The sequence below is a fragment of the Elgaria multicarinata genome, chromosome 4 (assembly GCF_023053635.1).
Source record: "Elgaria multicarinata webbii isolate HBS135686 ecotype San Diego chromosome 4, rElgMul1.1.pri, whole genome shotgun sequence".
NCBI lineage: Eukaryota > Metazoa > Chordata > Lepidosauria > Squamata > Anguidae > Elgaria > Elgaria multicarinata.
The window spans coordinates 75,350,184-75,638,541 of NC_086174.1; the positions used below are offsets into that span (position 1 = coordinate 75,350,184).

Genomic DNA, 288,358 nt, shown 5'->3' on the forward strand with positions numbered 1-288,358 from the left:
AATAAGACCTGTTTTGTTGTAGAAAAGGATGACATTTTTAAAATAAATATAATTAAATGAGCATCTGTAGCTATGTACATGCCCAGCTGCTGAGGCGAGTGGTGTCTGGCCTGGTAGGCCCCTTCATCCTCATTCTGGTCCAGGTGCTGATGTGGGGACTCTTCACTGCTGTCCCCATCACCTGCTGCTCTCTGGAGGGGCAATGTGGGGAGGGATTGGCTAGGCTGCAACCTTAGATGCACCACTGATTTAAAAGAATCTCAGCAGATGGTGTGAGGGACTTCAGCCTGAGTCTCTGGAGAATTGCTGCTACTCAGAGATAATATAGGCGAAATGGAGAAATGGTCTGGTGGCTCCAGTTTCAGTGGGGCTATAAATCCATTCTGGGTTTTAGTCAGAACCAGTCAGAACTCTAAAGGAGACACCCAGGGTGTCTCTATCCCCAAAATAAAGGCATGTCTACACCTAAGGGTGTAGAAGGAGGGAGGGGGGAGGATTGTGGATTTATCTGCTTCTGTGATCCTCCCCTAGCATCTTGACAGCTGCACAACGTCCTGGAAGGGAAGAGGGACATCGTGGCTGCCATTTCCCCACCCTGGAATGGAGATGGAACACAATTGTGCTCCAGCACATGTAAATTTTAAAAAACAAACAAAAACCTTGCAACTGCTCCCCACCCCTATCACTGATGGGCATGGACTGCCCTCATGCAGCTCCATGCCCATTTCCAGGACCTCGCTACTTATGGGGAAGAAGAGAGGATCCAGGAGCAGTGGCCACACCACCTGTATTCCTCAGGATGGTCCTGGGACAGTGGAAATATCAGGAAATCCAAGGTCCCAAATATCCCGGGGAAAGTCCCTGATCATCCAGGGTTGCCTCTGGGATCCCCTGTGCATCATGTGGATGCACAGGGATGACCTGGAAATGACCCCAAGATATAGGCTTGGTGTTCACCACCTTGGATAGCTCTTAGAGTCCTGGTGGGTTCTGACTGAAATGCAGATTAAATTGACAGCCCCACCGAAATTGGAGCCACCAGCCTCCATTGGTCTGATGGCTTCTTGTGTTTGCCTTTCACATTGGCACTAAAAGGAATATGAATATATACCTACCTGTACTTCAGGATTTCTTGCATTATTAATTAAAACAATGTAGATGTCATTTTCTTTCCAATGGTAATTCAATAAAATATTATCTCCTCATATCATCCTGATTCATCTTTATTTTTTGAAGCCAACCCATACGCTGGTTGATTCACTGGTATTTCAAGAGAGCTCTTAAATGGAATATTACCTCCTGTAATTGCCTAAACAATCAAAGGAAAGCTTTAAAATTAAACGGAACTAAACAGAATCCTTTGAATTCTATCCTGGGAATATGCAGACTTGTGATGTTTTCATGTCGTGCAAACGTGATGTTTTCATGTCATGTTCTTGAGGGAAAATCACAGGATGGTATCGCGGAGGAAGTGTTTTGGACACTGTAACACAGAATGTACAGTGCTGTGTTGACAGCAGAAGAGAAATTCAGTCTGTTCGCATTTTTATTGTACATGTAAAATATGTTAGGGCACCTGTACATGTACAGAGCTGAAGAGAGATTCTGAGAGAAAAGGGATTAATACCACACAGAAGAATGTGTGGGGGAGAATGAACTTGCCAAGTTGCTTAATATATTAATGCACTTAAGATGACTTATGGACAAAACCCATATGCAGAGTAAGTGTGGTGCAGTAGTTAGAGTCAGGTTAGGACTGGGGAAACCAGATTCAAATCCATCCACAGCCATAAAGCTCACTAGGTGCCCTTGGGTCAGTCTCATCCTCTTTACCTAACTTACCTCACAGAGTTGTTGTGAGGGTGTGTGTGCGTGTGTTCAGGGATATAGACATGTCCACTAGGGCTGTGCACAGACCCCCCCCCCCGATCTGCTTCGTGGCCCGATTTGGAAAATCAGGATCGGGCCTGATCCTCTTTGGGCTCATCCGCCCAGCCCCCTGCTCTGAAGAGTGAGATCCACTTCGCCGCCGTCTCCACATGGACGGCGCCAGCGGTGCCAAGTAAGTTACCCTCCCTTACCTGTGTCCGTCATCGTGGGTTTCAATTGAAGCCCCGGCTTGAAGCTGGAAGAGCTCTCAGCCTTCACTTCCGGCTTCAACCGGGTCCTCAATTGAAGCCCGCAACGGACCACGACGGACGCAGGTAAGCCTCCTTCCTCCCTGCCCCCTTACCTGGCTCCATTGCTGTTGTCACAGGGACTGCGGCGGCAGCACCAGATGAGTCCCGCTCTGCCCCCCACTTACCTGCGTCCGGAGCTCCAGATTGAGGCGATCCTCTTCGCCTCAATCCGCAGCCGCCGCCCCCCCCCCGACTCTCTTCGCCTCCGCCTTTTCCGGAGGCGAATCAGGCTGCCTCGCTACTGCTTCTCCGAACCGGAGAAGCAGAGCACAGCCCTAATGTCCACTACCTTGAAGCTCCATGGAGGAAAGAAAGAATATAAATGATAAAGAGTAACCCAGCCAAAGGATTAAATATTTTTAAACTCTCAGTTATTTTACGGGAGAGCTTTCACCATGTGCTTCAATTTCCCACTGAACTTCCCCAGTCACCCTAGGTATTCAAACATAGAAAGCAATGTGGTTTAAAGATTAGGCTTCCAGTCAAATTTCACTGGTTTGTATATCAGTTATTGGAGCTTTGTACTCCGGAGATGCTTTTTCTGGACTTCTTAAGATCTTTACATAAGAAAACAAGAGCCACGCCGGATCACACCAAAATCCTATCTAGACCAGCATTCTTTTATTTATTTATTTATTTATTTATTTATTTATTTATTTATTTTATTACATTTATATACCACCCCACAGCCGAAGATCTCTGGGCGGTTTACAACAATTAAAAATGGTAAACATTAAAAGTATACAAAATTTAAAAACCATCAAAACCATCAAAAACAGTATAAAAACAACAGTATCCATTTAAAAACAACAATTCTGGGGTCCATTAAAAACAAACTTAACATTGTTAAATGCTGTTAAAATGCCTGGGAGAAAAGAAAAGTCTTGACCTGGCGCCGAAAAGATAACAATGTTGGCGCCAGGCGAGCCTCATCGGGGGCATCATTCCACAGTCGGGGGGCAACCACTGAAAAGGCCCTCTCCCTTGTTGCCATCCTCCGAGTTTCCCTCGGAGTAGGCACTCGGAGGAGGACCTTAGATGTTGAGCGCAGTGTACGGGTAGGTTCATGTCGGGAGAGGCGTTCCATCAGGTATTGCAGTCCCAAGCCATGTAGGACTTTATAGGTTAAAACCAGCACCTTGAATTGGACTCGGAAACCTATAGGCAGCCAATGCAAGCGGGCCAGAATCGGTGTTATATGCTCAAACTTCCCTGTTCCAGCTATCAATCTGGCCGCCGCATTTTGCACAAGCTGCAGCTTCCGGACCGTCTTCAAAAGCTGCCCCATGTAGAAGTCATTTCAGTAATCTAATTTGGAAGTTACCAAAGTATGGACAACTGAAGCTAGGTTATCCCTGTCCAGATAGGAGCGTACAGTGGCCAACCAGAAGTCTATGGAAAGCCAGCAAGCAGCACATGAACACAATAGTAGCTTCTCACACATAGTCCCTAGCACTGGTATTGAGACATGCACTGCCTCTGATACCTCAGGTTATTTATTTAATTAATTAATTAATTTAAAACATTTCTTAGCTGCCTTTCAGGACAGCCTGCCCAAGGCGGCTTGCGGCTTACAACAACAACAACAACAACAACAATATGCAGGTATTGATAGCCTTATCCTCCTTTCTTAGCTGCAGAGAGAATAATGTACTTTTGACAAACCTTACCATTAGTGGCTAAGCTTATGAAGCTGGAGGGTTCTGTTCTAGCACTCAATGCAAGATAGAGGTGAAGAAGGGATTGATCACTGCCTAGGGAAACCAGTGCAAAGGCACACTTTAGGCCTGGTCTGTACAGCAAAGTAAGGAAGTAGGATCCTCATGTTGTGGAATGTACTGTACCATTCTATGGACCATTTTTTTAGTGCTCTGTCACATTAAAAAAAGACTTCTCTGTGATTTGCAGTGTTCCAAATTGGCAGCTAGCGAAATGATATACTGCCCTCTTCACCACGGTGATATGTATTCTGATCAGCTAGACACTCAAGAGAACTTAAATTGGGGATGCAGCCACATTTTCAGTGGTGTAAAAGGCTCCTCCACTTCAGTTTTTGTGCTGGCTCAATATTTCTGTCTGTAATCTAAAGCCAAAATGCTGAAGAGCGGGGAATGTGTATTAATATCCTACATAACTTGATATTAAGTCTTCTACTAAGAAATCATGAAGGATACTTCAGAAATGAAATATCAGTACTTAATTAAATATAAGACTTTTCTTTCAATATGCTCATCTTTCTTTTTCAAAAAGCTCTATTTTAAAACAAAAGCCTTTGGGACTATAGCAGAGGGTGGGCAATGTTAGGAGGTCCAGGGGCCATTTTTACTCCCTGGCCCCCCTTCTCCTCACGAGACACAGTCTGTGGGGTGCACCACGCAGTCTGTGAAACACCCTGAAAATAAAGAAAAGCAAAGTCATCAGTCTGCTGCTGAAATTTGGTGGAAAACCGTGCTGTAGTGCTATATAATGCTACTGTGGTTAGCTTTTGCTTGCAGAGAAGCTACATTTGGCCATTTTGGTGCTCTGTCGCCACTACAGACACTATTTATTTATTTATTTATTTATTTATTTTAGTATGGGGGGGTACACCCCTTCTACTCCCTCTCCCTGCCTTAAATCTTGATTGATTCACCTGGACCAAGATGCTCTGCCACGGGGCTCCAGAGGGCCCTTTATATACTTTGCCTTTGGCTGCATGCCACAGCTCAGCACAAACATTTTGAAGGCTCAAACCAGTTCCCCTCCTTACAAACAAATGCGGTGTGTGTGTGTGTGTGTGTGAGAGAGAGAGAGATCATATCTACCTCATTCTCTTCTAGCCTGGCAAACTTGGTGGTTTTTCCATCCATATTTTGGGCAACAGGCAGTTGGTCATGCCTTCTCTTTTCTTGAATTTTCACTCTCGCTATATATATTAGTCTATGCACTAGAACTCCCCATGGACCTATATCTCAAAGGGCAATCCTAACTTACGTCCATTAGGCTATACATGGGCAGTTAATCCTTTCCCCCTATAAGCTTTGTTATGCACTCAGCTAGCAAATTACCATAGCTATCTACATGCAAAATTTGGCGCAGATTGGACAAGGGTGTGTTAAGCTATGCCCCACAAAACTGACTTTTTGCTCTTATGGGGAAAACACACAAAATGGTGTTCCCAGCCAAAACTATGGTCAGGCCACCCCCACTAATGAGACTGAAACTGAAAAGCCACACAATACATATGACACACTTGCTTCTTCTCAACTTTAGCTTCACCAGCATAAGTTATTCTATGTCTTCACAGCACAAATAACTTTAGGATCAGATTGTTCAGCATCAAAAGCATTCAGTGTCCCATAAGTAGCATTGGCCCAAATAATCTGGGTCTTTCGCTCTCACATGTGCCATTTAGGGTTATTACTTACTGAAATGAAGCAATTACATTACATGTGTTGCTGGAAATCCCCTGTGATATCTAAAATGTACGGGTATACAACATGAACAATTAAATTGGTGGGAAATTAAGGTGTAAAATCCCCCAGGGATAATTTTCCCACTAGGTTATATAAAGTTGAAATCTTCACTTATCTGGAAGTTGCAGCACTTACATCTCAATAAACTTATAGCCTACTCTAGTAAAACATCTCACTAATGCTGTGCTGTTTTCATCTGCAAATTTTTATTCTCACCACATCCCTGTGAGCCTTGATAGGTGTCAAAGCTGTTTTGCTGAAGCAGACAGGTAGATGTTATTAACTATCGCTTTCAAAGGACTATCTTGGGCCACTGGAGCTTTGGGAATATATGTGTCTGAGTCTATATTAAACCAGCCTTACTTGCCCTGTGAAAGTTGTTTGAAAAATAATAGTTGAACTCAAAATTGTAAAATTAACAGTTCCTCTTCAATATGTAGTGAAACTTGCTTCAGTGAAGTGATTTCAGGATCATCATCATCATCATCATCATCATCATCATATAATTTATTTCTTACCCACCTCTCCATTTTGATCGAGGCAGGGAACAAGGCAGCACAGGGTGCCCACTTGTAACCCCATCGTAATATTCCTTGACAATCCGTCACACTTGAGCATGACCAAAATTTCATTTGCAGTGGATGTTTACTGCTGGAATTGCTGATGGATGTGTTCCTACCACTGTATGCTTCCTACTTGACCAGAAGTAGTTGGTGCTAAGTTTGAGGGGCCTTGTTATGTTTTGTTTTACGTTGGTACACTTTTGTGTATTTTTGCACTTTAAGGAACCTATGTAGTTCATCCAGAATGGAAGACAGTTCTCTGAGCAATGGCTGGATATTATAGTTTCAAAAATGGGAGATTTTCTTCTTTCTTGTTCCCAGCAGTCCTAGGGGTGAATCCAGGTGAAACCACATCACCTGGCAGAACCCAATTTGAGTATCTGCAAACCCTCCCCCTTCCTATTCATCTGAAGACTCTGACCATGATGCAGACATCATGATTTCAACATTTGTCAGCCTTTCTTCCTCCGCTCCTATTCTTGCTTTTTTGTAACACCTTGCCTTACAAAGAGCTCTGGATATTTCGAAAGGTTGCACAATTTTATGACCTTTAGGTTGGCCTAATAAAGGTATTACACTAGAGGAGTTTCGGATTTCTTTTTTTGGCCAACACAGCTACCTGTGCTTTTGAAAAGATAATACTGGTAGCTCTCAAACAAGCCACGGAACTTTATCCTGGTTGTGCTTTTATATTTTATTTTATATTATGGTTTTATACTGCTCTTTAAATGGTCTTAATTTTTGTGAACCGCCCAGAGAACTTAGGCTGTTGGGCGGTATAGAAATGCAATAAATAAATACATCTGGCAAGCTTGGCATTTTATTATTTCCACCCAATTCGCCAAGAACACGCCTTCGAATCAGTTTCTTCCTGGGGAACCCCCAATTCTGCTCAGAAGCGACACTACAGCTGCTTCTCTTCCAGAAAGGACCCACGCAAGAACCGGGTGTGCGAGCGCGCGTAACAACAGCCACCTTCCGCCCCTCGTTGTTCTTCCGCCTGAAGCAGGCCGGACTCCGCCAGATTGTGAAGGAGGCGTCGGGCGCGCGCACGTCCCAGACGTGGCTTGTCATTTCCTGGCTGCCAGAGGGCCGCGGGAGCGCGCAAGCAGCCCGGCGGAGGCGGGGCCACTTTGGGTCTCGGTCTCTTTCTGTTGCTCCTCAGTCTTCGGGTGGCTGAACTTTGAGTGGCGTTTTGTTGTCGTTGCCGTCGTTCCCCCCCCTTTCCCCTTCCTGGTTCAAGGATGGTTGCTAGGCAGCTTCGAGACCGAGGGTTGGTTGCTGCTGCTGCTGCTCTCCCCACCGGGGCCCCGAGGCATCCCGAAAGCAACGCGAGGAGCCCGCAGAAGCTGATTCCCACCCTCAGGTACGTCTCATCCTGAGGAGAGTCTAGAGGACGGAGCAGAAGGGAAGCCGACGTTATTTTGACACACACACTCACACACCGGCTCTTTCGCCCTGCTAATGCACACGCACATGACACACTGCTGCTCCGTGGGCCTGAATGCAGCAGGGCCTCCTTCTTGGGGATCCCAGGCTCCTGCTGAGTTCCGTGATTTTATATTAGCCTCATAATTCCCCTCCTGGTCTTGTATTTCGGCCCTTCCCCTCGCCTCTCGTCTACTTTGCCTGGGATTCCACATTTAATTCTCTAAAGAAACAGCAACCAGAACAGTGGTGGGCTTATTTTACTTTATTTGGAACAACTACGGCTTTCAGGTAACGCCCCCACCCCAAAGTTAACATTCCTGATTTCGTATATGAGCGTTCAATGAGAAGAGGGGGAAAATATCGGCCCTTCTTGCATCTCTCATCTATTCCTGTTCTAAATACAATAATATAATTTAATAGGCATTAACTGGCAAGGACTTTGTATTAGGTGGTCCTCTTAGACTTCTTGCTCATGTCAGCTGAGATAGATTAAGGGTGCAATCGTAAATGTTTTTAGAGTGACAGATCAGCCCCAGAATATATAGCTTTAAGGTATGGAGAGTATACTGGAATATAAAATGATGAAAGGCAATCATTGAATGATGCATAAACTTAATAAGCTAGAGGCTTTTCAGGTAGCAGATGGATTTTTTTTGAAGTTGTTACCCAGTAACTAATCCTATGCAAACAACTTTCTCAGGCTGATCTTTAATGGCCGCATGATAACTTGATGATGATTGGAATCCTGTCTCTTTAAACCTCTTAGGATTGAGACACATGAGCATTTTGTTTAGTTACTTGATTACATTAGATTGCTTACCTTTAGAGGCTGTCAGTGAGTCATGATGAGCAGAAATTTTGCAAGTTACAGTTATACACTAAAATAGAATTAAGTGACTTTGGCTGCAATCCTGTACACACTTACCTGGGACTAAGTACCATTAAACTTGGTGGGACTTACTTATGAGAAGATATTCATAGGACTGTGCTGTTTATGCATCCTGTAAATTTCTTGTGGCTGGAGCAAAACTTGCAATGGAGTAAGTGTCACATTTGGGTTTCTATCCTAACATGAATATTATTAACTGTTCAAATACAGGCCATTGAGCCTTGCAATCAGTGATGGTGATGTGCAGTGTCAGAAATTGTGCTTGCTTACAACTCTATACACCCACACTTTTCCTTGGCCTTTCAGGACCAAATTCAGATGGGGGAGGATGGACTGCTTGGGATCAGCAAAAAAGCCCCATATTATCCTAGTTTTCTGTTGCCTTATGAAGCATCTGAGCCTTATTGTTTTGCTAGAAGAAGAATCCTGTGAGTTGATCCATTCCTATTTACTCCTTACATCAGTAGATGGCAGAATGGGTTAAACTGAGAGGGAGTGTTTGCTGAACTGCGAGAAGGTCCCAGGTTCGATTCCTAGCTTCTGCAGGTAGAGCAAGGAAAGAATCCTGCCTGAAACCCTGGAGAGCTGAGGTAGATGGTCTGACTCCATATAAGGCAGCTTCCTAGGTTCCTAAGGAAAAGTGCTAGGGAGTTTAGATTGTAGGTGAAAAAGAGAAATACTTAGTTCCTGTTTAGTCAATAACATCTTAACATATTACTATCTAATCATGTTTCATATATTTTCTTGGGAGGCTGCTAGAAATACCTATTTCACATGGTTTATACATAGCAATCCTGGGCTAATAATGCATGGTTTATTAGACTGAGAATGAGTGTTGTGCCTTTACTCTCACTCCTATTTTCTCTCTTGCACCATAAAATAACACTTCCAGGGTTTGTTGCATCCAAACAGGGGAGCTGTGGTTTAATCTCTTTACAAACCAGGATATGAAACTATTTGTAGTGAGAGATTAAACCACAGTACCCTGATTCAAATGTAACTGGAAACTGGCTTGACAAATCCCGGAAGTGTTCTATCATAGCATATGAGAGAAAGGGGGAGGTTAGGGTAGATAGTATAACACCACCCATTCCATGGTTTATCAAATTCTTACTAAGAATCTGAAAAATTACTCAAAGGCCTGGTTTAGATGTAATGAGTCTAATAAACAGTGACATATTGTTTGTTGTTTGCATTTGAACAAGACATTTGAGTAATCTTTCAGGTTCTTAGTAAATTAAAACGTAATGATGCATTCAGGAATATAAGCAGACTGATATCAGGCTCTGTTACAGTTATTAGAGACAACACTAGTGAAACATCAAAATGAGTAACCGCCGGAAGCAAGCTCCTCCGCTGAGGATGAATGAGGAGAAAAAGAAGCAGCTCTGCTGGAATATGCATGATGACCGGAAAAATGAGGTGATAGATTTAGATGCAGTAGATGAAGACCACCCTGTTGCAGGTACAAGCTCATCTTCTACAGCATTTATTGTTATAAATGATGATAGCATGGATGAAGATTTGTCTCACAAAGGAAACAAACTAAAATCCCAGAACTTCTCAACAGTTATAGACGAAGCAGAAGATTCTTGCTATCTCTTGCCTTCTATATCTATACAGATAAATATCATGATACTTCCTTATTGTTCTGATCATTCCTGGAAAGCTTTGCTTGGAGAGTTTGTTCTTCACCTTCTTCCTGAACAACTTGTAACTGAGAATATCCATAAAAGGGGTTTCACCTTGATGAGAGCAGAATTTAATGATCAGCTACGTATCTTTGTTCACACAAAAAACACTAAGAAGGTGGATGAGCAAGAAGATTCATTACTGAGCAATTATGAAGAAGAGATGTTGGTTGAATCATCTTTAAGTAATGAAATCTTAGAAGATTTGATGTGGCTGCAAAAGAAAAAAGTCATTATATTGTATCAAAGACCTGGAGATGCTCAATGTTTAAAGGTACATGAATCAACCATTACTTTTGTACTTGGAATTAAGAACATACAAGTTGGGTTGTGCAACAGATTGCAAGTGTGGGTTACCTGCGCCTATGGATGAAGTGTTTTGGTGAGGGAAATAAGTTTGCATCGAAGATGGAAGCTTTTGCTCCAACGTGGGTCTGTCTTCATGTGCAAACTTTATTTTAATTTTTGAACATTCAGAAAGTGATCTATATGCAAGTCAATGGAGCATGAGGCTTCTCTGTGAAATTAAGTGCTTGGCCTGGCCTAGGAGGAGGTCTGAGGGGGTCATTTATGTAGTCCCACCTCTGACCTGCAATATTAACAGTGGACTACATTGCAGGGTTGCTGTAAGCTACTCTCAATATAGTCCTCCTACTTACAGTAGGGCTATAACACTGAACTATATTGCAGGGTCATTGTGCACTCTCTCAGCTCAACCTGCAGTATGTAGATAAAAGCCATGGATAATATGGCAGGGATGTTGTAAGCTACTCCCTCAGCTTCAGCCCAACCTACAGTAAGTGTCTAATACTTCTGGAAATTACTGCATGGTTGTTGTAAACCGCTCAGACTTGCGGTATTCAGTGTGAACTATACTGCAGGGCTGTTGCCAGCCACTCTTGCTCAGCAACAGTTCTTTCCAACCCACAGTTTGCCTTTGCTTTGGAGTTTGTATCAGCAGGGTTATTTTTGTATGTTTTACACTTTAAAAGAAAGAACTGGGTTAGAGAGGGTACTTTGCTGCTATCTTTTGCATTTTTGGTGGGGGGGCACCTATTCCCAATCACAGCAACATTAATTTTATTTTACTTTCTCCTTTGGTATCTGTGGGCAGCTCTCTGTTCCATCCCCGGGCATTGCTGTAATATGCTAAGGAGTACTCCTCCCGTGTTTTCAGAGAAATTACCTCTATCCACATTAACACTGCAACCTTATGCATGTTCACTCAGAAAACACGTCCCATATAATTTATTGGGGGCATACTCCTAAGTAAATATGCATACCATTTGTGGCCTATGGTAACTTATTGGTCATTATTATTTTAATTACCTGTGTTACTAATGTTTTCTGTAAACTGACCAGAGAGCCCTGGCTATGGGAGCGGTATAAAATAAATAAATAAATATATAAATAAATAGGTAGTTTTTATTAAGTTGATATAGCTAAGCATATCCCAGAATGCAGAAGGTTGTAGTCTACTCATCTGATAGACTCTGTCCACTGAGTGTAGACAGTACACACCCGGGGATTTGCATGAATAGGACATCACAGTTACGTTTCAGAATACTAGAGTTCACTCAGTTACTCTTTCTGCTTACTAGCTTATGGGCACAAACCCAAGTGCTTGTGATGTTCGATAAGCAGCATGCCTAAGGTGCAACATACCCTAGGCCATGCCTTCTTTCATATGTTCTTTCTTCTGTAATTAAGAGGTAAAGGAAACCTTCTAGATCCCACCTCCTGATGGGGTTGGAATCTGGTGTTCAGATTCTTTTTGCTTGCTCTGTAAAGTTTTATACTCTCTACCCAGAAATAGCTTATGCTTTATTATTTAACCTTATGATTTATTATTTAATCATAGCTTTAATTTGCTTTTAAAGTGATTATTAGTCACCTTAGTTCTGAACTGGAAAGGTGGGATACAGATATTAAAAATTAAGCTAATAACTAAGAAGTTTTGCACCAAATCACAGTTTGGTGATTTGGTGAAAAAGCTTTGTAAACAGAACGTTCTAATGGTGCAGTTAGCTATTTCCTCTGTGAAAAGCTCTTCCACCAAACCCTTCAACCTGTTTTTATTTATTTATTTATTTATTACATTTCTATACCGCCCAATAGCCGAAGCTCTCTGGGCGGTTCACAAAAATTAAAACCATAATAAAACAACCAACAGGTTAAAAGCACAAATACAAAATACAGTATAAAAAGCACAATATGGGAGAGTATAAAGAGCATTTTAAATATGGGAGAGTATAAAGACATTACTGCTCTGATCCATGGGTGTGTTTAAGTATAAATATATATGCTGGGTAATCTAATTATGGATTTCCCACATCATTTGTGCCCCAAATTTCCAAAAGGTGTTACCTAATAATTTAACTGTAAGTTTATACTCTTATTTGTACAATTTCCTCCTTTTGTTTCATATTCTAAAATGAATCTAAATTTTATTTCCCTGAAAATTTAATTCACAGGTTGGCATATATCTTCTTGAAGCTGGCTTAAGCAAACTAGAATTCCTTAGTGATGGTGGTGGCAGAATAAAAAAGGCCAATCAGCTTCTTCAGAAATTGATGGAAAAATTCTACCACTTCATAATTCCAGGTAAACTTATTGTTTGTCCAAAATTCTGAGGAAATGTGTCGAAGACGTTCTGCACTATTGCTCAGTTGTGAATCTAGGCAGTGCCTGTGCTGTTCATTGGACGTATCTTTGTGCCCAAGTTCGTTCTTGGACCATTGTTGCCAGTCCCCTTTAAACACTCTATTTCATGCATTTTTGCAAGTTATTACGGCAGTCCTATACATATATACTCAGAAGTAAGTCCCATTGCATTCACTGGGGCTTACTCTCGGGTAACTGGGCATAGGATTGCACCTTTTTGCAGGAAATGCTTAGTGAATGTGTTTAAACCATGGTTATATAGCCACCGTGGTTAGGAATGGTTCCCACAACATGCTAAGTCATGGTTCACACAACACACTAAGAATGTTTGGCTCAAAATGCTCAGCCATCGTGGCTTAGCGTGTCTGCAGAGGCCACCAGTGAGGGAGGAAGCAGCAGCCAGGCACCTCTCCACCGTGCCTGGGTCCAGCTCCAGCTGAGAGCCCCCTCCCTCCTGCTGTCAACTGACACTGCAGAGGCCACCAGTGAGGGAGGAAGCAGCAGCCGGGCACCTCTCCACCGGGCCTGGGTCCAGCTCCAGCTGAGAGCCCCCTCCCTCCTGCTACCAACTGACACTGCAGAGGCCATCAGTGAGGGAGGAAGCAGCAGCCAGGCACCTCTCCACCGGGCCTGGGTCCAGCTCCAGCTGAGAGCCCCCTCCCTACTGTTACCAACTGTCTCTGCAGAGGCCAACAGTGAGGGAGGAAGCAGCAGGCAGGCACCTCTCCACCGTGCCTGGGTCCAGCTCCAGCTGAGAGCCCCCTCCCTCCTGCTGTCACCTGTAACTGCTGAACTTTCCAACTAAGATTGTAGTGCCTGAGTTTGCTTTCCTTTTCCCCCTCCTCCTCCTCCCTCCCAATCCCCTTTCCTTTTGTGTCATGTCTTTTAGATTGTAAGCCTGTGGGCAGGGACTGTCAAGAAATACTTTTGTAAGCCGCCATGAGAGCCTTTTTTGGCTGAATGGCGGCATAAAAATCCTTAAATAAATAAAATAAATAAACTGAACAGGGTCTTAATGTATTTACTTCTATGGTTTGTGATACATGAAATAATTCCCAAGCTACTTTACCACTAATGCAGATGCAAGCACGTCTGTGCAAATTTGCTTGTTAGGCGGAAAAAAGTAATTGAGTATTAACCATATAGTGGCTTAATAAATTTGTTGCATATTATTACCAGCAGAGGTCTGCATAGAATGGCAGGTGAGGAGGAAGAAAAATCCTTTGCTCCTTCCCTTCTATCCTCGGTTAACTCCTGATTCCTCACTCAGTCTCTTCCCTGTTCACCTCTTTCCCTGCTGCTCAGCCCTACCCCTGCTCATTACCATTCCAGCCTCCTTTTCCTTACCTCATACATTGTGGCTGATGGAAGGAAGTGGTTAGCTGTTGAAGGATGCAACTAGATTTTCTTCATTACAGCTGCTGGAAAAGTATTTGTACATCATAAGCTGATTAAATTACCATGTTAATTCTAACATTATGCACAGAACAATGTATGACCTTCACTGTTCACCAAGCACAAGAACGGTGGTGTGAACCAAATAAGTTTTTAAATTTTGTATTAGCTTTACAAAAGCATAATTGCCTGGATTGACAGATTGTGTATTCTTTTAAACTTGGCTTGTAAACATGAACTTTGGTATCCACAGTTGTACATACTTTAGATAATAGCTAATGGCATCAAGCAAGCCTATAACTTCATACCAGTTCATTTAATTTCTTTCTTTCTTTTGCCCAGGCTGATAGATAGTAGCCATTAGCTGTAAACTTTGACGAGGTTCATACAATCCAAATATGCCACTGTGGCTTATTTAAATAAAGTATGTACCCATGAGGGGCATGATTTGAATAATCATTGCCAAAGCACAGCTTTTATGTTGTCTGAAACTTGGCGGCATGGCTTGTTGGATGGGCAAACAACCCTCCAATGTTCCACGGGAACTGGCTCTTTGTGTCTGGATGATTCTTTTTAATTATTATAGATTGAAAAACAGGAGCAACATACTGTTACTACATTTTGATGGCTCGCAGGAATGACACATTTGTGTTGATGGTTAGGGCTAAGGGTGGACATGTATTTCAGAACAGACATGCATAAAAGAGTCCTGGTGGATCAGACCAAGGGTCTATCTAGTCCACCATTCTCTTGCCAACATTGTTCTGCCAGAATCTTCTAAGAAGCACTCAATCATGACAAAAAGGCAACTAAAAATCCTCTGCCCCCTTTTCTTTAACTAGTGACTAATTCATAGGAGGACTTGATCTCTTTATCCTGGGGCTGCTAAACTTGCGAACTTGGGGTGAAGGACATTGTCAAAAGCATTTTTGAAGTCCAAGTAAATAATGCCTTCAAGGTCACCCCATCTGCACCCGTGTAGACACACACAAAGAATTCTAAAAGGTGGTGAGCAAACAGTTCCCAGATTAGACGGTGGAAGAGCTAAATGAAGGATACTAACTTTTTATGTAGTTGGTGCTGTAAAATCATAATTCTTGCAGAAATAATAAGGGGTGAACTCATGTTAGTACCACAAGTTGTTGTTTTTAATGATGCAATAAAATGTATAACCGTTTGCCCAATACTATTTTTAAGTATTACAGTTGCATCATATCAATTGTAGCCATTTCCCACCAATATATTTTTGTCACACTTTTTATGAGGTGTTTGCGTTTTGAAAGAATTAAGTTCTCTTCTCTCCCCCACCTCACGAAAAAAGCTAGTTAATATTGTAAATATGCTTAGAGCAATGTTGCACTGGATTAATCCTCTTTAGTACATAAGGTACTCTTTTTATCCATTTATTTCACTTTTTGTAGTTATGATACATTAAAGGTATTACAGTTGCTTTTGATAGTGAATTAATGTCATTTTTAAAGATATTCTGGAAGAAGATGAGGAATCTGACAGGGATATAGAGCGGCAGAATATTGAAGAACTTTATGACTATGTGAGGCACACACACCAGAAAGAGATACAGTTTTTGAAGGAGAATGTACAGCATTCTGCGTTGATTCCTGTGCTGAGGCCATATCAAAGTGATGCTGTAAACTGGATGTTGCAACGTGAGAATTTCAGAAATATACCTACCAATGGCAAGTATCTGGAAATGGGCAAAATCTCAGAATATATCCTGTTCGTAATGCTATTAGTAGAACTTTATGATGATGCATTTGTTAGAGGGAAGTTGCAAGTAACTTTTTTTTTCCTGCTAAGATGGTAAGAAAACTTCAGGAATATCAACAAATGGAATGATCAGTTTTGCACATTAGACTAACAGTCCCCAACTGCTGCTTTTTAGCAATAATGAAAGTGTAGAGGTCAGCTTAGTCCAACACCTTGTTTCCAGCAGTGGCCCATCCCACCAGGAACATGTGTGAGAGCACACGGCAGCAGCTAGAGGCGGGGTGGTGGTGGTGATGGTGGCGGTGAAACAAGCAAACAGAAGCCAAAACATCAAGCGACCTCTTCCACTACTTTCAAATAAAACTCCCAGTTTGCTTCCTCTGGATCATATATATAAAATGTTCATATAAAAATGTTTATACAAAAATGCTTATATATAAAACCCTCATTCATATGTCCAGTTTAAATTTTACTAAGGTTGCAGTCCTATATGTACTTAACTTAAAATAAGTCCTATTGAATGCAATGGGACTTACTTCTAAGTAGTTGTATAGAGCAGTGGTCTTCAACTGGTGGGTCATGAGATCTGTCCAGATGGGTCAAGGCAAAGCTGTTGCCACCATGTTGGGCAATTGTGAAAGTGGGTCCCATGTTGAAGGTTAACATAAGAACATAAGAAGTGCCATGCTGGATCAGACCAAGGGTCCATCTAGTCCAGCACTCTTCACATAGTGGCCAACCAGTCATTGGCCAGGGACCAACAAAGCAAGACATGGTGCAGCAGCACCGTCCCACCCATGTTCCCCAGCAACTGGTGCACACAGGCTTACTGCCTCAAATACTGGAGATTATTATTATTATTATTATTATTTATTTATATAGCACCATCAATGTACATGGTGCTGTATAGAACACAACCATCAGGGCTAGTAGCCGTTGATAGCCTTCACCTCCAGGAATTTATCCAACCCCCTTTTAAAGCCATCCAAATTGGTGGCCATCACTACATCTTGTGGTAGTGAGTTCCATAATTTAACTATGTGCTGTGTGAAAAAGTACTTCCTCCTATTTGTCCTGGATCTCCAAGGTGGGTGTTGGGCCTGGACCAGTTGAAGACCACTAGTATAGAGGACCGCACTGTAAAGACAGGGGGGAAATGCTAAATAAAATGGTCCCCTGCCTTGTGTGAGCAGAACTGCTTCCTGCTAAAGCAAAGCCACCATTGGGTACAGCTCCAATTTCTGTACCACAGATCTGTGACATGTCAGTGTTGCCCATGCAAGCATGCCCGTTCAGGTTATATATAACATGGAAACCCATATGGGTTAAGATGTTGTTTTTGTTTGTTTGTATTGTATCTGGTGTTCTACTAATATAAACTTTGCCATGTGCATTGCTTTGTCCAGAGGTAGTTTATTATGAATGGAATACCCTTCAAGGAAATTCCATTTCCACCATCCCCCAATAAATTTATTCATACTGACAATTTCTTTTCTAGTTAATGCTTATTTGCTTGACACAGTAGGCAGAAAGTGGCTATAACCTGAATCCATCTCAGATTATTCCATCTGGATGATGATGATGATGATGATGATAATTATTTCTTACCCGCCTCTCCCTCTGAATCAAGGCAGGGAACAATATTAGATGCAAATACTATAAAATACATAAAACTGATTAAAAACATATAAAACTGATACAATATTAAAATAACAGTCAAACATCTTAAAATTCATCTGGGTAGGCCTGCCGGAAGAGATCAGCCTTTATAGCCTTCTTGAATTCGAAAAGACTTGTTGATGATTCTCTCCTGGCAGGCCATTCCACAGTCTTGGAGTGGCAGAAGAGAAGGTCCTCTGGGTAATGGCTGTCAGCCTAGTTTTTGCTGACTGGAGTAAATTCTTCCCAGAGGATCTGAGTGTGTGGGGCGGATTGTACTAGAGAAGGCGATCCCGCAAGTAGCTTGGACCCAAACCATGTAGGGCTTTAAAGGTAATAACCAACACTTCACCCAGAAACTAATTGGCAGCCAGTGAAGTGATTTTAGAGTTTGTGTAATATGGTTACCTCTAGGAGTACCGGTGACTAACTTGGCTGCCATATTTTGAATAGTAGTTAATGCTGTACTCTAAAACTTCCACTTAGGACAATTGTTCTTGTGGACAATGTGAGAAACTTACTCAGGACTTCTGAGAGTCAGTTACTATGGCTTCCCTATAATTTGTTGCTGTTATTTACCTTGCAAGATGATTTGGGGAAATAAATAAATAGACCTAATGTAGCATAATACCTAAGAAAAAACATTGTGAGCCAGAAAGTCTCTGGTTCATATCACCTTGGCCATAAACTCGCTAGGTGGCCTTAGGGAAGTTGTCTTGCAAACTCCTCTTTCTGTAACATCGGGCTTAATAATCCTTTACAGGATTATTCTAAGGATTCATATATGTAAAATATTATAAAAGTACTAAGCTGTTGATATCCAGTCTGACTGAATGCTCCAGTATCTGTAAAAGTCTTGTTTTATCTGCCTGGCTTTATTATATCTTTTAGAAGCTAAGGGGCATTGTTCTGTAACCAAACAAAGACAGAAAAGATTGCAGAATGGGGAAGCAGGATTCCTCAGATCTTACGTTCCTGTATTTTCAACTTTGAAGGGATGGGGAGATGGAGTCTAAATTTAAATCAGATGAACAGCATGTGCATGAATCTCACTGTTTTGTTCTTTCCCTCAATAGAAAATGCCCTTCACTACTTATGGAGAGAGTTTATTACTTTAGATGGACTAAAACTCTACTATAATCCTTTTACTGGCTGGTAAGGATTATTACTTTTAGTATAATAGTCAAAGAGCATACAATTGAAGCAATTTCAGTGAATGCTATAAATATCATCTCAGTAGTTTCTTTATGAAAATGCTTTAGAATGATTCTGTGGGTAGTATTCAATGGTGTACTAGCGCTAGAGGTAATATCATTGCCCCAGTGTAAACCAATGCTTGCGTGACAGAGAAAGTAGGAGTTTTCTGCCAAGTTTTGGTGGCAAAAACGGGCGATTTTTTGCTGTTGTGTTCAGCAAGCACTAGTTACATTACGCAGGTGTTGTTTTATGCTAGTCCAACGTCATTAGCGCTAGTGCTGTGACACAGTTGGATAATACCCTTAATGACATTTTCCTACAATTAAACACAAAGTAACTATTTTTAAACACTTCTGAAGTGAAAGAAGAAAGTTGTTAAATGAATTAAGAGTATCAATGTAAACATGTCTTTTTTCTATTTGAAATTCTGTTCTTAATTGATAATGGATTAGTTAGGTTATTTGCTTTCTCTTCTAAAAGTGTGTGCAGGTACTAAGACTGCAGCAAGTTCATAATGGGTTTTGTTCTATATAAATTGTAAATATTAGACTGAGGGCAGTATCCTGTACTGCCACAGCGCCTCCACTAGTTCTGGTGAGCCTACGGAACTGATCACTAGCACAACAGGAACTAGCATTTCTGAAATCAACCCCAGAAACGCTAATTTCTTGATTGAGAAGTTCAGCAAAGCTCCACCAACTTGGCCCACCCCGAAAACAAGTGTTTCTGCTCTTTCCGGATGCTTCTGGAATCACTAGTTTCTCATTGTGTTAGCAGTGAGTCTCACTAGCACATGGGCAGTATAGGACACTGTCCATAGTAATCTATTCTTATTCATTAACATTTAAAAATTTGTTTGCTTTAGAAAATGCAATGGGAAATTTTCCTTCAGTTAAATTTGTATTCAGAAATTATTCATATACATAACATGTCCTTAACTAGGATGAATCTTTCGTCTTTAGCATTATCCGTGAGCACCCAGTTGCTGGGCCTCAGTGGCCTGGAGGAATATTGGCAGATGAGATGGGCCTTGGTAAAACAGTAGAAGTCTTGGCACTTATCCTGACACATACTCGAAAGGATATCAGACAAGATGCTCTGATGTTACCTGAGGTGAGAAATCTGTGGTGGGTGTGTAGATGAAACAAAGAGTTCCAATACTTAAGAGTTGATTCACTCCATGTATTGTTTGTGTGTAGTTTCAACTGCTACTTAAAAGATGGGCACAAATATCCCTCTTAAATTTATTTCCTCATGGGAATTGGCTACACAAAAAATATTTTATGTCGGGGGTTGTTTTTTTCTGCTGTTTGTATTTGAATAATAAAATGTAGTTGTGAATGTCATATTAGTTGAAAAATAAATTGAAATAGGATTGCTCCCTTAATAATGCTTTCTATGTCCCCTGGACAGCGTCGGTTTTGGTTTCTGGGAACCGAGGCCAGAACCAAGGCTTGTAACTGGTGCAGCTCTCTCCGCACTCATAAATGGAGTGCAGGGAGGGGAAAGGGGGGCAGTCCTGGGGGCGGGGAAGGAAGGAGACCGAGAATCTTCATTATGCAGCTTTCTATTTGCAACCTGGTCTCCTTCTCTCCCTCTGGTACACCCTGCAGCTAGATGGGCCAAATTGCCCTGGTAGTAAAAATGTGGGATGGAAGGATCATGCATTGGATACTCAGCAGCCTCTGACTTCGGAGGCCGCCAATTACCTTCATAGGATTGCACTGTAAGCTAGTATTGTAGTAAGGAGCCTTAGAAACTTTCTGTATGCTTCATAAAAACAAGGCTTGTTGAGGAAAAGCTCAGCACAGCTTCTTCAAAGGGAAATCCTGCCTTGCAGTTATTTGAGATGTTCAACAAACTGGATAGGACAATCTGGTCAAAGTATACTTGGACTTCTGCTAATAATGCCCTTATATAAATCTATGGTGCAGCTGCATTTGTAATACAGTATGCAATTCTCATAGCAGATGAGAACCGCCCAGAGAGCTCCGGCTATTGGGCGGTATAGAAATGTAATAAATAAATAAATAAATAAATACCATATTACTGGAAAATGTGCAGAAAAGGGCACTAAAAAGTATCAAGGTTGGACTACTTTGTTATGAATGGAAAACGTGGGCCGATTTTTTTTTCTCTCTCTCAGCTTTTGAACTTGAAGTTACCCAAATCAAATCAATTCTCAGTAAATTGAGGGCAGACAAGTATTGCACACAATGCAATTAAGTTAGAAATGTATTATTGCACCATGTAACAGTGGTCACTAGCCAAGAAAGCTTTGAAGGAGGATAAATAGACACAGTTTGGGAGCACATTTCTTTCTTCAGTCATGGATCCTAAGTCTATCAACAGCCAAATAAAACCTCCATGTTCAGAGGAAGGATGCCTCTGTCTATTTGTTGGTAGGTTGCAAACAACAGGGAAGGAGTTGGTCTTACCTGAGGTGACTCCTGTCTGTCTTTGAGAGTTTATTTTCTTACAGTCACAATAATCATGATGCTCACTAAGTCTTAGAATTATACACTGAAAATGTCAGTTTTTCTCAATATCTTTGCAAAGCAACATCTTTCTTCAAGTGTCTTTAAACCTTGGTCTTTCACTTCTGCTAGTATATCTTTTTTTTTACCAGTGTTAATCCTACATTGTCAGCAGAACTTTATTGTTTTATGTTGTATTGTCACAGCAGTCCTTACAACACCATCCTAAACCCTTATGTGTTTTGTTAAAATTGGTGGGCAAATAGTTATGTGGATATTCTTGGCATGCCTGTTTTAAGATATGTTGTTATAAAGACTATGAAGCAGGTTAGCATTATGGCTAAATATGTATCTGACATTGTTAAAATTTATACCTCAGGGTTTTTTGGTAAACTTCTTTGTTCCACCACAACCTACTGAAGGAAGTAAAAAGAAAAACATAAAGAAAATGGAACATAAATTAAAAGAAAAAGTGCAGTATCCTAGTAAGTATTCTCCAACAGGTTTAATTTGCCAGAAGTAATGATAAGAAGAACTTTGCTCTGCTGATATAAAAGAGTTAGTTCTGGAAGCCTGTCGGCCCCTCCTTTCAAAAATATATTGTTTACACTTATTTATTTATTTATTTATTTATTTATTTATTTATATTTATATACCACTTCCCACTCAAGAATTTCAGAGCAGTGGTCAAATCGGAAAAAAGAATAAAAACATATTAAAAATACATTTTTAAAAGAAACAAAATTGCAATAAAACTGCAGCTGGTCATTAAGGGAAGGCTTCCTGGAACAATGACATTTTCAGGAGGTGCTGGAAGGAATACAAAGTTGGTGCCTGCAGACCTCCAGAGGCAGGGAATTCCATCGGATGGGATTGACCACACTGAAGGTTCTTCCCCTGGTGGACTCGAATCGGACAGTAGGTCTATGTGGGACCACCACTTATGACTTAAATCTTAATCTTCACTGGTAAATTTACCCTAAATACATCGCCCATTATGTGACCCTAAATAGAATCTATAGATGAGAAGTGTTGGAAGCTGCTCTTGAGAACAGAATGTCTAAAGATCTTATTGCATAGTTCTTTGGACTGGGCCAATATTTATTTGCCATACGACAATACTGTACCATACTTGCATATTCTCTGCTTCTGTTTCTTACTGTCCTCTGTACTCTTAAAACCAATTCAGTCACCACATATTTCCTGTGAAAAATACACTTACAGTTGCATATGAAGTAAAGAATTGCACAGATTGATACAAAATAGCTTACAGATCTATGTAATTCAGTGCCGGTTTGGGACTTTGGCATTTCATGTGTCAAGTAGCCAGATCCCACATGTTAGCATTGTACATACTACATTTTACTCTGATGCGTAGACATTGGTATGTTTCCCATGCCTGGGGAGAAAACATATTCAAATGTCTCAAGCCATTAGGGGACTATGTTGAGTAAATTGTCTGAAAAAGGCATTGAACCCTTACATTTGATCAAAGGTGATGGGGGTGAGGGAGAAGAGCTATTCTCATCCTGAAAACTTCCTTAGAAACATAGAAACGAACAAAGCATTTATTACTGAGCCTCAAAATGTTACCTCTGTTTATTGATCTGTAGCTTTTAATATATGATAACGATGGTTTTCACATCAGGTCCTAAATTGATTGCATACCAAAATGGTAATTGAAGGATTATGATTACGCAAATTTCAGAATAATTAAAATATTGCAATAGTTTTCTTGAATTGTCTTATATTACCAGTTTAACTTGTTTTGTAGAATTGATTTAGAAATGGATCTTCATAAAATGTCATTTACAAAGAAAAGCCACTGGTGCATTAGTGTCTCAGTGAAATCTTAAGTATTTTACAATCTCTTTTTATTGAAGCTGTTCATTCCTTCATACAGGTTTGCGAGTGATGCTTTTAACTGCTATAAAAGAAATGAATGTAAAGAAGGGAGCATCTATAGTAGCAATTTTTAAGTATGTCCATGCCATATACAAGTATGACATACAGAGAAGCCGTCGGATTCTTAAAAAGACCCTGGAAAAATTAATTGCAGAGAAGGTAGTGGAACAAGTCAAAGGCCATGGACTTGCTGGTTCTTTCAAATTGGGCAGAAACTACAAGGAACAGAAATTTTGTAATAAATCCAAGAAACAGGTAAGTTCGGAAATGGGGATTTTTTCATAAAAGGAGTAGTTTAGGTTTAAATATGTGCTGTCTCCTGTATTGGGAATGATTTGAGGAATAGCTGTGGATGAAGAGGGAAAAGCTATGTCCATTGAATGGGAGTCGACAGAATTCATGTGGGAACAGCTGCATAGGAAATCCTACCTGAATTCCCTCTTGGAGGTTTCCTACCACCTCCTTCAAAGGCCATAGTACCAAAGTTTTCAGTCAGATAAATCTTCGTAGCCATATCGGAGCCATTTAATGGGTGAAATAACTGCGCGTAATTTAGAAAATTCAGAAGTGGGTATAAACTCCAGTGGCTGAGGGTGAAGTACTTTTATAATGGGAAAGAGAGTTCTTAGGCATAGTGTACTGTTTAATGAATCATAAAAGTGTTGCAATGTAATTGAGAGTGTGTCCCCCCCCCCCCAATGTTAGACTGGGGCTGAGTTGGAGAAGAACAACACTGACAATTTCTAGTGGAATACTGAGAAAGAAGAGAATGTATTTTAACATCTTTGTTGCACAAACCTTTTCTTTTAAGGGAGTTTCAAAGTGTCCTCAGTAACTTAAAGGTGTATATTTCAATCCAGTGTCATCCTCTGCCCACACTCTAAACTTTACAAAGGTTGTGATCCAGATGTTCATCATGGAATAGAACATGAACATTGGGATTTTCCCAGCTCCCCTTTCTTCATGCTCTTCCAGAGTCAGGGGTTAGAGTAGATAATTAGTCTGGGTTGTTGCTTTTGCTTTTTCTCCTTCATAAATTAAGTTCAGTTTTTTTTATCTCTAGAAAACAAGAACTTCAGATAGAGTTCAGAAGAAAAACTTGCCAGATCATAAGAATGAAACCAAAGAATTGGGAGATAGGGGCACATGCTCAACGAATGTTCTTACATTACCTCTGGCAGTAGACATCACAGCAGAAGAGCATGATTACTGTGCAGCAAGCAAAGACAATAGCAAATCAAAATTGGATCGTAAGAGTTGGAAAACGGAAGAAGATCCTCAGCCTAAACCTGCTGACTTGAAAGGCAATGTGCTAATTTCCAAAGAGGAAACACATTCTAATACTGATGTTCCTAAAAATACAGATGAGGCTGAAGAACAGCAGGATGTCTTACAAGGCCATTCTCCAACCTCCCAAGAACATGCTAATATTTTTAGACAACATCCTGGTTCCATTTTTCCATTCAATACTTCTGATTACCGTTTTGAATGCATCTGTGGTGAGCTTGGCTTGGCTGACTATAAGGCACGTGTGCAATGCCTGAACTGCCACCTGTGGCAACATGCTGAGTGTGTGAATTATAAAGAAGAAAATCTAAAGATCAAACCCTTTTACTGTCCCCATTGCCTTGTAGCAATGAAACCAGTTCCTACAGGAGCAACTCTGATAATCTCTCCAAGTTCTATCTGCCACCAGTGGGTTGATGAGATTAACAGGCATGTGAGATCATCTTCCCTTCGAGTATTGGTAAGAAAAAACTAGTACAAGAGAAGTGTATTATGAGACTTGCTGTTCAGATAGTGTGTTGGCATCCTGAATGATGAACAGCACCCAAAGTTATTAAGTGGGGTAGAGTGAGGATGTATTTCTTTGTGGATAATAACTTGTATAAGGAGCAATCAGTGTCCACAATTTGGTACATTTTTATATTGATAGTAATCCTGAAGAGACATTTTAACATTTATCAGTAAACCACAAATTGTATCCTCATAAACATCATTTATAGGGAAAAAGTGATATTTACCCTGGCCTGGGTATAAAATTTCAAAATTAAAATGTGAGTCAATTTCTCAGATTTACTAGTAAATCTCAACAACCACAGTGGATCAGTTGATATATTATACTAGCTCATTCATTAACTCCCTTTAGGGTGTTAAAGTGGAGTTATGTGGTGTTTTGTGATTTTATTAATATTAAGACTTTTGGAAGGTTGTAAGATTATTATTTTTTCTTGAGTCAGTTCTGTTCATGTCTTTTTTATCTTAGTCACAGGTTACATTAAGAATAATCTATCTAGGTTAATGGTATGTCCTCAAACTTCCTTGTAAATCTTTTTTTTCTAAAGTTGTTTGTTGATGTAGTAGTCTTTTCTGTCATGAAGATCAAGGCAAAGTAGAACACATCAGCAGTACAAAAATAACATTTTTAAACTCCAGGAAGCTAAATTGCAAAGTTGTCACCTAGTGCTCAATTTCTCAGTGGGTTATTTCTTTTCAGTCCTAGGAAATCTCTTAATTGTCAGTGTTTGTTCTCACATGCTTTATGCACAAATCCATGCAGGTTTATCAAGGAGTGAAGAAACATGGCTTCTTGCAGCCTCACATCTTGGCAGAGCAGGAAGTAGTGATCACCACATATGATGTCCTTCGTAGTGAGCTGAACTATGTGGACATTCCTCACAGCAATAGTGAAGATGGACGCCGTTTCCGGAACCAGAAGCGTTATATGGCCATCCCAAGCCCTTTGGTAGCTGTGGAGTGGTGGAGAATATGCCTGGATGAAGCACAAATGGTAGAATGCACCACTGCAAAGGTAAGGGAGAGTCTCATGAGTATACCTTTATTGAACATGAAAGATATTAAGCTTAAAAACAGATGGATGAACCTATGTTTTTACCCTTTAACAAGTAGGCTTGTAAATTTGCTCTTGTAGTTCATCCTTCAGAACTGACTAATCATCTTTTCTTACTTGGAGATGTTTGCACTAAATATTTTTGCTGCTGGAATTTGACATGCTATTAAGCACAGTTCTTTTCAAAACAGTCACTTAACATAATGCATTCTGACAGATTAAAGAACTAGGTCATCATGTCTTTTACACTACTTCATGGTTTAAAGCAAGATGTTCTTCTGTTTTAATGCCTATCTAAAGAGGTACAGTGTCTGCCCTTGGGTCTAGAAGTTGTAAAACTGTCTGCATTGACTTTAAAAATAGTATTTATGGTTTGTAGGGGGGACATGCTATCAATATTGGCTATCAAATAATTAACGACCTTGAAGAAAATTGTCACCAGGTGATACCACATGCATTTATAGTTTGGTTATTTAAAATGTGATATTTTGTATGTGTTACATTCAACACACCCACATGTGGAGTATATCTCTGTAGATCCTCACTCAATTCAGATAGCTGAATGGTCAGTTTGGCTGGGGTGGTTGTTGTTTACAAAAGTTGAGGAGGAGCCGTATGTCATGTGTGCAGATAGAGCAAAAAGCAGAGGAAAAATGAGCCCATACAATACTGGAATTCGAGAAGAGGTAGCTTAGAGGCAAGCAGGCTGGTTGAGAGAAGGAAGGGGAAGCTTAGATCCACTGGTCTGGGAAGTAGGGACTTGAGGGAATGACAGGTGGGTTCACACCAAAGAGGTGGGGAGCCAATATCTCCCATTTCTGAACTTGCTGGAGACTTGGGGATGTGTTGAATGGGAGGAGGACTCTGACAAGTGTCAGTTCAAAACTTAAAAGTGAGAAGATTACATTTCCAAGTGGGTAATACTGTTGTCCCCACCCCTATTGGTGCCCTTACTCCCCCCACATACACACACTGTTTCAGTGCTTCTCAACTGTGCAAAACTGTTCCTTCTCTCCCTTAGTAGTATTTCCTCCCCCCCGCCCCCCAGTCCTTGTCAACTGTGCACAATTTAGCCTATCTGCTATCTCGCCTTGTCAATTTCCTTGTATGTTACCTACTCCACTTCAATGCTTCCATTGACAATCCAAGGACATCGATAAAGCAAGACTACACATATCGGACAGGCAAAATTGTGTTCTTGCACACTTGTGAAAGAATGGTGGTGGTGGAAATAATTACTAAAAGTTTATGAACACATTTACGTAATCCTGAAGCACCGAAAAACTTCTGTTAAAAAAAGTGGCGAACAGGTGGCAATCCCTCCAAAGTGGAAGGGCAGTCACAGGTGAAGGAGGCTGGAGATGGCACTGATGTGATTCCAAAGAACGGCAAGGGCTTTTTTGCCACTCTTGCCAGGCGGCTCTGTAGGCAATCCCAGCAACCCACAATAAAATTGCTTTGCCAGGTTCGGACAACATGACAACCCACCGTGGGTGGCTGCCCATGGCAGGTTGTCAAGTCATGCGAAACAAATCAGTGTGTAGAAATGTTGGGGTTTCAAAGAAAAGAAGGACCAAGGAAAAAATGGAAGCTGTGAAAATGGAAGCTTTCATGTATTTGTTCTGTAGATGTGTAAGGGCCTTTGTACACTCTACAAGGTAGAGTGTAGGTAGTAAGATGCAGGTAAAATGAAGGATAGGGAGCTAAGTAGGGCAAAGGCTCTATTGGGGAGAAATTGAGTGCTATTATCGTACTTCAGTTTCTGTTGCCCAGGTCTTCAGGGTCTCTCCACCCCCTCCGCCCACATCAAATTCCCTATTCACATAGTTGACCTGCAGCAGTATGGGACACGATAATACAAAGGAGAAGATTCCCAAAACTCAGTCTGTACAAAAAATGAAGAAAGGAACTTGAAGGTCTGTATATGAATTACTATTATCTCTGTTTTAGAGATAATACATAGATGCTGTTAACACTTTTTTCATCACAGCTTTGTTTGGGGCAATTAGAAAAACGCAAAACAACCCCAGGAAAATCTGTGGTTTGAGGTTTTTTGGAAGGCTCATGAGTGGTTTTTAAGAAGGGTATTATAGGCCATATGAAGAATTCAGGTGCTCTTTGAGTAAGAAATCTTGTATCAATGAATTTTTGGCTTTGCTGATTTTGCTGAAGCAATGAAATGGGATAAACACACTATATTTATAATGTTCAAAACAAATAATAATTATTCCATTGGCTACAACAAATGTAATTGTTGTTTTATAAAACACACTATATTTATGTTGTTTAATTGCAATCATACTCACTCTATATAGTTCCTTTCTTTATCTTTTGTACAAACTACAGCAGTATGGACCATGCAACCTGTAGGAATGTTCTAGTGAAAATGTTTCACTGGGGCACTTCCTACTATCTGGGCTCTATAGGACTGAAATAGAAAGGTGGGAAGACTTTCTAGTCTCTAGGAATGGAAACTCTGAACATTCTCCAGCCAGTCATATTGGGCAGGGATTGCTGGGAGTTTGTAGGACTTCTTTACCCATCTAAACATGGATAGGTTTGCTCCCATAGTGAGGGAAAGCTTTTTGGTAGTTGTTGATGTTGTTAAACAATTAGGAATCAGAAACTCTTGGTGTGATCTCTGCAAATAACCCAGAGATCTGTCAGTAGATTCTAGTCTATCTTCTGCCAACTCCGATCTAGTCAAATTCTAAATGTTATTCTTCACAGATCACTTTGGTATTAATTCTTGGTGCTTAACTCAAAATTACTTTAATGTAGGAGGTATATTTGGAAAGCGTTAAAATGGGGGTGTCTAAACACTAGTATTGCAACTCTGTCTACTGCCAAGTTCTTGGACTTACCATGAGGTTGTTCCTAATTGCCATGGTCTTTCATTGTATTTTCTGTCCTCTTTTATTAGGCTGCAGAAATGGCTCTCCGTTTGAGTGGAATCAATCGGTGGTGTGTCAGTGGTACACCAGTGCAGCGAGGATTGGAAGGTGAACGATATAGCTAATCTTTTCCTTGTATCAATAAATGTGTTATAGTCTTGAGGAATATAGCATCAAGCATATTGTAGTACAAGCTTCATTTTACACATTTTACATAAGCAATATATTTTTCCTACTTATCCATGAGAATACTGCTCAAGATGGTTAACAATATAAAGAAAATGCATCACAGTAGGAATAGAAAAAGATCCCTGCTAGATCAAATCAAAGTCTATCTAGTCCAGCATTCTGTTCCCACCAGATGTTTTGGGAAGCCTGCAAGCAGGATGTGAGCACAGTAATCCTCCCAGTCGTGATTCCCAGCAACTAGAATTCAGAGGCTTACTGTTAAACAAATAAAAATACATTAAAATACATAATAAAATACACCTAAGAAAAAAGTACTAAAAATAAAGGCAGGACTAACCACTTTTATTAGCAGCAGAAAGCATCAAATAAAATCAGCACAATGATAAGCTGAAATCAAGGGGGGACATGTTTTTGCCTTCCCCCTCTATCCCTCCCTCGGAATGCCATCAAAGTGGGGGGTAAGATGAAACTCATGAAAGAAGGAATTCTCTGGTACTGATCACTACAAGGGCCTTATGCTCCCACCAAATGGACCTCTAACATTGGGACACAAAAGAAAGCCTCACTGGCAGATCTTAATGCCTGTGAAGATTCATATTTTATCAGGTAGTTCTTCATGCATCTCGATCCTAAGCTGCTCAGGGCTTTAAAAGTAAAAATCAGCACTATGAATTGGCCTCAGAAATGGACTGGAAACCAATGCACTTGTCCATGCTCTCTATAAACAACTCCAGTTAGCAATTGAGCTGCAGTATTCTGGGCCAGATGCCGTTTCTGAACACTTTTCAAAGGCAGCCTCATATAGAGCACATTGGAATAGTCCAAATAAAAACTAACTAGGGTATGTGTTACCATGGCCAAATCTCAAGGAAAGGATGCAGTTAGTGCTCTAGCAAAAGCTGTGAAAACACACTTGTGACTTAGCTGTAACCTGTGCATCCAGGCTTACAGCCAAGGTTCTGAAGTATGAGCTTGATTCTTCAAGTGGTGTACTACCCCATCTAAAATGGGTTGAACTCCATTCCCTGATCCCTGGTCTTATAAATCATGAACATCTTTGTCTTGCAGCATTAAATTTCAGTTTGTTCAATATATGTTAGGACTGGAACGGCATGTACGTATCTCTCAAGGCCTTCCCATACAGAATGTTAGGAAACATTTTAGATATTGGCCAGGATCTAAAGGGCTATTTTAGATGTGTCCGAGGGCTTTTTTTTTTCCTTTGAAGAACATGATGTTGCATTGCAAATTGTTTTGGAAGGACCTTGCCTTCCCATCACAAAAAAAAAGTGTGATGTGGGGATATTATCATGGTCTACCGTCAAGCACATTGGGTCCATGAAACTACGTCTGTGGCAGTTAGGATCCTGACAGTGATTGGCTTCAATCTTCAACTCATTTTAAACTAATTCCTCTTATTGTTCAAAACTAAATATAGCATCTGTATTTGAAAGCATGCACATCTTATGTAACGTTTTCAAGTGCCATCTCAGTTAGAGTGCTCCCTGTCTTGAAATTGTCAGTATGAAGAAACAGATCATCCTCCCTGCATAGACTCCCTCACTGAATCCCAATTCTATAGTTAAAAGTAAATTATTAAATAAATGGCTTTGAACATTCCTCTTCATTAGGGAGTATACTTTGAATGACCATGAAATGGAAGTCCTCCAGCTGTTTGATATTTTTCCTGGAACTTAGTGAAGAATAAAGACATGGCTAATGTCAAAGAGTGTATGCGCATGAGAAAAAGAAATTGTGTTCAGGGATAATGCTCTACATCCATGGGCATTATTTTCCATAAGACTGTGTGTGAAAATCACTTATTAGCTGCATTCCTGATAGCATGAAGGCATAGGCTTAGATATTAAGATATGTTAATGTACAGTGCATTTTACTCTTGGGTAAGTGTAGAATGCATTTTGGAATATAATGGTTTTTATTTAAAAGGCCATAAAATCTGTTTTTCCCTCTGTCACAGATTTGTATGGATTAGTACTCTTCCTTGGAGCTGATCCTTACTGGGTGAAATATTGGTGGGATCAGCTTCTGTATCGCCCGTACTGCAGGAAAAACACACAGCCTCTGTACAACTTCATAGCCAAGATAATGTGGAGGTCAGCAAAGAAGGACGTGATTGACCAAGTAAACACTTAAGTTCTAAGAACATGTTTGTGGCCAACGTTTTTACCTAAACCTTTAGTTATTAAATTTATTGTTTCATTTATTGTTAGATTCAGATCCCTGCTCAGACAGAAGAGATACACTGGCTTCATTTTTCTCCCGTGGAGAGGCACTTTTATCATCGCCAGCATGAGGTGTGCTGCCAGGATGCGCTGGCAAAGCTCAGGAAGATTTCTGATTGGTCTCTCAAACTCAGCAGCTTGGATAGGAGGACAGTTGCTTCTATTCTGTACCCTTTGTTGCGCCTGCGACAGGCCTGCTGCCACCCACAAGCTGTTCGTGGGGAATTCTTGCCTCTGCAGAAAAGGTTAATTTCATTTCTTCTTAAACTGGAAGACCTCTTGTATGATGATGATGATGTATCTAAATGTTGGTATTTCAGTATCTACTCTAAAATCCGTTTGAGTAAAATTCACCTAGTTCAGTATGTGAAAGAGAAAAGTTTAAGTAATTTGTTAGTATTTTAGACCTGATATTATAAGCATTGACTCTAGAAGAAATATAGTACTTGTGTAGTGCTTTACTCTTGAAGCTGAATTTACATAAGCGCTTGATAAGCTCTTGATATTCATACAAAATATGCGACACACAGGGCAACAGGTGATATAGCCCACAGTGGTCTTAATACCTCACTGACTGAACATTAAGGATTCTTGGAGTTCACTTTTCTGATAATATACAAAACTAAGATACCAGTCCATGTTTTTTAGTCGGTGTGATTTCCTTCTAAAGAAGTGCATGTAGAACTCTGCTCAGGTTTTGTGCCATCCTAAAACTTCCAAAAAAGAACATCTTTTAATTTTAATAACTTTGACTTTAACAGATAACTTTTGAATAATCATAGAATCATAGAATCATAGAATAGCAGAGTTGGAAGGGGCCTACAAGGCCATCGAGTCCAACCCCCTGCTCAATGCAGGAATCCACCCTAAAGCATCCCTGACAGATGCTTGTCCAGCTGCCTCTTGAATGCCTCTAGTGTGGGAGAGCCCACAACCTCCCTAGGTAACTGATTCCATTGTCATACTGCTCTAACAGTCAGGAAGTTTTTCCTGATGTCCAGCTGGAATCTGTCTTCCTTTAACTTGAGCCCGTTATTCCGTGTCCTGCACTCTGGGAGGATCGAGAAGAGATCCTGGCCCTCCTCTGTGTGACAACCTTTTAAGTATTTGAAGAGTGCTATCATGTCTCCCCTCAATCTTCTCTTCTCCAGGCTTAAACATGCCCAGTTCCTTCAGTCTCTCTTCATAGGGCTTTGTTTCCAGACCCCTTATCATCCTGGTTGCCCTCCTCTGAACACGCTCCAGCGTGTTCAGAGTAAATTTATTTATTTGAGTAAATTTATTTGAGTAAATATTTGAGTAAATTTATTTATTGGTATTTATTTATTATTATATTCATTTGTATCCCATCTTTTGCCCAATGCTGGGCCTCAAGGCGGTATTACAAAATTTAAAACATATACCTTTAAAACCTATGAATAGAAATATACAAAAGTTAAAAAGAGGAATAAAAGAACCTAAACCACCCTACCCCAAACTGGTGCCTTCCAGATGTGTTGGACTACAACTCTCATCACCCACAGCCAGTGTAGTTTTCCTGGGAGAATAGCCCACACAATCTGTTTGGAAAATTGTCTAAAATGAATTGCTTGACTATTTGCTTACAATAAAGCCAACAGTGCCAAAGAATCACAGCACTCGGCTCCAGTTAAAATCCAATTAAAAATCACATTTTGATCTGCAGCAAAGTAATAAATGTACTAATTAATTGATACTTGCTTTTCAACTCTATAAATTACTGGTTACTGCACTGTGCTCTGGGAAAAGAAATAGCATAAATATCAGTGTGAAATGTATTTTTATGGTCAATTCATACCCTTGTAGTTCTAGAAGTGTTATAATACCAGCCTGTATTGGGAAGGGAGCATTTCTACTAATCCCTGCCATCTTAGTGTTGCTGTAAGTTCAGAAACTGTGTAGGTAGGACAAAGCCGCTTTAGTCTTAAATGAACTGTTTATCTGTCCAAGCCCTTTATAGTCTTCAATGAAATGTTCATGGGTGGCAGCAACATAGCAACTGCAATCGAAGTAACAAAACAAGTAGCTCCTATAAAAAGCACTGCAGGGGGAAAACTGATTCTAGGCGCTTTTCTTTTGAAAGCAATGGGCCATTTTTAGATTGGGGAAAATGAAAGCGCTCATGGGTATCCTTTTAAATTTATATCTATGAACAACAAAGTCAGTACCAGATGTTCTGAATAATACAAACATAAGAATTCAAACAGGGAGCCAATCATCTTCTTCACAGCTTTATCTGGTTAGCAAGTGAGTTTATTTTGCCTTTGGATCCTGCCTTCTGCGGCGCTCTGAGCAGAATACATTACAGCCTTCCTCAACCTGGTGCTCTCCAGATGTGTTGCTCTTCCCTAACCTGGTGGTGCCCCCATTAGTTTCTCCAGCTCCCAAATGTGCCCACTGGTCCAAAAAGGTTGGGGACCCATCCTCTTAGGACTTATTTTACCTTTGACCAAATTCCCTAAACCTCCACCCCAGCCAAATAGTATTACAACCAGGTCCAGCTTCTGGATACTGTTTCCTCTGACATGAAAGTTGCTCCCCTATCTGGCTGCTTGGACAGCTTATATGGTTTTTTACTGACTGCATTTTCCTCTGGAAAAATATTAGGGCAGCCTCTTGTCATAACACAATCACCTGCTCCTTTCTCCTGATCTTCACCAGCCACATGTAGTTACGGCAAGAAAAAGAACAGCTTAATATTCAAACCTTAGCTTTTATCCTCAGCTTTCTCCTAGTTCTTTTAACACTCCCCACACCAACCATCAACTGTCATACCTTAGCTGTCATTTCCAAAATGTTCTTTTCCATCTCGCTAGAATCCCCAGCCAATCAGAACTGAATTTTACCTGATCCAGGTAAAATTTGACGATATTCAAAGCAAATGTCTCTCCCTATTCAGAATGTTACTTTGCAACTACTACACAGGCTTTTGATGGTTAAAAAAAACAAGGTTTCAGGCCTACTCAGATACATTATGGAATTCTCTGCCTCTGGAGGTTAGGCAGGCACCAACTTTGTATTCCTTCCGGCTCCTCTTGAAAATGTCATTGTTCCAGGAAGCCTTCCTTTAACGACCAGCCAGGGTTTATTTTGCACTTTGTTTCTTTTAAAATGTACTTTTAATGTGGTTCTATTTTATTTTCTCCTCCGCTCTGAAATTTTGAATGGGGAGCGGTATAGACATATTGTAAATAAATAAACAAGAATAAATTATTGCCTCACAGAGGCCACACAAAGTAAATGCTACATAACAACTGTTATATACCAGACAATTCTTCACACAGGGCTTCTGGGCAAGGATTGTATCCACAGTTAGTTCTTTGTAGTAACTGGAAAATAGCAAATAAATAACAGTAGAACAACATCATTTTAAATTACAGCAGTTGCTAGCTCTTTCGGTTTGTTTTCATATTTAGTACATTCTTGAAGTGGGTGAACTTGGGATCTCTGTCGCATACAGCATGCCTACATTTCATCTGTGGGTCTTTGTTCCAGCACAATGACAATGGAAGAGCTTCTAACATCACTGCAGAAAAAATGCCGGATAGAATGTGAGGAAGTCCATAGACAACTGGTTTGTGCTCTGAACGGCTTAGCTGGTATTCATATTATTAAAGGTAAAACAGGCTGAAAATAATGTGTTGCAGTTCTTCTGAGTGTGATAGCTACTTTTGAGATAAAGTGTGTGTGTGTGTGCGTGTGTGTGTTGCTCTTTTTCTTCTAAATTAGACCAAATCCAGCTAGGTGGTAGTCTTGTCACGGATTCCTTCAGGCAGAAGTAGCAGGCTAGATGGAGAGGCCTATTGTGAATATCCATACATGCATATGAGGGTTGTGCCTTGGATTTAAGAGCCAACACTAAATTTCTGGTGGTTATTTCTAGAATAGTCGAACACTAGTCCAGCTGGCTTGTACAAATTAGGGCATCTTTTCCATTGTGGTACTTGTGACTTCTGAAGGAGCATGACTGTGTTCTAGTTACTGAAGAGATGATACTTGTACCAGCTATGCCAAAGTTGTAAACATTCATTCCAGATATTCAGAATTAGTTGCTGAAGAGGTAGGAATTGATATGATGATGATGATGATGATGATGATGATGATGATGATGATGTTATTTATTATATTTATATACTACCCCATAGCCGAAGCTCTCTGGGTGGTTTACAAAGATTGAAAGATTGATTAAAGAATTCAAATGGAAGTAATCCTTGCATGCCTTTTTAAAGCAGTTAGTAAAGAGCATGCCAGTTTTTACAAGTCCATTCAATAGTCTAGTACCAAATAGCATCACATGGGATAGTGCTGATAAAATGGAACCTGATGCTATTGTACCAGATTTCTGCCTTATTCTTCTTTAGAACAAGAACAACTAAATAGAATTTCTTTATGGGTCTGTGAAATCATGAGTCACTTTATGCCTTTCAAAGCAGTTAAGTGTTACTGTTGGTTGTATTCCTGAGATAGGAGAACTGGATCTATATTTGTCTGTATAGCATATAAACAATAAATCTTTGAGAATAAGCCCAAGACTTTGGTTGACCTAAAGAAGTGATCTATTCCTTGCAGAATTGTTTTATGTGACAAAAACACACATCTAAAAACTGATTTTCAAAACAAGAATATGTTGTCATTTGAGTTGGGACAAAACCCAGAAAGCATGTTTTATTTTGAGTGGGCACAGATCACGAAGAAATGGCTTGGCTAATATGAGAAGATGGTACAATGGATAGAGAGAATAAGGGAACACATTCAGAGTGTAGCCCATGACATGGGTGGTCTTAAAGGTGATGTTTACGTTATCACTCCCTCTAATAGCAAACTCACTGCCCTCTTGCCAGGAGAAATGGACCCATAATGGGGTCACTGAGAACAAGAGGGAACATATTAGCATGTTTGTTTCGGGAAGCCCTGAGTTTTGCAGAAGTACACCTTAGGATAACAACCCACCACAACCAATAGCGGAACGAAGATTTAGCACTTCTTGGGAAACCAGAAATGAGTGAAAACACCTGTTTCTGGAATGGGGCAGTTTGATGGAGCTTGCATAAGGGAGCGCCACTGACCTGTCCCAACCCAGAAACCAATGTTTTTGCTCATTTCAGAGCTTCCTCTGGGAGGCATTAAGTCTCTGTTGTGCAAACATTAGTGGGACTCAACACTTTTGCATCAATCTGTGGGGCCAAACAGAATCAGCAGGGGTGTAAGCATCCCATGGGATTCCGCCCAAACAGTCTAATGAGAACTGAGTCTGTTCAGTGGCCATCAAGAGCCTTACAGTGTTGAGTGCCAGTTGGAAAAGAATGAATTGCACTGGTTGCAGTTAATCCTATCCTCAAGGAGAGCATGGCTGGTTGGCTGGCTAGCTGGCTGGCTGGCTGAAACTCCCTGACAGGAGTACTCCAGTTAGCAGATGAGAATATACTACAACATTTTGTTACAAAAAGTGACATATTTGTGCTATCAGAATAGTGGACTGTAAACACTATTACCAGGGCAACATGCTGTCCAGTTCAGGCTTAAATAATGGGTGGGAGGTAGCTAAACAAAGGTAGACTTTTGGGGACATATTCAACACAATACAGTCTCTTGATATAATTAATGAGAATTTCCTAAATATATGCATAATTTGTATTTTTTGTGTTAGTTCAATACTAGTGCTGAATTTAAAACTTAAAAACATGACAATTTTGAATAAAGTGTTTTCCTTTTTCTAAATGTTGTTAACAATTTAGTTGAAAAACAAATATATAAAATATATTCATAAGAGGCGATGTCATGAATGGTTTCCAATAACTTCTATTATAATTTTTAGCTTTGGATTTGAAATGTTCTGATAACAGAGTACATTCATAAATGTGTGACACTGTTTGCCAGCTCCTGTTAAGTAACTGAAACACTGCAGCACTTTTCAATTAGCCCCTTAAGCAAAGATTTGAAAAAATGCTTCTTCACGCCCCTGTAATTCTTTCTTAAATAAGAAAACTCATCTCAAGTCGGCAACAGCTGGTAGGTTGAATTATGCTGTTGGCACTGGCCATCAGTGGGAGAAACCAGAATTAACTCTGTTCAAAGAACAGCTTGAAGGAGGAAAAACCACAATGGTATATCTAAATATAGATCATGCACCTCTTCCTTCAATAGGCACTGAAGCAGGCGACTCTATATCTAAGTAATAAATACTTGGATCTAACAATGGAGAGTTAATATTCTATTGTATAGTTCTGTTTAGTAGGAATGAGAGGGAATCAAACTTTTACAGTATTTAAAATATGCAAACTTATTTCATAATTTGTTTTATACTAATTTTGTTGTGAAGATCAGCCTATTCTTGCATCAGATATTTGTGTTTTTCTCAGTCATGCTTGTTTAGATGAATGAAAAATTTCTTTTGAATATTTTTCATTGCATACTCTTTTGAAGGGCTAAACCTAACTGTACCTTGTTTGTCAGCACATATTTGTTGCTTGCATTACAAAATATCATTTTAAAAGGGTTTTAAAAGCACATTTGAAGGTAAGTAAATGCAGATCATAATTTTGTTAAATATTACCACCATTTTCAGTTGTTACTCTGTGTTTTGCAGCAGTTCTTTTGTACAATGTTGAAAACAAAATAATTAACAAAAGTGACTAATACCACCAATATAACTTACGGTTGATTGCATTCTTTGGTTTTTGGTAGGCTTATTTTTGTCAAAGATCGTTTCTTATAAATGTTGACCTGTGGCTACAGACACAGTTTTACTATTAGAATCAGTTGATTTTAACACTGGAATGAGTTAGTTGGTCTGACTTTTTCAAGCTTCAGTATATAGATACTTGGGAATTTAATAATCTGTTACTTTGCAGTGATGTTTCTAGCTAGTTGCTATAGTACATTCTTGATATTTGGGAACAGACACAGAAGACATACCCATGGAAAGAAAGAAAGAGGGAGGGAGGGAGGCCCCAACCTTTCAGACTGAAGCCTGGTTCAAATGCAATGGGAAACTATGGTGTCCTGCGATATGAACAAGTCCGTCACTGGCTTGTGTCTCTTCTACCCACCCTCACCCCCACTCTACTTCCATGGCTGTAACCAAACCTTTGTTCCATATTAAGTCCAAACTCTGGGAATTGTGGTTTGTTTTAACTCTAGTTAGTGAGAAAGCCAGGAATTGAAAATATAGTTTGATCCTGGCTTGTTCTCACTAAATAGAGTTAAAACAAACCACAGTTCCCAGAGATCAGACTTCTCAGAAAGCAGTAATTCGTTTAAAATCAGAAGTTGATGCTTCTGATCTCTTTGTGGCCACAAAACTGAAGGGGAAGAGAGGAAGGAGTGTGCAATCCAGAGGTTTGTACAGTCTTTTACATAACAAGAAACCATCATTTTTAACTGAACTGCACCTGAGTCCTTTCTGAAGTATAGGTTACTTTCTAGAGATCTCTTGCCCCAGTCCTATTTTTCCTCCGAGGCCACAACAGCCATCTCTCCTCCCCATCCCTCGCTTCTAACCAGATTCTTAGGTGGAGAGGGAGTTTAGAAAGGGAAACAAGATCTACACACTGAGGTCTGGCAACCAGGTGTGAATGTCCATAAAGGGAATCAAGCAGCACATCTTGGAAGAACCCAGTTAACCTTACCTGATAGCAGAAAGGATATAGTAATTTAGAATCTTTGTATGCAGTTGAAGGACTCCTGTTGAGAATTCCTCTCCACGCTTCCTCAAATCTGCCAGGTAAAGAAGGTTATCTGTTGTCCTGTAGTAACAAGAGCTGCAGGCAAGAGCTTGGTGAACTCATCCAACATTTTGAAGAAAACTGCCATCTTTCTATAAACCCCAGGGCCGCAGGGACAATAGTTGCTCTCTGCCATGGAAAGGTGTGCTGCTCTTTCCCCAGCCAATTTTAGATCATACAATCCTATGCTAAGTAAACAGTGGTGGGCTAGTCAAGTAGAGAAGAGGCTATCAGTTCAAGATGATTTGCTGACTCAATTCTAAAGAACTGTGCTCCTTCTATGACCGTGCTTCACATTGATTCTCCTTCTGTCTCCAAGGGGGAGGGATTTCCAAGAGAATACCCTCCTGCTACTTCCTGAAATGAAAATTAACAGTAGTAGGATTTACATAGTGGAAATTCATTTTATAACTCCTTTCTAGTTACAATTGATTGATGCAGCATGGATGCCTTTAATCAGAAGGAAGTGCTTATTAAGAATTGGCTCTGGCCATTTCTTAATAAGCCATTAGGCATAGGGAGGCAAATGCCTCTGTCACAGATACTGGGAAGCAGGGAGTCATGGTGGGAAGATAAAGCTGAATGTACCATACAACCTGAGCTTGTCCCCTCTAAGCTAACCTGTTGCTCTCAGATGTGGTCGGGGACACTACTATTGACAGTGTTTGAAATGCGATTCAGCAGCTTCTATATGTGGAATTGGAGGGTTCTGGGAACCATCTTGTCCCATGCCTCAGGCAAGGAAGTGTATTGGGCCAGTCCTGCTAAGGAACCCCCATGAGATTGCACATACCATTGCAAGCAATTGGACATTTGGAAGAGAGAAATCCCAATGATCTGATTTGCAATATGCTAATTTTTCAGGTGAATATGCACTGGCAGCAGATTTGTATAGAGAGGTGCTGCGTTCCTCTGAGGAGCACAAAGAGAAGCTCAAAACAGATTCATTGCAAGTATGTACATAAACTCTGAACCTACATTTTAAATGAGTACACAGACTGTGTCAGTGACCTAAAAGGCCATTGATCTCCTATTCAGCCAGATATTAATCTTTTTTCTTTTGCATTTTGCTTCAAGGGAGACCCAGTAATGTTATAATTTTTCAAAGCCATTATTGTCCCCAGGCATATATTCTAATATTTTGGAAACCAATTTATATGTTCAGTCTGCTTAGCGCTATCTATTGTCTTTTCCACAGCCAATTTTTAAAAATTGAAACAGGCATTCTGTCTTGAGTGAAAATATATAAGCAGATCTCCTTTATGAATGAGCAGCTGCTAGGCAAGGATTGCATTCTCACTTGTGTGTGTTTTGCAGTTGTGATTTATATAGATGGACCTCATTAATTTTAGCTTCCTTGGCAGTAGTATAGTGAAAGGCAAGATGCAACTTTTCAATAAATATATAAATTATGCCTAAATGATTCTATGCATGTATGTTTAATGCTCATTAAGCTGAGGTATTTGGTTTATTTATTATTAATTTTATTTATTTAAAACATTTGTATTCCGCCCTATATCACTAGGATCTCAGGGCGGTGTACATATAAAATCATACAATATAAAACAATAAATATACACAGCTAAAAACAAATTAAACCATTAATCAAGTTAAAACCAATATATGATTTAAAAGCAGTAAAAACAATTAAAACAGTTAAAACAATTATCAATATAATCAGTGATCACAGAAACCATTCCATCAGCTTTGTGTGTGTGTGTTTATGGTAATTGGATACAACTCAGACTGTATCCTGGTATTCTGTACCAGAAAGCACACTTGTTCTTTTCTTAATATTACATGTGTGGGGAAAACAAATATATCAATATGAGCCTATTGATATTAGTCTGGTAACATCTAATGTTGTAGCATTGTTGAACCATACAGTGTCCAGATGGCTGATATAGAGCCTTGCATGACAATGATAATCTAAAGTGAAACTTTACTCTTGTTAGTCAAATGCAAACAGATGCACGTTATAAGAATCTAATTTTATTTGAAGTCTGTGTCATTTTTCCAATTATTCATCTTTAATTATTGTGGTCTTGCAAATCAGGATTGAGCAGTCAATCGCCCACTTCCTATTCTAAGTGTCCACCTTCTTCTCTCTCTCCCCATTTCCTTTCATGTGACTGGCAGTGTGTCTTGGGCAGGACAAACATAACATTCTATTCTGTTACCCTAACTTAGAAACAGGGGAGTATTGTAGCTGTTGAATCTTCTCTCCCCACCCTGTCCCTGCTCTGAAGCATGGGACAGATCAAACAAGCTTACATGCAGAAATGGGGGCGCTATCTTTGGTAGTAGCTGTTACACAGGCAGACACCTCACTGTATGTGTGTGTGTTTACTGTTGATATTGAAACCTTGAAAGGTAATTTACTGTGCTCTTGCCACTTTACCTTCTGTTCTTAGTGGGGATCATACTGTTGATTTTTAATCATAAAGCCATAACTTTGGGATTCTTTATTTTCATGAATCAATGTTTTCATGTTTCCTTGATAAAGTCATTCTGCTATGTCTAGCTGTCACAATGTGTTAAACTTAGTGATAGTGTTGCCATATGTATTGACAAACAGAGACTTCATTCTACGCACAATCTGATGGAACTCCTAGCGGCAAAGCATCCTGGGATACCACCCACCTTACGTGATGGCAAGCTTCAGGAAGAGGTGATTGTTCATTGTATGCACTTTTATTTATATTAAGGAATATTTATTGTATAACTACCTTGGAAGATATTGGTTATGGGATATATCCTGGGCATCTAAATTCTAAAGTCAGATGCAAAGAAATTACCTATTTTAAAATTGGCTGCCACATCACCTTGCCCAGATCTTGGCTATGATGCTCTCTCATAGGGCATGTCTTCACCCTAATGGTGGAGAGGGAGGGGGGAGGATTGCAGACTTACCTGCTTCTGCGATCCTCACCCAGTGTCTTGACAGCTGTGTGATGTCCTGGAAGGAAAGAGGGACATTGCGACCGCCATTTTTTCTTTTTAAAACGGGAGAAGAGCACAATTGTACTCCACTGAGAAAGCGAGCTTTTTTATATATAAACCACCACCACCCCACGAACCTGCTCCCCACTCCTGATGGGCACGGACTGCCCCCGCGCAGCTCCGTGACCATTTTAAGAGCCCCCACTAGGAACGACCCGGGAGCAGCGGCCACATGGCCCGCGCTCCTCGGGATGGTCCCAGGACCATGGGAAACTCAGATTTTCCATGGTCCCAGATATCCCAGGGAAAGTCCCTGGTCGTCCCAGGATCCCCTGTGCATCATTTGGATGCACAGGTACGATTCAGGAACTACTCTGGGATATAGGGCTGGTTTAGACATACCCAAAGTCACAACAATCAGTAATGAGCTGTAAGAACAAATGAATAGCTTCCTAATGGAGACGCCTGTATGTAGCTTCTTTGTAGCCTCATTCAGGCTATTATTTCAAGGGCAAAGTTAACACTTTTCTCCTTCTCAGGCATCCACTAAATTTTACTTGGCTGTTAACTCTTCCTACAAAGATTAATCATTATGTAGGTGTAGGATGAAGTTTGCTGAGTCAGTCAGAAGTTCAAAGGTCTGAATTTAGATAACAGGGCAGGTCAAGACAGGGCCAGCCATTGCAGAATCAGGACCGAAATGAGAGCAGGTGGGATCAGGATTTTGGTATTAATATGAACTTGGCTGTGGCATTCAAGGAAACAGATTGTAGAATCAGATCATAGAATGAGAACTGAGAACAATTGCTCCAGTGAATTGAGAGGGTTGAAAGGGATGTCTACAGGAGCATGCTTCTCAGGCAAGAGCAGTGAGTCCTAGGCAGGAACCCGGGGTTGCCTGAAAAATATTTTGCAAATATGATGGCATCTACTTAAGAGGCAAGTCAGCTCTTGGCTTCTTCAAGTGAGGCTGTTCTCTCACAGGTTGATTCCTGATAAGAGAAGAGTCAGCTGGCAGGGCTTTAAGCTTTGGCATATTCCTTTCTTTTTCTTTTCTTTTCTTTTCTTTTTTCTTTTAGTTTTAGCACCAGTAAGAGTTGCCTGTATAATCCTTCAGGTTAGGTGATGCAATACTTGGTCATTTTGCTGCCACTGTTAAAAACAACAAATACTTAATATATGCTAGCACTAAGGGTGTGCTAGACATCACACTGGAGTGTGAGATTCCTGCCCAGTGGTAAAATGCACAAGCTGAAAGAAAAGATCCAGCTAAGCGCTATGAACTTAGTCATCTTTCGGTGTTGTCCAGAGCAGATGCCTTTTTGTAAACTTGTTGTATATGGGCTTGGATATTCCAAGTATGTATATGAATATCCTTTCTATAGTCAATGAAGCTGTTTGAATTTATTTATGCCCTGGATTGTAAGGGTGATCCTTACTCAAACATGCATTTAAAAGAAAACATTCCCTGTTTATTGGCCTTGCTTAATACAGGTTGCTCATGAATGGCTCTGGATTCCTTCTATAGGGTTTTCTGCATAATGCAACTATTTTCACACATAATGCTAGCTTGGTATTGTGGCAATTTATGTGATATGATTGTCACTTATTTTCCTGATTTCTTTAGCGACATTAAGCCAGAATTCCCTAGTTTGGATGTATTTTATTCAATTCTTTCTCCCACTGTGTACATTTTTTAAATACTGTAAAAAACAAATGTTGCTACCAGTATTGGATACCACCATATAGGTCAGTATCCAATACTGCCACTGCACTTCTGCTGGTTCTGTTATGCTCATGGAAATAGCAAAAGGAAATTCTGCTTCCTACAGCAATTTCCTACAGCAATTTTGTTTCAAAAACAAAGAGAAACTTGTTTCCAGAATGGGACAGCTCAACAGAGCTTCCTTCTGTAACTTTGCTGACCTGTACCATTCAGGAAACATGTGTTTCTGTTCGTTTCCGCTGCTAAGTTTCCTTTGCGCTAGCAGTAGGTGCTGCTAGCATGCAGGCAGTATTGGATACTAGTCCTTTCAGGCCAATTGGGAAGAATCTACTTCAGCTAGCAGAAACTAAATTAACAACTGTTACCCAGAGGACCTTCTCTTCTTCTGCTCCCAGACTGTGGAATGGCCTGCCGGAGGAAATTCGTCAACTTGACAGTCTTTTAGAATTTAAAAAAGCAATAAAGACTGATCTATTCCGGCAGGCCTATCCAGTGAAATTTTAGAATGTTTTAAGGATGTTTTAATGATGTATGGTATGTTTTGAATCAGTTTTTAATGTGTATTTTATATCATGTTTTTATACTGGGGATTTTTTATACTTTGAATGGTTTTAGTTTTTGTAAACCGCCCAGGGAGCTTCGGCTGTTGGGTGGTATAAAAATGCAATAAATAAATAATAAATAAATAAATAAAGGGAAAGTCTGCCTTTAATACAAGCCAGGACCTTCATGCTGAAGCTGGCACACAGTGGGGGGGTGGGCATCAAGTGCTTGCCTCCCCTGTTTGTTCACTGCCTCGTAAACCTTGCTTTATGAAGTCTGGAATGGTTGTCCAAATCAGGCCACTGTTCTAGAGCATTAATGTTCTGAGGCCCAGCATTGGGCAAAAGGCGGGATACAAATAAATATAAATATAATAATAATAATAATAATAATAATAATAATAATAATAATAATAATAAATTTAAAAATCACAGTTAATAATAGATCTCTATTAAATATGTTTTATTTATTTATTTATTTATTATATTTTTATACCACCCAATAGCTGAAGCTCTCTGGGTGGTTCATATTGTTGGGATGTCAGCGTTTTCATCAAGAATAAACGACTAATTCATTTATCATTCTAAATACAGTGTGAGCAACTCCGTCAACATTATATGAGTAAATCGAATGCAGAAGTTGCTGAAGCCCACCAGGCTTTGCAACCAGTTGTACAGACAATCCACGAACTGCAGAGAAAGGTAAGATACTACTAAAACATTTCACTTACGTTTTCTAGCTTTATATATGTATTGTGTGTGTTTTGGGCTTGTTTCTGATACAGTACCATCTTCAAAATGTGTTACAATTTGTTTCCCACCTAACTGCACTGTCTTCAAAGCTCCAAATATTCCCCATTTATTTTTCATTGTTAATTTAACCACTAGATTCCTCTATCGTTTAAAAGATTTTCATATCACTGAACTGTGAAAAAACAAGAAAACATTTACTCATTTTTTTAAAAAAAATATCTCTGAAGTATTCTTTCTTCAGCAGAAATTACTTAGTTATATTTGATATATCAAAAAGAATGTTTTACATTGCCCTAAGATTTCTGGAGTGTGTTGAGATTTATGTGGGGGAAATTTGTGAATGCTTTGTTTACTTACAGGTAAGTGTGTGTTTCCCACTGATAACTTGACTTCACAGCTGTTTTCTGAAGGGTTTACTTCTAATCCGATATGACAGAATATGGTTCAGGAAAGCAAGAATTATGGCACGTTTATTTATGGGCACACTTTCTCTTCTACACCTAGTTACGCTCCAGTTCACCTTGGTGGTTGGATGTGATCCAGTCAGCAATACAATATGCCATTGATGAGGAGCTTGTTCAGCGGGTACAAAATGATCTAACCAGCAACTACAAACAGCAAACGAATAAACTCTCCATGGCAGACAAGTAAGAAAGGAATTGCAAACTAAGATTGTTTCTCATGGGTTGGTCTTCCCTTCTTTACTTCGATTGGTCCAGCATATAAACTATCTGCCGGGCACTGATTGTTTCTGGACTGCAATTTTTAAAATTACTTCAGAAAGAAGAATCTAAATACAAAACTTTTTAAAAGAACAAGTCTTCTACTTCCCAATATATTCATTTAAATGTTTTAGTTGTCTCCATTTGTAACGTTTTTTTAGTTTCTTCCAGCACAAGAATAAAATGAACTGCATAGGAATGTATATGATGTGTTAGTGGTGGTCGTTTCTTGTATGAGGTAGTAGACACATTGGCTTCATTCATAAATGTTGCAGGGAATTTAGTTCCGGAGCTGTGACTTGACAGTTTTTCCACTTTGCAAAATTTCACTCTCAAAGTACAGTTTTCCAGTAATAAATAGAATGGTATATATATATATATATTTTTCTTTTTTAAAAAAAAATTTTTTAAAATTTTATTCAACAACATATAACAACAACAAAACATCAAATAAAAAACACTTGTTACATATACATAAAATTACCTTAATATCAAATATTCAAATTTTGCCTATTAAACATATTTATACTAAACATAACAGTGCTCCCCCCCCCCTCGGGATCTCATTCCTGTTTCCAAAAACTCATAGTTTCTTCTGTTGGTGGTTTCCCACTGCCTTTAGAAAATACAAACTCCAGGAACTTTTTCCATATACCCTCAAAATCATTTGTTCTTGCTATACCTTTTTTCATTTTAATATTACATGTCAATTTATCATTTATAGCAATGTCCCACACTTCTTTATACCATTCTTCAATACAATAGTCTCCTTGCATCTTCCAGTTCCTGGCTACAATCAGTCTCACAGCCGTCAACAGATTCGTTATTAGCTCTTTCGTTTCTTTATTACATTTAAGTTCTTCTTGCGGTGAAAGTAGTGCAATCCTTGGTGTGACTTCTACTTTAAATCCCACTATCTGCTCAATCTCATAAAAAACCATCTTCCACAACTTTTGCACATGTTTACAGTCCCACCACATATGTAAATACGTTCCTTTTTCACCACATCCCCTCCAACAATCTGCTGAAAGCTGATTATTAATCTTATTTAATCTGACCGGAGTTAAATACCACCTCCATACCAGTTTGTAGTAAAGTATATATATTTTTAAAACATCAATTGGAGTGGTCACTAGCAAATTAGTCTCCCTTTCTGGATGTAGGATTGTTACATAAATGTATGGTGTACATATTTCTACGAGAAGCGCATTTGCCTTGTATGAAAGCATCACTTCCTGGCTTTGGGCTATTCACAGACACAGCTCTGCATTCTGCCAAAAGTGATGAGTGGAAATGGTATGAAAGCCATTCACAAGGCATTCCACTCAGTTCTGATTTGTCCACCTCTATGCTTTCAAAATAAGGTCTGAATCTTCATGCCACTTAGACTGACTAAGCCCAATCCATTTCAAGGTCCCTGAGGTAATACAGTGATTCCAAAATGAAGTTTTAAAACTTTTCAATTCAATTTGCCTCCTTTTTGTTAGATTCCGTGACTGTAGAGGCCTGCAGTATCTGCTCACAACTCAAATGGAAGAAGTGAAGAAATTCCAGAAACTTGTGAGAGAGGCTGTGAAACATCTGGAAGGGCCCCCTTCCAGAAAGGTCATTGAGGCTGCCACCATCTGCCATCTGCGGCCTGTAAGGTTGCCACTAAACAAGTAGGTGTAAAAAGGTATTTTAGGGGCAAAATCTCTGAGGTCTCCATTGCTGGGATTACTATTAACATTTCTCCTAATATTGGGACAACCTTATAACTGGAGGAAAGCAATAATGTGTATATGTATAATCTTATTGGTGTTTTTTTAAAAAACAAAACAAATTAATATATTTTCTTCATATTAAAATTCTCATTAATCAGCTAATCTTTAACTGATTGGAAGAAACGTTCTTCCAGACTTTAGGAATTAATTTTACTTATGTTCTCATTGTAACATCTTGTATTCCAGCTGTGTCTTCTGCAAGGCTGATGAATTGTTCACAGAATATGAGTCAAAACTCTTCTCCCATACGTAAGTGCCTTTTCCCCCCCTGCCCATTTTTTTTTTTTTTTTTTTTGCACTTGTGATAAAAGCAAACGTTTTCTCCTAGATCTGAAAGCAGTTTGGCTGACAAAATTCACAAAAGGTGTGCCTGCCTTCTCTATTTTTCCTGACACTGAAACAGGGTTCCTTCTCTTTTAGAATTGCTTTGCCTCCACTGTGTGTAGCTCAGTGCCCTCTGTCACTGTATTCTTGCAAGAAGGGCTTGGTATTAGTTCTTTTTTTCTTTTCTTTGTTTAATAGCCACTACTATTTTCATGTGCATGTAACATCTCTTTTAAAAATATTAGATAGAAAATGATTTATTATGCCTAGAATCTTTAGTTTCACTCATATTCATACTGTCTTCACAAATAGTGAAAACTCTTAACACTTTTGCATTTCTGAAGTGTAAAAGGCCAGATGGCGATCTTTGAAGAAATGATAGAAGACGAGGAAGGCCTTGTCGATGACCGTTTGCCGACCACAAGCAGAGGTCTCTGGGCAGCAAGCGAAACGGAACGGTCCTTGAAAGCCATATTGTCCTTTGCCAAAGCTCACCGGATAGATCCCAAGGCAGTGGAAGAGGGCAGCATCTTCTTGGAACTCTTTGAAGCATGGAAAAAGGAGTATAAGGTACAACACCAAGAATAAACCTTGAAGAAATGTTTAGCATATAAGGAACATTTTGAATTGTAGTGTAGTGGCTAAGGTGTTGGACTGGGAGTTGGGAGATCCAGGTTCTAGTCCCCACTTGGCCATGGAAACCCACTGGATGACTTTGAGCCAGTCACAGACTCTCAGCCCAACCTACCTCACAGGGTTGTTGTCGTGAGGATAACATGGAGAGGAGGAGGATTATATATGCCGCCTTGGGTTCCTTGGAGGAAAAAAGGCGGGATATAAATGTAATAAATAAATAAAATAAATTGTTACTAGGCATATAGATAATTCTTGCATAATGGGCACCCATCAATTCATTTGTAAACCATCTTTGAACAAAAATGCATTTAAAGAGTTAGAATAAGAGCAATACTAAAGCAGCAATGTATAACAAGTATAACAACGTATCAAGGAGGGTCAACTGATAATGCATAGCAAATGTTACTGCAGCATTTAAAAACAGTTTATTTCATTTATACACCAGTAGGTGTATTCTTACTGATATATTGGCCTCTTTTTTGCTCATGTTTAAATCTTTTATTAAGTGGAGGATGGTTGTTGTTGTTGTTTTTTGTTTTTTTGTCACGCAGACAGCCAAACTACTGACACTAGTCAGCCACTGATGACATTAATATGCTTTTAGTACTAAAAGTTGGGAACAAATTGTCTCTTCTCATACAGTTGCTTTGAGGATACAGAAGGAGGCCTATTGCCAGTGATTAAAAATGACTGGACATTTATATCTTCCATCTGTTGAGTACTAATAATCTTTCACTTGTCCAGGGACTTAAAGATGTGAGAACAGTTCTACCTATATCCAGGCCTCAGGTTCTGTATTGCATGGCAGCAGCATTTACAATGAGACCACTGCTAGTGTGGATATCCTGTCATGTGGAATTTGGAGACAATAAGGTTCATTATTCCTCAAACAGTAGCTGTTTATTATTAAATGACCAGTGAAGTTCAGTTACTGAGTTGTAAAATAGAAATTCCCAACTTCATTCTCATCTGGGTTATGAACTAAGGTTGCAATTCCATGATCCTGGAAGGGCAGGCCCAGGGCCCTAGGGTGTTCAGAGCTTCCCTTCCAAGAGCAGAGAGGAAGGTCTGATCTTGAAGGTGAAGATGTGATATGGAAAGCCCCTTTTCAGCTGCTGTGGAAACCTCTGCGACCCTTGCTGTTCCAAGCTGTAGGTCTGGCAGTAGAAACGAAAGGGGAGGGGGGCAGTTTAGGGAAGGCTTCCCCTAGAATTGTGGGAAACGTATGTTGTCCCTGGACTTGGTGAACATAATTTCTTTTCCACTACAACCAATGGGCGGGAAATTGTAAAAGTAAAACAAACTGTCCCCAAAAGGGGGTGGGAAATAAAATAAAACAATGCTCCTCCCTCCCTTCTGCTCTACCTGCTTCAGCTCAGCTGGGCTTTGGTTAAGGTGGGTTTTCTGCCTTTAGATTTGCTACCCACCAGTTGGATTGCTGTTCCAGTAACTTTAAGAAAGATTATGTGACCCAGTACTGGTTTTGTATCTACAATTTGGGGATAATAGTTCTAGCCTACTTTACTTGCTTTTTGGAAGGACTGAGCTAATGTATGCATTAAGAGCACTAATATGCATAATCAGTTGTTCACTGGGATTTCCTCATATAGTTTGCTATGTTTTAAATTTTGTTACTTAAGTTTTTGTTAAGTTTTTGGAGGAGGGGCTTCTTGTGTTAAATCTTCAGAACCATTATTTGCAACCATAAATATGTTCGTTTTAGTGTGTGTGCTTAGTTTTGAAAGAGAAAGAAAAGAAATAAAGAAATAAAGAAAGAGCTGGCTTCACTCCTAGTTACAGTAGCATTTCTAGTTTACTGTAACTTCCCTGTGTACCTTTGTGGTGACAGATGTGCTTATATTGCACTTTACTTGTGTAGTTACAAAGGGAGAAGCTTAAGCTGTAATTTCCCATTAGACTTTCTGTCAAAATTGTTTTGAAATCCTTACAAGTGCTGAGAAGCAATATTTTTTAGTTAACCACAACCTACAGATCTGTTGCTGATCATTTTCTTTTATATTTTACTTTCAGCTGCTTCATGAATATTGGATGGTTCTGAGAGATCATGTGTCTGCCATTGATGAACTTGCCATGGCTACAGAACGGCTTAGAGTGCGTCATCCCGAAGAGCCAAAACCTAACCACCCTGTTCTTCACATAATTGAGCCTCACGAGGTGACAGTTTATTGTATCTGAAAAGCAATAGTGCTGCTTAGCAGTTGTCATTGAGATCTGCAATAGATGAATAATCAAAAATATGTCGTGTGATGTGTGACAAATGCTCTGCTGATTGCTGGAAGTCAGTTTGGGGTTGTGGGACAGGAGAAATTTCAGTAGCATAGATTTCTCCTCATTAGTTAACAATAATACTAGAGTTGATAGTTTGCACTGCAAACTCATCCTGAAAACTTGTAATGAAAACTATTGGTGAAGAGTAAAACTGGTTTTCCAGGTAGAACAAAATCGAGTGAAACTTTTGAATGACAAAGCAGTTGCCAAATCGCAGCTTCAGAAGAAACTGGGCCAGCTCCTTTACCTCACTAATTTAGAAAAGGTAAGTTTGACCTGCCCTATTTTCATTTTTACACTATTGTGGAACCTTCTAAATACACAGTAGACATGATTTTCTCATGTTACTTAGATAATTAAAAGGAAGTATTTGACTCTGAGTAATTAACTCTTGCATTGCATTATCCTCAAAGAGGCATTGGGAGCTGTTACAAGAATTTTTTTCCCTGAGGTTCTGCAGATCTCCCTCCATCTCATTTCTTTAATATGTCCAATATGGATTGAAAGGATGCATGACAGATGGACACTCATCTTTTTATACACTTGCAAGTGCTTCTTGCAGATGATTCAATAATTCCACCTATAAGCAACATCTCTTCCAGATTTTCATAGCTGTGAAAAAAATGTATTCCGTTTTTTAACTTCACATAATTGGAACTGTTTGCTGATTATAATGTTGCAAGCCACTCTAGTAAAAAGAAACAAAAACAAAATATGACTCTTCCTTAATTTCTGCTTTGTCATTTGTAGATTATAGGTGCAAAATTGGTTTCATTTTATTTTTCTATAACCTTCAGTACTACATGGCCAGCTGCTTTTAAGTTCAGAGGAATTTAAAAACCAGTTTGCAGGAAGGGAAGTGCTGCCTAAATAATAAAAAGGCAGAAATCCCATTGAGCTCATGCAAGCCCTTAGGTGCTAAAACTCTTTGAACTGCATTGTAAAGCCTTCCACAAGTCTAAATTATAATAAATTCAGTGGTTGCCCCATAGAAATTTGAATTTACAAAATCTCCAAGAATTAATTGAAAAGTGGCTTGTGATTTTCCACAAAAGCCATTAAAAACGGATCTTTAATTTTTTCTCTCTCTCTAATAAATTAATCTCTCATCCAACCTTGAGACTGATTTATAAATTAATTTCACTATTTTATAATTGTTTTGCAATTTCTGACAAAGCTTGGTTTGGATCCAAAGATGCATTAGTGGAAAAGTTGTGGTCATGGAACAGCTGTTTCCAGTCTAGCAGAAGAGACTGCATGAGAAAAATAACTTCAAATCCAGACAAGTGTTTTTCTGTTCACAGAAGCTCATTCCCATGAACTTTTTATAGCCTGCTAGAGTTGGTGAACACTATAGCTGGTATCTTCCTCATTCACTGTGTTTTTCATTTTGTAACATAACCCCCTTACATTTTGAGAAGTCTTCTGCTAAGTTGTATAAGAGTTCATGGAACAGCATTAATTCATTTTCTCCTTCCATTCATGGCCTTTGGATCCAAGCCCATTGCTTTCATTTTTTCAGGTATTGTTTTATGATATTGTATTATGACTTGGCGAAATATGCTTTAGAATTGTTCCAGCCTCAAATCATTTATAAGATTATTTTAAGTATTAAATAACTGTTGTTTCTTTAATATGTCCATAGTCTCAAGATAAAACAACTGGAGGAGTTAATCCAGAGCCCTGTCCAATTTGTGCACGGCAACTGGGAAAACAGGTAAAAGTTCAATTATGGATTTTTCTGTAGAACTCTTAGTTCATTGTTGGCATTCTTGAAATAGGTTTCTTTATCCATAATTAACTTGTATACAATCTCAAAACTGTATTTATGAATCAGTAATTCTTGAAACCTATGGCATATATGATGACAATTTTGTATGCATGCTAATGTTTTCAATTGGACCATACAATTGTAGAATTTAGTAATGGGTATACAATCCAGCTTCTTGAGAATCTCAGATTTCATATTTTAAAAGTAAGTTTCTAGCCTTTAAGGCTAAAACTCACACATCATTTTACAATATAAAATTCCAGGGATTATAATTCTTTGTCCTCTCCTTTGATTATCATGAGTAAAAAGCAAAGTAAGCAATAGTGTGCAAATGTGAATAATTCAGCTCTTGGTGCAGAAATGTTTTGGTCTTGTATGCAAAATCCCTCATTCTGATACATATATTTTCCCATGAGTCCATTCAGTGACAAGTATTAGTTTGCCATGAAGCAGGCATGGAATTCCAGGAACTGTATCTTAGTCATTTCATAATACTTCTAATGTGATACCTCAGTTTGAGTATGGGCCACGGTCAATAAGCACTTGACCACATGTTCACTCTGCTCACTTAATTTGGAAATGGCTTATGTATGTATCTTTGAGCAGTAAATGACCTCATATGCCCAACAGCCAACCTTTTTTCTAAAACTCCTAAAAAGGATGTGTCTGCAAAGGGCTCTTTTTCAGGGAACCAGTGCACTCATTCATCACATGCCACAAGTATTCAGAGGTGACCTTGCACTTTTTTCCCATTCCTTTGCACGTGGGGGTGGGGAGTATGGTCTGGCAAGCCTAGGTGAAAAGAGACAGGCAAGAAGCACATGTAAGAATGTGGAAGCCACCAGAAATGGACAGACTGAGACATAAGAGAAGGTGTTTGGGAACACAAGGAGTTACAAGTATCTACAATATTTTCAAGTTTTCTTCAGTGATAAGTGTGAAACCTTAAAAAAAAGATGAGGTTTTCCTGATTACTCCAGACTTGACGTTGCTAGGAAGATTAGGAAGCATTCCATTTATCTTCTTCTATTTTTATAGAATGATGCCTTTAGAATCTTTAACAAACAATGTGTACACTTCTAAAGCCAGCAGTGTAAATGAATTTCACTATATTTACTATATTTTACTATATTGCATGTTGTTATAATTTCAAGGTCAAAGATGATACACTCACTTGCTCTTATTTTTCTCTGTATAGTGGGCAGTGTTAACGTGCGGACATTGTTTCTGCAATGAGTGCATAGCTATTATTATAGAACAGTACAGTGTTGGCACTCGTAGAAGTTCCATAAAGTGTGCCATCTGCAGGCAGACAACATCACATAAAGAAATCTCCTATGTCTTCACTGCAGAGACAGCAAACCAAGAGGATGATATACCTGTGAAGGTAAACTGCTATACATACATATGGGTACTTTTTTATATATTGATGCAAATTCCTAATTATCCCTTCAGAGTATTTACATTTTCCTTACCTGAAAGCATGTTTAGTGGAATCAATATTTATTTATTTATTCATTACATTAATAGGCCTTCCAGAGCATTTTTTGTCAAAACGTATCACTGATGCATAGAAAGCACTGTAGATTTCCTATGATGTCACACTGATTCTTAAAAATAAGGGCTGTGATTCAGCCAAAGTTAAGCACTTCTGTATCTCAGTGTGCTGTTATAGTGCACATACTGAACCTTCCCACATTTAACTCTCACATCAAACCTTCAGCAGGACTTAAAAAGTGCTTATCATTGTCTGAATCAGGCTCATGGGTAAAACTGCATAATATTTTTTTTAGAGGCACTAAGCATCTCAGACGTTATAACATTAGAATTCTTACACTCTTTCCTCATTTCATACTAGATACCATCTACCTTGTCTTCCTTGATGCTTATCATCATCCTTCTTCTTTGTATTGTGATCATTTATCACAACACAATTTATTATTTACTTAATAGATTTATATACCTACTACTATATTTAAAAATATCTCTGAGCGATTTACTAAGAAAATACATTAGGCAGGATCCAGTTGTGGCTTTCTGCAAACTTCCATAGGTCTTGCGGCGTTCTGCCAAATCTTTCCATTGTGCAACTTCATTTGCACAAACATAACTTTATTTGGATTTTCCTATTGTGCATAATTTGGAGCCTACTTTCTGCTACCACAATGGCATTTGCAGGAATGGAATGGCACAGTTAGATAAAAACATTAAAACAAAGAATTACATTAACATTAATGTTTAAACATTAAAACAAAGTACCATAATTGTGGGACTTCATACAACAAAATGTCAGTTAGGCAATCACAGCCATAATAGATACATTTGTGTGCCTACCTAAATGTTGCTTCCTACATAACAACTCACTAAAATTTGGAAATGATTGAATTACTGATACACTTGTTCTTTATCTGATAGCACCTTAGCAAATGATGCTACCAAACAGTGAAAGTCAGGATTTATAAAACATAATCTAATTGAATCAGAAACATCCATAATTCCACTCAGATTTGGCATTCTGACTGGAAGAAAACAGAACAAACCCCTTTAAATCAGTGAGTTTATGTTTTATAAGTAAAGGAAATTTGCTGATGAATTGGGATTTGTGTAGTTTATAATTCATTAGACAGCAAAAGTTACTGATAAATATGATGCCTATAGGATATGTTTACATTTATATAATGTATTTAGTGTGTAAGGAAGCCACGTATTTAACATTTGAGAAGTTGTTTGCAAATCCATTAATTTTTATAAATAACTTTAAAATGGGAGATTTCTTGAGGGCCAATTTTGGAAAATGTCACTATATATGTGTGTAGCGCACAGTTTTAATGTATGATTTTAATCTGACCTGCACTATATAAATGATAGATAATTTAAATTTTCTTATTTTCCAAAGGGAAGTCACTCCACTAAAGTAGAAGCTGTGGTCAGAACTCTAAAGAAAATCCAGTTTAAAGATCCAGGCGCCAAATCCCTAGTTTTTTCAACGGTATTTCTAAAACGTTTTAATCTAAAATATACATTGTGTGAGAGGTGTAGTGTGACTGGGGGGCTGTCTAAACTCTTTAAAAGCCCCACGGTGGCTGTGTGGTGCTGCTGCATCGGTTATATGATGCAGCAGCCACCATGGGGCTTTCCTACGAAGGTGCAAATAGAAAAAGTCAAGAACTTACCCCGACTTTTTTGGCTGCAGTGAAGCAAATATGGCCTTTCTGCCAACTAACCTCACTCCAGCTTCGCTGCAGAGGTGTTCCTTGGCTGAAGGTGACCTCTGATTTGTTTGCTAGAAATCAGGATGACGGTGCGGGGAAGAGGCGGAGCAGCTCCAATACCCAGGTGACTGCCACAAACCCTTGCGCTCCCTCCTGGAGTGGGAATTTCCCAGTGCCACCCTGCAGGACCAAACCATAGGGTTTAGGGGGAATGTAGCACCATCAAGGCAGCCCCTGGATTACTGAGTGTTGGGATGCATTATTGTGTGAGAGGTGTTGTGTGACTGGATTACTGAGTGCTGACATGAATAATTGGGATAATTTTAATTCAAACTGAAATTAGGATTCATTCTTTGGCTTGATTGATACCTCCTTTGGATGTTAGGAACAAGCTCGCTTAGCTGTTGTAACGAATACTTTCTTGTGTGTAATACGGAAATGTCTTCCCCCTTTTATTTTGTAGTGGCAAGATGTGCTGGATATCATTGCAAAAGCTCTAGATGATAACAGCATGGAATTCTCTCAGATCAACGGAATTAACAAATTTCAGGTATGTGACTGCAGCAAGTCACTGTTAATTACGGCATCCTTTGTCTTTGCTTTCCCTTGAAAACGATATAATGGCAATAGAGAAGTCTGCCAAAACATTTTGTATTTGAGCTGATGAAGTGACTTCTATTTCTAAAATGACAGAGTACTGGAAGTAAAAACAAAAAGACTTAAACTGATAGAGAGCTGCAGCTGGAGTCTTAGAACTAGCACATAGCACATGCTCTCTGTTAATTCCATGTAAGCAAGGCTTTTAATGGCCAACTTGAATGGCTTTCAAAAAGGGTTAGACAAATGCATGGAGGTTAAGGCTATCAATAACTACTAGTCACGATGGCTGTATACTACCCTCTAATAACAGTTGCCAGTTGCTGCTGGCGAGAAGTAGGGTGCTATAGTACTCCTGTCCTGCTTGTGGGCATCCCGTGAGCATCTGGACGTGCACCTAACATGCTGAACTAGATTGGCCTTTGGTTGATCTAGTATAGCTGCTCTTATGTTCTTATATAATTTACCTCAGGCTAACCCTAACCCTATCCCCACAAATTGTGCCTGGACCAAGCACGAGATGAGAAGCCGCCAGCGACTTTAATCCCTGATGGCATTAGAGGAAAAGGATGCTAAACCAGGAGGCAATACTATCAGAGGGAGGAGTGGATAATACCAGGCTCCTTTCTGTCATACCTAAATTGAGGTGTATACCTCCCTCTCTCTCTCCCTCCCTCCCTTCCCCCCTCTCTCTCTCTGGCATGCATGCGTGGCACCAATGCTTATTGAGTTCTAATTAATTGTATTGATTTTAGTTAGACTACTGTCTGCTCTGCAGAGAAAGGCAGGATATACATTAATTATAAATCAATCAAATTAAAGCTCTGAGCACTTTAGGAGCCATTTTTTGTCTGAAATGGGATAGAAATATAATCCCCTTTTTTTCATTGGCAATAAAGTTAACTATGGCTATGGTTGTCCAGGGGTTATCCATTACTCAGGGTTTCAAATGGGGTAATTTGATTAACATTTACTACAGTTAATGATGCTGACAAATTGGTTAATCACAGTTTAAGTGAGAAGGGAGAATTTCTCCAGGGCTGCAGAGCTGGGATTTATGAACCATGGTTAACCTGGAGTGATTACTATATGTGCATTAGCCCTAAGAATTCTGGAGCTCTGCCTGACCTATTACCTCTTGGTTGGGCCTGTTCTGTGTAGGTGAAGGATTTAGAATTCAGTGTTACTAGTCTGTTATATTTCACTGCAGTTGAACTTCCTCTTGGAGGTGGTGACTTTGCATATTTTTTTCAATACACACCATTGAAATGTATATTTGGCTTTTAGGAAAATCTCTCTGCATTTAAATACGATTCCAAAATCAACATATTGCTGTTGCCCCTCCATACCGGCTCCAATGGATTAAACATCATTGAGGCAACGCAGGTCCTTCTGGTGGAGCCCATATTGAATCCAGCACATGAGCTACAGGCCATTGGCAGAGTCCACCGTATCGGACAAACTAAGTAAGTTCCAAAAGTGCCATGGGCATTGGCTTGGCTAACCTGATCGAACCACTGTAGAGAATGGCAATGGGTTGAGAGTAAGTGGCAGGTTAGTAGGAAGAGGACTGGCTTGGAGATTTCAGAGGGGAAGCTTTCAGACTTAATGCTGCTATAGCTCCCTTTGCCCTGTTTTTCTATGCATGTGTGGATGGTTTACAATATAAAAGAAGCTTGATGGACTTGGAAACTTCCTGCTTAAAATGCAGTGAAAGCGTAGGAAGTTGACATTTTGGAAACACCCATGTTATCAGGGTCTGTTTAACTGTTCTGTTAAGTGTGTTGGAAGTGGAGGGACTAGAAATCCTGTGATGAATCTTCTCAGATTCCTATTGGACGTAATAATCTTATGTAGTGCAAGTAATAATCTTACGTAGCACAATTACCTAGGGAGGTTGTGGGCTCTCCCACACTAGAGGCATTCAAGAGGCAGCTGGACAGCCATCTGTCAGGAATGCTTTAAGGTGGATTCCTTCATTGAGCAGGGGGTTGGACTCAGTGGGCTTATAGGCCCCTTCCAACTCTACTATTCTATGTTTCTAAGTATGTTTCATTGGCAGTTTTTGTACTTACTTCATTTTTCTATCTATGAAGAGGTGAGGGAAGGGGGTGTTATTAGCTAACAGGGTATCTTTTAGTAACAATGTTAATACCCCACATCTAAAAGCCACCTTCACCAGACATTGACCTAGGTTCAGATTACACGCCATGGTTAGTCATGGGTTATTTAAACCATGATGAGCTGCGGGACCCATGGCACCTTGCTGCATATCCAACTGCTGGAGGGTCGGGGTTGTCATGTCACACATAGTTAGTAAGCATGGGTTATGTAAGGGTTAAATAACCCTTGTATAACCCTAAAAAAGATCATGGGTTATTTAACACTTGCACAGCCCACCCGCAGGTTTGCATGACATGACAACTTCCAAGTGGAGGTTGCATATTCAAAATGGTGGCCACATGTGCCACAGCCACACTGTGGGTTAAATAACCCACAGTGGATTGTCACGTTGTGTGACCAGCCCCAGGACTACTTAGTCTTGTGAAATGAAATAGCTTGAAACTCCCCTTCACTGTTTCCGATCATTAAAAGTGTTTGCTTTTTCTATAACCAAATGTTTGTGAACCGCCCAGAGAGCTTCGGCTATTGGATGGTATAAAAATGTAATAAATAAATAAATGTTTCCTTAAATAGTTTTCCTAAAGCTACATTGGATCATAACCTCTTCTGGTTACGATCCAACAGTTCCCTATCAGGTGCACACCCGACCAGCCCTGCCAGCAGTGGCGATGTAGCGCTTCTGGGGGCAAACCCCCAAATGACCGGAAGGCACAACCTGCCCCTTCCAGAAACCTTCATTTCCGATCATTTGGGGTCTTGCCTCCAGAAGCGCTACATTGCTGCCGCCAGTGGTAGAAGCCGTGTGCATGCTGGGATCTGTGGTGCTGGCTGCCAGCAGTAGGGGGGCACCATTGGATCCTACCCTCAGAAACATAAGTGTTGATATATAGATAGATAGATAGATAGATAGATAGAGATAGATAGATAGATAGATAGATAGATAGATAGATAGATAGATAGATAGCTTTTGGAACTGATAAACAATCAGTAGTAGTAAGGCTGTAATGCTAAACTTCCCCAATTAGGGAGAAAGATATACTTCTAGGGAATAGCATTATCCTTTAAGTACGTATAACAATCTGTGTTTTTTTAGAATTTTTTTTAAAAAATTCTTTTTTAAAATTCAGGCCCACCATTGTTCATAGATTCTTAATAAAAGCAACAATAGAAGAAAGAATGCAGACAATGATGAAAACTGTAGAAAGAAGGTAAGTAAAACCTGGCTTATCTATGTGGCTTGGGCAATACTACACTTTTCAGGTAATTGGCATTCACGTGTTCAAGTGGAATTATACAAAATATAAAAATACTTGGACTGCAATCCTATACACACTTACCTAGGGGTAAGTCCCATTTAACTCAGTGGGATTTACATCTGAGTAGACAGGAATAGAATCTATTAGAAACCATAAAATGTAAACAACAAAAAACATTATGGTGTGAAATGGGGAATAGTACTAGTTCTGGTCTGCATTCTACACAACTCCCAATTGTGAAATCAGGTAATTATACTGGCTGCATGAATTTGCTTGATGCAGAAAGAAACTCATTTTCCACAAGTATAATAAAACCGATTGAAGAGTTGGGGAAATGAAATCCCTACACGAAAAGAGTTACCTTGAAAAGCAAATGTTTGAATCCCATTCAGCAGATGACTAATAGTTGCACACTTACTTTGCTATAAACTGATAATTTGGAAAGGCCCCTATGGTTCACCCTTCTGGTTATTTTGTATTTGTATATATTTTGAATTGGTCATCAGGCTATTGAAACCCAAAGTCATTTTGTACAAACCATTTTTGTGCTTGTGAAACCAAATTGAAAAAAAGAATTTACTTTGAATTTTTGTACGATGAACCAATTGTCTGAACTGTTGTGAGCCCAGATTGCCAGCTAGCATGTAAGGCAGGGTGCTCAGGCTCTCTGAGCATTTGCTTATGGTGAAGAACTAATCACATACTCCCTTGACCAAGGTCAAATTGGCATCTTCTTGGGCAGATCAATCATACAGTTCCTTAAAGAGCATCCTAAGGACCATAGAATATGGTGGATCCCCCCTCCCAAGGATGCAGACACTACTATGACCTCAGGAGGAAAAATCCAAGATCGGATCCTCCCTACCCTCTCATAGCCTAAAATTTTGTATCAAATCTGGAAATGCCTTATAATTCTGTGAACTGTATTTGTTCAGAAATTAGTTCACAATTCCGAAGGTAAACATAAATGTGTCGTTGCAACCTCATTTTGGAAGCTTCCCCCTTCCCCCAGTAATGGTTAGTACTCTTTTATAAAACAAGTGATGTCCTTGAGGGACCCTACAGTAAGAAATTGTTTTGTACAGTTTCTTTTGTGATCAACTCAGGTATGAGCTTTGTTTCTCATGACAATATCCAACAACGTCTATGCACCAGTGGGACCCAGTGCCAATACAACAGGAAGCTTCCAGAAGAAACTGGAAACAAGCCAAAGTGCTTGTTTCTGGAACAGAACAGGTCAGCAGAGCTCACAGATTCCTATTCCAGAACCTAGTGGTTTGGCTCATTTCTGGGCTGACTCTAGGAAATGCTGGCTTCCAGTTGCACTGGCAGGCGATGTTGCTGGCACAGCGCAATCAGCAGAGATAAAGACCCAGCACTGATCCAGTCTTTTTGCTGATGGTTTCCCTTCCCCCACCCTTATTTTTCTCTCTTTCTGAAGCCACTCTAGTTCTTCCATGAAGCATTCAGAGGCCTCTGTGTTAACAGTAGCTGATTTGGCAGACCTTTTCTCAGAGGAAACCGAAGAACTTGAATGAAGCAGTGCATTTTGGACTCACTGAGGTCAGAAGGGGCCATAACCTACTTTTTTTCTAAGCCAGTGTACAAAATCAGGTAATTATTCTGAAATTCCTGTAGATGTCACCAAACACCCACCCTTATTTAGGGCCGTATGAATTGGTAAGTATTTTAAACAGCTTCCACTAGATTCTGTGGCTGTGGTTACTTCAGCACGTTATTTCTGTTAATAAAGAAGAGCAGTTGCACTTTACACAAACATTACACAAACTATGGCTTTGTACTTCCAAAGAACACGAGCATCCTAATCCAGCTTTTGTTGTGCATAAAAATGCCTATGTGACTACTTGCACCAGAATGTGGATGTGCATCCCATGGAAAGCAATGAAGCGTGGACAGACAGCATTCATATTTAGTCACACATCTGATTTATGCCTAAAGTTCTGAATCCAACAAGAGACTGCCTGAATCTCCTTTGCTGGATCAAGGTGTTCAACTAGACTTTGAGGAGAGGAGTGTTGCATGGCAGAGAAGGGTATAAAAATCATGAACCGATTATTTTGCCTCCGTTTTATTTCTAGAATTAATTATTGACCTATTAATTATTTAAAAGGTTCCTGAATAAGCAAATCTTTTTCAAAAAGGGCTTCTACTGGTGCCGCAATTTTATCATGCAAGTAAAGTTTTATCAGTTAACACTTAAGTACTAATTTTTAGAAACCACTTTGGCATTTGTAATAATTTTCTAGGTATTTATGTTGTGATAGTACATTGTAGAAATTGGATTTTTTTTGCTTGTTTATATTTAAATGTTTGCTGTTAGCGTCTTCTGTTTTCTTGATAAATTATGTCTTTTGTATGACCTTTTTTCTTGAAATTATAGCTCAAAATATCTGTTAGACAGATTTTTAAAGATTCTTAAAACTGTATTGTTTAACATTTGGATTCTGTTATCCTATTAAAGTGGTAAACCTTCCCATTGTTCATAGTCATTTGATGTTTGTATGATCAAATTATGACCCATTCATTTTACTTATTAAACAGAATTATTCCATTATATTAAATTTTATTACCAAAATACTAGCTGTTACTATTAATGTTTTTTTTAAAAAAATGCCCAAACACTAGTCATTAAATTAAATTCACTGATATTCAATATTATATTCTTAGAGAACACAAATGTCTGCATGGAATAATCTTAAGATAAACTTTTTAACAGTATATCTTAACAAAGAGGGTGGGATGCATATCTGAAACTTCATCTAAGGTGTGGAAAACTGACATTTTAATTTTCAGTCTTGTCTAATACAATTTATTAATGTATTTATTATTTATATTTATGTATTAATTTTCACTTACTGTCAAATATATTGGAGGCCTGTTACTAGGCAAAAAGGCGGGATATCAGTTTCTTAAATAAAGAAAATGGAACCAATACCTACCATCACCACAGTGGAATATTTTTACATTAGTACTTAGACCTAATTTCATTTTCCTGCAAGTAGCACGAACAAAGCCAAATATTGTAGCTAAATACATTTGCAACAAAGTATGAATATATAACCTTAAAACTCTTGAAATTGATTCCATGGAGTTGGGGATTGTGAGAACAGTAGCAGGTATGAATCTTCACTTGGCTTTGTTTTCCTTTCTCCAGAAAGAGAGTCAGTTAGCAAGGGAATATTGGAAATGCCCAAAGAAGGAGAAAAAGGCCCTGATATAACTGATATAACTGAGGTGCGTGCTTTTAGGATTAGGAATATTGATCGCCCTTGTATCTCAGTTAGCCCTGTAAGAAAAATTGTGAGTGGATTTTCTGCACTTTAAAACACATACATGTATAGTGATCCCTGTAAAATAGGAATAAGTGACTAATTCATGGGGTTGCTGGGAAGACAAAAATTAGATTGGACGTCAGTTTGTCATCTCTTGCACTAACAAAGCAGTTTTTAAGCTTCCCAAAGTAGAATGTTTGGAATTTATTCTGAGATTTTTGATCATCATTGCCCTTTGTTTAGTGTTAGATTAGAAGTTCCCAGGGACTCAGCATCTTGCTAGAGCTAGAGATTGCATTTACTGGGGTCATGGGTATAACTATACTTAAACTCCTCACATGTCCTTTAAGGATTTTAAATATCCAGTTTGATTTTTTTTTAAATGTTCCTTTCTAAAATGGTTTCAGATAAGGCAAATATCTGTGCCAAAAAGTTGAGAGGGGTGGGGTCTTTCTCCATTATACAAGTAAGCAGAATACATGCTTGTTTCTGAATTGTCTATAAACTCCAAGCTTCTGGGAGTTTCTACCGTTTCAGGCAGTCTGAAGACTTGGCCTGCAAAGCATCTCTGTCAGTACACCCAGCTTTTTTCTTCCTTTTTTGGTTGCCTGGAACATAAAAGTTGTTTACGAGAGTGGTCATGTACTATAAACGGAGGCTAAAGAAATCCCACGCTGCGGGTAAAAGGAAGCCAAGGAAATTACTTGCTTTTTTTCTCTCTCTCTCGTTTGCTCAGTCTGACAAAAAGAGTGTGTCTGGTCAATGACATTAGGGCAGATGAGTCACAATCTATAAATTGTTTGCAATGAAAAGTGCATTTTAGAACTAACATTGTAGAACAGCCAAGGCACTTTTGAGAAAAGTTCTTAGCAAAGCAACACTATTCTGGGAATTTCTGTCCTGCTCTTAAAAGCCAGCTGAGCTTCAATATAGTGAACAATGCCAACCGGCTGCTCATATCAGTTGAATAGAAAATGTTGCAGTTTGTCACCCTTACAATGTCTATACAAACTGCTACATAACAAACTGCTACATGTTTGTTCAAGCGGACTCCTTGGCCTGGCCACAGCATCTCCCAGAAAAGCCTCTCTTTGGGGTAGGTGGACCCTCAGCAAAGACCTGAGGTGTGGAGGCAGGGGATCCAAGGATTTCAGGAGGAGGCAGCTTGCACGAATGGGAGCTTTGAAAAGTTTCTTGGAAGGTGCTTAGGCTCAAAGATGGAAGTCTCCAATGGGAAAGAGGGCCAAATGTAACAAGGCACAGGGATCTATGAGTGGATCTTCTGACACCTTTGTCAACGCTTAAAAGCACACCACCACCTTTGGGTGGGAGTCATGATAATGGATGAAGGTGTTTTAACCCTTTTCATGCCATTTCCTTGCTGGAATTTGACAAACTCGAAATATACATGTTTCTTGCTGAACGTGTGCTAATCAAGAGTTGTTGGTCTCAACTTTATCTGTACAACCTCAAGTTTGTCTCTGTATATTTTGCTTCATGTGTATCTTCCCATTGGACTCGGGGATAGAGTAGTCCAGCAGCCTGAAGACCATTGACTGTGAGAATGTACTGTCTTTTCCAGGAGATGGTATTATCAGGAAGAGTTGGTGATGGTGTATCTTATGGATTGCAACAGGATACGTGGAGGAAGCTAACTTTGGCTTCCAAGCCATATTTAATTTATTCCATTAAATTGACTTTACCTAGCACCCTGAAAAACATAGAGGCTATGAAGGACTTAATTTTTATTTTTTAGAATTCAATAATGAAGGGTATACTTTGGTTCCAAAGTTCAGCTTAGAGCCATGGTTCCTGGGAACAGCGCTTCTGTTATCAACTTTGTAACCTAGTTACTGTGAATGTAATGTCTGGAGTCGCTATTCTTTGCTAGGTTAACTGAGGGATTGCTTCTGCTCACAAAAGGAGGAAGTTTGCCTAGATTAAAACACAAACAAGGCGTTTAATTCTTCCTTTTCCCAATTGAATTAGGAGCATGTTGCTACTCCCGCAAGTGAAGACTGGAGCCAGAGAAATTTGACCATTTCTCTTCCAGTGTTTCTTTGAGTACCATGAGATATGAGCAGTGCAAGCAATTCTAACATACATTTGTTGACCATCGGGCCAAATGCAGCCCTCGATTTGGGCCAGGCCATTTAGATTGGCCTAGAGTTATGAGCCAAACTAAATGTGATATTGAATGTGCTTCTGTATTTTAAGATGCACATTTTAAAAATGCAGACAGCTGTACTGGCAGGACCGAAGCAGAATCGGGATCAGAGCAGGCAGGCAGGAAGCGAGGTTAATGCTTCAACTCCCTGCCCTGACCCCAGCAAATTATCTTCTCCACCCCTGGGACACTTCTATCTGCATAATGCTTCTGAAAAAAAATGATCAGCTAGTTGAAGGGATTTTCTTCCTGATTCTTCTGTATTAACACATATCCCCTCTCCTGTATACTACAGTGTTTCTTAAATTGTTCGACTAGTTCCAATTCCTGCAGCCTCCCAACTCCCCAGGGCAGCAAGTTTTACAGCCCAATCTTATACATGTGGACTCAGAAGTACCCATTGAGATCGATGGAGTTTATTCCCAAGTAAGTGTTCATGGCAGTACAGCCTTAATGGAATATTTATTAGGGTTTGTATACTGCTGTTTGTTAATGTAAGCAAGAAGGAGAGTTAAATCTTGAGCAAATGCCAAAACATTAGGGCTCACTCTGATTTGGCTAGCTACCTGCTTTATTTGTCTAATTTGTAAATTGACCGTTGGTTCATAGGCCAGTAACTAGTGCTGCCTGTGCAATACAATACAAATTCATTTGTGTAGCAAAAGCCATTACAAAAAACAGGACACAGAAACAAAAGTAAAATACACATCAGTTTAAAATAATGTTAAAACCCGTAATGGCTTACTCATCAATACAGATGAGTTTATCGCAAATTTCTCTCCTTAAAATTGCTGCTCTGAAGGCAAACTGGGCCACCTTTTCAGAAACCTGGTGCAATCTGAACCCACTGCCAGTGTGGCAGGAAGCTAGCACTTCCTAAGACAACCAGAAATGAGCTGAAATGCTCATGTCTGTTGTTGTTGTTGTTGTTGTTGTTGTTGTTATTATTATTATTATTATTATTATTATTATTATTATTATTATTATTTTATATAGCACCATCAATGTACATGGTGCTGTACAGATTACACAGTAAATAGCAAGACCCTGCCGCATAGGCTTACAATCTAATAAAGTTGTAGTAAACAATAAGGAGGGAAAGAGAATGCAAACAGGCACAGGGAAGATGGAACAAATCAGTGGAGAGTCCTGCTAGCTCTGCTGTTTTGTCCCATTCCAGAAACAAGCATCTCTGCTCATTCCCAGGGTTGCTCTAGGAACACTCATTTTTCAGAAGTCAAATGTATTTATTTATTACATTTATATACCGCCCCATAGCCAAAGCTCTCTGGGCACTTTACAAAAGTTCAAAACAGTAAACATTAAATAAATATACAAAATTTAAAACCATCAAAAACATAAGAACAACAGTATAAAAACAACATCCATTTAAAGCAACAGAAGCCAAACTGGTGAGAATGAAGGAAAAATAACTTGTACAAGTACAAGGGAGAGGTGGGTTTTGAGCTCCAAAACAAAAACTGCTCTTTAGAACACAAATGAAGATGGCATTTGGGCGGGGTGCAGCTTTGCAGGTTCCAATTAATTTTGTTTAATTAAAGTAGTCTTATTAAAATAAAAACCAGGAGGGTCAGGGCACCTGGCAGGCATTGCACTTGAAATCAGACAAGTTCTTCTGGGCTGTCAAAACCATTATGTAATGGATTTGACACATATTTTGAACATCACCATTAGCCTGCAGAACTCATATGCTAAAGGAAATTATTCTTGGACGGTTTGCCCTTGAGTAGTTCAACTGAAATCAATTTTTTCAACAACAAAATCTGGCTTGCAAACCCAGCAGAATTGTTGGCTCTTTTCTTTAAACAGCTGACCTCCACAACCACCCTTTTCCAACTGCCAGATGACCAACTCCTCCAGAGACCTCCGATTCAAAAGCTATTTGTCTTGAAGTGTTGGGCTCACACAACTAGTTTCAATGTTCTTCAGACTCTGGTGGATAGTGTGACCATCATTCTCTATTGATTACACTTCCCAAATCCTCAAATCTCATAACCTTGCCCTGGGTGAAAGCTTGCCCACTAACACTCATTAGCACAGGACCCCCAAAGTTGGTAAGAATCTGTACCATTCCACTGTCAGCAACAGACAATTCAAAAAGCAGCTTAGCAACTCTAGACAAACAATCCTGTATTATATTGGGCCCATTAAATCTTTAAGGTTTTTTTCCCCATGCTCTACGTACAGCGCTAGCTATTGTGTTTCTCAAATGAAATCCTTTCCATAGAAATAGGTGGGGTCATTGTCTGAAAAGAATGGAAGATATCGACTTGAGTGTGTGTATTGTTTCAGGTTAATGGTGTGATTTTGAAAATGGTGCTTTTGACTTTCAGCAAATTTTTGCCTCTTTTTAGAGGAGCCATTTATTACTTTGCCCATTTAAACAAATTATGCCCCCCAAAATTGCCATTCATATGATGTCTTCTTTAAGGATAATGTCAGTGACGCTTTTTAGTGTATTTGATTTTTTGCTCCTTCATTCCCAGGGCAAAAAGAAAGGAGTTGTAAATCAATTCCTGCCCCTCTGTAGAAAGCCGAATGGAAGGATATAAAACGCCAAGGAGGAGAATCCAAAGGGGTGGAGTGAGGTGACGGAGGTGCTCCTTCCCCCGGATAAAAGGCATGCTAAGCTGCTGCTATAGTAAAAGACAAAAATGTGGGGAGGGGGGAAAGGGGGTTTCTTCTTGGGGGAATTAAGCTCTGAAATAGGTAGTGCTTTTGGCATGAGTAATCATGGTCTCCACTGGCTATCTCTGTGGAATCCTATTGTTGGACCTGGGACACCCTTGTGGCATTCATTGCTGGGAACAAGTTTAGGAGGGGGGAAAAACACCACATGGGAAAAGCTGGGAAGCACCCTTTACGCTTCACACAGATCCCCAACCCTCGGCCAAGGAATCAGGTTGAAAGGGCTAGAGGTCTCGGTCCAAGGGGCGTTTCCTGGCTGGTGCTCTTTGAGAGAACTCCAGTTTTGATGGCATCTCGCAAACTGCCTTTCTCTGCTCTCCTCGCAGCTTCTCTGCTGATGGCTTCAAGTGGGACCAATGCTGGGGAGGGTGAGTTCTCTGAACAAGACTTGACTCTGATGCCCTTTCTAAACCTTCTGGTATTGGCCTGATGCTAAATTTGGTTTGTTTTGTTCTCTCTCTAGAAAAAATGCAAATGTATTATCAAAACAACTTTCAGAACAGAATCTATGGCATACAAATTCTTAGATGTTGCGGCAAAAATTCCTGTACAGTCACTTTTTTCTATTGAATCATTATTAATATCTAATGTCATACATCCTCCCCTATAGAGACCTGGGTTCTTTATGAAAAGCACTCTAACTCAATTTAAGGGGCACAAGGATGCATGAATTGGTCTCTATCTGAATTACAGTCCTGACGCTAATTTTCTGTTGTTTGGCTGAACTTTATTTTAAATTTGAAGATTAGTTAAGCTGGTTTGTATGCATCTGGTGGTTTTGTAATAAATATGTGTACTACTGCTTCCTTGTGACAGGAAGTAATTCGGAGTCTACACTACCACCTTTGTTACTGTTTTAGAAAGGTGGGTTACAGAAATAATAACCCATTCTCAGATTGTCTTTTCTGAAAATACTGAGTGTTGAAGTCCAATGGGCATTTATTTTTGTAATATCACTTCTGTCTAGCTAGCTTTTTAAAATACCAATATACATCTGTTATAATAAAATACAATTTAAGTCTTGTGTGTGGATTATTGGATGTCCTCAGTTTTTAATAATAGCATTCCAATTTGAGAGACAAGATATTTGTGAGACACTCTTTTGATCCAAATTTTCCAGGTATAAGGGAATACAAACATTCAAACTTCTTTGAGAAACCAGGATAAAGCAAAAGATACTACTGTGAATTAAAGATACAATTTCCTCTAGTAATTTTTCTTTGCCAGTTCCATTCCTTATCAGTCTTACGGGTTGGATCTAGACTAAGGCTACAATCCTGTAATATCCCTTACCTTGGGATGAAGCCCCATTTAACTCAATTGAACTGAGTATAGGATTGAATATAGGATCATGTATTGATTTGTGCTGTAAGTTAGTTGAACTTGCATCTCATTGATATTAATGGGACAATTTATTTATGACTCAAATCCCATAGATTTCAGTGAAACATAAATTAGACTATCTTAGTTAGATTTCAACACCATGTGTTTGCTTGTTTTTAAAATCCTGAATACTTACGGGGGTAGGAGAGATGCTGAGGAAATGTAATACTGTATGTGAACCACCCAGAGAGCTTTGGTGAATGGTCAGTATAGAAAAGTAATGAATGAATAAATAATTGTTTAAACTGTCCCTCTTTTATGTATTCTGTGAATAGAAAACACAATTAACTGTTAGGAAACAGAGAGCTTAATGGAGTAATTCGAAGCATAAAGCAGTATAAAATTTAAAGCAGTATAGGAGTGAAAAATTTAGAAGTCCAAACCAGGAGAGGGGGGCAGGTGTCTAAAGCATTTTCAGCTGAATTGCTAAAGTTAGATATAAATAAGTCATCAATAACAGTACAAAATAGAAATAAAACCACAGCCATCAAAATCCAAAAGTATAATTCAGGGTGCCATCTGATGCATATTTAGGTGGGGGGGAGTCCTACAATTCCCAGCATTCCCCATCCCGCATGGCTGGGTGAGAAATACTGGGAATTATAGGACTTTTTTCTGTCTAAACATGCATAGGATTGCATCCTGAATTATTATAATTTTCATCCTGTGCACTCTCTACCAGCAGGACAATGTAAGAGTTGTGAACCGCCCAGAGAGCTTCGGCTATTGGGTGGTATAAAAATGTAATAAATAAATAAATAAATAAATAAATAAATAAATAAATAGTTCAACAATGGAATCTATTACTGGGGCAAAGTGGGAGGTGGGTAGAAAGTAGGGCTGTGCTCCGCTTCGCTTCAGATTGGAGAAGCAATAGCGAGGCGGCCTGATTTGCCTCCGACAAAGGTGGAGATGGATCGGGTCGGGGAGCTGCGGATCAAGACGAAGCTGATTGAGATCAAGCTGATCCTTCGCCTTGATCCAGAGCTCTGAAAAAAAGGTAAGTGGGGGCTTACCTGGTGCTGCTGCAGTCCGTGCGGTGATGGCGGCAGAGCCAGGTAAGGGGTAGGGGGGGAGGGCGGCTTACCTGGCTCCGTCGTGGTCCGGTGGCGGCTTCAACTGAGGCTGCCGCCGGACCACAATGGAGGCAGGTAAGTTGTGAGGGGGTGGGGGGTTACCTAGTGCCGCCACGGAGCTCCAATTCTGATCCAGAGCTCCTCAGCGGAGTGGACCACAGGCAGATTGACGCGGGGCGGAGTGGACCTGATCTGGAAGTTGCAGATCAGGAATCGGAGCGGATGGGGGGGGGGGGGTCCATGCATAGCCCTAGTAGAAAGGCTCTCCCTTGCTGGAAGTCTTTAAGGAAAAGCTGGACAGTCATCTGATGGGGATGCTCTAGCTCTGAGTTTCCTGCATCGAGCAGCACATTGGCTTAAATGGCCTACAACTGCCTTCTCCAACCTGCCCCCCCCCCCGAGGTGACAGACTGCAACTCCTATCATTCCCAGCCAGCATGGCCATTGGGGAAAATAGAAAATGAAATAAAATCCTTCACAGTCACCTTTTCATATCTATAGTCACTATTATTATCTAAGGTCATGGAGATTTGGGTTCTCCAGCTCAAAATTGAGTTACAGAAGGATTCTTACATTGGGCTCTATTTGAATCGCAACCCTGACGCTAACCTTCTGCTGTTAGGCTGAACCATCTTTTCAATCTGGAGATTCATTACACTGATCTGGAAGCATCTGGTGGTTTTGTAATAAATGTGTTGGTGGCTTTTCTATAAGAATTTGATTTGGATTGTGCACCGCCCCCTTTGTTACCATTCTAGAAATATGTGTTACAGATTTTAGAATAAATAAGCCTTTCTGGCCGTACTGGCTGGGAATTATGGAAGTTGCTATCTAATATCTGGAAGGTGACAAGTTGGTAATGACTGGCCTACAATCACCAATCCAACAGTAGATTCTATCCCTGAAGCAAGAACTGAAACAAGCAATACCCCATTTATTTATTTATTTATTTATTTATTTATTTATTTATTTATTCATTCATTCATTCATTGCATTTGTGTACCGCCTAATAGCCAAAGCTCTCTGGGCAGTTCACATATAACGTTCTGGTGAGGCTGTGATACAACCAAGAATATCTTAATAGCAACCCTCTGTACACCAGATGGCAGGGAACTTACAATGAACATGTATCCGATTTGCTCAATGCATAGGAAGGGATAAAGGGGAGGAGGTGTTTAGACAGGGCCCAAATCAGGTAATGGTTTTACAATCAAGCCTAGAAACCTGCAAACCGCATGGTTAACAGTGCCAGTGTTATATGGTGCCTGTAGCCTGAATGCAGTGCATTGGTAGTAAGACAATTCTATCTGCCTCCTGGGGCAGTGCAGGGTTGCTGCTGCATTTAGGGAAACCCATGCTTTTTCTGCTGCAGGGTGGTGGTGTGTAATCCCAATGCAGAGGGAGGGCATGGGCTTTCCATTGGCCATTTGGTTCACTGGGCTCGCCCTATGCCCCGGTGGATGGAGACCACCCAGGAATGCCTCTGCCACTATGCCAGAGTGAAGTTAGATGATGGATGTGCCATATTCACCATGCTCTGGCAAAAAGTCCCCAACTTTTTAAACGTGCAGCTTCACAGGAAAGCCCCGCAGTGTGGCTGCGAAGTGGCTGCTGCATCATGTAATCAACACAGCACCACCACACATACCCCACAAGGCTTTTAAGAGCATCTAGGCAGCCCCTGTCAGATATTTGCAGGCTGCTGCAACTCAGGCTGGGAATCCTTTGGAGTTAAGAAAGGTGATGTTACTTCTCGCCAGCACTCCACACACTGTAGGAACCTTTTCTGGTGCTGCTGGAAGGGCATTGTATTAAAACTGGGGTATGGATGTGCCCATCTTGTCCTAAGCAAAGGAAAGGGGATGACACCTGGCGTAGGGTGAGTGGATGCATTCGAGCAGGGGTAGGCAACCAGGTGCCCTCCAGATGTTTTGGACTACGGTTCCCCAAACCCCTGACAATTGGCGATGCTGGGGCTGATAGTCCAAAACATCTGGAGGGCACCAGGTTGTTGCCTACCCCTGTATTAGAGGATAGGGCTCCTACACCATTAACCTTTGTGTAGTTGTAGAACAGGGAACTCAAGTTGGTGCACCTTGTCATGGCCCAGGGCTGCAGGGTTGAGAGAAGTGGCACCTATTGACATTCTGTTTCTTATGATACATCTATTAGATGATGATGATTGATTATATTTATTTATATCCCGCCTTTTTCCCAGATTCTGGGACTCAAGGCATATCCAGTTCTTATTGATGTATCCTCACCAGGCTCTGTTGCATCTGGTCACAGTCCATTGGTTCAGCACAGTCATGCCTAGGATTACTTAGCATGGCTGTTGTTCAGGATTCTTGCTGGCTCTCTTCTCTCCTCCCAGTAATTAACTGCTGCTTCTTGGCAGCCTCAGTGACAGATTGGCACACACACAGTTCTGGCTGCTTTCAGTGAAGCTCCGGGAACATGAAAACAGGAGCGTTTGATCCCATAAGTTTAAATGTGGGTAAGCACAGTAAATTTCCTGAAGCTGATCCACCAGCCTTTGGGCATAAATTCTCCATCTAAATGGCAGTTCTGTATTTACTGACAGTAAATACAGAAACACAACAATACTTTGTATGGTAAAGAAAGCATACAACATTAATTCAGGCCACCTTTAAGGCCTTTAAGATGGAAAACCATCTCTTCCTTATCCTTGTCAAAAATGTAGGACTGCTTTATGATCAATTTTAAAATAGCACAAGTTAGCACCCCATGAAAAATATTCACAGTGTCTCTGGTGAACTTACTCTTGAAATAAATAAATAAATCTACTCCTTTGGGAATCCTTCGGAGTTAAGAAAGGTGATGTGACTTCTCGCCCGCACTCCACACATTGTAGGAGCCCTGCCAAACCTTTTCTGGTGCTGCTGGAAGGGCATTGTGTTAAAACCGGTGTATGGATGTGCCCATCTTGTCCTAAAAATGACAATTTTTTTATTGGAAATGTTAATTTTTCAATTTTTATTTAGGTAATTTTCTTCTACCTATTTTTTTTTAAAAAAACACCCTCAAATAGTTATAGTCAAATAGTTTGAGTTTTAATATCTTCATTTCATTTATAAAATTTTGCATTGCGTGCCTAATGCTGCAGTCCTGCACATAAGAGTTAAGCCCATTGAACAGATACTAAGAAATCACTACATTCTCTTTCTCTGATACTACTTCCCAATTATTTTTCCATTTTAGTAATAGCTTTTGAAAATAGTTCTACGTACTAAGATTAGGTTTTGATACAAATAGCCACTGAACGGAACAAGCTGATTCATCTTCTTTTTTAGCCACCCGAAGGCTAATGATTCTGCCCTGAATGTAAATGATGGTACTTGCAAGCCAATAACCTCAGTGACATTTCAGGAGACAATTAGTATATAAGGATTTTCAATGGAACTGGACTCTGTGATGCTCCAAGTAAGAGCAAGAATCAATCAACTTAAAGATCTCTTAACAGTATTTGGGCCTGATAAACACACAGTTTCTGAAAGGTCAAAGCTAATCAAAGTTCTGTACAAGAGAAACTCCATCACATTCTCCCAGTTCAGAACTTCAGCCTCTCTGTGAGACCTTCCTCCCACCCTGCCCCCTACATGCTGCAACAGCAGTGTTTCAGGGCAGCAGCAAAAGTCTCTGCGTGAGGCCTTCCTTGGGTCTAGACTGCTACAACAGCAGCCACCCGGGCATCAGAGAGCATGGGAAGCCATGTTTCCTAAGGCTCCTTTAGCCTCAGACACAGTTGTGGCACCAGGGAGTCTGGGAAATATTGGTCTGGTTTGCACAATCAAAACAGTCTACTGTGGGTTGTTTTTACAACCATGGGAACCCTCACATAACCTTACAACAGACTATGGACTCTTTAACCCTCATATAACCCATAGTGGCTGGGTTCAGATGCAACAACTATCCCTGGTTGGGGGTTGAATATACAAAATGACTTCCAGAATGCACTGAGGCTCACTCTGGTACTTTTGACACTGCTGTTGAAGCATTCTAGATGCCAGGGAGAGAGGAAGACCTTGCATGGAGGCCTCTTCAGATCTTGCTGATGCCTTGATGCTTAGTAAGCATCACAAAGAGATCACAAGGAGGGAGGACTGTCTGGCAGCAGTAGCAATATGAGCTAATATGAGCCAGGCTCAAAGGGGGTGATGCCTCTAGCATTTTAATAGGTATTAGGTTTACTTCCTTAGGCCCCCAAACCTCTTAGCTTTCACCCAAAATAGTCTTATAACCCATAGCAAGGCAAGAAATCTTATAGTACACCTGCAAAATGGGCAGGCTTGGATAAGAAGCAGCAACTGGTACCCTCAGAAAATAAGCACAGCAGCTATTTGAATGGGATGTTTGTTTAGCTCTCTGTTGAGTATCCCTGAGGAAATTTTGTCTAATCTAGATCCTCTACATCACACCCATTAAACTAGTTTGACATAAAGAATACAAAAGAAGGCAAACACGCTAGAAATTCCTTTATTTCATTAGTAGGTTCCTTTTTTTCTGTACAAAGGACTCGTACGATGATTTACCCAACATAATTGCAACTTCTATTTCAAGTTGTTTTCATTTTTTTCTCTTTGTCTCAGGTGTTTTAACTATGTTAATATATTTTAAACATGCGTATGTTTTAATAATTGCTCTGCCTTCAGCATAATGATTTAAAGATTGTGTTGTTACTGTTTTAATGATGTCTGGCACTGTCTGTCATTGGGTCTGTGACGGTATAATAAAAGATTAGTAGATCATAACATTGGGCTGTAAATAAAAATTCTGTTTCCTAGCATGTAAATGACTGATTATGATAATTCTACCTGATTGATGGTGGTTGAAATTGCAGGATATGATCCCACATATCCATTGTTGGCAAATTGTAAATGCAGGGGAAAGTATTTAGTGAGCACCTTCAAACCTGTTGTAAGTAGCAAAAGGGGTTCTGTACCTAAGTGAGTTCAGAATGGCAGCCAGTGTGCCTGATTTGGGCTCTAACTTTGGTAAAATAATGCCAGGCATTCAGGTAAGCCTAGGGTGACCATATGGAAAGGAGGACAGGGCTTCTGTATCTTTCACAGTTGTAGAGAAAAGCGGATTTCAGCAGGTGTCGTTTGTATGCATGCAGCTCCTGGTGAAATTCCGTCTTCATCACAACAGTTAAAGCTGCGGGAGTATAGCTAGAATGACCAGATACAAAAGAGAGCAGGGCTCCTGCAGCTTTAACTGTCGTGATGAAGAGGGAATTTCACCAGGTGCTGAAATCCCCCTTTCTATGCAACTGTTAAACATACAGGAGCCCTGTCCTCCTTTTCATATGGCCTCCCTAGGTAAGCCTCAGAAATGGCGGACATTTTCATAAGCACAATCAACCAGAATTCTAAAATGAACAGTTTGGTTGATGCATTGAATTGCATTCCTGATGTACATACAAAACGTTAATACTGATCATCTAGGGACAAAGATGGATTTCCAAAGAAAATCTCCATTTTCTTTGGAAATCCATCTTTGTCCCTAAGCGATCGGCACAGTGCTAGTGCTAATGGAGTTGTGTTACAATGAACCAATGCTAGTGCACTACCGTTAGCGCTAGTGCTGTGTCACCAGTGGATAATACCCTGTATGTTTTAATGCTATTGTAAGTTACCTTGAGTATTCTTAAGAACATAAGAAGTGCCCTGCTGGATCAGACCAAGGCCTTTGCTAGGCCTACCTGGTAATCCATGCAGGAGGAGGGGCAAGTCCACGGTGCAGCTACAGCGGGCTGTCGCTCCAATCCACACATCAGATGTGATGGGCTAAAGGAAAACCCCGTCGCGTCCGCCATTTTTTTCCAATTAAAGGGCCGGATGCGCACGAACGCTCATGCAGTTAGGTAAGTATTTTTTTTAAAAAATGTTCTCCCCGATCTCCCTCCCTGTGCCGATCTCCCCACCCCCTGCCCCAATGGCTGCAGTACTCCTGTGGAGCACTGTGCCCCATCTGCCGCTTTTCCTGGCTACTCGTGAGTAATTGCAGTAGCTGGGAAAAGTGGCGGAATGGGATACAAGCTCGCGGTCTCAGGCTCAGCCCAAGACTGCAGGAAATACCAGGCCAAAAGTGGTGCCCGTTATCCCGGGGCCAAGAAGGGTTGACCCCTGCCTGACCCCGGGATCCCCTGTGTGTCATCTGGACGCACAGGGGCTAACCCGTGGTCTAGCAAAGGCCCAAGGGTCCATCTAGTCCAGTGCTCTGTTCACACAGTGGCCAACCAACCATGGGCCAGGGACCAACAAGCAGGACATGGTGTAACAGCACCCTCCCACCCATGTTCCCCGGCAACTGGTACACACAGGATTACTGCCTCGATTACTGGAGATAGCACACAACCATCAGGGCTAGGAGCCATTGATAGCCTTTGCCTCCAAGAATTTATCCAACCCCCTTTTAAAGCCATCCAAATTGGTGGCCATCACTACATCTTGTGGTAGTGTGTTCCATAATTTAACTATGCGCTGTGTGAAGAAGTACTTCCTTTTATTTGTCCTGGATCTTCCACCAGTCAGCTTCATGGGATGATCCCGGGTTCCAGTATTTTGAGAGAGGGAGAAAAATGTCTCCCTATCCACATTCTCCACACCATGCGTAATTTTGTACACCTCTATCATGTTTCCCCTTAGCCTCCTTTTTTCCAAGCTAAACAATCTCAGTTGATGTACCATAGATTTGTATAAGGGCAGTATTCTTTGTTTGCTTGTTTTGAGAAAGCCATCTAAGAAATTATATATGAAATGAGGCATTGCTCATTAAACTCCTCTAACAAGCAGCACTTTTATTATGTACACAGAAATCAATGAGACCATCATCTGTACCAAGGACCTGATTGAAGTAGAAATCCCAAGTACATTCTTCCTTTCTAAGAACCCACCAATATTAGTAAGTACACTGCTTTCATCGTTTTAAATTAATTAATTAATAAATAAACAAATATCTCTTCGGCTGGAGGGAATTCCCTCTGTTTTTGAAGTTCATTGGTGTAGCCAAAAGCTCACCACAAGGAGGAGGTATCAGCAGGCTTGGAGATTGCAGCAGAACTACAAAAAATCTTTTGGGGAGGGGAACCCAAACAGCCCAATGAGAACTGAGCATGCTCAGTAGGCAAGGAATGCTGGCTGGCTGACTGACAGGGAACAAAATGAAGAACTGTGTGGCAGGGGTGGCCCAAGACATTTTGCTGCCTGAGGTGAATGACAAAATGGAACTCCCTCCACAGTTCATGTACAGAAACTGACTGGACTGGCAGTTGACAGTTCCTTCAGCACTGGCAATGGGACAAGGCCCTTCACCATAGTGGAGGCAGCAAGCTAGTTCGTTGCATGCACAGCTGTGTCCTCCAATAGGGGAACAGCTAGAGAGTTCATTAGGAACAGCCAGGAAGCTGCCCCCAAAGCTCTGCTGTCTGAGGCAGTCACCTTACTTTGCCTAATGGTAGGGCTGGTCCTAGGCAGGGGGAGTAGGATATCCTGGCAGAGGGTATAGCTGGCTGGCGAGGCCCCTGAACAGGAGCCCTTTACACTGCAACATTGTCTTGCAGATCCCACTGGTTTGTTCCTTTGTTTTTAATCTGGATGCTTTCTAGTTTCTTGTTACAATTCTATAAACGAGAACTGCCTTCTCCAACCTTGTGCAGTTTGGGCAAGGCTGAATTAGAGGCACTCATAAGAATTGTTAGTAATAACTCTTACCATCTCTGTGTTTCAGAGACGGAACACATTGAAAAAGCAGTTATCCAAATCTTTTTTGTGGCAATTTTTTCCCACATGCTTTCGAAATATTTGAGATTATATTCAGAGGAGGTGACTTCTGAAAGAAGGTTTTGGTCACACTACTGAACTGGTTGTTGAGTCCTCAGTGAATTCCCAATAGGAACGGGTTGGAGGCTTCAGTTCCAATCCGTAACTGATGCAAATATACCAGATCCATTGTCCTGGTTGTCTGCTGCCTTTAAACCTCTTGGTTGCCCAAGCAAAAGGCATAACTAAAAAGAAAAGCAGGATGATGTGTTTTGCTTTGGACTGCTTTCTATCTTAAGAACATAAGAAGGGTTGTGCTGGATCAGACCAAAGTCCACCTGGTCCAGCGTTCTGTTCACAGTGGCCAACCAGCTACCCTAAGAAACTCACAAGTAGGACATGAGTGCAACAGCACCCTCCTGCCCATGTTCCCCAGCAACAGGTGTATGTATGCATACTGCTTCTGACAGTGGAAATAGCACCCTCTACTTGTAAGTGTGGTCCTGATCAGTCACCCACAACCCTCCTGCAGACGAGTGTGCTGTTTTCTTTGGACAACGCCCCTCTGCTTTTAACAACTGTACAATGGGCAAAGGTACAGATTCAAAAGTGCTGCTTGGAAAGTGCTGTTGAATTTCTGGCTATCATACAGCCATTAAAGGCATAGGAATAGGTAAAGGAGGCAATTATAGCATAAAATACTGCTATACTTTCAAGTGAAATGTCAAGTTTTAGGACCCAGGATATGTCGATTAGATCAGTTATAACCTTGATATAAGAAAGTGTTAATCATTGCAGTGTAAAGTAATTAAAAACGAGCTTTGCTTCATTGCAGATCTCTGATTTGCACCTTAACGACCCAGAATGCCATGGCAGTAAAGTAGGAAATCTCTACGTCTTTAGCATTAAGACCAACTTCACAGACTGTGGAACAAGAATGGTAATATGCAAAAGAGGTTGCTCTGGTTTAAATATTTTTCATGTACCTGTTTGCGATTGTCAGTTACTACACTTTTCCTTCATAGATCAGGGGTTCAGGACAAAGTCAGCCTGCAGAGATCTCTAGTACCTCCCCCTGCCCACCCGAACCTCCATATCAAACCTGGGCTGGATCTACACTACTGCTTTAAAGCACATTAAGGTGCTTTATAACAGGTTTGACAATTGTTGGGGCCCAGGACACACTCCATATACCGTTTTCAAAACTGTTATAAAGCGCTTTAAAGCAATAGTATAGTTCTGGCCCTGTCTAGAAAGAAGGTGCCACGCTCAGGTTACATGTGTGGTTCTTAATTCCATCCCCTTTTCTTTGAATGGGAAGAGCGCAAAGCAGATGGGGTTAGGAATTGTACCATATCTGGGGCTCTGCTAGGGAAGTAGCTGAATTTCGTGTCACAAATCATTCAAACTTGCCCCTCTCGCAAGTCCACAAAAACATTTTTTTAAAAACTACAACCTTGCAAATGCCCAAATTGCGTTCAAAAATGCACATTTTGAACAGTGCAGGTTTTAAAATGTGCATTTAAAAATATACATTTTCACACTTTAGCCAATAAAAATGCATACTTCCCCCATTCGGATGAAAAGAAAAAAGGTTGCAAACAAAAATGAGAGTGAGAGGAACTGAACTATGAAGTGGAGTTGGGGGAATCCCTGGTTTTCTCATCCCCAGGTTCTGTTCAGGGAGTATTTTTGTAAAACATTCATGTGGTTGCGGGAAGTTTCCTGACCTTGCTGAGTGCTCTAGTTCATTAAGGAGTAACACTTTCAATAGCCAGAAAATGCTGCTTCAAAACAAAACACGCACTGCTACATGTTATTTTGCGATCAACCTGAAAGACAGTCCACTTCTACATGAGCCAGGCTGTACTTTATGATCTGCATTTGAGGGCCTGCCCTGGGTCCTACCACGAAGTGAGGTTATATTGGTGGGAACACGGGACGGGACCTTTTCTGTGGTGGTACCCCTAAAGGGATTAGACTACCTCCTTCGTTGTTTGTTTTTCAGTGAGCAATGAAGATGTCACTGCTTTGTTCTGCATTTAATGAGGACTATTAATGAAGATCTGATTGTTGGTCTCACTGTCATGTATCTTACCCTACCCTGCTTACCCTACCCTGTGCCTGTTGGCATTCTCTTCCCCTCCTTATTGTTTTACTATGATTTTATTAGATTGTAAGCCTATGCGGCAGGGCCTTGCTATTTACTGTTTTACTCTGTACAGCACCATGTACATTGATGGTGCTATATAAATAAATAAATAATAATAATAATAATCTTGTTGTTCTACATTTAACTCTCTTGTTAAAATGATTTTAAACATTGTCTTGAAGGCTTATTGACTGAAAAGTAGTATAGAGACATTTTAATTAATTAATACAGCCTAGAATCTTATTAGGGTGTTGTTGTTTTACTGACTTTCAGGATTCAGATGGTGCCCATATTATTTTCACCAATACTATTCAGAACAACTTCTCTGATGTAATCACAAGAACTTTTATCAATATCACATTTGCCTGCCGATACCCAATTAATTACATGGTACAGCAGCCTAATGGAGAAAATAAAATCAGTGTTGATATCAGGTAAGGTTGTTGTTGTTTTCTTAGACTCAACAATGTGTCTGGATTAAAGTCATTTGAGAGACAGCTGGACAAAATTGGCTTAATCATTGCACTCAATTATGCTACGTGAATAGCGACCTTTGCTGAAATGTAAGGAGGAGAAGGCTATCAATGGCTACTAGTCCTGATGGCTAAGTATGCAACCTCCAGTATCAGAGGCAGTAAGCCTGTGTGCACCAGTTGCTGGGGAACATGGGTGGGAGGGTGCTGTTGCACCATGTCCTACTTGTAGTTTCCTGGTCGACAGCTGGTTGGCCACTGTGTGAACAGAGGGCTGGATTAGATGGACCCTTAGTCTGATCCAGCAGGGCTTTTCTTATGCACTTATGTAACAATCTGAAACTGTTGTCTTGAGAAGAGTGGTCCTATCCTGCTTAAGAGATATCATCTCATTTTCCTTACTACAGGCATCTGTGCAAGACAGGCAGAAATATACAGGGCCAGCATCAAGGGTCAGCAAAGTTGGGCATCTGCTGAGGGCCCACAAAACTTGGGGCTGGCACTGGAAGTTCATCTATTGAAGCTTTTTCTGTCATCATGCTGGTGAAACCTTCACCATTTGAATTTCTACCTGTTGTGCAGCTAGTAAAATCACAGGAGCCAGAAAACAAAGTTGTAATCTCTCTTAACAAGGGCATCATTTGGTCACTAGAGGTCCTGCATGCCTTGCAACCTGATCCTAAACATTTGTCTGTTTGCCTGCCCCACGGATGTAAGATCTCTGTAATGCCTGTGTTGTAATTTCTGTAGCTGACACATGCTTAGATGTCAGCAGTAAATCACAGGATAATACACACATTTATTAATGCTGTTTGAGCATTTTAAAAATTGTTTTCATATGAAGTTATCAGGGCAATTGTGTCATTCAGCAGCTTTGTACAAACCGTGCATCTATGTGTCAACAGGACCATTACACTAAATACTGAAGATGGGAACTTCTCCGTGTCCATGATGCTATATAAGGACCAATACTTTGAAGACATGTGGACTACTATTCCTTTTCTGACTCTAGAGGACAACATATTTGTCAAAATTAAAATGGTACTTGGAGTTATTGAGTCCCTCAATGATCTGAGAGTCAAGATGGTGAATAGATAGCAAAGACAAGGCGGTAGCACCCCAGCAAGTACAAGCCAAAATTCCTAAGGAGAGGGTGGGGGAATGAAACTGAGATCATTTCAGAGTCATTGCAACTTGCCTATGATATACTTATATTCTGATCCATTTATTTGGAGGATCATAAAATATATTTTTAAAAACGAGCCCTAAGATGAGAAAAACATCTCTCTCTACACTGTTCATAACTTTATAAAGTTCACTGAAAAGGTCCTTCTTTCCTCTTTAAAAAGTTCAGAATAACAATAACACAAATGTGGCCTGTAGATTTCACTGCAGAATGCAGTACTAGAATTATCAGCATACATATTCTTGCCTAAGCACTCTGTGTGTGCCTCCTTTCATTTTCTCTTTGTTTCTCTCTCTCTCTTTTTTGCTAGTGTAGAATGCCTTACAAGGATTCATTTAATGCTAATCTGTTTCCACTATACTTCTTTTTGAGAGTTTCATTTGTGGCAACGGGTAGGATCCGTTCCTTAGGCACTGGATTCAGTTGTCTGCTTTTGGACAGGTGTAAATTTTGTGGGTTTTAAGTGGTTTCTATATCGCTTGACATCCCAGGATTTCCAAGCAGTTTACATAGAAGCACATACATACAATTATGCATTAATACTGACTTTTAAATTGACTATTTATGCTCTCTCTCTCTCCCTTTGTCTGGCAGGTTCCAGGGAACTTAATAATTAGGCTTGAAAACTGCTGGTCAACCCCTACAAAGGATCCAATTTATGTTGTTCAATATTCTTTTATTAAAGAGAGGTTGGTGCCTCACCATTGTAAAATGAATGACACATTCTGAAAATATATTAGTTGAGCATGGTGATGTATAAATTACCACATAAAATATATGATATTTACAAGCTCACATGCCATTTAGGTTTTGCAATTATTCCTCCCCGCTTTTTGCTTTCCTTTTTTAATACCATGAGGCTGCTGAGAGAGGCTGTGAGATGAACACAAAGCTATGTTTTTTGAAGGTTAAGTGTACGCATAGTTGATAACAATGTATAATGGTGGGTTTCTATCATTCAGCCCTGTGGGACACTAAAAATGAATTCTGATAATAGTTTAAGCAATTTGTTGTGTCACTAGTAATATCCAATGCTCCTATACCTTATTGTCATTGAAAGTACTAGCACACACACTGAAGCAAGTTCTATTAGCTAAAGGTTGATTTGGCGAAGGATATAGAATAAACTCTTATCCTTACCGTTTCCTCATCTTTAAATTGAAGGAGCCAGAGGCCTACTTCTTACAAGCAGCACATGAAGCAGTAAATCTATTTTGGACTGAAACATTTCCTGCTGCAGCCGGAGGCTCATATGACTGAATATTCATCATACAAACCCCCTGCTCATAGAAAACAAATATGTGAGGGGAAGGAGTAGGCTAGAATCTTTCACCCTGCACAAAGAATTTGTTTTTATCAAGAATATTCAGTCATATGAGTCACAGCTGGTATCAAGGGTAAACATGGTTGGGGTCCTGCCAAGAGCCCACACACCAGCAGGGCCCCACTTATAAAAAACCCTCCCCAGACTTGCTCCTCCTCTTCACTATTGCAACCTGCCTCTCGCTGTGGCCCAGACAGAGGTGATGGTGAGAAAAAGTAGCAGTAAACTCCACTGCCTACTTGCTCACCACCTCTCTGCCAGTCAAGCAAGCATGTGGGAGCAAGCGGGATGAGAAAGATAATGGGGGAGCAATAGCAGCCGGTGACAGTGGTGATGAGGAGGGTGTCTTCCCCAAGGGCCCTCAAAAGCCAGGAGCCCACACTGATGTGAGTCCTCACTTGCAGTTTGAAATGGTACAAACCAAAACAGAATTGCCACCTCATCTACATTAAAGGATGAAGTCTATAGGTAAACATGGGTGAGACGGCAGCAGAGGCTCATTTCTGTCCATGGGCATCACGCTGGAGACCCCAGTGCTAAGTAGTCTATTCTTCTTGCGTGTATTCATCGATTTGTAGTGATACTAGCCTTTGATGTAATGAACTTGGTTTTGTTTTTTTACCTATGTAGCTGTCCAAAAATGGTAAAAGATGAAACCCTGTCTATAATTACAAATGGAGAAGGTGAAGAAGCAACATTTAGGATCCAAATGTTCAAATTCGTTGGCATCTCATACAACCATGTTTTCTTACACTGCACAGTTCAGATTTGTCACAGTACTGCTGCTGTTTGCAAACCAGTAAGTTGATCAACCAGGTGACACATAATATATTAACTGGTGGTGGGTGGCATAGTTAAAGCTACTTTGATCCCCAAAATTCACCTCCATATTTGATTGGAAAAATATATATCGCAGATGCCATGCACCCATATATAGGGTGTAATCCTATGCATTTTAGACAGAAAAAAGTCCTACAACTCCCAGCATTCCCCAGCTAGCATGGCTGGCTGGGGAACACTGGGAGTTATAGGACTTTTTTCTGTCCAAAAATGCATAGGATTACACCTTCAGTATTTGATAGTTAATATATCTTGGTATTTGACAGAAGATAGCATGAGATGCTATTTTGTATCTGATAGTATTTGATATATTACATGCAATGGTGTTTAATACATGACAGTATGGGAGTGATGAGCTAAGCAGCACAATCCTATAAATGTTTGCTCAGAAGTAAGCCCCACCGTGTTCAATAGCTTTTACTACCAGGAATTGCAGTCTTTATGTATGCCACACTCAAAACAAATCAGAAGATACAAAAACCATTCAGATTTTGATTTTTTATGGAGAATGTTTACATCCACAATTTTTGATTGCCACAGAAATTAGGACCAAAAATAATGGGTATAAGTTACAGCTACTTAGACTTTGATTAAATATAAGGAAAAACGTCCTGAAAGTAAGAACTGCACAACAGTGGAACGGTCTACCTACAGAGGTTGTTGGTTCTCCATTTCTGGAGGTTTTGAAGAAGTGGCTGGACAGCCACCTCTCATGGATGGTTTAATAGGTTTTCCTACGCATTGCGGAGGGTTCCACAAGATGATCCGTGTGGTCCCTTCCAAATCCACAATTCTATGATTCATTCAAAATCTGAATTCAAATTTTAGATGCTGAATTCAAATTTAAAGCTCTTTTTGGTTCTGTTATTACAGTATTAGGGAATGAAAAGAAAAGATTGAAGGTGGCCTTTCTTTCTAACAGTGAGTGTTAGCTTTGGCAGATTTCTATTCAAAATTTAAAGTAGTAACTGTTGAATATTTGTGAATATTTAGTCAGCTCTAATATATGAAGTAAGACATTTTACTGATTATTCAGGTATTATATTTTGTAAACTATGTGTGTTGCTAGTCTTTTGTAGCTCAGTTGTGACTGTATGACAGTCACGTAAGGAGTGGAAATTGGCTTAATATCATTCCAGTTACCCTGTTAAACATTATATTTGTATATAATCAGGTGCAACCAGACTGATCAAGAACTAATGAGAAAGTTCTATGGGTTAAAGTAAAGGCTGTAGGTTTTAATTGACAAATTAATCCACTAAAACTTGTTGATCAGTGGAGGATCATTTGGTAAAATGGTGAGATTATGACTGGGTTCATACAGCATGACAACCCATGCTCAAGTGTGGGTTATCATTGAACCATGGGTTGCTTTGTTGTGTGAAGCCTTCAAGGGTTCATTCCAGGATTTCTCCTGATGAATAAATTTTACCTCTGAGGCCTTGTGAGAGGTCAGGACCAGGGAGATGGGGATGGTGTCTTCTGGGTAACTTTGGGAGACAAGGCAGAGAAGGGGAGGGTGGAGGAGTTCCTGCCTTGCCAGAGCACAGCTTGAGGAACTGCCATCTGGTATACCGGGACTATTGTGGCTACCTTCTCTTTCTGACTTGGAAGCTTGCAATAGCACAAGGGACTGCTGGGAGAGGTTTGGGTTGAGTGGAGAAGAGTGGCTGTGGTGGAGTAGAATATGTGTATGTACCACTTTTATAAATTCCTGAATCACCACACTCTTTCAAACACATAATACAATGTCATTTGAAAATGTCTGAAATGATATTTAATCCTGGTGACAGTTTAACTAGGTGACCTTTACTGGCATTCGACTAACAAATTATCTCATCAATTGAGACAGGCCTTTCTAATGGATGCAGTATAGTATCCTATTTCATTGTTCTTTTAGATTCTGTTTGTATTTGAATCACGGAATATTAAGTGACCGAATGCAGCATAAACTTCAATATCTTTATGGGTTTTATTTTATTTTATTTTTAAAAAAGAAAAGAGATGCAGTAGTAGGTGCAGTAATTGTAGTTGTGGGTAGAAAGCTCCATCAATGGATTTATTTTCCTAGCGTTATATTGAAAAGGTCACCAGAATGAAATACTAAGCAAGGGCAGAATGAAATCAAAAGTCAGTGTGACATTTTGGCTTCTAAAACAATTCCGGGCAATGTGATAAATAATAGCAGTGCATCTTAAAGTATTTGTCATATGCCAGCAAGCCCCATCCGTTTAAACTGAAGAGTGAAGAATGAAAATGTTATACGGCGTAGTCAGTGGAGGCTGGTGGCTCTGATTTTGGTGGGGTTATGATTCCTTTCTGGGATTTGAGTCAGAGCCAGCCAGCACACTAAAGGAGCTATCCAAAGTGCTGAAGCCATTTTGAGGATGGGGTTCAGCACCTTGGAAAGCTCCCTTAGTGTTCTGGCTGGTTCTGATCAAAACCCAGAATAGATTCACAGCCTCACCAAAAACAGAGCAACCAGCCTCCACTGCAAGTAGTATTGGTTCTAAAATGGTAACTCATGCATGCTCCACAAAGGGACCATCGGGGGTTTTCTGGCTAGGTCACCATGGGAGTCACTGCTCATTTGCTCAGGATAGAGGAGATGCATTAAAAAAAATCAGGAGACATAACATCTCAGCTTATTTACTGATTTCCATGGTTTGGCTCAAGGTTACCTGCGGGATCGCCTCCCCTCGTACAATCTGCCCTGTACACAGGTCCTCTGGGAAATATTTACTAGGGGTGTGCACGGACCCCCCACTCCACTTCACTTTAAGATCCGCCATTTTCGGATCGGCCCGCTCCGCCCCGCCCCCACTCCGCCTGTGCCCACTCCGCTCCGCTCGGAGCTCCGGATCCGGATCGGAGCTCCAGTCCCCCCCCATAGGGGGGGTTACCGGGCCCTGCCGCCGTCGCCGCCCATGCGGCGATGGCGGCAGAGCCCGGTAAGAAGGAGGGGGGCCTTACCTGCCTCCGTCCGCGGTCCGTCGCCATCTTCAATTGAGCCCGCGGTTCCACCAGGAAGTCTGGGCCGCAAGTGCGGCCCAGACTTCCTGCTGGAACCACGGGCTCAATTGGAGATGCTGACGGACTGCGGACGGAGGCAGGTAAGGGAGAGGAGGGCGGGGGGCGTTACCGGGCCCTGCTGCTGTCGCCGCATGGGCGACAGCGACAGCGGCAGGGCCCGGTAAACCCAACTTACCTTTCTGGCGGAGCTCCGGATCGAGGTGAAGGATCCGCCTTCACCTCGATCCTCTTCGCCACGCTCCACCGGCCCCCCAATCCTCTTCGCCTCCACCTTAAGGGCAGGCGAAGCCCCCCGCTCCGCTACTGCTTCTCCGGTCCGATTAGAAGCGGAGCACATCCCTAATATTTACTGCAGTCAGCAAAAAATAGGCTGACAACTGTTACCCAGAGAACCTTCTCTTTCGCCATTCCCAGACTGTGGAATGGCCTGCCAGGAGAGAGTCGTCAATTTAACAGACTATCTGAGTTTCAGAAAGCCATAAAGACTGATCTCTTCCGGCAGGCCTACCCAGATGTATTTTAAGATGTCCGATTGTTATTTTAATATTGTATCTGTTTTATAAGTTTTTAAATCAGTTTTATGCATTTTATGGCATTTTTGTATTTAATGTTGTTCCCTGCCTCGATCCAGAGTGAGAGGCAGGTTGTTGTTATTGTTATTGTTGTTGTTATTATTATTTCCTGCAGTAGGACCCACACATGCAACCTCCTCCAGGCACACTGGCTCTCTTTTGCTTTCTCTTTTTGATGGATAGGCCAAGTGCAACAGAATAGTGGATTATGCATCTATTGTGATAGACCTGCTTAGTGTGTTAAGAAAATTTATTATGGAACAGAGTGCTGGACTAGATGAACCCTCAGTCTGATCCAGCCTGGCACTTCTTAAGTTGTTAACACTGATACACCTACATAAATGTGGCTGTCACTACTGGAGTTGGAAAACATGGCCAATATGTAACCCAGAGAGATTTTGACTTGCGTTGTGAACCACTGTACTGTTTTGGAGAATCACACGTATTGACTAGTTTACATTTTTCCTAGAATTGCACAGACGACAGTCTGACCAGAAATAAAAGAGAAGTCACAACTTTTTCTAATCACATGGTGTCTTATGGTCCTATAAAACGGAAGCTGGTAGATGAAGAAGAGTCTAACATAAGTAAGTGGTTAATGAATGTGTGCTTTTAAATATGAAGTTGTAGTGAACAATAACGAGCCGTTTCCTTTTATAGCACACAAACATCAAATTTGTCTGTCTCTCTATCTGATGTGAAGTCTTGCAACAAAATGTTGCAGCGTGGAGTGTTTCTGTTCAGTATTCCAGCCACTCTATTGCTTTCTCCCCCACCCCTGCACTCCTTGGTTTCCCTTCTCTGCAACAGTCAGTAACCATTCTGTGCCCACTAAACATGCTCAGTTCTCATTGGGTTATTTCCCTCTCCGTTTTGTTCTCTGTATGGGGTGTGGAATGGGCTGGACTCACTTGTCCAATCCCAGATACAATAAAATTGTAGTTTTCGCCATTGGTTTCTCTGGTGGAAAAGAGTCCAGACAATGCCATCTTTTATTTGTAACTATCCTGTGTCTTTCCACTGCTGCTTCTGGGTGTGTGTTTTTTCATACCCTGGAAAATCCATTGAGGAAGGAAGGATGAAATAGCCACTCAATGTCCTTTGATTGATAGTACTAGAAGCCATCCATCTGGAAGTACTCATAGACTTTAATTCTACAAAGAATGCTGTCAAAACATTTGGAGGGCCACAAGTTGCCCACCCCTGAGCTACATGGATCAATGGTCTGATTCTGTACAATGACGCTGCATGCATATGTATCAGATATCTAAATTTAGCATATTCCGATTTCACAGCTATCTAGTGCAAGGTGAAGTCCATGTTGTTGTGCTGTTTAAAGCAGCATGGAAAATATAATACAAGTTTTATGATGATAACAATTTTTAAAGTTGGGTTTAGTGGTAAAGTGTTAACTTCTTTGCAAACTATTATCCTTTTTTTCAGATGAAGGAAGACTTCCCCCAGTAGAAATGTTGATCCTGGGTGGAATTCTAATGGTGGTTCTGGTGTTAACTGCAGTTTTTGGAAACCTTTTGTTTCAGTCAAGAAGGACGTACCCTACGATGCAAGCACAGCTGACAATGTCCCGTTTTCATAATTCTGAAATACCATCATGATGATCTGTTAACCAACACTGTAATAAAATGTTTGGCTCTTACTGCAGCAATTGCATTGCATGGCATTGTAGCATATCAACATTAAATTACAAGTTTTAAAAATGTTTATATATCTCATGGTCTCAGATAACATTTCTCGTCCATTTATAAGTCAAGTTTACCAAAAGTAGGAAGATTTAAATAATAAAATTAGTGCACCTATAATTGAAGGATGTGTTGGACCACTTCAGTTGTGAATAGTGTTTTAACGTACAAAAAAGCACATAAGATGTGAAGATTACATATATGTACATTGTGCTGTATCTATATATCCAGAGGGAGGGGTGGGTAATAAATATATTATTATTATTATTATTATTATTATTATTATTATTATTATTATTGCTGTGAAGGCATGATTCTCAGCATGAAGACCAATTTTATTGTGCATGAACACAATAAAATAATTATGTTATCATTACACTTGATTATCTACATGTTGATTGCATGTTTTTTCTACAGAAGGGTTATCCAAGTAAGAAATTTGAAATAGCCCTAAGGAAACTTTTCCTAATTGCACTCTTGCAATTTGAGAGATCCCATTCTCTCTGTAGGATAAAAGTTTTGTTTTTTGTTTTGTTTTTTTACTATTTGCATGGAAATAATAACTATCTTGTCATATAGTCGGCCATATATCTCAACATAATCCTAAATATTATAAAGATGATTCATTGTTTATGTACTGTGATCACAAAATTTCCCGTTGTTGGCTATGGGATTGCTTCTGTTTGCTTCTAGTTGCCCAGAGAGCTGTGAACCTCCCAGAGAGCCTCAGCTATTGGGCAGTATAAAAATGTAATGAATAAATAAATAAATTTCAGTAGCAAAAACTTGATTTGATAGCAGGAGATAAAACATGTAATTTTTCTACCCACAATCCTGGAAACTGACTATTATACAATCCTGTCTCAAGAACCTTCCCTTCACCCTCTTTTTCAACACATTGCATCAAAAGTGAAGGATAGTTCACTTGTGCAGGTTTAGCATTAATTAATAAAAACAGTCAGAATATGGCATTCTGTGAAATGCGTACAGGTTTTCCTGGTCTACATGTAGTGTTTCCAAATGAAATAAATGCTGATATGCTGCTAAAAAGTTTGTAGTATTGAAATAAGAACATAAGAAGAGCCATGCTGAATCAGACCAAGGGTCCTTCTAGTCCAAAACTCTGTTCACACAGTGGTCAATCAGCTGTCAGCCAGGGACCCAGCAACAGCACCCTCCCACTCTTGTTCCCCAGCAACTGGTGTACATAGGCATAACTGCCTCTGATACTGGAGGTAGCACATAGACATCAAGATTAGTAACCTTTGATAGCCTTCTCCTCCAGGAATCTATCCACCCCCCTTTTAAAGCCTTCCAAATTGGTGGCCATCACTACATCTTGTGGTAGTGAATTTCAGAGTTTAACTATGTGCTATGTGAAGAAGTGCTTCCTTTTATCTGTCCTGAATCTCCCACCAATCAGCTTCATGGGATGACCCCGGATTCTTGTATTATGGGAGATGGAGAAAAATATCTCCCTATCCACATTCTCCAGACAATGCATAATTCTGTACACCTCAAGCTGAACAATCCCAGCTTTTGTAACCGTCTCTCCAGTCCTTTGATCATTTAGTTGCCCTTTATCCAGCTTTCCAATATCTTTTTTTAGATGTAGTGACCAGAACTGCAGACAGTATTCTAAAAGCTCCATCCGACAAGTGTTTTATTGCACGCTCGTTACTGGGCACTCATGGAGTTTACTCAGGTCCCTCACATGATGTCATCTGCTCCCATGCGCCTTCCGCCCTTTCCGGCCTTCCTTTCGTGACAAAACCTCCCCTGGTTAAGTCCAATGTATTTTTAAACACGGAATGCTGTGTGCAGGAGAAGCAGCACTATTAGAACAGCGGACTCAATGGGCCTCGTGCTCGTTGTGTACTTCCTCTTTTGAAAGAGGAAGTAACTGAGGAACAAAAACATGGGCAGAGAAGCAATGTTAGGGAGCGTGTCCCCCCCCCGCTCCACGGTGTAATGGAGCTCTAAGTGTCTCACACCATAGACTTGTATAAAGGCAGTACTGGCAGTTTTATTCTCAATTCCTTTTCTAATAACATGGAGTTTGCCTTCTTTACAGCAGCTGCATTTTCATCGTACTGTGCACGACAGTATCGTAATGACTTCATTCATTTGAATCTGTGTTTGTTGCAGCAGCAAAAAACACATAACAGCTTGTGGCACCTTAAAGAATGAGATTAAAACAGATTAGCCATCAACATCTTACACTCAGGGACAACTGTAGTAGAATGCTTAGCCTGTTCACTCACAATTAGGTCCATAATTTTATCACTGCCAACTGGATGCTTTTTTGCACATGTCCTAGAATCCTAACTAGGGGAGATGACCTCAATGGTCACCTATTCCAGCCCCCTGGCAATGCAGGAAAGCCACTGCTTCAGCATCCCTTATAGGTACCGATCTCCAGTCTCTACTTAAAAACATCTAATAATGGGGAGCCCAGCACTTTTCAGGGGAGTCTGTTACTCTATTGAACAGCTTGTTCATCAGGATGTTCCTCCATATGTTTATTCGAAATCACCCAGTTAGTTTGGCTCCCACTCTATGGAGCAACAGAGAATAAATTTGCTTTTTCGTGACAGCTTTTCCAACACTTGATGACGGATAGCACAATCCTATGCATGTTTAGCCAGAAAAAAAGGTCCCACAATTCATACCATGCCCCTGCCGGCATGGCTGCCTAGAGAGATGCTGGAAGTTGTAGGTCTTTTTTTCTATCTAATATGCATAGGGTTACGCCTTTAGTGAACCACCCAGAGAGCTTCGGGTATTGGGCAGTATAGAAATGAAATAAATAAATTTAGGCAATAAAGATCAACAGCTATACAGAGCACTGTGAAAACCCAACTGTGCATATCTGCAGATGAAATTTGTCATCATCTGGGAATTTAAAAAAAGAATCCTGCATATCTGAGGAACTGCAAATAGCAACTGGAACACGGAGTGCTCCTACAGGAAGAATACAAATGTAGATAATAGAGTAGCAATAGAAAACAAGCAATTACTGTTGGAGGTGCATATACTCAAACACTAAGAAATAGCTAAATTATCATAAAGCTTCTTCAGACATTCTGACAAGCAGCAAAACACACACACACACACATACAAATTAGTTTTTTTAATTGTTTTCTCAAAATTGTGCATTCCAACAAAACAAAACAAAAAGAAAGAAAAAATATACTTATATATACACGCTTTGGAAATATCAATTTCAAAAAAAAGAAAAAAAAGAAAAATGCATTAGCTTCAACAAAAGCAGACCAAATATCAACATGCAAATTAGCACCTATCTGCCACCCTTTAAATATTATAGGATTGTTAGACCCTCAAATTAGTGGTGGTTCTGGGTAACGTGTGAAGAAGGAATTTCTGCATCTCCTGTTTGTGAGACTGCCACCTATATTCAAGGTGGTTTGATGAATAGAGAAATATGCCTCTAAGATTGTAGAAAAGAGCAAAGAGATTTTGAGAGATTAAAAAATTCTGCTATATGCAATTTTGTCCACATGGATCTACAGATAAATGTATAGTCCTGTAACATTTTAGCACAGAAAAGTTTCTAAAGAGAAAAGACTATAGAGGTCTGTGAATTCAAATCTTTGTACATGTTTCAGTTTTCAAAATATGTATGACCCATCAGAGATAGAAGTCATTAAGAGTATGCTGTGAAGCTAGTGTAGAAAGATGTTTCTTATATTTTTATGTTTGAAGAGATCGAAGTTATTTGTGGAATCAGGCCACCATATCACACTATGAAGATTATCAAAGAAATAGTAGGTTAGCAATTTTGGACATTTTTGGCATAGGAAAATATATTTATTCAGTGAGTCAAAGTTGTTGTTTTTTTTAAAAAAAAGAAGAAGTGATGGTTGACAAGATTTAACATTCCACCCCTACTTGTCACCATTTGGCTTTCTTTTTTTTAAAAAATCCATCTTATTATTCCAATCCCTAAACTTGTTCTAACTTTTACATTTGTTTGTCCAAACAAGGTTCAACAGATATTTCCAGGCACCCAAGCCAATAGCTTCTTGTGTCCAGGAACTGTTTTTTTGTAAATTATGTATACAGCTATTGTAAACCAAGGAAATGAGACCATTAGGGTGCTTCCAGATGAAGCCTTTATGCTGCCAAAGTTTTCATTCACAAAATTTTATTGGTGGTCCAAACAGTCCCGTGTTTTCCAACCACTTCTTCCATCTTTTTTTTCTTCCTGCAGAAAATTAATTAAGAAAGCAAAGATGGAATAGCTGCACAGTGCCTTCTAATAGGTAGTACCAAGAGTCCTCCATAAAGGTTGTTTGTTCCACACTTCTGTAGCAGCATTTTAGTTTGTCACAGCAAATACTATCCTGGGACTTGCGGTAGCTCTGCCGGTAAAACAGTACCACTCAGTGGTGTGGGGGGGAAGAGTTCAGGTATATCATGCCTCCTCCTTCCCAAATTCAGCCCCACAATACTTTTAGCACCAAAATAAAGTGCTGGGAAATGGAATAATAAAAGAGTGCTTCAGTTGGAGCATGTACTACTGCAGAGTGAAGCAGCACTACGTCAGGTGACTGATTCTGGAGTTCTATTTATTATATTTTTAAACATAACAACATGAGGTAAATCTGTAAGTTTTGAAATTAAAAAAAATGTATTAGCAACTGGGTGAATTTTCTGTCACAGTGTACGCACAGGCATTATTTAGAGGGTGAAGATGGTACTTTGTTTGCAAGTCTGACCCCTCATTAAAACTTTTCAAATACGAGATTACAAAAGGCTGGGGATGGTACTGGGGCTGCAAGGTGCAAGAGGTGTGTGAATGCTTGTATGACGGATGTGTATGGTTGTTTGTCTGTGAAGTGTCCCTGTGTTTAGGGCTGCGATCTAAAGGGAAAGTATGGTGGTGGTTGATCCTGAACAAATTAATTTTAGAGGTGATTTGGAAAAATAATTGAGCTTGCCTTTCAGTGAAATGAGTGGAGCAGAAAACTTTGGGTTTAAAGGAGTGGGGGTTTTTTTCTTCTGGGGCTCAGACCTCATCACTGCCTTGCACTCATGTTCTTGGGCAAGTTTCTTGTCTTTTAGTTACCAGTTTGACTTTCTGTGCAACGGGTGTTTTTGCAACCCACCATATCAGCCATTTTGTGAAAGGCAGCCATTCTGAGATTGTGCCCATGAAACTTTTTCCAATTTCCAAATGTGCCCACCAGCCCAAAAAGGTTAGGGACCGTGCCCATCACGCCTTGCAGCCCTGAAGATCAAGGCTTCCAGAGCAAATGATAAGAAATGAAGCGTATCGCGCTCCCCACCACACCCATGAGATGTTTTAAATTTAAGAAGCCCTCATGAGGCCTGATCCTATGCACGTTTACTCAGAAGTCAATCCCACTGAGTTCAGAGCGCGCGGCTTGCTCCCAAGTAAAGCATGCCCAGGATTGCCGGAGTCTTCACTACTCCATAAAAGTAACGTAACACAATATCTGAGGACCAGTAACAGGAGCTGATTCGGAAAAGGCCTCTCTGTAAGCAGCAGAAGAGCACAACGCAGGCCTCCGGGCAAAGAAGGCGGAGCACTTTCCACTCGGCGACACTCTCGCTTCCTGCTCAGAAGTTTGTTTTCCTTTCCTTGCGTCTCTGCGTCACTGACGCTACTGGCAGCGACGTCTCCTGTGGCTCCTCCCCTCTCGACACCACAAGAGAGAGCGAGAGGCAGGCAGAGCAACGTCGTGAGCGAAAGCTCGCGGTCCTCCACCCCACCCCTCACCGGAACCGGATCGAATTTTAGAGCGTCTGGGAGGTGCCGCCTCTTTTGTCTGCTCCTTCCACGTTCGAGCTATTCACGGAGGGCCGACCGGGCGGTGAGTTCTGTGTGAGGGAAACCTGGGGCGGCGAGGGGAGAGGGGGGGGCGGCGAGGGGAGAGGGGGGGCTGCAGGCTGGTTGGCTTCTCCCCTTCATGAGCTCCGCTTCCCTCGACCGTCTCGGACTGCGGCTGTTGCTGCTCCCTGCCGGTCGAGAAGTAAACAAATGGCGGCGGTCGCTGTTGTCCGCGGCTGGGGATTCCCGGTTTGATCCTCGTCCAGGGAAGATGGGCTGCGACTGGGGTGGGTGGAGGGTCGGTCGGTCGGCCACTCGGTTCTCCTCATAGGGCTGTGAAGCGGCGGGCGGCCATCACTGACTGGCTGACTGACAGCTGGTGCGCTTGTTCTGTATGAGGTGGCCGGGGAGGCGCCCCCGCTTCTTCGCTTGGACAGTTGCTTTGGTTTTTCACCTCCCCTCCGCCCTTTTGGGGGGGAGGGTTCGTTGTGTTTAAAACGGGTGTCATGCGAAAAGCGAAAGGAAAATAGTGTGTGTCACGCTGGTTTCTTCCTTCTCTACATCCCCCCCTTTCCCTGTTCCCTTTCCTAACTAGAAACAATGGCAGCGGCTTGGACAGAGAGGAACGGGCCTGCCTCTTTCTTCAGCCCGGTGTTGATGAATTAGCATTTCTGCGGCAGTAATGTGTGGAGGTGCGCAAACATACAACCTTGCGCGCAGCCCAACCGCCCTTGTGTCGCAGAAAGCCCCCGTAGTTGCCAGTCATCGCGGGTTTCGTGTCTTCTCTTCCCGCCCCCAGGCAGGGTGTTAAATAACTTTGGAAGGAGAAAAGTGCTCTGGATTCACTAATGGGGATTTTCTGCGTTGCTTTATGGGTGTGTACAATAAATAAACAAATGGTTAAATGGAACTGGAATTTTGTCCTTGATGACTTGCTCCAGTGTGGGCTGCCCTGTGAGGGAAGCCTGTGCCTTAAAAGGAGGCATCGTTGCTCCTTTGTTAAACGTGAGGGAGGGAAGGAGTGTTGCTCTAGTCATAATTTATTATAAGGAAGAATGAAGCTCTATGGGAAGCAGTGTTGATTCTTAGAATAACTTCTTGTTGAAACCCTAGCTTTGCATAGATAAAACTCTAGCTTTGCATACACATCAAATATGAAAGAGACTCTACTCATTGCCTATTGAAAAGGAATGGGTGGGTGCAGCATTTTGAAATATTTCCTAGGTGATAGTGGAATACAGTAGAAATGATAGCAAGTTTGGAAAGCAGAATTTGTAATTGTGAAATGAGAGAACATTGAACAGTGGCATCATTTTAATAAGTTAATATGACAGCCACACTAGTTTCTAAAAGAAATTGACCATCATATTTAGTTGGCATCTTGAGAAATAGTACCGTGTAGAACTGAAATAGGTGCTAAAATTCTTAAGTCAAAGATTCTGGCAGTGAGCATATACAGGTGAAGTTAAAGTTGTTTTAGATTGCAATCCTAGACCCACTTGCCTGGGAGCAAACCCCACTAAACTCAATGAGACTTACTTCTGAATAGGCATATATAGGGTTGCACTATTAAAGCTTCTACCTTAAGCCAAACTAAAAACAAACCCCAAAATAAATGTTGAAAATAATTCTGTTTAATTATTCATTAACCAATAGGAAAGTCCTTTTGAACAGGATGGTTTATGTCACACAGTGATAAAGTATTGCAGCTTATTTTAGCTGAGTCATAGTTGTCAACAACTCCTTGAAAATAAGTCATTGGAATCATTCATCTTATCAGAAGTATTGGAGGTCAGGAACTTAACTTCTATTGACTTCCATATCTACTTATTTTATGCTTTCCCCTCCATGCTTCCCTGTTTTTCTTGGACATAATCAAAAAGTGGCAGATGTGGCAACAATGTAGGCAAGTGTTTTATTCAGAAATTAAGCAAGTTTTGAGAAGTTTCCTCAATTTTGCATATTATTTTAACAAAGATATCTTGAAGCTCTTCATTATTTTAAGAAGTTATATTGTTTTAGAAACTAAATGGGAAAAGTATTATTCAGCTACATCAAACCATTGAAAGTACAATTCTATACATGCCTACTCAGAAGTAAGCACCATTGAGTTCAGTGATGTGAGACTTACTCCAGGTAAGTGTGCATAGGATTGTAGCCTTAGGGCTGTATCCATTGCTTCCAGTACACAATATTCATCGCTAGCAGAACAGGAAGCTAGCAGATCCAAAAAATGAGCTGAAATGCTATTTTCCAAGGTTCTTTTAGGCAATGCTACCAGTGAGTCCCACTGGCACAACAGGAAAAAAAAGGGAGCACAGGGGCAGTATTGGATGCTGCCCTTAGTCTGTGAAGATGTTTCTAAAAACACAAATCTGAACCACTTAAAAAAAAAAAGTCGCATTGATTTTAAAGGAATGTAGTTCCAAGTATGTAGAACTACATTTAAAGAAATGTAGTCCATAGGATGTAACACCTTGGGGGAGGAGTTTCTCCATATTATATCACATGACATTCTCTGTATCTTCTACTTGGTCTACTGTTTCAGTTACTAATGACAGGGAGTCACGCTCTCACTAGTCATGTATCTATTACCACTCTGGGAAATATACTAAATATCCATATTTGGATATATTTCATGTATGTGTTGCTCCTATCTTTTGTTGAACAGTAGCCAGTAGTGGAATACACTATTAGGTTTCAGTTCCATTTTCAAATCATGATTTATCAAAGGCAGAGAACTCAAAATATTTATCTATCAGATGAAGATTAGCTATAAATGTGTGACTTCTGAATCCCCTACACTTGGCCTATTCTGCTTTTCCCCAAGGCAGTATTACAAGAGATTCTAGTTCTGTAATTAAAAACACACACATTAAAGTTACACATCTGATTATACCCCCAATCCAAAAACATTCGTACACAACTGTGTGCAAGGAGTTTTCTGCTAAGCAAAGCATTAACTCTAATTGTTTTGCTTTTGGTATCTGGAATTTGTTCCCTCAGTCATAACATGCTAGGTGATCGGAGTTAAACATGCTGACCATCTATTCAGTGTGTATGTGTTACCCCAATCCAGCAAGTAGCACCAAGTTTTGCAGCTGTGGATAGTACATGTAGGTTTTTCTCTGTGCTGCATCTTTTGTTCAAAAAGATTTCTAGTGTTTTTCTCCAGTGTGTTATAGCTAACACATTGCCTGGTGGAAATAGGATGTAGTATTGATTGGGGTAGGTTTTTAGCATCAGGCTCAAACACAGGGAGCATTTTTGCTGATCTGCTATCAGTTCAAGAGCAGTTGAAGTTAAAAATAGAGCTCATTTTTTCATCTCTTAACAGTGATGAATAGAAATATATGTAAGAACAAGATTCAATATATATTGGCTTTAATAACTGCTTTGATTCAGATAGGATCTTTGATATGCAACATAATCCAGTGTGCTGAATGGGGCTTACTCCCAGGTAAGCATGCATAACATTTACAGCCTCAGCCATGTAAGCTCACATAACTCATTCACATCTTAGTCTTGGTGCCTGTGTTTCTCTTCAGCTAAGCTGAAAATCCTAGAGCAGCAGCAGCATCTTTCAGGACGCTTTCTGTGTGTCATACTTAATGGTTGCCTTTGCCATGCTTAAATTACCTCAAAGTATTTCATATCAAGTGGGTAATTTTATAAGTAGAATTATGATTTTGAAAAAACTATATATGAGTAAGTATATTTTGCATTAAAATGAGGTATTTAGGAAATGGATGACTCCTCACCAGTGGATGGAGCTAAGCATGACATAGCCTTTATTACAGTCATCTTGTGTTTATTTTGTAGATGCATTTGGTCTGTTTTGTACATTTTTGCCAGTCTCTGGACAGGCATTTCTGAAAAAGGTACTTCGAGGAATAACATGTGCATTGCTATTCTGCACCTTGCCTTTTCTACATTTATGCTAATAACTGTCAGTAATGTTTTGAAAATTGTGTACATAAGGATATATATCTAATATTAATTTAGTCTTCCATGTCCCTGAGATTGTGAAGTGATAATGATAGAAATTTACAGTTGGTAGAATGTAGTGTAATGTGTGGTAGTTTTCCCATCCCAGCCGTTGTATCAAAACTGAATGTACCATTAAAGCAATCAAAATTATTTGAGTATAAACACAGCTTTGAAATCCTTAAGCACAAACTGCACCTTTCAGAGACGACAGGCTAATTTAGGTGTGACAGGCTAATTTAGGTGTTACATTTAACAGTTAAAAGCATTAATATAGAATAGTAACAAGGAACATAGGCAATTTATGCTAATTATAAAAATAAGTATTCACAGGGCCTGTTCAGATGACACTTCAGGCTCTGTGGTTAGCAAAACTGTGGTTCTCTGGAGTTAGCACTAACCACAAACCGTGCTGTCGCATGCAACGCTTTAAGCCATGGTTAGAGTTGCTAACCTTGCTGCAGATGGTCTGACTGTGGTTAGTGAGTGAGCAGTGTTTAGCAAAACGCATTGCACAAGACACCTTAAACCCTGCTGCTTAACCAAAAGCCTTAACCAATAGGTTTAAGGTGGACCTGTTCAGAAGATATCTTAAACTACAGTTGAACCGTCTGCAGCAGGTTTAGTGGCTCTTAACCGTGGCTTAAAGTGTTGTGTGCAACAGCATGGCTTGTGCTAACCCCAGATAACATTTTTTCATAGCAAATGCAATGCACTTGGTGGTATTCCCGGTATTGGGCTCTTCCAATCTGGGCTGTTATACTGTCTGCTTGGTTTTGCTTCATGCTTTATTGTGAACTCCATGTTCCAATTCCTGCTCAGAGATGCCTGCAGCTATGGCGCAAGGCCAGTGAATAACCTGGTCAGTAGGCTTACGCCATATAACTTAATCAGGAGGGGAGAAGGGAGAAGCTCTCTGGAGAAAACAGTATAGCATGAAATGGTTGAAACTAAATGAGGGGTAGAGTGATGAGTGACCCTGACTTCTGCAGGTCTTGAAAGCAAGGAGCCCTCAGTCCTGTACTGCTATCAGATGACTCCATGATGCAATAAAAAACATGCTGGAACATACACATGGGTATCCTTGACTTCACAGACTTTTTTTTTTTAAAAAAAAAAATGAGTGGTCGATTGAATGGTTTTCCAACTATAGGACAGTTCTTGGGCTCGTAAAGAAAGCCCTCCCTCTTAAACATTTCATTTTTCTATACAGAATCTGGTGCAAGAGAGGAGACATTGAGCTCAAGTGCAGAAGTGCCTTACATGTGAAATCCAGCTCTCTGCTTTGCTCCTCTGTGCTAGTTTCATCAGGTAGTACTTCTGACCTTTTTTTGTTTGTTTGTGATATGATTGTACTGTAATCTGCATCGAATCAGTTGAAGCATTGAGAAAAAGCAAGCAGTAGTAAATACGTGGCAGGTCTGTGACCAAGTTATTGTTAAAAAAGAGATTCAATTCACCCTTAGTCTAATATATTACAAAATTACATTGTTTTTGAGAATGACATAAAACTTAGTTATGGCTAAAAAGACATTAAGAAAGGTACCTATCAATCTGTTCTTCTGAATTGTAATCTGAGGGCTGAATATTTGTAATAAAATAGAATGTTCTCATGATAAACTGAAAATATTGATTTAAACAGAAGCCTAATTCACCTTAAATATTTCCATCCCATTTTTTGCTGGATATATAGGATTTTCATGTACCCTATTTCTTCGATTCTAAGACGCACTTTTCCCCCCATATAAACATCTCTAAAAATGGGGTGTGTCTTAGAATTGCGGGTGTGTCTTATGGTTTTTTCCCCTGTTGGTAGTACTGAAAATAGTATGCGTCTTACAATTGGTGGTGTCTTACAATCGAAGAAATACGGTAATAGTAGGTTTCCTGTGCAGTTTTATTAACTACTTCTGAATGTTCTAAGGATTGTATAATAATTTTATTAGAATAGTACACTCCTACAGTAATATTTCTGTTATGTATGAATTCAATGACTAAGATAGCATTAACAAGCAATATACCCTACAAACCATTTGTCTTTGTGACACTTTTGTTAGCCACATTCAGAAAAGAGTACACTTTTCTGATGCGAAGCAACGTTTCGTATTCTCCCCTTTGCAAATGTCAAGGTATTACGTCTGTACCTATGTGTATGCAAATTAGTTTAAATTTTGTCTGTTCTGCTAATATCACACAAGGGTATAAACCTCAAGATGGCATTCACAGTTAAACATAGGCTATCAGTTCTAAGAAGATCTGAAGTAGTTAACTCTGAGAACAGGCATGAAGATAACAAATTTTGTTTAAAGTGGTAATATAGCTGTTAGGGGAGCATCTGACTGAGACTTGATTGTCACAAAATTCTTGATATTTTTTTTAAAAATTATTTATTTATTTATTTATTACATTTCTATACCGCCCAATAGCCGGAGCTCTCTGGGTGGTTCACAAAAAAAACCCTCATTAAAAACTAGGACAACTTTCTCACTGAATAAACATTAAATATATAGTTTTAAAAATATTTTTTCCATTCCATTACCATTGCTGAGAATTAAACTGTCTTGAAACAGATGATAATTATAAAACACACAGTAGTTTAATGCTGGGCTTTCAAATTACGCTTCCTAAATAATTCAGATCTCTAGTTGTGTAGCAAAGAGCTTACATTGTGAGAAGGATCTGGGATGTTCTCAGCTCTGATCCCAGCTATGACTTTAACATAGTACAACCTGTAGATGTGGGTATTCCTTTAAGTGGTAGATTTAGGACAATTGTGGGAAGATGTGGGCATTGTAGGAAGAAGAAAAATTGGCAGTTCAAGCAAATCAGAATTTGAAGTCATGGTTTAAAGTTCTCCTGCAGATCCTGGCTTGTTTGAAAACTATTAACCATCATTTTCCAGTTTGGATATATTTCAAAGTTCTTGTTAACTTAACTGCAGCTTCCTGAATTATTTCACACTTTTGCAAAGGGAGGAGTGAAGTGAGAACAAAGTGTGTGTGTGTGCGCAGCCAGGGTGTGATTGAATGAGGCCACTTCATGCTAAATGTGGTTTTCTGCTATGTCACAAAATTGTACTCAAGGTTATTTCTCTGCCCTAAAAGGTTATTGCATCAAAGAGAGTGGAGTAAATTTATGAAGTTATGAAGCTGAGTTCTGCGCAAATGAAAACAAAACCAGACATGCAGCTCTAATTCATGGTTTGCCTTTTATATGCGAAGCTCAAACCATGGTATGGATTGTGAACTATCATTAGCACAGACCATTATTTGGGGTGATGCCTGAATTGAGCCAGTTAGTACTGACCTTTAAACAATGTGTTAAATTTATAAAATAGTTAAATACTCTCTGAGGATGAGTTATAATTCCACTGTTCAAAGTTTCAAAGTGTAGCTATAGTAACTGGATACACAAGAGGCAGAGAAGGATTTAAATTACATTTGGAATACAGAGCTTTCTATTTCAAGTCATTATTATGATCTTACTTATTCATACAAACATTGGTCGTTGGATTGCTTGCTACAGCTGGAATTTTAGTTGTGGCAGCAGACTTTCCAAACACATTTGACAGCTCTAGTCAGCTGATTGTAGTATGTACAATAACATCAGGTGGCCTGTACCTTCTGAGAGCAGTGTACATCTCACCAGAACTGTGTGTATTTTTAGGTTTCTTGGTTGGTAACAAGCAAGCACACATACTTCAACATCTCAGATGAGCTGAACCTAGTTGCTGACATTGCCTAATCAGACATGAGCAGCTGTTCTTTCTAGGGAAGGATCTACACTTCTGCTTATAACGGTTTATAATGGTTTTGACAACTGTTCAAGCCCAGGACACATTACATACACAGTTTTCAAAACGTTTTTAAAGTGTTGTATCCTGCTTAGTGTAGATCGGGCCTAGGTTTGTTTGTTAGTAAGAGACTAGATATCAGAGGCTATATTATCTTAGCATGCTGACTGGAAATAAAGTTCCACTGTACTCAGGAAGACTTGGCTCTAGTAAGTGTGTCTAGGAGCAGGGTGGAAGTATAATACCAATAATAACAAAGGTATCATGTAGTGCAGAATGAAATATCGTGCTCTTGTGAACCTCTCCAGCCCCATATGTCCCATTTTATTTCACAGCATTGCAGTTTAACCCTAGTGGATATAAATACTTTGCAACTCAAATTCTATTTCAACATGCACAGCATGCACAGTTTCCAGGGGTTGAAGGATGGTATTTTTTGGGTTGGAGGCACTAGTCTCTACACAGGAGCAAAGGGAGGTCCCTTTTTTACTTGCTGTTCTCTGCCTTTCCCCTTCCCCCCTCCCCTGTAAATTCTAAAAAACCTGTGCACTTTTTGGGTGGAAAGTAGTAATGAATCAGGAGGAGTTTATGTCAGAAAAAATCTTTCAAAACAAATGCTAATTGTGTATATGATTCATTTAACAAAAAATGGATGGCTGTTGATGAATTTAGAGGAAAAAATTCTGGAGATCATGCTTTGTAGACAATGCAGATACAATGTTTGAATAGCATTTATAGGATTTGTAATAGTCTGCAGTCACATGCACTGCAATTGAACCATGAGATTGTCACATCTGACTGTAGAAACTAGTTTATTGCCTGGATTACCAGGAATTAAAATATTAAAGCCATGGAAAGAGCAACATGGTGCTGGGTTGTGAAATACCAACAAAGCATGACATGCTGTTATCAGTGCCTGGTGTTACATAAATGTAATGTACCTTGATAATGAACACATTTACTTAGAAATAAGTTCCTTTATTTGGATGGCACTTCTATGAAAGTGTGCTTTGAATTGCAACATTATAACATAAATACAATTTACATGCAAATTTGTATTATGAAATCCCAATGGCTTTATTTTTTTTTTAAAACGGAGAAACGACTTTGGGTTGATTGTGCAGTTTAAAACTGAAAAAATGACTGGGTTCTCATGACCACAGAGGGGAAAACAACCATGGTGTGGGTTTGTGTGTGTCTGTTGCATGCTGGAAGTTTAGCATAATTACCGCCAGCAGCATAGCTTTTTGTTCTTGCGAACTCAACTGGGGTGGCTTTCTGAACCCAAGGTGGCTTATTGCCCCTGCTGTGATCATATGAATCAGCGCAGTGTGTGATCTAGCTGGGGTTCTGCAGAGGGGAGGAAGGAGGTTGGGTATAGCTTGTTGGGTATAGCTTGTATCTCCACTTCCCCAATCTCTTCCCCTCCCCGCCCACAGAATTGCATCCTTTCCTTCCTCTCTGAGCTTGTGTTTGTGAGTTCATAGAGGCAGCTGGCATGGTTCTCTCCATTCTGGCTCTGAGTGGAAGGGGGTGGGGAGCTCAGAAGGTGTCTCTTTGGTGTGCATTGAGTTTGCCACTGGGCAAGTGCGATCTGGGGAGCTCTGTTTCTGAGGCTTAGTTGGCTAGACTTGTATAAACCAAACAGAGGCTAACTTTATATTTAGTTAACAAAACATCACAGTTTGGGTAACTAAGCTTGTAACTACGAGCTAAGCAACATCCTAAGGGAAGTGAGAATTGTTGAGTTATTCAACCAACTTAGGGGCAAAGGAAGGTGTCTCTTTATTTATTTATTTATTTATTTATTACATTTTTATACCGCCCAATAGTCGAAGCTCTCTGGGCGGTTCACAAAAATTAAAACCATCATAAAACAACCAACAAGTTAAAAACACAAATACAAAATACAATATAAAAAGCACAACCAGGATAAAACCACGCAGCAAAATTGATATAAGGTTAAAATACAGAGTTAAAACAGTATAATTTAAATTTAAGTTAAAATTAAGTGTTAAAATACTGAGTGAATAAAAAGGTCTTCAGCTGGCGACGAAAGGAGTACAGTGTAGGCGCCAGGCAGACCTCTCTGGGGAGCTCATTCCACAACCGGGATGCCACAGCAGAGAAAGCCCTCCTCCTAGTAGCCACCTGCCTCACTTCCTTTGGCGGGGGCTCATGGAGAAGGGCCCCTGTAGATGATCTTAAGGTCCGGGTAGGTACATATGGGAGGAGGCGTTCCTTCAAATAACCTGGCCCCAAACCGTTTAGGGCTTTAAATGTCAATACCAGCACTTTGAATCGGGCCCGGACCTGGACTGGCAGCCAATGAAGTTGTAAAAGGACTGGCGTAATGTGATCTTTGGCGTGCATTGCACTTGCCATTGGGCAAGTGCGATCTGAGGAGCACCGTTTCCTGAGACTTAGGGCTTTGCTAGACCTACCTGATAATCCAGTGGCCAGCCCCGTTGCATCCACCATTTAAAATTTTTTAAAGGAGCTGGATACGCAATAACGTTCTCCCCGCTCCCCCTGCCCCCGATCTCCCCCCAGCTCCAATCTCCCCTGATCTCTCCCTGGCTCCAATCTCCTCCCCCCCCGGCTCTGATCTCCCCCCCCAGCTCCGATTTTGCCCCACCCCCAGCTCCAATCTCTCCCCCTGTCCCCGGCTCCGCCCTTCCCACCCTCGATCTCTCCCCCTGCCCCGATGGGCCTAGTGTTCCTGCGGAGTGCTGGGCCCCGTGAGCAGCTTCTCCCAGCTACACGTGAGTAAGCGGTGTAGCCGGGAAAAGCCGTGGAACAGGCTAGACCTTCCGTTGTCCCAGGCTCAGCCCGGGACTGTGGAAATACCAGGCCCAAAGCGGTGCCCGTTACCCCAGGGCCAGGCAGGGTTGACCCCTGCCTGACCCCAGAGCCCATGTGCGTCATCTGGATGCACAAGGGCGAGCCCGGGTGTCAGCCCAGGCTAACCCCTGGTCTAGCAAAGCCCTGAGTTGACTGGTATAGAGATATGAAGGCTCAGAAAAAAATTTGGAAAAATTCAGGAAAACAATGTTTCCCCATTTTTTCCAAAGCCTTTTTTGTCGTCGTCGTCGTCGTCGTCCCCCCCCCCCGAAAAATTGAAAAAATAGATTATGGGATGTTTTATTTTAGCATGATGAATAAAATGTTTAAGACAAGGTGTTCAAATATTTACTTCTCCAAATGATTTCTAAAAACTATGTACAGTATCAGATTATTACAACTTTTGTGCACTGAGGACAAGCAAGTCCCAGGTTGCAAACTGAGACTACAACTCTCAAATGCGAGAGCAAGATGCATTTCTGCCTCTAGAGGGCAAGCCATTGAAGCAGAGATTGAAACTAATAGTGATAGCTGTAGCTCAGAAAATGAGTCTGATTAAATTTCATACATATTCATTGAATCTTGGTCCCCCTTTTTCTCAGTTCTTTTTATGGGAATGGGTGCTTTATGTCTGCTTGACACTGTGGAGGACGAGCAGAGACATAAATAATTTCCTTTGTTAATAAAGTTGATAGTTTCCTCTGTTTTTTAAAATTATTTTTGCCTGCTCATAAACTAGGAAAACCAAAGAGGTTCCTTAGAGCAGGTCTTCCTAACAGTTCAGGAGTTTGTAGCTCCATTGGTTACCAAAAAAGTAAATTCAATTTGCAATAATTGTTTGAATATACTGTACATTTAATATACCAAATGTAATAATTTTATGCCAGACCAACTTGGACATAATTACATTTTATGTTTCTAAAATAATAAAGTGACTTTCAATCTGTAAAAAGTGCTAATATTGCATTATTTCATTTTTTCTGAAAATTTCCGTTTCCCCCCCAAAAAAACCGTGGAAAAAAACCAGGTTTTTTGCATGGCTTCAACATTTCCGGAAATTTTACATCTCTAGGCTGGAATTGTATAATCCAAACAGAGGTTAAGTAAGAATTCTTGTTTTTAAAGGGTGTATGTGTAACCCTGCCGTCTTTGTAATGCTTGGAAACTAAGTCTGTAGCCCAGAGGGTGTCAGAATATTTGTAATTGCTTTCTGTGTTTTATTTTATTCATTACTAATTCCCTTCCCATTTGTCTAAATAAATCCTTTGCTTGCTTTACAAACTGGTTGCTTTTCCCGACTCCTCCTCATAAGGTCCACACTGTCCCAGCCTGATCAACTGGGTAGCTTAGGGTTTTTTTAAATCTCCTTTTCCACAGTATTTCCAGACACTTTTGCACTAGTGCAGTGTGACTGTGGAGATCCAGTGACATTAGTTTAATATTCTTTCCTCCATGGAAAATGAAAAGAAGTCAGATTGTTGCTCAGTTCTGTTCACCACTTTATTGCAAGAGAGGGAGATTCTAAGCAAAATAGCAATAGTTTTATGAAATGGGGCATAGCTGTGAGGATTCAGTATTTCACAGGTTTTTTTTTTTAATCTTTTAAGGTTCCTAATATCACACTGGGGTGGGGTGGAAGGCTGTTGCTAGTCACCAGTGATAATGTGCACTACTTACCTGCATCAATTGGGCAATCACATATGTTAAGTGTTACAGCAAGAGCAATATCCCTTCAACAAAGCAGTAATTGGAGAAAAGATGTCTGGATCTTGAATTGACTAGATGACCTCCAAGATCTCTTCCAAGTCTTATGATTGCAACAGATGAGTATCAGTCAGACATCAATCCACTGTGCTAAAAATGATTTTGGAAAGACCGATTGTGAACTCAGGATAGAAATTGATAGGATACATTTGATCAGATTTAGAATTGTGCCGCAGCCTGTACTGTTTCAAGAGGGTTCCTCAGCTTTCTAGAGAGGCTTTCCGGGGGCTTGTAGTAGGGAGGAAAGGTGAAAACTCCATTGCAGAAGTGTCTTTCTACTTCTTCTAATCTGGATACAACCAATTGAATGTAGTCCAATAGTAACTTAAACTGCCTTTGTCTGTAAATTATTCCATCAGGCTTAAACATAACCACTCGGCTGGTTTCTTGGAGTAAGAATTGCTCCAGCTGGAATCTTTATAAAAGCTTGCATTTTTGATATGTTCCAATTGACTAACATAAGTATGTGCGAACAAGAAGTGTAGTATACAAGTTTGTTGACTTACAGCTTTTGAGAACTTCTTTTCAATGCTTTGTTATATCAACCATATTCTAGCCAGTGTTTTATTTAAATGGGAGTTGATTGCAGTATCATATGTGTTGATGACAGCTCTCAAATTTCACTCAATCCTCATATAACCATCAAGGTGGTATATTTTGTGGAAGATGCTCTAGTGTAGGATTATACAACACAAGACGTGTGAATGATACCTAGTCTATCCTGAACATGTCTCCTGAACAAACCATTCACCCTCTTTGTAGAAAGAAAGAGAGAAGAGAATGTGTGATTTGTGGATATGTGGTCTGTGGATACAATGTCCACACATAATGGCAAATTGTGGGCTCATTAATTAACCCACAGTTTGCCATGCTTGTGTGGGAGTGAGTGAATGAGCTACCTTACACATGCTCCTCACTTCTTTTAATCAACATCCTATAAACAGTTGGGTTGTGAGTGTGATATGTGAACCCAGAGTGCTGGGTTGTTTAGGAGATAAACAACCCAGTGATTATCCCAACAATAAACCATGGTTTAACCATTGGCACATTGTTTTAACTGCTTTTATTGCTTTTAAATTATATATTGTTTTAACTTGGATCATGGTTTAATTTGTTTTTAACTGTGTATATTGTTTTATACTGTATGTTTTTATCTGTATGCCGCTCTGAGATCTTAATGATATAGGGCTGGATATAAATGTTTTAAATAAATAAATAAATAAATAATTTAACTGCTACACAACCGAGCACTATGTGTTTGCATAACACATGCACAACCTATGACTTTGCTGATTGTACGTTGCTTAAGAGTGGAAGTGAGGAGCACACAGCAGGTATGCACTTGAGGTAGTATCTAATTAGGACCTTGCACGTGTGCCCCATCCCTGCTGGTTCTAGCGCAGGTGCAGCTAGCCCCACCAGCCCTGGTCCACATATGGCTGCAATGTAGCACTTCTGGGGACAAGCCCCAAAATTAATGTGAACACTAGCAATGTAGCGCTTCTGAGGGCAATCTGCCCCTTCCAGAAAAAGAGCATTTGCACTCATTTTGGGACTTGTCCCCAGAAGTGCTACTTGGTAGCTATATGTGTACTACAGCCGGGCTTGGGCATGTGCACAAGGCTCCATTTGGATAGTACCCTTGGCCACTCCTGCTCATGTGTAGTAAATTGTGGATTAATTAACCCATAATTTGCCATTAATGGAGTTTTGTTGGCTGGAAGGGAACATCTGAGTTGGATGTAGTCCATAGGTCTTATTCCTACTACTGTAGGCTGTTAAAAAAAAAGTTGCCTTATAAACGTTCCTACCAAAATTAAGCAAGTCATTCTGTAATTGTGTTTTCTAATCAAGGCAGTGTACTTACAAAGGCTGAAATCATATAAAAAGGCATGGTCAAATTTTATTATCTTTACTGAAAGTGTTTTTGTTTCAGGAAAAGAAATCAACTCCAACTCCATTCCAGCAATAAGATTCAGGTAAGTAACTTCATACAAGGGGACTGGAATGATGGGTGGGAATGAAGGAGGGTAAAAACACTGACTGGGAACTTTAAGGATGGGGGAGACAAAATCTTGCATGCTGCCATCTTAGGGTAGCATTTTTAACCATAAGACTTAATTTGGTAGCTCGTGTATATATGTAACTAGCAATGTTAATCAAGGAATTCTCGCCTAATCACAACAATACCTTTTTCCTTGGCTGTGATATTTTGTTGTTTCTAATATTTGTGACCTGTGCTTTCTTAGCTTTATTGTTCCATATTTATATATGTTTCTGTATCTTATTAGCGTTTTTGGCTGTGGGATTGTCCCCATCTGCATATAATAGGAATGGAGACTATAAGAAAAAGCCTCATTGCTCTGCTGTGCCTTGGAAGCTCTTGATCTGGTGAGTCAACTTTCTAGAATGTTGAGAACAAGTACTTCAGACAGGAACGATACAGCTAAAGAATGAAAAGAGTCAAATTATTAGTTTGGATACATTTAGAAGCAATTGAATTTTCTTTATGAAGGCTGGGGTATCTAAGGGTGCGATCCTACAGTTAGCACCCTTGCTACTTAGAAGCCCCTGAACTCCAGTGGGACACAAGTTTCCTGTGTCCTGCTGCGCTGAAGCCAATAGGGTGGGAGCAGCAGCAGAGGCAATCTTTACCTCCCCCTCCTCTGATCTTTGACTTTTGCTTTTCAGCCCACCTAGTGAGGGGACTTCGGAGGGGGCAGGAAGAAGGCTGGAAGAGGTTCAAGATAAATCTCTGGTCTCCTCCCTTCCCTGTCCACTCCCTTCCCTGCCCCCTTTCACCTCTCTCTGATGTCAACTTTCCACCTTCAGAGAGGCAGCTGGTGTGATTCTTTCTTTGCTAACAGTGAGGGGTCAGATCTCCGACTCCCCCTTCCAAGGTTGGAGCATTGTCTCTTACCTTCGGAGGGGGTGATCTGAGCCATCATATATGGTCCTTGGGTTGCTTGCCCAGGGACTTTAGGATTGCTCTCTTAATGGCTGTGTGTGAGCTGAGAAATTCTGGTTCAAATATTGCATCGCTCACCTGCAGGTTGCCTCTTCTGTTTTTTCTTCTACAATGTTAGAGTGATGTTTGTGCATATATTGTCACGATTTTAATGTTTGGGCCAAATATTGATTAAAGGAGTGCACTTAATTTATATGGTTCCATTTTTAGGATGTCCGCCTGGCTTTGAGTAAGACTGATGGTATGAGTTTCATACTTACGACACATGAGTAAACTTAACAAATGAAGGTCTAGAATTCTTCTAATGCTAAATAGGACTCTTCCAAGAAGTTATCTTTTCATACCTTAATTGATGTCAAACTCTTTTTCTGTTCCAGGAAGTCTGAGAAAGTTGGGAATACAAATTAAAGTACGTATGTATACTGGCAGTGTTTGGTTTATTTGAGGAACACAGTTCTTAAATATGGGAGTTCTTTGGGTACCTTATGTTACAACATTTATGGGTTGGCCATGTTTTCTGTTCTGCTAGACTTATAGGCAGGGTACTAGAAGTCAATCAGTATTGTCCAATTTGTAATGGTTTAGTTCTCATTAACACCAAGCTAGGGTTTTGTGTTACGTGAGCATGCCTTCAGCTCAGATATGTCCTCCTCCCATTGTGCCGTAACACATTTCTTAATTCACAACAAACCATTGCTTAATAAGTAATGTTATTAATTACTTATTAAGTAATTTTATTATGGTCACAAGACCAGCAGAATAGAGTAACACTGTAAATATAATGATATAAAAGTGACAATGGTTAATTAAAATTTAAAATTGAACAATAAAAAGAAAATTGTGCATGTCACAATTTAGTATTTATAATAATACCAAGTTTAACAAGTTAAAACATTATCAAGCATTTAACATTGTCCCATGCTGAGAAGCAATTGCAGCAGCGCAGAATCCAGCCACCTTAGCAGTTACCTCTGGATTCTGATCGGCCAGGAGATAAAACGTATCCGATTTCCCAGGTATTCTTTATAAAATAGGGATAATAAAAATCACAATAGAAGGAACAATGCAGCAGTATGCCGGCTGCAGTCTCCATCACACCAATTTCACAGGGGCATAAACATTCACAATATGGGGTACTGTTGTATCTTCCTTCCAAAATTGCTGAAGGTTAACACTTTCCTGTATTTTGGGATAGTTAAAATAGTCAAGTATGTCACAGGTAAAAAAAAGCCCACCCCATCTCTAAATTCAGAGTGTAACGTAGCGGCTCTTATATGATCTTGTAACTTGTCCCTGATGCGCTGGCAGATCTCCCCTTCAACTTTTGAATGGCCCAGGATGGCATTTTGCGAGAAACCCAGATTATGCAGTTTTCCGTCCACAGCCCTTTTCCATTTTGACTGAAATATATCAGTTAAAATCAAGGAGGCCAAACCATGGTTTATGCCTTCCAAACCAGAAGTGCATACCACAGTCTATGGTTTGCAATTATGGCTTGCGCTTGACTTTCAAATTGGAATTGGCTGGCTAGGATCTAATGGCATGCTATAGCTTGTTTCAAAAGGGGAAGTATGGATGATAAGCCATGATTTGTCCCAGTAAGTCTTTAGGTAAAGTGCTTTTTCAAATTTCAGAGTATTCTGTAATCTGAGCTCTTAAAAGCCTATCAGGTTGTTGATATAGCCTTGAGTATTACTTGGTTTCTTATGCTCTCTTTTTTGTATTAGTTTATTTAGGGGAGACATATTTAAATCTCTGCTTAGCCATGGAGCTCACTGGGTAGCCTTAAGCAAGTCACCATTTCTTATGTACCTCACTCTAGTTCTTAAAATAAAATTGGATAGCCCCATGTATGCAGTTCTGCTTATTAGGGAAAGGATGGGCTACCAATGTGCTAAATGGGGAACAGTCCAAACTGTTTTTCCCAGGTACAGTCATTGCCTGTAGGCACATTTTCAGGATGTCTTGATGTACACTTGGGGCCATATAATCATGGTTGTTAAAACATAAATAGTTAAATCATTTGTCCATAGTACCTTTTTTTATAGATCTCTTGCCAACAAACCATGTTAGGTCTTTCTCAAGACATGGTCCAAGAAGCAATTTTTATATATTGGTAAGCAGCAACATTTTTGCAATAAGGTAGAGCTTTGAGTACACAGCCTGCCACCTCTTCTCCATTTCATAGATTTTACCAAGTCAATACACTATATAGACATTTCGAAGCCCTCAATCACTTCATAGGGTTTCGGCAGGAGAACAGTAACCAGGAATGATGGATGGTGGAATCCTAAATATAGAAACTACAGGAAGATCAGTGTTTGATCATGTTTCCCTTCACCTCCCCACTCCTGGACAAGGACAGTGTTATCTTTTACTTTTAATATGTTTCATCTGGTTCATGAGAAAAATAGATAAAATAACTTATTTGATGGGTTCCTAGGCTGCTTTATTTTAGTTTGTACTCTGCTTGTAGCATTATTCTTCACCCTTTGAGATGGTTCAGTGGTTTGCCTCCTCCACCTATTCTTAATTCAAAGTTAGGGAGGAGGGCTAGGAGTTGTATCTTGTTTAATGGCAATAAACCAATATGTAGGCATTGCAATGCACATGACATGGCACTCCAAACCACAATAAATGACCAGCTATCATGTATCAAATTTATAAATTTTAATTTGGGAACAGACCAGAAAATAGTGTCATAAGGAAACAATTATGAATCTAGAGCAGAGGTAGGCCGACTTCAGACTTGTTGAAACTACTTTGTTGTTGTTTAGTAGGACCCCAAGATCCACCAACCATAGCCTGGTGCAAAAGATAGAAACTTTGAATTAAAGAATAGGGTACACCTGAGCCTAGGAATTTGTTTTCAATACTGAAACTTAACTGAGCTTTTCTTCATTTCAGCAGCCAAATTAAGGTAGCAAAATTCATTTTGCTGTTGCTATTGTTAAACAATTGGGAATTGGAAAACTCCAGCAATCTACTGCAAATCACACATCTACCAGTAGATCCTGAACTATTTTTTGCGTACCCCAGAGCTATGGTATGCAGTATCGTTCATAGGAATTGTGCTGTTCTGTAGGCAAGCTACTGCCTGTCTGATTTTTTCTTAACTCTGAAAACCTCATTTGCCACAATTGTAAATAATATGTCATTTAATAATAGGGCATTTATGTAAATTGTTGAATAGGATTGAATAATAAGAAAAATGAAGTTAACTAGTGACTGATCAATCTGTTTTGGTAACAGGCACCACAGAACTCTGCAGCAGAGAAATTATTCTGTCAGGATGTTTACACTGTCGGCAGAGAACAGACTTTCTACTGTGCCAGCTTTGAGTTTGCCTGAAGGAAGGTAAGTTTTAACACTCAAATGCTTGTAAAAAGCATTGGTACTGAGGTCAAATTGGCTGCAGTTTGGTTATTTTTTTAAAAATTATATGTGTGATACAATGTTTAAAAAACACACACCATGAAATTGTATTGAGCATTATTATTTATACTTGGGAGTAAAACTATACAGGAATGGTATTTGAGGTCTGTATAAATTCTTATTGAATTTTGTGTAACCTTAATTTTATCTTCAAGTCAAAATCTCATCTTAATTGCTATTGTGTACAATGATTTTTCATCATGGTGAGATGATTTAAACTAGGGATGTGCTCCGCTCCGATTAGGAGCGTAGAAGCAGTAGCGGATTGGCCTGCTCCGCCTTACCCAGAGGCGGAGTAGGAGCGGACCGCGGACCCCCTAGAAGCAAGGCGAAGAGAAGCGACCATTTTTCGGAGCTCCGAGTTCAGGCGGAGCGCTCCGGTCGCCATCTTGAAAACATTTCGCCATAGGATTGCATTGCGGCAAATAATCGCGCATAACTACGTTGTTTTTGAAGCTATCGTTCTGGAAATTCTTGTGCACAGAGAGTCGTGGATGGGGGTCATTTTGAGACCACTCTCAACTTTCTGCGTTGTCTGGGTCGCGGGCTATATTTTTGTGAAAATCGGGTCAACCGCGCGGCTCAAACTGCGTTTTCGGCTTTTCGCCCATAGGATTGCATTGAGGGAAAGAATCGGGGATAACTGGGGGGGGGTTTAAGCTATCGTTCTGGAAATTCTTGTGCACAGAGAGTCGTGGATGGGGGTCATTTTGAGACCACTCTCAACTTTCTGCATCGTACGGGTCGCGGGCTATATTTTTGTGAAAATCGGGTCAACCGCGCGGCTCAAACTGCGTTTTCGGCTTTTCGCCCATAGGATTGCATTGAGGGAAAGAATCGGGGATAACTGGGGGGGGGTTTAAGCTATCATTCTGAAAATTCTTGTGCACAGAGAGTCGTGGATGGGGGTCATTTTGAGACCACTCTCAACTTTCTGCATCGTACGGGTCGCGGGCTAGACGTTTTTAAAAAATCGGCGGGAAAAATACCTTTTTCAAAGGGCTGAGGGGCAGAGTCAGCTCCCGGTCATGATGATCCCAAAGTTGGAGGAGGGCATAGGCAAAACAGGTAACTTGGGATTCTGGGAAACTTCTCTTTCTTCATCTGAACGGGCTTTTCCCCGTGTTTTTTAACACAGTAGCCCCACCAAATGCACAAACACAACCTGAAATCATATACTAAGCCAAGAATAAGAGATAGAAACACAGCACTGCTCCCCACCCTAACCTTGGGGAACAACTGAATCGATGTGGTGCAAGGGGATGAGATCCCCTAGGGCATCTCATTGTGGACGTGCCCCCACTCTCTCCTGCACTGGAAGGCCATTAGAGCCTTCCAAAGAGAGTAAAACGGTGGAGCAATGCCTATCATGAGTTGAAGTGAATGGTCACTTTTCAGTGGTGGAGCAATGCCTGTTCTGAGTCGAAGTGAGCGTTTTACTTCTTCTCAGAGCTGTGGCTGTCAGTGTCTTGAACTGGCAGCTACTTCCCCCTCCCCCGGGCACGTCCCCCTATTGCTGGTAAAAGACAGATATAGCCTTTTAAAAAAAGTTCTTCTTGTTGTTTATTGAGCAACACTGCTGCTTTTAATTCCACCCCTCCTTTGTTTATTGATTGATTTATTCCATTTTATATGCATTACTGGCTTATCCTTGGCTCACTTCCTTATGCCCCCAGAAATGCCAGCTGCATGCCTGCCTGCCTTCCCTCCCTCCTCCCCTGCCCACCTCGCAGGGATGGTGTGTGTGGGGTGCCCGATTTTCAAAAATTCGCCAAAAATCAGGGGATGATGGGATTGCTTTGAAACTTGGCATGCGTGTGTATATCCCCATGAGGTGTCATGGTGCCAAACATGAGGTTTCTAACTTGAACAGAAAAAAAGTTGTATAATTTTTTAGCTTTCAATGCAAGCCTATGGGGGGGGGGGGAAACGGAGCTCCGGATCCGGATCCGGAGCTCCGGGCGGAGCGGAGCGGAAGTGGGCGGAGCGGGGGCGGGGCGGAGCGGCCCGATCCGGAAAATGGCGGATCTGCAAGTGAAGCGGAGCGGGGGGTCTATGCACACCCCTAATTTAAACTGAACACCTTGAATGTGGGGTGTATTGTTTTTTGCCACATTTACTTTAACCCTAAGGACCTTTTAATAAAAACTTCAAATCTAAAAGCTAATTATTTTATTATAGTACATGTGTTAATATGAATTAGTATAGGCTTGGGAGGAAATGTTACGTTATAATTCCTGTTTGGGTCCAGTTATTATCTTGGATGTATGGAAGTATTTGTTTACTATTTAACTCCTGACAAAGAGGCTGTCTTTTTAAAAAATCTTGTAGAAATTAAAGTAATTGTCTGTCAAGAGTGGGATTTTGCAAAGGTTTGGAGTTCTAAATTCAAGACACTGTTACAGGAGATAAACCTCATTCCTGAAAAATCAATGTTTTTAATGAGGAATATCTAATGAAACTTGACTAAAATAACAGTTCAGTTTCATGTAACGTTCTGGCTCTCTTGCATTAGATAAGTGTTAGGGTAGGCTGAAACCTTGGAGAGCTGCTGCCAATCAATGTTGACAATACTGGGTGAGATGGGCAAGTTGTTTGATTCAATATAAGGCAGCTTCCTATGTACTCTTTTCAGCATCCTGCTTTGGCTGCAAAACAGTCTGTGCCCTCTCCTACCTCAGCCCTTTCTCCTGCCTTCTTGTAGGCTTTTTCCTGCAGCCAGGACACAAGCTAGAGAAACTCATTGTTGCTTAGGACAGCACTGAAGACAATGGAGGTCTATGTGTGGCAAAATGGTTCTTGTTACTTTTGGGTAGGGTACAGTCCATGAATTAACTCATTTTGTGGCAAAACTTAATTTTTTGGGAGTTCTAATATATAGGGAGCCAAGTGAATTCTGTTTTCCAAATGGAAAATGACTTTCAAGTGTGGCAGTGCCAGATTTTTATTTTTATTTCGCTCCCCACTTGTTTATTATGCTAGGTGCAAGGGGGTGGGGGGAGGGAGCGGTCTGTCCCATCTCCGGCAGCCACTTTCCTGATTGCAGTTCCTTATTGCCTATAGCTACTAGGGAAGTGCTTAAATAGAAGTCTGAAACCACTGGTCGTACTACCACTACTGCTTCAAAACTGACTGGGTGGGTGAAGAATGGAAAACCAGATGGGAGAGGGAATGGAATGGGGTATCCTGGAGTAGCAAAAACCAAGGGCAGCTTTAGTTTCTCTGTCTGATGTAGCTGGGGGAGATTTGATGTTCATTAGAGGGTATACATAAATCAGTGTTTGTACAATGTTGTTTCCCCTGACTGAAGGCTGGTTATCACCCAGTGGATGTTCAAGACCAGCTGCCTGCAATTAAAGTGTTAAGAATGATGTGATGAAGGTACAAAACATCTATAAATATCTGGAGTAACTGTTATCTTACGTTGTTGTGTATACCACTTTGACTGTTTGGCATTCATCATTGTATTTATATGTTCACAGTAATTGTTCAGTGTGTCATAAATAGTTGTCACTTACCACAATAATTTTTTCATGTATCATTGGTACCTTTTGATCTTTTGTTCTGGTTAGTGACCCCTCTCTTTTTACAGTATCCTGGAGTAGGGCATGGCTGACTGACTAGAACAATAAACAGGATTAGATCTCACTTTTCTAATTCTTTCAGCATAGGGGTATACATACAATTGTGCAGCTTTGTTATTTAACTTAAACTGAAATACTGACATTTTGTCTTGTTTGTCTTCCTCTCTCTTCCTAGAACTGAACTTGCCACCATGGAAGAACATCAGCATCTACATTGCGTCAACTGTGTTAGTCGGCGTTGTATGACCAGACCAGAAGCTGGCATTTCCTGCGACTTGATTGGTTGTCCAGTGGTTTGTGGAGCAGTATTTCATTCATGTAAAGCTGAAGAGCATCGCCTTCTATGTCCACTTGAAAGAGTGCCTTGCCTCAACAGTGGCTTCGGCTGTCCATTTACTGTGGCAAGAAACAAAATTGCTGAACACCTAGAAACTTGCCCTGCGAGTGTGGTATGCTGCACTATGGAGTGGAATAGATGGCCAGTCAGTTATGCTGATAGAAAATCTTATGAAAATCTAAGTAAAGATGTTGATGAAGTTGAACAGTTAGACATGGCTCTTGCCCTTCAAGATCAGCGAATGCTCCTTGAATCTCTCAAAGTTGCAACTATGACATCAAAAACAGTTGACCAGGTGACAAAATCCAGAGAACAGATTTCTGTTGCAAATGCCCCAGATGCTGCACTTGCAAATGGCTTGATGCCTGTAGATGAAGAGTCGTATGGTGCACTTTATCAAGCCACTGTAGAAACAACTAAGAGTTTAGCCACAGCTCTGGATATCCTGAACACTGCTACTAGAGATATAAGCATGTTAAGTTCTAAACTTGGTATCTCACCATGTGAAACAAATGAAGATTTTGGGTCAAAAGAGCAAAATTGTAATAGAAGTATGCATAAGAAGGTTGGGCATGACTATCAAGATGGTGATAACATGGGAGCAGTTGGTGGCATTGAGTTGGATGTTTTGAGTCAAAATGCACAGTTGGAACAAAATGGCTCAAGTGACATTTGTTACGATACCATGCAACAGTACAACTTGAATATGAGCCTTGATAATACCTCTTTATGTAATGGCTTTTATGTAGACAATACTGGTGAAGATACTTTGCAGCAGAGTGAAGAACTAGAAACATGTAATTCTGACCAATCTAATGTAGCAAATGGTGTAAGCAATGAATCTCCTTGTGATGAAGCATTGAGTTCTTACAACCTTATTCCTGTAGCACCACAAGTTAGGGAAGAAATACCTCTGCACAGTTTATCTAATGGCACCATTAATCATGTATATTTTCCTCGTGACTGCGGTGAAGAACTATTACAGAGGCAAATAGAACAAGACAGACTCAGAAACATAGATGTATTTTCTTTAATTCCCCATCGTACCTATACTTTCCTTGCAAATCACTACTTATCTACACCAAAGGAAGACAAAGCAGTAGATACTTCGGATTTGGAAATAACAGAAGATCCTATGGGTCTTCAGGGAATAGACTTAATCACAGCAGCGTTACTGTTCTGTCTCGGGGACTCACCTGGTGGCAGGGGAATATCTGATAGTCGTGTTATTGATGGATACCGTGTTGATTTCGGAACTCAGACATTTTCTCTCCCATCTGCAATTCTGGCCACAAATACAATGGTAGGGGAAATTGCTTCAGCCTCTGCGTGTGATCATGCAAATCCACAGCTCTCAAATCCAAGCCCTTTCCAGACTCTTGGGCTAGACTTGGTACTAGAATGTGTGGCTAGATACCAAACAAAGCGCTCAATGTTTACATTTGTTTGTGGACAATTGTTTAGACGAAATGAATTTTCTTCACATTTTAAGAACGTACATGGTGATATTCACGCTGGCCTCAATGGCTGGATGGAGCAGAGATGTCCTCTAGCTTATTATGGGTGTACATATTCTCAGCGCAGATTTTGTCCTTCGACACAGGGGGCAAAGATTATTCATGATCGTCATCTTCGGTCGTTTGGGGTTCAGCCCTGTATATCTACTGTGCTGACAGAGCCTGACAAGAGATGTTGCTTAGGTCTGCGTAGTGATCATTTGAGCAATCTTCCTTTTGAAGTTCTACAACATATTGCAGGTTTTCTAGATGGCTTTAGTTTATGTCAGCTTTCCCAGGTGTCACGATTAATGAGAGATGTATGTGGAAGCTTACTACAGGCACGTGGAATGGTCATACTGCTGTGGGAAAAGAGGATGTATCCAGATGGAAGTTCTTCATGGCAAATAAAGGAGAAGGTTTGTATACTTGTACATGGAGGGAGCTGTCTTTTCCTGTTTGGAATTAGCATGTTCTTTGTCTAGGAGTTGAGGCCTCTCAAGAGTCCTCCCTTATGAATGAAGAGGCAGACATATAATATAAGAGTTGCAAACAGTAAAATAAAACATACATTTTATTCAAAGTAATCTATGCTGGCGATGGATGATTGATCACATACATTTGACACAGATTTTATATTTATGTACAATTTGGAAACAACTTGGAGGACAGTATAAGTAAATTAAAAATAAAAATAGTCATCCATAAAAGCACAGTGCTTTTGAAGAGAAAGCCTCCAAAGCCACACCACCACCCCTGCAAAGGGATGTATATGTAGGCATCTGCCCCAGGCTATGATTCCTGCCCAGTGCCCCAGCACTAGACCAGCTAGTTGTGACTGAGGTTATAAGATCAAGAGTGTGAAAGCAAACAAGCAAGAATATTTGCTATGAGGAAGGCAAAAACCCTGGAACCAAATGGCCACTCAGGAGCATATGACAATTTTTTTCCCAGTCTCATCAACCATTGACTAATGAGCACCCTTAGTTATTAAAGCCAGAAATAATAGAAGTGGAGTAATAGAGAGGTAAGCAAAAAAAATACCAGAGCCCAGTTGAGGTCCTGCAATGGACCAAAGGGACAAAATTAACCCTCTGGTCCATTCTGTGGCCAATTAACAGATGGATGCAGGACCCTTGTGATGTGGATGAAGGAGCAAAAACACTCCTGTCCCCTAGCTATTCCTCCTCATGCCTCTTCTCCCAGCACTGGTAATAATGCAGGGGCTCTGGCTGAAGCAGGGACTACATTTCTAGTGGGGTTTTTAAAGGACTAGATCTAGAAAAGGTTATGCTAGTCATCTCAAGCCACAAACGTCCTAAGGCAGCCTTCTCCAGCTTGTAAATGTAAATATGACCATAATAGGTTTAGACTTTCACAGTCAATGTAAAACTATTTAAAAACAAAACCTCTGATTTGAGAAAATGCTCTTACAAATTATATGGATTTAGAATTTTTATAATGCTCCTTATTTCACTATGTTTTGGCAACTCGAGAACTGGGTCTGCAACTTGTCATTGTATAGACTATCATGCTTAAGGTTTTGTGTTTACTGTTCACTCATTCACTGAATACTTGGGTACAATTGTACTTCTAAGCACTGGTTCTACATGACTATGTCACCTTGATGCCTTTCTTTAAAAATAGGCTTTGAACCCTAAGAAAGCAAAACTTTGATGCTAAGAAATTTATTTTCTAGGTGTGGCGATTCAGCACAGCATTTTGTACTGTAAACCAATGGAAGTTTGCTGACATTGTCAGCATGGCTGACCACTTGAAGAAATGCAGCTATAATGCTGTAGAGAGACGGGAGGAGGCTGTGCCACTGCCATGTATGTGCGTCACACGAGAGCTTACAAAAGAAGGACGATCGTTGCGCTCCGTCTTGAAACCCGTACTTTAAGCACGAAGAATTTACTCCCACTTGCACATACACTCAAGCACCTGATATAACCTCTGTGTAATATTTTGTGACACTTTATTAATTTACTAAAGATGATTTTTGAGGCAAATCTACTCTTATGTACATAATGTTTTGAAGTGGCATTTATTTTTTTATAATACTGTCTGGTTAGAATTAATGAAAGTTGCCTTAATGTTTGAAACTATGGAACTTGCTGGACAGGGTAGTTTTGTATAACTTTTATCATCTTAAACTTTTCATTAGTTTTTTTTTCTGATTTTGGTGTCCATTTCTTTTTATTGACTTCTGACTTCCGGAGGATATGCACATTCAGACAGGAACTCAAATTGTATAGAGAGGAATCTGACCAAGCAATGTATTAAACTGGTCTCTTTATGAGTTGGGATATAACCATTTAAAAATGGTATTCTGTTCAGAATTTGGCAGCACATATCTTGACCTTTAATGATTGTTGTACTCATTTAAGCTGACTGTTATATTTAATACAGTTTCTAATTATGGGAAGATCATGGTTTGTATTAAACTATCCTTCTACCAATGGAATGGACACTGATAGTGGAACTAATTCCCCCTCCTCATGTGCTCCCCCCCCAAATCTGCTTCTGGAGGATAGGGGGAGCAGATTTAAGGAATGAGGAAGGGAAGGACCTATTGCACAAGCAGAAGTCCACTTGCATAAAGTTGGTTTTAGCCCTTATATAGGATGTGTTTTTAGCATTGATGCAAATGAAACTCTTGATCTGAATGGAGCAGAACTGCATCTTATGTGAATTTGGAACTTGCAGTAGATTTGCTTCTAATGATACCTTCCCTTGATGGTCAATACAAGCTGCTGCTACTAGCAGTCAAACGGAACAAAATTTAATTGTTTTTGTACTTAGACTAGCATTTTGGGTTCACAAACGATCTTCCCTTTTTTTGGTAGATTGATAAATGGTGAACTTGAACAAAATTCCTGTTGCTTGCTGAAAACTAGCTGCACAGGAGTAAAAGTTTTAGATGCATATACCTAATGAAGGGCTTAGGTTTTATGGTGTCAATAGAATACATCTAACATGTCTACAGATGTTCTACTTGGCTTCTAAATTGTATAGGACTCTGATTCTGAACACACACTGAAGTAAGTTCCATTGGAATTTGCTTACAAGAAGATGTGTTTAGGAAAGAGGTGTCAGTACGCCATCTTTATAAGATGAGAATCCATTCATTGCATAAAGCATATCTTAAATACAAGTTCATCCATTTCATAAATCCATATTTTCCATAGTCTTCCATAATGAGGACATTGTGTTGAATGTTTACTGTAATTATGAGAATGCCTTTATACTAGCATAATTCAGAGGATTTCATACTTGATACTGCTAGTTTATTGAGTTTGGTGCCACAGACTAACAGAACAAGTTTGTATAAATAAAATAATTTGTTTCTAATTTTAAGGAAGAAAAGTATTGACAAGCTGATTATAGAAATGGCTACATATGTAATGTTTGTAATGAAGTCATTTAAGTATACTTGATCAAGAGTTCATATATTTGGCATATATGAATCCAATCTGGGACATAATTACATTTTTCATAACTTAGGGTGTCCCATGTTTTAAAAAACAAGCAAACAAACTAAGCCTCATTCTCTAGTGCCATAGAGTGAGACCACTAAAGAATGTGGGTACTGGCTCTTTATAGCTGATGTCTGTAATGCCTGGATCTTGGAATCAGTTAACTATTCTCACAAAGCTGCCTTTCTCTTTGAAGAAAGTACCGATAATTTTTCTTCAATCCTGTGGAATCTTGTCTTTAGTTGACAGAAGAACATTTCTAATTTTAGTAGCTTGGAGAAGAGCGAAGGGGATGTTACTATACCAGTCCAGATAATATGCTGATCCTTCTTTTATATAGGCAATCCCTACAATCAAAAAATCTTAAATCTCTAGCTATAGGAAGTAGTTTAGCAATTTCTGGCCACTTGCTTTTCTCCAGAAAAAGAGCAGTCAGCTTCAAATAACCAATAATATTCATTCCACAGTATTGCAAGCTCCTTCTGTATATCACTAGTGTTTAATCATCAGAAATCTTAGCTAGTGTATACTTCATTAATTATACTTTTTGTTGTTGGAATTCAAGGTTGGCAGAAATGTATCTTGGCCCCTTGAGTATATGGCAACTACAAAAACACTAGAACGTGCTCTAGCTTCAAAAGAAGTGTAGTTGTACCTGTGGTAAACAGTTGGTTCCTTTTTTCACATTAAGCATTTTGAACATGTCTTTCTCAACACAACATGCACTTTTACTTTCAAATCTAAATACTGTGTTGTTGTTTTAAAAAACTTAATCCAGAGCTATTAAAGCAGTAATGCTGTAAAGAATTCTATTTGGTATACTCTTGTGTACAAGAATTCAATACAAATTTAAGATATCAGTATTTTATACTGCTATGCAGTGTTTTTTTTAAAAAAAACAGTGATATATAGTTTGTCAATAATACTTGAGTTTCTTTCCTGTAATATATCTTGCATTTTAAATGTTCATTGAGTCTCTGTTGCAGTTGCTTTGCCTTTTTTCATATTCTCAGCTATTCCTTTCTTACCAATACACTACTACCTTTTAAAAATGTTTTGTTAATGGTGGTGTTTTTTGCAATGTCTGTCATAATCCTAATAAAACACATTTGCCATTTCTCTATTTAGTACACTTTTTTGGTTGATAACCTCTTTTGTGTTAATGACCTCTATACCTATGCATAATACATTGAAATAAAAATATTTAAGTTAGTGAAGGAATGCCACTATGAAATATGGTTTCTAGAATCTGGAATGAGAAATCCTTATCCCTTAGTGTACTTCAATAAGTGGAAATGTAAATTTAATTAAAATACCTGAAGAAGGCTAACTTGTATTTTGGAAGTGTTTTTTTGTTGTATGTCTGAACTACATTGTTTTTATGGTCTGTCTTCTACTACTATGATTTATTATTATTTATTTATTTATTTATATAGCACCATCAATGTACATGGTGCTGTACATTGATTTATCTGAGATTGATTACTACTTACACTGTACCATTCATAACTAGGTGCTACTTCCCATATAACTCTTCATTTACAGCAGTACTTCTGTAAGTCACTTCTGTTTGTGATCTAGGAATCATTTACCAGAAATATCCATTAGATCTTAGGAATATATATCAGGATTGGCATGCAGCTGTCCAGAAATAAGAGACATGTTCATGTTTCCTATGTAAGTAGAGATTTTGTATAAATATTACCTTGACACACAATGGACTAAATGCTGCTTCTGTAAAGTGGAACATAGCAAGCTGCCTTATACCACATCAGACAGTTCTCACATTACTGTGCCACATTTTTACCCTTTGGCACTTTATAGATAGGACTCCATGTAGCCTAATGCAGGTGCAGTGTCCAATTTGTGTGGATGAACTGGGTCCTGGTATGCTCTACAGCTGGGTACAGGGACTTGGTCTGTCAGATCAATATAGGTAATGGGATACCTCTGCATGGCTCCTTCACCCCCAATCATTCCACCCTTGTTAAGCTGCAACAGCAGAGCATTGGGTGACTGGGGCCCAATCCTGGCTGGTAGGCTGCCCAGAGAGACCGCATAGTCAGGTACATGAGGAAGATGGTGCTCTTGCTTCTTCATGCTATCTGGTCAATGCGGTGGCAGCAGTAGGTCTTATGGGGCTACCCAGAGCATATTAAAGAATGAGAGGTGCAGTATCTTACACACTCAACAATTTTGTCATCTTTCTGCTTCACTCTACCTTGGCCAAACCTACACTGCCAAAACTTCTATTAAACTAACATGAAATGCCCACATTTGATAGGTAGAAGTTCTGATAGTGAGCAGACAAAAGCAATTTATTTTCATCAGGTGAAAATGAAATGCCTGTTTGTAAATAAGAGTATACAGATCTGAGAAGTGATCAAATTGGTTCTTCATTTACAAAGAAAAGTTTCCTTTAAGACTGATATTTAACAATATCTGATACAGTGTGGATGTTTCAGTTTCTGACTCATGTAATTCAAAACAAGGTAGCTGTGTTGACTAAAAGAAAATACATATTAGTGTAAGGCAATACCTTTATTAGGCCAACTAGAATTACACTAACATGGATTTTGGAATTTATTTTTTAGTCACTGATATTTTTTTAATCCTACCTTTCAGTGAGCAACAGCTCCTTCCAGGAGCATAAGAAGAACCATTCTGCAGCAGACCAAAGGTCCATCTAGTCCAGCATTTTGTTAACAAGTAGACAACCAGCTGTCCATAGGAAACCCCCTAGGACATGAGTACAACAGCACCCTCCTGCCAAAGTTCTCCAGCAACTGGTGTACATAGGCATACTGCATATGATACTGGATATAGCCATTGATAGAATATGCTCCCATCAATTTGTCTCAGCTTTTGAAGCTGTTCAAATTGATGGCCATCTGTACATCTTGTGGTAAAGAATTCCATAGTTTATGTGCTTGTGAAATACTTCTTTTATCTGTCCCAAATGTCCCACCAATCAGGTGGAATAATCCCAGGTTCCAGTATTATGAGGGGAAAATATTTCCTTATCCACATTCTCCACACAGTAACTAATTTTGTGCACTTCTATAATGTCTCCACCTTTTCTCTTAAGATAAATAGTCCTAATGTTTTAATCTTCCCTCATAGGGGAGGTGCTCCAGCCCCTTGGTCACCTTAGTTGCTTATTTCTGCACTTTCTCACTTCTACAATACCCTTTTCTAGGTGCAGTGACCAGAACTGTACACGGTATTCTCAGTGCAGTTTCACTATAGATTTGAATACAGGGAATATGCCCTTCTGCTTTCCTTCATTTACTGTTTCTCGGGGTGGTGCCGCAGAGAAAATGAAGCCTATAGAACGAATAGAGGTAGCTGCTGCTTCTCACTCTCCTGGTGCTTCCAGACGTATTATGATTATAGATCAGGTCCTTGCCCTGCATCATTCGTGGAATGTTATGGGGGTCCAAACGAACTCGTCAAAACCTAACCCTCTCGAGTTTTCCGCTTGCAAGCGCCCACGGAAGAGAGCGCGGGAGCAGCGTTTGGGTCCCTGCCTTTATGGGCGGCGCAGAGGATGTGAGCTTCTTGGGAGGACGAAGGGGCAGCCTCCGAGACCAGACTGCCGGTGCCTGGCTCTGAGGAGCAGCCGGCTCCCCCTCCTCCGGCTCCCCCTCCTCTTCTCTCGCTCCCGGGTCACACGACCTGTTCGGCTCCCTCAGCCGCCTCCCATCAAGTCCGCCTTCTATTCCCTTTTCGGTAGGGGCAGAACATGGCAGGGCAGCGCCTCGCGCCCGCACGGGTGACGTCGCGGTTAGCCAGCGGCGATCAAGGCTCCACTTCTCCCGACCCCTCCCGACCCCTAGCGGCCGTGAGTGAGATCCCCGCACTACGCTCTGCCTTTTCCGAGCAACCGCCCGCCCGAATCCCGGCCATGCTGGTCCGTTTTGGGGTGATCGTGCCGGCCCGGCTGGCCGAAGGCGGCTCGGCACTCTGCGTGTCGGGCTCCCGGCCGGAGCTGGGTCAGTGGGAGCCCAAGCAGGCGCTGGCCATGAAACCAGCACGGCCCTTGGCTCCCTTGCCCGCTCAAGAGCCGGTCCTGTGGCTCGCGGAGGTGGCGCTGCCCGAAGCAGAGGCCCCGTGCACCTTCTGGTACAAGTTCCTCAGGCGCCACGAGACCGGAGGCACCGTCTGGGAAGGTAACGGCGGCTCAGGTCTCTCTCGCGTCCCCCCCCTCGCTCCGTTTTCTCTCGTGCGTGCTACGTCAAAGGAGGGGGGGGACTCACGGAGGGGGCGTGGCTACGCCTGTCTTTCTCCTATCTGCACTTAGGTGACACGATTGTCTGAGAGGAGGGCGTGCGTGTGCCGTTATTTTTGTCGCCGACGAGTTAACTGCCACTGACCCCTTAGAAAGCAAACTCGTTATTATATCATTAAGAGTTCCAGCGTGTCTTACGCAAGAAGTGTTTCGTTCTTCTTGGCAACTGCTAAGGCCAAAGCTGGATTTATCTGGGTTGTTTCCCAAAAGCCCAACAAAGTGCCTGGACCAAACTTCCCACAGGCATATCTAGAGTGATAATTGAAAATAATGACAAAAATGCTGAATTGCAATTTATGCCATTATATTGATTTGTGTTTGTTTCTAGAGTGTTTCCTATCCTTTGGGGCAGACATGACGAACAGTGTCTAATACTGAGTTTGGATCTTTAATAATTGAATTTTTTAAAAATATAGCTGAATCAATGTGTGGAGAATGCCAATTAGGGATCGACAAAGTGGGAGTGAATGGCAAAATGAAAGGAAAATAAAACTTACAGAGGAAGCCAAAAGGAAGGAAGAGGCTACATTTGTTGGTGTTATTTATTTAATATATTTTATACTGCCTTTCTCTAGTGCTCTCAAAGTTAAAATAGAAATAAAACAAAAGGGAAAAGCGATATGGAGAAAAAGAAAAGGGGAAAAAAGCAAGTTTTGCTGAATGACCACTGTGTGATTTGACAGGGAAGAGAAGGAGCCAAATAGCGATTAGTTCTAGCCACGCTGATGGAGGGGGCATTGCTGTCTCTCCTCTCCCTCTGATGAAGCCAGAGAGAACAGCTCTTGATGGAAACAGTTCTGGAAGAGAAGGAGCCAAATCACTATTCCTTCTAGTCAGGATGATGGAGGGCATCTTGTCTCACTTCTCTCTCTGATGCAACTATATGGGATGCATATGTGCATAACATAATTGATTACCCTTTCACATGTTTATGCACATATGTGCATAATATAATTGATTACCCTTTCACATATTTAAATAATGTTTAACTAAGTCAACATGGTACAATAGGTGTCTACAATCTCACCAAAATGTATGCATGTCTAATGCAATTGTGCTGGTTGTGCTGCTGGAAGCTAATTTTGGCTTTTCTTAGGTACTGTTTGAAGCACTACATAAACTTACAAAACCATTTAACCAGAAACTATGAGTCGATAGTACATATGATCATGTGTTCTATGGAATGGAAAAGATGCAGAAAAGGGAAACTAAAATGATCAAAGGGCTGGAGCAAATCTCCTATGAGGAAAGGTTATTTGGGGGTGTTGAGCTTAGCAAAAAAAGGTAAGATATAGATAGTTGTATGATAGAGTTAGTTGTATCGAGGGTGGTTCAGAATAGATAAAAGCACTTCTTCATGAATTGAAGAATTCACTATCCCAAGGTGCAGTGATGGCCACCAGCCTGGCTGTCTTTAAAGGGAGATTAGACAAATTCATGGATGCCAAGGTGACTTGTCATTATAGCTATACATTACTAGCAGTATGCCTCTGAATACTGGTAGCTGGGAGACAAGAGTGGAAGAGTGCCATTGTGCTCATGAGCTCTTGGGGGCTCTTCCCATAGTCATCTGGTTAGCCACTATGAGACAAAATGCTGGACTTGATAGGTTTTCAGTCTGATCCAGCAGGGCTCTTCCTATGTTCTTATGGATAATGATCGCTCTGCAGTATTGCCCCCAGCTCTTTGAAAACTAGCATCTGTATGCAGTCAGGGGGTGCTTCCAGTTGGAGAGCTCCTAACACAGTCAAAAGGTATTATGCAGCTATTCTGTCCTTTCTTCCTTAAGAATTTTTTTTTTTTTTTTAAAAAAAACCTAAGGAAAAATATGGGAGGAGTGGGAAAATGCAGGAGAGCTATAAATTGAAGACAGCATAATCTGGACTCTATGTAAAATTCCATAAAAAAGGAAGGTTGATTGCACAATAAAAGTCTCTTCTGGAAGCACCCTCATGGAATGCTAGAATGAGATGATTCATAGAACTCTGTAAAATAATAAAAACAAATTTTAAAAATAAGAAGGTAACAGATCAAGACTACATTGAATGGAGGACGAGATATCATTAAAAAGCCATTAGAAGCCATTAAAGCATTTACCACAGCCTGTTGTTACTGTAATTGTCCATTATGCTGACTTTTGCCAACAAAAGTTACCCACACAGAAAACAGATGAAAGATTTAGCGTGATGTTAGCATCTCCTCTTCTCCTTCCCCACTCCAGCCCCAGAGAGAAATATATGGTAGTGCAGGTGTGGGACTTTTGGTGTGCTTGTGGCTTGTGCAAATCTGGAGACCAAAATTCGGGGTATTCCTGCAAGGATGCGAAAAGCTCTGCTGTTTCCACAAGTGAACCAAAAGGGGGTGATGGGAAAGGACTTTCTGTACCCACAAATATCTCACTGAATTTATATTGCCCCATCCACAATATATGATACGGTATCACAGCAGAATCCAAGGCCTAATAGTAAAAGACCGGGGGGGGGGGACAGTTTACCTAGTGCAGCCTCCAAGCAAAAATGTCCATTGGTTGCTGCAGCTAAGGAAGTACCAGTGATTTGTGGCACTAGAGAAGAAACTTAAAAGCACATTGTTCTAGGCTTGTTACAGACAAATGTAAATAAAAGACATTTTCTTGTGCAGTTCAGTATTCTTTTACTTGCATCTTGAGAGTAGGAAAGTGTGTGCTTGAATGTTGTTGATACTGATATATATCTGCACTGTATTGGTATTTTTTTGACATTGTGCTTTATATTGCCGTAATTTTGTTTACAACAGGTATTCTTTTAAACCCTGTAAAATGCTTGCAGGTGCACCTTATGGATAGTGTGTGTGTGTGATGGTATCAACTTAGTTATTCTGTTTTACTTATAATTGCATAGGAAAGTGTGGAAGTACTGGAAATAGGCAGAGAGAGGACCTGGGGTAGCTAAATGGATGAAATCCTTAGAAGGCCAGAATACATTGAGATACTGAAATTAACTATGGATTATCGTAACTCAGGCCATAGCTAGACCTAAGTTTTATCCCTGGATCGTCCAGGGGTCAAACCTGTTCATCTAGGTGACACACAGGGGATCCAGTGCTCAGGCAGGGGCGAAGCCTGGATGATCCCAGGATAAACCTTAGGTCTAGCTGTGGCCTCAGATTCATAAGGGCCTCTGATATGAATCTGTTATGAGCTAAGGCCTTTCTGATACATAGGGTTCCAGGACCTATACACACTTAACTTCTTACTTCATTTGGAAGCAGATAATAAGATCTACTTCATCACCTATTGTTTCTATGTGGTAGCAATAACATCAAATTATGACACTGTTAGGAATTCTATAGCTTTTATATGATACCATCCATAGTATGAAAATGATGTCAAGAAGCTGCTCTTTTACTTAGCATCCAGTGTTGACAACATCACTTTTGAGTATAGAATGTGTGAGATCAAATAGTCAAACAGCTTGCAGTAGGGTTACTGGCAATAGTCAAACAGCTTGCAGTAGGGTTACAGTCAGAGTTACTGGAAGTGATTTTTTATGAAAATGCCTGACATAGTGATAGAATATGCCAACAATAGGGGGTTTGTTAGAATCTAAATCTATCAACTTTAAATATGACTCTGGGCAGGATGTATAATTTGCAGCATTAGCCCTATAGAACTCATTGTTCAAAACATATGACATCAGAGGCAGGTTTTACTGAGAATCATGTATTTCTAGGGAAAGGCAATTGTCATTTCAAGCATTCTTCCTTACTTGCTCTTCGCCCCTGCTTCCCTTTTACTTTCCCCCTTCCTCTTATCATAAAATGGTCTGTAAATCAGAAACGTTTACCAACTTCTCCCACTAGATGTCAGTATTCTACCTGAGAATTGAAAAATCTTAATTTCTCTCATAGGAGCCAGCACCATGAGAGCGTAACCGATTTTTAGAGGCGATTCTATCCAATGTTTATGTTGTTGATGGCAAAAGACAAATTCAAAATTCATTTGCTTTGCCCATTTCAATCTTGCCTATAAAATAATGAACGGAAAAGAACATTAAATATAACTAGATATTGATTACCTAATAATTTATTTTAAATAACAAAGATTTAATTTCAAGCTTTTGCTGAGAAAAGTATTTAGATCTCTTTATGCTTCCAGGTGTAACGATTCTTTGTCAATAAGGGTCACCAGAAATAATCTTGAACTGACAAAGAATTATAGTTTTCTTTTTATGTAACTCCATTAAACATATGATGCTAATAAATATACGACTTTAAAGTTGTAAAATCAGAAAATTGCATGCTGTGCATTCTTCTAGTACGGCCTGAAATCCACATACCGCTTTCACAGGCTCTTAAAGAGATGGAGCCATTTCAGGATTTTCCAAGATATGGGCAATTTTTTTTGTTTGTTAAATTTATCACCACTGCCAAAAGCCCTAATCTGAGCAATGCTGTCATCACATAGCGTTGTATGGGGGCAGGGAGGGGGATGGAAGCTGGCAGGAAGACTTCCAGCAGCAGTGGTCCTCCACCCCTGAATTTTATCCCCACCACCCGAAACTTGGTGGGGGAAGGTTCCGTCATATATAAGCACAACATGAACATTATTCCCAAATTGTGGTTCTGAACCCGTTTGAGACTCATCACTGCATTGCAAGAGTCATGGTTACCACCAGGGTTCAAACAGTGAGTGTTCAGTCCAGTGCAATAAAAGGGGCTAATGGATAAAAGAGCTCCTTCAGAGGATGTAAGATGTAAGAAGAGCCATACTGGATCAGACTAAAGTTCCATCTAGTCCAGCACTCTGTTCACACAGTGACCAACTTGTTGTTGACCAGGAACTCAGAAGCAGGACATGGTGCAACAGCACCCTCCCACCCATGTACATGAGCAACTGGTGCATATAGGCTTACTGGTTATACATAGATTTTTAATATTACTACTACTACAACAAATAATAATAATAATAATAATACAAAGCAAATTCAGTTTTGGGAATGTTTAGCAAAAATACTACAAATCAAACAGCAATTATCACATCATTATATAGTCATTGGTGCAGCCAGAACACTGAGGGCTTTGCTAGACCTACCTGATAATCCAGTGGTGAGGAGGGGTCGCTCCTATCCACATGTCAGACACGACGGGCTGCAGGAAAGCCCCATCGTGTCCACCATTTAATTTTTTTTTAAAAGGAGCCGGATGCGCACGAACGCTCGTGCACTTACGTGAGTTTTTTTAAAAAAATCATTCTCCCCGATCTCCCCCCTCCTGATCTCCCTTGCTCCGATCTCTCCCCAGCTCCGATCTCTCCGTGGCTCTGATCTCTCCCTGGCTCTGATCTCTCTCCAGCTCTGATCTCTCCCTGGCTCCGATCCCCCCCACCCCTGGCTCCGCTTGCCCCTGGCTCCGATCTCTCCCCGTGCCCCGATGGGCCCAGTGCTCCTGTGGAGCGCTGGGTCCCATTCGCGGCTTCTCCTGGCTACATGCGAGTAAGCGGCGTAGCCTGGAAAAACTGTAGAACGGGCTAGACCTTCCGCGGTCCCAGGCTCAGCCTGGGACTGAGGAAATACTGGACCCAAAGTGGTGCCCGTTACCCCGGGGCCAGGCAGGGTTGATCCCTGCCTGATCCCGGGAGCCCCTGTGCGTCAACTGGCTAACCCCTGGTCTAGCAAAGGCCTGAGTCAAAGTTTGGCCATCCTATCTCAGAAAGGATATAGAGCTAGAAAAGATGCAAAAAGGCTGACTGAAATAAGGATTAGAGTACATGTTCTAGGAAGACAGGATACAGACATAGTGGCTTTTTAGCTTAGAAAAAAAACAAGAATGAGGTTGAGGGTAATTAATGAGAGAATGTGTATAATCAATAGGGTAATAAGTCAATTGGTCGTAAGGTAGGGCCAACTGACACATTAACCTATTTATTAGACATGATAGGTAGACATGGTATCCATCTGTAAAACCACACATTGTTTAGATAAAGATAAATGTCTCAGATACTCTGGATACTCTGGTGACTTTGTCCAAGCGGAAAGCACTTCACTACTAGCACATGGCACACCCAGTTTTCTCTGATTTTCCCTTCCTACCACACATCTTACAAAAAGCTCCTCCTGGGGGGATCTTCCAGAATAGTATGGGATATGGCACAAAGGGCTGCAGTAGAGAGGGAGAATTGTGAAAATTGGATGTCCCTCGTCGTTGTGCATGCACTTGTACATAGCCACTATTGGATGCAAACCTGTATTATTAAGAACACAATCCTATGCATGTTTAGACAGGAAAAAAAGTCTTACAATTCCCAGCATCCCTCTTGTCCACAATGTTTGCTGAGGCATGCTGGGAATTGCATGGCTTTTTTTCTATCTAAACATGCATAGGATTGCACACGTAATGTATTAGCAGTAGATTAGGGGTCAGACAAAACAAAGTTTTGCTTCACTCAAAACATAAGTAATTTATGTATTTCAACTCCACCACATGACATGGTGAAAGCCATACATCTAGATTAAATATAGTATTATACAAATTAATAGAAGATAGATCTATCAATTGTATTTGTCATGACAGACAAAGGGAACCTTTCTATCACTGGCTGGAGCAAAGGATATTTGTTGTGGGGGGTGGGGGGAGGTATCTGCTCTGCTTACAAGCTTCCGGGAGGCATTTGGCTGGCCCCTGTTAGAAAAAGAATGCTGAGCTTCATGGAGCTTTTCTAAATGAGGCTGTTAATCCGCTGCATCTACTTTTTATTTATTTATTTATTTATTTATTTATTACATTTTTATACCGCCCAATAGCCGAAGCTCTCTGGGCGGTTCACAAAAATTAAAACCACAGTAAAACACCCAACAGTTTAAAACACAATTACGAAATACAGTATAAAAAGCGCAACCAGGATAAAACCACACAGCAAAGTTGATATAGGATTAAAATACAGAGTTAAAACAGTAAAATTTAAATTTAAGTTAAAATTAAGTGTTAAAATACTGAGTGAATAAAAAGGTCTTCAGCTGGCGACGAAAGCAGTACAGTGTAGGCGCCAAGCGGACCTCTCTGGGGAGCTCGTTCCACAACCGGGGTGCCACAGCGGAGAAAGCCCTCCTCCTAGTAGCCACCTGCCTCACTTCCTTTGGCAGGGGCTCACGGAGAAGGCCCCCTGTAGATGATCTTAAGGTCCGGGTAGGTACATATGGGAGGAGGCGTTCCTTCAGATAACCTGGCCCCAAACCGTTTAGGGCTTTAAATGTCAATACCAGCACTTTGAATTGGGCCCGGACCTGGACTGGCAGCCAATGAAGTTGTAAAAGGACTGGCGTAATGTGATCTCGCCGGCCAGTCCCTGTTAATAACCTTGCTGCCCTGTTTTGCACCAGTTGAAGTTTCCGGACCGTTTTCAAAGGCAGCCCCACGTATAACGCATTGCAGTAATCCAAACGAGAGGTTATCAGAGCATGGATAACTGTAGCTAAGCTATCTCTGTCCAGATAAGGGCGCAGCTGGTATATCAGCCTGAGCTGATAAAAGGTGCTCTTTGCCACTGAGTTCACCTGTGCCTCAAGTGACAGTTCTGGATCCAAGAGCACCCCCAAACTACGGACCTGATCCTTTAGGGGGAGTGCAACCCCGTCCAGGACAGGGCAAACATCACCTCGCCGGACAGAAGAACCACCCGCTAACAGTACCTCCGTCTTGTCTGGATTGAGTTTCAGTTTATTAGCCCTCATCCAGTCCATTACCGTGCCCAGGCACTGGTTCAGAACAGCCACTGCCTCACCTGGGTTTGATGAAAAGGAAAGGTAGAGCTGGGTATCATCCGCATATTGATGACACCTCAGTCCACATCTCCGGATAACCTCCCCCAGCGGCTTCATGTATATGTTAAACAGCATAGGGGATAAGATAGAGCCCTGTGGAACCCCATGGCTTAGATGCCACGGCACAGAGCAATAATCCCCCAGCACCACCTTCTGGAATCGGCCATCCAAGTAGGAGCGGAACCACTGCAACGCAGTACCTCCAACTCCCAGCTCAGACAACCTATCCAGAAGGATACCATGGTCGATGGTATCGAAGGCCGCTGAGAGGTCCAGGAGAACCAACAGGGTCGCACTCCCCCTGTCTCTCTCCCGACAGAGGTCATCCCACAGGGCGACCAAGGCAGTTTCTGTTCCAAAACCAGGCCTGAAGCCCGATTGAAATGGATCTAGATAATCCGTTTCATTCAAGAGTGCCTAGAGTGCCTGGAGTACTTTTGGTTTTGTTGCAGAATTGAGATCCAAACACTACACGAGGAATGCTTCCTTTCCTGTTTTCCTCATTCTTAACCTCTAGGTGGCACTATGGTACAGGAGAGTAGCACAAATATACAAGAAGAAATTGCCTTTTCTTTCACCGTCAGAAATAATACTCCATTTTTCCCTGCTCTAAAAAATCTCATAGAAAGTGCATAGAACAGAAGCGAAATGGAGGGTCATGATGTCATCTAAAGAACCCATAAACAACTCCTAAACAGTTGTGAATAGGGAATGACAAGTACACAGCAAATACTGCATGAAAAGCTTATGGAGCTTCAGCCTAATATAAGCAAACCAATGCTTATATTCTGAAACAACATTCTCGAGTAAGTTCACAGCACTAGAGGGAGAGAAGGGATGCAGGGCCACCATCAGCTCTGCTGAGAGAGCAGATTCCTCCTTCCATCAACTGATTTTCAGCAGCCATTCCATTAGACTCCAGCTAGGGATGAAGAGGAAGGCTGCAAGGCCACTATCAGCTCCGCTGAGAAATCAGGTTCCTCCCTCTGTCAACTGTCACCTGGCAGCCATTGTATCAGGCTACAGAAGAGGGAGGAAGAAAAGGGAAACAGAGGCCACAGCTAGACCTAAGGTTTATCCTGGGATCATCCAGGGTTTGCCCCTGCCTGAGCAGTGGATCCCCTGTGTGTCACCTAGATGAACAGGTTTGACCCCTGGACGATCCAGGGATAAACCTAAGGTCTAGCTATGGCCAGAATCTCTTCATTGGCTTAACTGAGAGATCAGGAACTTTGGCTCTTCCTCTTCTTAAATTGCTTTACATTTCTGCTGATTGTTAACAACCACATAAGGATTGGGGCTGGAGATTGTTTTCCTCCTCCCTCCCAATCCATTTTCTATCATGTCTTGTAGATTGTATGCCTCAGGGCAGAGACTGTCTTTTTTAATTGATCTGTAAGCTGCTCTATGAGCCTCTTTTTGGCTAAAGAGAAAGCTAATTATTCAATAAATAAATAAATATCAAGCCTTTAATTTTATCTTTACATTTGGCCATATGCCAGTTCTATATTAGAGTAATGGATGAGAGTTAGCCCCCCCACCCCACCATTGCCATCAATACATATTCTGGGAGCAGGAAATGTGAAAGCTTCCTTCTTTTTCTTGCTTGCAAAATTCAAATTCTGAATTCATCTGTGTCTTACTGTGCCTGTGCACTGACAGGAGCAGCCACTTGTGCACTGGGGATTTTGTGGCTTTATTACAAACAAACTGAAATGAGTGAAAATATTAATTTCTGGAATGGGGCAGGTTAGGGGAACTAGCTCCACTGACCCAATCTGCAAAACTGATCTGTTAGTTTTGGGGTTACTTTTAGAATGGCAAAATCTTCATTGCACTCCCGCTAGTGCAAAAAAGCTGCAGGAGCACAGTGGCAGTATAGCTTATTGCCTAAGTATTTTAATTGATCTGATGACTAGGAATAAATACATTCAGGATAACAAGTGGGTACAGTTTTCCAGCTGTTTAACCAATAGAAGCCATCTACATGTGTTGACTACTAAGATAACTGGAAGGACAAAAAAAGTATTAATTATTAAAAAAAAATCAATTAAACATTTCTTTGACTCATGATTAGCAATGTCTCTAATATACAGAAAGCAAAATGTCATAAAGAAAAATATCGTTTTGCAATGTGACGTTTTCAGCAATTTTATGTGCTAGGACTTTGGAGATGTATGGAGGGGAAATGGCAACCAGAAACCAAGCAGGCCCACTGCCAAGAGGTCTGAGCAATCTATATTTAGAGAAGGAAAGTTCAGCACGTTCATAGTTCTATATTGTAACAATCAATAACAATTCAGTCTTGCTTGGATTGAAGCCGACACCATTCCAAGCCATCTAAGATTGAATTTCAGTCAAACAGTTAGACAGCAGGGATGCCTCCATAATGGACTCCCAATACCAAAGTTTTTAAAAATTGGGACATGTTATATGCAGTGATAGTAAGCCAAATTATAATAACAGCAAGAAATGGTACTTCCAAACAATAAGTGAAAACGACATCAGCGAGTATTCCATGGCTACAGAAGGCAGGAAGTGATTAATCTGGATCTCTCTAAAAATCTTGGGGTGTATCCAATGGTGCCTTTGCTTCAGCAGAAAGTGCTTCCTCGTGTAAGTCAGGGTTTCCGATTTACACCAGTCTCCCTTACCTACTGCAGTCCTCTGCACCATATCCCCTACTATTCCAGAGGGTCCCCAAACTCTCTGGAGCAGCTTTTTGGAAGAGGTGGAAAGCTTAAGTGGTAGCAAGAATCTGCAATAATAATAATTCTTAAAAATCCTCTCATTTTTTAGAAAACATTGGTCAAGACAACTGAGCCGTATTTTTGTCTCTGTCCTGATTTAACATTACACATTCCTTAGACTCTTTATATGTCTGTTTGTCTTTCGTCCTGAACCCATTTCTTTGTCAGGGCAGGAGTAGTGATGTTGCAGAACTCATATTTCTGGATTTTAAAGTATGGGTTTCAGGGGAATAGTAATACTGTCCTCAGTTACTAGGTGAGTGTTAGAACTCCCAAATTCTTCTCAACTTCTTTGAATTAAAATTGGAGCCAAATTCCTCTTCAGCCTCCCTTCTGTCCTGCCAACCCCACCACCTGCTCTCCCACCCATCCAACCCCCTTCCAACCCATGCAGTGATTCTCCCCAACCTCCCCACACTTCCCTTTAACCCCACTTACTGGAGTGGCATGGATGCTGGTATGGAAGAGAGGGACATCTCTCCTTCCGTCGTTCCTTGGTGTCTGCCACACGGAAAAGCAGCACACCAAGCCACAAATCCATAAGTTGGTGACAGTGCACTAGCCCTTAGGAAAATATTGAGAAATATCAATTTTCCAAGGATCGGAGTGGGGAGTGGAGAAAGATTTACCTCCCTTCTTGCCTTCTCCCTACAGCTTGCTGCCACGGTGCCTCTCAGTTTGTATGTGCCTGTTAAGTTCACTGGCAGTTCAATAAGTGGGATGGAAGAGAAACGTGAAGAGGGTTTGGAAGAATGGGAGGGAGAGGGGATCAACTTATTTCCAGATGTGTTTGGTTCGGAACTAAGTTGAGCCATCTCCCAGTATTTTGTGAAGTAGGTCAGCTCATTTCTGAGCCAACCTGATGAGTGAAGGGGAGCTCACCCATCTCTAAGGAGTAGTACCATCATGAAGCTGAGAGGGAGAATATTTGGGGGAACCTGTGGCATCTCATTTAAAGCCCCTGTTCCTTAGGAAGTTCTAGTTGCTCCTTTCCTCCGAGAATTCTACAGGAAACAAACCAACATTGTTGTCTTGAACTAGTTGGTGACATCAGCAGCCAGTAGACCACCCCCACCCTCCACTCACACCTATTTGCAGCATGATTATTCCCATGGAACGTGTATGGAGCTGCGGAAATAGGGTTGGGATGTAGATTAGTGGGATAGAAATAAAGGGGATAGAAGGCTGAGGTAAGGAGCTGGCAAATCTGATTATTATAGTTATAGACTTATCTCATTTTGTTGGTTTATATATTTGTTGGTTTTGAAATCTTGTTGTATTATACCAGGGAAGATTTTTTAAAATATCTAGGTGTAGTTCCGTTATAGTTTTGGAAGATTATAAATTCCTACTTTTTTCATTAGGAGTCAGCCTTGTGGCACCCCTAGTCAGTCTAGCTTGGGGAATTCTAAACCCTTCTGCCAAGGAACCCTCCCCTTAAGCCCTGCTCTACGGGGGGGGGGGGGTGAGGAATAAGAAAGGGAAAGTGCTTTGGATTGACCTGCCCAAAGCCCAGAAAACAGAATGTAACAAAACCTTGTGAAATATCCCAAGAACACAAGGAGTAGCTTAGCAACCATGTAGTCTTGAACATGGGGAAGAGTTTAGTAAGAAATGCCTTCACATGTCAAGATAAAAAAGGCATTTATTGGGGAAAAGGAATAAACAGAAAGAAAAGGGAAGGCATCAAATCACAGAGAATTCCACATAAAAATCAGGAAAAGTCAGTCTAACATAGTTACTTACATAATACCTTCTTGAGAGGAATATTTGGTTTCAGATCATATGCAGATTTCCTTGCAGTGAAGATGGCCTGAGAAAGCATCTTGGCTTTCTGATTGGATGTTGCTAGGAGGACCAAGATTGAGAGCAAAGCCTTACATATTTATAGGAATCTGAGGCCTTAGCTAGACCTACCTGTTAGCCCGCAACAGAGGAGGGAAGATCTCGCGATGTGTTTACACACGACGCACGATGACCTCAGAAGGAGAGGCGTTGCGCCCGCCATTTTTTTAACTTAAAAGGGCAGCAGCACACAAACGCTCGTGCGCAAATGGTGAGTAATTTTTTAAATTTAAATTACTTTCCCCGCTCGCCCCACCTTACACCTGATGGGCACAGCGCTCCTGAGGAGTGCTGCACCCCATGTGTGGGTCCCGACCCTCACGAGGAATCGCAGGGAGCCAGGTCAACCCGCAGCGCCCGGCCACACGTTCCACGGTCTCGGGCTTAGCCCAAGACCATGGAAAAACCAGGGCTAAAGGGGAGGGCAAGATCCACTTGCAAGGGGACCCCGGGATAAAGCCTAGCTATGGCCTAAGGTCAGTAAAAGCTGGTTTCTTAGCAGAAACAGTATGTTGTTGTTGTTTATTCGTTCAGTCACTTCCTACTCTTCATGACCAGCCCACGCCAGAGCTTTCTGTTGGCCGTCGCCACCCCTAGCTCCCCCAAGGTCAAGTCTGTCAACACCAGAATATCATCCATCCATCTTGCCCTTGGTCGGCCCCTCTTCCTTTTGCCTTCCACTTTCCCTAGCATCAGCCTCTTCTCCAGGGTATCCTGTCTTCTCATTATGTGGCCAAAGTACTTCAGTTTTGCCTTTAATACCATTCCCTCAAGTGAGCAGTCTGGCTTTATTTCCTGGAGTATGGACCGGTTTGATCTTCTGGCAGTCCAAGGCACTCTCAGAATTTTCCTCCAACACCACAGTTCAAAAGCATCTATCTTCCTTCGCTCAGCTTTCCTTATGGTCCAGCTCTCGTAGCCATAGGTTACTACGGGGAATACCATTGCTTTAACTATGCGGACCTTTGTTGTCAGTGTGGTGTCTCTGCTCTTAACTATTTTATCAAGATTTGTCATTGCTCTCCTCCCAAGAAGTAAACGTCTTCTGATTTCCTGAATTACTTCAGCGTCTGCAGTAATCTTTGCGCCCAGAAATATAAAGTCTGTCACTGCCTCCACGTTTTCTCCCTCTATTTGCCAGTTATCAATCAAGCTGGTTGCCATAATCTTGGTTTTTTTGAGGTTTAACTGCAACCCAGCTTTTGCACTTTCTTCTTTCACCTTTGTCATAAGGCTCCTCAGCTCCTCCTCGCTTTCAGCCATCAAAGTGGTGTCATCTGCATATCTGAGATTGTTAATGATTCTTCCTGCGATTTTAACTCCAGCCTTGGATTCGTCGCCCAGCACGTCGCATGATGTGTTCTGCATACAAGTTGAATAGATAAGGTGAGAGTATACAACCCTGCCGTACTCCTTTCCCAATCTTAAACCTGTCCGTTGTTCCGTGGTCTGTTCTTACCGTTGCTACTTGTTCGTTATACAGATTCCTCAGGAGGCAGACAAGATGACTTGGTATCCCCATACCACCAAGAACTTGCCACAGTTTGTTATGATCCACACAGTCAAAGGCTTTAGAATAGTCGATAAAACAGAAATAGATGTTTTTCTGGAACTCCCTGGCTTTCTCCATTATCCCTCAGTTTACCAGAGCTTTTGCTTCTGGATTCTTTGCAGGATTAAGATTGGCTGCTTTACATAGGCAGACCTGTGCTTTGATTCCGGGCTTTAATTTGTCTGCAAATTCTATATGCTTCATTATATAGCCACTAGATTGCACTGCCATGTAGCGCAACTCCATCATAACACACTGCTGATATATCAGATTAACCGCTCCTTGCTGCATTATCTCTGATCTTTTAAAAAGGGGAATAAAGGTCAAAATGCAAGGAAGATGACCTGGCGGTTGACGACATTGTGTAAACAACCTGCAAACCTCCCTGAGTGACCAATCATGTCCATGCAATTAAAGCCATTTGTAGAAATGCTCTCATAAATGAGTTGGCAAACTTCAACTATCTACAGCATTCTGAGAAAGAGCTTAAATTCTAGATGTGTATTCAGAGACAAAAACCAGAATGTATGTTTATTCAGGCTTCATGGTGGGTTTCTGAAATCAAAACATGCTCTAAGTGGCACTGTTGAGCTACGTCAAAATATAGGGGTTTAACAGGAGGCCACTGAATTACTAAGGTAGCCCTTTACTCTGTGAATTGCACAGTGATTGCATAGCCTCCTAATGTATTGTCCCATTCAAAATTCTGATATCACAATACCTATTTTTTTTCTTCCAGCTATAGGAGATGGCCCAAAATGCCTTTATTTTGTTATTTCTAGACATGCAACTGGTTTGGAAATTATAGCCTTGCTGCAGAGAGAGACACATGCCTGCCCTTAATAAGAGGCCTGATGCTATCAGCTTTCAAATCACTGTTCACTTGGTTGAGGGCAATGGGAGGAGACCTGGATTCAGTCCCTATACAAAGAAATGGTTGACTGTGTCTAAGCTGGCAGTGCTGGTGAGCATGTGATTGGCATGGCACATGCAGTCTCAATCCAGCAAATGGAGCTTGCATGGAGCGCTAGGGGGGTGCACTCTGCACCAGAAAGATCTGATAATCGCAAACATCCGCAGAGCATCGATCTTCCAGCATGGAGATTCGCTGCTTCTAAACCCATAGAATAATTTCAGAGCAGAGATGCACCCAATTGGAGCGTCTAACATCTCTGAAATTATTCGACCGTTTAGTGTGTATGTGTGTGTGGTGCCTAATTGAAAACCTCCCAATAAGGAACATGAGGTGATGGGGTGGGCTAGTTTTGATAATTGATACTGACATCTGTGGCTAACCAATTATGAATTGCCCCAGCGCTGTCCGTGACTATGTTCTTCTCCAATCGCAATGCGGGAGAGGGAATGCCAATCATTTTTCCACGCTCATTGGGGTTCTGTCTGGTGGCATTTATTTTGGTCCGAGAGAGAGACTGCAAAGATACCATTTGTTTAACATTTGTTGCAAATTGAATTTAGAGGGGAGGATGTGTTTTTCCTTTGGCTGTCTTCAATGCTTTGTTCGTTTGAGCTGTTCCACCCCCAGCGTGTGGACATCCAAAAATCTCAAGAAACCCTTTTTAAAAGACTTTTCGTTGAATTGTTCCTTCACATATTCGTTTAAGTCCATTCAAGGCAGCTGTCTGTGTGTGTTTTGTTCTTTAACTTAAAAATCAGAAAAAATAAGCCGTTTCAATAGAAATCCTTCAAGCCAGCCTACTGTCCATGTGACTGTTTAATTTACTTCCCCCATTAAAAAATCTTCTTGTTTGTGTGTTTTAGGGTTGTGCAGTGCACACAAGCAGTACACAATTAATAAAGCACACTTTGGTAATATTCCATAAGACCTGGGAAAAACTGACCACTGCTGCTGGTTCTGGCCATGCGGGGAGAGGGGGAGTGCAGGGCTGGTTGGTTGCGTGTTTCTGCTTGGACTCATAGAAGTCATCCACAGTGTGAAAGTGCTGTTGGGCTGGCATTGTCAGTGAGTAAGCTTCTACACCTGAGTCAGGCAGGCTCTTTATTTCAGTTAAACTGTTACTCCTATTGGCTGGCTGGGCTTCCAGTGCAGGGGTGTGTGTGTCCTCCTCATCGTCATTGTCCTCCTCCTCGCCTTTATTGCCTTGACTGGACTTGCTCCAATGTGCCTGACCGACAGTGGGGTGTGTGTGTGTGTGCGCGCTCCACTCCTTGTCCTGCAAACCTCCTGTTCTCTCTGAGGATGGGCAAGCTGTGTGCTGTTGTTGTGGCATTTATTAATTTATATTTACTTATTTATTATTGTTCTAAGCGCTTATCCCACTGCTTTGTTTTCCCCTCTCTCGCCATACAGATCAAGCCACGAGAGGTCCCTGAGAGGACATTTTTTCAGACTTTAAAAATCCCCTATAAATCACTGCATGAAGGGATCTGCTCTAAACATGGCATGCCTAAAGCCCTCTTAAGAAGCTGTCACGGTGCCAATTTCCATGTGTTTATCTTTAAAACTGAGGGAGCTGTAAGCATTTCTGTCAATTCCCATTGATGTTAATGTAGTGGTTACCCGAAAACGGAATGGTTCTTTGACCGGTAATTCGACGGGGCCTGCTTCTGCCCACAGATTCCCCTTGGAGAGCATGTGAAATATAATGTATTCAAGTTTGTTTTCACTCTCAACTGGCTAGTCGAATTGGAATATGGAGGAGGAATATGTAAGCTGTCTTGGGTTCCTGCAAGAGGGGGAAAAGATAGGATATAAATGTAACAATAAAGTCTGGAAGAGAGTTTATTTTCATGAGAGGCTCGGAGCCTGAGCAAGATGTCAGCCAGGAAAAAGAACAGTCGCAAGACCGGGAAGCCAATCTGAAAGTACATGAGGCAGAAGCTGAGGAAGGTCTGCAAGTGAGGAGAGGGAGAATTGCGGACCAGGCTTCAGAGGAAAGAGCTGAAGTCTGAGAATATGTTGGTGACTGTGGTCTGAAGACAGAGCAGATGCTGGACCAGACTGAAGAAGACTTCTGGCGTAGCCTGATGAACATCCTTAAAGGTTCCAGGTGGAAATCAAGCCCTACCAGAGAAAAGATTGCTTTTTCAAGTCCTCATTGTTAGTCCTCTGAGTTAACTGGGGAATTGGCTTAAGTTTGGTTAGGGTTTGCACTCACCCTGAAGGAGCAGGTTCGTAGCTTGGGGGTTCTTTTAGATCCATCATTGTCACTTGAGGCTCAGGTGACCTCAGTGGCATGGAGTGCCTTCTACAAACTCCGGCTGGTGGCCCAGCTACGCCCCTATCTAGACAGGGATAACCTGGCTTCAGTTGTCCATGCTCTGGTAACCTCCAAGTTAGATTACTGCAATGCACTCTACGTAGGGCTGCCTTTGAAGACGGTTCGGGAAGCTGCAGCTCATGCAAAATGCAGCGGCCAGATTGATTTCGGGAACCAGAAAGTTTGACCATATAACACCTGCTCTGGTCCGCTTGCATTGGCTGCCTGTATGTTTCCGAGCCCAATTCAAGGTGCTGGTTTTGACCTATAAAGCCTTACACAGCTTGGGACCACAATACCTGATGGAACACCTCTCCTGACGTGAATATACCCGGTCACTACGTTCAACATCTAAGGTCCTCCTCCGGGTGCCTACTCCGAGAGAAGGACAGGGCCTTTTCGGTGGTGGCCCCCAGACTTGGAATGATCTCCCTGACGAGGCTCGCCTGGCACTAACGCTGCTATCTTTCCGGCACCAGGTTACCAGGCATATGGCAGCACATCTTAATCACCCACATGTTTAGTTTTTTTAATGGTTTTTAATGCTTTATGTGTGTATATTCTGTGTTTTAGAATTTTAAATTTTGTATACTCGTTTTTATCTTAATTTTAGAATTTCTGTAAACCGCCCAGAGAGCCCTGGCTATGGGAGTGGTATATAAGTGCAATAAATAAAATAAATAAATAAATAAATAAATAGGGTTAGGAACTGGGGCTTCTAACACCTGATTGGTGGTAACAGTAACAATAGAGAAGCTGTGCTGTTAAATTAACAGTATAGAAATCTGGTTAATAAAGTAACAGTAATCTTAAATAAGCTGGCTTGTTTTTTTAATGAAATACTAAATTTTCATTTACCTCTGATCTGTTTGTCTCATGCCTAATGACCAGGTATATTAAATAAAGGGGTGTCATTTAATGGAGACAGTGGAAGTGAAAGGAGGAATTGCCCAGTGGTGAGGGGTGATTCTCCACAAGTGGTGGCTATATCCGTAGGAATGCCTCAATAAGAAGAGGTGTTCCTTCACATGTGGCATTAGTGGTGCGATTGCCATAGAGTAGAAGGTCCCACTGAAGCTAATTTCTCCAAAGTCTTCTAAAGATGTGGACCACTTAGAATTGCCTCCGGACCCTTAGCTAGCTTGCGGTACAGGTTTCCATGCCTCAGATTCTACCCCTTTGTGCTCTGCACTTGAATTTAGCTCTTTTGATTTTGCTTCTCCTCCTCCCTCTCTGATGTTAGAGCTTATGTTTTTCCTCTCATCACAGGTCTCTGGCTACTTTGGATTACTTTTCTCTTTTGATTATGTCTTATCCACTTTTTGTATTTTGTTTGTTCTCTCCTCCCATATGAGCTACACATTGCTCAGAGATCTTTGTTTTAATCTGCTTTGCAATAAAGCCAGTGGCTTTTTTTTTGATATGCCAGCTTGATCATCTTTCTTACACATCATGCCAGGAGCCATATGGGCAGTCCTGCAGGCTTTGAAAGGAATACTATTCACAAAGATTGATTTGTAAGGCAGACTTTACTGATTGCTTTGTTCTTGAACATGTTGGTGTGCAAGCAAATTGCATGGAAGAGTTTTTGAACAAGAGTGGAATAAAAAAAGACTTCAGAATCCAACCCAGAATAAAATATTGCCTTTCAAGAATTGTCATTACTTTGCTTTTTGAAGTTTGTCGGTGATGGGTTCAGTTGCTTTTATCTTAGATCTTTTTAGTTATGAAAATATTCTTCCATGAAGGATATCCAAAGCTGTTAGCAAATGCGATCTCACATTGTATTCATGTTTCCAATGAGTCTAGAAATACTGGGGTGTTTATTTGTTTTTTGTTTTTTACACAACTGTGTAAATGATATGTCTTATAGTGTCTGGGGAATCTGCTCCCACACTTGTGGGAAAACTGCTCATTCACTGGGCAGTCTCACCTATGGGTTCCATATTTTTCTAGCAAATTGCTTACATTTCAGAGGCTGATGTACTCCCAGTTTGCACAATCACAATAGTTTAAACAAGCCATTGTAGCTTATTTAAGTCACAGTGCATCCTGGGCACCATTAGCCTCATTACCTGCCCAAGCGCAGCTCATCTGTGCGTGGGTGGCATGGATTGTTTGAGGGGGGAACAACCCTCAAATTACCCATAGTGTTATTGGGGTATTTGAGGGTTGTTTCCTCCTCAAACAAGTCATGACAGTTGCGTTTGGACAACACAATCTGTGCCTGAGCAGGTAATTAGGCAAATGGTGCCAGGCATATGCACTGTGGCTTGTTTAACCTGGGGGTGATAATGCAAACCACAGCTATAACTCATCTCTTCAAAATGGGAAATTAGTTCAAGAATACTTATAGTTGAAACATGGAGGTTTATTTTTTTTATCATAAATGTGTACAGAAAAATGAAGGATTCTTGATTAATATAAAACCTCACTAGCAATTAGATTGGCAAACTATTCCTATAAATAGAGGTAGTGACAGAAAAGATGGAGGTGGAGTTTTAGGGTGGCCATATGTCCTCTTTTATAGAGGACAGTCCTATGTTTAAAGGGCTGCAGGTGGATGTCCTCTATATGAAGAGCTATCCTGTACAATTCTGGCTTAAAGATAATGAACCTTCAGCACTTAGCACCTGGACAGCAGAATGAACAGGCAGGCACACAAGTGACTTGGCCACAGTCTTCCACAGTATGGTGAGACGTAGTGTATTTCTATTTAAATTTAAATGATCATTTCTAAATTTGCATCTTTACATATGAATTCACGTATGCAAATTTTATGCAAATTGGTGATGCCTTTCCTCTTTTTGTTTGATTCAAAAGTGGCCTCTCTAGTTATGAATTACCAAATAGGGAGGGTGTGTGTGCTAGGGAAATGCCAGGGTTTGCGAGGCTAAGCACCACAGGGTTTCCTTGAGTTTGAATGGCTCAGGGTGGGGCGTCCTTTCCCCCAGCTCCACCCCTTGCCCCTGACTGCTGATTGCCCAGTGGTTTTCCCAGCATTTGCATATTTTTCCCCATTCTGAAAGGTTGAAGTGCCATTCCTAAGATTTACTTACTGGCAGTAACAGCTCTAAGATAAAGCATGCTGGGATTTGGGGGTATTTTAGTCCCACCGCCTTTTGCCCTCACCCATGACTGGAATTCAGTTCCCGTGGGCTCCATTGAAACTGAATTTGGCCCTTGGGCTGAAAACAGTTCCCCACTCCTGGCTTAAATATTGCAGTGGTGCTATACAAAGGTGTGTTTTATTTCGTGTTCTGAGAAGGCTGTCTTTTTTCTTCCTCTTTTTAAAAAAATCCCTCTTAAACCTACATTTGTCCAAACAGAAACGCTAAAGCTATCAAGATTAGAGAAAAATGTATTTGTCAATTGATCTGGGCTTTACAAATGTGTTCTTTGTTTGGCCACAGCCCTATTCCAAGCTGATTTTTGCACTCATTTCATTTATTATTCAGCAAATGCAGGAGTGGGTGGATGGAAATTTTGATTAATTTTGTTTTTTAAAAAACTCTAGCTAAGGGGGAAGGGAAAATGTGGAAACTGAAGAACAGCCAACAGTTATGAAACTTTGTATTACAGGCATTTTCCAATATGTATGTACAAAGTGCTTAAAAATACAAACTGAATAGCCAATCACAGTCCTTCCCTCAACACACACATATACACATATATCTGCAACTGTACCTATTATGAGTGCATGATCATCATAACCCCTGCACTAGTGAAACTGAAATAGATAAGGAATAATCGAGTGATATTTTCACACATTAATGTGACTTTCTGTTATGTATTTCTTTCCGGATGCAAGCTGCATAGTCAGCCCATGTACAAAAGCATTTGTATATCCAAATATTTCCACTTGTTCTTGGGATCTTCTTTTAAACATTGCCCCCAAAGCCTATTGCCATCCTCTCTCTCTCTCTCTCTCTCTCTCTCTCTCTCTCTCTGTGTGTGTGTGTGTGTGTGTGTGAGAGAGAGAGAGAGAGAGAGAGAGAGACTGCAAGGAAGTACTTCCAAATAAGGTCATGTATTCATTTCAGAACAAATACTGGAGAAGCAGAAAACAAACATCATTCCAAAGCAACCCCCTTCCGAACAACCAACAAGCAAAGTTGCCCAATTTGAACAGCCAACACTGACTCCCCTCAACAAAAATAAACCATGAAAAAGAAATAAAATAAAATAATAATGACCATTTTGGGTAATGAAGCAATTCTAATCTTTATTTATTAAGAATATTTTCATACTGCTTTTCATGTAAAAACCTATGCAGGCAGCATACAACCTATAAAAACTATAATATAAAGATAAAGAGATACAATATACCGTATTTCTTCAATTCTGAGATGCCATCGATTGTAAGGCGCAGACTAATTTCAGTACCACCAACAGAAAAAAAAGCTTTGATTCTAAGAAATAATAAACGCACCCGCGAATAATAAGACGCACCCCGTTTTTAGAGATGTTTATATGGGGGGAAAAGTGCATCTTAGAATTGAAGAAATATGGTAAATATAAAAGTATCTATTTTAGATATGGAGCGGTATATAAGTATTATGTAAATAAACAAACAAAATTAATTCAGCTTTCTCCAACCTATGCCCCCCCCCGATTATTGGACCATGTCCCAGCATCCCCAGACAGCTGTGCTGTCCGGGGATGCTGGAAATTGCAGTTTCACATGTGGAGGACAGCTGGGGAAGGCTAATTTAACCAATGGGCATCAGAATGACTGGCATCACAAATCATCAAACATAGAGGCATTTTTTTAAAAAAGTTTTCAACATGTACCTAAACTGCATCAGATTTGGTGGATGTTTTATTTCTTTGGAGAGTGTATTCCTAAGAGTGGGGCACCACCACAAAATAGGCCCTTGTCCTGGTTGTCACCAGATGGACATCTGCAGAATGTGGCATCAGCAGCTGGTCCAGTCTATACCTTAACAAATGAATAATGAAATGAATGTGATATTTAATAATGAAAATGAATGGCATTGTGCAATGGGGGATATATACTGCACACTTATAGTTCCAAATAGACGTATACATGGAGATCAATGACATCCTAAGGACTGTTTTCTCTACTGAAGCAGCTTTTGTAAGAGTGGACGCTGTTGTCTTCCTTTGGACAATAATCATAAACATCATAATATATTTAGTATTACATTGTGTGGTTTCTTAAAGAGTTTCACATATATTACCACATTCGTCTGTACTGCAGTTCTGTAAAATAGGCCAGGATTATACCATCATAATCTGTAGGGGGAGGTTGTATAATGTTGCGTTAACTAAGGCCACTCTGACAGTCCACTTCTAAGCTGAGAGATACCTTTAGCTCGTTGCTCATGCTCTTAAACATAGCTAGAACAGAATCATTTTTTCCATAACTGTGATAACAGAGATTAACAGTTTATGACTGATTTAGGCCTGGATTTGGAATAGAGACAGTCTTGGCTGCTTTGGCTGATGCCCTATGCTGGGAGAGCGACATAATCCAATGATTTTATGAAGCTACAAAAAAACCACATTATAATCCCAAACATTTCTAGATTAAATGACGTTATTAAAAGAGTTACAGAAAAATGGAATATGTTGCAAGCTTTCCTAAAAGGAGAGAGCCATTGGCTCAAGCATATCTTAAGTGAGAGGGCGGGGAACGGGAAGAATTTTGTAACAAAGAGACCAATTTCAGAAAGGGTTTACTTCATGCTCTAGCTGAACTTACATTTCTAATTAGTAGCACCCGAAGCAAAATATCCTCTTGAGATCTTAAGGGTTGGAAGGTTTATGTAGGATCTCAATATAATGAGACTGTAATTCCAGTGAAACATTCTCCTTTGGTTACTGGGATTTATTTTTGAGTATAAGATTGTGGCACAGAACCTTTGATCCATCTTCAATATTACTTCCAAACTCTTTTATCCACCTTGCTGGTAGAACCGGTCCCTTTCCTCTACATTACATCTGATTTTCTCTGACTCTCAACTAGGATTAACCAGCTCTTTCATCAACTGTCGGTCTGAAAGCTGTAAAAAGCTTTGTTTATCTTTCTAACTTTGGAGTTCAGGTTTACAGATTCAGGCAATAGATTTAAAAAGTCAGCACACACCATTTTTCATGCAGCAGATGGCACTGTTAATGCCTGGAACAGGGAAAGGATCCACCAATAAAAATAATGTCTGTGCTACAGTGATGAAATCACTGGGGTAAAATTAGTGTAAAGTGGATGCTGGTGTTTAGGTCACTTCACTTAGAGTATAATTTGGCACTTGTCTGCTCAGGAGTTTGTGCCACATCTGCTTCCTAAGGTGATAAGATTCATAATGTGAAGGGTGAAAATTTTAGAAAACATTGTAGATGAGAGAAACCATCTTTGGGATATAATGGTCTTGCATAGTTAATAATCTAAATGTGGTTGTTAGGTGGTACGCAAAGAAACTCCGATAACAGTTAAAAGAAATTCTATTTTGCAATTCCTGAAAAAATGTGAAATTGTTAAGTATTTATATTGGCCAACATCAGGAACAGATTTAGAAACACTTAGTTATTTCCATGGGCTTGAGCATACCCAGTTCTCTGCCAATGCCGTTATGTGCGCACATGAAAATTGTTGCATAAGGAATTATTTTGTTTTAAAATAGGTTTTTTATTTATAGTGCACTTTCTCCATTCTTGGATGACTGTCCTATACTCCCCCCACACCCCCAAGACACATAATGTGGAATGGAAATCCCAAACATTCAAAGCTCTTTGCATTTATATCCTTGAATTAAATTGACTCAGACTGTGTGTGTTATTCATGTTTCAGGTAATGGGCCCCACCATGATCGATGTAGTGTTTATAACCCGACCAACTTCGTTGATGGAGTTTATTGCCTCCCAATAGGACATTGGATTGAAGTTTCTGGGCATACTGATGAGATGAAACATACAACTGACTTCTATTTTAATATTGCTGGACATCAAGCAATTCACTACTCCAGGTAATAAACAAAAACAACACCACGGAGATGTTTTGTGGAGAACAGAACAGGAAGTTGAGGAGTTCAGTATGGACTTACAACATGATCCTAAGTATGTCTACTCAAAAGTAAATCAGACTGAGTTCAATAGTTCTTATACCCTAATAAGTATGCGTGGGAGTACATTCTTGCACCTGTAAGCTAGGAAAATAAAATACTTGTTGTGTTATTTGCTGATAAGCTTGCTCATAATCACATGGAGATATCAGAATTCAAAATATATAGCTACATTGTCAAAAGTTTTGCATACAACTGTGAGGACTAGGAACTTTTACTTTGTCTATGCCCTGGATGACCAGGATATAGCCTTTGCATGCTTGATACACTTAGATAAATAAGATGCTTTACTGCCACCATGGGGAAGATCAATGATTGAAATCAGCCAGTATTAAAAACTGCCAGTCAACTTCCTTACATAATTTTAGAAATGTCTGACACCATGTCAAATGACAATCTGATTATGAAATGGCATGCTTATTTTTTAACACCAAGTACTGTTGGTTTTATTTGCAGTATCAAGGGATCGTCCTTTCTAGCCTCTAGAACTGAAATAGTTATTGTCTTGCAGACCAGATTCTCAATAGCCTCTGCAGATGGCAGATCTCTGATTTCAGCATCTTGAGTAATAGCAGTAATAGGAGGTGCCAGGTGTTAAACTTGGGGAGAAAATAAACCTGGAAAACAAAGAGATGAGTTAAAGAATTCACTGTTGGGCAGAGATGAGCCAAGCCAAGCCAGAAGCTGGCAGCAGAACCAGAAGCCAGTGGCAGGGTCAGAAAGCCGAGCAGCAGTAGGCATAAGACTAGAAGACAGGTGCAGTGCCAGGAGGCTGGCTCTTGGAGATAAGCAAAGTTGAGTTCTTGTTAACAGAGCCAGAGAGCTGTCAGGCTGCAGGTGCCACTTGCTTCCTCACCGTGACCCATCATGGCTGAGGCTGGCCAACATGGAACAAATTGGATGGAGTTATGAGAGCACCAGATGCCAAGATTTGCTCTTTAAGCATTCTTCTCTGTTTGTGGAATTTGGTTGAGATGTCATTGACACCTACAGAAATTCTCTAGCAGAGCAGGGGGAATGCTAATTGACTTTTTTTAATATAAATCACACAGCCAAGCAACCTCATTTGTGAAGAAGAAGAAGAAGAAGAAAAAGAAGAAGAAGAAAAACCCTGCTGATGTGTGTATATGTGAATGTATGTATTTATAGATTCCATAAGGAAGCATAGCATATTTGTCAACTTCTTATTTTGGGGACCAATCAGGAAGTAGCCAGACTCGAGAAGGCTAAAGATTCAAATTAACATGCAATGCAACCTGCTTTTTTGTGGTAGTCATGGTTTTTAAAGAAAAATCTGCTATAAAAACCAGTTCTTGTTCAGATTAGCTCTCCCTTCTCGTTACCCAACCTTGTAGACCTACTCCGACTCTAGTCTTGCAGAGCAATGAATAGGTCATCTCTACCTGTTTTAAAAGGGACATGCAGCCAAATTTCCGAATGAGCACTGCAGTGCAGCTGTGCATCCACACCACCTATGCTCACACATCTCTGCTTCTGCATACAGCTTCCCCAAAAATAGTAGTCAAATGGTGAGGTGTTTTTTTTTTAAAAAAAAAAACTTGCCGTTACCCCACCCCACCCCACCCTCGATGGGCATAGAGCTCCTGAGGAGCACTGTGCCCCATGCCTGGCTCCTGGCTCCTCGCAGTTACTCACCAGGAGACGGGACAAGCCACAATGCCCAGCCACACATTCCGCGGTCTTGGGATCATCCTGAGACCGCGGAAAAAGCAGGCTAGAAATGTAGGGCTCTGTACAGCACCATGTACATTGATGGTGCTATATAAATAAATAATAATAATAATAATAATAATAATAATAATAGGGCGATAGCCTGGGGAAAGGGAGGGATCATCCATCCCTCCTCCCAGGATCCCCTGTGCATCATGTGAATGCACAGGGACGATCCCGGGGTGATTCCTGGAATATTGCCCCGTCTAGCTATGGCCTAAGATTAAAACCAATAAGACTTTGTGTAAAATACATGAACAGTAATCATTTAAAATAACAGTGTGGTCCAGCTTTCCCTAATTCGGTTCCCCCACCCCACCAATGTGTTGTAGTCCAGCCTAGTGGAGGGCACCAGACTGAGGAAGGCACATGTAATCAGCAGATAGTGACTTTGGATAAACATCTGGTTTACCAGATCCCAATCACTCAGCAATGGCAGCATCCTCCTCAAAATGCATGTTGTTTTGTCAACAACATGGCTCCTCTGCAGGTCTGGTGGCCAGCCATTCAGATATGAACATGTACAGTGTGCTACTGCAATGCCTCAACTATAAAATTTGAAAATGGATACTAAGCTTAATTGGCAATGTCACCTTGAAATCAAGGGTAAGCCGTTTTCAAGATTCCTTTATCATTATCCAGAGGAAATGTCTTATCCTCAAAATGTATTCGGGTTTGTCCTTTTGATAAGTAATTTATATGGTAAATATTTTTTTTACGTTAACAGACTTGTGGTAGTTGCTATTTTAGCTTTTAATTTGGCTCTTCGCTGCCGTACGTTAACAAAATAAAAAAGTGTCCTAGATTGCCCATTAAAACTCCAGTCATTAATACTGTTAAAGTCAACACTGAATTATGCAACTGGAATACCCTCTGAAAAGAAAAACACTTTGTCTGGGTTGGAGGGTTTGGTTTTTTTGTTTTAGTTTGAAAAAAGAGAAGAAAGTAACCCATTCAGCTGTTTAAAGAAAAATAACCTGCGTGCTAAGTGTCACCCTGGAGTGATTTTTTATTGCTAAATTATAGCAAGAACTATGGTAGGGAAAGTAACTGGAATTCAGTGAGCTGTGCTATTTGACTAGAAAGCTGAAATGATGCCCTGTGGTTAAATAATTAATTAAGAAAGAGCTATGACATCTATGGGGATTTCTACCTTTGGAATGAAATTCTGAGGCCGAATTCCTCTTTTCTTTCTCCAGATGTTCAACAGTAACTGCATCAGTCACAAGGCTCAATAGCAATGAGCTGCAGAGCAAAAATCATTGATTGTATTGTAAGTTTTAAAGAGAGTCTAGATACAGGCTCTCATTTAAAACAGATGAACAAAAGTTGAGTTGCTTTGAATGCATGCTAATGGGCTTATCCTGTCCCTTCTGAAACTAGTGGAAATTTTGCCATTGATTTCAGACTGAACACCCATGGAACTCAAGGGGCTCCAAAAAGATAAACCTATTTAGGGTGCAAGCCTATGCATGTTCAGACAGAAAAAAAGTCCCACAACTCCCATTCTACCCCAGCCAGCATGGATTATTTTTTTTATAGGGCTATTTTCTGTCTACACATGCATAGGATAGCGCCTTTAGAGCAAAACGATCAATTATTATTATTATTATTATTATTATTATTATTATTATTTATTACACTTATATACCGCTCCCATAGCCAGGGCTCTCTGGGCGGTTTACAGGTTAAATACAATTAAATACTGCACATACATAACTGAGAAGTAGTAACAGTTCAACGCGATACTAGGGTGACCATATGGAAAGGAGAACAGGGCTCCTGTATCTTTAACAGTTGTATGGAAAAGGGAATTTCAGCAAGTGTCATTTGTATGCATTGTATCTCCTGGTGAAATTCCCTCTTCATCACAACAGTTAAAGCTGCAGGAGTCCTGCCCTCTTTTGTAGCTGGTCACGCTAGGCAGGGCTCCTGCAGGTTTAACTGTTGTGATAAAGAGGGAATTTCACCAGGAGCTACAATGCATACAAATGACACTTGCTGAAATTCCCTTTTCTATACAACTGTTAAAGTTACAGAAGCCCCATCCTCCTTTCCATATGGTCAGCATAAAAGTGATATATCATCAACCTAAAGCAGAGGTGCAGAAGTAGAACTAACCCTCTGTGGGCCGTATGATGTTAATTGGGCGTGGCCACACCCCTGATGTCAGTGCGTTTGGCCACACCTACCTGGTGTAATTTGCTCTATGGCCCAAGTGCAGGATGGATCTTCTACTTGGTGCTTGGGCCTGGGAACCAGGCTTCACTTAGGGAAGGCCAATGCCCAATGAAGCTGAGCCAGCCTAGTCCCCATTGCTCTTCTGTTCTTTGTACGACCGGCCTTCTTTCTGCAATGAGGGAAGGAGGCGGGGCACACGATGGAGAAGTGGCTGAGCCCCTTTTGGTTCTCTGGTGGACTCAGCTGCTTTACCTGGCCACATGTTGCCTGTTCAGTGGACTGTCACTGTGCTGCTGTTACATGCTGCCCCCACCAAGCACAAGAAGTCTCAGGGGCAGAGCTACACATTTTCGTTTCCTCTGGACAAGAGAGCGCAGGAGACTTGAGGAATCCTGTAATGTGCGTTTATTTACAAATAGAGAAGCAGAGCAGAGTAGTTCCAAATACACTCCTTCATTGAGTAGCACAGCCCCTAACCCTGCCTGTATTTGATGCCCAAGGAACAGCTGTTGCAACTTCCATAAGGCTGCACCCTGTGTTTTTTTTTTTAGGTAACTAAAGCAGCCTTCCCCAACCTGGTACCCTCCAGATGTGTTTGACTACAACCCCAACCACCCCAGCCATTGGCACTGCTGGCTGGGGATGATGGGAGTTATCGTGTAACACACTCCCAAAATGCATCAGGCTGGGTAAGGTTGAACTTTCCAATCCCTCTTTTTTTTTTTCAAACCCACAACACACACACACACACACACACCCCTACCTGCAAAGCCACTTGCTGCTGGCAGATTTCACATTCAGGAGGACATCCCCAGGCATTAAAGTTCTTTTGTTAAAATCCCAGCAGTTCAGGGCGATCAAGATGGGCAAACTCACAACACCATCCCCACTGTCCCAAAAGACTTGGCTTCTATACCAAGATAGCTTCATTTAAGCGACTTAACAATGAGCAGGTTAAGAACAACAGCAAAAAAATTAACAACATGCAACATGGTACACAATTAACTCTTTTGTATTACAAATACTACTACCAGTTCGTCCCTTTGATTCCTCCTTTCTTTCTTATTGCTCTCAGCACAAAGGTTAAACTTTCTTTCACCATTTTAAAGCTGATTTTTTAAGATGAAAGGAATTGCACTAGCAGAGATATCGGCCCATTCAAGCCAGTTGCCAGTAATGTCTCTTTCTGTTCATCCTCCCCATGGCATATACTGGGCAGGATCTCAGAATGAGGCAGATACACATCCCTTTCTGCTTTGCTTCCATAATGTGCAGGTCCTTCAATTTGCTAGAGTTCCACTAGATAGGCTCACTCTGAGGTATGCCAAGAATAGGGGACTACTCTCACCCAATAAAGATTTTATGTGGTATACATGGGGTAATAAAGGGTCCCAGCCATCTTGTCCATAGTTCCAGGCTGTAGCTGATCCTTCCTCCAAGCTACTTCCAGTGTAGGCAGCCACTCATGTTCTTCCTCCTATACTTTCTCTTCCCAACAGTTCTCTAATTTCAGAGGTTGTTTCTCCGTCTTGTCTCTACTTGCAGGCTCTGCATAGACAAAACATGTTCAATCTTAGCTACTCTTGACAAAATTCCACACTCCAAACTCATCAGCTATTTCATCCACCTCCTGGACTTTCTCAGGCACCTCAGCTGGGTACATTCCAGTTGAGCTTCTAGGTCAGCTTTGACCCTGTCTAGCTGCTGATGATCAAGTGAAGCTCTCACCTCCTCCAGCTTTCCTTCATGGGCTTTTTAAATGTTTCTTCAAACCTTGCTGTGATCCCGCCATTCTTTGCTGGAATGTTCTGGTTTCTCTCAAGAGCTGATGTTACTTGCATTGATTTGGTTGGATCAAACCAAATCACAGGGTTTTTTTTTTGGGGGGGGGAGGTATTTCTCCAAGGAGACAATCCCACTGAACTCTTGGCACCATTCTTGCCCATTCCTCACTTCTCTGAGGAGTGAAGAATTTCAGAGGCAACACCATTCATGATTTTGTTTCCATTGGATGAGAGAGCACTGGTAACCTATAGTGCAAGGGCGGGCAATTTCTCTCACCATTGCCTATGCTGACTAGGGCTGGTGGGAGGCCAAAACATCTGGAGGGCTACAAGTTGCCCATCCCTGCTTATAGTGTCTTTGTACTAAAAGTACAAGCAAATTACAGGCACTCGTTCAGCAGGAAAGAACTCCCTCAAGCTGCAACTTGTGCAACCTCCCTAAGTCTGCCCACCCCAAGTACAACTACTATTCCCAGCTAAGAACTCTTCCTTCCTTCTATTTCCTCTCTCTCTCTCTCTCTTTCTCACCACTCAGAGAGCAAAACTGCTGCATCGCACATGTAGATCTACAGAGCATGGGTCTAAGACCCCCACCTCTTGTCGGTAGATGGCTCATTCAGGAGAACATCTACAGCCATAAAGCAAAGATTATGGCACTGTCAGCCATCCCAATAACAACAATGTTAATTCTCAAAGAAGGGTTGGTTTGTCTGTATAGATAAACTAAAATGGGCCTCTCTCCTTTTGGCAGAAGTCCTCTCTGTGAATAGCAAAGCAGAGTACATATCCTGAAATGACCTTTGTGACATCACAAGGGATTCTGGGGCCACGCTTCTTGCTTCAGATGCTGCTTCCAGCAAGCAGCATGTACGCCTGGAGCGTTGTCCTCATGCAGCAGCATCCTGCCTGTGAGATGTTAGGCATAAGGGATTCTGAGAGACACTTCTTCAGCTGGCATGGAGACTGATGGAGCAGTGTGTGAACCCAGAGACATAAGGCAACATTCTCTGTAAGACTTCTCCTTCCTCGGTCCTGTATTTTAGTACTGTAGTAGCACACATGCCCAATGAGAACACACAGACCGTTCCTCTCTGCCACCTAGAGTGTCGGTGTCCTGTTTTACAGAGAGGGCAGTCCTCTATTTGAAGGGTTGTCAGAAGACAGTCCTCTATGTGCAGGTGTAATGAATATGAAGGGTTGTCCAATCCAAATTTGGTTGAAAGATAAAGAACTATAAGAAGGGAGAGCAGGGGCCTTCAAATTGCCCACCAACGGTGAGTACCTGGATAGCAGACTTAGCAGGCACACAAGTCATCTGTTCATGGTCTTCCCCGATATGGTAAAATGTATTGTATTTCTATTTAAAATATATTAACTGTGCTGAAATTTGCTTCTATACATATAAATTAGCATATGCAAATGTTATACGAATCTCTGCCTTTTTTGTTCTCTTTTTGGAAGATGCGTTTCCTCTTTCGGTGGTGCATAAGCACCCCCTTACTGCACCCTCATTTCCTCTTGATATATAGTTGCCCGCATTATATCATGAGAACACCAGTTCAAATCCTCAAGAGCTGTAAAATCCAACAAGTGGGACTGCATTATGTCATCAGGCTCTATGCTGTGTAGGGCTTATCTAAATCTATCATATTTTAGCTGGGAAACCTGTATACAGTTTATCAGAGGGGAAACTTGCATATTCCCTTTAGTTTGCCTATGGCTTCACTTTTCAAACAACATTTCTTATTTCTTCAAGTAAACAAACATTATGGAATTATTGCTGTCTTTTCCCAGGAGACTTTCTGTTTCCGCAGAAAACAGTTGAATTGTGGCTGCAATTGTAAGCAGCATACTTAAGAAGCTCATTTGAAAAATCTCCCATTCCCCCACTTTAATGCTATTGCAGTGAGGGATTTTACTGTGATACTCGGGGGTGGGGGTGGATAGATGTACAACTCCTATAACAGTTAAAAATGTTGTTCAAATCCTCTGTGAACCATGATAAAAACTGAGCTCTGTCAGTTTGCCAACCTGCTTGAAATATAGATTTCATTTCCCCTTTACTGGCTAAGTAGTGTTGAAGATTTGAAAATCAAGATGATATGTCTCATTCCATATTCTCCCCTCCATAACTTTTTACCATATTATAAATATCTGACAGTTTAAGGGGAAAAATAGTAAAGGAATTTGAGAGAAAACGCATGTGCTTGCATTAAAATGAACTCCCTTCAAAGTGACCACATTTATATTATAGTTTTCATAAAATAGGAGTAAAATACACTCTTTCCTACAAAAAGACAAAAAACATTTATACTGTTCAGAGAATTGAGGTGGAAAAGAGGAATGAGGGAAAATGTCTTCATTCTATAGTCTCTATGGCATAGAAACTACTAACTCCCCACTTTTCATGACAGTGGGTGAATAATACTGATGACTATTTTTACCAAGTAATAGCAACTTACTATAGTTTGCATGTCCGCAGAGGAGATAAACCCCATAAATGCCTGGAACGGGGCAAGTGTTTTCCTCAGGAATCAACTTTCATGAGGCACCAGAGAGTCCACACAGAAGAGAAACCCCAGAAATGCTTGCGGTGTGGGAAGTGTTTTCTGACTAATCAAATCTCATGACCCACAAGAGAGTCTACACAAGAGAGAAACCCTATAAACATTTGCGGTGTGGGTAACGTTCAGACATCATCCCTCATGTTCCATCAGGGAGTCCACACACGAGAGAATACCTGTAAATATGTTTTGCTCGAAATCACATGTCTACTCAGAAATAAACTTTATTGAGTTCAGTAGGGCTTAATTCCAGGTAGGGGAGTATAGGATTGTGGCCTTAGGATATGTGTACAATTTTCCTCTATGTACGACAGGCAGGTATTAGTGAATTGCCCCTTATGATGAGTACCTATCTCCTGACCACCCACTTTTTCTGTAATTTTCTAACATATTCTGCCTTGAGATGATGATGATGATGATGATGATGATGATGATTTTAATTTAGCCTAAGTACACCAGTTGCTAGGAAACATGGGCAGGAGGGTGCTGTGGCACTCATGTCCTGTTGTGTGAGTTTATCATGGACAGCTGGTTGGCCGCTGTGCGAACAGAATGCTGAACCTTGGTCTGATCCAGGCTCTTCTAGTGTTCTTAATGAAATCTTTACCCACTTACATATTATTTTTACCTTTGGTATATGCATGTCAGTGTATCTCAGTTATCTTTTGTCTCTCAGTCTTTGTGTCCCTTCTCTTGCATTTGAAAAGAGTCTAATAGACTGTTCACCTTGTAGACTGATCATCCAGACACTCTGATGCCACATAAACAATTTCATAAACAGTTGGCACAATGCTTAGTATTCCGCGGTTTCGAACATGTTGCGTATCACTATGCAGACAATGTGGTGTTAAACACAGATAAAAACAGGTGTTTTCTTTTCGTTGTCAAGTTGGTTCCCATGTGAGGATCTCAGATAAGTAGACTGAATTACATCTAAGAAGAACTTTTGCCAGTGCTTAATTACTTTTCATCAGGTGCCACATATAATGAAAGGAGGGGGAACTGAACATAGAAAATGCATTGTAGCCTATTTAATTCCCCTCATTTAAAAGCTCCACTGTAGAATTGCCTTAAAATGCATGGCTTCAGTAGCAAAAAAGAAAGAAGTTCTATATACTAAATTATATTCCTCCTAGTTCTGTTATTTAGATGAAAGTAACCTTTTTTTCTCAAGCAAAAATAGCACTAAGGATATTTTGCAGGTATATCATTTACGTTATATCTTCATGTGTAGCGTGACCATCTGGAAAGGAGGACAGGGATCCTGTTTCTTTAACAGTTGTATGGAAAAGGGAATTTCAGCAGGTGCCATTTGTATGCATGCAGCACCTGGTGAAATTCCCTTCTCATCACAACAGTTAAAGCTGCAGGAATCCTGCCCTCTTTTGTAGCTGATCACGCTAGGCAGGGCTCCTGCAGCTTTAACTGTTGTGATGCATGCATACAAATGACACCTGCTGAAATTTCCTTTTCTATTCAACTGTTAAAGATACAGGAGACCTGTCCTCCCTTTTCATATGGTCAGCCTGTCATGCGGCTTGGTGATGACAAAATAGTGGACACCATATTCCATGTACAGAAGTTGAATCTTATTGCAACATTAGTAACAGGACAATGTCCTCCACATCATCTGAGGGCAGCAGGCTAGATAAGGCTACATTAGCTTACCCCAGCATCTACTGTAGTGGCCACCTCCCTCTGCCTAGTAACAGGCGGGCCATGTTCTTCATTCATCAGACCATTTTATCTCCTGGGTTTTTGCTGTATCCTGCTTGTCTACTAAGACTGACATAATCTGCCTGTTAAAATATAGTTGAAATGAACAGATCAAGCTGATGGCAAGTGCTTGTATTTTCCTTCATATTTCAACTTACTGTTTTAATTATTTATTTATTTATTTATTTATTTATTTATCATACTTATACCCCGCTCCTCAGCCAAAAAAGGCTCTCAGAGCGGCTTACACTTAGGAAAAAAGACATTAAATAACCAAAGTTGGCCTAGTCAACATACCAGCCTAACTAATTATATTCCCTTTCGGTATTGCTAATTACTTACCATAATTGTATACAGCCTGCACTTACTTACAAAATCCTTGATTTGTACAGTGCAGTGTTTCCCAGCTTTGACTACAACTCCCATTATCCCGAGTTAGCATGGCCAGTGGTGATGGGAATGTTAGTTCAACAGCACTGCAGTCCCAAGGTTGGAAAATAGTGATGTAGTAGCACTGAAGTACAATACACCAAGCTTAAGGCAAAGAAAGAAAGAAAGAAAGAAAGAAAGAAAGAAAGAAAGAAAGAAAGAAAGAAAGAAAGAAAGAAAGAAGAGAGAGCACAGTTCAACAACAACAGCCCAAACTGAGTGAGTTAGCATGTTGTCTGAACCCAGCCCCTGCCTTTTCCTCCTTCATGCCAAATTCCAAGCCTTGCACATTTCCCCCTGGTTTCTTAAGCCACCAATCCCACTATAGTATTTTCTGCCCTGCTTGGAATTGCCTGTAGGAACTGATCCTGTCTTATCTCTCTTTTGGTTTTTCATTTGAATGGTGTTGGCCCAGACTTTTTCCTGGAAGTTCTCTTTCCTTTTCCTTGATACTGCTTATGGGGCACTCAGGATCCCTCCAGTTCATTGAGGTATTTGGAATACAATGAACACCATAGGCTTTGAAGGGGAAGTGAGCATCTAGAAAAGCACATGGACATGTATTAGGAATCCAGAATTAGTCTCAGTTCAGTGGTGTGTGTGTCTGGGATAATAGCCACACACTCGCTCTTCGACTGTCACACAGCCCAGTCCCGGGCAATGTTAAGTTTGCCTAAATACACTGAACTCTATGGGGTTGGACATGCGGTGCTTAATGTTGCATAGGATCTGACTGACGGAGTTCATCATTTGGACATGCGATAGATACTCTGGAAGAACATCTGCCACCTTAAGTGTGAAGCGGTGTTAAGTGAGATTGAAGCAGAGCACATGATGGGCAAAGTAGAGTGAACTGTAGGTCTTGAAAACTTAGTACAGTTTTAGTAGATACTAAAGCAGGAATTCATTTGCGCTCTTTTTTTAAAAGAATGCATTGGCTCCCATCTAAACAAAATCAGCAATATAAACAACTTTAATGGCTGGTGAGTGACTTTATTGCCAATTTCTTCTGCAAAGTAGCTTAATTTTGGCAAGTGTTTAGCTTTAACCATAGGTGATGGCCATAGAGTGCCTCATTACAGATAAACAAGTTAAATGCATCACTTAAAGTCTGCTTAGACAGGGCTGGTTTTACAGGGCTTCTGGTGGGGATGGGTTGCTTGTGAGACTCGAAGGAGCTTTATGAGGCTGATAATTTTTTAATGCTTCAAAATGCCAATGTACAGTGCAAAATAGTGTCAGAACAGCAATGATCTTTTACAGCTCCAGGCTCACAAGGTCTCCGCGGGCAAGAAGATGATTCACGGGTGTATTGATTAAATGAAAGGAATTTGTGACTTCAGCTGTATCCAGAGTGAATTGTCAAATTTAATTAAGAACGTGCAAAGTTGAGACGGGAGTCATCCAAGCATTCTATGCTTTGGCATCATTAAAATAATTAAAAGTGTGGGGACAGACAAAACACTAACTGCAAAAAGTGTTTACTTTGCTTATGTTGGCTTCATCTTCATAGACTTCCAGAATCTGCCCTGCCCTTTACCATACTCAGTATGAAGGGATAGGATAGGGACATTTCCCCCAAAGATTTCCTTAAAATCTGCATATACTAATTTATATATGTCAATACAAATTTAGAAATAATTCTTATAATTTAAATCGAAATACAGTGCATCTCACCATAGTGTGGAAGACTATGGCTATGCGACCTGTGTACTCCTTGCTCAGTCTGTTGTCCAGTGCTATTAATAGGCAACTTCATGGCCCAGCTCTTCCTTCTGATGGTTCCTTATTTTTGTGCTGGGCTTGGACTGGACAACCCTTCAAACAGAGGACACCTTCAAAATAGAGGACTTCATCTGACTGCTCTTCAAATGGAGGACTGCCCTCTGTACAGGAGGACACATGGCTACTCTAAGAAGGGGTGTCCTCCCTACAAGGTTGGGGTCAAATTGCCCCCCAACTGGTATAATGGGCCAAGGAGGTATAACTACTTACTTATTTATTTATTTATTTATTTATTTATTTATTTATTTATTTATTTATTTATTTATTTATTTATTACACTTATATACCGCCCCCATAGCCAGAGCTCTTTGGGCGGTTTACAGAAATTCTAAAATTGAGATAAAAACAAGTATACAAAATCTAAAACTTTAAAACACAGAACATACACACATAAAGCTGAGGGATATATGGAGGAATTTGCTCTCAGGCCCTTACTTGAGCACGTTTCGATGAGGGAAGTCCTTATGAAGGCTTTCTCCTTGGCATCCATGATGACCAAATAGCTGCTGTTAAGGGCTGCCTTGCCATTCTATCTCTTAGGAGCATCACTGACTTTCTGGCAGGCTTCTCTGTCCATTTTCAGCCACTCTCAGAGGAGGCATTCGTCATAATGTGTGGCCAATATTCTCACTGGGTATCGGATCCAAACAATTTTACCATCCAACACCCTCTGTTGGTTTGACTGAGTCTGATGTGTATGGCATTTAAAAATCTATCTATTCCTGTCCACGTTTGACCCTAACTTAGAACTTTCCCATATATTACAAAGAAGTGGGTAAGCAAACATCACTTGTGCTTTTTCTTTCTCATGTCTCCCGTGATATGGAAAGTGGGCTTTGAGGATCTCAAAGAGTTGTAAGCTCCAGTGATTATTTGGGACTCATGAATCTTATCACAGGATAAATCCCTAAGTCCCACTTCTCATGTTGTACTGCAAGAAAGAAAATAAGTGTGAGTCATTCACAGTCTCCCCTGCTGCCCACATCTCTATAACGGATATACCAGCTCTTCGCATATAAGTTAGGGGGACCATATGAAAGGGAAGACAGGGCTCCTGTATCTTTAACAGTGGTATAGAAAAGGGAATTTCAGCAGGTGCCTTTTGTATGCATGCAGCACCTGGTGAAATTCCCTCTTCATCACAACTGTTCAAACTGCAGGAGCCCTGCACTGCCCAGATACAAAAGAGGGCAGGGCTCCTGCAGCTTTAACTGTTGTGATGAAGAGAGAAATTCACCAGGTGTTTCATGCATACAAATTACATTTGCTGAAATTCCCTTTTGTATACAACTGTTAAAGATACAGGAGACCTGTCCTCCTTTTCTTATAGTCACCCTAGTTCTAGTCACACTGCCTAGTCACCTGGTAGAGTATACACAACTTAATTTTACGCAGCTCCTTCGGAAAGTGTCAGAGAAGGCCAAGATCCCAGGAACAATTGTGACACTAGATTAGAGATGACTAAATGGACTATGAATATAATTTTGTCTGGCCCATGCAACTTGTTACCCTATCAGCTCCTTGGTACTGCATGAGGCTCAGGATGCCAAGGGGATGGAAATGCCTTCTGTTCTTGTATCACCTTCTGCTCTCCAAGTATGTAGAAGTGCTACCACACCTGGAATACAAGGGAGGAAAATGACAGGACACTTCCAAAAGCTTCAGAAAGGGTGGAGGTTCCTCTTAGTTATCCTTCCTAATCATTCTTACATACACTTGGAGCATAGGACAATGCCAGAGTGAAAGAGGAAACCAAGATAATTTAGCCTCCATATTGTCCTCTTCTGCATCCCAAGCCAGATTACCATTTGTGAATTTTCATGTTCCAGTACAAAATTTATCTGAATAATAACCTCCCCACAAAAAAAAGGATTCACTGTATTTCACTGTCAGCAATTAGCTGAATTACACAATCCCTTATTCAAGAGATATTGTGGTGTCCAATAGAAACAAAACAAGCTTTTGCTGAATAAATAATAATAATAATAATTAATAATAATAATAATAATAATAATAATAATAATAATAATAAATTTATTTGTTACCCACCTCTCCCTCTGGTTCGAGGCGGGGTACAACACAAATAAAAACACCATAAAATACAACTAATTCAAAAGTTTAAAAACAGTGCATCATTAAAAACAGCACACTATTAAAACAGGCATCTTAAAATTCAACTGGGTAGGCCTGCTGGAAGAGATCAGTCTTTATGGCTTTCTTAAATTCTGGAAGACTGTTAAGTTGACGAATCTCTCCCGGCAAGCCATTCCACAAACTGGGAGCAGCAGAAGAAAAGGCCCTCAGGGTAATAGTTGTCAGCCTTGTTTTTGTTGGCTGGAGTAAATTCTTCCCAAAGGACCTGAGTGTGTGTGGCGGATTGTACGGGAGAAGGCAGCCTAAGATCCATTGACATGAAAGGTAGATGCCAAAGTCCCAACCCAATCATTAGACATTTTGCATTGGTGCCCACAACAATATCTTAAATTCCCAAATGTGCCCAAGAGTCCAAAAATGTTGGGGTCCCATACCGTAGAGGCTGGACACAGATGAAGGGAGGGAGCAACTATTCTTTCCTCAAAGTTACTGAGGGTGTAATCCTATGGGATCTGCCCTGGATCCATGTAAGCCTCCCAACTCAGAGGCTTACATGTATCCAATGTAGAACAGGAGGTGACTCATGCCTTCCACTGCATTTAAGCTAGACAGGCGATTTTGCCCATCTAGCAGAGGCTTCAGGGAAAGGGGAGGAAAAGAGCTGGGGCAGACAAAGGTTTTGTTGTATGGTTGCTACCCGAGCCTCCTCCCCTCCCTGTCCCCAGGAATGCTCCCTTTTCCCTGTCTGCATTTCATTGTGCAAGCATGGATAAGTAGCTGGTGTGGTTCCCTCTGCACCAGCTATGAGGGGGAGGGGAGTGTGGTTTCCTGGCTCTGAGCACAGAGCTCTGACTCTGAGCTCAGATCCAGGAAACCAAAATATACTGTGTCCCCCAGACGCTGTCTCGGGCACATAGGATTGCTCCCTAAATGTCTTAGAACAAAGAAATGCAGAAGACAAGAATACACAAGGATTGTATCTTTTGAATGTCTGTTTTCTGACTCTCGTTAAAACATACCATATACTGAGAATTGTGCAATGCTTAGTTACCACTTTGGGGAAACAGAGATATTGCATTCTAGGGAAGCAGTTTTTTTTCTTTTATGGAGGATTTAAACTACCCTCATTAATGCACAATCAAATGAACTGTGGCATTCTGAGGCAGGTTTTGTATCTATGGCAGAACAGTAGAATTTGCTGTTATAACTAACATTGACAATTTTCATGAGTTTGCGGTTGTTCAACAAATATGCCATATTGTACTCTTCACATCAATTATCCATATAACATACTACTCTGTAGCAAATGCAGAAAGACTTTTGCTGAGAGTTTCTCCAGCTGTCAGGAACTGTTTCTTAAGCTGTTTCTTAAGTTGTCAAGAACATTGTCTTCCTTCTGAATAAATAGTTGCTAGAATACTGTACTAATGAAGTACAAATGACAAGTAATAGGACATTGCATTCTGCTTAATAATATCTAGACTGCCTTCTCCAACCTGACGCTGTCCAGATGTTTTGGACTACTACTGCCAGTATTTGTGACCATTGCCCATGCTGGCTGGGGCTGATGGGAGTTGAAGTGCAAAACCAAGTTGAGGAAGGCTAATCTAGATGAATTCTAGATGAATTTGGATTTTAGACATCCAAATCAATAAATAAACCCAGTGATGGTAGTGAGATTTCCCAGGTGAGTCCATTCTTAGCCACATTTTTCTCCGTTAGTTGTTTACAGTACCATAGAGCCTGGCAGGATCTACACTGCTGCTTATAAGGGTTTATAAGGGTTATGACAATTGTTCAGGCCCAGGACACATTCCATATACCGTTTCCATACTGTTTTAAAATTGTTATATCCTGCTTGGTGTAGATTGGCCCCCTGATAGCAAAGTTCTGATGTGTAATGTTAGACTCGTGTCCCATTGGTTATGTGATCTGTTACACAGATTGCCAGAGTTTGAAGGTGACTTCCTAAGAAGCTATAAACTCTTATCAAGACCACACTTAGAAATTCTGCTGCAGGAGGAGCATGTTTTCTCAGCAACAGCCTGGAGTATCTGCCAAGGCTTTATAGTCTGGGGTAGAGAATCAAGACCAAAGCCTCACCTTCTTAGTGCTCTTCCTGGCCTGTTAGTTCAGTGACATTTTATGCAGCTCTTAGCTTCTTCTAGGCAGCAGGATGTGAAGTAGTGAGGACTCTTTCAGGAAATCTCCTGGTCAGAAGCCATGACATAGACTTGGACAGTCATTTTCTTGCTGACTACAGCAAGCTTTGAGACTTTATTATATGCACAGTTGCAAATGTGGGTACTGTTGTAACCAGGAGAACTCTGTTGAAATTCACTATTCCTCTTTTGCTGTGGTTTGTTGTTGGTTGTCTTTCAATGCTTTTCACATGTGTCCTATTCATACTCTTTCTCCTACAGGAACTGAGGCTGTTTTGTGGATCATCTGTGGGGTTGCAGAGATAAGATTTAAAAGATTAAAGCAGTGTGCCCACTAAGAAAATTGATGCTAGCAGGAATGTGGGCAGCTGCCACCTGTGCAACAATATAAATACAAAGGAAAGACAGCAGTGGGTGCATTCCTATTGGAGCCACGAACCCGTACTGTTCTTCCTATGTACTGATGTCATGTTATTGGATTATAGAAAGTCTTCAAGTCTTTTAACAGGCAGTATTTTAACTTTTTCCCCACTCTCTAATAGGATTTTGCCAAATCTATGGTTAGGAAGCTGCCCTCGTCAGGTGGAGCATGTGACTGTGAAGTTAAAGCATGAGTTGGGGATTACAGCAGTAATGAACTTCCAGACTGAATGGGATGTTGTTCAGAATTCCTGGGGATGCAACCGCTATCCAGAACCTATGAGCCCAGAAGTTCTCATGAAGCTGTATAAAGAGGAAGGCCTTGCCTATGTTTGGATGCCAACACCAGACATGAGTACCGAAGGTAATATTTACGTTCCTCCTCTAGTAGAATAAGTATGGCTGTATCCAGTGTTCATCCTACGTAGAATAGGCCCACTTAAATCCCATTCATTTCAGTGGGTCTACTCTGGGTAGAACTAGGGTAGACACACTGAGAGGACAAAATCCATTCAGGAATATAGTTGTATTATGTGAATGGTTAGCCTTTAACATTCACATAGCTTTAGAAGTTTTGTATTGTTATCTTCCATGCAATTTGTTTATAGATAAGCATGACATATAGCAAAACTATCCTTGGAGTGTTCTATGGATTTAGCAAGAGCTTATTTAAATCATTAATGTGGTTAACTATCCATTGAGCATTCTTGGAACGTTCTGAATACACTTGATGCTGAACGACACTTGAAGAAAAGCTCTACCTTTGTTGTAGAGATTAACAATAGTACACAACAATAATAGAGGAAGAAATCATGGTTCTCCAGTGGATTATAATTTTATGAGTAGTACTTAAAACATCTAGTGATTTATTTCATAATGTTGGATATTGCCACATATATAAACAGTTGTGCCATTAAGTATAGCAGCAGGATTGATCTCAACTTTACCACGTTAAATATTTCCTTTTTGACCCAGGAACCAGATGTGCCAAAAAACTGTTAAAGAATCACAATTGATTAAAGTCAATCAGCATGACTTTCATGCATCTGAAGTCTGCTCTTCATGATGCACTTTGCTTTAGGTTAGGTCCTAAACTGGTAACTGTCATGGCCCTAGGTTACTCCAAAGATCCCAACAGATGCTGGCCACCTGACTCCATGGAGGATGTTCGGGGACCCAGACACATCCCCCAGGCCCAAGGATTCTACCCGCCTGTCACCTCCAAGAATGGCTCTCCTATAGCCTCTCAGGTCCCTCTGGAGCTTAAAGCTACAGAAATGAATATGATCCCTTTAAGATTATGGTCTGTACCCAGTGGGAGGTGGAGTTTCTGAGGGAACTGAACTGTATGGCCTACTTAAACCCTCAGCTGCTGCTAGACCCTTGCTGGAATGAGAGCTCCTTTCGTGAGGGACTATGCCAGCCTAGCAGCTCCTTCAGCTCCGTCACTGCCTTGCTGTGCTCTTGCTTACTTCGCATAACTGCAGACCGAATGTGACTCATGCCTTGCCAGTCATAGCTTCCTTGAGTGCCTGATTAACCATTGCTTCCCCCAAGTGGCTGGTTCATCCTAGCCAGGACAGAAACCTCCTGGGAAAAGGAAGCTGGAGCAGAGTCTGTGAGGAACAGTTTATAGTAGGGATTAGTTTGCATGAGAGCAGGCAATCCTTTTTTGTTAATTGGAAGGCAAGAACATCTGGAGAGCAAAGAAGGGCAACAGTTTTGTCAGGCAGGTGGCCTTGCATCCATAAGCCGTTAGGGAAATGTTACTCTGCAAAGGGGATCAATAATTTGAAGACAGACACATTCGCATCCTTGTACTCCTCTAACCAACCCATATTTGTGACCCCAAAATTAAATTTCCCTGTCTGGCTCTTAGACTGAAGACTTTCATAACATTAAAATACAGTTGAAAGGTGCCTTAATTTCAATGATAAACTGGACTGTGAATCATTGTTTCCAGGTAAATAGGGTTGGCAGCCTCTGTTAAGTCTTGAGATGTAAGGCAACTAAATGTGTATACTTATTGTTTAATAGAGTGCCCAGAGGGTAATTAAAGTGCTATCCATATTGTTTAAGTGAAGAAAGGACCATTGAAATTACTTGGGGTGCTTATAGTTGGAAGGCTTCTATCACTACTAATTATTCATTCGTTCATTCATTCATTCTGCCTTTCTCTAGCACAGCAAGTAGTGAGAGAGGCTGGCCTTCCTCTGTGCATGGAGGGAGACTTTTTGCATGGAGAAAAGGATGCCAATGAGGGGGAGTGTTTTGGGCAAGGGAAGACTTAGGGAGGGAGGCCCTCCCCCCTGACATCATCTGGCCATCAGGAATGAAGCAGAAGGCAATTTGTGCCCAAGGCCGAAACAACTCTCTTTCCCTACTGTACAAGAATCAGGAGGAAGCTGTCCTGTGGTCCTGTCTGGGCTATTTTTAGTTGCCATTGTGTTGATCCATCAATCCTGCCCAGTCTGTTTGAATCATTTGGCCTTAGTTTCCCCCACTGAACCTGGCTTATCCTCTGTGAGTAGGTTCTACTCATTCCTAGTCTTCACTCCGTTGTATTAAAGGTGTATGTTTTAGAAGCATATCTGGTGATGAACAACAGCCTTTTTGCAGGGGCTACAAGGAATAGAGACCAGGGTCTGTATCTCTATTGGAAGTCAGTGTTATTAAAAATAATAATTATATACTCAACAATGGCCTTTAGCAGTTAGTCTAGAGGGTGCCACATTGGGGATGGCTGCTCTAAGTGTTGAACTCGATGTTACTCGGTGTTGTGGTGAATATTGTACTGATGCTTTTGTGTTTAATTCAGAACAGACTTGGGAAACTGCAAGTGGGAGGAGAACAGCTGCTGGGAAAAATAGGATAACAAAAGTGCAATTTTGAGTGGAAAAACAACTGCATGGGAAGGGTTAAGTGCCTCTCCCCCTCCCTTCCTAGCTGCGCTTCTGCTACCGATTGTAGCATTTCATTTAAGGAATTTGCGGGGTTTCTTTCACATAACTGAGAGTGGTATCTAGTTAGGACTAAGTCTGGCTCTGCTGGCCAATATATATGAGATAGGGGTGTGTGGGGTAGAGGGAAAGTAGGGTGACCATATGAAAAGGAGGACAAGGCTCCTGTATCTTTATCAGTTGTATTGAAAAGGGAATTTCAGTAGGTGTCATTTGTATATATGGGGAACCTGGTGAAATTTCCTCTTCATTACCAAAGTTAAAGCTGCAGGTGCCCTGCCCTCTTTTAAATCTGGTCACTCTAGTATAGCTCCTGCACTTTAACTGTTGTGATGAAGAGGGAATTTCACCAGGTTCTCCATATATACAAATGACACCTGCTGAAATTCCCTTTTCTATGCAACTGTTAAAGATACAGGAGCCCTGTCCTCCTTTTCATATGGTCACCCTTGGGAAAGGCCAGGCTGAAAATAAAAGTACAATAGGGTATATCTCATACAGAGCTCCATGGCAGCCTGTCTTGTGCTACTATATGAATGTCCTCAAGTACTGCTATTACTGAATGCTAATGCTGCTCACTGCTCTCTAACTACCACGATTTATCACTGATGGCTATGGCCAGAACTACACCTTGTGGCAAATCATTACGGTTGTGGCATAAAAAGCAGGAAATAACACAATGAAAGTGATATATGGAATGTGGATTGTGCCCCAACAGCCATCAGTGCCCTTCGACGCCACTATAAAGCAGTAGTGTAGATCTAGCCTATGCCTGTCTCCCCACTGCTTCTAGAATACACAACCTAGAGTAGGGCATATTTTTACTTTAAAAATATCGACCAGCTCTCATTCCGTATCTCTTGATGAGGTGGGATCAATGGCCATGTGGCCACACACTCTGCTTGGTTTCATGCCCCTGACTATGGAGTAGGAGTGAGAAGGAAACCGAAAACAAGTTAACTCTTCCCCGCTCCCTGCACCTTAGGTAAAAGTATTTGCTTAATGGAGTGGTTAGCCTTTGTAGAGGGACCTCAATATATAAAGTCAGGAGATTGCTTCATTTTTAAAAAAGGAAGTTTGTAGTACCTGCAGTTTTAATAATATATTCTTTAGTTATATCTGCACCCAAGAGAAATCATTCATTATTATCCTATGGGAATTCTGAAAATTAGGGGAATATATTTATGGAACGTTTCGGTCTTCTCCAGGTCATTATTATCAAGCTCCAGGTGGTTGCCAAAGGGCATTGTCAACTACTGCTTGCCATTTCCACGAAGGAGGCATTACAAAGTTTTTATGCCCTCTTCTGTACTCCCCATGTCTGTTTCCATTGTCTCACTGACAGGGAGGTTGGATTTCTCCATCCATTTTACTAGGGCTGAGTCTCTGATTAAAGGATCAGCCTGGAGAATGGGTCAGAGGGAGCTTCCAGCCATTTGGGGAAAAACCTTGCATTGTAAATAAGATGCAAATAAGGCAAATATTTATTTATTGCATTTCTGAACCATCCAATACCCAGTGTCATGATACAAAACAAGTCAGATAAAAATAAAACCAGAACTGGTTGTAAAACAATGCAAATATCTAAAAGCACTAAAAAAAGTTTCTAAAATGTCTGGGAAAACTGAAAGTTCTTTACCTGACACCAGAAAGTAAGTGCCTGGTGAGCTTCTCTGCAGAGGTGCCACTCCCTAGTTGTGGCCTGGCCAGTGGCAGAGGCCGGTGTGTGCCGCATTTCATTTCATGAGTCCCAGGTTATATGAGACGAGAATTGTAAAGTACTTTACATAATGGAAAGTGCAACAACAAATATTAATTGTTTGATGGCTGTTATGAGATGTAGCCATCCCATGCAGGCGGGCCACTTTAAACCTGGCACAGAAATAATCATCGAGTTGAAAAGTACACATCTACTGTATTGTTTGGAATCTGATAGTTTGCTTGTGGTAGAAAAGAACACACTTGCCATACTTCAGACCTATGCAAAAAAGTAACATTTTACACACAGGGTATTATTCCCACACACAAAGAGTCAAAATAAAACAAAAAAGCTTATACGCAACACTGCAAGGATGATGCAGAGCAGAACATTGTTGGTAATGGTTAATTTACAGTGTGATTCAAATTACCATTTAATATTGTGCCAAAGCATCAATGAATTGTCTTCTCTCTCTTTCTGCCTTAATTTTGGGCAGCTGTATTTCATTGTAAATCCGACTTGTTTGGTAGGAGGTGAGAATTTACATTAAACGCATCTAATTGAGCAGGAAACAACTACTCACTTTGTAGAGAGTCTTCCGGCAATGAATTAATTTATTAGCTCATCAGTGGAATTTTTAGTACATTTATCTAAAATTTATTTAATCAGCTCATATTTAACACTCTCCATAAGGGAAGTTGTCATCTGAAAAATCAGAGAGCTGGTTTTGCCACTTACACTAAAATAAACAAAATCATTGGGCCTGCATTAGAAGAAATCTTATTTGGTTCTTTTAGGACTGAGGTGTAAACCCTACATCTCTTGCTGCCATGAATTTCCCACTTTTTAAAGGCACAGATTCCACCAAAGTGTGTTCCTCAGTAGAGGCTGGTAGCTGTCAGTGGGATGGTAAATCCGCTCCAAGTTTCAGACAGAAACAGTCAGACCTCTAAAAGAGCTATGCAAGGTGCTTCCCACCTGAGTGGTTCTGACTGAAACCCAGAGCAGATTCATTATTTATTTATTTATTTATTTATTTATTTATTTATTTATATAGCACCATCAGTGTACATGGTGCTGTACAGAGTAAAACAATAAAACAGCAAAACCCTGCCGCATAGGCTTACATTCTAATAGAATCATAATAAAACAATAAGAAGGGGAAGAGAATGCACCAGACAGGCACAGGGTAGAGTAAAACTAACAGTAAAAAGTAAGATCAAAATCAAGTTTTAAAAGCTTTAGAAAAAAGAAACATTTTTAGCTGAGCTTTAAAAACTGAGCAAAATCTCCTGAGCAAAGAGAAAAACTCTCTCTCTCTCTCCCCACCCCCGTGTGTGTGTGTGTGTGTGTGTGTGTGTGAGAGAGAGAGAGAGAGAGAGAGAGAGAGAGAGAGAGAGAGAGAGAGAGAGAAGATGGTGTGTATATGTGGGTGTGGGATGTGGGTGGGCATATTTGTAAATGGATACATGGGGGCCTTAGCCTACCCAATGCTCATGCTGGCCCTACCCACACTGGTCCTACCCACATTGTGCCCCCCCCCCCCACCGGCAGATTTCAGGTGAGGGAATGCAGCCATTGGCAGTGAAAAGGTTGCCCACAGTTGGATTAAGGGGACCTCTTCTGATTACAATGAATTGTCTAGTACTTATCTAATAGACTCCAACTCAGCACACAGTTTTGCTCACTTAAGGCCCACTTATATCAGGAGGGTTAAGCACATTATATAGACTCTCTCAACAGGCCCTTTGATAGGTTTAGGACCCACCCAGTGAATTCAAAATCCTTTGTTTCTGCAAATCTCTGACCTGTCACTGGCGCGAAGCAGTTTTCCCTAACCTAGTACCCTCCAGATGTGTTGGACATCAACTTCTAGCATCCTCATCAGCATTTGGATATGCTGAGAATGATAGGAGTTGTAGTCAAATATCAGGAGGGCAGAAGATATTTGGTAAATTTCAGGTCGGCGAAGGCTGCTGTAAAGCAATATTTAATTACAGTTCACAAGACTAAAGGACCAATTTTGTTTATTCTCTTTTTTTACCAATGAAAAATTCCAGCACACTGTATCTCACCCTCTCTAGGACGATGATTTTAAAGCGAAAAACATTTTTAGAAACACCCCGCTGCCAGTCTTTCTAACATCTTATTTTTGGCGGGGAGGGACTCATTTGACAATTGTCCTTTTTTTAATCCTAGGTAGAGTACAGATGTTGCCTCAGGCAGTCTGTCTCCTGCACGGCTTGCTGGAGAACGGGCACACCGTCTACGTTCATTGCAATGCCGGCGTTGGCAGGTCTACAGCTGCGGTCTGTGGCTGGTTAAAATATGTGCTGGGATGGAACTTGAGGAAAGTGCAGTATTTTGTGGCCTCCAGGAGAGCAGCTGTCTACATTGATGAGGAAGCTCTGGTGCGTGCTGAGGAGGACTTCCTTCAGAAATTTGGACCTCTTCGTTCCTCTTACAAGCCTTAGCAGAAAAAGAAAGAATCGCTAGAATGCTGCAAAACCCATGCTCTTGAGAAATCACGGCTCCGGCTCCAAAAATGGCATCACTACATGAAGAAATGACGGCATGATGTGGACGGGGCCCTTCTGATTGCATTTTGATTTCCACCCAAACAATTAGGCATTAGAGCTTTGATTTGACAGAATGCGCATGGCCCAGATTGTGCAGCCGCGTTGGGAAAGGAGTAATAACATTGATTAGCTGTTTGGCGCATTGATTAACTATTTGAGAGGGGAAGCAGGGGGAGCTAAATCCAGCTCCCCCTCTCCTTTACAAACAATTGATCAACAGTATCATAGATTTTTTTAAAAGGACACAACAATAACAACAACAACAACAACAACACACTGGAATCTGAATCAGGGAAGGAAAGGCAATTTTAGCACCTGGTTGTGTGTGTTTAGTTCCACTTCCAGAGCTCCTAGGTAGATCAGGGTGAAATACTTCTAAACTTCCTAGTCCACTCCTCACTCAGTGAGACCCTCAAATAATAATGAGGATGGGTGATGTGAAGTGTGTAAAAGAAGAGATACAATTGGACAGGAAGAAGACTGGTTTACAGAGAAAGCAGTTACAAAACTAATAAACCTTAACAGATTTCCCACACATGGACCCCCACACCCACACCTGGGCAGTCCGGATTATTTGATCATTTCAAAGGGAACCGAGATCAGAGTTCTTGGCAAATGGGAATTATAATGAAGTGGGAATTAATGAGAAAAACAAGGACTTTGTGTAGATCAGCACCTTCGTTTGTTATGCATGAATAAAAATGTATATTACAATATGTAGAATGATTTGTATTTTAAATATCACTTTAAAAACTAACTTCTTTTCTTCTTTGTTTATTTCAAATGCTTAGGAATTTAAAAGAGTAATTCCTGTTGTGTAGACTTAATGTACTGAAAGCAGACGGTTTTATTAGATTATTCTGGATCATAAGATCTCTGGTTTGGGGAATTGTTTTGTTGGTAGTTTAATACTGTGCCTCAAAAAGAGATCATCATGTGGGGGCTTCCCATGGCTTGCCTGCTGAAGCATGTGTTAGGCTGTACATGTATGATACAAGAGCGTTGTGTTATCTAGACAGTAGGTGCAGCACTCTACCTCTTTCAGAATTTTTTTAATGCTCTTGGTAGGGCTGCCCTACAGGGAGAAACCACTTTCTATCTGATGATGGTATTAGCTGGATCAGAAGAACTGTGGGAATGCTTGCCTCAGTATAAAGCAGGTAATGGCTATGAGAGACAAAATCAAAGACAGAGAGAAAAGCCAAAAAAGAGAAAAAAAGGCATGAAATTTGGGATGGGCGATACAAAAAGACGGAAATCATAAGGAAAGACAGAAAGGGAAAGAGAAAAGATGGAGTTTTGCAGACCCTTAAAACTGACAGTTGTGTCTGTTGATATTGAATTATACCTACAATCTTATCCAATATCATACAAATTGTATATTATAAAATTATATATGATATATGTTAGGATCACTTATATATCTTACTTAGATTAAAAACAGTCTTCAGCTCACATCACCATCGACATGTCCCATAAAAATGGAATTTATTTTACTTTTATATATTTATTTTCAATTTAAGAAAACTGAAACCCCATTCTTTTGACTTAGGGAGTTTCCCTGTGACTAGGTTTGAGGTCCTGTGTGATCCTAACAACAACAAAAACTTCTTTTAGAGCAGAAAGTATCTTCTTGTTCTGATTGACTGAGGTCTGATTGACTCTCAGCACTCAGTAATGGAGACAAAATGGAATGGAATGCTTCCATTGAAAAGTTCTGATCCAAAGAGGCATGCAGATCCTGGATTCTGTCTAAATAGGTGAAAGTCAATGCCAAAGGTGGACTTACTGATCATTTGGTTTCTAGCACTGGCCATGCAGCTCCGATCCAATGACAGAGGTCATACTTTGAGACCTGGATTAATCCAGTTATAACAATCATGTTCACAGCCCCATTTTGCACATGTGGTTTCTGAACCAGCAGGAATTCACATAAAGAAGTCAGATTCCATCCCTTCATCACCCTCACTGGTCTAAGATGATTGTATTTTAAATGATCTGAGGTGATACAAATGCTCTATATATGATATTTGCTATCTGGTGTCTGTGTCACACCTGTAAATTATCATTGGATGTTGCAGTTATTGATTAAGCCTCAGGCTTGTACCCCTTGCTCCCCACAAAATTGAGTGCCTCTCTATTGGACACTATTCCCTCCATTTAAACTAGGAAATCCACTTATAGAGAATATGTGCTGTTACATGCCTTTTTCACAGGTAATTATTATTTGGAATCAAACATAACAAGGGCGAGAAGCCTGTCCTCCTGTGTGCTTCCAAAAAGCTCAAATCTGTGGCCATTTTAGTGAAATCCCATTTTCATTATTTTTAATCTGAATTTAATGTCTACCAGTGCCAACATTGATTTCACAAGGAGTGGGTGGGTTTCCCACGTTTCAGCCCATAATTCTTTCATGTGTTGACTCTAGCCCGGGTTCTGTTCTCTCTGTCTCTTGAATTTCCAAGGAGAATTCCTGTAATTAATTTCATAAACTTGCTTGCTGCAACGTTCTGTTCCTTTTGCTTGTGTGTGTGTTTTACCATTTTGGCAAGACAGGCACACACACGACACTGCATTTAAAAATACTGGGATTATTTTTCCCTCCAGCATGCCTCCCTGAGCATTATCTCACTAGCATTTGTTTTATTAATGGAAAGGTCCCATCCTGTTAGCTCAGGCCCCAGTGATAATTGTTCCCAATTTATTTAACAGCCAACACCTTGTTGTTGCAAGACATGCTGTTAGCCTCAGGACTGCTCCCCTCTGCACTGATGGGAGTTAACAAAACCGGACGGTCATTACTTGTGCCGTCATGACTATACAACACTGCACCATCATTACAGGGGCTGTTGTGAGCCACTCACTCTCAGCTTTAGCGCTCCCCGCCCCAATCTTGGTAGATGTTAAGCATTGCATTCAACAACCTGGAAGTGTTCCTCTGCCATCCAAACAATTGACTTAGGGGCAGAATCCTTCTGCCTGCAAAGTTTTCTATTTTTCTCCAAATGTTTCCTTCCAAGCCGATAATGGAAATGCATGCCAGTAACAATGAATGTGATGTTTAAAATTGTAGTGACAGTGTTAACTGTAGGGTAGAGTCAAAACTAGAAAAGACCAGGCTGGGATTCAAGCTCACAGATTTTGATTTAAAGGGGGAGGCTTTCATGAGATGAGCAACAGTGCCAACGGGCAAGCTTAATTTAACTCATATTTATAGTCCCTTTTCAATGAAATGTAAAAATAACACCTATAAATAGAGAACTGTACTCTGTTTTTCTCATTTGAAAATTCAGCAGTAGCTTATAGCCTTTGGGGTGGGGCCATGAGGATTACTGTGCTGGTCCCAAGATCTTATCCGATGACAGTTAAGGTAGAGGAAATAATATGGAAGCCAAACAGGCTCCATATCTTCATTAGTATCTCAAGGACTGACTGGAGGGGGAGGATGCTGGAGGCCATTTTACATGCAGCACCTACAGGGCAGCATTTCCTATCTGGCTCAGTGGTAAAGCACATACTTTGCATGCATCCCAGGTTCAGTCCCCGGCTAAGGGGTCTGGGAAAGAATCGTGCCTGAAACCCTGGGGAGACACTGCCAGTCAGTGTCGACAATATTGGGCTAGATGGGCCCATGGTCTGACTCAGTAAAAGGCAGTTTTCTGTGTTCCTATGAATTGTTTCAGCCCCTAAATGGTCATCAAAAAAGAAGGGAAAAAGTGCCTTCTCTTTTAATACTATCCTCACGTGAGAATGTGGCTTGCCTAAATGAGGAAAAAGAAATTGACACAAACAAAAGAAACTGCGTGTATGTGTGAAATCTGTGAAATCTAAACTGAAAGAATTGCAAAAAGCAAACAGTTTGGCTATGGTCTATGCCAAGGACAAGGTCAATTGGAACCAGTACATCTGGAAGGAAATTCACTTTGTGTGTGTGTGTGTGCATGCACGCATATGTAGATCCAGAAGCATCTCTGGTTTTAACAAGCATATACCTCAGCTTCTAGCATGATGGAGGGTCACTGTCAATTTCATTTGTGTTGACTATCTACGCGATGCTTTTTAAATCTATATATTGTCTTTTATTATTCATTCAAATTCCCTGGCATATAAACATGGGAATCAATATTATTTGAATTGGGTATTTGGGCAACCCTTTATTTATGATCTTGAATTTGTGCTAACATATGTCATTAAATACTTGAAAGTGCACTACTATTATTGGTAAATAAAAATCTTATGATACTTACGCAAACTGCAGTTTTTGCCTGGTGTGCAGCCAGGATCAGCGCCAGGATTATTTGTTCTTTGGTTTGTACTGTTAGATGTTAATATTTACAAGAGCAGTTAAGAGTATTTGTAGGAGTGGAGAGGCTGCTGACCATTACAGAAAAGAATAATCTACCACTATGCAACCTATTTATTTCAGAATGTTTAAGGTCTTTTTGTCATCTTAAATGATCATAGTCTAGCTGAGTCCACAGCCAATTCATGCTGTGTATATTTTCCAATCATGAAGCAAGCTCACAGTATGATGTAGACACACTTTGCAGCTTCCTCCAGTTTTTGTGGCACCAACTTCAGTCCATATTTGCCAGCTCATCACCAGCTTGGCATGTGCTTACTATTAGTTAGACCAGCACAAAAATAATCCTGGAGCGGAGCAGCCCCAGGACTAAATTTGGGTTTGTCAATTAACCTTTTGATGCAGCAGGTTCTTCCAACATGTGCTTGTTACAATTGTTTTTTGCTTTCATTAGATAAATCTAGTAAGAATACAAGAACAGCATACTAAACATCACTCACCTAGACAAGCATGTTGACTTTGATCCAAAATCACGCCAGCAGATCCATTCGGTAAATCCAGAAAGAAGACAGGAACAGTCATATTGGAAAATGTCAACACTTCTCTACATTAAAGCAGAAATCCCCCATCCTTACCTGGGCTTTTTTTCTTGCAGGGTCTTTCCAGAATGACAATGGGTACAATACATGTGCTCCTCCTTTTCCTCACCCCCTTTTTTAGCCGCTTCCTTTGTGGGAAGTGACATATGTTCCGTTTATACAGCTAGCAGATGGAACTGCAACATTGAAACAATATTGCACCATCCTAGAAATACACCAGCTCTTTGATGGCTGTATATTTGTTATGGCATTTTTGGCGAGTTAAATCATGGTGGAATAAAGCTTAAAAATGGTGGGAGAGGCACCAAAGGATGACAATATCATGAAAAGGACCTGTAAACTTCAGTGAGTAACCGATCTTGATCACACTACATAGGCTCCATGTGAAGGAGCCTAAAATCATTCAACAAGTCAAACATCTTGGCTTAGATCCAGAAACACACCGGTAGAAGATGGCTGGTGGTACATGCTTTTCCTGCCATTCTTCCTCCTGGCAGCCCCATGAGCCCCCAAAGGGGTCAGGGGATCATGCTAAATCAGATGGGCTGTGGTGTAGGAGGCTGAGTGTGAAGGGCGAATCTTCTGTAAATGGAACTCCCACTGATGGAAGGTGCTTTTGCTCAAGTTTTGGAAAACAATAACAACAGCAACCTTTCCCCTCAGCACCTCACACCACAAATGAACTCATTCAACAAAGTTCCCTGATCCCTGGAACAGCCTTTTGGGTTTGGGGGCTGTTGGACAAAAGAGAGGTGAGGAAAGTAAAGTTCTTTGGGGCTCTTCCACCAGCATATTTCTGGATCTAACCCTTTGAGCTTCTTCAGATGGGGGAAAATTGCATTTCCCTCCCATCACTTTGAATTGTGCTTCTGTCCCACAATAGGGATAGTGGTCTCGATGAAAATCAATCCCCTTCCCAGCAGCTATTTACCCTATTTCACACTTGTGAAAGTGCACAAATCCCTGAAAAATGTGCATGCACACACACACATGCACACACACACACACACACACACACACAGAGAAACCATGTGCATCCCCTCAAAATGTGTATCTTCATGGTTTTAGCCTATGGGGAAATTTGCATTCTTTGGCTGCTGGTTTTTTTTTTAATTTATGTATTTTTCTACAACTAAATTTGCGTAAAATTCCAGAAAGTTTTTTTTAAGAATGCTCCAGAAGTGTGGGAAATCTGTGGGAGTCAGGAAAAACGGGCACGCTGTGGAATCCGTGGGTCCGATACATAGAAATCTGAACTCATTTGACTCCATTGCAAATTTTGCTGACATCCCTAGCCACAGCCTAAACCATCCGTCTCTTGTACTTTCAAAAATGAGTTTGCCCCATTGTATGAGGAATGCAAACTATGGAACAATCCACCCCAAAATGAAACAATTTTAAATTCCATTGATTACAGTGGACAAGTTAAGTACATTTTTACATTTTGGCTGTTGCAATCAGTGGGACTTCAAAGTTCCTAGGAGTGGCTGGATTCCCACCCACATTCTGTTGCAATTAGCCACACATGAGTATCTATTTAGGCATGACAAGGGTAAGATTGGGAGAGATTACCCATCCGATGAATTTAGCTAGCACTAGAAATGCAAATGATAAAGTGTGTACTCCTCTATCAGACTACCACCCACACAAAGCGGTTGTCTCATAAAGCTCAACTTTTTCGCCAGTAGCATAATTACAACATAAGCCTGGATCCAGTACTTATCTATTAAAAACCTATTTTGAAACATGTTCTGCTGATTGGGTCATTAGCAATTTCCATACAAAAGCCTGTTTATGCTATTTGACTGAAAGGATGAGTACATTTATGTAACTAATGTCTTTGTACAGCTCCTCTTAGAAGCGTAGCACAAAGGTGCTAATGTATTGGGGGGATAGGGGGGGGAACTCCTGAAATGAGTATTAACCCATTAACATGATTTCAAAGTGAGAAACATTTTGCAAAGACAATGAGGAAGACTGATGTAAGAGTAAAGACAGGTCATCTATGCCAAAGTACCTTGGGGAGTCAGACAATGAATAAGCATATAAAGCTGGAATTCGTTCACAGGAATAGCACTGCTGCTTAAAACTCCAGACAGAACTAATGAACAGGAACTTTGAACCAGGGCTGCCCCAAAACATTTTGTTGCCAGAAGCAAGGGACAAGATGGTGCCCTATTCCATGTATGAAAGCCGACCAGACTGGCAAATGAATCTCCTGAGGGCAGCAAGCTAGCTTAGGCAGTGCAGTGCAGGTCACATGACCCCACAGCTCTTTCCTTGCTGCTGCCACCCAAAAAATGCCACCAGAAGTGACTGCTTCACCCTGCCTAACAGTAGGGCCAGCCCTGTTTTGAAGATATCGGACTCAATGTGGGTACATGCTGCATAGCGTCTAGTTCAAGGGAGGGGAACCTGTATCTCTCTGGATGGGACTGATGGGAGTTGGGGATGGTGGGAATTGTAGTCCAACAACATCTGGAAGGCCACAAGTCTCCACCCCTGTTCTGCTTATGGCACATCACCAAAACCTTATGTAGCGGACACAGCCTTGCACATGAGCATTTTAGATTCTGGATTCTTTCTCTCATAGGATCAGTCCCTCAGTCCATCAAGCTCTGACTTTCTTAACCTGGTGCCTTCCAGATGTTCTGGACTTCAACTCCCATCAGCTCCAGATTGCATAGCAAATAGTCAGGAATGCTGGGAGTTGTAGTCCAAAACATCAAGATGGCACCAGGTTGGGGAAGGCTGATTCTAGTTCAGTAATGTTTACACAGGGCCTGCAGGGTTTCAGGAAGAAGATTTTTCAATCCTTACCTGGAGCTGCCAAGGACTTGACTTGGAACTTCTTGCATTCAACGGAACTGCCCTTCATGTATTTTTGCCCTTCCCTTCATGTATTTTGCACAGGATAGCGTAGGAATGGTATGCACGAGCACTCATGAAGTTCAAAAATACAACACAAGAAGAAGCAACCCCAAGTTTTATTTCATTAAGGCCAAAGTACAGATTTGAGAACAGAAGGATTACATGATAAAGCTTAATTATTTGTCAAGGACAATGTCAGCATTTTCACAAATTACAGTTGAAAAACAGAGTGTCATCAGAAGGTGGGAAATCGTGTTTCCCTACCATCGCTTTGCTGCCTGCTTCTGTTCCACAATAGTGACGAGATGCTTCCTCTGTCTTCACATGGGGAAGAAAGAGGAAGCCAGCAACAACCACTGGCCCATTCAGTGGCTTTTTTTTATTGCGCTGCTTCTCCTGCACAGAGCAGGAAATGGTGGCAAGTTTCTTTACAGCCAAAAAAAGAAAAAAAGGAGGAGGATTTCTGGGTCTTTTTTGTGACAGAAAAATGAGCAGAAGGAGTGGGAAACACAGGAGGCAGACAGTGTTGTCAAAAGGACCCACTGTGAGAGGCCAGTAACAAGCAAGCTATAAAATGCTCATGTGATGATGCTCTGAGCAAGGGAAGGAGACATTACAATCCAGTTCCAGCTCTACACCTTGTGTCAAATCATTACGAATGTGGAATAAAAAGCAGGATATAACAGTATTAAAGCAGTACATGGAATGTGTCCTGTGCCTCAACAGTTATCAGTGCAATTCAATACTGCTATAACTCAGTAGTGTAGATCTAGCCACATAATGCTTATTTAGATGACAGGCTGAAAAGGCATATAAACTGTCAAATTTATTTTACTAAGGCCTGGCACCAGCTTATTTGCTCTAACACTGGAGAGTTGCATTGTTGAAATGCTTTTAAAAGAACAAAAACTGTGCCATCTTCTGTTTCCAGGGCTGTCCCTCCCATGAAGTATGGTGAAACCCCCACCTCAGGTGGCACAGCAGGAGGAGTGATGAATTATGCCCTCCCCACCCTACCGTTAGCCAGGAGCCCATGCACACAGGTACCACAGGATAGGTGCTGCCAAGTGAATGGGTGCTCCAGAGAGCCCTGCAGAAAAGCAGAACCAATGGGCCTCTGGAGCTGCGGCCTGGTGGCACATCAGCAGGTGCTTCAGAGAGCTCCAACAGACCCACTACCCTACTGCAGTAAATGCTGCAGGAAGAGAGCAACCAGTGGGCTCTCTAGAGCAGCCACCTGCCTTCTGGCTCACCCTGAGAATCCCCTCAGTGTGATCCAGAGGGCAGGGGGTGGGCAGTTTCTGAAGAGCTGCACTGGATGTTAAAAATGGCTGGAGCAGTTCAGTCAGGCCCAAATGCCTGACTCTGAGGGGTCTTTCCTTAGAGCCAGGAATTGTGGGAGGAGGTGTTATCTGTGCTCTAGAATTGCAGCTTGTGTAGGTGGTGGGAATGTACCAGTCCAATCCCACTACCACCACAGTGAGCAAAAGGTAGCAGATATTCCTGGCATTGGGATCATATCCCGGGGAAGGAGCTTAAATGCAAACCTAAACTTCCTCAGACCATATTCGTGGCCTACGCCAGGTTTATATTATGTTAGCAAGAGAAACATTGTAAGTCAGGGGTAAGCAACCCAGTGCCCTCCAGATGTTTTGGATTACAACTCCCATAGTCCTTGACTATTGGCCTGGCTGGGGCTGGTGGGAGTTGTAGTCTAAAACATCTGGAGGGCACCAGGTTACCTATCACGGCACCAGATTTTAATTTGTTAATGATTTATACGTTTTTAGCTGTGTATATTATTTATGTTTACATTGTTCTGATTTTATCTGTACGCCGCCCTGAGATCCCAGTGATATAGGGCAGGATACAAATGTTTTAATAAATAAATAAATAAATAAATAAATAAATATCCCTGGTATAAGTTAAAACATTGTCACTGAAGTCAATGGAGAGCCAACCCACCCACCCCAACCCCTCCTCCCTCCATCTTCTCTCACATCATTGCAATGGAGTTTAGGATTCTGACTAACACTGCAGCACCTCCCATGCCTGGCTGATATGTGGGGGTTGTGGGCATCACACTCACTGTGATTGGTGTGTGTCAGTGGTGTCACCATGGATACTGGAAGAGCGGCTGTTGTTGCTGTAACATCCTCTCTTCTTTGTGGCACTGTCAGTTTTTTCCTCAGCTTTTCTGCTGGGAGTTCATAGGATCCAAACTAAGCTATGCAGACATTACACTGGTGTAAGCCTGCTGCTGGCGAAGTAGGACTATTGGATTGCTCTGTCAGAGAGACAGGCAGAGAGGAAGGGGGAAGCAATATTATAAGGAAAGCAGACTGACAGAAGAGAAGTATCCTAGTTAACTGAGGTAGAACAAACAAGTTAATCACCTTAAACAAAGGGTAACATGGACAGAGCAAGCAGAAGAGGAAGAATAGGCTGGTGGAATGGAGGGGGGTGCAGGGAGGACACAGAAAAAGCAGAATGAGGTCAGAGAGATTCAAGGATTCATGCAGAGTTGTGAACTGCAGGAGAGCAATTTCGACATGAGTTAAGAAATGGAAAATGAAGTTTGGAAGCCTGGCTTTGCTTCATGGAGTGTGGAAACGGTGGCCTGCAGAATTCAGGTTAAGTCAGTTATTTATACATTTGTAGAAGAATACATTCCATAAAAGTTTAGAGGACACAGACACACACACACACGAGAGAGAGAGAGAGAGAGAGAGAGAGAGAGAGAGAGAGAGAGAGAATGAAAATAGTACAGAAACTTCCAAATGGGTTACAAAAAAACAAGCAAGTTATATAACAAAATCAACAAGAAAAATAAATGTGAGCCACAATTAGAATAAAATACACTTTCCAAAATGCATAGCACTACTGGTTTTGGTGTGTGCTATAAATCTTAGATCAGTAATTTGTATTTCTGTTGATAATATGATTCTAGCAAGATCCAGGTCTGGTATCATGTTCCTCCTTCTCTCTGTTGCAGAGTGGTTAAACTGTGCCCCTCCAGATGTTATTAAAGCAGGTGGCTACCAGGAGGAGGGCCTTCTCTGCTGTGGCACCCTGGCTGTGGAATGAGCTCCGTAAGGAGGTTCGCTTGGCACTTACATTATATGCTTTTAGAAGCCAGGTGAAGACCTTTTTATTCTCCCAGCATTTTAATAGTCTATAAATAAATTTTAACTTGGTGTTTTAAATTTGTAATTTTGCATTGCTGCTGTTTTTATCTGGTTGAGCTTTTATATTGTATTTTATATTATGGTTTTATACTGTTGTTTTATACTTTGAATGTTTTTAATTTTTGTGAACTGCCCAGAGAGCTCCGGCTATTGGGCGGTATAGAAATGTAATGTAATTAATTAATTAATCAATCAATCATCCCTGACCATTGGCCATGCTGGGGGCTGATGGGAGTTCAACAATATTTGGTTAGCCACAGGTTTCCAACCCCTGCTCTATGGTAAGTTGTGGCCTCTGTTGCTGTAGGAAATAGGGAAATAATTTCCCAGTTATGAACTCAGCTTTGAAATAAGTAATACAGTTAGCCCATTTATTTATTTTTTGCAATTGAGAGCAGCAGAAATGTGGATAAATGTTTACTAAAATTCGGCAGTAGGCAGAAAACAATGCTGATATTGTTGTGGATCAATGCTGGGACTCCTCAGATAGTCCCCTTGCTCTGGAGATCTTCCAATGCCCCAAAGCATCCAAAACTGATTCTGTGAAGGAACCCTCAGAAGACCTCTCTAAGGAAGAGAAGCTGTCAACTGCTGAATTTTGACTAGCGGTTCAAAATCTTCAGGTGAGGAGTCTGGAATCCTTGCAATATCAGCCTACCAACCACCTTAAGCTGTTCACTCCCCATGACACTTATGGTTGAAGAGACAAAAAGCACTATTTGAGGCAATTCAACAGTGCTGTAGCACCTGTCTGCAAGTAAGAACAAGACTTTGAACCCTCTTCACCTTTGTTTTAGAAGGGGTGGTGTTGGCCATCATGAGTCATTCTCCAGCTGAGGGAAGCTCTGTATATGTTCGTTATGAATCTTTGCTGAAGCTACTACATTGCACTTGGAGCTCTCCCCATGCTGCAGCCTTCACTAGTGACTCACCTCACTATTACCTGTGGCCCTTGTCATCTTACTGCCACCTCTTCCTGCATCAACTGGCTGATCGCAACCTGCAACAATTTCTTCTTGTTTGTCTCCTGTGCTTTCCTGGTTGACTGTTTCAATTCCTGCCCTCTTCATCAATGACCTCCTGCCCCAGCTGGCTAGTGAAAGGTCCTCTTCTGTCAGGAGTGCATGACAGGTCATCTTTTGCCTTTGATCAAGATCTGACCTTCATTGATTAGATCTTAGTCCTTTTTGCTCAGCTGCCCAAAAATACATGAAGCACATCACCTTTAATAAATAGTAACATAATAAAAGCAATGAGGACAACACAATACATCATGATTGCTGCAAGAAACACAGTTGCTACAACAGTGTTCTCCAGAAAATTCAGTCGTAAAATATGCATTCACATGCATTTTAAAATATCCATGTACATGCAGAGCAGAAATCTTGCTGCAGAAAATACCAGAAATCCCGAGCAATCAGCAGTTCTGCAAATGAAGATGGCATACAACAATGGTTTGTTTGTTTTTCGGTTTTTTGTGCTATGGGCCCAAAGACAAATTGCCTCTGAACGTATGCAGAGCGCATTCCCAGAGCGCATTTGTCAGACAGGATCATAAAAATAGCTCCCAATGTGAGGGGAGTTCTGTTATCATGACGAATGTCTCCTGCTTATTCTTATCCTGCTTCTGTTCCAGCAATCCTGTGGAAGCTCTGGGATTCATATGCACCGTCACACATAGAAAGCGACTCTGCTAGGCGCTGCTCAGTAATCATCAGGGGGGCTGATTTTGCTGTGATTCTGTGGGACTGCAGCAGAAATTTGCATCCTGAGCATCTCAGCTTTCATTTTAAAAGCTTCCTGCCCTCCATCCATAGTGCAGTGTCTCTCCCCATAACCTCTGCAGACAGATATTCCCAGAACAGAACCACCCATTCTCCAGCATGCTTTTTTGTTATAAATAAACACACATGGCAATCACACAAAAAAGGGAAGGGGCAAATGTAATGAATTCAACATTCATTCCAAAAAGGAATTCTAAAGATGCTTCCTCCAGTGAATCTGACTTGAAGAGCAAATAAAAATGAAGCACCATAAAAGAAATACTTCATCAAATATTCAGAAGTTTACTTGCCAAGGAAAGGAAAGAGCGTTAATGTGCCAAATTAAATCATAAAATAACCTTCATAAATTTACCCAATTCAGTTTCTCTTTGCCTTCTCCTTGCTATCTGTGATCAGTAGCGTAAGACAAGTAAACAAAAATCTGATTAGACATGCTTAGGTGCAACAGTCAAGTGTGGTAACCATAAATTATTCCCATACAATGTTCCTGTTACAATGGCAACACAAAACCTGTGCAGAGCTCATTGGCTTCCTCGATGCTAACATTTACAGGCAACGGCCTGCGTCATCAGCTACGGGACAAAGACTGACAAGGTGATCTCGATAAATATAGGGCAGCGTGTGAGGTGTCATCTAGCAGCCAGGCTGGGTTTGCATAGAGGTATTGTTTGCGTGAAATAGTGTCTCCATGTGATTGGAAAGCCAGTGTGGTGTAGTGGCTAAAGTGTTGTACTGGGAGTCTGGAGATCCAGGTTCTAGTTCCCATTTGGCCACGGAAACCCACTGGGTGACTTTGGGCCAGTCACAGACTCTCAGCCCAACCTTGTTGTGAGGATAAAATGGAGAGGAGGAGGATTGTGTATGCCGCTTTGGTTCCTTGGAGAGAGAGAAAAGGCGGGATATAAATAAAATAAAAAAATTAAAATTAAAATAAAATAAATATTGAATGTCCAAGTCAGTGATCAACATCATGGGAATTGAGGCTTTATTTATTTATTTCTAGACCACCCTTCGGGGAAGGAGTCTCCCAAGGCAGCTTATAACCATAACATTCATTATAATAATTTTAAATATCCTGATACAGTAATAAAACAGGAATATGATATTGTGACTGTTGACCTTTTTTGTATTATTTAAATGTTCTTGGTTCCTTTGACTTGATTTGATCTTTGGGGTCCCCCCCCCTTATTTTTGTGTATTTGATTGATTGTTATGTATTGGGGGGAAAGGCTTAATAAAAATCATTAAAAAAAAAATAGAACAGCCAACGCTCATAAAAATATCTATCATAAAAACAACCATTATGACAGTTACAAAACTACACCCCTTGCCTCTCCCTCCCCCCCCCCCCCATGGTGTATGGAGAACTTGGAGAGAAATGCATCCATTTTTGCAGATACACTGTTTGTGGCTCCATGTTTCTCTGAATCGTGAATTTTCAGCAGGTGTTCAGATTCACATTAAGTCTGCTTCAAAGGAATTTTGCTTTGATTTGGGCATTTCCTGAATCTGTCCAAATCAGCCTGATTTGATCCAGGAATTGGGCAGATCTGAAACACCCACCCTAAATTGCACGTTCAAAGAGTTTTAATAGTGACTGATCCATTGGCAGTGCACAAAACAGAATAAAAAATTGCTTAAATACTGAGGTATAACTGGTGTAAACAGAGGTTGCAAATATGGCATAAAACAGAACAGGAGACAATAACCTGAAAACTATGAGAAAAATATACAATACAGTAAAGTGGCATGCGCAGGGTAGGGGTGGGGGTAATGAAGAACTGATATGAAGGGCATGGAATGCTTCCAAATTACAAGACCAGAGAAGAAATGCTATGATGTGCAGGCAGATCTGGTCCATGGGAAATTTAGTGGATGAAGGAAGTGCAAACAAAAATCATCGTGATATTTACTCGTTTATGCCTCTCCCAAGGAGATCAGGAAATTATGGTGTTATCACGTTATATCCTCTCAGTAATCATGTGCAGTAGGCTAGGATGAGAGATTACTAGAGGGCCACCATATGAACCTCATGACTGAGTGGTGATTTGAACCCAAGGCCCCCAGTCCAAGTTCAACTCCATAGCCATTAAACTACCCTGACTCTCCACTAACTGAAATGCCAGAAGCCCTCTCCATGCATACCCATGTGAAAGAGGCATCATTTGAGCCCCACCTATAGATATCCACGTTTGTTATTATGCTTTACATGGTCAGCTACAGTCAGGATCAGGCACTGAAACTGAAACTGGGGCAGGGACCTGCTTCCCATTACAACATGCATGATGCCCCCCCCACACACACACACCATGTGAGTAACACGTGGAAGGGCTAGATTGAAAGAAGGAACTCTACCAACCAAAAGGGTTGTATTTTTTTTTTAAAAAAAAAAAAAACTCCCCATCCTCTGTTGTGAAACAACATCTCCCAGTGAAAATCTTGCACATCTCTCTACAGAACAAGCTATGGGAGTTCCAGTTTGGATGTGATGGGAGAGCACAGAGACAAGAAGTGGCACTTCCGGTCCCCCTCCAGCTCTGCATTTCTGACTTTAAAGCCTGACTCTGCTTAACAAATGTTTAATGGAGAAAATGAAGGAAATCTGGGTAGTGATACAAATTGGAGTAATTGCAATTAGTGCTCCAAATAGGATGAAAGAACAAGTAACCTCTGAAGGGGTTACTCATTAGCAGCTATAGCACCATTGCTCTCGGTTCTTCTTCTATTATACTATTCTAGACTTCTGTTATTATATACCTCAGAGAATAAATGTTCCAACTTGTAAATATATCAGATGGAAGTTTTGCCCTAGAATTTCATCATCTCAGGGCCTTTCTCTGGGCTTTCCCCACTTCTACTCCATGCTCTCTGGAATAAGGTAAAGTGGTCCAGCTGTTGCCAGCAGATTGGTGTATACCTCAATGCATACTAGAAAGAACTTCACTTGACTGCTAACAACTGTGTGGAACAGTTGATGAGGCACATAGGCTGGACCCGAAATCAGTTCTGCTGTTCATTTCACATCTAATGCAGAGTTAACACTTTAGCAAATCAAATCAATTAACCCAGCATAACTGCTTAACAAGATAAGCAGTCTTGCGCAGTGTCAGTATTTAACAAGCCACAGATTACCTGGACATTTCCAAACACCTCATATCTAACAAGCTATATCCGCTTCCTTCTGTTTCGGTATTCATATTTGGAGCAATTTCATGATGGCTTGTAATCCCATTGGTTTCAGTGGGTGTGAGCATCGGAAGTGTCCCACCAAGGAACTGGATAGATGCTTCCATCACTAGGTGGTCTGGCCCTGGGTGGAAGAAGTGAGAAAAGGCATAAGGGGGAAAGAAGGATGAGTTAAAAAGGTTGAAATAAATGGTGTGTCAGTAAAGTTAACTGTGCGCCGGATTATGCTGGATGCCCAGTCAAAAGTGCACTTTTTTAAAGTAAGAATTAGGGTTAGTGTCAAGGGTCAGCATGGCTGCGCACTTGCTGAGGGCCCACAACCCAGTAAGGGTTTTTTTTTTTTTTATACTGAAAATAGCTCCTGGACTTGCTCCTCTTCACATTGTGACCTGCTGGTTCACCCTCCACTTGCTCTAGCCTAGGCAATGGTAGTGGTGTGAAGGAGGAGCAGTAGATGCTGTTCTATATTTTCCCTTTGGCTTTCTTCACGGCAAATAAGAAATGATGAGGAAGAGGGGGAGAAGCTGGCAACAATGCTGATAAGGTAGAGTCATTGAAGGAGCCCCCCCCCCCAAGGATGCCATGCCCAACGTCCCTCCAAAACCTGGAGCTGGCACTGGGAAGAACTCTCTAAAAACTGTAGATGGTGCAAAGCATGAGGAGCAATGAATGAAATGAGGATCTTCCACTGAAGGACCTTCCATTTGCCCTCCTCCTCTTCCTCCAGCATTCCACTGGTGGTGGTATATGTTGTGTTTTAAAAAATAAAACCCAACCATGAGCAAAGCCACTGTGAGGTTGCGGTGTGAGGTTGCACTGTGAACCACTGTGAAGATTGTCCCTCCTTCAGTGAAAGGACACTTGAGATTATTGATAGGCTCATCTGTGCAAACAAGCTTCAGCCTCCATCCACCTTCTCCCCAGGCTTCAGGTCCTTGTGATCATATTGCCTCCCCTCCAACTTGGGAACCTTGAAAATGAGATGTAGGAGGAGAACAAGGAGGAAATGCTGCTGAAACAGAGATGAAGGCCACCATACAGTTGAAGGAAGACACAGCAGGTTTCTTTTTTGGGGGAAACTTCTTCCAGTGTTCACCCAGTTCTATCGCTTTAACGGCAGGGGTAAATGGAAGGGGAAGGAGTGCTGCCTTCATACAAACGCTTTGCATTACAAGATGTTCAAGAGTTCAAAGCACAGTGTGCACAGGCAAGGATGGGCAAGCTTGAGTCACTTGCTGTTTTCTATTTGTACTCCTTACCAAATGAGTTATGTGCTACTGATTTTGGGATATTTGTTTTGCGGACTTCCATTTGACTCTTGCACTTCAAGGAGAGCCAGGGTGGATTATGAGGAGGCACACGCTGTATAAATAACACGGTAGCGGAATGTATGCTGAGAATAATGAATGTCCCCAGCTTTAATACCATGAAATTGCCAGGAGGGAGCGGATCTACCAATTTAAGGGGGAAAGAAAGAAATGGAAAGAGAAGCAGAATAAGTTTTTTCACCATTTAGATTAAAGTAGTGGTCACACAGTGGTTTTCTAGCACTCTCTGTTAAAGGATTTGTTTCCAGCCAGAAGAGCTGACAGTCAGGTATCTCTCTCATAGCTGGAAATGTCACATCTGTTGTGTGAGCCATACATCCTTTGCTGGTCCCCCAATTCTTCCCTATATGAGATATTGGGTGGGGGAGGGATGGGGAAAGGCTGAAATTTCTGGCAGATGTAGCTGTCTTAGGAATCACAAGTCTGGAAGATCAGCGTCACCTCAAAGAGGACTCTGAGCCCAACAAGATACTGGTCCCCTTACTCCAGAGAGGAATTTTAAGGTCCCCTAAGTCTAAGGATTCATCCCTCCCATCAACCCTAATCGACAAGAATAGCTTTCCCAAAGCCTCTCAGGTCCCTCAGCAACATAGGAGCTTAATGCTACCAAAATGAGCACAGGCCCTTTAAAGTTTCAGTCAGCATCCAGTGGGAGGTGTGGCTCCTCTGGGAACTGAGATGACCAACCTACTTAAGCCTTCAGTTGCTGCTAATCTCTTGCTGTAACATAAGTTCTTTCCATGAAAAAACATCCCAGCCTAGCAGCTCTTGCAAAGCACTGTTCAAGGTGCTACTAGTCTCTGTTTGCTACACTCTTCTTTACCTAGCATAACTGCAGATTTGCATCAGCCCCAGCCGGCATGAACCAAGGTCAGGCATGCTGAGAATTGTAGTCCAAAACATCTGGAGGGTACTAGGTTGGGGAACCTTGTTCTAGAGAGTGTTCACCAGTGTTTCCAAGATGAAGGAAATCATTCTAGGACGAGTCATGTGAACTTGCCTATGTTATAATAAGGGCAGTGACATTATAAAATATCCAGCATTGGCTGTGTTGGCTAGGGATGATGGGAATTGTAGTCCACAACATCTAGAGGGAAACAGATTGAGGAAGGCTAGTTTACACTAACTAAAGGTGAAATCCTATGCATTTTAGACAGAAAAAGACCTCTGATATTGAAGATAGTATATAGCCATCAGTAGTAGTCATTGACACCTTTTTCTCCATGAATTTCAGCTTGGCTGCTTCATCGTCGTTTGAAACTCAATATGGCAAAGACTGAATTGCTCGTTTTTCCTCCTAAACCTTCTCCTCATCTCTCATTCTCTCTTACTGTCAATGATGTTACGCTTACTCCGGTCAAGGAAGCTCGCAGCCTTGGCTTTATATTTGACTCCTCGCTTTCCTTTATTCCTCATATTGAGGCAGTAGCTAAATCTTGTCGATTTTTCCTGTATAATATTGCCAGGATTCGATCATTTTTGTCTGTCTCTTCCGCCAAGACGCTTGTTCATGCTCTGGTTATTTCACGGTTGGACTACTGCAACCTTCTTCTCTCTGGCCTTCCTTCTTCTCACATCAGTCCGTTGGTTTCTGTTCACCACTCTGCCACAAAGATCATCGTCTTGGCTCGCCGCTCTGACCATGTTACTCCACTTCTGAAATCTCTTCATTGGCTTCCAATTCACTTCAGAATCCAATATAAACTTCTCCTGTTAACCTTCAAAGCTTTTCACGGTCTAGCTCCTTCCTATCTCTCCTCTCTCATCTCACACTATTGCCCCGCTCGTGCTCTTCGCTCCTCTGATGCCATGTTTCTCGCCTGCCCAAGGGCCTCTACTTCCCTTGCTCGGCTCCATCCATTTTCTTCTGCTGCCCCTTACGCCTGGAACGCTCTCCCAGAACATTTGAGAACTACAAGTTCAATCGCAGCTTTTAAAGCTCAACTAAAAACTTTTCTTTTTCCTAAAGCTTTTAAAACTTGATGTTGCGCAGACTTTATACTGTTAGTTTTACCCTACCCTGTGCCTGCTTACCCTACCCTGTACCTGTTTGCATTCTCTTCCCCTCATTGTTTTACTATGATTTTATTAGATTGTAAGCCTATGCGGCAGAGTCTTGCTATTTACTGTTTTACTCTGTACAGCACCATGTACATTGATGGTGCTATATAAATAAATAATAATAATAATAATAATAATAATAATAATAATAATAATAATAATAATAATAATCCCCTTTAAAGCCATCCAAATTCGTGGCCATTGCTACCATCTTGTGGTGAAGAATTCCATAGTTTAACTATGCACTGTGTGAAGACGTACTTCTTACCTGTCCTGAAAACTCACACCAATCAGTTTCATGGGATGACTCTGAGTTCTAGTATTATGAGAGAGGGAGAAAATGTCTCCCTATCCACTTTCGCCACACCATCATAATTTTGTACACCTCTGCCATGTCCCTCTTCCTTTCCTTTTTTTCTAAGCTAAACAGTCCCAAATGTTGTAACCTCTCCTCTAAGGGGTCTTGCTCCAGCCACTTTATCATTTTGGTTGCCCTTTTCTGTACTCTCCCTGATCCTATGAGATTGTTTATGAGATGCTGTGACAAGAACTACACACAGTATTCCAAGTGTGGTGATTCTGTAGTTTTTTTTTAAAGGCCAGTGTGATCATAGCAAGTTTATTTTCCAATTCCTTTCCTAATTATGCCTAACATGGAATTTGCCTTTTTCACACACTGCATCAGCATTTTTATCAAGTTGTTGACCACAACTTCAAGAACTCTTTCTTGGTCAGTAACTAGTTGCTCAGATCCCATCAGTGTATAGATGAAGTTAGGGGTTTTGCCCCCAACATCCATTGCTTCACACTTGCATGCATTGAACCACATCTGCCATTTCTAAATGCCCACTCTCCCAGTTTGGAGAGATCCCTTTGGACCTCCATGCAATCCCTTTGTGTTTTAACCACCCTAAATAATTTGGCATCATCAGCAAACATGTCCACTTCACTGCTCACTGCTAATTCCAGATGATTTATGAAAATGTATCAGTCCCAATACTGATCCTTGTGGGACCCTACTACTTACTTACTTCCATTGCAAGAATTTTCTGTTTATTCCTTCTCCATGCTTTCTCTTCTTTAACTAGTTACCAAGTGGAAAGAATAAGCAATTGTTTCTGTTGGACACGCTTAGGCTTACTTGCATTAAGGTAGCCTTTCCCAATTTGGACTCTAACTCCTATCAACCCAGCCAACATAAGTGGGGGATGATGGTATATGTAGTTCAACAACATCTGGAGGGTTGAGGAAAGCTGCAATATAGCATAGGGACTGAGCCAAAGGCTCAGAAACATGGGACATGAGGGATTTGAAACAAGTAAGAGAGGTAGCATCGCTCAGAGGGTCCTGGAGGCTGTTCATTCCAAGCTTAGGGAGCAGAAGGGGAGGAAGGGTGATATCTTTTGAGGCATTTGTCTTATTGAAAAGTGGTTGATGTAGCAACAAAGAGTATAGTAACACCTCAGAAAAACCTTCAATGATTTAAATGTTTATCTACACATCAGTACTTTCTTTCATTACTAATATAGAAAATGTGGCATCCCAGAAGAGCTATAACAGGAAAACATTCATATTCCTTCAATACTTTACTCTCAAACTGTCTTCCAAATGTACTTGATTTCACATCTTTCTCTTGTCAAGTGTTCCCTTGCTGTGCTTTTATTGAATTCTTGGCTCACTAAAGTTTTTTATTAGCCTTTGATTGAATGCTTGAGGTTGAGAACACCAAAAGTTTGGTTTCTTTTTAAGATTGCAAATGACAGTTTGAAGCAAAATTCCCCCATTTAACTTTTCAGGAATGTCTTGTTCTGCCTCAGAAGAGTCTTTCTAAAATCAACAACCATATTTTAAATGGTATCCCATTTTCTTCTTTACTGGAAGTAAGAAGGTGACGGCATTCCACATTCAGATTAGGCAGATGAAGCTCTATCCACCTGTGTTCCAGTACACCAAATTCAGACATGACAGATACTTATTTGTGTGGGCAAAAACAATGCCCCAGTAGCATAATCCTCAGAGCTACTGCTCTGAGACAGCATTCAGGTATTGCTATCCTTTGTTCCGGGGGGAGGGAGGGGAAGGACCCCACCAGCTCATTCAAGCAAATCAGCTATATGGCCTATTCTAAGCCCAGTCAGTTACATGGGCTAGAAAGATGATAGTAGGGGCCGTGCATCAAGGGAGAGGGCCTACAGAACTGCAACAAGGGAAGCCATTTTGGCTAAAATGTGATGCTCCAGGTGTGCTTGTCTCTGTAGTTTAGCTGTTCTACCCCCAGGAATTTGACAGCATATGATAAAGTTTTTAATTGGTAATGGATAATGTAAATTTCTTTTATGTTTTTGTATGTAAATGGTTTTATTATGATATTATATTGTATTTTTAGGATTTTATTCTTTGTAAACACCCAGACAGCTTTGGCTATAGTGCAGTACAGAAATGTAATAATTGGAATGAATGGAATGAAATTCAGTGCATTCTATTCTTCTAGTGGCCAACCAGATGCCTATGGGAAGAACACAAGCAGGACATGTTCCTTAGGAAGTGGCATACTGCCTCTGATAGCAGAGGTGATACATAGCCATCATGCCTAGTAGCCCTTGATATGTGACTTACAGTGCAATCCTAGACATGTCCACTCAGAAGTAAGAACTTTCAATAGGCTTTACTCCTTGGTACATGGTATAGGATTGGAGCATTACTCTTTATCTGCTCTCCTGTATCTGCCCCCTCTCTGTTGCCCTCAGCTCTGGTCTTTCAGGCCCTATGGCAGACCCAGATTCCAACTCTCCGTTCCCATATCTACTCTGGGAACACTAGTACAAGACCTAACAATGTCACCTATCTTTCATTGTGATATAAGCCATCGTCTGGCATCAATCCCCTTCTGTGTTCTACACAGGACAAACAGGCCAGTCTCTACACAAAATAATAAATGGACACTTATCTGTCCTCGGGAAAGGCAATATTCAATAATCAGTGGGGGAACACTTCAACCTCCCAGGACACAGCACCAGTGTTCTTAAGGTGGCTATCGTTGAACAAAGAAACTTCAAAGTCAGATTTCAACACAAAAATCATCAAGCAATGCATCATCCAACAGCTGTGTTGTGAATGGCCACTTAATAAAGTAATGAAGGAAGCACTGTCTGTATTCTCAGCCTAATCTACTTCACAGCGTTGTTGTGAGGATAATATGGAAAGGAGGAGAACTTGTGAATTGCCTTGGGTTTCATCAGCATCAGCATCAGCATCGCATATACTTAAAACATGTTCAATCAATAGTCAGGAAATTTCTGGATCAGTAAAAGATAACATGACTTCGCAAAGCTTGTCATGTTCATCTAGAAAAACTGCCACAAGTGAGAAAAGACAGATGATAACAACAACAACAACAATAACAACAACAACAACAACACATTTGTTCTTCCATTTGGTGCCACAAGATTCTTTGATGATTTTTCAGCTTCATTAACATGTAATAAATGGATTTATGCATAACAGCCCCAAGCCAATTAAAGGACCATACATCTGTGGTATAGGGTAGAATAGGTGCTTTGTCTAATATTTCTAATTGAAAGGACTTCATGTAGCTGTACTGAGAAAACAATTCACCTTACATCCTCAAGAGTTATAAACAGTAATAGTATTCCAGGGGTGGGCAATTGGTTACCCTCAACAGAATTACAACTCCCATCATCCCTGACTGTTAGTCCTGCTGGCTAGTGCTGATGGGATTTGGGGTCCAATGAAGGTTGTCCCACCAGGCCAGTTCTGACTTAGTATAAGACAGCTTCATATACTGAGCCTTGAAATAGCCAAAGTAAAAGTTTCATAGTTATGTATTTTTATCCATATGATTCTTTTTTGCTGTTCCAGTAGAGAAGGATTTGTAAAAGGGCAGTCTATGATATGGCATCAGATGTTAAGAAGAAGTCTAGAAATTAGAGTCTTTCAGGTATGCTCATAGATAGCCAATATTCTCCACAATTGTTTAGAACTGGTACCAATGTAGGCTGGTGACTCCAATGTCTGTGGGGCTGTGAATCCGCTCTGGGTTTTAATTAGAACTCTAAAGGAGCTGTCCAAGGGGCTGAACCCAGGGTTCAGCACCTTGAAAGGCTCTTTTACAGTTCTGACTGGTGCTGACCAATGTTGATGGATTGCATCTCCTGACATCACTAACCATTGGCTATGATGGCACAGTACACCAACATCTGGAGGGCCAGATGTAACAAAGGATGGGGAAAACCATACTGTCTAAGAGTGTAAGTGATTAATTTGGCAATTTGTAGATCAAATTCCAGATCAGCCATGAATTTACAGGGGGGGGGGATGATTTGACAAGCCACCACCAGGCCTCAGTGTGGATCTCCCTCCCTGTTGGATCTGTGTGTGTAAGTTATGAAGTTTATGCCCTTGCATATAGCAAAACAGGAATAGTCTTACTATGGCACAACTAAGCAGAGGGATTTTTACAGTGCATTTAGGAATCCTCAGTGCAACACAGCCCATGGCTAGGCAGAGGAGCCCATACTAAATGATGCTAAAGATGCCTCTGAAAGCATCAGTGATCAATCTCATTGGAGTCTGACTGCAGTGTACCTGAGAACTGATACTTGCAATTTGTAGAAATCATCCCCATCATAATGATGAGCCCATTTGGTTTAATTATTATCACTATCAGGCACAATTACATAAGTGTTTAATTAATTCCTATCATTTGTTAATAGCTACTGAATTAATTGGATCTGGAAGACTGTGTGCTGAGTAAATAATTTTAAAATTATGAAGTTCTATTTGACAGGCAAATATGGTACATCCTGGCCAATTATCCCAATGAGATTTGAAAGTAAGAGTTCATGCTGTGCATCTATATTCCCTGCAAAAAATAATAATAATAATAATTGTGATTTTTTAAAAAATAAATACATAAAAGCAACGGACACTGTGCACTCCATGCTTGGTCCTGTTTAAGCATAAATACATGCAAATATACTACTGAACAATGACATTTGGACATGTTGCCATAGCTATCAGAATTTTCATCCATTGGGAAACTGCCTAGCATTTTAGGGAAGAGGTAATGATTTAAATTATTCAAAACATCACATTAAAGCTGCAGTGGGCAATTTAATAAGCACCAAACAGTAAGATTATTTTGCATATTCAGATTCATATTACTGACATTATTTGCATGCAATTTGCATGGACACAGGAGATGTGAAATGACAATTGTATATATATAGAGCACTCATTTTTAAACATGATTTCCCAAAACTTGTTATTCTCAAATATGTTTAGACCAGCATCCCAAAATTGTGAAACTGGTTAGAAGTTATGAGATTAAAAAACAAAACAAAACAAAGACTTTGAGCTTCAGTTTGCTTGATTCTTGCTTTTCAAGAATCCAAAGAAAGTTAAACTTGATTAAAGCTGCAATCCCATACCTGCTTTCCTGGGAGTAACCCCCCATTGTGATTGATAGAACTAGCTTCTGAGTAAATATACACCTTCTCCTCAGGATTGCACTGTAAGTCTCATTGAGGTCAATTATATTTAAATGCTTAGCAGTTTAATATTGTTAAGTTGATATTGAACAAATAGCCCAAGTTTAGCAGTAAAACAGATATATAACACCACCCAAGAAGGGATACTTAGTAGTTGACTCACTGCCTTTTTATTATAGACAATAGGCTACTGTACTAATGGTGCAATCCTATCCTTGAGGCTTATCGTGTTGGACAAGGATCAGATTTCTATTAAATCCTATATACACCAGCAGAGGACAATGCAGCATCAGCAGAAGAAAACCCACATGTGTGTAGCTATAACCTGGCAATAATAGAACCCTCACGCCAGGGGGACGCCATTAGCCCAATGGGCAGAAAGGGTGTAGAATAGGAGTATAGACACAAAATGGTGCCTCCCATTCCTGTCAGTTAATCCAGAAGGATACTATGATCGATGGTATCAAATGCCACTGAGAAGTCAAGCAGAACCAACAGGAGACACTCTAGTTCCCAGCATAGATCATCTACTAGAGTGTTCAAGACAGCACCAGAATCCAGGCTAGGACGGATCAAGATAATCAGTTTAACTGAAAAAAGTATCACTGATAGACTTGGGGCATGGGAGCGATATCCCAGGGATCGTCCCGGGATCATCCCCGTGTGTCCACATGATACACAGATCATACCTGGAGCAGGGAGGGATGATCCCTCCCTTTCCCTGGGATATTGCCCTACCCATTAATTTCAATTTATCCCGTGGTCTCAGGATGATCCTGAGACCACGGGACGTGTGGCCCACTGTTGCGGTTTCATCCTGGCTCCTCGTGAGTAAACGTGAGGAGCCAGGAACCGTGCAAGGGGCATGGAGCTCCTCAGGAGTTCTGTGCCCATTGGGGGTGGGGTGGGGGAGCGGGAGGGCTTTTTCTCTTTAAAACACTAACCTTTTGCACACGAGAGCTCTTGCACTCTTTTCCGATTGAAAAAATGAAACAAAATGGCGGGCGCGACGTCTTCTTCCTCCTGGGACGTCACATGCCTTGTGTAGACGAGGGGGAAGATCTCATGATCATAAAATTGCGAGATCATCCCCTCTCCGCAGGTAGGTCTAGACATGGCCTTTGCCAGCTTTTAGAGGAAGCCCCATTTCCTTTTTCCTTGCTGCGCTCTGGCCGTGTCCTCAGTGCCATTTTAACAGCAGCTAAAGTGTAAGTGGGACAAGAGGAAGTTAAGATGCTGAAATGCTGGTCTGTGACTGTTCAGAGAGTTTATGCAGGAAATGGGCACGGCTGATCACCCAGACAAGCGTGCTCTGAATGTCTGTGTCTGGATACAGAGTGCATCAGAAAACACGGTGGTGTGCTTTCTCAGGGCCCCTGAAGAAGTGTGTTCCGAAAGGCATTGGGTCAATAACATCCCTTTGTGCGTGTGCACCCTTGAGATTTCATTTCCATCTCTTTCCCCTTATTATGCTGCATCCAAAATGCCTCAGCTTGTCTATGAACTTTTCAGTAGAGAACTGCGAAGGGTTTCTTATATTCTTTGCCAAGAAGACAGATGAACTGCTAAAGATCACACCCACAGAAACACTTCTTTACATTTGAACATTTGAAATGCCATTGCATCATCAGCCAAATAAACTGTCATTTATTTGGCTGATTGCCTCTTAAGTGTCTTGATATCACCTATATCTGATCGTTATGATCAGATCAAGGATTAGATAGATAAGGGATAAATCACAAAAAAATTCCTTAGCATGTAATTAATGGGAAATGGTTTTACTTCCCAAGAGCACTATTAGCCTTGGCTTAGATCCAAGCTGTAATATCTTATATATTCTTACCTGTTTAACACTGATTATCTTGTGATTCATAGAATGCAAAAAGGACCTAGATTGCTATTTGAGATAGGAGAATATGTCTTCCTTCTCTTGTCATCTGGCCACAACACTTTCCCTTTCACCATTTCCTCCTGGCACCTCCTACTCCACCATCTCCTCCTTCCAAAGTAATGTTTTATTCTGAGTGTTCTTCAGAGCAAAGCACTAATGGCAAGGTGGCCCTGGAAAGTCCCTGTGTTGCCACAGTACAGGCAGACTTTAAGGTCACCTAACCCAGAATCCTTCTCTGTTGTTCTTAAATGGTTACCGTTGTTTTTATACTGTTGTTTTTATGTATTTGATGGTTTTAAATTTTGTATACTTTTTAATGTTCACTTTTTTTAACTTCTGTAAACCACCCAGAGAGCTTCGGCTATGGGGCGGTATATAAATGTAATAAATAAATAAATAAATAAATTCACTTTGAGGAAGGACCCCTCAAAGTGAGACATATGATTCTCCAGAGCTCTCTGGGGAACACTGCTAGCCGATTTCCTTTGCTGCAGCAAAGAAGCAGCTGATAAGTCTTCCCAGAGAATCCATCTACCTGATGCTTTGCTCTGAATGGTCCTTAGAGCACTCCAGACAGCTGTATTGTTCTATTGTTCTACTGCTGTGACTGGGAGTAGCTGGTATGGCTCTCCAGAGTGTTAGCTGGCCAGACAAATGCCTCAGTCTGGCCATGCCCTTTACAATGAGGCACTGGTTCACCATTCTGGAGAGCCATGCTGGCTATTTTCGGATTGTGGTATTTAGCGCTCATGCCCCCCCTCCCGCTTCTATGAGAGGTCCTCAGAGTGAGGCATAAAGTAGGTGGTGGCTGCCACTTCAGAGAGCAATGTGGGCTGTTTTCCTGATATGGCATTTGCTGCACCAGGAGAGGGGCTGGCGGTGCTCTGTAGAACAGCCGGCTAATTCAGCCCAACCCAGGTGGTGGTGGTGGTGATGGTAGAGCTCCTGGTAGCAGCAGAGGCTAGGTGGCTCTCCTGGCAGGGCAAACAGGGAGCCATCCATTGCCCTTCTAGATCTGCCACCTGAGTCAGAGGATTTACCCCACTTCATGGGAGGGCCGGCCTGGAGAAACAGATACCCTTCTAGGAATATACATTTACCTAGCAGGAACCACACTTCCTATACACATTTACTTAAGAGTAAGCCCCATTAGAAGCAGATTCCCTTCTAAGGATGCAATCTTATAGATACTTAACAAGGAGTAAGTTCCATACTGAATGTTACTTCTGAGTATATTTGTACAGGAGTGCATTGCATGCCTGTATCCTATATTCCAACCTTCCCCAACTTGGTGTCCTCCAGAGGTGCTAGACTACAACTCCTTTCACCCCCAGCCAGGGAGTTGTAGTCCAAAACATCTGAAGGGCACCAGGTTGGGAAAGGCTGGTTTATGTGGCCTGGGGAATATGGGAGTTGTAGTCCAACACATATAGAGGACATGAAGTTGGGGAATGTTGATATATAGAATTACCTTGGAATAAGTCCCATTGAATTCAATGGGACTTACCTCTGAGCAGACATGTCTAGAACTGTGCTATGAAAGTTGTGTTCAATGCCATTCATGCAACAATGCAATTGCTGAATTAAGTACTGATTATTTCCCTTTTTGTTTGGAATGTGCCGATGATGCTGTATTGAATATACTTCTCTCTTTTTTTTATATCAGTCACCTAAACCCATAATAGTGATTTTGCTTTCTGCCTGCCTGAGCCTAAAAAGGACAGCTTTTTAAAAAATACACAAAACCCCTGAGGTGGATAAATGGCTTTTCTTGGTAACAGAATCAACTCCTGTCAGAGAAAAACTTTGTTGAGGAAAGTGCCTTTTATTTCACATGGCGGAAAACATATTTTAGTTTAAAGGATTCAGGTAGGATCTAGGACATTTCCCCCCTGTATACCTTAAATCAGTAGTTATGCCTTTGCAAACTATCTGAAAGAGTGACTTACTTGCTCCTCTCCAAAGCTTAGTTGGATTTCCTGAAAATCCACTCCTGGAATAAGAACTCTGGCATTTTTATGTCCAAGGAAAACTGGACAATGTCTCATTTAGGGTCCCCAACTGTTATAGCTTCAGCCAAATTGATTAGAATCTCCCACAGTTATCTTTCTATTCAGCAGCAGCCCTGGGCAGCTGCTGTGAGAATTTGGGAAGTGTGGCTGAGGGAGAGAGCATTTTAACCCTTTCCTCTCATGCTCATCCCACAAGGGCAATTGTCCCCCTGTTCCTATCTCCCTGCAGAGCTAGTAGCAGCTGTTGGAGGCCTACCCATCAGGGGAAAGCCATGGCAAAAATGTAGAAAAGCCCATAGCAATTATTTTTAAATTTGCAACTATAATATAAATCAGCACATGCAAACTTAATGAAAATATACACCCTTTCTTTTTAGGTGAAGCATTTCCTCTTTTTTTAGTGATATGTAAGTGACTATCCTGTACCTGAGGCTGCTAATTACTACTTTTTAAAAAAGCATGGCCAATCTGAATCTCAGACTTCACCTCTAATCTGGCTTTTAGATAATTGGGCCTGGCATTGTTTCCCATCTATGGGTGTGATTACTCTGGCCACTGAATGCTGTCCACAGGGCAATGCCACTTACTTCATAGTACAGAGACTGTTTCTTATGCAAGGAACACCCAAACCAGACTGAGGCAAAGCCAACTTGTATTACTGCAGCAAGTAAGCGCCATCTATTTGCTGCACAGACCAAATAGCAAGCCAGACTTGAAAGCTTTGGTAGGCCCAGGGCTTGTCACATGACAAGCTCTGGCCTCGTGATGTCCATGATCACCTCTTTGCAGTATGGATGTCAGCCTGCTGTTCTTTAATTCGGACAGAGCCAGGCAGTGGCACACACAATCCAGTCCCATTTGGTAGAACCCGGGCTGATACACTGTGGCGAATGCAAGTCATGACACCTTCTAAAATGTAAGAGGTATGTCTGTGTCATCATCACTTCTGCTGCTCCTGCTAACATTTAACATAAGCAAGGCTCTTCTTGATATGTTTCATTCTATATTCATCTGCTGGTGACACCCCATTTGATCCTTCTTCCAGCCCTATCTATGTCCCTGGATTCTCCTATTCTGGATTCTCCTATTTCCATGCTGTGAACACTTCTCTCCTTTCTATTCTCTTTGATGGCCCAGTTCTTTGTTTTGTTCAGTGAAACCTGGAATGACTCATCCTCACCTTACTTACCCAGTTCTCCACTGTCACCTGATTTTCCCATCACCCTTGTCACTCCCTGACACCCCAATTCCTGTGCTGCTAATCAAATATAGCTGGTAAACCTTCTGAGCAGGAACCGCGTGTCACTGCATGTAGAACTCCTTGGCTCTTCTACTGCTTGGATTGATCTCTCCACCTGATAGTCAAGTGTTTCCTATACTGCCCAACTCCAGTCTACCAAGCACAAAAACCATGTTCTCCATGAGTTCCAAAGACAAATAGCTTCTTGGAATTCTCCACCCTATTTGTAGGCAGAGAAATTGTAGGGGGACCATTTCACCACATTACTCCGGGGGTGGGGACAAGAAATTTTTGGCATCTGGGTGGGAAAGAAATGGAATGGAATGGAATGAATTCTCCAATACTTTCTCAGAGATGGAGTTCACTGCTAGCAGCAGCAATAGAACAGCCTATTTCTTCTTTCCTAAGATTTTTTGGGGTTGCTGCTACAAGTAGAAATGCTGGAGAAATCCAAGGTGAACTAAAATGAGTTTGGATTTCTAAGAATCTAACTAAGGGAATCCACTGCGAACCGGCCTCCTCAGGCTGCACAGATCCCATTGACATTCAGATCTTTTTTTACTTTTACTTTCCCAAGTTTACAAAAATATGCAAGTTTCTGCTGAGACTACAAAATATATGTGGAAAAAAGTTGAAGGGAATGGGGGTCAGTACATTAAATGTTATGTATTAACATAAATTGCATAAATTTACATCAATATTCTCTTATGGAATTAGTTGTGTATTTTTCTGCATAAATAATAATAATAATAATAATAATAATAATAATAATAATATTAGAATCCATCTGGGTAATGATGCCAGAATGAACAACACCACATAACCCACGAAACACACATGGGACAGATTTCACAAAATCTGGACATCCCTAGCTACAAGTGGCAGCAGTAGTAGCTGTGTTGGCAGCTGTGTTGGCTTTTTGCATCCTCCACAATGCTCTGGAGCTACTGTTGTGGTGAAGCATTGAAGCAGTGGTGGTGGTAGTGGGGTAATGGTGGCTAACACACAAAATATTCAATAGCCACTAGTCCTGATGGCTATACAATACCACCAGTATCAGAGGCAGTATGGGGAATCCAATCAGGAAGGTGATATTGCCCTCAAATCCTACTTGTGGTCTACTGAACAAACAGAATGCTAGACTAGATAGACCCTTGGTCTGGTCCAGCAGGACTCTTCTTATCTTCTAATGTTCAACAAAGAGACATTTGGTTTCCAGGGAAGTGAGAAAAAGAAATATCTCTTCTGACGAATCCTGCCGGATTATTTTTCTGATTCAGATATTAGCAAGCTACTATACTCATGGACTTCTTCCCAATACCTTCCTCTTGGCTGGTGAGTTAGGGAGAAGTCCAGACTCTCCCATCTGTTCCGCAGAAAGAAGGGTAGATAGACTATCTTCTAGAGAGCATGACTTTGATCATTCAGCAGAGAACCTTTCAGTTTGGAAGTAACCCCCTCCTTTCCCCCCAACTGAACTCACTTCTGAGTATTAATGTTTAGAATTAATGTCAAGTAACAAATCATGCATCAGCAAGAAGTTTTAAAGCTCCTGACTAACAGGACTCTATATCAATATGTTGGCTTCACTATCCATTGACCATGATATTGGCACTTTTCTGTTTGTGGCAATAAAAAGCCTTGCAACATAACATCTTCTAATAATGCAAAGGATCTGATAACATCCCTAGTGATGTGGAGAAATTCATTAGGCTTACTTTAGAGGATTAATTATTTTTCAATCAATAAGTCTGGACAAATCAGCCAATTTGCAAACTAATTCTGTAGAGGATAGAAGTTCTTCAGGCAGAGCATCCTAAACAGAGATCTCTCTCATGAACCATCATTTAAGGAACATTTTCTTGACTATGAGTGCTTCCAGATGAGGCTTTTATTGTGCAATCACTCTGTTCCCTTCACAGAATTTTATAAGGGGTCCAAACCATGCCACCTTCCATTTGTCATCTCCATCAATTCTTCTGTCTTCTTTTTTTTTAACCTCCCCCCCCCACACACACACATCTGCTAAGGAAAGAAAGATAGAATAATTGTACAAGGACTTTTGACTGGCAGTGCTAGGAGCTACATCTATGAAAGCACTCTATCTCTGTAATCATAATATTGTAAAAGTTACCTTTCCGAATCAGATTAAAGGTGTAGTTCAGCATTTTTTGTATCCATGGCCAGTCCCAGGAAAGCTCAGAGGCAGAACATGAAAGCAATGGACATCCTCTTTAGTTTTTCCCTATTAGAATGGTTAGATCTGTTCACCATGGATCCTAATACGTTTTAATCCAGAAACGAAACTAGTGACTAGAATAGCCAACTTTTCATTTGAAAAATGCTGGCTTATGGCCAGGGTCAGGGATGGGCCAATGTAGATGAATCCAAACCATCATTATTTAGCCTGTCGTGTGAAATCAGACCATGCTTCTCAGGGTGGGTAGTTTTTCCCAAACAACACACCCTGAGAACCCACTATCTGCAGAATGGGTTGTTTTACCAATGATGGGTAGGTGTGTCATCTAGTAGCCCATCGTGGGTAAAGGATATTGGGCTGCAAGCCACTCAGCAAGAGCGGCACAACCCCCTGCCATTCTTGCCCTTTCCTCTTGCCTGTGACCATCCCTCCAAAGGTGCCAAAATGGCACCATGGAGGGGCTGCCATGGGCACCCACTTTGCCCCACCAATCCTCCCCTTCTTGGCTCCATTCACAATGTTCATTGTGGTTGGAGCCTTTTTTATTGTTTTCCCAGACCCTTTTGCGCAATACGGGCTAAGAAAATTTTAAAAAGCCAAAATTCAGTGGGCGGGGGAAATCCAACCCCCCCCAAGGATTATGTTGCCACAACTATCTTTAGAGGGGGGTGGATTTGGCCCCCCCACTCTAATTTTTAGGAGGAGCACTTTGAAAACCCAATGGAAGCCTGTAGAGTTCTGCCCCCTGTTCTCAGTAGCTCCAAAGGGAAGAACTAGAACTAATGGGTGGAAGTTGCAAGAAATCAGGTTTTGGCTAAACCATAGGAGAAACTTCCTAACAGTTCAGCAGTGGAACAGATTGCCTTGGGAGATGGTAAATTCTCCTTCACTGGAGGAATTTAAGCAGAGACAGGATGGTCATTTGTCAGGGAGCTGTTGCTGCACTCTGCAGTGCAGAACCTGCAGTGCAGAGCCTGCTTTGGGCAGGGGGTTGGTCTAGATGATCTCCAAGACCCCTTCCAAATCCATGACTCTTATGAGTCATAAATATATATAATGGAATCGTGATGAAGTTATTTATTTTCAACCACTTTCTGACTCATTCCTAATACTCATTTAACAACAACCAATCCTGGATCTATTTTCAGGTCCAGCTGAGAGTTTATAGTTGTTTTTAGATGTATGTTCTTGTGTATACTGTCTGTGATATGTTTTTATGGCTTTAAATTTTGTATATTGTTTTTAATGTTTTAAACTTATGTAAACCGCCCAGAGAGCTTTGGGTAGTATAGAAATGTAATAAATAATATAAAACGCTACTACTACTGGATTTTCCTTATTTACTTCTGCAGTGCATTGATATTGAAATGCTTGCTTTCAATGGAACTGAAAACTAGGGATAAAGGTACAAAGACGGAGGCAAATTAAACATATTATAACAAGCAAAGACCATTCCTAGCAATCAACATTAGGACTGTGGCATTAGAATCCAGGCAGGGACAGATAAGTGATGCTAGGAGTAATTGCTATAAGAAATTATTTTTCTGAAATCCATCTAAGCACTGAGAGGCAGGGAATTCCCATTAGTGAAGTTCTGTCCTTTTCATCTGAAGATATGCAAGTAGGGTGAAAAATAGTATCCCCTTTTAAGATGTCAATGAAAAAAGACTGAGTTTTGTTCAACAGAAAGTAAAAGAGGGTATCTGTTAAATTTCTACAAGATGATCAGTCCCTAAAGAACACAGTGTCTAGTTAAGATGTATCAAATCATAAACTATTCAGGAAGAGACAATTCAGGTTCTTTTCTCTCTTTTTTTCTGCTATAAATTTATGTGAAAGAATTAACACTATGACCAAGCAGTTCTGGAAGGCAGGCAAGCATGCTGAAAAAATTCATAGAACGCCATGCAAAAAGAGGATGCTACATTCCTTTTCGGTTGAATTTTGTGTGTGTGATAGCAAAGCTTCTGTCGCCAATTGACTGAGCTGTTGTGATGCCACAGAATGATCACAGACATTCAACCTGCTCAGGGGATAAAGCTGTTACCAACGAAGAGTTCTCGATCCAGCTTCAATGAAGAAAGGGAAAATTGTTAGCTTGGCTAAGATTAAAACCTGACACAAGCTATCAGGAGAGGAGTAACGGGCAGATTTTGTACTGGAAAGATCACTGGGGGAAGAAATCCTAGGAAGATAAGGCTAATGAGCTCAGAAGCAAAGTGGCTGAAGGAAAAATACACTGCAAGAAATTAAAATCTTAAGGAGGAGCAGGTGAAAGAGATGCATGAAGAAGAGAAAAGCAGAAGGGGCAAGATGTTGAAGAAAGAAGTGGTTAATGAAAAAGTAGGTTTAATGTTTTTAGGGTTTGGAGACTTTGGATCAGGGAGCCAACAGGACAAAAGAATGCCAGGTTTCGAGCCTGAGAGGGCTTCTGTGCTTTTAAGAATTTTGTAGAAATGAAAAGTTGGCCAGTTGCAGCTTCTTATTGAAGTGCTGTGGCCTAGAAACCTAAGCATACGATGGGAACCAGTGGTGTGGCAGAGAGGGTTGAAATCCACATATTAACTTGACCTTTCTTTTGCTGCAGGCTACTAACTCTGTTTCATGTCAAAGGATAATGCATCTGCACAATAACATGGCATGCTCAGAGTACCCCTAATTCGACATGGAAAGCAGAGCACCTGAACAACTTTGGATCATGGCCAACATGTCTACTGTCTGTTTACTCTCTTTTTTGTATGAATAACATGGAGGGAGGGAGGGAGAAAGAAAGAAAGAAAGAGAAACTTCTAGCTATTCTCATTAATCAGAGGAACAAATTGCATTAAGATGGTAATGCCTTTCTGGAACAGAAAATTAATGATTCTGTGAGAGGCAAATGCTGAATGGCTGCAACTCTTTTAAGTACCTCCAAGAGCTGCAAACAAGCAGATGTAAATGAATAATCACAAACTAAGCATAAGAGCCATTAGATATAATGACAGAAAAGTCTCAGACATCAGTCTTTGCATGCAGTTACAAATTGGCAGAAACAAAGTCATCAGCTTTGAAACAAGGCAAAGAACTGTGGGGAGATTATTTGTGACTTTTTGCTGAGCAATTATTTCGCTTCTTCTGTTAGTAAAATAATAATAATGAAAGAATACGTTATCATTTGGCCCCTTCATAAATATACATATTTATGACACAGGGAAGCATTAAAAAAACACAAGGTAAAGTTGTTGTTCTTGTCGTTTTTAGTCAAAGATTTGAATACAGTTTCAGTTCTGATTAAGTGGAGACTTTTGGATTAACACTTGCCAGACTTGTCTCCTCTGTAGCTTTCACTTTTATCTGGATATAAATAACTAATAAAAAAAAAACTCATTTTCAGTCTCAGCTGAGATGTTCTTGTAAATCAGTCTAGAGTGGCAATCCACAAGCTATTTATTCCAAAGTAGACCTAATAAAAATCAATTGAACTGTTCCAGATTGAGTGGGTCTGAATTGCAGCCAATAGCAATTTTATGAGATTGCTTCCATTCCAAAATACTTTACAAGATTTCAGCGTAAGTGAATCCAAAAGGGCTCCCTAGTCTTGATCAATCTTCTAATGTGAATTATTCCAAACTATATGCTTGGTTTGAAGTCACGGTGGAAACACGTATCTGTCAGCAATATTAGATGTCAATTCATTTCTTCCTGACAGGGCATCAAACATTGTGGTGAAATTATTATAGACTTTGGCCTTGTAGGGAATAACATTAGAGCATCACTTTGCATCCATTACTTGCATTCTCACTTCATCTACTGCTGGACGTGGAATAAAGCAGGAACCCTGGAGTAGGAGACACCTTTGTACTGCCCAAGTAGGTTCTGATTCTGAGCTGTCTGCAGCCAGGGGACTCCTGATTGCAGAAACACCCGGGCAGGAAATTCTTTACTCAGTGAACCTAAGAAGAGCCCTTCTGGATAAAACCAAAGGTCCATCTAACCCAGCTTGCCACTTCTCACAGAGTATGCAAGATCACCACCACCCTCATAGTTTGTTATTGTTATGCCATTCATTTTCATTTTTAAAACCTTACTTACTTTTTTCATTCAATCACTTGGATCACATTGTTTTGCAATACGTTCATTGCAAGCCCATTCATTTTATTACGAGCATTGTCTTTTGCTTTGGGGTTGTTCTTTGTTTTTATTGATATTCTTCTTGTTGATGATGATGACTTGTTGCAACAGGGGAGGTGTTCTTGGGGTGGGGGCCCTGCCTGGGGACAGCTGTTTTGTTTTTCTAGAATAATTCCAGGGAATTTTGGGAGGAAATATTAACCACCAGGCCATCACTGACACATGTCATTTTCCCTAGAACACTATAAAGGGGGTGGGTGGGTTTCCCCAACCTTTTTGAAAGGGTGAGCACACTGGGAAAATTAGGAAGTGCTCTCACAAAATGGCTCTTCAACAGCTACCACACACCAGGTCAACATCTTCATGGCACTGAGTGACCCCAAGAACGCTTTCCTGGTTAGTCACTGCCAACTTAGACCCAATCACCAGTGGATATGTGAAATTAGGGGGGAAATTGCCCCCGTGTGGAGCCTGCCCCTATGTGCTCCTCCAGTTCTTTTGGATTAGAACTTCAATCTTCCCTGACCATTGGGCATGATGGCTGGAGCTGCTGGGAGCTGTAGACACAGATAACAAGAGGAGAAAACATTGGGGGAAGCAGCTTTACAAATATTTACATTAAATTGCAGTTGCCATTTGGTAGCCCGTTCATCCAGTTTGGAAAGATCCACTTAGGGGCACCTGAATAATGTGGGATGAGATTTGGGTGACAGCTGAAGGAATGACTCGTGGTCCCACATGGGTTAGAGTTCACTTGGAAACCACTGGGTATAGGGCTTTTATTGCGTTGGCTCCCACCTTATGGAATGCCTTCCCCACTGAGATAAGGTGTTCGCCTTATCTCTGGTACTTTGTTTTCAGCATTTGCTGAAAACTTTTCTCTTCAGGCAAGCATTTCCTAACCAGACTAAATCTCAGCCACTGTTTTATTGATGTCCTCTGCTTTTATTGACCATCCTTTGTAGCTTGTATTTTAATTTGTTGTACACTGCTCCCATATCATTCGACAGGAAAGGTTTATCTGTTTTAGAACAAATCTTCAAAATTGGATGGAGATCCAGCTAGCCAGTTGGGGGCAATGCCCTCCCTCGGCCTCCCAACCCTCAGAGAGGCTTTGGGAGAGAGGGATGAGGCTGCTGTGGGGAGGATGGAATAGAAAACTTTCCTTGAGTGATCTTTAAGCCAATGGATTTGCCCCTTCTGAACTACAGTGCTTTAAACTGGCTCTCCACTTAGTCCCCAGCAGAAACATCGAAGGAATGCTATGAAATACAAGCTCAGAAAAAGTTACCCAAGTGCCACTTTATGGTGTTTTTAAATGGCCATCAAATTGATTTTAAGTCTAAGCACTTTGAAAATAAAAGTCCACATACTACGAGCACTTTCAGATCAGGAGCAAAGAAAGCACATGTTTCCAAAGAGAGAGAGATGACTGTAGCCATTTTAAGTTACAATGATTTTATTGACAGTCTTCTACCAGTGCTTTAAGGGAGCATAATAGCCCTATTCAGGCATTTAAAAATCATAACCGCAGGCAGGACACGGGGCGCACATGTCAACCTCGGCACTTCCTCCCCCAATTTTTCCATGTTGCTGGAGGAGGCCAGAAGAGAAACTGTAACTCTTTTTGGCTGAATGCAGTTAGAAAACTCCTTGCGATTTGGAACCCTGTGCGACCAGCTGGATCTGGTTGCTCTGGTCCTTCCCTACAAACATGGGTCTGATTGGGGAGAGGTTTCAGGAGCTTGCATGCACATCACTGTGTCCCTCCCCAGTTATGATTCTTTTAACACCTGAATAGGGCTGGAGTGAAGTACATTTGTGGAGTTAAAATGCATCATTATAAAACCCGCTTCTGCAGAAAAGATTACAAAGTTCCAGGAAAGTAAATCTGCAAGAAACTAAAAGAATGAAACTGACCTTTGCATGGAAGTTGGCAGTCTGGGGGGTGGGGGGGATTAAATACCTATATCATTACTTTCATTATCTAGGGACATTTCCCCACTTTTGTTATAATCAGCTTATTCGAACTACTGTAATTAAGTGCAACAATTAAGCACTAACATTAGTATCTCAGGCTTAAATCCTCTTGTGTCAATCCACGGATTGCGTATGGGTCCTGGTGCCTCAACCTCCAGGGCTATCCCATTCATTTCATGTGGGTGTGGGGAGAGCAGATCATGCACATACATTCCTTTGCATGTAGAGATTCATCAGCTCCCACCATTGAGATGAATTGGGTAGGTGTGCATCTGAGCACACACAGATATCTGCATTAGAGTGTTGGTTCAAAACTTGCCACATGACGCATCTGTTCAAAGGTAATGTTAAAAAAAAAAGTTCCAAAGAGAAACAAACAAAGTACCATTTTAGAAAGAATAAACCAAAGCAGCTATTCTAACCCAGGGCCACGGAACATCTTTTAGCCTGCAGGCCCAATTCAATTTGAGAGAAGCTGCCAGGGGCTGCATTCCAGGGCAAAAGACAAAAAGGTTTGGGGTCCAAAAATAGCAGCATATTGTAGCTAAAGCTCTTACTACTGGTGCTTCCTTAGGAGAAGCATTTGCTTCTCCTAAGGAAGCTTCCTTAGTGCTTCCTTAGGAGAAGCATTTCAAACCGTTAGAATGGGGGGAAAGCATCACAAAAGCCGGGAAACTATTGGTGCTCAAGGGGGAAAGGGGTACAGCCCTCTGGACAATCCCAGATTTGGCCCTTCAGGTTGAGGTTGACCATTTGGTGGGGGTAAGCGAAATCCTAAGCACAAGATAATGAAACTTCAGTACATATGTACCCCATCTTAGAATCATAGATGAACTGCCCAGAGAGCTTCAACTATATTGGGTGGTATAGATATGTAATAAATAGGGGCCAATCAGGCCATTGAGTCCAACCCCCTGCTCAGTGCAGGAATCCAGTTTAAAGCATCCCTGATGGCTGTCCAGTGTCTGCTTGAATACCGTCAGTGATGGAGAGCCCACTAAGAAAGGGTTTAATCACACCTTTTCTCCAAGGAAAGCTTTTCTCCCCCACCTTTACAAGGTTTTCCACCCTCTTTTCTACCCACCACACTCCTGTGAGGTAGGTTAGGCTGAGAAAGTGGCTGGCCTCAATTTCCCCAGTCTTAGTCTGGCATTCTAAGCACTGTGCCACCTTGGATCTCATGCACCTGAGTGTTGGCACCTAGACTACTGAACCAGAAAGCAGGTTGGCAGCACAGCATCAGAAACTAAGGCAGGGAATCTGTGCCATAGCCAGCCCCTTCATTTCCACAATATATGCCCAAACACAACCACAAACTATGCTAGAGCTGACCTTGTAAATTCAAATGGGAGGGAGAAAGAAAGGAAAGAAAGAAGATGGATGGATGGATAGGTGGATGGATGGCTGCTCCCGTAACTTCTGTCCTGGTCAGCTCCAGCCAGTGGGAATTAAGAAGCAGCAGTTTCACTACCATGGACCTCATTCAAGGCTAGGTATGATTATATGGGAACAAGATCTCCAAGACATGGGACCACAATCACTGAAGAGCTGCATAATATCTGTCTCCCATGATTCAGAATCCAGGGCTAGATCTACACTATTGCTTTATAGTGGTATTGAAGTGCACTGATAACTGTTGGTGAACATCACACTTTCATAGTGTTATTTCCTGCTTTTTATTCCACATTATCCAAATTATCCAAATTACTGCAACAATTGTCATTCTGTGACCTATGAGGTATAAATGTGCAAGAGGGGTAGCATTGCTATGATGGAATCACTATGATTTGACACAAGAAGCTTCTCTACATAAATGATTTATTGCATGCTCATGATTGGTCACTCATAGAAGTTTGTGGGGCCTTTACATGATGCCACCAACCTCCAGAACTTCTGTGCTTTTCCCCAGTAATCTCACTTTAAAACCTTCCGAGATCATGCAGTATTTAAAATAATAATGGTATTAATTCTGCCACTAGGTGGCACTGTTTCAGTGAACTTTATGGAGCATTACCCAGAGGGGAGGTTTTCAATTACAAATCACGTGGTTGCTGGGGGTTGCTGTCTAAAGCAGCCCATAATGAATGCAGAAAGACCTGAGGGGAAAAAGCCTGGTAAGACGTAGATCTGCCCACAGTGTAGATCTGCCCCAGGTCACTTTAAAGCCAACTGTTCTTTAGTTCATAGCTTCTCCTAGTCTAACTTTAGTATATTGTTTTTAAGTGATTTTATCTTATGTGAACCACCCAGAGAGCATCAGCTATGGGGCAGTATACAAATGCAATAATATAAAATAAATAACTTTAAGGGTTAGGAGATTAATGGCTTGGGAAGTTCTCCTGCATAAGCTCCATTGAAATTAACTAATCATGTGAGATTAATGGTTAGGGATGTTCTTCCACATAACCTCACTGAAACTAATGTCTGCTGTTGTATATTTACCATTATTGCACCAGAAAAACTTTCTGATAGACTGTATCCATTTTTAAAAAATAAATAAATTCAGAGCTCTGCTATTTTTCTAGAACTAGAGACAGAAAAAATTATGAAGCAAATGATTCATTTTATTCACATGTTTTTACTTTTACTTTTCGCCTTTTGGTGGATGTTTTTAGTCCACCTTGTCTCCTTTTACGAAGTTGTCAAAACAAAAGAAAAGAAATTCAGATCCGGCACGACTTTGATAACTCCCTTTCCCTCCTAGCTGCTCTGTCAGTCATGCTATTGTGCTCAATTTAAAGAAAGAAAGAAAAAAGAAGCAGAAGCAGGAAGAACTCATTAACAGTCCAGGCACCAACAAGCGTTAGCTGCACGAACTCCCCAAGGTGAATCAGTCATTCCGTCAGAGGACTCTTATTGTCCTCATCATGCCATTAATTTCTGCATGATTTAGACGTGCACTTGCCACTGCCGATTAGCTGGACTGTCTTTGAAATCCAAGGTGGAAAAGCGCGCAGGAGCCTCAATGTTCTGTATTCTAGGATTTCAGTGCAACGTTAAAATACAGCAACAATATTCTTAAAATGTGGTCCATTGGGACTAGCTATTGAAGCAATCAGCCAGTGCTCAAAATTGGCTGGAGGTTCAAAGTGTTCCTTCATAAAACCATAAAAATGAAGAGCTCTTGTCTGAAAGAGCTCCATTTCAAGGTGCTTCACTAAATCCAGAACTTTGAGTGCTGAAACACAATGAAGCAGGAATATGTACCAGTTGGGGAGACCCAGGTATGTAAGAGGGCTTTTGTTTTCATTTTGGAATCCGCTGCTGCCAGGCCCACCATTGCACTGGGAGTGGTTTGTCAAACTACCACTGCTGGTTAGAACATAAGAACATAAGAAGTGCCATGCTGTATCAAACCAAGGCCTTAGCTAGAACTAAGGTTTATCCTGGGATCATCCCGGGGGTTCCAGGACGATCCCGGGATAAACCTTAGGTCTAGCTAAGGCCCAAGGGTCCATCTAGTCCAGCCCTCTGTTCACACAGTGACCAACCAGCCATCGGCCAGGGACCAACAAAGCAGGGCATGGTGCAACAGCACCCTCCCACCCATGTGTTAAGTATATGAAAAGAAATACTTGCTTAGTCATTAAAATTGTGTGTGTATGGCTATCTCAGGGTTAAACAGAGAAAGACTATCTGTGGGCAATTACCTTGAGATAGAGGCTGTTCTGGGAACCTTGCCAAGATTCTAAGTTAGCCTCATCACAGCTGTATGTAATGTAGATAAGAATTGTGTAAGATGTGTATATAGTTTCTCACTTGTGTAAAATGGAACTGATCACTGCTTACTGATCACTGCTCTCTAATCACTGCTCTCTGTGTATGCCTCAGTGTGCTGATCTGAACTGATCTGAATTGAACTGCACAGAAGCCTGAAGGAAATAAACCAGCTCTGCTGTGTAAGACCTGTGTGATGTGTGTTTGTTTCTGAGCACAAACAGAGTTCCAGAAGGAGAAAAGTTCTGGCAATAACCCAACAAAGGTTATGGGCCCAGTCCAGTCCAGGAAAGCTACGTCAGCATAACTAGAAGAACCAGAACTTGTGGGAACGGTGCAGTATCAGAACCAGAACCAGGAGTCTGCTAAAACAGAAAACTGTTGATGAAGGAAGACATCAAGCTGAAGCCAGTGCTGCAAAGTGAGGAAAAATCTCAGTCGGCTGACTCTGAGGAGGACTCTGAGCAGGAGGACGGTGAGATACCAATTCCTAAAGCAGAGGGAATGGCAGGAGCTAATATGTCTGGTTTGCATCAATTGTTAGAAAAGCTGAATGACTCTAACTATGCATTATGGTCTTACAAAATGCAAATGTATCTGATTCAGGCTGAACTGTGGTATGTAGTCACAGAGGATCCACCAGATAGAGCAGATCCACAGAATGCTAAATGGTTTAAGGATGATGCAAAAGCAATGGCAGTTATTGCATTAGCTGTGGAAGACTCTCAAATTTCCTTCATTCAGTTTTTGAATACATCAAAAGAGTGCTGGAATGCGCTACAAGCTGTATATCAAAGAGAAACAGCGGGCAGTAAAGTAATTCTAACCCGGAAGCTGTATGGAATGAAGCTGAAACCAGGGGAGTCTATGTCAAACCATTTGAAAAGCATGAGAGAAATCTTCAATCAACTCAGGGCACGAGGGATGGAGTTTACAACTATACACCAAGTCTATGTGATTTTGTCAAGTCTTGATTCATCGTATGACGCGGTTGTCACCATGATGGAAAGTCAAGAGGAGAAAAATTTAACCCTCGAGTATGTAGCTGGAAAACTACTGGAAACCTATGAAAGAAGACAAGCTTCAAAACAACAGAGCCTTAAACTTCCTGTGGCTGAATTTCAACAAAGCCATAAATCTTCTGACGTGGTGGCTGCATTAAAGGCAAGGAAATGCTTTAACTGTGGTTCCACAGGACACTTAAGGCGGGATTGCAACAACAAGAAGAAAAAGCTGTTGACAGCAAAGTGGAGAGAAGAAAACAACATGAATGAAGCTGAATCAACAAAGAAGTGTCTTCTAGCAAGAGTCAAAGAGACAATGAATCCTTGGTTTTTGGACTCTGGGGCTTCAATAAGTATGGCAAAAGACAAACTTTCATTTGTAACCTTGGAAACTTCTACTTCAGAGCAAAAGTGTGTTACCCTTGCAAATGGAACAAAAATCCAGATATGTGGTGTGGGTAATGTATATTTTGATTGTCTGGGAGTTGAACTACAAAGTGTTTTATATGTACCAGAATTAGAAACAAACCTTCTAAGTGTGTTTCAGTTAACAGAAATGGGGTATGAGGTTTGTTTTACTGAAGAAAATTGTACTATAAAACAGGGAAACAAGGTGTGTGTGCAGGGAATAATGAAAGAATCTTTGTATGTGATTAATACTTGTACAGAAAATGAAGTTGTAGCCAGCAAAGTCACAACAAAAACAATAGCCAATTGCAAACCACACCAAGAGTGTATCCATTTAACTCATAAAAGATTTGGTCATGCTAACTATAAAACAATTTCTAAGATTCCAGAATTGTGTGAAGGGGTGAAAATCAAACCATGTTCTAACTATGTAGAATGTAATGTATGCAGTGAAACCAAGTGTCATAAGTCAAACATTCCAAAACATAGTGAGAGAACAACAAAAAGAATTTTTGAATTAATACATGCAGATCTTGCAGGTCCTTTTGAGACAAGTCAAGGAGGAAACAGATTTTTCTTGTCTATTGTTGATGATTACAGTAGATTTGGATTTGTGTATGTGTTAAAACAGAAGAGTGAAACTTTTGGAAAGTTCAAAGCCTTTGTTAAGTGGAGTAAAAATAGATTTAAAGAACCTATAGCTAATCTAAGAACGGACCGGGGAGGTGAATTTCTTAGCAACCAATTTAAAAAATTCCTCAGTGATGAGGGTATACAACATGACCTTACTGCTCCATATTCACCATTTCAAAATGGAGTTGCAGAAAGGAAAAACAGAACCTTGCAGAACATGTTAAGAGCTCTATTGAAAGAGTCAGGATTGTCTAATCTGTTCTGGGCAGAAGCTTTGTCCACCTCAAATTATTTGTTAAACAGGCTTTACCACTCTGTACATGAAAAAACCCCATATGAAATGTTTTACAAAAGAAAACCTAGAGTGTCACATATACGGGTTTTTGGAAGTAAATGTTTTGCTCATGTTCAGAAAGAAAACAGACCAGGAAAGCTAGCTCAAAGAGGTTTGGAATGTAAACTGTTGGGATATGATACACAAACAAAAGGCTATCGTTTGTGGTCTCCATATCACAAAAGTGTAATTGTGAGCAGAGATGTAGTTTTTCATGAACAAATGCAGGAAACAAAACAGTATGTAAGTTTGCCTGTAGAACAGAAAGCTGTAGAAACAGAAGAAATTCCTGAACAATCTCAGCAAGAGAGGGAGGGGGAAGAAACTGTAGAGGAGGAAACTATGCCTGTAACTATGCCAAGACGATCAGAAAGGGAACGCAAAGCTCCAATTCGTTACTCAGATGAATACCAAAGCAAACAGGTTTCTCATAGAGCTTTACTAATAGCCTATGAACCTACTTCATTTGAGGAAATTCAGGAAATGGAACCTACAGAAGCTCAGGGCTGGCATGAAGCAATGTCAGAGGAAATCAGAGCAATGGAAAAAAATGAAACGTGGGAGCTAGTACCTTTACCTGAAGGTCGTAAAGCCATTACCTGTAAATGGGTATTCAAAGTAAAACAAAATGAGAAAGGACAGGTGGAACGTTACAGAGCAAGATTGGTAGCAAGAGGATTTGCTCAAAAATATCTAATAGATTTTGAAGAAGTTTATGCACCTACAACAAAATACTCAAGTGTAAAACTTTTGTTAAAAATTGCAGCAGAAAAACAATTGAATGTATTTCATTTTGACATCAAAACAGCTTTCTTATATGGAGATTTAACAGAGGAAATTTACATGACTCAACCAAAAGGTTTTGTTAAAAATCCAGGGTTAGTTTGTAAATTGAAAAAATCCATATATGGTTTGAGGCAAGCAGCAAGGTGTTGGAATAAGAAACTGGACAATGTATTGATCAAAATGGGTTTTAAACAAAGCAAAGCTGATCATTGTTTGTACACAAAACAGGATGGTTCAAATGTAGTGTATTTGCTGATTTATGTAGATGATTTGTTACTGGTTTTTAATGAAGAAGAACAGAAAAACACATTTGTAAACCAGCTGCAAAGACATTTTGAGTTAAAAGACCTTGGTTCAGTGAAAAGTTATTTAGGAATGCAAATTTCAAAAGATTCTAACACAGGGTCATTTCTGATTGAACAAAGTGGCAAAATTAAAAAATTGCTGGAAGAACACAGCATGGAGAATTGTAAAATTGTTGCCACTCCTATGGTCACTGATTTTCAAAATCAGACAGACAGTACTGAAATGGAAGACATACAGAAATATCAGAGTGTGATTGGAAGTTTACTTTATCTAGCAAACCTAAGTAGACCAGATATTACATTTGCTGTAAATCTTTTAAGCAGAAAAATGACAAAACCTTCTGTAACTGATTGGACAGCTGTAAAACGTGTATTGAGATATCTAAAAGGTACAATCAATCACAAATTGGAAATATCTACACACAAAGATGGAAATTTCTGTGTTTATGCAGATGCTGACTGGGCTAACGCAATTGATAGAAAGTCTACCAGTGGAGCAGCATTCTTTTACAATCAATCCTTGATTGATTGGTATACAAGAAAACAAAATTGTGTAGCAACCTCTAGTGCAGAAGCAGAATATATCAGCTTATCTCTGGCTTGTAATGAGATTGAGTGGTATAAACAATTATTTGCTGATCTAAGGTTGGAAATTGAGACACCAGTAACCATATTTGAGGATAATCAGGCATGTATTAGTATGGCTACATCTGAAAAGTGTAAACCAAGAACTAAACATGTGGATGTTCGTTATTCTCATGTGAAAGATATAATTCAGAAGGGCTGGATTAAGCTTGAATATTGTCCATCTGAAATGATGTTGGCTGATTTATTCACAAAACCAGTATCAATGGTAAAACACAAAGAGATGCTTTTAAAGCTGGGTCTCAGATTGTAACACAATTTAAACAACATGCGCAAGAGGAGGACTGTTAAGTATATGAAAAGAAATACTTGCTTAGTCATTAAAATTGTGTGTGTATGGCTATCTCAGGGTTAAACAGAGAAAGACTATCTGTGGGCAATTACCTTGAGATAGAGGCTGTTCTGGGAACCTTGCCAAGATTCTAAGTTAGCCTCATCACAGCTGTATGTAATGTAGATAAGAATTGTGTAAGATGTGTATATAGTTTCTCACTTGTGTAAAATGGAACTGATCACTGCTTACTGATCACTGCTCTCTAATCACTGCTCTCTGTGTATGCCTCAGTGTGCTGATCTGAACTGATCTGAATTGAACTGCACAGAAGCCTGAAGGAAATAAACCAGCTCTGCTGTGTAAGACCTGTGTGATGTGTGTTTGTTTCTGAGCACAAACAGAGTTCCAGAAGGAGAAAAGTTCTGGCAATAACCCAACACCATGTTCCCCAGCAACTGGTGCACACAGGCTTACTGCCTCGAATACTAGAGATAGCACCCAACCATCAGGGCTAGTAGTCATTGATAGCCTTCTTCTCCAGGAATTTATCCAATTCCCTTTTAAAGCCATCCAAATTGGTGGCCATCACTACATCTTGTGTTAGTGAGCTCCATAACTATGCGCTGTGTGAAGAAAGTAAACCAGCACTGAATCAATCAACTCTGGGCATAGTTGCATCAGAACAGAAACAAACATTTGCAAACATTACAAATTCACTGACTTGTTCAGCTCAATCCCTTCTTGAATGACAACTTTTTAAAATCAAACATATAGACAGATGTTTTAAATGGGAAAGAATTACCTGAATATTTGAATTTGGATGTTTTAAACTTGCTGACATTTTTGATGGTTTTGTATTTGACAGGCTTCAGATATGAAATAAGCTGTCAGTTGCCAAATACCAAGTATTATTTCACACTATTGACTAATTACTGCCAGTTAAAAATACCATTGTGCAGTACCCAATGCCAGCAAGTCACCAGTTCTAAACAAGTTGCACTAGAGGGAACGACCGCTAATTCAACAGGAACACAGCACTTGCTAGTGCAATCCAAGAAACAACCTCATAGTACCATTTCCGTAATGGAACAAGTCAGTGGAGCTCTCTTCTATGACCTCCGCAGACTTCTCTTATTCCAGAAGCAGTAGTTTCAGGTAGTTTCTGGTTGCACTAACTTTCTGTTGTGCTGCTGCACCACACGTGAGAGGACCTTCTCTGTGACCGCCTGTCAGTGGGCCTTCTCTGCAGTGGCCCCACACCTCTGGAATAAGTTGCTCTCAAGGGTCTCCCCTGCTCCATCATTACTTTTAAGAAGTCTTTGAAAATGTATAATTTTATTCTGCCCTTCTCCTGGTATGATTTTTTTTTCTATTGCTGGTTTTGTTGCTGGTTTTTATTGCTGGTTTTATTGTGTTGTTGTGGTTTTATCACTCTTATTTTGTATCAGTTTGATGTGTATTCGTTGTTGTACAGTGCCCTGGGGATGGCTTCTGCCCTGAAAGGCAGCCAAGAAATGTTTTAAGTAAATAAATAATAGAGGTCATTCACACTAGCCCAGTTGCAGCATTGGGTACTGCCCATTGCTTTGAAATAAAACCCAACCATCTCAATGTGACTGAAATGCAAAGCAAATGTTTTGAATCAGTACCAAATGCTTGACGTGAAAATGGTGATGTCTGTGTATTTCTCTTTTTTGTACATCAGGGATAGCCAGCCACTCTGTGGGGTGGGGCGGGAGTGGGGAGAAGCATGGTAAGGCAACAAGATAGGGGAAGCCTTGCACACCGCTCCTTGCTTCACAGGAATCCCTCATATTAGGAAATTAGAGGTTTCCCCATTACATTCCAGTGTGTCACAGAGGCCTCCAGGGTGACCTTTCATTTCCCAAAGAGAGGGGTCTGCTGGGGCAAAAGCAAAGTATGACTCAATCACATGACAACATCGATTTCCAAGCAGAAGCTCAAGGGCCTACATTAACGGAAGTAAAAGCAGTCTGGAGGAGACTCACATGCTTCTTTCAACACAGCAGCAACTCCCTCTTTTGGAAACGAGAGGTCCCTGCTGGAGACGACTTCAAGGTGACTAGTCATTGCTCAATGGCAGCGATAATTAAGTCTAACTTATGTGACACATGATTCTTTTGGTTTCCCACACCATGCCCATACTGGATTGGCAAGGTGAGACATGGGCCTTAGCTAGACCTAAGGTTTATCCTGGGATCGTCCCGGGGTTGTCCCTGCCTGCTCCCAGGATATTCTGTGTGTCATTTACATGAACAGGGATGACCCTGGGACGATCCCAGGATAAACCTTAGGTCTAGCTAAGGCCAGGGTGTCTCTTCTGGTAATTGGGAGGGTTACCCGCTAGGCATAAGTGACTTTATACCTCACACTCCCAAACTAGGATTTCTATGTATTCAACTTCTCAAGTGGACTGACCAAGAAGTGTGCTAAGTTGCTAAGTACACACACCAATGTTGTTGCCTCGCAGCCCAGAAAGATGTAGCACACATGTAGGTGCTTGTTACACAATCCATTTCACCCACTGGTGTTCCCATCACATATAAGTTTTTTGTTTGTGCACGTTTTTTAATTGCAACAACAACAAGAACAACAACAAAATTATCAAGGTGTTTTTGCAATGTATTTTAATTTTGTTGCGTGTTACTTCGGGAAGCCTTGGCAGAAAAGCGGCATAGACCTAAACATTAACATAACTCCTTCCCCAACTTTTCCTCAGGTGACTTAAGACCTATGTGCTCTGGGGGAAGGCAAAAGAGGAGAAGGCCAGGCCAGGGGGCTTGTGCCAACAGCTCTGGAAGAGACCTTCACTTGGCCTGAGAGAACTGTCTTCTGGTGTTTGCTTAGGGGTTGTTGTTGTTGATGATGATGATGATGACTTTAATATAAAATCCGTTTGTTTGTTTCAGTATTTCAAAATAGTAAACCTTTGTAGAAAGGTGTTATATAATTGTAACAAATATACAAATAACAGTGCATTTGTCATATTTAAATTGGACCTTATTTGTACCTTTTGCCATGTTATTGGCAGCAGAACTCATTTTCAGGCTCCAGCTGGCCATTCAAAGCTGCTAAATGATAGCTTTCTCTTTTTCAATATATAGAGCTGTGTGTAAACCAGTGATATTACATTTAAGGAATACTAACATTCACAGGGGAAAAACATCTTTGGGGCTCTATGGATTGATTAAACACTATTTTTTAAATTGTAGGAATTGGTACTTGTCTTGGTCTTTTTCATCATTTAACGTCTTGTTAGACATTATATAAATGTGTTTCAATCTGTTCTCAACTATTATGGATTAACTGTTCAAATATCTCTTTAGTAATCCCAAGGCTTACCTTAACTAAATATTTAATTTCAAATAAAGTAGAGCCAGAAATACATGTAATTCCTCATATTCAAACTTCATATATACCAGGAATAGTTTGATAAAAGCAAAGTAGTCCAGCCCATATTGGCTCAAGCTCCACAAAGCCAGAAAATTGGAACTGGCATGTCCCATGATCAGCGATGATGTGCAATGTTGCAAATTGTGCTGGCTCATAACTTACCCTTGACATACCCACACTTTTCCTTGGTCTCCAGATGGGGAGGATGAAGTGTTCGGGACCAGCAAAGATGTCCCATGTTGTCCTGGTCTTGGCTTATGAAACATATGAGCATTACTCTATTGCTAGAGGAATCCTCCTGTGAATAAACCCATGCTTACTTCAGCAGCTGGCAAGGTGGGCTAAATGATGGGAGATGGAAGCCTCCTCTGATACAGTAGGAGTGAGCTTGCATTGCTGCTATTGATTTGGGATGTGCTACTTGTAGCTGGGTTTCCTAGCACCATTTGTTTGATATGGTACCAGTAATGAAAAATGTCAAAGCAAATTTTGAAAACAATCCTCTTCAGAGATTCTTAAGAGGCCCAAGAAATAGAGTAAGGGGGATGTACTAATTTAGAGCATCACTGAGTTGCTTAATCATTATATTTCAGTGAAGGCCAGTGCCTCTTCCCCTCTACAAAGTGCTCATGGGGATTTAAATAGAATATCGTTAGACAACTGAGTTTACCAGCCTCTTTTCTGTTGTGGAGTGGTGTTGGGAGGATGCAAACTGAAGCAAAGAAATAGTGTGCTGGAAGAGTGTGCTTAATCCTTGCAGTTATCACTTCTTTTCAACTACAATATCATCCCACCCAGGCTATTTTAATCCTCATGAAGCATCTCAGATTCCAAAGAAAGATGTCTTGCAGCATGCCTGCTGGTGGAAATCACAATGTGGCAGTGAATGGGTTTGTTTCTCCCATTCATCACATTGCAGTTCTGCAAACTGACATCATGTTGTTCTTCCTCTCCTGCTCTCTATTTTATTTCGTACTTTTATGAATCTAGACTGCAGATTCTACAGCGGACCGGCTTTACCCCTGTCAGGCAGATACCGCAGACTTGCAGACCGTCTTTCTATCCTTTGGGAATTTTGCGCAAATTTCATAATGGAAACAATATGCCTTTTCCCCATTGGATAAAGTGTGAAATGTGTATTTTGGGGGGAATTGTGCATTTTCACACAAGCGGAAGTCCAGAAACTAAAAACAAACAAACAAACAAAAAACCCCACAAAACTAATTCCGTAGATGGTCGGATAACAGAAGAAACGGTGCCTGACGATCTGTGAAACACAGCCAGAATGGATTTTACACAATTGGTACTTCCCCAGGGAGAAGAAGATCTTCATCATTCCTTGCATAGAGCATGGAGTTATGCACACATTCATTTGTTTGCCTGATGAGTCTAACCTGACCTGCTTTCTAGAATTGCACATTATCTTAAAGAAACAATAAGAGAAGAAGGTCAAAATATTCAGGTTAGAGTTTTAAGTGCTTGGTAGGATTTACTTACATAAGGTTGTGCACGTTTTACTAGGGAATTCTTTATCTGCAGCCTAAGATGCTGTTGATATTTTCTTTCACCTTTCCTTTTCTCTAGACGAGGGATGCACAAGTCATGCTGGCCACAGCACAGAGTCTGAAGCCTTGTTTTTCTTGAGTGTCCCCAACATTTGGATTCATCTAAGGTCTCCTGAGTCATCTTCAGAAGAACAGCATTTTTATCTCTCTGACCTCCTCTCCTTCTACTCAGTCTTTCTCAAAGGCCTTGGTGAAATACCTGATCAAGGTTGGGGTCTTTCAAAATCATTTATATGGTGGTGACAGCATTCTGGTGGTGACAGTGTAGCTGTCACTGCACTGACCCTTGCTATTTTTATTTCATTTACCGACTTTCTGTCAGAACTCATCAGATTACAAAGAGCAGGTACCTCAGTCCTCAATTCATGGAGGCAACCTCACTGACATGATTGTCCTGAATGATACTCTCAATGAGTGTTGCAGCTAGAACTAGACTTAGGACTGAAGTCCAGGGCCCCACAGCCCAGGGGTGGAGCTGGGGCCCCAGCCAAATGGCCATCCAAAGAATGGCAGGTGATGAGGGCTTCATGATAGCAGAAACAAGCTCCATTTTATTCTTGTAGATGGTGCTATGATTTAAGTGAAGTTAAAATGCAGTACCCCACATTATTTATTATTATTATTTATTTATATAGCACCATCAATGTACATGGTGCTGTACAGAGTAAAACAGTAAATAGCGAGACCCTGCCGCATAGGCTTACATTCTAATAAAACCATAATAAAACAATAAGGAGGGGAAGAGAAAGCAAACAGGCACAGGGTAGGGTAAACAGGCACTGGGTAGGGTAAAACTAACAGTATAAAGTCTGAACAAAATCAAGTTTTAAAAGCTTTAGGAAAAAGAAAAGTTTTTAGCTGAGCTTTAAAAGCTGTGGTTGAACTTGTAGTTCTCAAATGTTCTGGGAGAGCGTTCCAGGCATAAGGGGCAGCAGAAGAAAATGGACGAAGCCGAGAAAGGGAAGTAGAGACCCTTGGGCAGGCGAGAAACATGGCATCAGAGGAGCGAAGAGCAGGAGCGGGGCAATAGTGTGAGATGAGAGAGGAGAGATAGGAAGGAGCTAGACAGTGAAAAGCTTTGTAGGTCAACAGGAGAAGTTTATATTGGATTCTGAAGTGTATTGGAAGCCAATGAAGAGATTTCAGAAGTGGAGTAACATGGTCAGAGCGGCGAGCCAAGAAGATGATCTTAGCAGCAGAGTGGTGAACAGAAACCAACGGACTGATGTGAGAAGAAGGAAGGCCAGTGAGAAGAAGGTTGCAGTAGTCCAACCGAGAAATAACCAAAGCATGAACAAGAGTCTTGGCAGAAGAGAAAGAGACATGCTTAGAGGGTGTGGGTTTTTTTGGTTTTTTAAAAATCTTATTATAATCAGGGTTGGCAAACAACGTATAATGAACAAAGCAGTTGTAAAGTAGTTTGGGTGGTTGGGGGAGAGAAATGTTAGCTGTGACATCATACACAAGCCTGTCTTGCGCCCAGGGTCAAAAATGACCTAACTGCACCACTGCTCTCTGTTTATTAGAAGGTGACGAGAATGATGGGCTGCTTCCAGACAGGGCACTCCTGGTAGCGCTAACAATCAAAAGGCGTTGTGTGCAGCTATTCTGTCCTTTCTTCCTTAATGGTTTTTTTTTTTCTTGTAAGAAAAAAGACAGCAGAAGTGGTGGGAAAATACTGGAGGGTTACAAATTGATGTCATCTGGACCCTATGTAATATGGTGTCATCTGGACCCTACGTAAAATTCTATGAAAGAAGCAGGGTTATTGCATCATAAACGCCTCATCTGGAAGCAATGGAAGTCTTTTGTAGGTTTAATGTGTTTTCAAGACCAGTTCATTCTTATGGTTGTTCCCCTTTGCAAGTGCATTGGAGATGTGTGGGGCCGCTGCTTTTCTCATGGCTGAGAAATCCTCATGTAAAGGAACATGTTTGCATTTTCATGACTGCAGTAGCCTTAAGAAGGGACTATGGTGATCACACAATTATGAGTCATTATGAGTGAACCTATTGCCAAAGCTATTAGGGTGATATATTTATTTATTTATTTATTTATTTAATTACATTTATATACCGCCCCACAGCCGAAGCTCTCTGGGCGGTTTACAACATTTAAAAATAGTAAACATTAAAAGTATACAATTTAAAAACACACACACACACACACACACACACACATAAAAACAGTATAAAAACAACAGTATCCATTTAAAAACAACAATTGTGGGGTCCATTAAAAACAAACTTAACGTTGTTAAATACTGTTAAAATGCTGTTAAAAATGCCTGGGAGAAGAGAAAAGTCTTGACCTGGCGCCGAAAAGATAACATTGTTGGCGCCAGGCGAGCCTCATCGGGGAGATCATTCCACAGTTTTATATACATAAAACAACAACACCCAATGACATTAAAATATTTTTAAACAATTAAAAATAGCCACAACAATAATTTTAAATAATTTAAAAATATATTTCTTACTCTGAATAATTTTCATTAGTAAACACCTCTCTCTCTCTCTCTCTCTCTCTCTGTCTCTCTCGTGTGTGTGTGTGTGTGTGTGTGTGTGTGTGTGTGTGTGATGTCTAGTGTGTGTGTGTGTGTGTGTGTGTGTGTGTGTGATGTCTAGATCAATAGAATTTGTTCCTGAAATTGGTTGGCCTTCAGATGCCTCTACAATACAAATATTAAATAATAATAGAATTTTAACAATAAACAGTCTTCCATCTACATTAATGTTTGTTCCCAACTAGCAAATAACAGCATCCAGCTGATCAATTCTAATAAGATCTCCTTTGGCTTAGCAAGCTGAATTATACTTGGCGATCGTTTGTAGACATGGGACAAAGCATTGATTTTGTTTTGTTTTGCTTAGTTTAATTGGGTTATTTCCTTATCATTTCCTTTGGATCTTTTCCTCTGTGTAAATCTGTCTGCCGTTATTCTCTTCTGGCTTAGTTTTATTGAAATCTTTCACTTGGGCAGCACAGGACATATTTCTTCACTGTTCTCTGTCTTCTCCCTTCCCAACAGGTAGTGCTATTCAAATATTCACCACCATCTCAAAACACATCAAGAGGGAAACTCTGCTTCCTGCAAGTGTTTATCTGGCTAATCTCATCTAATTGTGGTTTTCAGGTGGACCAACATGAACAAGTGTTCCTGGAGACAGGAAACATGTGTTCAAAATTAGCTTGCATGCTTTGAACCGTGTGTTCATAATTAACACATGAGTTACAGCATCGGTAGTTTCAAGACTGTTAGAGCTAGTAAAGACAGGGAAATAGGAGCATGCTGGTGATTATTTCGATAGGATAGTAGGAATTTATTCTGTGTTGATGTGCACTTTTGATATGTGGCAATGCTTTATCAACCTTATTTGTTCTGCTAGCATCCTCATCAGGCAGGCTGTTAGAATCTTCCTTTTGCAAATGGTGCCTGCGTTGCCCAAGGTTACCTAGTGTCTCCATGGTTGAAGACATTAGTGTTTGCTACCACAAGATGTGAGGGCCACAAATTTGGATGGCTTTCAAAGGCTATTGGAGGATAAGGCGATCAATGGTTATCAATGGCTAATCGTCATGATAACTATATGCTACCTCCAGTATCAGAAGTGCTGGGGATATAGGCAAGAACGTACTCTTGCACTCATGTCCCATTTGTGGGTTTCCCACAGGCAACAGGTTAGAGCCACTGTGCGAACAGAATGCTGGACCCTATGTCTAATCCAGCATGACGCTTCTTAGGTTCTTTTATGAATTCAGACAATTTAAGATCAGATCCAGATATTTTACCCACTGAACCATAGCGTAATGACACATGGGGTGCTGCATGGTGGCATGATATGTGAGGGAAACTGGCTGTATTGTTAAAGCATATCCATTTAACTAGTGTGAATTATCTCATGTACCTCCCACAAAGCCACCAGGAGGAGATTTTCACCAGGGTGATGGGGTATGGGGGAATTCCCCTGAAATAGTGGCCCAAGGGCATTCTGGCTATCTGGCCAGAAAAACCGCAGCACCAGCAGCTATTTGGTTTGTCAAGCCTGCTCCCTGCCCTGTGTTCCTGAGCTTACCTGATCTACCCAGAGCTGTGCCCACTTACATAACCTGAACTGAGGCCACCACTGACACACGAAGAATCAATATGGTGACCTCAAAGCAAAGGGGAAAGTCACAATAAATTGACACTTTCAAAAGCGCAATTTCAACAGACCATCATGGCTGCATCATATAATCCACGCAGTGCCACTGCACAGCCCCGATGAAGTAAATAGGCGACATAGACACCCAGCAGATCACCTGTATACCAGCTCAGTCTACTGTTCAGCTGCTAAGCATTGATGGTTGGTTGTTTTATTATGGTTTTAATTTTTGTGAACCGCCCAGAGAGCTTCGGCTATTGGGAAGTATAAAAATGTAATAAATAAATAAATAAATAAATAAATAAGATGGGCAACTCCCTGCTCTCCCTTCTTATAGTTCTTCATCTTCTTTATATCTTTAGACTGGACAGCCCAAAACAGAGAATGTCGTCAAACAGAGAACAGTCCTCTGTAGAGTAGGCCACATGGTTACCCAATGAGCCAGCTCAAAATGCTTTATTATCCAGGTGAAAACACTTGGTGATGCAAACACAAGAGAATAAATCAAAGGCAGTCATGAAAGTGTTGTGCTGGATTACTTGCAGAGTCATAGATCTAGGCTCTTCACACAAAAGCAACATTCTGCTCTCCTGCTTGCATCTTCTATTCTCCTTCCACATCTACGATTTCTCTTTTACCTAGAGGGGACTGTGGTGATCTTTCACTCCTTCTCCCACAAAAGATGCCAGAAATTATCCTAGTAAGGTAATGTGTGGTTAACAAGAACTGAAGGTGAATTTGGAATGCAATTTCCTTCTAAATCTGCTGGGTGGATTAGGACATAGGTTCCAAGAGTCAGGGGGAAATCAACAAACACACATTAAAATATATATTGAGAGCACAAAAGAAAACTTTGCCGGCTGTTAACGTTTGCCTATCATCATCATCATCATCTGCTTCCCCCCCCTCCCAGATGGACATGATAAACAAGGACTGTTTCTATTTATTTATTTCATTGTGCAGCACTTACTGCCAAGATGCCCCAAAATATTCAGGTAATGACAAACCTGAGTTAACAGAAGTACTAGAGCCAAATGCAACACTCTGTCTAAAGTTCTGGTTTTTTTAAAAAAAAAGTGCAAATTGCATCAGTTAGAGGGGGTGATAATTAATGGCATCTGAATAAACATGGAGAGGTAATTTAACCCTTTCCGCCCCTGCTGCAGGTCTCAGGAAAATTGCTCCTTTGAAGCTGGTATTTACATTGGGAGGAAATCCACCACTGGTGCCATTGGAGAAATCCACCCATCCAGCAAATAACAGCATGAGTGTGTTGAGAGTGCATGCATGAGTGTGTGTGAGAGAGGGTGATATTAAATGTGATTATGTACATCCATGCATTTATTTTACTCAATGTTACTGGGGAGGCATGTGATGTGATATTCATTCCCTCTATTTTCTGGATCAGCGCTAAGGGGAGAACATTATAGTCAAATAATAAGCAGTTAGTTAATAGTAACTAGCCTGGATTTATTAGATTTAAATTGATTTTCTTCTGTTTACTTCCATGATACAAAATTAGCTTAAATGCGAATGTTCTGGACTGAGCTGCCTGAGTTTTGAATAACAAAAATTTGGATAATAGACAAAGTTATCATAATGGACACTTTCAGGATTAATGCCCTGGGGCAAATCAAACTTTGTTAATTATATTTTACCCATTTAAACATTATCCTTATTCTTTTTTTTTATAAAAAATATATATTTGCAAATATAAAACTTAAATATTAACATAATACGGAAACCATACATGCAAATTATTATTATTATTATTATTATTATTATTATTATTATTATTATTTACCCGCCTCTCCCCCTGGATCGAGGCAGGGAACAGCATAGAATACAAAATATTATAAAATACATAAAACTGATTAAAACATATAAAAACGAATACATTGTTAAAATAACAGCCAGACTTCTTAAAATTTGACTGGGTAGGCCTGCTAGAAGAGATCTTTATTGCTTTTTTATATTCAGAAAGACGATTGAGTTTTCGGATCTCTCCCGGCAGGCCATTCCACAGTCTGGAAGCGGCAGCAGAGAAGGTCCTCTGGGTAACAGTCGTTAATCTAGTTTTCACTGGCTGAAGTAAATTCTTCCCAGAGGACCTGAGTGTGTGGTGCGGATTGTATGGGAGAAGGCGATCCTGCAGGTAACCTGGACCCAAACTGTGTAGGGCTTTAAAGGTAATAATCAACACTTTATACTTTGCATGGAAACTAATTGGCAGCCAGTGTAGTGATTTTAAAGCTAGTGTAATATGGTCACCCCTAGATGTACAGGTGACCAACCTGGCTGCCATATTTTGTGCTAGCTGAAGTTTCTGGACTAGGCACAAAGGTAGCCCTATGTAGAGCGCATTGCAGAAGTCGAGCCTCAAAGTTACCAGTGCAGGCACTACCGTCTTTAGGTCTTCCAACTCTAGGAAGGGGCGCAGCTGGCGTTTCAGCAGAAGCTGATAGTAGGCATTCCTGGCCGTTGCATCTGTCTAAGCTGTCATTTGGAGTGATGGATCTAGGAGCATCCCCCAAGCTGTGAAGACAGTCTTTCAGGGGGAGTGTAACCCCATCCAGAACTGTTTGACATGCCTCCAATAGATTACATATACTTTTTTTTTAAAGAAGAAAGAAAATGCTACACAATCCAACACTATAAACACACAGTACACATTATTTAACACTGGTTATTAGGCAGTTTTAATGGATAATTAATTAATCTAACATTAGATTAATTAATTAATCTAACATTTAAGTTCACCCCTTTCCATTTTGAAATATTAGAGAATCAAAGTGCTCAAAAGGATCAAAATGTATTAAGTACAATCACTTTATACCAGGATCATTCTCATCGCAGTTCTCAAAATTAATCTACACCATCCATCCTGGTAGTGTGGCCAGTGATTTCAGACTCTGTTGCCTATTCAGCTGGAATGCAAATTAACTAAGGATAACATAGAATCCTATTGAGTTAGCAAAATTATCAGAAAAGCATATGGGTTGTGGTGGATGTTTCTCAGGAATTGAGGCTGGATCAACTCAGTCTTCCTTTGTCTCTACGATGACCAAGAAAGGAGAACAATACACAATGTATTATCTTTGTTTCAAAAGTTTGTTTATATGATCCATGGCTGTTGGCAAGAGTTTGCACATGGTACAAAGCTATTGATGAAGCTGCAGGGATTATTTTTATCTGAGTTCTTTTATTACTGCATTGCGATTTTATTCATTTATTTTTCATTATAGACAGTGAAATCCTTTCTTGCCAGTATCATGGAACAATAGAGAAATATCATGGCAGTAGCTTTCTCTACAGTCCAAAAATACATTTTGATAGCTTCATCAGAGAGAAAAGGGATCTTTGAGTTCAGAGCAGTGGATGTTCACAATCTTATTTTTATCTTGATATTTGTTTTGCTAGCAGCATGCATGCTATTACACAAAGCCTCTGCAAATGATGTTAGCTGTAGCTTTAAAAATTATTATTATATTCAAATAGGCATGAATAAAAAATAACGTAGTCATGACCTTTCTGTTATGCATCAAGTTAATGCTCCTGAGTCAGTCGACAGGTTCAGAGCTGAACTGTACATTACACGCAAACACTTTTATTTATTCGTTACATTTCTATTAGATACTTTAGATACTAACTTACCAGTTGGATTAACGAGATGCATTATAGCTCGATCTGCCTTTGCAAAAAGTTCAAGAACTTCAGTTAATACAAAGTGCTGATACTTAAGCCCTAGAGAGTTTAGGTCACAAATACCTGAAGGGGCACCTATTCCCAACTTTCCTATGGTTTAGGATCATCTGCTGACCCAACCACCCCAACTAATTGGAGGCAGATATCAAAGAGGGTGATGGCTTTTTTGTAGTAATGGCCCACCTACAGAGTGACATCCCCAATGTTGCTATCTTTCAAGCAAAAACAATTCTTTCATCCCATTTGTTGTAACCCAAGGGTGAGCAATGCACGGTCCATAGGGCACATGCAGTCTTCATCTGCTCTCTCTCCCCCCCCACACGCACACACACCATCAGTGCCAAATTTGGTGGCAAAAAAATTGTGTTACCCTTTCTGATGTGTTTTTTTCTCATGGCACCCATGGAGTGAAGCCACTGTGTAGGGAGGATCAGGGTGGAGGGCAAAATGACCCCAGGAGTCAGGACCCTCTGCACTTTTCCAACCCTGTTGTAATGTTTCAGTTGCTGTTTTTAGTTTGGTTGATTTGTTTTCCTCTATTCCTTGTCTTTATTCTCTGTGGACCACCCTGAAATCTAACATGATGAAAGATGGTATATAGTCTACATTTATATAATAGCCAGATGAACTATGTGTACAAGACAGCTCCTATTCCCACTACATTTCTAAGGACAGATAACTGCCACAACTCAAATAATTCTTTTCTGGAGTTGTCCCATTGCCTCCAATAAGATTGCTATAGAGTAAATCACACAGAGTTGGTCCGTAGGGTTACAGCTTAAAACTAACAGGTGGAATTCAGACTTACTCATGCTTAGAATAGACCTACCGAAATTAATGAGGCAGTTATGTCATGACTAAAGTCCTAGATTTCAATGCGTCTAAACATGATTAAGTTTGGATCCAACCCAATATCTTTGGTCAAATATTTATATTACAGTTAATTTTATTTTTGGGTCCTTGCTGGTGGATGGGTGCATTTGTTGGGTAGGGGGGTATAATTAAGCATGTTAACTATTCTAGTATGTCACAATTATAGGTGCATGTGAGGTATACTGTGCTGCTTAGTGGTGTGAACATTTACAATGCTTGGTAACCATCAACACAATTCATTCTTAACTGCACCAGAGTAAATAAAAGAACAGATGTGAAATAAACATGCCTTCATGACCTTTTGGGGGCTTCAGTTTTAACACTAATTTTATCTTTATTTATTTAGTTTTTGATATTCTGTAGATAGGTTTTCACCATTTCATGCTGAATCGAGAAAGAAGCACAAATATTATTAGTCTCGAGTGAGGTTTTTTTCTTCTTGGCTTTTGTAGATGTTTGGATTCAAATTTTGGTTAAATGGCTTGCTTTTATTTTGCCAGGGTCTGGTGATATGTAATAACTCTGTGGTGACGTGAAAAACACCTGAGGCACCAGCAATGTGTACATCCAAAATGTGTTCCATATGTGAGGCTAATAGAATGTAAGATTTTTAAAAACTTGAACATGGGAGACATGAGAATTGAGAGAACAGTTCATCCAGTCTGGGTTTGAATCCCTGTGCATTCACATGTTAATGCTGAATTTGGGTTGCCACCTCTCTTTTTTTCTGACAGGCTCCTCATCTTGAACAGTTTTATGAGAGAGGTGAATCATGGTCCTGACCATGTTGGGAATAGCTGTCTCTACTGAATTTGTGTGGTTCAGAGGTGAGAATTTCACTTTGGTTCATTTTTCATAACAATTTACCAAACTTTGCCCAGTTTTCAAGCCCTTATGTCATGAAGACATCCCACAAATCTAATGAATTCTGAAATTAGAGTTTTAGCCAAACAGGTCTTTCAAGGGCTGGCAAGGAGGATTAGGGCAGGTATTTAGTTCTTCTCAATATTTTCTTGTTTGTACACACTACCTGCCCTTCTCTTCACCTAGTCTTCAAAAAATGTTATTGAAATGTTTTTTGTCATCTGAACTAATTATGTAAAACATAAACCTGATGTAAAATTGCACATTTTGCTCTGAGACTGAAGGTGTGCTGTTTCTTCTCAGAGGACTCAATGTGTTTTTATTTTATTTTTCTGGTGCAGAATTCGTTTTACTTTGGCACAGGTACATGCAGCCCTTTATATGATGAGTCTCAGCATTACTGTTGCCATTTTATTGCCCAGTTGCCCTTTCAGGTTATGAACTAAAGAACACAGAGACAACTAATTAAACCCATTATAGTTTGCATTGTCCTCCCAATAGGGGAACAAAAAAAGTCTGTTCAAAAAGCCATTTAAGGTTATTCAAGTGCATCAGCCCTCATCAAAACAATTAAGAGACAGGAAATCAATAGTTAAGTCCTAAGCCTGCTTGCCTCCATGATAATGTCTTTACTATATTACCTCAGCCACATTCATTACAACATCCAGCAAATGTGTCCCATTTTCTCTGTGGTCCATAGGAGCAAGGTTAGGTTTTGCCATTGTTTTTGTCTGTCCTTGGGCCATCGCAATAATATTGGGCATTTGAGGGCTGAGTCAAAACACTTTTAAAATCTGTAGGAGTCTTCCCATTAACTTTGATAGTTTTACAGCCCCTTCCTGGACATATGAACTGAAATGCCAAGAAAGGTGATTGCAAAGAATATTTTCACCCAACCTAAAATTAAGTCAACATGAAGTCATATTTTATCCCCTATGTTTTTGCTATTCCATGGCAAATACAAGGTAGCAATCAGACAGAAGATGGATGTTGTCACATATTTTTAGGGGCTGTCAGCAATATTCAAACATTGGGTAACAGGTTTCAGACAAACAAGAGGAAGAACTCCGTTAAATAGTGGACTGGTTCACGCTGCCACACAATTCTTTTGCATGATCATACACAGACACATCAAGCTGAGCTGCTTTCACAGGTTAAAAGAGAACACTCTACACATTATTATTATTATTATTATTATTATTATTATTATTATTATTATTATTATTATCCTTCCCTATATCACTGGGATCTCAGGGCAGCGTACAGATAAAATCAGAACAATGTAAACATAAATATACACAGCTTAAAAAGTATTAAATTGTTAACAAATTAAAACCAGTAGAATTTTTTAAAAAGCAATAGAAAAAATTAACAATTAAAAACAATTAAACTATGTGTGACCATGGAGAATTTAGCCCTCAAAGACTTTGATAAATAGCCATGTTTTAACTTGGAGCTGAAATGAAGCCAGTGTCGGCACCAGTTGGGCCTCCAAGGGAAGGGCATTCCACAACCGGGGTGCCACAACAGAGAAAACTCTCTCCCATGTCCCACCAATAATGTATGTCTCATGTTGGTGGGACGCAGAAGACGGCTCCTCCAACAGAACTCAAATCTCAGGCAGGCATGTATAGGGAGAGGCGTTCCTTCAAGTACTGAGGTCCCAAGCCGTTTAGGTCTTTAAAAATCATTGCCAACACCTCAAATTCCTGCCAAAGCGTATAGACAGCCAATGCAGCTCTTTTAAGACCGGTGTTATATGGTCTTTATGGCATGTTCCATTGAGCAGTCTAGCTGCTGCATTTTGCCCTAGCTGCAACTTCCGCGTCGTCTTCAAGGGCAGCCCCACGTAGAGTGCATTGCAGTAGTCTAATCGGGAAGTTACCAGAGCATGGACTACTGTGGCTAGGTTGTCCCTGTCCAGGAAAGGCCATAGCTGAAGCTGACCCCAAGTACTCAGGGCCACCGAGTCCACCTGGGCCTCCAGTGACAAGGATGGATCTAGGAGTACTCCCAAGCTACGCATCTGCTCCTTCGCATGGAATGCAACCCCATCCAGAACAGGTCACTTACCCAATTCCCAGACTCAGGAGCCACCAATCCACAGAGCTTCCATCTTAGAGAAATTTAGCAGTGTAAGCTGGGTCAATGTACATAGAATCCATTGTCATAGAATATTGGGGAAATAATTATGACGAGGGTATGTAACTCCTGTGATAATAATCAAAATCAACTAGAATTATAACCCTCAATCAAGGTGGCTTTTATCATATGCTGTGGACTTACCCACTTTCAATTATGGGTGGTGGTGGGAGATAAAAATTGTAATTGAAAAAATGCTAGGCCTTAGTACAAGATTGTATCCTCTACTTTTTCATGTGGTTTATATAAAAGATTATAAAGATAAAGAGCATTGTGAACCGACGGTTGTAAGATAATAGCTGCTAGGTTAGTGTATGTAAAATATTGGAAGGTGTCTAAAATTCCAGATTTAAAAGAATGCATTGCAAAGCTGTGACTTACTTCATATATAAGGGTGAAAGAAAATAGATTAAGGGCACAATCTTATTACTGCTGCCTTTGATGATCATAAGCCTCCCAACTCAGACTCTTATGATCACCTAGTGCAGGGTGGGAGGAACAGCTGAGGTGATCTTCACCTCCCTGTCCTACCATTCTGCATTTTTGTTAGATGGGTTATTTGTTTGTTTGTCTAACTGGGGCATTTTGAAAGGGAAGGGAAGGGAAGGAGGCAGGAGAGGCCTTGGGATAACTAATTAGAATGTAAGCCTATGCGGCAGGGTCTTGCTATTTACTGTTTTACTCTGTACAGCACCATATACATTGATGGTGCTATATTAATAATAACAACAACAACAACAACAACAACAACAACAACAACAACAACTCATATCCTAGCCTCTCCTATCTCCTCCCCATCACTACAAACTGAAGCACTCCTTTACTCCCTTTCCAAGGTCACTTTTCTTTCAGCACCAGCTTTGACGGGGAGAGAGATTGGTGCACAGATTCCCCCTTCATCTCCAACCTTGGATCCAGGAATCAGAAATATCCTATGCTCCCCTGATACTGTCTAGGGGCCATAGGATTGCCCTCCCCCAGATGTGCTAATTTTGTGCTGGAGTCTCCTCAGGTTGTTGTACTGGGGGATGGCACCATCCATGGTGAGGCTGCCTTGTTGGGAGTGGCACAGGATTTTATGGCAATTGTAGGTCCGGTCCAATGGTATCTGGCCCCACTAATTTGGCAGGGCACATTTTAGATCTGGTTTTCTGCATTGGGTAGGATGATGGTGATCTGAGGATGGAGGAATTTTCTATAGTTCCATTGTCATGGACAGATCACTACATGGTGGGGTTTGGACTTCCTGGCACTCCGAGCCTCTTCAGCAAGGTGTTCTGATGCTCTTGGGGATTTTCCTGTAATCTTGGTAAGCATTATAATAATAGTACAGAGGAATACAAGGAGCAATGAGTTGAAGCAGCATGGTTAATTGCAATCAATTACAAGCCAGGGAATGCCTGGGTGAACAAGTGCATTTTCAGGAGGTGTTTGAAACATGCCACATTTCCTGCCTCCTGAATGGAGAGGGTTTTCCAGAGGATGGACGCTGCTACCGAGATATTATGTGGCGACATTCTGTAGGTTTTGGCGTGACCAGCAAAGCCTCCTCTATAGCTCATAAAGGTCTGTTGGGTATATATACAGGAAGGTGGTCTGCTAGGTATCCTGGTTTTAAGTTGTTTAGGGCTTTTTATGACAATAACATAACCCTGAACAAGGCTCAGTAGCTAATAGGCAGCCAGTGTTCCTTTAACTTAGCTGTTACCTGAGCACAGTTGGGTGTCCCAGTGAACACCCTAGCTGCTGCATTCTGCACTAGCTGCAGCTTCTGAACCAGGCACAAGGGCAGCCCCACATAGAGTGTATTACAGTAGTCTATGACTGGGACAGTGACTTTCATGTCATTGGTAGAAAACTTGGAATGAGTCCGACCAGTCACAGGATAAAACTCATTTGAGGTCTACTCCATGGTAATAAGGATAGTGAAGAAGATATCATACTTCACCACCCCATTGCATCTGCACAGAGTCGCCCAATGAAGCTGTCTCGTGTTGTCAAAGACCTCTTATACTCTGACCCATGAAAAAAATGGACCAGTCCGGTGGGCAAAAGGTAGATCAGGATCTACTGATGGATTGCTGGGTGATGAAAAGTAGTTGGGCAAAGATTTCTGATTTCCAATTTTTAAAAAACTGGCAAAGACAAAAGGACTCTCCCCCCCTTTCTAAATTATATTGCTGAAATGAAGAAAGCTAAGACGGAAGGTCAACCAGAAGTGGAATTTTGTGGGGAGGAACTGTGAGCTTTTTATGACAATAACATAACCCTGAACAAGGCTCAGTAGCTAATAGGCAGCCAGTGTTCCTTTAACTTAGCTGTTACCTGAGCACAGTTGGGTGTCCCAGTGAACACCCTAGCTGCTGCATTCTGCACTAGCTGCAGCTTCTGAACCAGGCACAAGGGCAGCCCCACATAGAGTGTATTACAGTAGTCTATGACTGGGACAGTGACTTTCATGTCATTGGTAGAAAACTTGGAATGAGTCCGACCAGTCACAGGATAAAACTCATTTGAGGTCTACTCCATGGTAATAAGGATAGTGAAGAAGATATCATACTTCACCACCCCATTGCATCTGCACAGAGTCGCCCAATGAAGCTGTCTCGTGTTGTCAAAGACCTCTTATACTCTGACCCATGAAAAAAATGGACCAGTCCGGTGGGCAAAAGGTAGATCAGGATCTACTGATGGATTGCTGGGTGATGAAAAGTAGTTGGGCAAAGATTTCTGATTTCCAATTTTTAAAAAACTGGCAAAGACAAAAGGACTCTCCCCCCCTTTCTAAATTATATTGCTGAAATGAAGAAAGCTAAGACGGAAGGTCAACCAGAAGTGGAATTTTGTGGGGAGGAACTGTGAGCTGCATTCAGTTCTGACCCTGAAAACAAATTCTTGGGCTCAGAAGTCTTTAATTTTAAGTCCACAATCCTATGCACACTTACATCAGAGTAAGTCCCATTGAACTCAATGGGGCTTACTTCTGAGTAGACATATATAGAAGAATCCTACACATCTCTATTCAGAAGTAAAGCTATAAGGATTACACTGTAAAGTATGTGCTTTACACCTGGCTCCGATTGATGGATCTGTTTCCCCTGTTCCTGTGTTGATAACCCAAAATACTTTTACCAACTAGCTGATGTTTATTCCCTTTTCAGCGGTTCCTGGAACACCATTTAACCCTCAGAGCCAAATCCTATCCATTTTTACCATCTGTTCACTTCTGGGAGGCATCTGATCTCTCCTGGATCTTTTCCTTCTACATGGGGTTGGAATGACAAGCACACCACCTGGAGCCCTTTAAATCCTTCTGCATGGTGGCTAAATCTTAATAATCAACTTATGTCTAAAAATCAACAATAACGGTCTTAAAAACTAAAAGCCAATTACAATGATGCTCTGGAAAATGATTTTTGACACTTATTTTATATTTGCAAAGGCAAATTCCATTGAAAATGTAATAAAACACATCTGATTTTGTTGTTGTTATATTTGTAAATCTCTCTGTGAACAGTTAACTGAGAAACATTTCTCTACCCCTGATGTTTCCTAAGTGAAACCTGGGGCATACTGTCTGAAGTTGAAGTTATTTCTGTAATGTTATAATCACTTTATAGGGTAAAGTACAAGAAGCCCTGAAAAACGAACTGTCGGCATCTGGAAGATGTGTTTGCATACCATAATGTGCCTGTTGGAACACCTACCTGTGCATAAAATTTTAATGAGACTTGTTTTCCAAACTGCCAGATGCTGATGACCACAAATGGGGATTGTCTGTCTGACACTAAAATGGATGTACCACATAACAGTCTGTTTTCCCTCATGGTAATGCAGAGAATCTGAAATTACAATTTTTAACCTTATCCCCTGTAGGAAAGTCTTGGAATGCATAGGGTGACCATATGAAAAGGAGGACAGGGCTCCTGTATCTTTAACGGTTGAATTGAAAAGGGAATTTCTGCAGGTGTCATTTGTATATATGGAGAACCTGGTGAAATTCCCTCTTCATCACAACAGTTAAAGCTGCAGGTGCCCTGCCCTCTTTTAAATCCGGTCACTCTAGTATAGCTCCTGCAGCTTTAACTGTTGTGATGTTTGACTGTTTAACTGTGGTATGCAACATGCATACAAGTGACACCTGCTGAAATTCCCTTTTCTATGCAACTGTTAAAGATACAGGAGCCCTGTCCTCCTTTTCCTATGGTCACCCTAGGAATGCAGACACTGAAGCCCTCCATATTAAAGGGAAATAGTGTTTGTTTACTGTTGCTCTGCTTCCAGCTTCTCTTCTGCATTTGGAATGACAATTATCTTGATAGAGAGAATTCTGCAGTCATCTTCCAACAACCCCCTGAAAAAGGCCTTTGAGATAACACAGGCCAAAATGCGTTGGACTTTGTAATAAAAACGTTTGCATCCTGAGAAATTGTTTCTCCTTTTTTTCTGACCTGACTTGGATGCTCTCCTCCTTTTGGTCTTGGTTTCTGTAATTTAAAACCTCACAGCTCATATAGTTCAATGGGGCAACACTCTCTATTGCACTTTTTGTTGCGCAACTTCAACTGCACACAGAAGGAAATCCTGGCATATTTCAGAAGAATCGGGTTTTCTACGGTTTATTTTTAAATGGAATAAACATGGGAAGGAGTGGGAGACATGCAGGAGGCTCATGTCGTCGTCAAAATGACCTACTAATGTCCGTGAGTGGCCAGTCATGGGCATGCTATAAATCACTTACGTAAAGTATCCCACTGAGATGATTATATTTTCTGATAAAGGCAAACTTAGAAATTTAGAGTTTTATGAGAAATGCTATCATTAAAAAAAAAAAAAAACACCACCTTCCTTGCTTTAAAATACTGGCAATCTAATATTTTAGCCTGCTCAGAGATGAGTTCAATGCGTTCTTCTCTAGATCTTTAAAATTACTGTTCAAATTTGTGTGCCTATATCAGATCTTGTTGTGAAATTATTAATGATCTCTTAATCTTAAATATTTGTGATCCCCAAGGACTACTAAGGCAATTAGGTCTAAAACTGTTGGGAGATACCGTCTAATTGCAAACTCAGGTGGCTGAGTGCCTCTCAATTCGGAAACCAAACTGGGCCACCCAAAATGAGAGAGTAGCTTCTACATACTTGGAGAATCCCCAAGATATGCCAAAGTATAAAAGTTTGTAAAGCAAAGGAATGAATAAATTTATTTTAAAAATCCAATAAGCAGCTTGACATAGGCCTGTAAAATTAGAGACCATCTGGAAAGTTGAGATGTCAGATAAAAGGGGAGGGAAGAATGTGTTGTGAGACTCAATACTCCTTTTCCTGTGCTCTGAGATATTTAAGGAGAAAGGAAAAGCAAAGTGACAACTTTTCCATTTCCCTCTCTTTCAAGAACCTCCCAGTACTGACTCTACACAATACTGAGAACCAGTACTGGGAATCAGCCACAAAACTGAGCTTGCTAGTTCTACATAGTACAGCAGGTGAGACATCAGCAGGGTGGGGAAGGAAGGAAGGAAGGAAGGAAGGAAGGAAGGAAGGAAGGAAGGAAGGAAGGAAGATCTCTTCCCTTTCTCTCCTCCTGAAACTTAACTCCAAAGACGCCTGAAAATTATTGGCACTGTGTATTAATAACCTCTCAAAACTCTCTACCATCTTTGTGGGCAGAGAAATTGGATGACAAATTTATCGAATTTTTCCAGGAGGAGGAGAAATTCTCAACTGTTTCTCACAAATAGGGCTCACTATTGTCAGGGGTTGTGGCACAGCGTCTTTCTTTTTTCATAAGGACTTTTGGAGTGTTTTTGTGCTGCCACTTTTGAAAGGCTGGCCCCCATTTTGCATCCACCACAATGTAGATGGGGGGGCAGTGTTGTGTCCAACTGCAGGGAAGAGATGAAGCTAGCGCTGTGTCAAAATCTGACCTCTGGTGTCCTGAAAGTTTTCTTGCCCCATGAAAGAAGCTTCCATTGTCCTGCCTCATTTTCAAGGTGTCTTAAAATTTGTTTTTGTGATGTTTATGTGCTTACTTAAATGCTGCTGGCAACCGATGCTGCTGTGTGTGTGTTTTCTTTCTGTTAAAAACAAACAAAGGAGAGCATCCAAGCCAGGTCAGAAAAACGGAGAAAATGGGTTCTCAGGCTGCAAATAATTAATTTTCACAAAGCACCTCTTGATTTGAGAAATTCCTTTGGGAGGAATTTCCTCATGGTGTCTTCCTCTGTGCTTTATTTGGAGTGTGGGAAGCTGAAGAGGCTACAGGCTGGCAGAGAGATAATTGAGCAATAAAAAACAGGCCACTTGTGCACACACACTCCTCAGCCACCTCCTAAGGAAGTTAAGCACCAGCTGCTTGAACTGAACCCATGAAAATTTCTCTAAAATTGTCTTTATAATTGAATTTCTTTTTGAAAGCAGTCTATTTTCTATTGAACATGCCCAGACCCTAAAATCATCTTCAGCAATCCTTCTCTGGGAGCTCCTGCCAAAGGAAGTGAGGCAGATGTCTACCAGGAAGAGGGCCTTTTCTGCTGTGGCACCCTAGTTGTGGAATGAGCTTGTTAGATAGGCTTGCCTGGCATCTATGTTGTATACTTTCTGGTGCCAGGTGGAGAACTTCCATTTTCCCAGGCATTTTAGCATCCTAGTGATATACTGATATACAAATGTTTTAAATAAATAAATAAATAAATAAATTTCAGTCTTTTAGCTCTATTGTTTTAAATCTGCTACTGTATTTTAAATCTCTGCATTGCTGCAAGGTTTTATTCTGGTTGTACTTTTATGTTGTAGTTTTAAGCTTGCATATTTTATATTGTATTTCATGCTGTATTTTGTGGTTTTAATTTTTGTGAAACACTCAGAAAGCTTTGGTTATTGAGCAGAATAGAAATAAATAAATAAATAAATGATAATACATATTTGGTTCAAGCTGTTTCTGAACATTACCACAAGGCAAAACTGTGATATCCTGTATAGCAAAAGGAGCAAGTTCATCATGCAATTCTGTGTCATGATAACCCTAAAATAGATAATTATTTAACCCTCACAGCCAGATTTGTATCCCATGACAAACCCCAAGCAGGGGTTGCATATTCAAAATGGCAGCTGCATGTGACCCGCCCATACCACAGCCTTGCCATGGGTTAAATAACCCATGGTAGGCTGTTGTGTCATGAGAACCACCCAAGTATGAATGAATAAATATTGTGTTATGGTCATAGACCAACAGAAGTTAATACAACAAAATCAATAAAAGTAGATATAAGAAATCGATACATAAAAAGAATACAAATTAAATGACTGAGGAACCAAATCTTCCTAATTTGTATTGAAAAAAATAAAAATTTAGCTACCCTCTCAGTAATATTAATTACTCAGAAAGATAGCAGAGTTTCAATGAGTCTTCCATATAGGTTTCTAAGTAAAAGGAGAATCCCTAAACAAATTGAAGTGTAAGAGAACATGGCCAATAGACTCTATTTCTCTGATTCCACAAGGGCAAAGCCATTCATTGAGTAGAATCTTGAATTTGCCAGTTAGCAAAGCAAAGGGCAGAACATTAAAGCAAGCGAAAATAAATGGTGTCCTGTATTTGAAAATAGTTAATGTGTGGAAATATGGGACTATAGCAATTCCATAATTTGAAAGGTTACTCAAGGGCAGTGGAGTATAAGATGTATTAGCTGCAGTGTTCAAATGCTGTAGGTCTATTAACCTCTGCATAACAGAGAGCTGAGCCTTCTTTAGGCGATTCTTTCCCCAAAACTTCAGGGAAGAAGCCCAGCCTAAGAATCTTCTTTTTCATAACCCACATAGGGAACCCTGACAAACGAAGCTGAAAGCAATGTAACTAGAGGGAGCAGCAGAAGTGAATGTAACTGTGAATGTAACTAGAGAGACGTGAATATAACTAGAGGCAGCAAGAGAAAAAGACAAATGTAACCATGTTGGGACATTTACCAAGCTTTATATTTAACAGATCATATACCCCCTTCCAAATATATAGCTGAGTTCCCTACAGAGGAGAGTAAACCCAAAATCTTTCTAAGGAATATAGATCAAACTCTTTCCATTTGAGAGTTAAACCTAGAAATCCAAATGCAAATGGCAAAGGTAAGATGAGACAAAAGTTTTATAAGCATGAATAGCTAAACAACGTATAAAATAGCCACGGTGTGTAAAAACAAAACAAAACAGAAAACCTTGAAATAACTGCAATTAGCAGAACCAATGTCTGCTTTTGTTTTTCAGTCCAGGGATTTGTATTTTGTATTTGAATATTTAAGCATTTCATATGAGGAGTTTTAGTTCATTAGCATTAAGAACCCTTTGAAGCTTTTGTAGTCCCAGAAAACACTAGGATCTTGGACTTATTGTAATTTATAATCCAGCAGTTCTTAGTGCAACGGGCCTCCATAACAGAAAATATCTGATTTAGGTCTTATTCTGGAGAATGAATGCGGAATGGCATCATCAAGATACAGCACTAGGGGATTCTTGTCGAGAAGAGTTGAGGGGAGTGAGACTTAATGATACTGAGGTCAGGAGCCAGTTCATTAAGATTTTTTTTAAAAAAATATGGGTGAAAATACAGCCCTGCTTGAACCCTTGTTAGCAAAAAAATTGCTTTGAGACTTGCCCCTGGAGCCCACGGCTAGAAGTATGGTTGTACAAGGATCTAATAAGAAATAATAGACTATAGCCATTGATTTAATTTGGACCATAGTCATTCCCTTGGGATAAGTTGAAAGCAGGCTTAAGATCACAGAAGGCAGAAAAGAGATTGCCACCATGAACAGGGTCCAATTTTTCCGCCAGATGAAATAATATGCAGCAATGGTTAAGAGCAGAGTGACTTGCTCAGTAGTACCACCATACATACTGTTGTATTGATGCAACAAACCCAGTTAAATACTTGTAACATTGGCATACAGTCCAATGCAACAGATAATTGGATAGGTCCAATAAATAATTTATTCATTTAGGGAACCATCCTGATGTTTGTGCCCTTGTTGGTTGGAAGCCTCTGAACTCAGAGGCTTCTGAGATGCCTATGCCTTGCCAGGCTAAAGCTGGCATGGTGGGACGAGCAGCAGAAGTGATCTTTGCCTCCCCATACTCTGATCTTTGTGTCCCCCACACTAGATGGGCTTTTCAGTGCTTTTGAGGGGGAGGGAAGGAAGGAGGCTGCAGGAGGCCCAGTATAAATTATATCCTGGCCTCTTTGGTCTCCTCCTTCCCCCACCCCCGCAAACACTCTCCCCCCGCTTTCTGACCTTGGAGAGGCAACCGGTGCAGTTCTCTCCCCACCTGGTGTGAGGGGGCTGGATCAGAGATCTGATCTCCAACTCTCCCCTTCCAAGGTCAGAGCTCTGTCTTCGACCTCGGAGGGGGGAATCCAAGCTATCCTATGATCCCTGGGATGCTGGCCCATGGGGCTGCTCTCTTAGCTGTTGAGACATACTTTTAATCTGGGGCTTAATATTATCTGACCCCTGATTAAAGATGGGAGAACCAGGGATGCTCGAGCTCACTGAAATTTTCTATACTTCACTTTAGAGCTCGGTTCAGCTCGCCCCCATTTTCATTTGTGAGCTGTTTTTTGGTTCGTTTGAAAAGAGAAAAGTGTGCATATCAAATGGGAAAGATGTGTGTTTTTCAGAAGTGTACACTTTCCTCTCATTAAGGCATGAATATATATTTAAAGAAAAGTACATTCGCAAATTCAGGAATGTGTGAACATTTTTTTCGGAAAAAAATGAATTCCCAGTTGGATAATTTGCAAACTGAACAGGAATTCTAATTAGGGACATGTATTTCTGAGGCCATGGTAGCCTGCTGGTCCACAAATACTTTTCCCCTAAGGTGTGTAAAGTGATAGTCCTGTATAAACATCTCCACTTCCTCATTGCAAATGTGATTGCCAAAACTTCAGTATAAACCTGTTGCATGAAACCTACTCTTTAGCAGTATACTAAAAATAAGTGGTGGCCCCATGTGGTATATGTTGTTCCATCCACTTAAAAACCTTGTTCCCAAGCTCCATCACACACGACCCTCCTAATTTCTCTTGTTTAAAAATAGCTAAACAATTTCAGCCAAAAAAAAAAAGCATAGGTTGAAGGAGTTGGTGGAGATTCTAACCTTTATTTCTGTGAGTTTCAGACATTCTGGAGACGATCCCTGGGTAAATGCCATTCTGATTCTATTAAGGTTAAATTTCAAACAGACAGCAAAGGGCATGACGAGAGCTGAAAGTAATTACAGAGAACAGTGCACATCTGCTTCCCAATGCCTGTTCAAAGTCACCAGCACCAGCATCAAAATGGGTGGATTCTTTGCTCAAGTCCAGTGAGCTGAGGATGGATTGGATGCTGTTAGACAGCAGGATAGGGCAGCTTTGAAATTGAAGAGCTGAGAGTAAGGGGAAATTAGAACTCAAATTGAACAGAATTTCTCACAGCGAATATTTTTCTGTTCTTTGAAATTTAGGTGTTTTAAATTAATGCCACGAATGTCTAATCCTTCCTATTTACAGAATCCAGGGCATCCAAAGTGTGTACATGTACTGTATAGTTCAGAATGTTTAAAAAGAAGGACATGTCATGTGCTACTTTGACTCTTTTGTGTATTTTAAGTGCTATATATTTTATATATAGATATGCTTTATATATTGGGCCTGGATCAACTCTAGTTACCCTTTCTTTGAATGTGCATCTATTGAGTTCCATGGGACCAGATGCACATTGGCTAAATGGAACCAAAACAAATATTATCCTATGGGGGAAATGGCAAGACGACATAGTTGAGGTTTAATACCTGATGCACTTCCCCATTTCCCCATGCCAACACTGCCAAATTTCAGTCCAACTCACAATTAACCTCATCTTGAGTTCTTGAGATGCTCCCACATCCATGTGTTGTTAGGGATAGCTCAACTAAACACAGGGATACATGTGATGAGCTTTTCCTAACACTGTGCTAAAGAGGAAGTTCTATGTTTTCTATTACATGGAAATGGGTTCCACTGAAATAAATGGAGCCCAGATAAAAGTGATTAATTTAGGATCTGGATGCTCTGGATATGACTCTATTTAGGTCTCAGTTACACAATACAACTTCCCCCAATGATGCAAGATAAAGAATGTTCACTGTCACTTGGGGGATCCAGCATCTCACTGCTATATAATGGTAGCACCCTCAGTGTTCATTGGAAATAATTAGTACTGTGCGGTTTTCCATAAAATGAGGCTGCACAGGGCAAGCATTTAAAATATTAACATTACCTCTTTTCTATGAAACCATTTTGTTGAAAAAAGCTATTTCAAAGTTCCTAGCTATTTTTGTTTTCATCTTTACTGAAGAGACTTGATATTAGAAAATGTTAAAAACAGGCTAAAAGTGCATGCTTACACTGAAAAGGGACAATTGCCAGCATGACCCAGCCATGCTGACTATTGCATGCTGGGAGATGTATGACTCTCTCTTTTTTTGTCTGAATGTGCATAGGCTTGTGCCCTAAGGCAATTAGCCTTGATAAAACCACTTTCTAAATCAGTGGTGCACAGCCTGCCACCTTAGAGAGGCACAGTTACCTACAAGGCCTTAACTGTGCCTCTTGGATGCTCTGCCCCTGCCATTGTGGAATCCCACCCCCCCACCTGCCATTTTCTCACAAACATTACTGTTGCTACCAGTGATACAAATCCCTGTTTCCAGTGAGAAAAGAGTGACCTGTATGTAGATCTCTGAGGGAGTGGAGAGCCTTCAGTATCAGGATTGGTGAGTAGGGGGAAGTAGAGAGAAATGTGTGTGTATCCCTGAGCACCAGTGGTCCGAAAAGGTTGTGCACTCCTGTTCTAAATCTATCTATCTATCTATCTATCTATCTATCTATCTATCTATCTATCTATCTATCTATAAACGAAGTTGTTTGCATGTCCTTGAGGGAATAAAAAACTGTACATCCAATTATTATGAAACTTTCAAGAGTTGTTGTAGTTCTCTCTGGGATGGTTTTAAGCATAGTAAACGTATCAACTGCCATCTTGAAACAAAATGGCAGCCCATTGAAACATTTGGACACTCACTACCTCTATGTCATGTGATAAATAGCTATGAAACTTTGGTTCTACCTCTATCTGGGATGGTTTTAGGCATAGTGATCATTTCAATAGCCACCTTGAAACAAAATGGTGGCCAATTAAAATTTTCAAACAGTCATTCACGCAAAATGGTGGGAAGATGGTGGTTTCTCACCACTTCTGAGAGGATTCAAAGAATGAAATTCCTGAATAAAGAATTTCAAATATCCAGTGGTGACCTCTTATCTCTGTACCATTTGATCAAGTGTTATGAAACTTTTAGGATTTGTTGTACCTCTGTCTGAGATAGATTCAGGCATAGTGAAAATTTCATCTGTAATCTTGAAATAAAATGGTGGCTAATCCATTTTTTTACAGATTTACTTCTTACCAGGTGACAGATTCCAACCAAACTTTGCGTCATGATTCAGCACTGCAGCAAGCAGATTTTAACCATACAAAATTGTGTCCATCATCTTGAAACAATATAACATCCAATTGAAATTGTTGAATATTTATACTTTCAATACCATTTCATCAATCAAATTTGGCATAACCTGACTGTCCTCCTTATGCCATGTTAATTGGGTTAGCTAAGAATACCTGAATAGGGCCCTAAGGCTATCAGATCAGGGGTCATGTTTAGAGTAGACCCATTGAAACTAATATGACTTTATGACTAAAATGTCCCATTGATTTCAATGGGTTTATTTGAGACTTGACTAAGTCTAGCTCCTACCCCAGATCTAGATATTTGGGGATCTTCACAACCACTCATTTCATCACCAATGGTGAAGATGACTGTGACTAGATTAGGAAACATAAAGGGAGTTGGTAGCTTGAAAATAGCTAAGAGTATTCTGCAGTAAGAAAGAGGCAAGTAGTTTCTTAGATATTGCCTCATTCAGATTTCATCTAGCCTGTTTTCGCAAGAATAGTGCCAACACTGATACCAATATCAAGCAGAGCATTCTTGCATTCAGCTCATGGAGTTTCAAAAGAAGAACAGTTGTGTCAGTTAGCAAGTTCTTACTTGGTCACTGGCCATCTGATTAAAAACACTGAGTGACCCACACATTTTGACTGGCTGTGCTAGCTAACCATTATTTGTGGTTGTCTTCCACCCTTTTCCTCTTCTGGCACTCTTCAAAATTTCAGAGAATGGGAGAGATCAGCCTCTCATTTGAAGACCTTCAGAAGGGGTGGGAAGGTGATGGTTTCACACCACTTCTGAGTGCATCTAAAGTATGAGGTGACTGAATGAAAGACACCCCAAATCTCCAAACCTCATACCTACATCTGCAGAACCATGGAAATACTATAGAAAAATTTGAAGGAAAGACTGACCATTTGCTTCTGAAAAAAGTTAAGCATCCAACATTTCTATTCTTTTTCTTCAACTGCACTATTTTTCTTTACCAAACAGCCTTTGGCAGGCTCCAAACATCTTACTTTTCTTACTGGCCCTGTTCAGAAGCCACCTTAAACCATGTTAGCCACTCTGGCTTAAGGTGGGGTTTTTTAACAGGGCCACTGAGTTGCTCACATTTTCTTTTGGTGAGTCTATTGAGCCTTTGCCAGTTACTTCATTGACTGGAAGTAAGTGCAACCACAGCATTGCATCTCTATGCTAGAAGAAGTTCTACCTTTTCAATTACCCGAGGATACACAACTGTTTTTCCAGATGGGGGAAATACATTCAACCTTGTTGCTTTTCCATTGAACCTTTTGCTGTCTTTCACAAGAGTCCACGTGAATTTCTATCTAACTCTTCCCTCCATTCTTTCTTTCTCCTTTTCTCCCTATTTTCTCCCTATCCCTTAACTTCCAGCTATATTGGATCCCAAGCTGGCTCACAATTATATACCTAGCAGTTTTATACTTCCATTTTATTGCTTGGACTGAACAGGTGTCTGACTATTACTGTCGTGTGTGTGTGTGTGTGTGTGTGTGTGTGTGTGTGTGTGTGTGTGTGAGAGAGAGAGAGAGAGAGAGAGAGAGAGAGAGAGAGAGAGAGAGAGAGAGAGAGAGCGCTCCTGTTTAACCAGCAGGGGAGACAGAAAAGAGGCCTACTCCACAAAAACAACAAAGAACCTAATGGAGGGAAAGAGGCCCATTTGAAAATACCTCATTAGCATAGAGGCACAGTAAGGATGAATCCTGGCAATAAAATGCAGGGGAAATGCTTTCCAATAAATCTTAATGAGAGAGTTCCCAGGTGTTTTACAGTCAGATTGCTGATTGTTACTTAATTAGTACAGGTGCTGTCTGTGTAGGGAGGCTGTAGAGGACAAACCGCTGCCAACGAACATGGAAGCAGGCAGTTCTAAATTGGAAACTAAATATGTTTGGCTGTGGTGGTCTATTTGGAAGAACTTAGCTCCTTATGAAAACAAACACTTTTTCTCCCATAAGCATTTTCATAGTTTAAGCACAGTTGATCAGTCGGTATAGGCACTTAATTTACCTCCCACGTGCAACACCACGACATCACTGGGTTGTCTAACTCTCCCCAGTCTTGCTCAAATTTGGTGGGGAAAGTGGTGCTGGTAGTACTGGTGAGGTCAATGAACTGCACAAACCATGACTTCTGACAACCTTCAAGTTTAACTCAATTATGATCCCTCTCCCCACCGGTAGCATTCTAAAAACAGTAGCTTAGGGAGCAGGTGTGTGTGTGTTTAGATGGTGCTATATTATTATTATTATTATTATTATTATTATTATTATTATTATTATTATTATTTCTGACTAAACACATATACGACTGCTCCCTAAGGCAGCCATCACAAAAGGTAAGGGAACTCCCTGAAATTTGAATACCACATAGGCCCTCATGAAGCTTGGGTCACTGTGCTCTTTGAGGAGAATGCAGTTTCCTTGCTTACCAGATCTGCTGCTGCCAGCTATCAAGACAGTGACCTTTTTGTTCAGTGGCCATGTTTGTAAATATATACATCACTCTCCTTTTTAACATTTAGAAAATTGAAGAGTAAGCCTGCAATCCAAACACATGGATCTGGGAGGAAGTCCCATTGAATTCACTGACTTTTCAGTAGACATTTAGAGGTAGGGTTGCTTTGTGAGCTTCCTTATGTTCTGTTGTGTTGAAAGCACTGTAGCAATCCAAGCCCAATGCTGTGTGTTGTGTTACAGCAGGGTGAGATGGCTGTTGTTGGGCTATGCAGTGGGCCAGCAGCCAGAAAAGATTTGGATCAATGTGATCACACGTTGCACCCAAATCACATCCAAAGAGTGCTACTTGGTCAGGCTAGCAGCTAGGCATGAAAGCATTCTAAAAGGAGAAGTAGTTGTTGTTGTTGTCACTCACTGCTATTGAATGTAATATACTTGGAGTTGCTATGCAAGTAGTCCTCCAGCGCTTACCATGTCAGGCTGCAATGACCTGGGTTAGGTTAACACCAGCTGCACCTAAGCTGTCTAAAAAGCAGCCAAACAAAAATACCACAGGAAACAAAAATGACGCACGGGCATGAGGAAAGCTGCTTATTATTCCCACTGGCTGACAGTCCATGTTTTCTTGTGCTATTATGCTTCCAACTGTATAGAGGGCAGATGGGAATGAGGGTAAAACAGGAACCAAGCCTGATCTTTGGGAGGAGCAATGAGATATAGCTTGGAGGCCATAGCTAATTGTCTTGCACGTTGTGCCTGCTAAAAGTACTGGAGGATAGCTTGGGTGATGCTGCTCATTCATTCCTCTATTCTTCAGCATCTCATGGAAGCATGCCTTGGGGTGGTTGCATCTCACTGCAAGCAGAGCATATAGAGAAGTTAGGGAATTAAAGGGACTGGAGACACGTGCTAATTGAAGGTGGCCTTGTTCCTTCGCTTTCCAGAGATTGGAGCTCTCCATCTATCCTGGCAGGAGACAGGTGGGCCAAGAGGGACAATTGAAGTGGTTTTCCTTCCTGCTCCTAATTTTAAAGAATGTTCAGCTAGATAGGCCTAGGAGTCCATCTTGTGAGAATACCTGGCTGGGGCTGGGAATGGAAAGGCTTTAGGACTCCACAGATCCTGGCCTCTCCTCCTCCCTGCCCCCTCTTCAGTCCCCCCATCCTCCTCCAATGTGGCTAAGAAAAAGTGGCTGCTGTGGAGATTTCTGTAGTAGCTGGGGGTGGGGGATATTCATGTGTCAATCTCCTCCATGCTCATAGCTCTGTCTTTTTACTATTTACAGCACCATGTACATTGATGGTGCTATATTATTATTATTATTATTATTATTATTATTATTATTATTATTAATAATAATAATAATAATACAGGCATGGAAGAGAATATCCACAGCATCTTCTGGATACTCTGTCAGAGGTGGCACAAGTTTCAGTAGATGGCTGTCTTCCGCAAAAGAGGACACATGGGCCTGGATGGGCATTAGAGATATACAATGAAATTGAATTGATTGCAGACACACACGTTGAAGAGAAAAGTTCTCTCTTCCTCCCAACACCGCTGTTGGATCATCTTAGCTCACCCCCGACCTGTATTCCACACTCACACCCACCCCCACACACAATTTTTAAAGGAAAATTGATCAATGACCTCTCAGTGATATTGTGTAGCTTGGTCCTGAGATAATGCACACGAAGCACTTTCAACACTCAAAAGCACAATATAAATGCTAAGCTATACTGTATTAGAAAACTGGAGTTAACTTTGTGGAAAGAAGATGACTCAGTAAAGGCATCATTTTCAAAGATGTGTCAAGTCCAATTAATCTTCACACACATATATATGGTTTAAAGGTCTCTAGCTCAGAGTCTGTTTCTTTGGAAACACATAGCCCTCCCGAAATATCATTGAACTATTTCCCCCACCCTGCAAGCTTTCCGGAGGGTGGCTGTAAGTCTTATTCATGTGAGGCTTCGATAGCACAGCAGAATTAGAAGTGCAGTGGCCAGAAGGAAGTTCGTTACGGGAAATGATGGCAGCCGTCATTAGACAGAAGTACAATAGGGGCTTATATCATCACTAAGTTGTTTGATCACAGCGCTGGCCATGAGGGCACGGAGTTTAAATTGAGTGCAAAGAGGTTGATTGTAACGTTGCTGCCTGTAGGATGGACTCTGTGTAGAGATGTGCCTGGGTGATGATGCCTCTCATTACTGATCACTTACAAGTGAGGCAGAACTGTCCTCTTCCTGAAAGAGAAGTGACCCACTAATTATATTAGTAACAAAAATTAAAGAGGACATTTAACATGAGCGGCAATAACTGGCAAAGCTACAGCTACAAGAGTTAAACGGATCTGACTTCTGCTGCCCTTCTATAATGAGGGCCTTTGCTGACTGGAGGTGATACACATGACTAGAGCAACAACAGCTTTGTCTGGCTTTTATGTTTTGAGTAAATCTTGGTTCTCCAGTTCTTTCCTTCCTTCTGCATACCTGCATGAGTTTCCAAGGTACAAATGTAAACATGCATATGCACAATCTATGGTGGCCGTGTGTCCGCTTTTACAGAGGACAATTCTTAATTTGGAGGTGACCGCTATTTGAAGGCTGTCCGGTACAATTCCAGTTTAAAGATAAAGAACCATAAGAATGGATCAGAACATAAGAAGTGCCATGCTGGATCTGACCAAGGGTCCACCTAGTCCAACACTCTGTTTTCACAGTGGCCAATCAGTTGTCAGCCAGGGACCAACAAAGCAGGACATGGTGCAACAGCGCCCTCCCATCCATGTTCCCCAGCAACTGGTGCATGCAGGCTTACTGCCTCGGATAGTGGGGGTAGCACACAACCATCAGGGCTAGTAGCCATTGATAGCCTTTGCCTCCAGGAATTTATCCAGCCCCCTTTTAAAGCCATCCAAATTGGTGGCCATCACTACATCTTGTGGTAGTGAGTTCCATAATTTAACTACGTGCTGTGTGAAGAAGTCCTTCCTTTTATTTTTTCTGGATGTCCATCAACAGTTAGCAGCTAGACAACAGACATAACAAGCACGCAAAGTGGTCACCTGGTGATAGTCTTCGGCACTAGGGTGAGTTGCACTGTGTTTCTATTTAAATTATAATAATTATTTCTCAATCTGCATCTTTACTTATGAAATAGCATATACAAATTGTATGTGAAATCCCTTTTGGGGTGATGCATTTCATCTTTTTCAGCAATTTGTAAGTGGCCACATTACATGTGAGTTTCTGCACAATGAAGGCCCTAGCTCTTGCACCCAACCACATGTAGAGCCTTTACACAAGCATGGGAAGTGGGGGGCAGAGCGGGCAACATATGGAAGTATGAAATGGCTCTGAATATTATGAAAAACCAGACACAGGGGCAGATCGGCAGTGCTTGGGAATTCATGGATTGGAAATTGATCTGACAGAAATTGATCTATCTGGAACTCCTACACTAATATGTTGATCAGAAAGTAGTTATCCTTCAGATTTCATGCTTCTCCGAATTTTACAATGTAGTTCCCAGCTCACAGCTGCATTTAAAATACATATTTTAGGATAAAATCTGTTCACAGATCACTACATGAAGAGACAATACATCTATAAATGCATGTTTTGTGGAAAAATACATTCAATATATGTAATTACATATTAATTTTTTTGCTGCAAGATTAAGTACATTTTTTTACAGATTAATATAGAAATGGGATGGGAGACAGCTAGAAATGAACACAGGCAATAATTTACATGGACTGTCCATCCCTAACTGAAATTCTTATTTCAAATATTATATAAATTGTATGTCTCATCTAAAATATATATTCCAATGAAGTATTTCTACTAAAAAATACCAATTCTCATATATAAAATATAGTGTCATTTTGTACTGGAATAGCATTTTCAGCATATTTGTATTTTATGGGCAATGGGAACATATAAGGAATAGCTTCTCTGTGTTCTTGGTGCCATGAAAGGTTATTACATTCCCATGGAAGAAAATATAATGTAAATGTAATAATTTTAAACATACAAAATACTCCACTGAATTATATTTCAAGTATGAAATAAAAAGACCTTAGATTTTTATATTATATTTAATTTTTATAAATATTGCCCAACTCTGACAGGGTTGACATTTAGGTAAGGCAGGAAGGGACAATTTAAGCCATGGTGAATTGTGTGATTGTGTGAAGTAGCCCATTGTGTGTGAATAAGCTTTAAGTGTTTTCACCACAAATCAGTAAACTGTTTCTGGCTTAAATACAGAGCCTGTCCACACATAATCGTAAGCCACCATGGTTAGCATGGGGAAGCGAACTACAGTGGCTTAGGGTGTCATGCCGGCAGAGAAAAACCTGACAACAATGGTTAATAAACCACCCTGGCTAGCCACCCTCCTGTGGTGACGTTAAGGGCCCCTGGGGTGGCTTACCATGTTATCTGCTGGTCTCCCCATGGTTTAAAATGGTCGTTCCGCAAAAAAAAAAGAGCGATAGAGAGAAAATAAAATAAAATGTGGCAACCATAGAGTCAGCTGCCTAGAGCATTATGGTTTTACTAACTCTTCTTATCTGTAGTTACCCTAACCACCCACATTCTATATACTGACTGGGTTCACACAACATGAGGGTGATTAATAAGCTACGGTGGCTTGTTAACCAACCCCATGTGTGCCAGTTGCATGCCAGCTGATTTCCTTAATTAACCTCGCTGGGTCTGGGTTGTCATGACATCTGAACCCGGTGAGGGTGGCTGGCTTGGGTAATTCACAAACCACCCAGCAACACTGCAGCATGCAAGTGAGTGGTTAACGTGCCACTGTGGCTTATTAACCAACCTCACGTTGACAGGACACAACCAGTGTGGTTTGTTAACCATGGAGTATGGCTTTTCTCAAACAAGCCACCTTTAGAAACCCATGGTTTGTTGTTGTGTTGTTCATGGTGGTTAACAATCCACCCTGGCTGTGTTCATACAACATGATAACCCACCCTGCGGAATCTGATGGTAGCAGCTATGTCCAATCTGCACATTAGTCTGTGTCTGTGTGTGCATGCATGCGCATGCGCGTGGATAAGGTCAATTGGTATAGGAATTCACAAAGATCAAGTTCCTCAAGCATCCCATCTTGAAAGAAAAGACTAGGATGTTGCAATGCGTGCAGCAGAATGGAACAAAATTAAGAAAGGGGAAGAAAACAAGTTGAGCAAAAAAACAGGTGAATGTCAATCCCCTTTATTCCCCCCGCCCCCTGCCCCACTGTCTTATGCTCTCCAGAACACAAAAGGGGCTATTTCAGAAGTGTGGTAAATATATATGCTTGAACTGGTGTGTGTGTGTGTGTGTGTGTGTGTGTGTTTTAAGGTGATAGTCCTTGAAGCCAAGCTGCTAAGAGTCAATACCCAACCTGCACTGGTGTCTAAAATACAAATCTTGTAGCAATGAATATCCTCTTGAGAGCCATAGGGGTCAAGAATTAGCAAACTATCCTGTAGTTTCTGTTTTGGGGAAAACAGCTGACGCAGTCAACTTTTACACACTGGGGAGATTTTTTAAAATATATATATTATTTTTTAGAAAACAACAACCCAAGAATTAATACTTTGTCCTACAATTCTGCTTGAAGGGCAGTTTTCTTGCTTCAGCTAAAATTTATTCATTTCATCTCACTTACATACATCCTACCTTTCCTCCAAGGAGTTCAAGGTTACCTAGAGAAGGCCCCAAGATGGTTTACAGGCCTGCGTAGCTTCACCAAGGTTGCCGCATCATGTGCTTTCACACTGGCCCAATGGGCCTTAAAGTATATATGATGATGCTTCTTCCTCCCATTGTGTGTGTATACCCACAGAGTGATACCTTCAACACTTACTTAGGGTCATGCTACACATGACGCAGGCGATCGGTGAGTGGATCTCCCAACATATTTTTCTTTATGTCAACGTAGGGCTGTTTTACCTTCCATCAATCTCCCTCCTCTAAGAAGCTCCTATTAGCTCTGTTGCAGAAGGGATAGACAGGTAGCTATATTGTACCTGTCTCTCTCTCCACTTCTAGGGTGACCATATGAAAAGGAGGACAGGGCTCCTGTATCTTTAACAGTTGCATAGAAAAGGGAATTTCAGCAGGTGCCATTTGTATATATGGAGGACCTGGTGAAATTCCCTCTTCATCACACCAGTTAAAGCTGCAGGTGCCCTGCCCTCTTTTAAATCTGGTCACTCTAGTATAGCTCCTGCAGCTTTAACTGGTGTGATAAAGAGGGAATTTCACCAGGTCCTCCATATATACAAATGACACCTGCTGAAATTCCCTTTTCTATGCAACTGTTAAAGATACAGGAGCCCTGTCCTCCTTTTCATATGGTCACCCTATCTACTCCCCCATAAGTAAGACCATTGGTCCATTTAGCTGATGGTGCATCTAGCAGCTCCTTAGTTTATGATGTGAGTGTTTCCAATCTCACCTGGGGATGTCAGAGATTGAACCTGAGATCTTCTGGATACTAAGAATGTGCTCTGCCACTGAGCTACAGCCTTGTCCTTTTATTCTGGTTGTAGAGGCAAAGAGTTCCTTGCTGTGCTGACTTTCTTTCTTTCTTTCTTTCTTTCTTTCTTTCTTTCTTTCTTTCTTTCTTTCTTTCTTTCTTTCTTTCTTTCCCACCCCCCCTCTGAAGCATTCCCTCAGCCTAAAGAACAAATTACTCCCCATCTAATCAAGGATGTGGTGAAGATACGACACATAAAATAAAATACCTTCATCACAAAGTTGTGCCATGTTTGCACATTCTTTCCTGCTATTCTCATCAGCAGCTGCCAATTCCTTTTGTGTTCTAAAATCTTTTTCATCAAGTGCATTCGATGAATAAGAGTCATAAAGCTGACTTTAGGCTTCCCAGTTTTTCCATCCTTGACAGGAAGAAATATTTTTCTGTGCTGTGTTTTCGATATCTGAAGCTGTCGTCACCTGAATCTACGACTAGTCTTCAAAGAAGCCTCAATGAAATTTGCACGGTAGCTGTTACAAAGTGGTGTGCCTGCACCTCTAGCCATGGAAGGTAGGACACAGTACACTATACCCTCTGTCTATATTTCTCAGAGGTGGGCTGACACCACCCATGTGTTATTAATAATTTCTGTGAAATATTAATATTTAATCATTCCTACCCTAGATATGTGCGAATGAAAGCTTATGGCTTTTATATATGGAGATGGAAAGGCCGCCTTTTTAGAGATTCCTTCTATCTCCTTAACAACCAGGTTAGAGGGTTTGCCGAGCAGTCAAGTGCTTGAGTGAAGTCGGCCCACAGATTAGACAAGAGACTCAACTCAATCCTAGTTTCCAATTCAATATATTTATTAAAGAACCAAGCAGAAAGAAGTTGAGAGATAGTCATTTGCTGTTAAAATAAAATGAAACATCAAACTAGCTCACTAAACCAGATTTATCAGGATCCTAAGAGTAACTTTCCAAACAGGCTTCAGGTGTGTCTGAGGGGAGAAGGAGGCCCACCTTTGACTCCAGAGCATGCGGGAGTTTTTGCCCTGACTCTTGCCAACCATCCAAACAAGACAAAAGTTTTGTTCAGACTCAGAAACATGAGCCACGGTGGGTTAGCATGTCATGTGGCTGGAGTATTCCCTCTCCATGATGGGTGAAGTACTCAGGTCTGCTACCCACCTGTTGCAAGATGATTTACAGGGGACGTACTAAACTGAAAGACACCGAATGGCCATTGAAATGCATTGTGTCATTCCGAATGGCCATAGGAAATCATTGAAGGAGTTTAGGGATCGTCTACAAATTAAAATACCTAAAGGAGTTAAACATTTAGTTTTCATAGAAAACCACACAGAATCAAAATACAAACCAACAAAGTGGTTTTGGGGAACAATTCCTATGACCCCCCACACAGTGGTTTCTAGGGATCATCTCCAAACGTAAAATGAAAACAGAATACAATAAAGAGAAGGTGACTGCCGTTTCATGCAATGCTTCATAGGCACCAGTTTTAAAAGACCAAAATAAGTGGAGGGGGGTTGACAAAAACTGTCACAGATTATTTCCATGTTTACAAATCCCCCCCCCGCACCCTCTCCTCACAACTGGCTTACATTTCAAAGTGGTCATAGGAATACATGGGAATGATACCACAAGCCCCTTAAGAATCAGATGAAGCTGAAAATGCTTACGGAGGTTGAAATTAGAAACCCAAGCATCCTAAGACTCTGTGCTTGATACATGTTGCATTGGACTTGCCCCCAACTTGTGCATAGCCATAATACGGGGTGTCACTGAGAATGGCCATAGGAAAGCATTAGGCTGTCACAAGCAGGCACGCAGAAAAGAGGGGGAGCCCCAAAACGCTCATGGAGATTTGAACTAACCCCCCCCAAAACCTAAGAGTTTCTACTGGAGACATGCTCCACCGGAAAGACCCCCACATTGCACATGGGCCCATAAGGTTCCATCAGAATGACCATAGGAAAGCATTGGACACTCACGCAGCCCCAGAAATCAAGGGGAGCCCCAAAATTCTCATAGACATTTGTAATGAGACCCTAAGCATCCTAAGAGTTTTTGCTGCAGACGTGCTCCATCGGAATGGCCCCTAAGCTGCACACGGCCACATGAGGTTTCTTCAGAATGGCCATAGGAAAGCATGGCGCTATCTGGCACCCCCAGAAAATCAGGGGGAGCCCCAAAATTCTCATAGAGGCTTGTAATAACACACTAACCATGCTAAGAGTTTTTGCTGCAGGTGTGCTCCATTGCAATGGCCCCCAAGCTGCGCACGGGCACATGAGGTTTCTTCAGAATGGCCATTGGAAAACAATGGGCCTATCTGGAAGCCCCAGAAAATCAGGGGGAGCCCTGAAATTCTCGTAGATTTTTGTAATGAGACCCTAAGCACCCCAAGAGTTTTTGCTGCAGGCGTGCTCCATTGGAATGGCCCCTAATCTGCGCACGGGCACATGAGGTTTCTTCAGAATGGCCATTGGAAAACAATGGGCCTATCTGGAAGCCCCAGAAAATCAGGGGGAGCCCTGAAATTCTCGTAGATTTTTGTAATGAGACCCTAAGCACCCCAAGAGTTTTTGCTGCAGGCGTGCTCCATTGCAATGGCCCCTAAGCTGCGCACGGCCACATGACGTTTCCTCAGAATGGCCATAAGAAAACAATGGGCTTCACTGGCAGCCCCAGAAACTCAGGGGGAGCCCCAAAATTCACGTAGAGGCTTGTAATAACACACTAAGCGAGCTAAGAGTTTTTGCTGTAGGTGTGCTCCATTGCAATGGCCCCTACACTGCACACGGGCACATGAGGTTTCTTCAGAATGGCCATAGGAAAGCAATGCACTTTCTGGCAGCCCCAGAAAATCAGGGGGAGCCCCGAAATTCTCATAGATGTTTGTAATGAGACCCTAAGCATCCTAAGAGTTTTTGCTGCAGATGTGCTCCATTGCAATGGCCCCTAAGCTGCGCACGGGCACATGAGGTTTTGCTGCCAGAAAATGGGCTTCTCTGGCAGCCCCAGAAAATCAGGGACAATGGGCTTCTCTGGCAGCCCCAGAAAATCAGGGAGAGCCCCAAAATTCTCGTAGAGGCTTGTAATGAGACCCTAAGCACCCCAAGAGTTTTTGCTGCAGACGTGCTCCATTGGAATGGCCCCTAAGCTGCGCACTGGCACATGAGGTTTCTTCAGAATGGCCATAGGAAAACAATGGGCTTAGTGTGTTATTACAAGCCTATGGCCATTCTGAAGAAACCTCAAGTGCCCGTGCGCAGCGTAGGGGCCATTGCAATGGAGCACACCTGCATTAAAAACTGTTAGAATGCTCAGGGTCTCATTACAAGCCTCTATGAGAATTTTGGGGCACCCACTGATTTTCTGGGGCTTCCAGATAGGCCCATTGTTTTCCTATGGCCATTCTGAAGAAACCTCATGTGGCCGTGCGCAGCTTAGGGGCCATTCCAATGGAGCACGTCTGCAGCAAAAACTCTTAGGATGCATAGGGACTCATTACAAACATCTATGAGAATTTCGGGGCTCCCCCTGATTTTCTGGGGCTGCCAGATAGCGCCATGCTTTCCTATGGCCATTCTGAAGAAACCTCATGTGGCCGTGCGCAGATTAGGGGCCATTCCAATGGAGCACGTCTGCAGCAAAACTCTTAGGATGCTTAGGGTCTCATTAGAAATATCTATGAGAATTTCGGGGCTCCCCCTGATTTTCTGGGGCTTCTAGATAGGCCCATTGTTTACCTATGGCCATTCTGAAGAAACCTCATGTGGCCGTGCGCAGCTTAGAGGCCATTCCAATGGAGCACGTCTGCAGCAAAAACTCTTAGGATGCTTAGGGTCTCATTAGAAATATCTATGAGAATTTCGGGGCTCCCCCTGATTTTCTGGGGCTGCCAGATAGCGCCATGCTTTCCTATGGCCATTCTGAGGAAACCTCATGTGCCCGTGCGCAGATTAGGGGCCATTCCAATGGAGCACGTCTGCAGCAAAAACTCTTAGGATGCGTAGGGACTCATTACAAACATCTATGAGAATTTCGGGGCTCCCCCTGATTTTCTGGGGCTGCCAGATAGCGCCATGCTTTCCTATGGCCATTCTGAGGAAACCTCATGTGCCAGTGCGCAGCTTAGGGGCCATTGCAATGGAGCACGTCTGCAGCAAAAACTCTTAGGATGCTCAGGGTCTCATTACAAGCCTCTATGAGAATTTCGGGGCTCCCCCTGATTTTCTGGGGCTGCCAGATAGCGCCATGCTTTCCTATGGCCATTCTGAGGAAACCTCATGTGCCCGTGCGCAGCTTAGGGGCCATTGCAATGGAGCACGCCTGCATTAAAAACTCTTAAGATGCTCAGTGTCTCATTACAAGACTCTACATGAATTTTGGGGCTCCCCCTGAGTTTCTGGGGCTGCCAGAGAAGCCCATTGTTTTCTTATGGCCATTCTGAAGAAACCTCATGTGGCCGTGCGCAGCTTAGGGGCCATTCCAATGGAGCACGCCTGCAGCAAAAACTCTTAGGATGCTCAGGGTCTCATTACAAGCCTCTATGAGAATTTCGGGGCTCCCCCTGATTTTCTGGGGCTTCTAGATAGGCCCATTGTTTTCCTATGGTCATTCTGAAGAAACCTCATGTGTCCGTGCGCAGCTTAGAGGCCATTCCAATGGAGCACGTCTGCAGCAAAAACTCTTAGGATGCGTAGGGACTCATTACAAACATCTATGAGAATTTCGGGGCTCCCCCTGATTTTCTGGGGCTGCCAGATAGCGCCATGCTTTCCTATGGCCTTTCTGAGGAAACCTCATGTGCCAGTGCGCAGCTTAGGGGCCATTGCAATGGAGCACGTCTGCAGCAAAAACTCTTAGGATGCTCAGGGTCTCATTACAAGCCTCTATGAGAATTTCAGGGCTCCCCCTGATTTTCTGGGACTGCCAGATTGCGCCATGCTTTCCTATGGCCATTCTGAGGAAACCTCATGTGCCCGTGCGCAGCTTAGGGGCCATTGCAATGGAGCACGCCTGCATTAAAAACTCTTAGGATGCTCAGTGTCTCATTACAAGACTCTACATGAATTTTGGGGCTCCCCCTGAGTTTCTGGGGCTGCCAGAGAAGCCCATTGTTTTCTTACGGCCATTCTGAAGAAACCTAATGTGGCCGTGCGCAGCTTAGGGGCCATTCCAATGGAGCACACCTGCAGCAAAAACTCTTAGGATGCTTAGGGTCTCATTACAAACATCTATGAGAATTTTGGGGCTCCCCTTGATTTCTGGGGCTGCGTGAGTGTCCAATGCTTTCCTATGGTCATTCTGATGGAACATTATGGGCCCATGCGCAATGTGGGGGTCTTTCCAGTGGAGCATGTCTCCAGTAGAAACTCTTAGGTTTTGGGGGGGTTAGTTCAAATCTCCATGAGCGTTTTGGGGCTCCCCCTCTTTTCTGCATGCCTGCTTGTGACAGCCTAATGCTTTCCTATGGCCATTCTGAATGACACCCCGTATTATGGCTATGCGCAAGTTGGGGGCAAGTCCAATGCAACATGTATCAAGCACAGAGTCTTAGGATGCTTGGGTTTCTAATTTCAACCTCCGTAAGCATTTTCAGCTTCATCTGATTCTTAAGGGGCTTGTGGTATCATTCCCATGTATTCCTATGACCACTTTGAAATGTAAGCCAGTTGTGAGGTGAGGGTGCGGGGCGGGGGATTTGTAAACATGGAAATAATCTGTGACAGTTTTTGTCAACCCCCCTCCACTTATTTTGGTCTTTTAAAACTGGTGCCTATGAAGCATTGCATGAAACGGCAGTCACCTTCTCTTTATTGTATTCTGTTTTCTTTTTACGTTTGGAGATGATCCCTAGAAACCACTGTGTGGGGGGTCATAGGAATTGTTCCCCAAAACCACTTTGTTGGTTTTTATTTTGATTCTGTGTGGTTTTCTATGAAAACTAAATGTTTAACTCCTTTAGGTATTTTAATTTGTAGATGGTCCCTAAACTCCTTCAATGATTTCCTATGGCCATTCGGAATGACACAATGCATTTCAATGGCCATTCGGTGTCCTTCGGTTTAGTACGCCCCAACATGCCAAACATTATTTAGATGTTTCTATATGAGCCCCCTCCCGACGCCCACACCTTACAACAGGCCAGTTTCAAAATGGCCATAGGAAAACATCGGGCTGTCAGGCAGCCCCACAAAAAAGAGGGGGAGCCCCCAAAAAGTTCAGGGAGGTTGGTAATAAGGCTGTAAGCACCGTATGAGCCCCTGTTGAAGGCATGCTCCATTGGAATGGCCCCCACATTGCACACAGGCACCTTAAGTTCCATCAGAACGGCCATAGGAAAGCACTGGGCTGTCAGGCAGCCCCCCCAAAAAGGGGGAGCCCCATAATTGTTGTGGAGGTTTGAACTGAGACCCTAAGCATCCTAAGAGTTTTTGCTGGAGGCGTGCTCCATTGGAATGGTCCCCACATTGTGCATGGTCACGTTAGGTTCCTTCAGAATGGCTATAGGAAAGCATGGACTGCAATATATGTTATTTTATTATGATTAATAAGGACTAAGCTTTATTGTGATTAAGATGTCCACACATTTTTATCTCCTTAAAGTCATTGACTATTCAGTTCTGAAACTGGGTTCTCATTTTAAGGGCTTTTTTTTAAACAAAATATTTTGGTTTAGTTGTACTTTTTTCAAAAGTTGTTGAATTCTGCCATTACTGTTTAAGTAGATAAAAACACCTGAGCTTCCTAATTATTACAGCCTCAGAACTACATGCCCCCCCTTTATGAAATCCTGCACAGTATTTTTTTTATGAGGACAGCCTTTGAACTTATCTAAAGGAATAGAATGGAGTGGAGTCAGTAGTAGGGTGACCATATGAAACGGAGGACAGGGCTCCTGTATCTTTAACAGTTGTATTGAAAAGGAAATTTTAGCAGGTGTCATTTGTATATATGGAGAACGTGGTGAAATTTCTTCTTCATCACAACAGTTAAAGCTGCAGGAGCCCTGCCCTCTTTTAAATCTGGTTACTCTAGTATATCTCCTGCAGCTTTAACTGTTGGGATGAAGAGGGAATTTCAGCAGCAGCTGAGTCTGGGTGTGGCTCAGCAACCTTTATTAGGAAAAGCCCAGCAATCAGCATTTGGTAGCTGCTGGAAACAGCCTCTCCCCAACTTCTCCTGGTTTCTTCGCCCATCTTGAACCCAACTTGGACTCCTGCTTGACCCTGCTATTGGATTGTGTATGTATTGGGCTGCCTAACTCTGTTGGACTACTTCTGCTTTGGCTGACTCTATGGCCCTGTTCAGAAGATACCTTAAACCACAGGTTTAAGCACTGTGGTTAAAGCCATGGTTTAACATGTCTTCTGAACAGGGACATTATCTTGGCTTGCTTGCCTGTGTCTTGACCCTGTGCCTGTTATCTAGACCCCTCCTGCATTTGCCAGAGTTTCTGAAACTTGTCTTCTGGAACTTTGGCCTGGGTTATTACTTATCCCTTCCATCAGCCCTATAATTAAGATTGCTACCAACACAGGACTGCTAAAATCAAATGTTAAAGAGAGAGCTACTGTGTGTCTCTGGATGCAGCATGGTTTAGCGTGTTGTCTGAACCAGGCCTCTGTGTGTTCTCTACTCACACCCACCCACACCCAAAATCTGGGCTCCAGCAGGATCAGGAGAAAATTGCAATGCCCTAGGTCCTTCCTGGCTAAAAAGGATTCAGTAGCACCTTTTCCAGAGGGCTTCCGAAAACAATTCCTATCTGCCCCTGCTTATATTAGGGTGTCTAAAAACCCCTTTTTTCATGCAAAAATAATGCAGAAACCAGCAAACTGTTCTTTTGGTAAACATGGTGTGTGTGTGTGTATATCTTGTGTCACCCTAAAAACAGAGCTGCAGCACAATCCTAAATATGTCTACTCAGAAGTAAGCCCCACTAAGATCAGTAGGATTTACACCTTTCTAGTCTTGAGTCTGTCTACACGGCTTTCTAAACAAAGGAAGGTTATTAAAGCACAAAAATATAACTGTCTCACTGCCTCCTAGGGCGTTGGCATGGGTGAGCATTCTGTCTGCAAACTGATTGGTCTGGATTTGTTTCACCTGTGATGTTGAGAAGCCAAAGGTGCATTTAAAAATAAAAGTACAGTGGTACCAATATTTGGCTTCACACAGGCAGCTTGCGCAGGATTCTGGGCTTCCAATTCTTTGTCTACTCTCTGGTGACTGTAATCCGATATTACTTGCTGGTTTAGAGGCAGAACAGTGTTAATGTTTAAACTTAATTCAGGTCTCAGGTAAACACTTCCTGCAGTTGGAGGCTCTACTTTTGTAGTCCTTTCTCTATCTAAAGGCAGTTGATTAGGAAGCAAGAGCTCGTTAACAAAGGGACGTACTAAAACAAAGGACAGTACTTGCCCATAGGGAAACCATACTTGCCCATAGGGAAACCATACTTGCCCATAGGGAAACCACACTTGCCCATAGGGAAACCTAGGACAGAATTCTGCATAGAGAAGCCATGCTTGCCCATAGGGATCCATTGAAAAGCACTTGCCCATAGGGAAACCTAGGACAGAATTCTGCATAGAGAAGCCATGCTTGCCCATAGGGATCCATTGAAAAGCACTTGCCCATAGGGAAACCTAGGACAGAATTCTGCATAGAGAAGCCATGCTTGCCCATAGGGATCCATTGAAAAGCACTTGCCCATAGGGAAACCTAGGACAGAATTCTGCATAGAGAAGCCATGCTTGCCCATAGGGATCCATTGAAAAGCACTTTCCCATAGGGAAACCTAGGACAGAATTCTCCATAGAAAAGCCATGCTTGCCCATAGAGATCCATTGAAAAGCACTTGCCCATAGGGAAACCTAGGACAGAATTCTGCATAGAGAAGCCATGCTTGCCCATAGGGAAACATAGGACAGAATTCTGCATAGAGAAGCCATGCTTGCCCATAGGGAAACCTAGGACAGAATTCTGCATAGAGAAGCCATGCTTGCCCATAGGGATCCATTGAAAAGCACTTGCCCATAGGGAAACCTAGGACAGAATTCTGCATAGAGAAGCCATGCTTGCCCATAGGAAAACATAGCACAGAATTCTGCATAGAGAAGCCATGCTTGCCCATAGGGAAACCTAGGACAGAATTCTGCATAGAGAAGCCATGCTTGCCCATAGGGATCCATTGAAAAGCACTTGCCCATAGGGAAACCTAGGACAGAATTCTGCATAGAGAAGCCATGCTTGCCCATAGGGATCCATTGAAAAGCACTTGCCCATAGGGAAACCTAGGACAGAATTCTGCATAGAGAAGCCATGCTTGCCCATAGGGATCCATTGAAAAGCACTTGCCCATAGGGAAACCTAGGACAGAATTCTCCATAGAGAAGCCATGCTTGACCATAGGGATCCATTGAAAAGCACTTGCCCATAGGGAAACCTAGGACAGAATTCTACATAGAGAAGCCATGCTTGCCCATAGGGAAACCTAGGACAGAATTCTGCATAGAGAAGCCATGCTTGCCCATAGGGAAACCTAGGACAGAATTCTGCATAGAGAAGCCATGCTTGCCCATAGGGATCCATTGAAAAGCACTTGCCCATAGGTAAACCTAGGACAGAATTCTGCATAGAGAAGCCATGCTTGCCCATAGGGATCCATTGAAAAGCACTTGCCCATAGGGAAACAAAGGACAGAATTTTAGCAGGTGTCATTTGTATATATGGAGAACGTGGTGAAATTTCTTCTTCGTCAACAACAGTTAAAGCTGCAGGAGCCCTGCCCTCTTTTAAATCTGGTTACTCTAGTATATCTCCTGCAGCTTTAACTGTTGGGATGAAGAGGGAATTTCAGCAGCAGCTGAGTCTGGGTGTGGCTCAGCAACCTTTATTAGGAAAAGCCCAGCAGTCAGCATTTGGTAGCTGCTGGAAACAGCCTCTCCCCAACTTCTCCTGGTTTCTTCGCCCATCTTGAACCCAACTTGGACTCCTGCTTGACCCTGCTATTGGATTGTGTATGTATTGGGCTGCCTAACTCTGTTGGACTACTTCTGCTTTGGCTGACTCTATGGCCCTGTTCAGAAGATACCTTAAACCACAGGTTTAAGCACTGTGGTTAAAGCCATGGTTTAACATGTCTTCTGAACAGGGACATTATCTTGGCTTGCTTGCCTGTGTCTTGACCCTGTGCCTGTTATCTAGACCCCTCCTGCATTTGCCAGAGCTTCTGAAACTTGTCTTCTGGAACTTTGGCCTGGGTTATTACTTGTCCCTTCCATCAGCCCTATAATTAAGATTGCTACCAACACAAGCCTGCTAAAATCAAATGTTAAAGAGAGAGCTACTGTGTGTCTCTGGCTGCAGCATGGTTTAGCGTGTTGTCTGAACCAGCCCTCTGTGTGTGCTCTCCTCACACCCACCCACACCCAAAATCTGGGCTCCAGCAGGATCAGGAGAAAATTGCAATGCCCTAGGTCCTTCCTCGCTAAAAAGGATTCAGTAGCACCTTTTCCAGAGGGCTTCCTAAAACAATTCCTATCTGCCCCTGCTTATATTAGGGTGTCTAAAAACCCCTTTTTTCATGCAAAAATAATGCAGTAACCAGCAAACTGTTCTTTTGGTAAACATGGGGTGTGTGTGTGTATATCTTGTGTCACCCTAAAAACAGAGCTGCAGCACAATCCTAAATATGTCTACTCAGAAGTAAGCCCCACTAAGATCAGTAGGATTTACACCTTTCTAGTCTTGAGTCTGTCTACACGGCTTTCTAAACAAAGGAAGGTTATTAAAGCACAAAAATATAACTGTCTCACTGCCTCCTAGGGTGTTGGCATGGGTGAGCATTCTGTCTGCAAACTGATTGGTCTGGATTTGTTTCACCTGTGATGTTGAGAAGCCAAAGGTGCATTTAAAAATAAAAGTACAGTGGTACCAATATTTGGCTTCACACAGGCAGCTTGCGCAGGATTCTGGGCTTCCAATTCTTTGTCTACTCTCTGGTGACTGTAATCCGATATTACTTGCTGGTTTAGAGGCAGAACAGTGTTAATGTTTAAACTTAATTCAGGTCTCAGGTAAACACTTCCTGCAGTTGGAGGCTCTACTTTTGTAGTCCTTTCTCTATCTAAAGGCAGTTGATTAGGAAGCAAGAGCTCGTTAACAAAGGGACGTACTAAAACAAAGGACAGTACTTGCCCATAGGGAAACCATACTTGCCCATAGGGAAACCATACTTGCCCATAGGGAAACCACACTTGCCCATAGGGAAACCTAGGACAGAATTCTGCATAGAGAAGCCATGCTTGCCCATAGGGATCCATTGAAAAGCACTTGCCCATAGGGAAACCTAGGACAGAATTCTGCATAGAGAAGCCATGCTTGCCCATAGGGATCCATTGAAAAGCACTTGCCCATAGGGAAACCTAGGACAGAATTCTGCATAGAGAAGCCATGCTTGCCCATAGGGATCCATTGAAAAGCACTTGCCCATAGGGAAACAAAGGACAGAATTTTAGCAGGTGTCATTTGTATATATGGAGAACGTGGTGAAATTTCTTCTTCATCAACAACAGTTAAAGCTGCAGGAGCCCTGCCCTCTTTTAAATCTGGTTACTCTAGTATATCTCCTGCAGCTTTAACTGTTGGGATGAAGAGGGAATTTCAGCAGCAGCTGAGTCTGGGTGTGGCTCAGCAACCTTTATTAGGAAAAGCCCAGCAGTCAGCATTTGGTAGCTGCTGGAAACAGCCTCTCCCTAACTTCTCCTGGTTTCTTCGCCCATCTTGAACCCAACTTGGACTCCTGCTTGACCCTGCTATTGGATTGTGTATGTATTGGGCTGCCTAACTCTGTTGGACTACTTCTGCTTTGGCTGACTCTATGGCCCTGTTCAGAAGATACCTTAAACCACAGGTTTAAGCACTGTGGTTAAAGCCATGGTTTAACATGTCTTCTGAACAGGGACATTATCTTGGCTTGCTTGCCTGTGTCTTGACCCTGTGCCTGTTATCTAGACCCCTCCTGCATTTGCCAGAGCTTCTGAAACTTGTCTTCTGGAACTTTGGCCTGGGTTATTACTTGTCCCTTCCATCAGCCCTATAATTAAGATTGCTACCAACACAAGCCTGCTAAAATCAAATGTTAAAGAGAGAGCTACTGTGTGTCTCTGGCTGCAGCATGGTTTAGCGTGTTGTCTGAACCAGCCCTCTGTGTGTGCTCTCCTCACACCCACCCACACCCAAAATCTGGGCTCCAGCAGGATCAGGAGAAAATTGCAATGCCCTAGGTCCTTCCTCGCTAAAAAGGATTCAGTAGCACCTTTTCCAGAGGGCTTCCTAAAACAATTCCTATCTGCCCCTGCTTATATTAGGGTGTCTAAAAACCCCTTTTTTCATGCAAAAATAATGCAGTAACCAGCAAACTGTTCTTTTGGTAAACATGGGGTGTGTGTGTGTATATCTTGTGTCACCCTAAAAACAGAGCTGCAGCACAATCCTAAATATGTCTACTCAGAAGTAAGCCCCACTAAGATCAGTAGGATTTACACCTTTCTAGTCTTGAGTCTGTCTACACGGCTTTCTAAACAAAGGAAGGTTATTAAAGCACAAAAATATAACTGTCTCACTGCCTCCTAGGGCGTTGGCATGGGTGAGCATTCTGTCTGCAAACTGATTGGTCTGGATTTGTTTCACCTGTGATGTTGAGAAGCCAAAGGTGCATTTAAAAATAAAAGTACAGTGGTACCAATATTTGGCTTCACACAGGCAGCTTGCGCAGGATTCTGGGCTTCCAATTCTTTGTCTACTCTCTGGTGACTGTAATCCGATATTACTTGCTGGTTTAGAGGCAGAACAGTGTTAATGTTTAAACTTAATTCAGGTCTCAGGTAAACACTTCCTGCAGTTGGAGGCTCTACTTTTGTAGTCCTTTCTCTATCTAAAGGCAGTTGATTAGGAAGCAAGAGCTCGTTAACAAAGGGACGTACTAAAACAAAGGACAGTACTTGCCCATAGGGAAACCTAGGACAGAATTCTGCATAGAGAAGCCATGCTTGCCCATAGGGATCCATTGAAAAGCACTTGCCCATAGGGAAACCTAGGACAGAATTCTGCATAGAGAAGCCATGCTTGCCCATAGGGATCCATTGAAAAGCACTTGCCCATAGGGAAACCTAGGACAGAATTCTGCATAGAGAAGCCATGCTTGCCCATAGGGATCCATTGAAAAGTACTTGCCCATAGGGAAACCTAGGACAGAATTCTGCATAGAGAAGCCATGCTTGCCCATAGGGATCCATTGAAAAGCACTTGCCCATAGGGAAACCTAGGACAGAATTCTGCATAGAGAAGCCATGCTTGCCCATAGGGATCCATTGAAAAGCACTTGCCCATAGGGAATCCTAGGACAGAATTCTCCATAGAGAAGCCATGCTTGCCCATAGGGAAACCTAGGACAGAATTCTCCATAGAGAAGCCATGCTTGCCCATAGGGAAACCTAGGACAGAATTCTGCATAGAGAAGCCATGCTTGCCCATAGGGATCCATTGAAAAGCACTTGCCCATAGGGAAACCTAGGATAGAATTCTGCATAGGGAAGCCATGCTTGCCCATAGGGATCCATTGAAAAGCACTTTCCCATAGGGAAACATATGACAGAATTTGCATTGGATCCCTATGGGCAAGTATGGTTTCTCTATGGAGAATTCTGTCCCATTGTTTTCTATGGGCAAGTGGTTTGCATTGGATCCCTATGGGCAAGTATGTTTTGTCTATGGGCAAGTACTGTCCTTTGTTAACAAACACAAACTGGTGTGATGGAGCTTTTAGAGCATACACTCATGCACACACCATGTAGGGGAAGAGGGGGGGGAACCCCAAAAAGCAAGACACCTTTCCCTTTGCTGAAACCCTTTCCTATAGACTGCAACTAGTGTGTGTTGCAGTGCCTGGTCTCAGTGGCCTGGTTCAGACAAAACGCTAAACCATGCTGCTTAACCACAAAATGGTTAATGGAATGCATTAAGGTCAATGCATTCCATCAACCATTTTGTGATTAAGCAGGATGGTTTAGCATGTTGTCTGAGCCAGGCCAGTGAAGAGGAAGGAAAACGTGTGTCTGTGTGTGTGGCCTGACTAGAAGAGGCGAGACACCCAACAATGGCACTTTGCTCTGGCAAGCAAGAAGCCTAGTGCTTTCAGCAGGAGCCTTTCCTCTGGGAAGAGAGTCTCAGTTGCCCTGGGGAGTGGGGGGGGGGGTAAGGCACACTGTCTTCTTTTAATTGGATTTTAAAATTTCATATTGGTTTTAACATGTTAATGTTTTAATTTATTTTAGGATTGTATATTTATTCTATTTTATATGTATGGTTTTATCTGTACGCCGCCCTGAGATCCTTGTGATATAGGGTGGGATGTAAATGTTTTAATAAATAAATAAAATGCCTCTGGGAAGAAGGGGAGTCTGGACTCTCCCAGACATGAAGGTACTTACACAGTGCCATGGAGAAGTGCAGTGCCATGGGTCCTAAGCCCTGGAAAAGATGCTCCTTGATATGGGAGAAAGACTGGGCCGCCTTTCCATCCCATCTAACCAAAGGGAATAATTGCTGTAGTTGCCAGAAACCTGCTTTTAACAAAAGATGGCCTTACATGCTAATGGCTGCCTTAAAATACAGGTGTGCAGACTGACCAGGTGTGTCACTAATGATCACTCTGGCTATCCAGCATTCATATTCTGCTCAGGTTTAAAATAAAACCACACACTTTTGCCTTTGGAGAATACATTTTTAAGAGTTCTGTTAGAGACTGAATTGCTTGGTCCAGCTTCGCTGATTCTTCTCAGCCCTGTTCCCTGGGCTTTTCTCCCAAGGGGGGATGGGGACGTCTTGGCTTTTGGGCTGCCTCAAAAGGGAGCCGCTACTTCTCACTTGCAAAAGAGCTGCTTTGGAACAAGAGAGTTCCTTAAGCCCTGAAATAAGAGTAGGGTGACCATATGAAAAGGAGGACTGGGCCCCTGTATCTTTAACAGTTGTATTGCAAAGGAAATTTTAGCAGGTGTCATTTGTATATATGGAGAATCTGGTGACATTTCCTCTTCATCACATCAGTGAAAGCTGCAGGAGCCCTGACCACTTTTAAATCTGGTCACTCTAGTATAGCTCCTGCAGCTTTAACTGTGGTGATGAAGAGGGAATTTCACCAGGTTCTCCATATATACAAAGGGCACCTGCTGAAATTCCCTTTTCTATGCAACTGTTAAAGATGCAGGAGCCCTGTCCTCCTTTTCATATGGGCACCCTAAATAAGAGGCATTTGCCATGAATAAGAAATCCCAGTGCTGAGGAGAGAGAGAAAAATCCCCTCAGAAGGAATTTTATTGTTTTACTCTGTACAGCACCATGTACATTGATGGTGCTATATAAATAAATAATAATAATAATAATAATAATAGAATGCAATTAATAACAGCTGGCTTCAGTCTCACAATTGCTGGGAGCCAGAGGAAGGCGAGGTGGACCTGAGTGAGGGTTTAGGGAATATGGCCTGAGGTAAAAAAAAGAAAGGGAAAAAAGTATTAAGAGGCTTGTAGGGTGGATTTGATTTAAATCATGATTTAAATCACTACTCAGAAAGACTTTGAGGTGACCCCCCCAAAAAAAAAGGTGCACTCTTCCTTGCTAAATTTTACACAACTCAGAGTTACCAAAGACTCATTCTTGCTGGTATAAGCTTAATATTTACAACCAGATGAAGGTTTCAGTTTTAGAATAGCAACTTTTCAGAATAGTTTTACAGTTATATAAAAAAATAGTATCTAATAGTTTCTAATAGTATCATATTTGGTGATACTATTAGAAACACATCATAGATAGATAATTATGAAATTATTGTGAGGTAAACTGTCTCCAGTTTAATAGGTTAATCATTCATATTTGGCCACTTTTCTGCTGTACTTTATTGGAAGGTGAAAAATAATCTTACAGAAACCTCTGGAAGAGCATGACATTGTGAATGGATTCATGGAATTCATTTACCAAAAAATTAAAAATGCCTCATGCTACGTAGTTAAAAACTAACCCTTATTTCATGATGAATAACCTTTGAACTATAATGTATCTTAAATAGAAAACTATCTTTAGATAGATTTTTCCTCAAAAAACATATCAAAAGCATCAAATTTAAAAAATCCATATTTTTTTTGGATTTTTTTTAAAAATCATGGATTTTTAATCAGTGATTTAATCAGCGATTTTAAAAAATCACTGTTGCTGCTTGTAGTCCTTCAGAGTTGCCACCAAGCAATCTTGAAAATCCTAAAGTAAATATTAGGGTCCCCTCAGGTCTGGAGTTCTTGCTGTCTCCTGCACCCCACACTTTCAGTCCTTAATCTCTCTCAGGGACCCCCCCACACCACACCCCCAAACTTCCATGTCCCCTTTTAAGACAAATCGCCCAGTCAAAATCACGCACTCAAGAGTAAAGTTTTTTTTTTAAAAAAAAAAACTTTTGGTGATTTTAAATTTTGTATATTTGTTTTTAATGTTCATTGTTATAACTTTTGTAAACCGCCCAGAGAGCTTTGGCTATGGGGAAGTATCTAAATGTCATAAAATAATGAAGTTAACGGAAAAGGAGCACAAGTCTTGGTTTTCCTCAATCTAGAGCTTTCAGCTACAGAAGGGGCCCAATCCTCCCCCTTTCCCAAACACAGAGGTAAAGGGGTTTAAGGACTGGGGCATTGCTTCAGTAGGAAAAGCACCTAATTTGTGTGAGAAAGGGGGGATCTACACTATTGCTTTTAAAGCATTTTAAAGCGCTTTGAAAACGTTTTGAAACCTGTATATGCAGTGTGTCCTGGGCCCCAACAGTTGTCAAAACTGTTAAAAAGCGCTTCCAAATCAGCTTTGGAAGAACCAGTTCCCCACTATCTATATTATATATTAATGCCACTTTGTAGCATTACAGACTACACAAAGGCTCGAGGCTGAAAATTTCTACTCAGGAGCAAAAGCCTGCTCATGAGGAGAAGGAACCAGTCCTTTTAAAGTTTCTTTTCCCCTTCTTTTTTTAATAGCTGCTTTCAGTGCTGCAAAGCATCGAATGGGCGGAGACTGAAGGGGTCTACTCAAGAGAAGGAAGGACCAGCTGTGAATGCCAACGAGCCAGACTCCGTTCAGCTGCAGCAACAGAGCCAGCGTGCGCATAATCTCTCCGTCTCCCTCAGGACCTCAGTTAGGTGGAGAGTTTGCGCAGGGGAGAGACTTAAACGAAGAACCAGCCCTGCCATGCCAGCAGCACAAAGGCCCAACTGGCCATGTGGGGCCAGAGTCTCACCTGGAAGTGGCTCATTTAAAAAAACCAGAGCTGCCTCGTGGGGGCATAGCCGGGCATAGCTGCCTCATGGGGCATAGCCGCCTCATGGGGGCATAGCTGGGCATAGCTGCCTCGTGGGGGCATAGCTGGGTATAGCCACTTCGTAGGGGCATAGCTGGGCATAGCCGCCTCATGGGGGCATAGCCGGGCATAGCCGCCTTGTAGGGGCATAGCCAGGCATAGCCGCCTCGTAGGAGCATAGCCGCCTCATAAGGGCATAGCCGGGCATAGCCGCCTCGTAGGGGCATAGCAGCCTTGTGGGGGGGCACAGCTGCCACGTTGCCACGAGGGAGGACAGCCGAGTACAGCCGCCACAAGGGGCACAGCTGAGCACAGCCACCATGAGGGGGCACAGTCACCACGAGGGGGCATAGCCGGGCACAGCCACCACGAGGGGGCATAGCCGGGCACAGCCACCACATGGCATAGCGCCTTCTTGCTTGGCCTGCCTGCTTACCGGGACTGTTTCAACCTGCAGCTGGCCACTAAGGGTTTGCTGTTGGGGACTCTGTGGTGGCTGGATTGGCCCAGAGCCTCACCTGGAAGAGGCTCATAAAAGAGCTAGCCCTGCTGTGTCTTTCCTTCCTGGGAGCAGCACAAAGGCCCAACTGGCAGCGTGAGACACCCAGCCCTCTGCCTCAGCTGCGTTTTACCTGCTAGCAAGAGTGCCTTCTCGCTTGGCCTGCCTGCTGACCTGGACGGCTTCAATCTGCAGCTTGGCTGGTAAGGGTTTGCCTCTGGGGACTGTGTGGTGGGGGGATTGGGCCGGAGCCTCACCTGGAAGAGGCTCATTTAAAAAAAACACCACCAGCCCTGCTACTCGGGGGCAAGCTGTCATTTGGGGGCAAGCCTCAACACACGGGCGACATTTACGATCATCAGAGGGAGGCCCTGCTTCTCGTTCCAAGAAGAACAGACTATTGTCATGAAGATCCTCGACGGCAGGGCCTTCTCTGTAGCAGCTCCCACCCTCTGGAAAAACCCTCCCTCGTGCAGTTTGGGAGGCGGAAATAGCTTCGGCTATTAGACGGTATAAAAATGTAATAAATAAATAAATAAATAATAAATAAACTTCCTTCAAAAGCCTCCTGAAGACGTACCTGTTTAGACAAGCTTTCCCTGGACTATAACTTGCATTGGTTTTATATGACATTTTAAAATCGTTATTCTTGATTTTGTGTATTATGATTTGAGCTGCCCAGAGAGCCTTGGCTGTTGGGCAGTATAAATATATAATAAAGGAATAAAATAGGGTTCTGCTCTCTTGGCTAGTCTGCTGTAGTTATGGCCGGGGTGGTCAGAGAGTTACTTGGCCAGTGGCTTTGCTCCCCTTCTCCTCCTGGTTGTCCTGAACAGCAAATGAGCCAACAAGCCCTATTGAAATGCAGCTTCTGTTTGAGGGACATCTGAAAACTAAAGGTGTCTCTTTGGATATTGCAATTAGTAAGTTTTAGTTTGCATTAGTCTTAAGTGTTTTATTTGTTCTTGTGTGTAATTGTACGTTTTCACTTCTCTTCTCAGCTTGTCTGTCTGCTTGATCTACTTGCATCAAAGAAAGCTAAGTGCCTGGGATTTCATTTTATAATGTTTCTTGTGTTTTGCATTGTTGTGGGTTGCATTTTATTTTCTGATGCATTTGGGGTTGGAATTGTTGTGGGTTGCATTTTATTTTCTGATGCATTTGGGGTTGGAATTGTTGTGGGTTGCATTTTATTTTGTAATGAAATTTGTGTTTTGAATGGTTATTATTGTGAGAGTTGGGTTGTGTAACTTTTTTAGCGTTTATCACGCAATCCTACATGTGTTTAATCAGAAGTAAATCCCAATGACCCTGTTCAGGAGGCACCTTAAAGTACGGTGGTTCAGGCTTTTTTGTTAACAAAAAAGTCTGAACCACTGTGGTTTAAGGGGCCTTCTGAACAGGGCCAATAGGGTCTTCAACTGTGAAATGGGAGGGCACCAGGTTGGGGAAGGGTGGTTTAGAGGAAGAATGATTGGTACTGATAGGGTTAAACTTAAACCCCTTACCAAGATTCCTTCCTTGCTTCCTAAATGTGCTTTCACATTTTATATTGTATTTTATTTGATGATGCGTTCTGTGGTTTGAATTGTTGTGTATTTCATTTTATTTAATGATGCATTTTGTGGTTTGAATTGTTGTGAATTGCCCACAGAGCTCAATTGTAAGAGTTGGTTAGTGCCAACTTTGCCCTTTCCCCTTGCAGGGAATGAGGAGCAGGACTTCCTTTTGCTTCTAGTACAGAACTTTAAGGAGGCTTCATGCAATCATACTCTGTTTTAATTCCATGTATTTTAAATATTTATTATGTGTTTTCATGTGTTTTATTGGTCTGTTGACTGTAATAAAAAGAATTGAATTGATAGTGCCATTTTTAGGATTTATCACACAATCCTATGTGTGTTTAATTGGAAGTAAATCCCAATGTGTTTAACTGCGAAATGGAAGGGCACCAGGGCAAGGGTGGTTTAGAGCAGTGATGGTGTGGTTGGGATTGCTTCCTCGATTCCTCGCTTGCAGACCTCGAGGACCAGGCCCGCTCCCATCACATCTGACAAGGTAAGACATTGTGGGTACTCTTACTTCTTTAATAGCAATTGTTTCATTACCTAGTCATGTTTTATTAGGTTGTGTGGGGTGGCACAGTTTTTGGGATTGTTTCAGGCAGCAAAACACCTTGGGCCAGACCTGGACTTAGAACTGTGTTAGATACATCCCTTTATGGGATGTCCCAGGTTAGCCATGGTGCCCTTCCAAGGACCCTCCTTCATGGAGAACATTATGGTCTAAGTGCTGGAACTTAGCGGACTTCTTTGCCACCTCTTCACGAGGACCACTGACTTGGGACTGTGTTACACACAGGCAGCGTTCCCTTCATAGGAATGTCTCAGGTTAATTGAAGATGCCCTAGCAGGCATGGCCAGCATTCATGCATTTTGTGGTTTTAATTGTTGTGAATTGCCCAAAGTGCTTCACTGCAAAGAGTTGGTTTGTGCCCTTTTTTAGGGTTTATCACACAATCCTATGTGTGTTTAATTAGAAGCAAATCCCAATGTGTTTAACTGTGAAATGGGAGGGCACCAGGTTGGGGAAGGGTGGCTTAGAGGAGCAATGGCTGGTAGTGATATGGTTAAACTCCCCTTACCAAGATTCCTTCCTGGCTTCCTAATTACAATATAAAATGTAAAAGCACATTTTATTTCATAAAGCATTTTGTGGTTTTCATTGCATTTTTTGTTATGGATTTTGTGGTTTTAACTGTGTATTGCGTGTTATTTGAACATGCATTTTGGAGGTTCAATTGTTGTGTGGTTTTGATTGTTGTGAGTTCCTCAAAGGGCTTTATTGGCAGAGACAGGGCTGGACATCGCAAGATTGGTTCCTAATTGCAATGTAAAATGTAAACTCAAGATTCCTTCCTTGCTTCCTATTTGCAATATAATATGTAAAAGCGCATTTTATTACATATTTTGTGGTTTTAATTGTTGTGTGTTGTGTTTTTATGCATTTTGGTGGTTTAATTGTGTGTTGTGTTTGATTTTACTATGCAATTTGAGGGGTTAATTATTGTGTATTATGTTTGATTTTACTATGCAATTTGGGGATTTAATTGTTATGTATTGTGTTTGATTTTACTATTCAAATTGGAGGGTTAATTATTGTGTGTTTCAATTTATTGTGTTTTATTTTATTTCTTAAATTTTTATACTGTCCCATAGGCGGGGCTCTCTGGGAAGTTCACAAAAAAATAATTCCAGGCTCATAGAATCATAGAATAGTAGAGTTGGAAGGGGCCTATAAGGCCATCAAGTCCAACCCCCTGCTCAGTGCAGGAATCCATATAATAATAATAATAATAATAATAATTTTATTTCTTAACCGCCTCTCCCTCTGGATTGAGGCGGGGAACAACATAGAACAATACAGATAGTGGGATAATTGTGAACAGTGGGGTCAAAATAAATTTAACTGCAAAAAGCTGCAACTGCATTATCAGTAAACAAGGTAAATGATAACACCATCACCCTGACACCAGGATACAATCAGACAGCTGGTGTTAATTGTACAGCACCATGTACATTGATGGTGCTATGTAAATAAATAAATAAATAATAATAATAATAATAATTTGGCTTAATGGCCAGAGGTGTCGATGTATTCGACATAATTATGCATGGGGGGTTAATTGTTGTGAATTTCCCAAAGAGCCTGGTTGTAAGAGTTTTTGCCCACAGGCTTTTTGCAAGGTAAGTGTTCATAGGAATGACGCATCTCATCAGGATCATTAACATCAGTTGAAGACTTCTGACAAGGTGAGTGCAAGACTGTACATGTATTAGAGTAGAATTATAAAAACTCAGCTTAGCTTAGTCCTATGTACATCTTTTCTCAGACACTGTTAGTTCTGTTGCTTCTTTACTAGCAATTGTTTAAATATCTAGTCATGTTTTATTGGGTTGTGTGGGGTGGCACAGTTTTTGGGATTGCTTCAGGCAGCAAAATACCTTGGGCCAGACCTGGACTTCGGATTGTGTTATACACAGGTAATGTCCCCTTTATGGGGATGTGTCAGGTTAGCAATGGTCGCTTGCAAGCATGGCTGGCCCTCCATGGAGAACGTTATGCGCTAAGTGTAAGGACTTAGCAGTCTACTTGCCACCTCTTCATGGGTTGGCTGACTAAGTGCTGTGTTACACACAGGTAGCGTTCCCTTTATGGGGATGTGTCAGGTTAGCAATGGTCGCTTGCAAGCATGGCTGGCCCTCCATGGCGAACGTTATGCGCTAAGTGTAAGGACTTAGCAGTCTACTTGCCACCTCTTCATGGGTTGGCTGACTAAGTGCTGTGTTACACACAGGTAGCGTTCCCTTTATGGGGATGTGTCAGGTTAGCAATGGTCGCTTGCAAGCATGGCTGGCCCTCCATGGAGAACGTTATGCGCTAAGTGTAAGGACTTAGCAGTCTACTTGCCACCTCTTCATGGGTTGGCTGACTAAGTGCTGTGTTACACACAGGTAGCGTTCCCTTTATGGGGATGTGTCAGGTTAGCAATGGTCGCTTGCAAGCATGGCTGGCCCTCCATGGAGAACGTTATGCGCTAAGTGTAAGGACTTAGCAGTCTACTTGCCACCTCTTCATGGGTTGGCTGACTAAGTGCTGTGTTACACACAGGTAGCGTTCCCTTTATGGGGATGTGTCAGGTTAGCAATGGTCGCTTGCAAGCAAGGCTGGCCCTCCTCCATGGAGAACATTATGCGCTAAGTGCAAGGATTAGTAGACTGTTTGCCTCCTTTTCATGGGTTGGCTGACTAGTGCTGTGTTACACACAGGCAGCGTCGCCTTTATGGGGACGTCACAGGTTAGCAATGGTCTTCGTGGATTATGGAGGTTTTAATTGTTGTGTATTGCATTTACTGTACACATTTAACATTAGTCATTAGGCAGATTTAAAATAAAAATTAATGAGAGGATATTAAAGCAAAAGAAATGTTTTCATTATGAATTTTATTTTATTTTTCTCCTGAGATATTAATGTAACAATCTAATAAAGGCATCTGAAACCTGAGTTGGTGTATTTATTTTGTCCGTGTGCATTTATTTTGCCTGTGTATATGTAATAAAAGCATTCTGTTGCAAAAGTGTCATTTTTCTTTTACTCTAAAAAGTTTATTAAGTTTCTCTGAAAGCGCCATTTTTCATGCTATAATGTATCATCTTATGTTGAAATGTTTTTCATCCTTCCAAAATTTGTTTATGTGCATTTGGCTATCTGCATTTTATTTTACAAAGTATTTTGTGGTTTTAATTGTTGTGAACTGCCCAAAGAAATTAGTTGTAAGAGTTGGTTTGTGTCATTTTTTTTTTAGGGTTTATCGCAAGGCCCGATTTGTGTTTATTCAGAGGTAAATCCCAATGCATTTAACTGTGGAATGCGAGGACTCCAAATTGGTGAAGTTTGGATTAGAATTTGAGTGGTTGTCTGTGATAGGGTTACACACCCCTTACCAGGACTGCGCTTTTACATTTTATATTGCAAAACATTTTATGGTTTTAATTCTTGTGCATTGCATTTTATTTTGCAATGTGTTTTGAGGGTTTTAATGGTTGTGAATTGCCCGAAGAGCATTGTTGTAAGAGTTAGTTTGTGTCATTTTTTAAGGGTTTATTGCAAAGTGGACAGAAGTAAATCGCAATGTGTTTAACTGTGAAATGGTGGGTGAGGGGCCAGCTTGGTTAAAGGTGTTTTAGAGGGACTGTTGGCAGTGATTGGGTTAAATACACCTTACCAAGTTTCCTAATTGCACGTTTTCATTGTTGTGTATTGATTTTTATTATTTTATTATAAAACTTAAATATCACCATAATACAGAAATCTTAAAAGCAAGGAATAAGTAATAAATTGCTATATATATTTAAAAGAAAGAGTCCGACACTATAAATACCCAGTAGGAATTTAACATTAATTATTAGGCAGGTTTAAAATAAGATAAATTAATGGGAGGATAGGTATCAAATAGAAAGGAAGACTGTTTTTTATTATTATGTACTTTAATTTTTCTCTCCTGAGAAACCATAACCTAATAAAAGCATCTGAAACCTGTGTTGGTACTTTTATTTTGTTTGTGTGTATATAATAAAACACCGGCATTCTGTTGCAAAAGTGTCTCCTTCCTTTGCTTTCTTATTAGTCTAAAATGTTGAGTATGTTTCTCTGTAAGTGCTATTTCCCATACTGTATTGTACCGTCGTCTTAGGTTTAAACCCTTTTGCATCCTTCCAACAGTTGGCAAATGCTATTTCCCATACTGTATTGTACCGTCGTCCTTAGTTTAAACCTTTTGCGCCCTTCCAAAATTTGGCTATCTGCATTTTATTTCAAAATGCATTTTGTGCCTTTAATGGTTGTCAGTAGACCAAAGAGTAAAGAGTTTGTGCCCACTTTGTGATAAATCCTAACAGTGTTCAGTTCCCAATCAGGCTTTGTGCAAGGTAAGTATGCATAGGAATGACACATCCCATTACTTCTGTCAAGGTAAGTGTATAATTTGTACATGATAAAAACTCAGCTTAGTCCTATGTACATATTTTCTCAGAGACATTGTTAGTTCGCTTACTGCTTTACTGGTAATAGTTTCACTACCAGGAGGGGATCTACACAGTCGTCGGGGCGCCCTGAAGGCGCTGGCGTGCGCCTCCAGGGTGCCCCGAAACTCCTAGTGTAGATACCTGTCCTGAAGAGGCGGAGGCGGCGACGGCGAAAAGTTCCGAGGGCTGCTGTCGGATGCGAGGGTGCCTAGAGCGTCCTTACCGCTGTCGCTCACCTCCCCGTCGGCCTCCTGCTGCCAGCGAAAGAGCCACCCGGGTTGGAGAGCTTCTCTCCAACCCGGGTGGCTCTTTCGCTGGCAGCAGGAGGCCGGCGGGGAGGTGAGCGACGGCGGCAAGGACGCTCTAGGCACCCTCGCATCCGACAGCAGCCTTGGGAACTTTTCACCGCTGCCGCCTCCTCCTCTTCTGGACAGGTATCTACAGGTATCTACACTAGGAGTTTCGGGGCGCCCTGGAGGCGCACACCAGCACCTTCAGGGCGCCCCAATGACTCTGTGTAGATCTGCTCCAGGTCATGTTTTATTAGGTTGTGTGGGGTGGCACAGTTTTGGGGATTGCTTCAGGCAGCAAAATACCTTGGGCCAGACCTGGCTTTAGAACTGGGTTACAGCCTACATCCCCCTACATGGGGATATGTCAGGTTAGCAATCCTGACTTGCAATCCTGAAGAAAGTTATGCTTGAAGTTCTCAGATATAGAGACCTAAGAGCTTGGTTGTAAGAGTTTGTTTGTGCTGACTTTGTGATAAAGCTTAACAGTGTTCAGTTCCCAATCAGGCTTTCTGCAAGGTAATTGTGCATAGGAATGACGCGTCCAAACAGGATCATTACCATCAGTTGAAGACTTTGAGGACCAGGCCCGCTCCCATCTCTTCTGACAAGGTAAGTGTATAATTTCTACATGTGTGAAAGCAGAATCATAAAAACTCAACTTATCAGAGACATTGTTCTGTTGCTTCTTTACTCGTAATAGTTATATTGCCTAGTCACATTTTATTGGGTTGTGCGGGGTGGTGCAATTATTTGTATTGGTTCAGGCAGCAAAACACCTTGGGCCAGACCTGGACTTAGAACTGTGTTACACACAGCTTGCAACCCCTTTATGGGATGTCTCAGGTTAGCTATGGTGCCCTTCCAAGGACCCTCCTTCACGGAGAACATTATGGTGTAAGTGCTGGAACTTAGCTGACTTCTTTGCCTCCTCTTCACGAGGACCACTGATTGGGACTGTGTTACACACAGGCAGCGTCCCTTTCATGGGGAAGTCTCAGGTTAGTGAAGATGCCCTAGCAGGCATGGCCAGCATTCATGCATTTTGTGGTTTTAATTGTTGTGAATTGCCCAAAGTGCTTCACTGCAAAGAGTTGGTTTGTGCCCTTTTTTAGGGTTTATCACACAATCCTATGTGTGTTTAATTAGAAGCAAATGCTAATGTGTTTGACTTGAAATGGGAGGGCACCAGGTTGGGGAAGGGTGATTTAGAGGAAGAACGGTTGGCAGTGATAGGGTTAAACACCCCTTACCAAGATTCCTTCCTAGCTTCCATGCTTGCAGATTTTGAGGACCAGGCCTGCTCCCATCACATCTTGGAAGGTAAGACATTGTTGGTTTTCCTGCTGCATTACTGGTAATTGTTGCATTACCTAGTCACTTTGGGGGGGGGGGGTTGTGTGGGGTGGCACAGTTTTGGGGATTGCTTCACGCAGCAAAATACCTTGGGCCAGACCTGGACTTAGGACTGTGTTGCACACAGGTACGAGTCCCCTTTATGGGGATATCCCAGGTCAGTGAAGGTGCCCTAGGAAGCAGAGCCAGCCCCTCTTTCATGCGTTTTGAGGGTTTTAGTTGTTGTGTACTACATTTTATTTCATGGCTGACTGTGGGGAGTACTAAGAGTGGTATTCTTGTGTGAAATTACATGTGAGCACACTTGTGATCTTGATCACGCTTGATTCCTCTACTGAGGATGTGCCTAAATTCCTAAATTCTTAGCATATGTCCAGGATTCCTATTGGAAATCCCACGAGCCCTTAAAGGACTGGATTTCCTGATAACGCACATCCCTAGCCAAGAAGCGTTCATCTAAGAGAGGATGTACGGCTGGGTCCAGGTGTTCAGAAATTCCTGTTTGAGAGAAGGGTGGGTCACTCTTGGGTCGACCTGTGCCAGGAGAAGGACAGAGGACCTGCAACCCTGTGGACTCCCTTGGACCTCTCATGCCATCCTTCTGGGAAGGCTGCCTTGAGTTGGGATGTGAAGTCATTATTGTGATGGTCCCGCTCCTGCCAAGAATTTTGAAGGTGCTGGTAGGGGATGATGGATCTGTCCTATGGCAGTCTTACTACGGAGTGTCTCAGGGCTTTATTTGACCCTCAAGCTTTTCAGCATCTACATGAAACCGCCAGGAGACGTTTACCAGGGGTGCGGGCTGAGGCGTCACGAATGGCACCTAGCTTCGCCTCTCCTTCTCAGCTAACAGAGGTGGGGCAGTTGGAGCCCTGAACCAGCGTACGGGCAGGAGAATGGACTGGATGAGGGCCAATAAACTGAGATTCAATCCAGCCAACACAGAAATACTGTTTGCAGGTGGTTCATCATTCCGGCTTAGTGACATTGACCCTGTTCTGGCGGGGAGTTTCAGACTTCCCAATCAGTGACGTCTGTAGTTTGGGGATGGTCATGGATCCATCGTTGCCCGTAGAGACACAGGCTCCCTTCGTGGCTCAGAGTAGCTTCTCACTAGCTTAGGCCAGGGAGGAACAGCTGCAGTTGTTTTGGCCTAAAACTCCCATGATCCCCTTACATCGGCGATGCTGGCTGGAGCTGATGGGGATTGTAGTCCAAAACAACTGAGGTCACCATTTTTTTAATTTCCATTTGTATTTTAGTTGTGTTTTATTTTACTTTAGTTCATTTTTTTCTTTTCATTTACTGGACCCAATCCCAAAGTTCTTCAAGCATTTAAAATAATAAGAAATTAAAACAGAATAAAACTAGCCAAGATTCAAACAACAGAAATAAATATACTAAACTAAAACAAGCAGGAGAGAAAATCACTAAAATCGCTGAGTGTCTAATAATATTTAAAATAACTAAGAAGAAGTAAAAACATCCCTTTAAAAGGTGGTGCTCTGAACCACTGAGGGAGCCTGCGCCTCTGCGGACGATGACGGATCCATCATCGTCCCCAACTTGCAGACCTCGCCCTTTAGGAAGTCTGAAACCCCCTTTCAGAACAGGGTGACTGACACTTAACCGGATAGATGAGCCACCCACAAACAGTGTTTCTGTCTTGTCTCGATTGAATCTCAGTTTATTGGGCCCTCATCCAGCCCACTCCTCTGCCCATGCGCTAGTTCAGAGCTTCAACTGCCTCACCTCTGTTTAGCTGAGAAGGAGAGGTGGAGCTGCGTGTCATTGGTGATGCCTCAGCCCGCACCCCTGGTTAACGTGTCCCGGCAGTTTCATGTAGATGTTGGAAAGCATGGGGGTCAACTACAGCCCTGAGGCACTCTGTAGCAAGACCACCATAGGACAGACACATTATCCCCTGCCACCACCTTCTCTAAGG

At 41.2% G+C, this 288,358-nt stretch overlaps 4 protein-coding genes across 7 annotated transcripts; all 4 read left to right on the forward strand.

Annotated features, from left to right (window-relative positions):
- Positions 1-7,381: 7,381 nt before the first annotated feature.
- SHPRH (SNF2 histone linker PHD RING helicase) lies at positions 7,382-62,409 on the forward strand. 2 transcript variants are annotated; one of them, XM_063124576.1, is made up of 30 exons: positions 7,382-7,564; positions 9,814-10,483; positions 12,684-12,813; positions 15,750-15,965; positions 18,732-18,810; positions 19,815-19,965; positions 21,709-21,814; positions 23,233-23,489; positions 24,298-24,981; positions 25,795-26,046; positions 29,009-29,087; positions 31,147-31,310; positions 31,400-31,656; positions 34,925-35,046; positions 40,018-40,106; positions 41,732-41,824; positions 44,959-45,066; positions 45,622-45,764; positions 47,327-47,500; positions 47,789-47,851; positions 48,271-48,496; positions 50,594-50,737; positions 51,015-51,116; positions 52,497-52,568; positions 53,821-54,009; positions 55,519-55,611; positions 56,298-56,384; positions 57,719-57,897; positions 59,683-59,763; positions 61,253-62,409. In XM_063124576.1, the coding sequence occupies exons 2-30, from the start codon at positions 9,845-9,847 to the stop codon at positions 61,347-61,349; spliced, it is 5,076 nt and encodes a 1,691-aa protein (XP_062980646.1). In that variant the 5' UTR covers positions 7,382-7,564; positions 9,814-9,844; the 3' UTR covers positions 61,350-62,409. The 2 variants fall into 2 exon arrangements, with proteins under 2 accessions (XP_062980646.1, XP_062980647.1); XM_063124577.1 differs by having other exon boundaries at positions 59,701-59,763.
- A 5,786-nt stretch (positions 62,410-68,195) lies between these two features.
- Positions 68,196-89,525, forward strand: LOC134398399 (pancreatic secretory granule membrane major glycoprotein GP2-like). The gene is made up of 9 exons (XM_063125695.1): positions 68,196-68,348; positions 77,278-77,366; positions 79,059-79,163; positions 80,649-80,809; positions 81,754-81,889; positions 82,629-82,723; positions 83,989-84,157; positions 88,273-88,390; positions 89,247-89,525. The coding sequence occupies exons 1-9, from the start codon at positions 68,267-68,269 to the stop codon at positions 89,417-89,419; spliced, it is 1,128 nt and encodes a 375-aa protein (XP_062981765.1). The 5' UTR covers positions 68,196-68,266; the 3' UTR covers positions 89,420-89,525.
- A 5,706-nt stretch (positions 89,526-95,231) lies between these two features.
- FBXO30 (F-box protein 30) lies at positions 95,232-124,338 on the forward strand. Of its 3 annotated transcripts, XM_063124579.1 has the most exons (8): positions 95,232-95,364; positions 100,522-100,619; positions 109,646-109,688; positions 110,001-110,100; positions 111,055-111,086; positions 113,930-114,034; positions 117,872-119,948; positions 121,229-124,338. In XM_063124579.1, exons 6-8 carry the CDS (start codon positions 113,970-113,972, stop codon positions 121,430-121,432), a joined length of 2,346 nt encoding a protein of 781 aa, XP_062980649.1. In that variant the 5' UTR covers positions 95,232-95,364; positions 100,522-100,619; positions 109,646-109,688; positions 110,001-110,100; positions 111,055-111,086; positions 113,930-113,969; the 3' UTR covers positions 121,433-124,338. The 3 variants fall into 3 exon arrangements, with proteins under 3 accessions (XP_062980649.1, XP_062980650.1, XP_062980648.1); XM_063124580.1 differs by lacking the exon at positions 100,522-100,619; XM_063124578.1 differs by lacking the exons at positions 95,232-95,364; positions 100,522-100,619; positions 109,646-109,688; positions 110,001-110,100; positions 111,055-111,086 and adding an exon at positions 112,734-112,793.
- A 2,576-nt stretch (positions 124,339-126,914) lies between these two features.
- EPM2A (EPM2A glucan phosphatase, laforin) lies at positions 126,915-177,052 on the forward strand. The gene is made up of 4 exons (XM_063125696.1): positions 126,915-127,180; positions 151,293-151,467; positions 168,552-168,793; positions 175,288-177,052. Exons 1-4 carry the CDS (start codon positions 126,916-126,918, stop codon positions 175,560-175,562), a joined length of 957 nt encoding a protein of 318 aa, XP_062981766.1. The 5' UTR covers position 126,915; the 3' UTR covers positions 175,563-177,052.
- Positions 177,053-288,358: the final 111,306 nt, after the last annotated feature.

What these genes read in the sequence shown, in the direction of transcription:
- SHPRH (XM_063124576.1), top strand. Translation starts at nt 9,845, where the DNA reads ATGAGTAACCGCCGGAAGCAAGCTCCTCCGCTGAGGATGAATGAGGAG. An exon ending in TCAAAACAGATTCATTGCAA is followed by an intron (nt 40,107 to 41,731) that starts GTATGTACATAA and finishes ATTGACAAACAG; the next exon opens with AGACTTCATTCTACGCACAA. An exon ending in ATGGCAAGCTTCAGGAAGAG is followed by an intron (nt 41,825 to 44,958) that starts GTGATTGTTCAT and finishes TTCTAAATACAG; the next exon opens with TGTGAGCAACTCCGTCAACA.
- FBXO30 (XM_063124578.1), top strand. Translation starts at nt 112,744, where the DNA reads ATGTTAGGTCTTTCTCAAGACATGGTCCAAGAAGCAATTTTTATATAT. An exon ending in GAAGCAATTTTTATATATTG is followed by an intron (nt 112,794 to 113,929) that starts GTAAGCAGCAAC and finishes TTTTGGTAACAG; the next exon opens with GCACCACAGAACTCTGCAGC. An exon ending in TTGAGTTTGCCTGAAGGAAG is followed by an intron (nt 114,035 to 117,871) that starts GTAAGTTTTAAC and finishes CTCTCTTCCTAG; the next exon opens with AACTGAACTTGCCACCATGG.
- EPM2A (XM_063125696.1), top strand. Translation starts at nt 126,916, where the DNA reads ATGCTGGTCCGTTTTGGGGTGATCGTGCCGGCCCGGCTGGCCGAAGGC. An exon ending in CAAGCAATTCACTACTCCAG is followed by an intron (nt 151,468 to 168,551) that starts GTAATAAACAAA and finishes ACTCTCTAATAG; the next exon opens with GATTTTGCCAAATCTATGGT. An exon ending in ACCAGACATGAGTACCGAAG is followed by an intron (nt 168,794 to 175,287) that starts GTAATATTTACG and finishes TTTTAATCCTAG; the next exon opens with GTAGAGTACAGATGTTGCCT.
- LOC134398399 (XM_063125695.1), top strand. Translation starts at nt 68,267, where the DNA reads ATGGCATCTCGCAAACTGCCTTTCTCTGCTCTCCTCGCAGCTTCTCTG. An exon ending in CAGACTGTGGAACAAGAATG is followed by an intron (nt 79,164 to 80,648) that starts GTAATATGCAAA and finishes ACTGACTTTCAG; the next exon opens with GATTCAGATGGTGCCCATAT. An exon ending in TGAAGAAGAGTCTAACATAA is followed by an intron (nt 88,391 to 89,246) that starts GTAAGTGGTTAA and finishes CCTTTTTTTCAG; the next exon opens with ATGAAGGAAGACTTCCCCCA.